Source organism: Ranitomeya variabilis, chromosome 4, assembly GCF_051348905.1.
Source record: "Ranitomeya variabilis isolate aRanVar5 chromosome 4, aRanVar5.hap1, whole genome shotgun sequence".
NCBI lineage: Eukaryota > Metazoa > Chordata > Amphibia > Anura > Dendrobatidae > Ranitomeya > Ranitomeya variabilis.
This window is the reverse complement of record NC_135235.1, coordinates 199,744,515-200,032,872: the sequence shown is the minus strand read 5'-3', so window position 1 is coordinate 200,032,872 and position 288,358 is coordinate 199,744,515. Positions and strand designations below refer to the sequence as shown.

Below are 288,358 nucleotides of genomic sequence, written 5' to 3'. Positions count from 1 at the left end.
CCCCAAAGATGATAGTAGCCCCCATGTATATTAACGGTGAGTTCAGAGTAAAAGACATACACAGTATGAAGGTAGATTTAGCAAAGCGAGGTCCACTTACTAATAGAGGAAGGATACAAAAGAGGACTTCACGGTCAGCTGAAAAACCCTTTCAAAAACCCATCCTGAAATTACTTTAAGACTCCTGTGTCAACTCATGACACAGGAGTGGCAATTTCAGTCCACAAGAGCTTCCAGTAACAGGAAATGACAAAACTGTAAACTGGACAAGAAAAACAAAACAATAAGGACAAGAGTCCACTTAGCTGATCAGCAGACTAGTAGCAGGAACATGCAACTGAATGACTCAGGTTACAATGATGACCGGCAAGGAAGTGACTGGAGAGCAAGGCTAAATAGGGAACTCCCAAAACTGATGGAAGCAGGTGAGCTGAGGCAGAAAGCACACACAAGTCTCCAGTACCACCAGCCACCACCAGGGGAGCCAAAAAGCGGATCACAACATCTTACCAATTGTGAACTGTATATAGCCTTCTTTTTTATTTTACGCCTACTCAATTTTACAATTACAATTTTAAACTGCATTTGGGCTACTACTTCGGTTGGGCCCTACTAACGGTGTCTGCCGCTCCTTGCTTTTCTCCTCCACTGAACAAAGCTGAGCTTCAATCTTCAGGCTTTCGGCCTATATCAGATATTAAACAGCATTTGGGCTACTAGTTTGGTTGGGGCCTACGAACGGTGTCTGCCGCTCCTTGCTTTTCTCCTCCACTGAACAAAGCTGAGCTTCAATATTCAAGCTTTCGGCCTATATCAGATATTTAACTGCATTGGGGCTACTAGTTTGGTTGGGGCCTACTAACGGTGTCTGCCACTCTTTGATGTTCTCCTCCACCGATTAAAGCTGAGCTTCAATATTCAAGCTTTCGGCCTATATCAGATATTTAACTGCATTGGGGCAACTAGTTTGGTTGGGCCCTACTAACGGTGTCTGCCGCTCCTTGGTGTTCTCCTCCACCGATTAAAGCTGAGCTTCAATCTTCAGGCTTTCGGCCTATATCAGATATTTAACTGCATTGGGGCTACTAGTTTGGTTGGGGCTTACTAACGGTGTCTGCCGCTCCTTGGTGTTCTTCTCCACTGAACAAAGCTGAGCTTCAATCTTCAGGCTTTCGGCCTATATCAGATATTTAACTGCATTGGGGCTACTAGTTTGGTTGGGGCCTACTAACGGTGTCTGCCACTCCTTGCTTTTCTCCTCCACTGAACAAAGCTGAGCTTCAATCTTCAGGCTTTCGGCCTATATCAGATATTTAACTGCATTGGGGCTACTAGTTTGGTTGGGGCCTACTAACGGTGTCTGCCGCTCCTTGGTGTTCTCCTCCACTGAACAAAGCTGAGCTTCAATCTTCAGGCTTTCGGCCTATATCAGATATTTAACTGCATTGGGGCTACTAGTTTGGTTGGGGCCTACTAACGGTGTCTGCCGCTCCTTGTTGTTCTCCTCCACTGAACAAAGCTGAGCTACAATCTTCAGGCTTTCGGCCTATATCAGATATTTAACTGCATTGGGGCTACTAGTTTGGTTGGGGCCTACTAACGGTGTCTGCCGCTCATTGCTTTTCTCCTCCACTGAACAAAGCTGAACTTCAATCTTCAGGCTTTCGGCCTATATCAGATATTTAACTGCATTTGGGATACTAGTTTGGTTGGGCCTACTAACGGTGTCTGCCGCTCCTTGCTTTTCTCCTCCACTGAACAAAGCTGAACTTCAATCTTCAGGCTTTCGGCCTATATCAGATATTAAACAGCATTTGGCCTACTAGTTTGGTTGGGGCCTACTAATGGTGTCTGCCGCTCTTTGGTGTTCTCCTCCACTGAACAAAGCAGTGCCGCCTGTTTACTCCTGTTACCAATTTTGAACTGCATTTAGCCCACTTTATTATTTGGGACTACTAACTGTGTTTGCCTCTCATTACAGTTGTCCTCCACTGAACAAAGCAATGCAGCCTGGTTAGTCCTGTTACCAATTTTGAACTGCATTTAGCCCACTTTATTATTTGGGCCTATATCTGTGTTTCCTCATCATCCTGCCCATTGCCCAGCCAGTGCTACATGAGTCTGCTGGTACATTGACCCAGACCACTACATTCCCCTTGCACTCTACACAGCCAGAATCTGACCCTGCTGAAATTCAGGTTCCCCTTCCCGCATACTATACCACCTTACACGGGGACAAAGAGGAAGGCGCAGATGAAAGTGCAGGTTCCTTCATCAGGTGGGGAGGGCATACTCGTTGGCGACGTTACTGTCACAGGGCCCCTCATAGTATGCAAAAGTGTCTCTGCCGGTGGGAGGCGCCCCTGCCGTCAAATACAAAGCCGTACTTTGAGAGGCCCTGTGCCAGAGCCAATGCGAACGAGTGGGCCCTGCCTGCTTGCTCAGGATCATAGCACTTGCAAAGTTGAAATACTGACCTCTCCCTGCTCCACCGTCGTGACGTAGCCCGCGTTTCCTGGGCCCACTAAAAACCTTGAGCCAGCCCTACCCCCCCCACAACTTTAGCCAATTGACCCCCAATTTTCAATGCCTAACTATTATTATAAGGTAAATTAAGATTCACAAGCTTAAGTGAAACGAATTGATGTTTTTGACATTAAAATGGGAACTGTAGGTGTTTTCCTGATCTCCACTCACTGCCGACTTTGCTCCACCATTGACTTACATTGGGTTTCGTGTTTCGGTCGATCCCCGACTTTGCGCGATAATCGGCCAATTTCACTCGACTCGACTTTTGAGAAAGTCGGGTTTCGCGAAACCCGACTCGATCCTAAAAAAGTAAAAGTTGCTCAACCCTACATACAAGCTCCTCAGATTTTATTCAGGTTTCTGTCTGGTCTTAGAAAGGAGGGGAGTAAGGGGAGGGGTACTGTCATGGCGACTCCTTCTGCGGCCGTGCCTGCTGCCGGGACCACCACCGCTCCCTTCGCTCATACTTACCCGCTGCTGCGTGCTCCTCCTGCAGGTGCGCATCCTCTCCTTCATTCTTCTGCGCTCTCTGGTTCTCATCGGGTGCGCATGCGTACCGCCCACTCCAGCACTTCCTCTTTCTGATTTACAGGCCCTCTGTATCTCCTCTCTGTGATCCTGGAGGACCATGACCCAGAAGTCCTTCAGCACTCCATGTATTTAAGGTGATTCCTTCCTCTGCTCCTTGCCTGTCTGTCATTTGTGCTTCTGTGACTCAAGTCCACCTTTGTCTTTGCTCTGCCTGTTCTGAGTCTCCGCTCTGTCCAGCCAGTTCAGCTTCTCTGCCTTTCCCAGGCTTCCTTGTCTCCTCATGCAGTCCAGCCTTCCCAGTGTCCAATCCATACTCTGTTAGTCTGGTGTCTCTGTCCCGTCCTGCTTCCTTTGTGTCTTCCCCTTCCCAGTGCTCCTTTGGTCTCATCTGTATGAGTATGAGACGTGACAAGGGCCCGATGTTCCACCGAAAAATCCCGCACCATCTGTGTCAAACTGGACACTTGATCTGCCAGGTTGCAAAGCGGATCCATGACCAGAGAAAACAAAATGAAAAAATCCCCTTTAAATGTGGGTTCAGCTATAATGTAATGTGCTGCTGCAGTGCAGTATAGTGCAACCTCCACCAGGGGGTGCTGGTGAGGGAAAAGAGGCTGTACACACAGCGCAGCAACACTGAACAACAACACAGGTGCCACAGGTAATGAAAGAGAAGTCAGACAAGCCAAGGTCATGCACAGAGAGGTCAGCGCAGTACACAGGGGGAGTCAGAGGAATTGTCAGGGACAAACAAGAAGTCAGAGCCTACCGGGAACGTGGTAACCAAAATGTGAGACGTAAGAAGAAGTTGGGATACAAGCCAGAGTTGAAACCAGTCGGGAAGCATGGTAACAAAGACGGAAAACAAGGGGCGAAGTTCTGAAATCAGATCGAGTCATACACAGGTGCAGGCAGTCAGAGAAACAAGGATCACTAATAGGCATAGAGGTCAGGGGCTCCAGCTGGGATGCTTGAACTATAGCTGACACTGGCCCACAGGCTCCAGAGGACTGAAATAGCTCAGCCAGCTCCATAGAAAGGCAGAGGGGATTAACACCCGCATGACCAGTCCAGAGACAATAAACAACACCGCGGAGACACCATCACGTGTTTCTCAATGCAGTGATCCAGAACACTGCCCCCATCCCTGATGGGAAATATGCAAATGCATGTAGAAAAGCCAGGGCAGTGTTCTGGATCACTGCGTTGAGAAACACGTGATGGTGTCTCCGCAGTGTTGGATGTTTTGATCTCCCCAAGGTCATTCACCCTTATGTTTATAGTCTTTTCACTAGGCACTGCTCCTAATAGCCAGTTTCCTACTCCACACTGATGAGGGGCAAATACCCCGAAACAACTGTCTGTGGATGGATACCATGATTTGGCATAGGTGGTTTTCCTTTATTGGATGCTGCCCTTCCCGTGGTTTTTGCTTCCCGGTGAAAGACCTGGCTATTCATTGCTTGCGTTGAGAAACACGTGATGGTGTCTCCGCGGTTTTTCTACATGCAGTCCAGAGACAAGACAGCTAGTGTTGAGCATTCCGATGCTGCAAGTATCGGGTATCGGCCGATACTTGCTGTATCGGAATTCCGATACCGGGATTCCGATACTCTTGTGGTATCGGATATCGGGTATCGCAACAACATTAATGTTAAAATGTGTAAAAGAGAGAATTAAAATAAAAAATATCGCTATCCTCACCTCTCCGACGCAGCCGGGACTTCAGCGAGGGAACCGGCAGCGTTGTTTGTTTAAAATTCGCGCTATTACTTGGTTACGTGAATTCCCGGCTTGTGATTGGTCAGGTCGGCCATGTTGCCGGGACGCGGACCAATCACAGCAAGCCGTGACGAAATTACGTCACGGCTTGCTGTGATTGGTCCGCGTCCCGGCAATATGGCCGCCCTGACCAATCACAAGCCGTGACGTCACGGGAGGCTGGACACGCGCCCATTTTAAAATGAGCGCGTCCAGCCTCCCGGCTTGTGATTGGTTGACCGCGGCGCAACCAATCACAAGCCGTGACGTCACGGGAGGCTGGACACGCGCCCATTTTAAAATGAGCGCGTGTCCAGCCTCCCGTGACGTCACGGCTTGTGATTGGTCAGGGCGGCCATATTGCCGGGACGCGGACCAATCACAGCAAGCCGTGACGTAATTTCGTCACGGCTTGCTGTGATTGGTCCGCGTCCCGGCAACATGGCCGACCTGACCAATCACAAGCCGGGAATTCACGTAACCAAGTAATAGCGCGAATTTTAAACAAACAACGCTGCCGGTTCCCTCGCTGAAGTCCCGGCTGCGTCGGACAGGTGAGTATAGCGATATTTTTTATTTTAATTCTTTCTTTTACACATTTATATGGTTCCCAGGGCCTGAAGGAGAGTTTCCTCTCCTTCAGACCCTGGGAACCATCAGGAATACCGTCCGATACATGAGTCCCATTGACTTGCATTGGGATCGGGTATCGGTATCGGATTGGATTCCGATACTGTGACGGTATCGGCCGATACTTTCCGATACCGATACTTTCCGATATCGGAAAGTATCGCTCAACACTAAAGACAGCTGAAAACAAACTCAGGACTGGACCATGACATGAAAGGAAGAGAAATGCTGCTTATGACCCAAAGAACACCATCCCCACTGTTAAGCATGGAGGTGGAAACATTATGTTTTGGGGGTGTTTCTCTGCTAAGGGCACATGACTATTTCACCGCATCAATGGGAGAATGGATGGAGCCATGTACCATAAAATCCTGAGTGACAACATCCTTCCCTCCACAGGACAGTAAAAATGGGTCATGGCTAGTGTTGAGCATTCCGATACCGCAAGTATCGGGTATCGGCCGATATTTGCTGTATCGGAATTCCGATACCGAGATCCGATATTTTTGTGGTATCGGGTATCGGTATCGAAACAACATTAATGTGTAAAATAAAGACTTAAAATAAAAAATATTGCTATACTCACCTCTCCGACGCAGCCTGGACCTCACCGAGGGAACCGGCAGCGTTCTTTGCTTAAAATGCGCGCTTTTCCTTCCTTCCGTGACGTCACGGCTTCTGATTGGTCGCGTGCCGCCCATGTGGCCGCGACGCGACCAATCACAGCAAGCCGTGACGTAATTTTCAGGTCCTTCTAGGCATTCAGTATTTTAAAATTACGTTCCGGCTTTGTGATTGGTCGCGTCGCGGTCACATGGGCGACGCGACCAATCACAAGCCGTGACGTCACGGGAGGCAGGACAAGCGCGCATTTTAAAATGCGCGCGTGTCCAGCCTCCCGTGACGTCACGGCTTGTGATTGGTCGCGTCGCCCATGTGACCGCGACGCGACCAATCACAAGCCAGAACGTAATTTTAAAATCCTGAAGGACCTAAAATTATGTCACGGCTTGCTGTGATTGGTCGCGTCGCGGCCACATGGGCGGCACGCGACCAATCACAAGCCGGGACTTCACGTAAGGAAGTAAGCGCGCAAATTTTAAGCAAACAACGCTGCCGGTTCCCTCGGTGAGGTCCAGGCTGCGTCGGAGAGGTGAGTATAGCAATATTTTTTATTTTAATTCTTTCTTTTACACATTAATATGGATCCCAGGGCCTGAAGGAGAGTTTCCTCTCCTTCAGACCCTGGGAACCATCAGGGATACCGTCCGATACTTGAGTCCCATTGACTTGTATTGGTATCGGGTATCGGTATCGGATTGGATCCGATACTTTGCCGGTATCGGCCGATACTTTCCGATACCGATACTTTCAAGTATCGGACGGTATCGCTCAACACTAGTCGTGGCTGGGTCTTTCAGCAAGACAATGACCCAAAACATACAGCCATGGCAATAAAGGAGTGGCTCAAAAAGAAGCATATTAAGGTCATGGAGAGGCCTAGCCAGTCTCTAGATCTTAACACCATAGAAAATTTATGTAGGTGTCACGCCGTTCTGTCTGTATCTGGTTTTCTGCGTGACAATGCATATGTTTGCTTTAACCCTTTCCCTCTAATTTGAGCTGAAATACTGTTGGCTGTTACCTGGATGGAGCCTTCTCAGTTCCCTGCTCTGCTGCATAGCTGTACATGGGTGATTAGGTCTTTTCTATTGCTTGACCATCCACATGTGCGGTCTCTGGTTGCCGCTGTGGAAGCTGTCCGCGGGTTGTGAGGTAATTTGCAGCTGGTGCATGACTTTCCACATGTGTCAGTGCGAGCAGTCACTGCCAGGTGCCCTAAGCCACAGCTCCTACACTGATTGTGCTGTAATGGTTCCTGTTTGTGCTTAAGGCGTGCGTGGCCACACCTCCCCTGCTTTTATCAGGGTTAGTGTGTGTACTTGAAATGCTGTCCCCAACCAATTGCTGAGGGGCAGCTCCTATATAAAGTTCCCCTGTCCTATCAGCGGGGCCTGAGCTACTCACAAAGCTCCTGAACTTTGCTATGTGTGTTTGTGTTCCTGCACCTCTCCTGTCTATATTTTGGTTCCAAAGTCCTTGCCTTGATTCCTGTTTTGTCCTGTTCTGGTGCCTGTCCTGGAGGCAGTATATTCAGGCCCGAATCCTTGATCCTGCACCTGTCCTGTACCTGAACCTGTCTGAACTGTGTCTGCTGTGATTATGTTGCTGGAATCCCTCTGCATCTGGAGCCTCACACCCAGTGACTTTGAGTCTCTTGTAACTGGTGTTTCTGATGAGCATCTACTCTGTGCTTTGGATATCATGCGGTGCTAGCTCCTGGCAGGCCAAGCAATCCTACGGATCTAGCACCATCCCACTTGAGTTCCTTCCTAGGTCCGATGCTCGGAGCCTGATGACCGCAGTCTGGAACCTGATGACTGCTGTCTAGAGCTTGGAGCCTAATGACTGTGGTGGTGCCTGTAGGTCGTGTCAGATGTCCGGAACCGAACGACTCCTGTCTGATGTCTGCCGGTGACCCTGGGTCCAGATGTCCCGATGTCCTGTCTGTACCCTGATGTCCTGATGACCTTTTGTACCCTGATGTCCTGATGACCTCATATACCCTGATGTCCTCGTGTGTCCTGATGTCCTGCCTGCGTCCTGATGTCCTGTGTCCTATGTCCCCCCTATGTGTGCCTCGGTGATCCATTGGTGCCTTGGGGTCCACTGGGTGGTACCTTTCTGGGAGGTGTGGAATCAGGAGCCTGGCATAGTCTTGTTTGGTTTATGCACTGTGTGACTTTACTTTAAAAAACTTTTCTTTCTCTATACCTGAAGTTGTGCGGTGTAATCAAGTCCTACATGTCTCTTTTCTTGTCCACATGCTCAGCTACCACAGAACCCCGGTCTCTGCCCTCCCCTAGTTCGGGTAGGCCTGGGTCCCCCTCTGTGGTATGAAGGGTCCATATTGCGTCCCCGCGGGACGCGCGCCCCATGCCTTTTGAGGTTGGTCGGCTTGGGGGCGTCTATGGGCTGGGCCGCATCGGGGGCGTCTATGGGCTGGGCCGCATCGGCGGCTGCAGCTGACCGTGACAGTAGGCAGTTGAAGCTCCAAGTTGCCAAGTGACAGCCTCAAAATCTTAATGAAATAGAGAAGATTTGCAAAGAGGAGTGGACCAAAATTCCGTCTGACATGCGCGCAAACCTCATCATCAACTACAAAAAACATCTGACTGCTGTGCTTACCAACAAGGGTTTTGCCACCAAGTATTAAGTCTTGTTTGCAAGAGGGATCAAATACTTATTTCTCACTGCAAAATGCAAATAAATGTATATAATTTATACAATGTGATTTTCTGGATTTTATTTTTGATATTCTATTTCTCAATGTTAAAATTAACCTACCCTTAAAATTACAGACTGTTCATGTCTTTGCTAGTGGGCAAACATACAAAATCAGCAAGGGATCAAATTATTATTTCCACCACTGTATATGTGTGTATGTTTATGTGTTTATATACTGTGTGTATGTATATGTGTGTGAATGTATGTGTGTGTATATATTGTGTGTATGTATATGTGTGTGTATATATATGTGTTTATGTATATGTGTATATATATTTTGTGTATGTATATGTGTATATATATTGTGTATGTATATGTGTGTGTATATACGTGTGTGTATATGTGTATGTATATGTGTGTGTATATATGTGTGTATGTATACTGTATGTGTGTGAGTGTATATGTGTGTATGTGGTTATGTGTGTCTAAGTACGTGTCTACTGTATCCATATGTGGATGTGCATGTGTGTATATGTATGTGTTTGTTTATGTGTATGTGCATGGGAGTATGTATATGCGTGTGTACGTGTGTGTATGCGTGTCAGTACATTTGTGCATATATGTGTTTGTTTTTTCTCAACAAACAGCATTGTGGGTTATAAATATTGTAGTGACCAAGAATTTATAACTGGTGGAGAAAGGTTGAACTTGATGGACCTGTGTCTTCTTTCAACCAATTCAACTATGTAAAATCCTGCAAATATGCTCGTATCTGTGAATTACCAAATAAAGAACTACCAAAATAACCTAGTTTTTCACAAACATGATATTGCTAAATACTTCATAAAGTGCTCCATGAAAATATCTGAGTCATGATGATAGTCTGATATCTAAACCTCCAACCAAAAAAGTTTGAGGAAATTAATCATTATTCTTTCAATATTTACCACGGGTGATGGAAGTATTCTGCGCTGTTTGATAAATGACAGGCTATGATGAAGAATGAAGAGTTGGTTTATTGTCAACGCGCTTCACTCCGAGTCACTCCTACTCCCTCTTCAGGACTACAACAAATGAAAAATATGAAAAATTGTTCTTTCAATGGTCTATTTTCCAAACTAGATTTGGGATAAGAACAAGAGTGTCTTAGAAGGTGGAATTACATTTGGAGAAATAGAGATATTGTGATACCATCAACAAAAGTCTAAAAATGACTAATTTTACCAAACTAAATAAAGCAAGCAGAGAAGTCACAGATGAGTGATAAGTCTAGGATTAACTCTGATTATCCTGGCAGCCAGTTTTAGTTTATTAAATTTTCCTGTCTTAAGTATAATAATATTCCAGCTTACTAAAATCTCCTCGAACCATAGAATCGGATTGATTTTACTGATTGCCAAGTATAACATTTCATTCTAATGGTCAGAAGATAAGGCTTCATAAACAGATTAGAGCCATGTGCAGGAGGTTATACACAGGCACACAAAGTCTGTAAATTACAACAGCTCCAGAATAAGAAGTACAGCTACAGAGACCACTGCAAAATGTTCAGTTTGTCTGATTTTTCTCTTTATAGGTATATTATTGAATAAAATGTAAATTGTTGTTTTATTCTATAAACTTCTGATATGTCTCTGAAATTCCAAGCAATAAATTTTTGATTTTTTTCTGAAAAAGAAAAATGGTCACATTTTTTTTTAAAAAAACAGTGCTTTCAGACCTGAAATAAAGCAAAGAAACCAAGTTCATAATCATTTAGAAACAACAATACTAATGTTTTAACTCATGAAGAGTTCAGAAATCAATATTTTGTGGAGTAACCATGATTTTTAATCACAGCTTTCATGCGTCTTGGCATGCTTTCCAACAGTCTTTCACACTGCTTTTGGCGCAAAAATGTAAGCAGTTCTTCTTTGTTGGCTTGTGACTATCCATCATCCTCTTGATTACATACCAGAGGCTTTCAATGGGTTTCAGGTCTGGAGATTGGGCTGCCCATGACAGTGTGGTCTCTTACTTTTTTCCAGAGCTGTATATTAGCCTTACTATCTCACAATATTTATGATGGAAAAAATATTTTTCGCAAGTTTTTTAAAGCATGCAAAATACAGAAATGTATCAAAATAATACAATTTTGGAAAGACATTGAAATTTACACTAAATTTCTAGATTGTACATGAAAGTATCACTTATATTAAAAGCCAATTGTCTAGAAATTAACAAATAATTTTAAATTCAAATTAATTCAACTTTGAAGAATTTTTCCCAAAAATGTAATTTGGCACAAATTGATTAATTGCATACTGCGTAAAAAACTAAACTTTCCCTGAAAACATGTGCATAACACTCTGTGTTCTCCTACTTTTGTATGTGAACACTTTTCAAGCTCTTTAACTCAGATAGAACCATAATACTGTCAAAGTGACCACAACAGGTATGGCTATAGGTAAACGGATGGTAGCTGTTTTTCACTGCAATTCTTTCATGCATTGAAATGTTTATTCAGTGTTTTAAAGCTTTCTCCTCTTATCTCTATTGCTAAGCTGTGACATACTCTCACAATACAGATTTACAAAATAATTGCTGCTGCATTCCTTGCCTTAGCTTTTATACTGGCTATAGAAGTGAGTTATGATTGGCTCTGCTATACAATGCAATGTGATAGCTTTACAGCATTATTGGGAACCCAAATCTCACACAAATACAGCCTCCAGATAGATATTTCTTTCTGTTGGACTCAGGAATGGTATTTCAGTAATGCAAGGCAACTATCCTAATCACTGAGCCATTTCAGCAGGTATTTGTAAGAATACAGAGCAAAATTTTCCCAAAACCCACAAGTAACTAATACAGACTTTGACATGGATTTTACAGTGGATTCATGCTAAAATCTATGGCCCCTTTTGATGTATCCTTAGAGCAGATCTGTCACCAATAACTATATTTCACAATACAAACTGCAAACATCACTAAGCAGATTACCTGGGTTTGAAGAGAACCTTTCATCAGTTTTATAGGGTTAAACCGGCCACATCATGGAACAGTGACTCCATGGCTGAATAATAGTAATTATTTTTATTTCTCATCTCCATTGAAGACATATAAACCTTGTAAAGTTTAGATTATAATTTATGATAAGCCTAACTGGGCATTACAAGAGATTCTTCTCTGAAGGCGTGTACTTCTTTCCCTGTATGCCATTGACCAATCATGTGCAGGCAGCAACATACAGTGGAAATAAAAACATGCTGCCACAGTAGATTAGAACAGACAGGCTTTTTCCTGTGTGAGACATGTAATGATAGACAGCCTATTCTCCTCACTGATCTCAATGCAGAGCTGTCATGATTACAAAGTGCAAGGAACAGAACAGAGATCAGTATGATTACATATACCTTTCATTTTACAGCAGTCAATATGGAGGGAGGAGAGTACATCAGAGCTCAGCTTTGTCTCATTACAAATAACTCCGCAGCTGCAGCTCTCCTCTCAGAATGCTTTAAGATCAGATGTATCCCCTTCCCCTCCAATGAGTTTTGTAATCTCACATACTGATACCAGTGAGGAAAACTGTCTCTCATTACCTGTCTCATACAGGAGGATGCCTGTTCTAAGCTATTGTGGAGGAGGGGTGTGTTTTTCCCTGTTTGTTGCTGTCTGCCTATGATTGGTCAATGTCATGCAGGGGGAAGAAGTTATGTTCCCATTGACAAATCTGTAATAATGCCCTTGTTTGACTTAAAGGGAGCCTGTCTTGTTGAAAAACAATTTACAACTGCAAATATTACCTGTGATTTGTCAGCTACTTTCTTAGGCTTCATTGAGTCTTTACTTCTGAGTGAAAACCGCAGTGATTTCAATCGCTTTCTACCACCAGTGATTTTCTCGTATGCAAAAAAAAAAAAAGAAATTAGTGCAGCCCCCAAATTGATGACGGCTACATCAGTATGGCTAGGCCATAGATAAACCATAGAGGCAATGAAATTGGGATTTGGAATGCTATTCGCTCATTAAAAAGTCAAACTGGTCCACCAGAGTATTGGAGGCTATATCAGAAAATGGTCACAAGAAAACCCCATTTGTATTCATTAAAAAAGGAGGGGGCAGTGCAGAATCTGATGGAAAAATTGGCATAATCAATGTTTTATGAGTTATTTTTGCCACAGTACGGTCTACGTTCCATGCAGGTTTTTTGTACTGCTTGTGAATCAAGTATTACATACTCCATTCACTAGAATTGGATCTAGATTGTTAGCGGACTTGATGAGGATTTAGAAATGGATTCCATGTCTTAATCCTCTTCAAATCCTGAACATGTGACCATATCCTTTTGGCTTATCCTCCTTAGGATGAAATGCACGCCTGATAAATCCTAATAATTGAGGAAACTTCAATGTCCTCCCATGAATGGGCACTGTGCAGATAACTAAGCTGTAAAGTCTTTGCTCTGTTTGTTTGTCTAATGAGACATCTAAATATTCCCACCACTGGCCCCTGAGGCTTTTTCAGCTTCCAACCTAATGATGGGGCTTAGCATGCTATCCAGTAAGAGATTCTTTTGACCTTGTTGCTCGCCTGTCTGACCATTTTAGCTAGACAAGTCATATGGCTCAATGAAAAATAATCTTGCATCCTCATCTTTCTTTCCTTCATACCTTGCATTGCATTTCAGATATGTAATGCAGAGTATCGGGAGTGCATCAACATTATTCTTTTGTGTTCTGTTTTCTACATGTCAAGGTCTCCTGGAAGTCATAGTCTGATGTAAAGGGTCTTCCATGGGGCAAAACTGCCTTGAGACTTTATTGCATCACTGATCACACTTACATATAAATTTAAATTTGTGATATTTAATATTCCAACAATAAAGCAAATATAATACATTTGTCAATTGATTCATACATTTCCAGGAGGAACAATAGATGAATTGCATGAAGCTAAGTTCTAGGTTTTGTATTTCCGCTGTCTCAGCTCCTATATCGGGTTCTGTGTACTCCTTCCACAGCAGCCGACTTCCTCTGATCCCATGCACATCAGGTTACTAGGATAGTCCATCATCTACATTTATCTTCTGTAGGCCAGCTCCCTGCCTGAGTATTCAGGTCATCTAGTGTATTAGACTACTCAAAGCCTTAAGGGGTTTTCAAGGACTATGACATTTTTTTTCTATGGACTGAAGAGCTAACAGGCAGTTAGTTGCTGACTACCTGCCTGTTGTGCCCATTGTTGATCTCTGCCAGCAGAGAGTCGTCAAAGACCGCTTGTGCCTATGATTCAGTGGATTCTGCTGACAACAGTTTGAAAGAGCAGCAGCTTCTCATCCGCTCTGCTCTGCCAATGAGTGTGCCTGGAAACATCATGGTGATGGACAGCTGGCTCCTCGCTCCCTAATTGCATGAAGCTAATGTTTGCATGATGTTGGCAGTCATGCCACATCGAAAGAGAAGATTGGAAAAACTGCTTTATTGACATGGAGCAACTGAATCCCCGGCAGGAGTGGTTGATGATCGCTCTCAGCCAACAGTGAGTTGAATTCATAGATTTTAGGCCCATGGTATAAAAAATGCAATGGTCCTGGACAACCCTTTCAAGAAAGTGTGAGCCGAAACGTCACCCAGACATGTGGGTCTGAATAAAGTTCATCTTTTTTCCACATTGCAAAATATGGAGTGCTGCCTTCATTTCGAATTTTTTTTATGTATGAATCGCTAATGTTTTGCATCTCATATCAGCTAGAACAATTTATTGTTTACTATCTTTACAAGACAGTGATACAGGGTCATTGAACAATAATGTTTGCTGATATGTTGATTACACAATGTCCAGGCCAGCTATTGTGTTAACTTGGAAAACAGAGGAGTAAAAACTATGCAAATAGATTACATATTCAAACTGTGCGAGTTTGTCTCATCACCATTATTCCCCTTTAACTGTGAATGCTGGCTTGAAGGACATTTGTTAACTATTAAAAGGATAGATACCTCCATAAACAGAGATTCAGCCAATACATCTAAACATCCAAAGAACCAGAGACTTGCTACAGGACAGCAGCCAAGACATCATGGCTCCATCATGAGGGACACAGATTTTTCTTTCTTCAGGATGCCAGCCGGGACCACGGCCCTGGCTGGAAGAATACAATTCTGCTCCACTGACCATTACAAATCCATGGGTACATTTGTCGTAGTCAAGATTTGGACCCACCAGTCACCTGAGTTCTATGGATACATTTGTGGAGTCCAGGAATTTGACCTGCCAGTCACCTGGCTCCATGGAGATGTTCGGAGAAGCCAGGTTGTGACCGTCTGGACAACTAGCCTTGTACCTCAATGGACTGTCAGCTTCCTAAGCTTGTCATTACCTCCTCTCTCTGTGGATGCCACAGGTGGGGTAGTTGGCCCTGGAAGCTCTGAAGTCACGTCTATTCTTATCCTAGTGAGTCAGTGGAAGGGTGGGACTCTGTAATTTTTCACCATCTTGGGTATTGTGCTGGGACTGTTCTATGTGTTGTTTGCCTGTTTTGTGGTTCAATAGGAATTTTAATAGGTATTTTCACACTTTTTTTCATCAGTATGTTTTGCAACAATAAGGTTACAAAGGTCTTGAGATGGCTCACTGGCTTCACCCATCATGAGATATTTCTTGTGTGGCACCTTGTTAATGAGACACCTTTTGATAGACCATCAATTGAAGAAGCTGAAATTATTTTTCACTAAGTGGTAGGATCACGGCTGTTCTTATCCTGGCAAGTCAGTGGAAGGGAGGGCCTCTAATTTTGCACCATCAGTGGTATTGTGCTGGGACTGTTCTAAGTGTTATCTGCCTGAGTTGTGGTTCAATAAATTATTGCCTCAATGTTTTACCTTCACACTGTGTTGTCTGAATCACGTTATGTTCACAGTAAAAGGAGAGCGGGCATTCGTTGGGATTACCCCTGGTTCATCCGGTTTCGGCTAGCGGACTAGAGCAAACGCTGAACCCCCGTGTCTCCACAACTAGTATATTATATTAATGTATATAGCCCATTTTCAGCATTACATGCAGTCGAAGAAAAGCAAGTAGTAGGCAAAGGAAATAACTTCTGACAAGTTTTTTTAAGTCAGAACTTTTTAAAATTATACAATAGGTATGAGTCAAAGCTTGTTGATTATAGAATTTCAGATACAAAAAGTCTAAAATGCTAAAAAGAAGGTCTGTATCTCCAACTTAGAAGAACATTTTTACAATGATGGATGAGGGGCAAAAATAGTTTTCAATTTGATCACATTTATTCCATCAAGTCAAATTTTAATTTAAGATGTCAAAGTTTCCAGATGTTTAAAGTAATTTCAACAACTCATTACAGTTGTTGAAATATCCTGTTGGTCAATTCAACTTGTTTCTGATAGATTATTGGAGCACTTGGCGCTATTAAACAAGAACATCGCACCAAGACACAAGCTGTCCCAGGAGCATTATATGACAATCATAGCTCTGTCAATATAAAAAAAATACAGCTTCTGGTGGAAAGTTCATGTTAACCTAAAATGAATCATACTATAATATAGTGTTAGGGTTGGTGGAACGCACCGAGTATAAATATATGTAATAATAGGTGCATTCGCAACCCAGGGTCCACCGTGCAGGAGAGGAACCTACTGCTAGCAATTTGCGGCGCTATATGGCGGTATTAGTGAACTCTGGTACTTCACAGAATCGCTAGGATAGGGAAATGCTGTGCCCTGTTAACCTCACAGAGGAACACAGCTACCATACAGAGCAAAACTGTGGTCATGCAGTCAGCATAGCACACAAACAACTCCTCACCGAAGTCGCAGGTATTTTAGGGGCTTATTTCAGCCAAGACCTGAATCCAAACACACAAAACTCCTCACCGGAAGTGCCAGTATTCTAGGGGCTTATTTCAGCCAACCCTGACCTCATGCAAACATGACCACACAGTAGCAAGGCTCAAAACATAGGTTGATACTAGGGCATGGCCGTGCGGCCATGCGAACCTTTTATAGCTGTAGCAGACAAGGACCTTCCTGGTGTTCCAATAGGAGCTGCTACAGGACCTGAGCCTGTGACCCCAGACCTCCAATGGGAGGTCGTCCCGTGGGCATGCTCAGTAATGGAAAAGCAGGACTTAGTCCCAGAAAGACCTGCTCATTGCTGAACATTGCTCTCTACAATGACAGAGCCTGGAAGGGCAGTAGTAACCAGTCATCCAGTATCAGCCTGAGCCAGATGCTGGGACCGACGTCTCCACTGAGCAGGCTCCACTGCGGCTGGAGAAGAATGGGAGACCACAGCAGACATGTTTCGAGATTCTCCATGTGCAGCGGCGGGAACTTGACACCTAACATATAGTTAGAAGGATTTTAATAGGAATTTTAGGTCTTGAGACAGCTCAAAAGTTTTACCCATCATGAAATATTTCTTGTGTGGCACCTTGGTAATGAAACACCTTTTAATTGGCCATCAATTGAACCAGCTGATATTTTTCACTAAGTGGTAGGATTGCTTTCTAATTAGTATAAGGTTTTAGCTGGTGTCATAACTTTCCATGGCCTTTTGCACCACTTTTTCTTTATGTGTTTAATACTTTTTCCCTGTGTCATGTCAATAGCACCTTTAGAAATATATTTGCTTAAAAAATTGGTGACATGTTCAATACTTATTTCACCTACTCTAAGTGTCCAAAAGTGAGTCAACCGGATTTCCGCAACACGGCCAAACTTGTAAAAATACAGTTTGGAAGCATCTTTAAATTTGTAAACTAGATGAGTTTGTGCGGAATATTGTAATCTCTGCCTCACTCATAAACTCTATATTCAAAAATCTCATTACCCTCTTTTCCCAATAATTTTTTTTTTCTAACCTGGTAAGCCATTTCCTTACTGTACAATTATATTGGCCAACCCATGGCCATTAAACAGTCATCAATTGGCAACAGAAAATCTGATTAGCGGTTAATGAAGAACCTTTTTTGACAGGCTTCAGTGTGCACAGAATGATCATTAATAGAATTGTTAATACAATCATTTTGTACACATAGAATATCATTGATCTCGGCGGCACTTTTCACAGAATAATGTGCTGCCAAAATCAATGATTTTTTATCAAGCTTAAAATCATTTCACTTGAGGACTGAGCATTTTGCTCGTTCGTTGGGTGATTGGCAGCCTGTATAACGAAAGTTCCTAGGAATACTCTTTACTGATAATCGGTTGGTGTAAATGCATTATAAGGGTACGTTCACACAGGACTTTTTTGCTGCTTTTTTTTGCTGTGTTTTTTTATGCTAATTTTCAGCTGCTTTTTACAGTACCAGCAAAGCCTATGAGATTTCAGAAATATCATGCACACACATTGGGTTTTTGTTTGATCAGTATTTTCTGCTTTGCTGCGTTTTTTGGACATAGGGCATGTCACTTCTTTCAGCGTTTTTGCTGCGTTTTTGCAGCGTTTTTTCACCCATTGACTTGAATGGGTGATGGAAAAAACGCTGCAAAAACGCAGCAAAAACGCATGTAGCATTATTTGCTGCGTTTATTGTGCAGAAAAATCATGGCCAGCAGGAAGTGATCTCACAGCCAAGAGCTTAGGGGTGTGGTTAGTGAGGTGTGAAGAGCCATTGTGAGCCATTGTGAGGTGTGAAGAGCCATTGTGAGCCATTGTATGGTGTGAAGAGCCATTGTGAGGTGTCCTGATTGTGATCTATTGTGAGGGAGTTCCTGGTAGTGAGGTGTGAAGAGCCATTGTGAGGTGTCCCGATTGTGATCTATTGTGAGGGAGTTTCTGGTAGTGAGGTGTTAGCCATGTCTTGGTATAGGAGGATGAGCATTAATGTTTCCCAACTAATCATGGAGGTAATATTTTTTTTAATTTGTGATATATCTATCTATCCGATTGTTTGCAATGGTACACTTTGCGATGCTCATGTGCTGTTATGTACATGTTCATGTGTTCTGCATGTGTATGTTTGTATCTTCCTTGTCATGAATGTTGGCTTCATTTCATCTTGCATTTGGTAATTACTTTTTCATTTATTTTTCCAAGGTGGAAGCAATGCCTGTAATTTGGGATGTAGCTTGCCCAAACTACAGTGATTGTCAAAAAAAGGCCGATGCATGGCATGTAATTCGCCGTAAATTGTTCCCCCGCTGGGATGAAGGCGATGCTAAGCTCCACTGGGGTCACTCAACTTTATTATCATGCACAAATAGACAAAAAAAGCACCAAAACCGCAGAAAAAACGCATCTATTATAAGCAGCTGAAAATTGGCATAAAAAACGCAGCAAAAATACGTAGCAAAAATACGCAGCAAAAAAGTCCTGTGTCAACTTACCCAAAAAACGCACCAAATACGCACCAAAAAAACGCACCTAAATTAGCATTAAAAAACGCAGCAAAAAAGTCCTGTGTGAACTTACCCTTACTGTTTTATCATTACAGATGCTTGCCATGATTTTGGCGTTTATCACAGATGTCACTTAGGCTACGTTCACATTTGCGGTGTGCGCCGCAGCGTCGCCGCCGCAACGCACCGCATGCGTCGTGCGGCCCTATCTTTAACATTGGGGCCGCATGGCGCCGCATGTACATGCGTTGTCATGCGTTGTGGTGCGTCGTACGCCGCATGCGGCGTTAGGGCGCACCTGCCAGGGCGCGGCCAACGCAACATGTTGCATTTTTTTGGCGGCGCAGACTTTTTTAAAAACGCATGCGTCGTGTTTGCGTCGTGTTTGCGTCGTCAATGCGCCTTTTTTCCCATTGACTTGCATTGACAACGCAGACGACGCAAGTACTTGCGTCGTGATGCGTTGTACGACGCATGCGTTTTTCTTTCAAAAATGCAAAACATTGTCTAGACTTTGTCTAGACACTTAAAAAAAGCACTATATATATAAAAAAAGGGGGGGGGGTTTGCCATTGTCTTTCACAAGGCTATTCACACAACACACAGAGAAGACACTGAGAGGAGCAACCTGCTTTCCAAACCTGTAAGTATATATTTCTCTTTGCATAATTTTTTTTCTGTGTTTTATTTCTTGTTTTTGATTTAATTTGTGCAATGTTTGCTCTGTGATATTGTACGGTTATGGCACTGTAGGTTGTTATTGAATACTAACATTTTTTTTTAATGTGTTTCTGATATATGCTGGCGTTTCTTGTGTGCGGCCTTGCTGGGTTTGGATTGGTTTTGGATTTATTTTTGGTTGTTCTTGTGTCATGCGGATGTTCAATGCCTTTTTTTTGTAAGATTTTTTATTGTAAAATTTGTGGTGCATGTCTTTTTCTGGCTTCTATTGTTGGGGTAACCGTATGGCGTTTTCTAGGCTCATGTCTTGCTGTGTTTTATTATGCTGTTGGCATTTTGTTTTCTTTCCTTGAGTGTCTTTTCTTGCTGGTGGGGGGCTACATTTATGATGTTTCATTTGTATTGTATTGTTCCGTGCTGCTATATGCCATTATATGTTTAATTGTATTATGGTTACGTAGTTTTCTGTATGGCTTCCATATATATATCTCCTGTATTGAATGTTTCCATAGCCAAGTGTGTAGTTAATTTTTTTTTTTTTTTTTTTTTTTGGGCCCTTTTTTTAAAATTTCTTGTGTTTTCTTTTCTATTTGACTATGGTTTTTCTTTTGGTTGCTGTATATTGTAACAGCGGTTGTCCTGTAATGTTTATTGCTTATTATCTAGAATGGTATTTATCGCCTTCTCCAGATGTATTTCTGTGGTAGATGTCACCAGATGGTGTTGTTTTGGATCATGTCTTGTTGCTATTGTAAAGTATTGCGTGCAGTTTGCTATTTCATTGTGCCTTTTTTTTCCCTGTACAGTTTTTTTATATTTAAAAATTTGGACATTGGTGTCTTTTTTTGGTAAAATTTTTTTGGGTCTATTCTTGTAGTTTCTTCTATTGTATTCTCTTGCAATGTATGGCGTTGTGGTGTCGCTTTTTCAGTTTGCATTGTCCTATCAGTCAACAGTCAATTGTGGTTGTTTTAATTTTTTATGCCGATTTTATTGTATGTGTTAGATTTGGATGTGATTTTTTGCTCATTTTTTCATTGCAGAGCAAACTTGCAAGAATGACGAGTGAGTCAGAGTCTGAACATAGGCAATCGGCGAGGGGGAGTGCGGTGAGTAATTATGTCCAGTTGCTTACTATTCGCTGCCATTTGTAGCATTGTCACTAATTTTTGTATACATTTTTTTACAGGCTTCTTCAAGTGAGGGGGAAGGCACACAGCGGGAGCAGGGAGATCGGTGCCAAGATGGGTCGTCAGGCCGGCAAGTGAGTATTTTTTTTTTTTTTTTTATCTTTTTTTTGGAGTAGCATCCTGCTGGGAGGAACATTAGGAGCAACCTGGTTTCACTAGGGCTGTTTACTAAGCTTAATTACATATAGCTTTTCAGGGCAGCAAGTATTTGGGGGAAGGTAACATACAGTTGAACTCCCTGCACAAAAACATTCAAAAATACAGGTGTAGAAACCATCAATATAGATACATCAAATGGCAAAGGATAGGGCAAAGGTACAAATCATGCCACGTGCTGATGATGGTTGTTTATATTTGCCTATTTGTAACCTTTTTGTTTTCTATTTTTTCTAGGTTTCACAACGGGACCACAGGGAGTGTATTGATGTGGAGCTCCTGATCTCCAGCATCCAGGAGCGTGGCCCGTTGTGGGACAGCCGTGACCCTCGGCACATGGACCAGGTGGTGTCGAGGCGTTTGTGGGCAGAGGTGGCAAAGTCGCTGTGGGATGGCTTTGACAGTGCCTCAGCGAAGGACAAAGGCACCTTTAGTGAGTATTGCTGAGACGCTGCTATGACCCATCTTGCCAGGATAAACACAACCGTGTGTGATGCTATCAACGCCTAAACTTTGCATCACACACGGTTGTTTTATCCTTTTAAAATGCGACATATGTAACCTTTTTTTTTCTTTGCATTCACAGTGAAAAAGTTGAGGACCAGATGGCGATCCATAAAGGACCGTTTCAATAAGGGGCTCAGGAATGAGGAGGAGCAATCGAGGAGTGGTGCTGCTGCGGCCAAGTCGGTTCCATATAAATACAACCGCCAATTACAGTTCCTAAGACCAATCCTTGGCCGCCGACAGTAAGTATTTTGTCCACATACCATATTGCACATTGTACATTGCCCAGACACATAACATATTGCACAGCCACATAGTTCATTGGCCAGCCACGTACATTGTGCATCCACACACATAGTATATTTACAGGCCACTATATCGCAGCCACATAGTACACGTTCTAGCCACGTATCCACATAGTACATTTCCCAGGCACATAGTGTATTGGCCATCAATGTAGTCAGCGTAGCATATTGGCCATCCACGGTAATTATTTTAGGTTAAGCAAGAGTCCTTGTAGTTCCTGACAGGTTCCGTTCTGAGTCAGTGTAGTTCTGATCGCAGGAATAATGATGACGTCTCGATCACATGATCCTAACGTCATGGACATTCCTGCGATCAGATCAGCAAAGTCTGGTTTTTATTTTTTTTTAATTCTTTTATAGACCTTAAATTTTATATTATTTTTGCAACATAGCCAGCATCTTGAAATTAGTTTTTCACACAATAATTTTTTAAAAATATGACAGGGGTATGCATTGCCTTTGGCAGAGGGAATGTACAGTCATTTTCTGCCGTCGGTATGTCCATGATTGTTATCGTGAGCCCTAATGGTCAGCTGGCGATAACAATCAGCAATTTATTATAGGCCACACAGACTGAGAGACAGGGGATTGTAATGTTTTGATGTGTCATGTAATTTTTTTGACAGGAGTTGGCGTATGTGATAGGTTATTAATTGAAGACTAATTTTTTCATTATCTTTTCACAGGACACACAGCAGCACCCTCCAGCGAGCTCCCCCCTGTGAAGCGGAACTTCATGGATCGCCATCTGAGCCGTCACAGCCATCCCACAGCGACAGCAGGCCTGCACCACCATCATCTGGAGAACCGGCTGCCGGTACGTCAGGTTTTCCCCTGCCCGAGGCCTCTGGCGCACCTTCGTTCGGGTATTCCCGACAGCGCCAGCGGGCCTCGGACAGGTCAGTCATGCCTGAATTTTTGCACTTGGGCACGGTGTTCCAGAACGGTTTCAAGGCGTTGAGAGATGAAATGTCCAGTATGGGACGGCGCCTTGAAATCCTGGAAGCCGAGCTCTCAAATCCGGCAAAACATTTCTTCAGCACACTTGCTAAAGGCATGGTGGAAAACCTTACGCCGGAACTCCAGATTTCGGTGATGCAGGACTGCAACAATTCTTACGTGAGGGCTCTGCAGCAGTCTCGGGTCGCGCAGTCAGCGACACTGCCCGTAGTGCCGTCGCTGGCTAGCGTGACTCCGACTACTGCTGCAGAGTCACTCCAGCCCCCCCACCCTGGTCCAAGTGCCGGGCGACGCCACCACAGGCACCATACCAGTGTGCGGCCCACTCCTGCTCCTGCCAGGCCCTCATCCTCCCGTAGGAGTGCTTCTGGGGGAGATGCCGCAGAAGGCAGGAAAATGAAAAAAAAGAGGAGGCACACAGACAAACACACAGAGGCACAGGTTCTGGCTGCTCCAGGACACACACCATCTCGTCGTGGCTCTAGCCACAGCAGGAGCAGCCAGGGCCAACCAAGCCAAAAACGTAGGCGGCTTGTGTTGCCTCCTCCCTCCTCTACTGACGAGGCGGTCTCCCTAGTGTACCCTGCGGGGGGTTTGGACCTGCCATCAAGCTTACTAGAGTATGGCGGCTCCTCCTCCTCCTCCTCCTCTACCACTCCCACTCCCAGGTCCAGAACTCGAAGCTACCGGTCACCGGTGGTAGCGGATGTTGATCCCCCCTCGGCTGTTGAAACCCCATAATTTTCTTTTCCCTTTTTTTTCTGTTTCCCCTCAATAAAAATTTAATTTTTTGTATACAATATTTGGTCTTCTTTTCAAGTACACTGCTCGGTAATTCACTCCGTGCGTCGTTTATTTGTGCTTCAAACACCTCATATATGCAATGTCAGACAGTATTTTTGGATTTTTTAATTTGACCGTTTCTTTGGGTGTCTTTCATTGCTGTATGAGGTGTTTCCAAACACTAAAGTGTATGAGTTGTTTTCAAAGAAAAAGGGTATGTGTCCACGCTCAGGATTGCATCCGGATTTGGTCCGGATTTTAATTCAATATTTGTAGCCAAAACCAGGCGTGGGTAATAAATACAGCAGTGGAGCATATGTTTCTATTCTACTTTTCCTAATTGTTCCACTCCTGGTTTTGGCTTACAAATATTGATGAAAAAACCTGAGCAATTCAGGATGCAATCCTGAACGTGGACACATACTGTAAAGGTACCTTCACACTTAACAATGCTGCAGCAAAACAGACAACGATGCAATTCACTGCAGCATCGCTATTTGGGAGCTGGAGAGCGGTCTGTGTGACCGCTCTCCAGCGACCAACGATGCCGAGGTCCCCGGGTAACCATGTTAAACATCGGGTTGCTAAGCGCAGGGCGCACTTCCGATGTTTACCCTGGTTACCAGTGTAAAATGCAAAAAAAAAAAATATTCACAATCGCATCCCCCGGCGTCAGCTTCCCTGCACTGACTGAGTGACGTCCCTCACAGCAACGCTGTGCTGTGCATTCACTTTACGGCCGGCGCTCACTCAGTGCAGGAAGTGGACGCCAGGGGACGCGAAGATGAGTATATTTATTTTTATTTTTTAGTTTACAATTAACACTGGTAACCACGGTAAACATCGGGTTACTAAGCGCGACCATGCGCTTGGTAACCCGTTGTTTACCCTGGTTACCAGTGTAAAACATCGCTGGTATCGTTGATTTTGCTGTCAAACACAACGATACACGGCGATCTGACAAACAAATAAATATGGTATGGTATAAATTTTGTCTTGGAAGCATGGTAGAAAACGTAAGAAATTTTTTTTATTAAAACACAACATTTTAAAAACAAAGGTTTACAAGTTTTTTAGATAAGGCACATTTACATTGGTGAACTATTTTTAGCATAGTCACACCAGAATACAGTCCAACAGTTTATTACACCATTGAATCTTGCCATGACAGACGGCCAACATCTGACACAAAATAGGCCGCAAAACGGTCCCTCATCTGCGCAATTTCCACGCTTGACCTCAGAGGATGATCATGGAAATTGGGCAATGGGTTGGCTATGGTTTCATCCAGATCAACGTTCAGTCTCTCTTTGGCCAGAATAAAATTGTGGAGAACCACACACGCCTTCACCACCTCATCCACTGTCTCAGTTTTCAGATTAATGGCGGATCCTAATATCCGCCATTTAGAGACAAGGATGCCAAAGGCGCACTCCACAGTCCTTCTGGCCCTGGACAGTCTGTAATTGAACACCCTTTTCGTGTGGTCCAAGCCCCGACTTGAGTAGGGTTTCAATAGGTTGGCAGACATTTGGAATGCCTCATCCCCAACCACAACAAATGGCATCGCAGGGCCTTCGGTGTGGGGAAGAGGTCGTGGCTGGGGGAAATTGAAATTGTTGCCATATAATTTTTGGCCCATATCAGACTCTTTGAATGTGCGCGAGTCATTTGACCGGCCAAAAGCACCAATGTCGACTGCCAGAAAACGGCAGTCCGCACCGGCAATTGCCATCAGCACAGTGGAAAAATATTTTTTGTAGTTATAGAAAAGGGATCCACTTTTCCCTGGCTTGGTAATACGAATGTGCTTGCCATCCACCGCGCCAATACAGTTTGGAAACGAACACACTTCCTCAAATTTCTCGGCGTTGGCCAACCAGATATCGCTTGTAGGGACGGGTAAAAATTCTTCCCGGAGGTTATCCCACAAAGCGCGGCAGGTCTCAGCAATAATTCCCGAGAGAGTGGAGACTCCAATCCGGAACTGAAATTGAAGGGATCGCAAGGTCTCTCCGGTAGCCAGGAAACTGCCAAGAAGATAAAGAAATTACATTAGTACATTGCAATTTATAAGGGTATGTCTCCACTGTCCGGAGACGCGGCGCTATCGTTGCAGCGGCGAAGCCGGTCGGCGATAAGCCCCGCCCCCTTCCTGGGACGCAATGGTGCCGGATGTGTACAGTACACATCCGGGATCATCGCACCCCTCGCCGTAGGGCCCTGTGATATACCTTGCGGGGACGCTGCGTCCCCGCAAGGTGTACGGACATGCTGTGTTCTGAAAAGATGCGCAGCATGTCCGGAGTCGCAGGGCCTCCGCGTGCGGGTTTCCACGCATAGTGGAGACGGGATTTCATAAAATCCCCTCCACTATGCTGGAACATCTGGACGCTGCTTGTTTGACGCTGCAGCGTCAAACAAGCTTACTGACCGTAGAAACACAGCCTAAAAGTACATTGACCATACCACCCCCAACAAAAATTAAGAAAAAAAAAAAAAAAAAAAGGGAAGATGTGAACGTAGCCGAACATATCTCAAGTCATTCAAACAGCTACGTACCGTAGAGTCACCAGCAGCCGCTCCTCTGCGGATATAGCTCTCCGGAGCTGAGTATCCTGCCTGCTGATGGCTCCTTCCACCCGACGCAGAAGATACCGGAAGCTCTCCTGAGACATCCTGGTGTACTCGAAATACTTCTCCAGGTTCTCATTCAGTTCGCCAAACAAGCTATGGTATGCTCCACGGCTCTCCCGGACTTCCAAGATAGGGTGTATCCAAAATCTGCGATGAATCCATCTCCGTTTTTCTCTTTCTCTTTGATGAGCACAGGCGACAGCATAGGCATGAGCCAAGGCTAAATCCATCTCCATATCCATGATAACACTGTCCAAGGGACGCTCCATCATGAATACCAGCAAATGGGAGGAATTCATGTCTGCCATGGTATATATACACAATTACATAAACACCAACCCTCTTCTAGCCATTGGTGGCCCTTATCTATTGTGTAGACACTTTTTTTTGTGGGTGGGATGAAGAATGACTCACTGCACAAAAAACGCATGCGGCGCAAAACGCTGCGTTTTTTGTTGGAAACGCAACTGCGTTTACAAAAAACGCTGCGTTTTGCGCCGCATGCGTTGAACGCATGCGGCGCAAAACGCAGCGTTGTGCATGCGTTGTGTTGCGTTTTTGTCTGCGTTGTGCGTTGCGGCGGCGACGCTGCGGCGCACACCGCAAATGTGAACGTAGCCTAAATGCTGTGTTTCCCTCTGTTGATCTGAACAATTATTCACATTTAATCATTTCATTACACCCTTCTTTTAATTTCCATCCCCATCACTCCTTCTTTTCTAATATCAGCCTTTTTCAGTTTCCATTTTATGTCTGCTAATTTGTAGGCTTCCATAGACAATGGTTCTAACGTTGCCAATCTTTCGAAATAATGCTTCCCATGTGATCACTAAATCAACCTATAACGACCTTCTCGGGAAAAAAGTGTAACTGTTAGGCTATGTTCACACTTTGCGTTTTTTGCTGCGGATCCGCAGCGGATTTGCAGCTGCAGATCCGCAGCCGTTTTCCATGCAGGGTACAGTACAATGTTACCCTATGGAAAACAAAAACCGCTGTGCCCACTTTGCGTTTTTCCGCTTGAAAATCAGCACGGATTTTCTGCGGAAAAAAAGAAGTAGCATGTCAATTCTTTCTGCAAATTCCGCAGCGGTTTTCCACCTGCACCAATAGGAAAGTGCAGTTTGAAACCCGCAGTAGAAACCGCACCAAAAACCGCAGTGAAAACCACCGCGGTTTTGCACTGCGGTTTTTCCAAATCCGCAGCTGAAAAATCAGCAGCAAAAAAAGGATAGTGTGAACAAGGCTATAGAGTGGTTCCCTAGTCAGGGGTAGTGCAGGGAATGCAGGCATAAACATATAAAAGCTCAACAACTTTACTACATGGAGGCAATGAGCTTGATGGTTTCAACAGTCTCACAAGAGGTATCAGTTTTATTTGTGCAGACGTAGAAAATAGATGCATGCAACAGTGCGCTTTTATTAGTGACATTTGCCCTAAGGTTGCCACACCTTACTGACTTTTACAACAGACTGCTGAAAATAACCTCTGCAGCACTTCCTTCACAATGGCTGTCTTTAGGTCATTTTGTGTTCAGTTTAGCACACAGTCTTATTACAGCCCCACTAATGTTCAACTGTTTTAGCAGCAATGTCCTCCAGTAGCTGATCACACTCTCGGGCCTACATTTAACATATGGCAGTGCTGCATACGTACTCAGGCATGCACGTCTTAATCATCTCTACTGTGGCGCTGCTCTTCACACCCAGGCATCAGTTTAGAAATGCCTCTGGCTGGTTATTCTTCACCACTCCTGGGTAGATAACTCCTCGCTTTTCTGGCATCCCATACAATTCAATTCAATTCAATTCAAATGAGCTTTATTGGCAGGACTAAGTACACGTTAGCATTGCCAAAGCATATGGTAAAAATACTGGGGTGGGGGAGGGAGGCATATAGAGGTCCAGGATATATCAGACTCCTTTTAGAGGATAGGGGATGTTTCCAGGGTGGGGTATAGGAGTCCATGACATATCAGGCTCTTTAGTCGGGGGATAGGGATATGTCCAGTGTTGGGGTACAGGAGTTCATGACATATCAGGCTCCTCTTAGTCTGTGGCAGGCACTGACATATCCCGCTGCTACGGCCACTGCACTTTCCTCCTCCCCCAGTATTATCGGCAGTTTCTCTTCCTCCTCCATTGAAGTCTGGGAGGAGATCAGACAGTCTCTTGAAGTGAGTGTCCCTCCCTGCGGAGTATTTAGGGCACCTCAGCAGGAAGTGGGCCTCATCCTCCACAGCCTCCTGGGGCACTGCTGGCAGAGTGTGCTCTCTCGGGGCTTGTAGTTCTGTCGGTGGCGCCCGGATTTGATGAGTAGGCTGTGGGCGCTCAGTCTGTACTGGCTCAGGATCTGTCGATCTTTGGGGTTTTCTAGTTTCTCTAGATATGGGGCCAGTTTGTACTCCCTCTGTAGATTCTGGTATATTGTCAGTTTCTTGGATTTGTTTATGTCGTTCCTCCAAATGCTGAGATATTCCTCTTTGGCTTTGTGTACCATCTTTTGGATTTCACCTTTTGTCAGGCCATGTAGGTTGACGGCTTGGTCAGACTGGCTTTGGGTACTTTTTCTTGGGAGGCTTCCTGGGGCTTCCTGGTGTAGGAAGGCTTTGTGATGGTAGGAGCTGGGACTGCTACTTTGTAGATGAGCCTTGAATGACAGTGCCTTCTTCTTTATTGCGATGTGCATACATTGGAGTCAGGAATAAGACCTATGCTCCTCACTTCAAGTCTATCCTTGCTCTCTTTTACCGGTGGTACTTTGGGCTGGTGTACTTCAACTGGACCAAACTACACCAACTGCAGCTCAAGTTGGAGCTTTCTATGAGCCCATCTAAAGCCTCAATAAACTCTACAATGGCAGGGGGCAGAAGAAACGAGAAAGAACCTCATCCACATATTGATTGGCTCACTGAGATAAATTTTCATTGTCAGGTGCAACCAGTCTGCCTCGTATTGATCATTGTACTTATGTATCTAGTGGATGGCATAGAAGGTGGAGATAGTCGGAGGTGGATTAAAAATTATTTTAAAATTCATCTATTGTTATCAAAATGACTTGTTATGTTTTGTTTCCAGTAAAAGAGTATTTAAGGCATCAAGACACTGCATCATGGGATCAAAAGGAAGTATCTCATAGGTCTCCCATCGCTCAGTAGATTGGCTGCAATACCAATATAATCAGATTGTTATGCTGTAAGAATCAGGCTGCACTCAGATGTCATCCGAGTGCAGTCCTATTGTGAGTGTGATGATTCAAAGAGGGAAAAACGGAAAGTGGACCCTCTAGACCGCGACGACGAACCCCTCACGGATGAGCTGACCAGATAGACCACCCCCTCTATAGGGAGAGTTAGGGGCAGGCCCGTGAGGGACTATCGCCATGGAAGCTGGAGGACCAGGACGGGAGAAGACCAAGAAGAGGCGGAGATAGTAGGACCACAGGATAGGTGAGTACTGCAGAGACACAGGACTGGTGGGTAAACTGCAGCAGTGCAGGGACTGGCGGAGGAACTGAGGGAACACAGAGGCTAGCAGGATACAGGAAAGACAGGATAAACCCAAAGTCAGAGGGAAAACGAACTTCACAGAGACTAAGAGCGGCCAGGAACACCTGAAGGAAGAAATGATAACCAGGCACAGAGGGACGGCAGGAAGCAGTTTAAATACCTAAAGGCAGGGTAGCACTTCAGGGTAACAGACCTCCAGAACCATAGAGAGGACAATAAGGAGGACCGACTTCCGGGTACTAGTCCTTCAGGACCATAGAGGAGACGAAGAGGAGCGCCGACAGAAGATCAGAAGCGCACACGTGCAGCACTGAACCAGGTATGAGCGTGCGCACGAGAAGCAGAGGCCGGGAGCGAGCGAGGAGGCGGCAGCAGTGGTATGATAGTACATCCGTCTTTACATCCCTCCCTCCTATTTAGGCCAGAAAGAAACTTAGCTAAAATTCGAGGAGCCTGAATATTCTCCCGAGGCTCCCAGGATCTCTCCTCAGGACCGAAACCCTTCCAATTCACCAAAAACAAAGTTCTACCTCTAATTTTTTTTCATGGCCAAAATGTCCTTAACCTCAAAAACATTGTCTGTGGAAACAGGCGAAGGTGAAGAAAGAGTCGAAGTATGAAACCGATTAAAAACTACAGTCTTAAGGAGAGATACATGAAAGGAATTAGGGATACGAAGAGAGGCAGGTAACAGAAGTTTGTAAGAAACGTTGTTAATACGAGCCAAAACTTCGAAAGGACCAATATAACGGGGACCCAGTTTATGTGAAGGGATTTTAAGGTGAATAAATCTAGAAGAAAGCCAGACCTTATCCCCAGGATGGAACACAGGAGAATCGAGACGCCTTTTATCTGCATGCCTCTTCATCCTATGTTGAGCTAGTTCGAGAGCAGACTTGGTCTCCTGCCAAACCCTGGAGAATTCTCTAGACAGAAGATCTGCCGCCAGCACAGTAGAGACAGGAGGAACTGGTAGAGGTATACCAGGGTGTTGTCCGTAGATGACAAAAAATGGAGATTTGGTAGAAGCTTTGCTGGTGTGGTTATTATAAGAAAACTCGGCCCATGGTAGTAAGTCAGACCAATCATTTTGATGAGCGTTGGAGAAATGCCGGAGATAAGTAACCAGGATCTGATTGGTACGCTCCACTTGGCCGTTGGACTGTGGATGATAGGCCGAAGAAAAATCAAGTGAAATGTTCAGTGACTTACATTGAGATCTCCAGAAACGAGCGGTGAACTGAACTCCCCGGTCAGAAACAATGTGCTGTGGAAGACCATGAATGCGAAAAATATGTTGAACAAAAATCTTCGCCAGTTCAGGAGCCGAAGGCAGACCAGGAAGAGCAATGAAATGTGCCATTTTAGAAAAACAGTCCACAACCACAAGGATGACGGTACAACCACAGGAACGAGGCAGATCAGTTAAGAAATCCATTGTGATATGTTGCCACAGAGCGGAAGGTACTGGAAGAGGAAGAAGAAGCCCGGAAGGAAGCCGCCTGGGTACTTTGTTCTTGGCACAGAAAGGACAAGAGACCACAAAAGCTTGGACATCCTTCAAAAGAGTCAGCCACCAGTAGTAACGAGATATTAGATCAAGAGTTTTCTTGAAACCGGCATGTCCCGCTAGCTTGGAAGCATGTCCCCAGAGTAACACACATCTCCTGTTCCTCTCAGAAACGAAAGTCTTACCCGGAGGTAAAGAGGTCATAGATACTGGAGCAAGTGTGATGATTCTAGTGGGGTCAATGATGTGCGAGGACTCCTCCTCAGTGTCCACTGACAAGAAGGACCTGGATAGAGCGTCAGCTTTGAAGTTCTTTTCTCCAGGCAGGAAGCAAAGTTCAAAGTCAAATCGGGCAAAGAACAAGGCCCACCTGGCCTGTCGTGGATTCAGTCGGTGCGCTGAATGGATGTATGCCAAATGTTGTGAATTCTGTTCTTGGGCTCCCTCCGGTGGTTGCTTGTGATAGTGCAGTTGTCTCTGGGTTGTAATCCGGGCAGGTGTTTCTGCTGATTGCAGCTCTATTCGGTATTTAGGTGTGCTGGATTCATTAGTCAGTGCCAGTTGTCCATTGTTCTTGGAGGGTTTACATCCCTGTCTGGTTCCTTCTGCTTTGCTGCCAATTCAGCCAAGATAAGTGTCTTGTTTATTTTCCTGCAGCACACATGTAGTGTGCTTTTCAGTTCAGAACAATTTATTGTTTTGTCTTGTCCAGCTTAGACTTGTTTGGATTTTTTCAGTCATGCTGGATTCTCTGGAGATGCAGATATACATTCTATGTCTTTAGTTAGATGTGGAATTTTTGTATTTTCTGCTGTGGATATTTTCAGAGTTTTAATACTGACCGCTTAATACTCTGTCCTATCCTTTACTATTTAGCTAGAAGTGCCTCTTTTGCTAAATCCTGTTTTCAGCCTGTGTGTGTCTTTACTCTTATATTCACCGTCAATATTTGTGGGGGGCTGCCTATCCTTTGGGGTTTCTGCTCTGAGGCAAGATAGAATTCCCATTTCCATCTATAGGGTTATGTAGTCCTCCGGCTGTGTCGAGGTGTCTAGGATGTGTTAGGTACACCCCACGGCTACTTCTAGTTGCGGTGTCAGTTTAGGGTTGCGGTCTGTACAGGTACCACCTTCTCCAGAGAAGGTCTCATGCGGCTCCAAGGCCACCGGATCATAACAGCCAAATTCTTATGATCCGCAAAAATGACAAAGGGAAGTAAGGCTCCTTCCAACAGATATCTCCACTCCTCTAAGGCCAATTTAATGGGCAAAAGTTCTCTGTCGCCAATGGAATAATTTCATTCAGAAGAAGAGAAACTCTTGGAGAAGAAACCACAGGGCAGAAGACGACCAGTAGAAGACTTCTGAGAAAGCACAGCTTCGGCGCTGACAGCAGAGGTGTCAACCTCTAGAAAGAAGGGTTTATTAGCTTCAGGGCGATGGAGTAAAGGAGCGGAGGTGAATGCTTCTTTGAGAGAATAAAAAGCCTTTTCAGCCTCTGCTGGCCAAAGACGAGAATTGGCACCCTTCTTTATCAAAGAAGAGGTGGAAGCCGACAAGGAGGAGAAATGAGCAATAAATTGCCGATAGTAATTCGCGAATCCTAGAAAACGCTGAATCGCCTTAACCCCAAGCGGACATGGCCAGTTGAGTACGGCAGAAACTTTAGCCGGATCCATACACAGACCAGAATCAGAGATGATGAAACCCAGGAATGGCAGGGACGACTGTTCGAAGGCACACGTCTCAAGTTTAGCATACAGACGTTTCTCCCTCAGACGAAGAAGAAATTGCCGCACATGTCTCCTATGAGAAAGCAGATTCGGTGAAAACACAAGGATGTCGTCCAAGTACACCACGACACAGGTGTAAAGTAGGTCCCGAAAAACATCATTCACCAACTCTTGAAAAACTGCAGGAGCATTACATAAGCCGAAAGGCATCACCAAATACTCATAATGACCGTCTCTGGTGTTAAACGCAGTCTTCCATTCATCTCCCGAACGAATTCGGACCAAGTTGTAAGCTCCTCTGAGATCCAGTTTAGTGAAGATTCGTGCTCCACGCAGACGATCAAAAAGTTCTGGGATGAGAGGAAGTGGATACTTGTTTTTAATGGTGATGTTATTGAGGCCACGGTAATCAATGCAGGGACGAAGGGAACCCTCCTTCTTCTTGACGAAGAAAAAACCAGCGCCTGCAGGTGAGGAGGACTTCCGTATAAAGCCTCTGGCCAGATTCTCTTGAACGTATTCAGACATGGCTTGAGTCTCGGAGGGTGACAGAGGATAAATACGACCTCTAGGAGGAGTAGAGCCGGATACAAGATCTATCGGACAGTTGTATGGGCAATGCGGAGGTAAGACCTCTGCTTCCTTTTTGTTGAAAACATCCGAAAAAGAGTGATAAGCTGCGGGTAGATTTGCTAGTTCCGGAGCCGAGGGAGAGAAACTAGCAGGCTTGACGGTAAGCAGGCATCTGTTTTGACAAAACTGTCCCCAGGATAGGACGTCCCCGGTACGCCAATTCAGAGTAGGTTCATGGTTTCTTAGCCAGGGGAGTCCTAAAAGAAATGCATGGGATAAAGACGGTAAAACATAAAATGCCAACTTTTCTCGATGTAAAGCTCCAATTTGAATCTCAATCTCCTCTGTGACAGAAGAAACGACCTCCCGCAAAGGCTGACCGTCGACAGAAGCTATTTGCCTAGGAACCTCCAAGGATCTGACAGGAATCCCAAGCCTCTCAACCAGCTCAAGTTGAACAAAATTCCCAGCCGCACCAGAATCTACATAAGCCTCAAGAGAGAAGCGACTGGTAGGGTTGAGCGACTTTCATTTTTTTAAGATCGAGTAGGGTTTTGGGAAACCCGATTTTGTCCAGAGTCGAGTCGAGTGCAGTCGGCCGATTATCGCTAAAAGTCGGGGATCGACCGAAACACGAAACCCAATGCAAGTCAATAGGGAAGCATAGTCGGCAGTGAGTGGAGGCCAGGAAAACACCTACAGTGCCCATTTTAATGCCAAAAACATCCATTCTTGTTTCTGAAGCTTGCCAATCTTAATTAACTGTATAATAATAGTTGGGCATAGGGAATTGGGGGAAAGTTGTGGGGGGAGTAGGGCTGGCTCAAGTTTTTCGTGGGCCCAGGAAATGCGGACTACGTCACGGCGGTGTTGCAGGGAAAGGTAAGTATTTAAAAGTTGCAAGTGCTGTGATCCTGAGCAAGCAGGGGGGGGCCCACTCGTTCGCATTGGCACTGGCACAGGGCCCCTCAAAGTACGGCGGTGTGTTTGCATGGCGGGGGCGCCTCCCACCAGCAGCGACACTTTTGCGTACTCTGAGGGGCCCTGTGCCAGTGACGTCGCCAACGAGTATGCCCCCCCACCTGATGAAGGAACCTGCACTTTCATCTGCACCTTCCTCTTTGTCCTTGTGTAAGGTGGTATAACATGCGGGAAGGGGAACCTTACTTTCAGCAGGGTCAGATTCTGGCTGTGTAGAGTACAAGGGGAATGTAGTGGTCTAGGTCAATGTACCAGCAGACTCATTTAGCAGTGGCTGGGCAATGGGCAGGATGAGGAGGAAACAGATATAGGGCCAAAGAATAAAGTAGGCTAAATGCAGTTCAAAATTGGTAACAGGACTAAACAGGCGGCATTGCTTTGTTCAGTGGAGTAGCAAACCCAAGAGCAGCAGACACTGTTTCAAGGGCCTAACCACACTAGTAGGCCAAATGCAGTTTAATATCTGATAGTATAGGGCGAAAGCCAGAATGTGGAAGCTCAGCTTTGTTCAGTTGAGGACAACACCAGGGAGGGGCAGACACCTTTAGTAGGCCGGAAAAGCTTATTGCATTTTTTAAAATGGTAATTTGGAGCAGAAGGTTGAAGCTCAGCTTTATTTAGTTGAGGACAACACCAGGCAGGGGCACACAGACAGACACCTTTAGTAGGCCGGAAAAGCCTATTGCATTTTTTAAAATGGTAATTTGGAGCAGAAGGTTGAAGCTCAGCTTTATTTAGTTGAGGACAACACCAGGCAGGGGCACACAGACAGACACCTTTAGTAGGCCGGAAAAGCCTATTGCATTTTTTAAAATGGTAATTTGGAGCAGAAGGTTGAAGCTCAGCTTTATTTAGTTGAGGACAACACCAGGCAGGGGCACACAGACATGTTGTGAATTTGGATTCTGGGCTCCCCCGGTGGCCGCTTGTGGAATTGGACTTGTCATCCTCTTTCCTGTTTCACCTGGTTCCATCAGTAGTGGGTGTCGCTATTTAAGCTCATTTCTCTGGTGGTTTCTTGCCGGTCAACAATGTTATCTGATGCCTCTCAGTGCTTGTTCCTGCTTCTAGACAACTACTAGATTAGTTGGACTTTTGTCCATGTTTTGTTTTGCCTATTTGTTCCAGTTCACAGCTGAAGTTTTGTTACTGTGTCTGGAAAGCTCTCGTTGATCGGGGATTGCTACTCTGGCGTTATGAGTTAATGCCAGAGTTTAAGGTAATCTCTGGATGGTGTTTTGTTAGTGTTTTTCTGCTGACCATGAAAGTATACTATCTGTCTTCTGCTATCTAGTAAGCGGACCTCAAATTTGCTAAGACTATTTTCCTGCTGCGTTTGTAGTTTCATCTGAACTCACCGTCATTATATGTGGGGGGCTACTGTCTTCTTTGGAATATTTCTCTAGAGGTGAGCCAGGTCTTATATTTCCCTCTGCTAGCTATTTAGGTCTTAGGCCAGAGCTGGGCATCTAGCGATAAATAGGAAATGCTACCTGGCTATTTCTAGTTGCGCGGCAGGCTTAGTTCATGGTCAGTATAGTTCCATCTTCCGAGAGCTTGTCCCTCTATAGGCTTGCTATGATCTCTGCCTGCAGAGATCATGACAGTTTGACCGGCCCAATAAAGTGTTAAAGACCCAGGTTGAGAAAGGAGAGTTATAAGAAGTCTGCTGGAATTTTTTTTTTTTTTTTTTTTTTTTTTTTTTTCCTCCAGTCTGCCTTGCTGCAGTCTTTTTTCTCTCTCTCCTCCTAATCTCTGTATGCTCTGTGTGCACCTGACAATAATGGATCTCCAGAGTGTAACTGCGGGTTTGAATAATCTCATCACGAAAGTACAAAATTTACAAGATTTTGTGGTACATGCTCCGGTATCTGAGCCGAGAATTCCTTTGCCGGAGTTCTTCACAGGGAATAGAGCTAGCTTCCAGAATTTCCGAAATAATTGTAAGCTTTATTTGTCCCTGAAGTCTCGTTCAGCTGGAGACCCTGCTCAGCAGGTTAGGATTGTGATTTCCTTGCTCAGGGGTGACCCTCAAGATTGGGCCTTCTCATTGCCAGCAGGGGATCCTGCGTTACGCGATGTGGATGCGTTTTTTCTGGCCTTGGGCTTGCTTTATGAGGAACCTCATTTGGAACTTCAGGCAGAAAAAACTTTGATGGCACTATCTCAGGGGCAAGACGAAGCTGATGTTTTCTGCCAAAAATTCCGTAAATGGTCTGTGCTTACTCAGTGGAATGAGTGCGCCTTGGCGGCAACTTTCAGAGAAGGTCTCTCTGATGCCGTTAAGGATGTTATGGTGGGGTTCCCTTTGCCTGCAGGTCTGAATGAGTCCATGACAATGGCTATTCAGATTGATAGGCGTCTGCGGGAGCGCAAACCTGTGCACCATCTGGCGGTGTCTATGGAAAAGACGCCAGAAAGTATGCAGTGTGATAGAATTCTGTCCAGGAGCGAGCGACAGAATTTTAGACGGAAGAATGGATTGTGTTTCTATTGTGGGGATTCTACTCATGTTATATCAGCATGCTCTAGGCGTACAAAGAAGCTTGATAAGTCTGTTTCCATTGGCACCATTCAGTCTAAGTTTAGTTTGTCTGTAACCCTGATTTGCTCTTTGTCATCCATTGCCACGGACGCCTATGTTGACTCTGGCGCCGCTCTGAGTCTTATGGATTGGTCCTTTGCCAATCGTTGTGGTTTTAATTTAGAGCCTTTGGAGACTCTTATTCCTCTGAAGGGGATTGACTCCACCCCATTGGCTAATAATAAACCACAATACTGGACACAAGTAACCATGCGTATCAATCCGGATCACCAGGAGATTATTCGTTTCCTGGTGCTGTATAATTTACATGACGATTTGGTACTGGGATTGCCATGGTTGCAGTCTCACAACCCAGTCTTGGACTGGAGAGCAATGTCTGTGTTGAGCTGGGGATGTAAGGGTATTCATGGGGACGTACCTTTGGTTTCTATTTCGTCGTCCATTCCCTCTGAAGTCCCTGAGTTCCTCTCTGATTATCAAGACGTCTTTGACGAACCCAAGCTTGGGTCGTTACCTCCGCACCGTGAGTGCGATTGTGCCATAGATTTGATACCGGGTTGTAAATATCCAAAGGGTCGTTTGTTTAATTTGTCTGTGCCGGAACATGCTGCTATGCGGGAATATATAAAGGAGTCTTTGGAAAAGGGACATATTCGTCCATCTTCTTCTCCCTTGGGAGCTGGGTTTTTCTTTGTCTCAAAAAAAGACGGCTCTTTGAGACCATGTATTGATTATCGGCTTCTGAATAAGATCACTGTTAAGTATCAATACCCATTGCCATTGCTTACTGATTTGTTTGCTCGTATAGAGGGTGCTAAGTGGTTCTCTAAAATTGATCTTCGTGGGGCGTATAATTTGGTGCGGATCAGGCAGGGGGATGAGTGGAAGACCGCATTTAATACGCCCGAGGGCCACTTTGAGTATTTGGTCATGCCTTTTGGTCTTTCTAATGCCCCTTCAGTTTTCCAGTCTTTTATGCATGATATTTTCCGCGATTTTCTGGATAAATTTATGATAATATATCTGGATGATATTCTGATTTTTTCTGATGACTGGGACTCTCATGTCCAGCAGGTCAGGAGAGTTTTTCAGGTTCTGCGGTCTAATTCTTTATGTGTGAAGGGGTCTAAGTGCGTTTTTGGGGTCCAGAAAATTTCCTTTTTGGGGTATATTTTTTCTCCCTCTTCCATTGAGATGGATCCCGTCAAGGTGCAAGCTATTTGTGACTGGACTCAGCCCTCCTCTCTTAAGGGTCTTCAGAGATTTTTGGGCTTTGCCAACTTTTACCGCCGATTTATTGCTGGTTTTTCGGATGTCGTTAAACCACTGACTGATTTGACCAGACAAGGCGCTGATGTTGCTAATTGGTCCCCTCATGCTGTAGAGGCCTTTCAGGAGCTTAAGCGCCGTTTTGCCTCTGCCCCTGTGTTGCGTCAGCCTGATGTGAATCTGCCTTTTCAGGTTGAGGTTGACGCTTCGGAGATCGGAGCTGGGGCAGTGTTGTCGCAGAAAGGTTCCGACTGCTCCGTCATTAGGCCTTGTGCCTTCTTTTCTCGCAAATTTTCGCCCGCAGAGCGGAATTATGATGTTGGGAATCGGGAGCTTTTGGCCATGAAGTGGGCGTTTGAGGAGTGGCGCCATTGGCTCGAGGGGGCTAGGCATCAGGTGCTGGTATTGACTGACCACAAAAATTTGATTTATCTTGAGACTGCCAGACGCCTGAATCCTAGACAGGCGCGCTGGTCTTTATTTTTTTCTCGCTTTAATTTTGTGGTGTCATACCTACCGGGTTCTAAGAATGTTAAGGCAGATGCCCTTTCTAGGAGTTTTGACCCGGACTCTCCTGGTAATTCTGAACCCACAGGTATCCTTAGGGAGGGAGTAATTTTGTCGGCCGTTTCTCCTGATCTGCGGCGGTCCTTGCAAGAGTTTCAGGCGGATAGACCGGATCGTTGTCCGCCTGATAGACTGTTTGTTCCGGATGATTGGACCAGCAGAGTCATCTCTGAGGTACATTCTTCTGCATTGGCAGGTCATCCCGGAATTTTTGGTACCAGGGATTTGGTGGCAAGATCCTTCTGGTGGCCTTCCCTGTCACGAGATGTGCGAGTCTTTGTGCAGTCATGTGACGTTTGTGCTCGGGCCAAGTCTTGTAGTTCTCGGGCTAGCGGACTGCTGTTGCCCTTGCCTATTCCTAAGAGGCCTTGGACACACATCTCGATGGATTTTATTTCAGATCTGCCTGTTTCCCAGAAGATGTCTGTCATCTGGGTGGTCTGTGACCGTTTCTCTAAAATGGTCCATTTGGTTCCTCTGCCCAAGTTGCCTTCTTCTTCTGAGTTGGTTCCTCTGTTTTTTCAGAATGTTGTCCGATTGCACGGTATTCCTGAGAATATTGTTTCTGACAGAGGTACCCAATTTGTGTCTAGATTTTGGCGGGCATTCTGTGCTAGGATGGGCATAGATTTGTCTTTTTCATCTGCTTTTCACCCTCAGACTAATGGCCAGACCGAGCGGACTAATCAGACCCTTGAGACATATCTGAGGTGTTTTGTCTCTGCTGACCAGGATGATTGGGTTGCTTTTTTGCCATTGGCAGAGTTCGCCCTCAATAATCGGGCCAGTTCTTCCACCTTGGTGTCCCCGTTTTTCTGTAATTCGGGGTTTCACCCTCGATTTTCCTCCGGTCAGGTGGAATCCTCGGATTGTCCTGGAGTGGATGCGGTGGTGGAGAGATTGCATCACATCTGGGGGCAGGTTATGGACAATTTGAAGTTGTCCCAGGAGAAGACTCAGCGTTTTGCCAACCGTCATCGTCGTGTTGGTTCTCGGCTTTGTGTTGGAGATTTAGTGTGGTTGTCTTCTCGTTTTGTCCCTATGAGGGTCTCTTCTCCTAAGTTTAAACCTCGGTTCATCGGCCCTTATAGAATATTGGAGATTCTTAATCCTGTTTCTTTCCGTTTGGACCTCCCTGCGTCCTTTTCCATTCATAACGTTTTTCATCGGTCGTTATTGCGCAGGTATGAGGTACCTGTTGTACCTTCAGTTGAGCCTCCTGCTCCGGTGTTGGTTGAGGGTGAGTTGGAGTACGTTGTGGAGAAAATTTTGGACTCTCGTGTTTCCAGACGGAAACTCCAGTATCTGGTCAACTGGAAGGGTTACGGCCAGGAGGATAATTCTTGGGTCAATGCATCTGATGTTCATGCTTCTGATCTTGTTCGTGCCTTCCATAGGGCTCATCCTGGTCGCCCTGGTGGATCTGGTGAGGGTTCGGTGCCCCCTCCTTGAGGGGGGGGTACTGTTGTGAATTTGGATTCTGGGCTCCCCCGGTGGCCGCTTGTGGAATTGGACTTGTCATCCTCTTTCCTGTTTCACCTGGTTCCATCAGTAGTGGGTGTCGCTATTTAAGCTCATTTCTCTGGTGGTTTCTTGCCGGTCAACAATGTTATCTGATGCCTCTCAGTGCTTGTTCCTGCTTCTAGACAACTACTAGATTAGTTGGACTTTTGTCCATGTTTTGTTTTGCCTATTTGTTCCAGTTCACAGCTGAAGTTTTGTTACTGTGTCTGGAAAGCTCTCGTTGATCGGGGATTGCTACTCTGGCGTTATGAGTTAATGCCAGAGTTTAAGGTAATCTCTGGATGGTGTTTTGTTAGTGTTTTTCTGCTGACCATGAAAGTATACTATCTGTCTTCTGCTATCTAGTAAGCGGACCTCAAATTTGCTAAGACTATTTTCCTGCTGCGTTTGTAGTTTCATCTGAACTCACCGTCATTATATGTGGGGGGCTACTGTCTTCTTTGGAATATTTCTCTAGAGGTGAGCCAGGTCTTATATTTCCCTCTGCTAGCTATTTAGGTCTTAGGCCAGAGCTGGGCATCTAGCGATAAATAGGAAATGCTACCTGGCTATTTCTAGTTGCGCGGCAGGCTTAGTTCATGGTCAGTATAGTTCCATCTTCCGAGAGCTTGTCCCTCTATAGGCTTGCTATGATCTCTGCCTGCAGAGATCATGACACAGACAGACACCTTTAGTAGGCCGGAAAAGCCTATTGCATTTTTTAAAATGGTAATTTGGAGCAGAAGGTTGAAGCTCAGCTTTATTTAGTTGAGGACAACACCAGGGAGGGGCAGAAGCCGTTAGTAGGCCCTAACCACCATTTTTTTTTTTAAAAACCACTTAATGAGAGCCGGAAGGTTGAAGCTCAGCTTTATTTAGTTGAGGACAACACCAGGCAGGGGCACACAGACAGACACCTTTAGTAGGCCGGAAAAGCCTATTGCATTTTTTAAAATGGTAATTTGGAGCAGAAGGTTGAAGCTCAGCTTTATTTAGTTGAGGACAACACCAGGCAGGGGCACACAGACAGACACCTTTAGTAGGCCGGAAAAGCCTATTGCATTTTTTAAAATGGTAATTTGGAGCAGAAGGTTGAAGCTCAGCTTTATATAGTTGAGGGCAACACCAGGGAGGGGCAGAAGCCGTTAGTAGGCCCTAACCACCATTTTTTTTTTTAAAAACCACTTAATGAGAGCCGGAAGGTTGAAGCTCAGCTTTATTTAGTTGAGGACAACACCAGGCAGGGGCACACAGACAGACACCTTTAGTAGGCCGGAAAAGCCTATTGCATTTTTTAAAATGGTAATTTGGAGCAGAAGGTTGAAGCTCAGCTTTATTTAGTTGAGGACAACACCAGGCAGGGGCACACAGACAGACACCTGTAGTAGGCCGGAAAAGCCTATTGCATTTTTTAAAATGGTAATTTGGAGCAGAAGGTTGAAGCTCAGCTTTATTTAGTTGAGGGCAACACCAGGGAGGGGCAGAAGCCGTTAGTAGGCCCTAACCACCATTTTTTTTTTTAAAAACCACTTAATGAGAGCCGGAAGGTTGAAGCTCAGCTTTATTTAGTTGAGGACAACACCAGGCAGGGGCACACAGACAGACACCTTTAGTAGGCCGGAAAAGCCTATTGCATTTTTTAAAATGGTAATTTGGAGCAGAAGGTTGAAGCTCAGCTTTATTTAGTTGAGGGCAACACCAGGCAGGGGCACACAGACAGACACCTTTAGTAGGCCGGAAAAGCCTATTGCATTTTTTAAAATGGTAATTTGGAGCAGAAGGTTGAAGCTCAGCTTTATTTAGTTGAGGACAACACCAGGCAGGGGCACACAGACAGACACCTTTAGTAGGCCGGAAAAGCCTATTGCATTTTTTAAAATGGTAATTTGGAGCAGAAGGTTGAAGCTCAGCTTTATTTAGTTGAGGACAACACCAGGCAGGGGCACACAGACAGACACCTTTAGTAGGCCAGAAAAGCCTATTGCATTTTTTAAAATGGTAATTTGGAGCAGAAGGTTGAAGCTCAGCTTTATTTAGTTGAGGACAACACCAGGGAGGGGCAGAAGCCGTTAGTAGGCCCTAACCACCATTTTTTTTTTAAAAAACCACTTAATGAGAGCCGGAAGGTTGAAGCTCAGCTTTATTTAGTTGAGGACAACACCAGGCAGGGGCACACAGACAGACACCTTTAGTAGGCCGGAAAAGCCTATTGCATTTTTTAAAATGGTAATTTGGAGCAGAAGCTTGAAGCTCAGCTTTATTTAGTTGAGGGCAACACCAGGGAGGGGCAGAAGCCGTTAGTAGGCCCTAACCAAAGTTGAAGGCCAAATGAAGTTTAATTTCTGATACTATAGGCCGAAAGCCAGAAGGTGGAAGCTCCGATTTAGACAGTGGAGGACAATTTGAATTAGGGACTGCAGACAGACTTAGTAGGCTGTCCCCTGTGGACCATGCATCCACCACATTAACCCATTGCGCCGTAATGGACACGTAATCTTCCGTGGCCATGCCTACAGGTCCATGCGTCTGTTGTCAGGTGCACCTTTGTACTCACAGATTGCCAGAGTGCATGGACAATGCGGTCTTCTACATGCTGGTGGAGGGTTGGGATGGCTTTTCTCGCAAAAGAAGTGTCGACTGGTTAGCTTGTAGCGTGGTACAGCGTAGTCCATCATGGCCTTATTAATAGTAAATAAAATATATAACTAGGCTCTATGAACTTTTAAATAGGTTCCAGGGGTACACGGGCAGCATTGGTGTCGTCAGTGGAGGAGTATTGCAAGTAGGGGCCGCAGACAGGCTATCAAAGGCCTAAAATAACAAACAGTAGGCAGTCATGGCAGTTTTACATCGGTTACATGGATACACAGGCAGGCACTCCAGGCAGCATTGTGGTCAGTGGAGGAGTATTGCAAGTAGGGGCCGCAGACAGGCTATCAAAGGCCTAAAATAACAAACAGTAGGCAGTCATGGCAGTTTTACATCGGTTACATGGATACACAGGCAGGCACTCCAGGCAGCATTGTGGTCAGTGGAGGAGTATTGCAAGTAGGGGCCGCAGACAGGCTATCAAAGGCCTAAAATAACAAACAGTAGGCAGTCATGGCAGTTTTACATCGGTTACATGGATACACAGGCAGGCACTCCAGGCAGCATTGTGGTCAGTGGAGGAGTATTGCAAGTAGGGGCCGCAGACAGGCTATCAAAGGCCTAAAATAACAAACAATAGGCTCATTGCAGTTTTACAGCGGTTACATGGATACACAGGCAGCTAGGTGGTGAGTGGAGGAGTATTTAAAGTAAGGACCGCAGACAGGCTATCAAAGGCCTAACATAACAAACAATAGGCTCATGGCAGTTTTACAGCGGTTACATGGATAGACGGGCAGGCAGCTTGGTGGTGAGTGGAGGAGTATTTAAAGTAGGGACCGCAGACAGGCTGTCAAAGGCCTAACATAACAAACAATAGGCTCATGGCAGTTTTACAGCGGTTACATGGATACACGGGCAGGCAGCTTGGTGGTCAGTGAAGGAGTATTTAAAGTAGGGACCGCAGACAGGCTTCAAAGGCCTAACATAAGAAAATGGGCTGGCTGTAGGCACTTTATAATTGGTTCCAGGGGTACACGGGCAGCAGTGGTCTGGCCAGTGGAGGACTAGTGGAAGGAGGGACCGCAGACAGGCTTCAAAGGCCTAACATAAAAAAATGGGCTGGCTGTAGGCACTTTATAATTGGTTCCAGGGGTACACGGGCAGCAGTGGTCTGGTCAGTGGAGGACTAGTGGAAGGAGGGACCGCAGACAGGCTTCAAAGGCCTAACATAAAAAAATGGGCTGGCTGTAGGCACTTTATAATTGGTTCCAGGGGTACACGGGCAGCAGTGGTCTGGTCAGTGGAGGACTAGTGGAAGGAGGGACCGCAGACAGGCTTCAAAGGCCTAACATAAAAAAATGGGCTGGCTGTAGGCACTTTATAATTGGTTCCAGGGGTACACGGGCAGCAGTGGTCTGGTCAGTGGAGGACTAGTGGAAGGAGGGACCGCAGACAGGCTTCAAAGGCCTAAAATAACAAACAATAGGCTCATGGCAGTTTTACAGCGGTTACATGGATACACGGGCAGCTTGGTGGTGAGTGGAGGAGTAGTGCAAGGAGTGTCTGTCCCAGTACTCCCAAAATATAAATAGATGTTAATGTCTCGCAAAACAACCAAAACAAAAAAAAAGGTGGCATACTTAGGTACAGGGGTGGGCTCATCTGCTGAGTTTCTGACATAGTAATTTGGCAGTAACTATTTAATGGTGCCAATATAGGACACAGACACAGACTACTTTAAGTTGCATCATAGATGTCTACAAATTTGTATTGTCAGTGCCAGACATTGAATGATGTCAGCGAATAGACTAAAGATTGGTGGAGCTGTGCGACATAATTTTGCACGTGGTAGAGCACATTTTGAGCTGGGGTAGGGGGGAACTCTCTTGAGGCCGGCGGGACCGCCCCAGGGCCCCTCATGTTACAACGGTGTGTCTGACGTTGGGTGCGCACCACCACCGCCAGAGACACTACATTGTACTATGAGGGACCCAGTAGCAATGCCGTCAACCAAAAGCGAGCTCACCCACCTCTTCAGACAAACAGCAGTCTCACGGGTGCTTGCGCCAAGTCGCGATACCACGGCCCCGTGTGGGGAGTTTTGCCATTTAGGGAGGTGTAAACATGTCGTATGCTGTACAATCAGCTGCAGCAAATTAGACATTAGAAAAGTAATTCACAGGCAAGAGCTTTTCATAGGAAAGCTAGGTGTCGGCCGGGCAAGGTGGGGCAAAAGATTTCGAAATCCAGTTGTGTGTGGTTCATTTTAATGAATGTTAGATCGTCAACATTTTGGGTAGCCAGACGAGTCCTTTTTTCGGTTAATATTGAACCTGCAGCACTGAATACTCTTTCTGATAGGACACTTGCTGCCGGGCAAGCAAGCTCCTGCAATGCATATTCTGCCAATTCTGGCCAGGTGTCTAATTTGGAGGCCCAGTAATCAAATGGGAATGACGGTTGAGGGAGAACATCGATAAGGGATGAAAAATAGTTAGTAACCATACTGGACAAATGTTGTCTCCTGTCACTTTCAATTGATGCAGCAGTACCTGTCCTGTCTGCGGTCATAGCAAAATCACTCCACAACCTGGTCAGAAAACCCCTCTGTCCAACGTCACTTCTGATGTGTGCACCCCTAACACTCCTAGTCTGCTGCCCCCTGGAGCTCGTGTGAGAACGATCACGTGCGCTGTGTGCTGGGAATGCCTGAAGCAAACGGTCAACAAGAGTTGATTGTTTGGTTGCTAATATTAGTTCCAAGTTCTCATGTGGCATAATATTTTGCAATTTGCCTTTATAGCGTGGATCAAGGAGGCAGGCCAACCAGTAATCGTCATCGTTCATCATTTTCGTAATGCGTGTGTCCCTTTTTAGGATACGTAAGGCATAATCCGCCATGTGGGCCAAAGTTCCAGTTGTCAAATCTCCGGTTGTGATTGGTTGAGGGGCAGTTGCAGGCAAATCTACGTCACTTGTGTCCCTCAAAAAACCAGAACCCGGCCGTGACACGCAACCAATTTCCTGTGCCCCCGGGAAAGGTTCGGCATTAAAAATATACTCATCCCCATCATCCTCCTCGTCCTCCACCTCCTCTTCACCCGCTACCTCGTCCTGTACACTGCCCTGACCAGACAATGGCTGACTGTCATCAAGGCTTTCCTCTTCCTCTGGTGCAGACGCCTGCTCCTTTATGTGCGTCAAACTTTGCATCAGCAGACGCATTAGGGGGATGCTCATGCTTATTACGGCGTTGTCTGCACTAACCAGCCGTGTGCATTCCTCAAAACACTGAAGGACTTGACACATGTCTTGTATCTTAGACCACTGCACACCTGACAACTCCATGTCTGCCATCCTACTGCCTGCCCGTGTATCCTCCCACAAATAAATAACAGCACGCCTCTGTTCGCACAGTCTCTGAAGCATGTGCAGTGTTGAGTTCCACCTTGTTGCAACGTCTATGATTAGGCGATGCTGGGGAAGGTTCAAAGACCGCTGATAGGTCTGCATACGGCTGGCGTGTACAGGCGAACGTCGGATATATGAGCAAAGTGCACGCACTTTGAGGAGCAGGTCGGAGAACCCAGGATAAGTTTTCAATAAGCACTGCACCACCAGGTTTAAGGTGTGAGCCAGGCAAGGAATGTGTTTCAGTTGGGAAAGGGAGATGGCAGCCATGAAATTCCTTCCGTTATCACTCACTACCTTGCCTGCCTCAAGATCTACTGTGCCCAGCCACGACTGCGTTTCTTGTTGCAAGAACTCGGATAAAACTTCCGCGGTGTGTCTGTTGTCGCCCAAACACTTCATAGCCAATACAGCCTGCTGACGCTTGGCAGTAGCTGGCCCATAATGGGACAACTGGTGTGCAACAGTGTCATCTGCCGATGGAGTGGTTGGCAGACTGCGTTCTGTGGAAGAGCTGTAGCTTCTGCAGGAGGACGAGGAGGAGGAGGAGGAGGGGGTGCGAACGCCTACAGCCAACTGTTTCCTAGACCGTGGGCTAGGCACAACTGTCCCTAAATTGATGTCGCCTGTGGACCCTGCATCCACCACATTCACCCAGTGTGCCGTGATGGACACATAACGTCCCTGGCCATGCCTACTGGTCCATGCATCTGTAGTCAGGTGCACCTTTGTACTCACAGATTGCCTGAGTGCATGGACGATGCGCTGTTTAACATGCTGGTGCAGGGCTGGGATGGCTTTTCTGGAAAAAAAGTGTCGACTGGGTAGCTCGTATTGTGGTTCAGCGTACTCCATCAGGGCTTTGAAAGCTTCGCTTTCAACTAACCGGTAGGGCATCATCTCTAACGAGATTAGTCTAGCTATGTGGGCGTTAAAACCCTGTGTACGCGGATGCGAGGATAAGTACTTCCTTTTTCTAACCAGAGTCTCATGTAGGGTGAGCTGGACTGGAGAGCTGGAGATCGTGGAACTTTCGGGTGTGCCGGTGTACATGGCAGACTGAGAGACGGTTGGAGACGGTATTGTTTCCGCCGGTGCCCTAGATGCAATATTTCCTCCTACAAAACTGGTGGTTCCCTGACCCTGACTGCTTTTGGCTGGCAAAGAAACCTGCACAGATACTGCCGGTGGTGCGGAAAATGGTGGCCTTACAGTGACGGAAGGGATGTTGCGTTGCTGACTAGCTTCATTGGCCGAGGGTGCTACAACCTTAAGGGACGTTTGGTAGTTAGTCCAGGCTTGAAAATGCATGGTGGTTAAGTGTCTATGCATGCAACTAGTATTTAGACTTTTCAGATTCTGACCTCTGCTTAAGCTAGTTGAACATTTTTGACAGATGACTTTGCGCTGATCAGTTGGATGTTGTTTAAAAAAATGCCAGACTGCACTCTTCCTAGACTCGGATCCCTTTTCAGGGATTGCAGACTGAGCTTTAACCGGATGGCCACGCTGTCCTCCAACAGGTTTTGGCTTTGACACGCGTTTTGGGCCAGATACGGGCCCGGCAGATGGAACCTGTTGCGATGTTGATGCCTGCTGCGGCCCCTCCTCCACCTCCGCTTCTGAACTACTGCCGCCTGCACCCTGTTCCCCCAATGGCTGCCAATCGGGGTCAATAACTGGGTCATCTATTACCTCCTCTTCGAGCTCGTGTGCAACTTCGTCTGTGTCACTGTGTCGGTCGGTGGTATAGCGTTCGTGGCGGGGCAACATAGTCTCATCAGGGTCTGATTGTGGATCTGTACCCTGAGAGGGCAATGTGGTGGTCTGAGTCAAAGGAGCAGCATAGTACTCTGGCTGTGGCTGTGCATCAGTGCACTCCATGTCAGAATCTACTTGTAATGGGCATGGCCTGTTAAATGTTTCACTTTCTAAGCCAGGGACGGTATGTGTAAAGAGCTCCATGGAGTGACCCGTTGTGTCGCCTGCTGCATCCTTCTCTCTTGTTGTAGTTTTTGCTGAGGAGGACAAGGAAGCGACTTGTCCCTGACCGTGAACATCCACAAGCGACGCGCTGCTTTTACATTTACCAGTTTCGGAAGAGGAGGCAAAAGAGCTAGAGGCTGAGTCTGCAATGTAAGCCAAAACTTGCTGTTGCTGCTCCGCCTTTAAAAACGGTTTTCCTACTCCCAGAAAAGAGAGCGTTCGAGGCCTTGTGTAGCCTGACGACGAAACTGGCTCCACAGCTCCAGACTTAGGTGGAATATTTTTATCCCCACGACCACCTGATGCTCCACTACCACTACCATCATTACCAGCTGACAATGAACGCCCATGACGACCTCTTGCACCAGACTTCCTCATTGTTTTAAAATCTTAACCAAAGTAACTTTATTTGTTGCTGTCAAACAACTTACGGTGAGCTATAACTTCAGTATGATTTCAATATCCCTTAACAGGTTGGTGAGACCACAAGGAAAATCAGGCACAATGTTACACACTCTGTTTTCTGTGGCACAAAATCACAGAGATGACACACACGCAGGACTGTCACTCAAGCACTAATGTCAATATTAATCTCTCACCTAATTTATTTATTTTTTTTTCTCAGGGAGACTTTAGAAACCAAATAATATTAAAAAAACCAAAAAAATAAATAGGCTTTCTATGGCCCACTGAATGAGAGAGAGGTGGCACACCCAGGAGTCAAGACTGGCACACAAGCTGAAAGGGCAATATTACTCTCCCACTGTTTTTTTATGTATTTTTTGTTTTTTAAGGGAGACTTTAGAAACCCAATAATATTTAAAAAAAAAATAAATAGGCTTTCTATGGCCCACTGAATGAGAGGGAGAGAGGTGGCACACCCAGGAGTCAAGACTGGCACACAAGCTGAAAGGGCAATATTACTCTCCCACTGTTTTTTTATGTATTTTTTGTTTTTTAAGGGAGACTTTAGAAACCCAATAATATTTAAAAAAAAAAAATAAATAGGCTTTCTATGGCCCACTGAATGAGAGGGAGAGAGGTGGCACACCCAGGAGTCAAGACTGGCACACAAGCTGAAAGGGCAATATTACTCTCCCACTGTTTTTTTAGGTTTTTTTTTTTTTTCAGGGAGACTTTAGAAACCAAATAATATTAAAAAAACAAAAAAAAAAAATAGCCTTTCTATGGCCCACTGAATGAGAGAGAGAGGTGGCACACCCAGGAGTCAAGACTGGCACACAAGCTGAAAGGGCAATATTACTCTCCCACTGTTTTTTTATGTATTTTTTGTTTTTTAAGGGAGACTTTAGAAACCCAATAATATTTAAAAAAAAAATAAATAGGCTTTCTATGGCCCACTGAATGAGAGGGAGAGAGGTGGCACACCCAGGAGTCAAGACTGGCACACAAGCTGAAAGGGCAATATTACTCTCCCACTGTTTTTTTAGTTTTTTTTTTTTTTCAGGGAGACTTTAGAAACCAAATAATATTAAAAAAACCAAAAAAAAAAAATAGCCTTTCTATGGCCCACTGAATGAGAGAGAGAGGTGGCACACCCAGGAGTCAAGACTGGCACACAAGCTGAAAGGGCAATATTACTCTCCCACTGTTTTTTTATGTATTTTTTGTTTTTTAAGGGAGACTTTAGAAACCCAATAATATTTAAAAAAATAAATAAATAGGCTTTCTATGGCCCACTGAATGAGAGGGAGAGAGGTGGCACACCCAGGAGTCAAGACTGGCACACAAGCTGAAAGGGCAATATTACTCTCCCACTGTTTTTTTAGGTTTTTTTTTTTTTTTTCAGGGAGACTTTAGAAACCAAATAATATTAAAAAAACCCCAAAAAAAAAATAGCCTTTCTATGGCCCACTGAATGAGAGAGAGAGGTGGCACACCCAGGAGTCAAGACTGGCACACAAGCTGAAAGGGCAATATTACTCTCCCACTGTTTTTTTATGTATTTTTTGTTTTTTAAGGGAGACTTTAGAAACCCAATAATATTTAAAAAAAAAATAAATAGGCTTTCTATGGCCCACTGAATGAGAGGGAGAGAGGTGGCACACCCAGGAGTCAAGACTGGCACACAAGCTGAAAGGGCAATATTACTCTCCCACTGTTTTTTTAGGTTTTTTTTTTTTTTTCAGGGAGACTTTAGAAACCAAATAATATTAAAAAAAACAAAAAAAAAAAATAGCCTTTCTATGGCCCACTGAATGAGAGAGAGAGGTGGCACACCCAGGAGTCAAGACTGGCACACAAGCTGAAAGGGCAATATTACTCTCCCACTGTTTTTTTATGTATTTTTTGTTTTTTAAGGGAGACTTTAGAAACCCAATAATATTTTAAAAAATAAATAAATAGGCTTTCTATGGCCCACTGAATGAGAGGGAGAGAGGTGGCACACCCAGGAGTCAAGACTGGCACACAAGCTGAGAGGGCAATATTACTCTCCCACTGTTTTTTTATGTATTTTTTGTTTTTTAAGGGAGACTTTAGAAACCCAATAATATTTTTAAAAAAAAATAAATAGGCTTTCTATGGCCCACTGAATGAGAGGGAGAGAGGTGGCACACCCAGGAGTCAAGACTGGCACACAAGCTGAAAGGGCAATATTACTCTCCCACTGTTTTTTTAGGTTTTTTTTTTTTTTCAGGGAGACTTTAGAAACCAAATAATATTAAAAAAACCAAAAAAAAAAAATAGCCTTTCTATGGCCCACTGAATGAGAGAGAGAGGTGGCACACCCAGGAGTCAAGACTGGCACACAAGCTGAAAGGGCAATATTACTCTCCCACTGTTTTTTTATGTATTTTTTGTTTTTTAAGGGAGACTTTAGAAACCCAATAATATTTTCAAAAAAAAATAAATAGGCTTTCTATGGCCCACTGAATGAGAGGGAGAGAGGTGGCACACCCAGGAGTCAAGACTGGCACACAAGCTGAAAGGGCAATATTACTCTCCCACTGTTTTTTTAGGTTTTTTTTTTTTTTCAGGGAGACTTTAGAAACCAAATAATATTAAAAAAACCAAAAAAAAAAAATAGCCTTTCTATGGCCCACTGAATGAGAGAGAGAGGTGGCACACCCAGGAGTCAAGACTGGCACACAAGCTGAAAGGGCAATATTACTCTCCCACTGTTTTTTTATGTATTTTTTGTTTTTTAAGGGAGACTTTAGAAACCCAATAATATTTAAAAAAATAAATAAATAGGCTTTCTATGGCCCACTGAATGAGAGGGAGAGAGGTGGCACACCCAGGAGTCAAGACTGGCACACAAGCTGAAAGGGCAATATTACTCTCCCACTGTTTTTTTTATGTATTTTTTGTTTTTTAAGGGAGACTTTAGAAACCCAATAATATTTAAAAAAAATAAATAAATAGGCTTTCTATGGCCCACTGAATGAGAGGGAGAGAGGTGGCACACCCAGGAGTCAAGACTGGCACACAAGCTGAAAGGGCAATATTACTCTCCCACTGTTTTTTTATGTATTTTTTGTTTTTTAAGGGAGACTTTAGAAACCAAATAATATTAAAAAAACCAAAAAAAAAAAATAGCCTTTCTATGGCCCACTGAATGAGAGAGAGAGGTGGCACACCCAGGAGTCAAGACTGGCACACAAGCTGAAAGGGCAATATTACTCTCCCACTGTTTTTTTATGTATTTTTTGTTTTTTAAGGGAGACTTTAGAAACCCAATAATATTTTAAAAAAAAAATAAATAGGCTTTCTATGGCCCACTGAATGAGAGGGAGAGAGGTGGCACACCCAGGAGTCAAGACTGGCACACAAGCTGAAAGGGCAATATTACTCTCCCACTGTTTTTTTATGTATTTTTTGTTTTTTAAGGGAGACTTTGGAAACCCAATAATATTTAAAAAAAATAAATAAATAGGCTTTCTATGGCCCACTGAATGAGAGGGAGAGAGGTGGCACACCCAGGAGTCAAGACTGGCACACAAGCTGAAAGGGCAATATTACTCTCCCACTGTTTTTTTATGTATTTTTTGTTTTTTAAGGGAGACTTTAGAAACCAAATAATATTAAAAAAACCAAAAAAAAAAAATAGCCTTTCTATGGCCCACTGAATGAGAGAGAGAGGTGGCACACCCAGGAGTCAAGACTGGCACACAAGCTGAAAGGGCAATATTACTCTCCCACTGTTTTTTTATGTATTTTTTGTTTTTTAAGGGAGACTTTAGAAACCCAATAATATTTTCAAAAAAAAATAAATAGGCTTTCTATGGCCCACTGAATGAGAGGGAGAGAGGTGGCACACCCAGGAGTCAAGACTGGCACACAAGCTGAAAGGGCAATATTACTCTCCCACTGTTTTTTTAGGTTTTTTTTTTTTCAGGGAGACTTTAGAAACCAAATAATATTAAAAAAACCAAAAAAAAAAAAATAGCCTTTCTATGGCCCACTGAATGAGAGAGAGAGGTGGCACACCCAGGAGTCAAGACTGGCACACAAGCTGAAAGGGCAATATTACTCTCCCACTGTTTTTTTATGTATTTTTTGTTTTTTAAGGGAGACTTTAGAAACCCAATAATATTTAAAAAAATAAATAAATAGGCTTTCTATGGCCCACTGAATGAGAGGGAGAGAGGTGGCACACCCAGGAGTCAAGACTGGCACACAAGCTGAAAGGGCAATATTACTCTCCCACTGTTTTTTTTATGTATTTTTTGTTTTTTAAGGGAGACTTTAGAAACCCAATAATATTTAAAAAAAATAAATAAATAGGCTTTCTATGGCCCACTGAATGAGAGGGAGAGAGGTGGCACACCCAGGAGTCAAGACTGGCACACAAGCTGAAAGGGCAATATTACTCTCCCACTGTTTTTTTATGTATTTTTTGTTTTTTAAGGGAGACTTTAGAAACCAAATAATATTAAAAAAACCAAAAAAAAAAAATAGCCTTTCTATGGCCCACTGAATGAGAGAGAGAGGTGGCACACCCAGGAGTCAAGACTGGCACACAAGCTGAAAGGGCAATATTACTCTCCCACTGTTTTTTTATGTATTTTTTGTTTTTTAAGGGAGACTTTAGAAACCCAATAATATTTTCAAAAAAAAATAAATAGGCTTTCTATGGCCCACTGAATGAGAGGGAGAGAGGTGGCACACCCAGGAGTCAAGACTGGCACACAAGCTGAAAGGGCAATATTACTCTCCCACTGTTTTTTATGTATTTTTTGTTTTTTAAGGGAGACTTTAGAAACCCAATAATATTTAAAAAAAATAAATAAATAGGCTTTCTATGGCCCACTGAATGAGAGGGAGAGAGGTGGCACACCCAGGAGTCAAGACTGGCACACAAGCTGAAAGGGCAATATTACTCTCCCACTGTTTTTTTATGTATTTTTTGTTTTTTAAGGGAGACTTTAGAAACCAAATAATATTAAAAAAACCAAAAAAAAAAAATAGCCTTTCTATGGCCCACTGAATGAGAGAGAGAGGTGGCACACCCAGGAGTCAAGACTGGCACACAAGCTGAAAGGGCAATATTACTCTCCCACTGTTTTTTTATGTATTTTTTGTTTTTTAAGGGAGACTTTAGAAACCCAATAATATTTTCAAAAAAAAATAAATAGGCTTTCTATGGCCCACTGAATGAGAGGGAGAGAGGTGGCACACCCAGGAGTCAAGACTGGCACACAAGCTGAAAGGGCAATATTACTCTCCCACTGTTTTTTTAGGTTTTTTTTTTTTCAGGGAGACTTTAGAAACCAAATAATATTAAAAAAACCAAAAAAAAAAAAATAGCCTTTCTATGGCCCACTGAATGAGAGAGAGAGGTGGCACACCCAGGAGTCAAGACTGGCACACAAGCTGAAAGGGCAATATTACTCTCCCACTGTTTTTTTATGTATTTTTTGTTTTTTAAGGGAGACTTTAGAAACCCAATAATATTTAAAAAAATAAATAAATAGGCTTTCTATGGCCCACTGAATGAGAGGGAGAGAGGTGGCACACCCAGGAGTCAAGACTGGCACACAAGCTGAAAGGGCAATATTACTCTCCCACTGTTTTTTTATGTATTTTTTGTTTTTTAAGGGAGACTTTAGAAACCCAATAATATTTAAAAAAAAAAATAAATAGGCTTTCTATGGCCCACTGAATGAGAGGGAGAGAGGTGGCACACCCAGGAGTCAAGACTGGCACACAAGCTGAAAGGGCAATATTACTCTCCCACTGTTTTTTTATGTTTTTTTTTTTTTTTTCAGGGAGACTTTAGAAACCAAATAATAAGAAAATAAATAAATAAATAAATAGGCTTTCTATAGCCCACTGAATGAGAGATAGCACACACAGCAGTGGCACACAAGCCCTGACTGAGGCCAATATTTTTCTCCCACTGATTGATGTAGTGTTTTTGTGTTGAGGTAGATTTTAGAACACAAATCAAGGAAAAAAAAAAAAAATGCTTTCTATGGCCCACTGAATGAGAGAGAGGTGGCACACCCAGGAGTCAAGACTGGCACACAAGCTGAAAGGGCAATATTACTCTCCCACTGTTTTTTTTATGTATTTTTTGTTTTTTAAGGGAGACTTTAGAAACCCAATAATATTTAAAAAAAAAAATAAATAGGCTTTCTATGGCCCACTGAATGAGAGGGAGAGAGGTGGCACACCCAGGAGTCAAGACTGGCACACAAGCTGAAAGGGCAATATTACTCTCCCACTGTTTTTTTATGTATTTTTTGTTTTTTAAGGGAGACTTTAGAAACCCAATAATATTTAAAAAAAAAAATAAATAGGCTTTCTATGGCCCACTGAATGAGAGGGAGAGAGGTGGCACACCCAGGAGTCAAGACTGGCACACAAGCTGAAAGGGCAATATTACTCTCCCACTGTTTTTTTATGTATTTTTTGTTTTTTAAGGGAGACTTTAGAAACCCAATAATATTTTAAAAAATAAATAAATAGGCTTTCTATGGCCCACTGAATGAGAGGGAGAGAGGTGGCACACCCAGGAGTCAAGACTGGCACACAAGCTGAAAGGGCAATATTACTCTCCCACTGTTTTTTTAGGTTTTTTTTTTTTTTTCAGGGAGACTTTAGAAACCAAATAATATTTAAAAAAAAAAAAAAAAATAGGCTTTCTATAGCCCACTGAATGAGAGATAGTACACACAGCAGTGGCACACAAGCCCTGACTGAGGCCAATATTTTTCTCCCACTGATTGATGTAGTGTTTTTGTGTTGAGGTAGAATTTAGAACACAAATCACGGAAAAAATAAATAGGCTTTCTATGGCCCACTCAGTGAGAGATGGCACACACAGGGATGGCACTGTAGCAGAAATGCCAATCTTAATCTCCCACAAAAAAAACAAAAAAAAAACAGGGACTGTCCTACAATTACTAGCTCCCTGCAGTAATCTAAGCCAGGTATGGCAGGCAGCAATAGGAGTGGACTGATGCACAAATTAAATAAAAAGTGTGGACAAACAAAAAAGATAGCTGTGCAGAAAGGAAGGAACAAGAGGATATGTGCTTTGAAAAAAGCAGTTGGTTTCCACAGTGGCGTACACACAGCAATACAGCTATCACGGAGCCTTCTAGGGCAGCCCAATGAGCTACAGCGCTGAGGGGAAAAAAAAAAAAAAATAGCTTCCACAGTCCCTGCACACCGAAGGTGGTGTTGGACAGTGGAAATCGCTGCAGCACAAGCGGTTTGGTGGTTAGTGGACCCTGCCTAACGCTCTCCCTGCTTCTGACGAAGCGGCAGCAACCTGTCCCTAAGCTCAGATCAGCAGCAGTAAGATGGCGGTCGGCGGGAACGCCCCTTTATAGCCCCTGTGACGCCGCAGACAGCAAGCCAATCACTGCAATGCCCTTCTCTAAGATGGTGGGGACCAGGATCTATGTCATCACGCTGCCCACACTCTGCGTTCACCTTCATTGGCTGAGAAATGGCGCTTTTCGCGTCATTGAAACGCGACTTTGGCGCGAAAGTCGCGTACCGCATGGCCGACAAGCACAGGGGTCGGGTTTCATGAGACGCCGACTTAGCCAAAAGTCGGCGACTTTTGAAAATGATCGACCCGTTTCGCTCAACCCTAGCGACTGGAACCCATGTGTAAAATAACATGCAAAATCAAAGGTGGAGAGGAATCATGGCTACCTAGGGAGGCCTCTCTTACCTGACCTAGGCGGAGGCGTTTGCCGGCTTCTGGGGACAAGAACGCAGAAGATGAGAAGCGCTGCCACAATAAAAGCATAAGCCCTGTGTGAGTCTCTCCTTTCAGCGTAGTTCGGCCGGCTTGAGGCGATCAACCTGCATAGGCTCAGGGGAAGAAGAGGAAGAAGCTGCAGTGGTTTGGGAAAGAGAAGTACCACGTGTAACGGAGGCTAAACGAGGAGATCTCCTCTCTCTGACAACCTCACGAGAACGCTCCTGGAACCGCAAATCAAAGCGAGTCGCCAAAGAGATAAGGTCATCTAAAGCAGAAGGAGTATCCCAGCCTGCCAGCTCATCCTTAATACAAGAAGACAAACCTCGCCAAAATGCTCCCACCAAAGCCTCATTATTCCAACCTAAATCAGAGGACAGCATCTGGAAATGGATGGCATATTGAGCTATAGAAAGGGTCCCCTGACTAAGGTTGAAAAGGGACTCAGTAGTCGATACCAGACGATCAGGTTCATCAAACACCTTGCGGAAGGTGTCTAAAAAGAGAGCAAGTTGAGAAACCATTGGATCATCTCGCTCCCAAAGAGGGTTCACCCAAGCCAAAGCCTCGCCCTCCAAATGGGACATCACAAAAGCCACCTTAGCTCGGTCAGTTGGGTACAGTAGCGGGGATAATTCAAAGTGTAGTTGACACTGGTTGAGAAACCCGCGACATAATTTAGGATCCCCACCATACTGAGGTGGCCTGGCAAGATGGGGCGAGGGCTGTGGAGCGGACGCCTGTACAGGAGCAGAAGCAGCAGTCTGAAGAGAGAGAAGTCGATTATCGACAGAGGCCATAAAATTCAAAATATGGGACTGAGTGTCCCGTTGTTGACTTAACTCTTGCTGAAGAGCCACCAACTGAGTAGTGTTACCAGGGTCGGTAGACTGTAACGTCGCGAGACGAGACTCCATGTTCTTGAGAAAGGACATGATCCTAGTCTGGTTCTCCCGCAAAAAAAGTAGGTCCTTTTGAGTGGCAGAGACACCAGCGGGGTCCATGGCCTGGTTATACTGTTATGCTGTAAGAATCAGGCTGCACTCAGATGTCATCCGAGTGCAGTCCTATTGTGAGTGTGATGATTCAAAGAGGGAAAAACGGAAAGTGGACCCTCTAGACCGCGACGACGAACCCCTCATGGACGAGCTGACCAGATAGACCGCCCCCTATACAGGGAGAGTTAGGGGCAGGCCCGTGAGGGACTATCGCCACGGAAGCTGGAGGACCAGGATGGGAGAAGACCAAGAAGAGGCGGAGATAGTAGGACCACAGGATAGGTGAGTACTGCAGAGACACAGGACTGGTGGGTAAACTGCAGCAGTGCAGGGACTGGCGGAGGAACTGAGGGAACGCAGAGGCTAGCAGGATACAGGAAAGACAGGATAAACCCAAAGTCAGAGGGAAAACGAACTTCACAGAGACTAAGAGCGGCCAGGAACACCTGAAGGAACAAATGATAACCAAGCACAGAGGGACGGCAGGAAGCAGTTTAAATACCTAAAGGCGGGGTAGCACTTCCGGGTAACAGACCTCCGGAACCATAGAGAGGACAATAAGGAGGACCGATAAGGAGGACCGACTTCCGGGTACTAGTCCTCCAGGACCATAGAGGAGACGAAGAGGAGTGCCAACAGAAGATCAGAAGTGCACATGCGCAGCACTGAACCTGGTATGAGCGCGCGCACGAGAAGCAGAGGCCGGGAGCGAGCGAGGAGGCGGCAGCAGCGGTATGATACAGATCTGTTTGTAAGAAACATGTTGCCTCTCTTGTTTGTGGATTGCGATTCCAGCTGCAGCTGTTGAGGGCACATGTCAGCTGTATACATCAGCTGACATGTGCCCAGAAAGGTGCGGGCTCAGCACCGGAGCCTGCACCAAACAGGGAGAGTCCAACATCGGCGTACTATTACGTCCGATGTCGGAAAGTGGTTAAAAACAAATTCTGATTAAATTTAGCAATTATGAACATTCCACTTGAGCCACTACCAGCAGCAGATTTAATGACAATTTAGTAGATCTGAGTCCGTTCTACTCATTATCAGTATCTGGCACGATAATTGTTTCTCCCCATCATAAGAAGCAGATCTCAAGTGACTAAAAGATACAGAGTGTGAGTTCCTTGAGATGACCTATGGGCCAGTGAATACCAAGGGTGATGGCATTTGGATGCTAACCCTCGGAGTCCAGCTTCTCGCCACCTGTCACCTGATTTCTTCCAGTAACCAGATTGACGTCTGACTCCTTTTACAAGGCAATACTGATATGACTGTATGTTTGTTATATACGCCAAATGAAGCTAATTAAGATATTTTTGTCTTTAAATTAACTAAGGGCATACAGAATTTTTAACATTTTTAATTTAAGTGTTTGATTTGCTTGACTATTTTAGAACATCTTCTATAATCTGAGCTTCCCACCACTTCTTTTGCTGCACTAGTTCCCTGGAACGCGCTGCCTAAGGCAATCTGGTTAATACCAAGTATCAATAAAATTAAAAATGGGCAACATAGAACTTAATTTCAAAAAACACCACAGAATAAAGATCCAACACCAGGTCAGGTTACCAATGCACTGATGCAAGCAGCCACTCACAAACCTACCAATTCATGGAGTGGTGGCTGTGTTTTATTAAACATGCACCCAGATAAAGCTTGCATAGGATGCCAGGTACATGTGATGCACAGCATTTACCTTACATCCTTTTGATGATGCCTATACTATTAGATCAGGCGGGCTGTCCAGCACTATATAAGTGCACCTCACAAGACAGACACCTCAGTATACCCAACCAACAATAAAGAGCCTGGCTATATCCTGCAAAAAAATGGAAAGAAGTGCAATAAAAAATGATGAATAATGTATAAGATAAAAATATTACATGGGGTATTGTTCAATTTTTTTTGCAAAAGTAGGTAAGCTCACAACCCACGTCAAGAGTCCTCATACTTGCAAGTCCTAACACTAAAATTACAGATGTCTAACACAGAACAAAATTGCAAAAAAACTCACAGAAAAAGATACAGCCTTACCAACACCAGGTCAGGTTACCAATGCACTAGCAGGATGCAGCAGATCCCCAAGTGTCCACAGTTTTAATCGTGCCCTAAAAAGACCCACACCCTCCATGCACTCAGTAGCACTTTGTTCTGTACACACTTAATTAACCGGCTTGTGACAGCTTCATTTAGCTGTGTTTGAATAGTCTTATTTATTATAATGATGGATGTTGAAGATGAGATGAGCGGATCGCTTTGTACAACAAAGATCAAAGTCAGTGCTCTCAGACTGTGGATGAATTTCCTGAGCTTCCATGTTCCCCGGAGCACCATTTCATTATTCGGTCGAGCATATTATCATCCGTGTGGTGCCCAGGAGGCGTCTCGCGAGTCTAGCTAAGCATAAACTAAAGGTACCTTCACACGAAACAACATCGCTAGCGATCCGTGACGTTGCAGCGTCCTCGCTAGCGATATCGTTTCGTTTGACACCCAGCAGCGATCAGGATCCTGCTGTGATGTCGCTGGTCGCTGAATAAAGTCCAGAACTTTATTTGGTCGTCCGATCGCTGTGTATCGTTGTGTTTGAAAGCAAAAGCAACGATACCAGCGATGTTTTACACTGGTAACCAGGGTAAACATCGGGTTACCAAGCGCAGGGCCGTGCTTAGTAACCCGATGTTTACCCTGGTTACCAGCGTAAAAGTAAAAAAAAAAAACAGTACATGCTCACCTGCGCGTCCCCCAGCGTCTGCTTCCTGACACTTACTGAGCGCCGGCCCTAAAGTGAAAGTGAAAGCACAGCGGTGACGTCACCGCTGTGCTGTTAGGGCCGGAGCTCAGTCAGTGTCAGGAAGCAGACGCTGGGGGACGCGCAGGTGAGCATGTACTGTTTGTTTTTTTTACTTTTACGCTGGTAACCAGGGTAAACATCGGGTTACTAAGCGCGGCCCTGCGCTTAGCAACCCGATGTTTACCCTGGTTACCCGGGGACCTCGGCATCGTTGGTCGCTGGAGAGCGGTCTGTGTGACAGCTCTCCAGCGATCAAACAGCGACGCTGCAGCGATCGGCATCGTTGTCGCTATCGCTGCAGCGTCGCTTCGTGTGAAGGTACCTTAAGTGTGAGATCACAGAGAATAAGGAAATTCTCCCAGCTCCTGTCCAACGTCAGAGAGCACTGACCTGGACAGAGCACCGCCGCAGTGATCTCATTGAGGTCACTGTAGTTCATCGTCCTGGCTCACAGTTAAGTGGACAATGTCACTGATGCTGCACTCACAACATTTCATTCTTCCATAGTTTTCAGCCTGGATGGTCGCATCATGCCACTCACATTGCGTTGTTTTATACACTGGGCCTGAGTTTGGGTTCTGTGTCCAAAAAAAAAGTGAGATTGAAATTCTCAGAAAGTGGATATACCTCAGTCCTCTTAATTTGTCGTATATCAGCCAGCCACTTGCTGCCACTCACATTGCATTGTTTTATACACTGGGCCTCAGTTTGGGTTCAGTCTCCCCCCCAAAAAAAGTGAGATTCAAATTCTCACAAAGTGGATATACCTCAGTCCTCTTAGTTTGTCGTATATCAGCCAGCCACTTGCTGCCACTCACATTGCGTTGTTTTATACATTGGGCCTGAGTTTGGGGTCAGTCTCCCCCCCAAAAAAGTGAGATTCAAATTCTCACAAAGTGGATATACTTCTGTCCTGTTAGTTTGTCGTATATCAGCCAGACACTTTCTGCCACTCACATTGCGTTGTTTTATACACTGGGCCTGAGTTTGGGTTCAGTCTCCCCCCCCAAAAAGTGAGATTCAAATTCTCACAAAGTGGATATACCTCAGTCCTCTTAGTTTGTCGTATATCAGCCAGACACTTTCTGCCACTCACATTGCGTTGTTTTATACATTGGGCCTGAGTTTGGGGTCAGTCTCCCCCCCAAAAAAGTGAGATTGAAATTCTCACAAAGTGGATATACCTCAGTCCTCTTAGTTTGTAGTATATCAGCCAGCCACTTGTTGCCACTCACATTGCGTTGTTTTATAAACTGGGCCTGAGTTTTGGTTCAGTGTCCAAAAAAAAAAATGAGATTCAAATTCTCACAAAGTTGATATACCTCAGTCCTCTTAGTTTGTCGTATATCAGCCAGCCACTTGCTGCCACTCACATTGCGTTGTTTTATACACTGGGCCTGAGTTGGGGTTTAGTCTCCCCCCAAAAAAGTGAGATTGAAATTCTCACAAAGTGGATATACCTCAGTCCTCTTAGTTTGTCGTATATCAGCCAGCCACTTGCTGCCACTCACATTGCGTTGTTTTATACACTGGGCCTGAGTTTGTGTTCAGTCTCCCCCTCCAAAAAGTGAGATTCAAATTCTCATAAAGTTGATATACCTCAGTCCTCTTAGTTTGTCGTATATCAGCCAGCCACTTGCTGCCACTCACATTGCGTTGTTTTATACACTGGGCCTGAGTTTGGGTTCTGTGTCCCCCCAAAAAAGTGAGATTGAAATTCTCACAAAGTGGATATACCTCAGTCCTCTTAGTTTGTCGTATATCAGCCAGCCACTTGCTGCCACTCACATTGCGTTGTTTTATACACTGGGCCTGAGTTTGGGTGCAGTCTCCCCCCCAAAAAAGGGAGATTCAAATTGTCACAAAGTGGATATATGTCAGTTCTGTTAGTTTGTCGTATATCAGCCAGCCACGTTCTGCCACTTACATTGTGTTGTGTTATACACTGGGCCTGAGTTGTGGTGATGTCTCCCCAAAATAAAAAGGGAGATTTAAATTCTCAACAAGTTTATATACACCTTCTACCTTGTTTTACTGTACCATATAACGGTTGTTATTTTGGTTACATTTTCCCAAAAATAAGGAAGTCTGGTGGAAGAGCCCGTGGGCGGTCATTGCCAGCTGGTACTGATGGTGGTGGTGGTGCATCTGGTGATAGTAGGAAAAGCACAATAGCACCTATGGCTGGAGGTTTTGAGCCATCGTCATCGTCTGGCTGCACAAGGCCTGGAAGGCTCCCTTATCTGGGAGTAGGAAAACAGCTTTTAAAGCCGGAGCAGCAGGAAAAAGTTTTGGCTTTCCTTGCTGACTCAGCTGCTAGCTCTTTTGCCTCCTCTTCAGAAAGTTCAAAATATAAAAACAGCGAGTCGTCAGTGGATGCTACCGGTCAGGAACAAGATGTTTCCTTGTGTCCTTCACCCAAACCAAAATTGAAGGATGAGTCAGGCGACACCACAGGTTACTCCATGGAGCTCTTTACACATACTGTGCCTGGGTTAGAAAGGGAAATTGTTAACTGCCCATTACAAGATGAATCGGACATGGAGTGCACTGATGCACAGCCACAGCTAGATTATTATGCTGTTCCATTGACTCAGATCACTACATTGCCCTTGCAGTGTACTCAGCCAGAATCTGACCCTGATGAGACTATGGTGCCCCGTCCCGAACGCTATAGCACCTTACACGGTGACACAGAGGAAGGTGCACATGACATTGAAGAGGAGGTGATAGATGACGCAGTTGTTGACCCAGATTGGCAGCCATTGGGGGAAGAGGGTGCCGCTGCCAGTAGCTCAGAAGTGGAGGAGGATGATCCACAGCAGTCATCTACATTTCAACAGCTGTCATCTGGCAGGCCCGTATCAGGCCAAAAACGTGTGTCAAAAACAAAAACAGTTTTAGGACAGCGTGGCCATCCGGTGAAAGTAGCACAGCGTGCAATGCCTGAAAAGGTATTCGATAGTAGGAAGAGTGCAGTGTGGCAATTTTTTAACCAAGATCTGAATGATCAGTCAAAATTTATCTGTAAGAAATGCTCAAAGATCTTTAGCAGAGGGAAGAATCTTCAAAATTTAAATACAACGTGCATGCGTAGACATTTAACCAGCATGCATTTGCAAGCCTGGACTAACTACCAAGCGTCACATACCGTTGGTGCACCAGCTCAGAATGAAGGTAGTCAGCAATGCTACATTGCTTCCCTCACTTTAATCCCACTGGTTAGGACACCAACAGCAGCAAATGTGGAGGTATCGTCGCAAGGCCAAAGCAGTCAGGGAATCACAAGGTTATTGGTAGGAAAAACTGTATGTAGGCCAACATCAAGAATACCATCACAAACCCTCTCTCTCAATCTGCCATGTCCACCACCATCACCACCACCGCTAGTTCCACCATATGCAACTCTCCAGTCCAGCTCTCCCTACAAGAGACTCTCGCTAGGAAAAGAAAGTACTCATCCTATCATCCATGTACACAGGGTTTGAATGCCCGCATAGCTAGACTAATCTCGTTAGAGATGATGCCCTACTGGTTGGTTGAAAGCGAAGCTTTCAAAGACCTGATGGCCTACGCAGTACCACGCTATGACCTACCCAGTCGGCACTTCTTTGCGAGAAAAGCCATCCCAGCCCTCCACCAGCATGTCAAAGACCGCATTGTCCATGCACTGAGGCAATCAGTCAGTGGAAAGGTGCACCTCACAACAGATGCATGGACCAGTAGGTATGGCCAAGGACGTTACGTGTCCATCACGGCGCACTGGGTTAATGTGGTGGATGCAGTGTCCACAGGGGACAGCCATAGTGGGACAGTTCCGCCTAGCCCACGGTCTAGGAAACAGTTGGCAGTAGGCGTTCGCCACCCCTCCTCCTCCTGCTCCAGAAGCGAAAGCTCGTCCACAGAGTGCAGTCACACAACCAATCCATCCGCAGCTGCCAGTGTTGCACATGAGGTGTCCCATTATCGAATAGCTAGTGGTAAGTGTCAGCAGGCTGTGTTGGAAACGAAGTGTTCGGGCAATAACAGACACACCGTGGAAGTACTGGCCGAGTACTTGCAGCAAGAAACTCCGTCATGGCTGCGCAGTGTACATCTTGAGGCAGGCAAGGTAGTCAGTGGTAACGGAAGGAATTTTATGGCTGCCATAGCCCTTTCAGAACTGAAACACAGGCCATTTTTATACCTCCCTAAATGGGCTGACTCCCCCCACAGGGCAGTGGTCACCACCTGGCGCAAGCACCCGTGCAAGTGCCGTTTGACTGGACAGGTGGGTGGGCCCACTCTTGGGCGACGGCACTGGCACAGGGTCCCTCATAGTACAATGAAGTGTCTCTGACGGTGGTGGTGCACAACCAACGTCAGACACACCGTCGTAATATGAGGGGCCCTGTGCCAGTACCGCCGCCCATGAGAGAGTGTTCCCCCCCAGCTCGAACAGTGCTCTACCACTTGCAATACTTGCCTCTCCCTGCTCCACCACTGTGTAGTCTGTGCTGTTAAATCCTTCAATGGCACTGCCAATACAAATTTGTTGAAATGATAGATGATAGTTAAAATATACAGGGGCCCTGGCCTCCATTTAGACCAGTTAATACTTTGCACCTACTACTATCACTGTCTGCTACTCAGCAGAGGAGCCCACCCCTGTACCTAGCTATGCCACCTGTTTATTTATAAACAATTTTTTGGCAGACATTTAGCCCACTTTATTATTTGGGCCTACTAACTGTGTCTGCCACTCATTACAGTTGTCCTCCACTGAACAAAGCAATGCTACCTGTTTAGTCCTGTTACCAATTTTGAACTGCATTTAGCCTACTTTATTATTTGGGCCTACTAACTGTGTCTGTCTGTGTCTAAAGCATCTATGTGGTGTTTTTTGACAGACCAGTAGTGTAGCTACCGGGGGGCAGAGGGTGTGGTCCCTTGGCCCAGCATTCTGAGGTGCACACCTGGAGCTATGTTATGCAGCACGCCGATACGGTAACATTCTGTGGCAGAACAAGGAGACTCAATCTCTCTGCACTGCCATGCAGCCGCTACGGGGTAGAATGGGGGGCCGGTGCCAGAACCGCAACGCAAGTTCAAACGTATCAGCTGGATGCCGATACAGTTGAAAGCAATGATGAGACAGGGAGTGACACATTCCCTCTCCCATCATTCCCCCTCTATGTCGGATGTCACTTACACAGATGATAACAGCAGGCGTGATAACATCAGTACATGGTGCCCACTGCACTGAGATGTGCGGGAGCTCGCTGCAGAGACCGGAGCAGCGGAGAAACAAGGAGCAGAGGTGAGTTTTGTATTTTTTTTTCTGGGGAATGCATTATACTGCATGGAGGCCTATGTGGAGTGCATTATACTACAGTTATATGAAAAAGTTTGGGCACCCCTATTAATCTTAAGCTTAATGTTTTATAAAAATTGTTTTTTTTGCAACAGCTATTTCTGTTTCATATATCTAATAACTGTTGGACACAGTAATGTTTCTGCCTTGAAATGAGGTTTATTGTACTAACAGAAAATGTGCAATCTGCATTCAACCAAAATTTGACAGGTGCATAAGTATGGGTACTTCACCAGAAAAGTGACATTAATATTTAGTAGCTCCTCCTTTTGCAAAAATAACAGCCTCTAGTCGCTTCCTGTAGCTTTTAATGAGTTCCTTGATCCTGGATGAAGGTATTTTTGTCCATTCCTCTTTACAAAACAATTCCAGTTCAGTTAAGTTTGATGATCGCCGAGCATTGACAGGCCTCTTCAAATGATCCCACAGATGTTCAATGATATTCAGGTCTGGGGACTGGGATGGCCATTCCAGAACAGTGTAATTGTTCCTCTGCATGAATGCCTGAGTAGATTTGGAGCAGTGCTTTGGATCATTGTCTTGCTGAAAGATCCATCCCCTGCGTAACTTCAACTTTGTCACTGATTCATGAACATTATTGTCAAGAATCTGCTGATACTGAAAGGAATCCATGCGTCCCTCAATTTTAACAAGATTCCCGGTGCCGGCATTGGCCACACAGCCCCAAAGCATGATGGAACCTCCACCAAATTTTACTGTGGGTAGCAAGCGTTTTTCTTGGAATGCTGTGTTTTTTTGCCGCCATGCATAACGCCTTTTTGTATGACAAAACAACTCAATCTTGGTTTCATCAGTCCACAGGACCTTCTTGCAAAAAGAAATTGGCTTCTCCAAAAGTGATTTTGCCAACTCTGTTGGTGGCGTGCTTGCAGAAATGGCTTCTTTCGTATCACCCTTCCATACAGCTTCTCCTTGTGCAAAGTGCGTTGTATAGTTGACCGATGCACAGTGACACCATCTGCAGCAAGTTGATGCTGTAGCTCTCTGGAGGTGGTCTGAGGATTGTCCTTGACTGATCCCACCATTCTTCTTCTCTGCCTTTCTGATGTTTTTCTTGGCCTGCCACTTCTGGCCTTAACAAGAACTGTACCTGTGTTCTTCCATTTCCTTACTATGTTCCTCACAGTGGAAATTGACAGGTTAAATCTCTGAGACAGCTTTTTGTATCCTTCCCCTGAACAACTATGTTGAATAATCTTTGTTTTCAGATCATTTGACAGTTGTTTTGAGGAGCCCATGATGCCACTCTTCAGAGGAGATTCAAACAGGAGAACAACTTGCAAGTGGCCACTTTAAATGATTGCATACACCTGGCTATGAAGTTCAAAGCTCAATGAGGTTACAAAACCAAAAAAAGTGCTTTAGCAAATGTAATAATTATAGGGGATAACTCAGGAGACTCTTTGCGTGGAACAAGACAGCTACAGGACACAGTTTTATAAGTGGTAAAGTCTATATTATCACACGGTGATTCAAACAGGTGCAGAGAGAAACTCAAGTCCACAACACTTGGTGCAAATAATAAACGCAGCTTAGCAGTCTATAGGAAACTTCAGAGCAAAATGCAATTAAGCAGAAAGTCTTTGAAGCACAGTTATTCTTGTGGATACTTGACATGAATAAATCCTTGTCTTAGTCCAAACACAGATAGATATGCTTATAGGCAGTTCAAATCATAGCTTAGTCTCAGGTTAATGTAAAGCAGCAGCAGCTTACATGTCCAGCAAATGCAGGTGGAAGTAAACACGAGCAGCAGATGAAGGAGGATTACTGGAAACTTGTGTATGCAGCAGGAACTCAGAGCAGAGTAGCAGGATCACCACACAGGTTCACAGGAGCAGGTGTATAGCCAGGGAGTAATCAGAGATCAGGAGCTGGATGCAAGGCAGAATACTCTAGCACAGACTGAAGGCTGGGGTGGAGTTTTATAGCAGGAAGACACAGTGCACATGAGACCAAAGACGCCATCTTGGAAAAGGGCAGTAATGCACAAAAGGTAAAAAATGTTCAGAGTCCTGACAGTAAGTCAGTAAAAAGTAGGTAGGAGTATTTAAAACAAGAAAATGATAAGGGTGCCCATACTTATGCACCTGTCAAATTTTGTTTGAATGCAGATTGCATATTTTCTGTTAGTACAATAAACCTCATTTCAAGGTAGAAACATTACTGTGTCCTACAGTTATTAGATATATGAAACTGAAATAGCTGTTGCAAAAAAAAACAATTTTTATAAAACATTAAGCTTAAGATTAATAGGGGTGCCCAAACTTTTTCATATAACTGTATATCGAGGACTATTGGGAGTGGATTATACTATATAGAGGACTATGGGGAGTGTATTATACTATATAGAGGACTATCGGGAGAACATTATACTAAAGAGAGACCTATGGGGAGTGCATTATACTATATAGAGGACTAATGGGGGAGTAGGTCTATGGGGAGTGCATTATATTGTATGGAGGCCTATGGAGAATGTATTATACTGTATGGAGGATTATGGAATGTATGATACTATATACAGGCCTATGGGGAGTTTATTACACTATATAGAGGACTATATTTTTATATATTTTTTTAGTATGAATTTTTATTTTTCCATTTGTGGGACCTGTCCGTTGATATTGTGTAATATGGCAGTTGTTGGCTGCAGGGGTCACATGAGGCATATAGGGTGTGATAGCTGTAGCCATTGTAAACATAAAACCAACTGGAAGAATGTGGAGATGTAATGTCTAAGAATATCGTATTTATGTATCTTAGCAGTATTGCTACACAGTGCCCCAGGAGTGGTGACCCTGAAGTGCCTTAATTCACTGGGATTGGGAACCCCACTTGATTTTTGGCACATTAGACATGCACTTTAAATTTCACACCCTTTTCCAGGCATGTTGGCGTAGTATGGGGAATTTTTTTCCAATTCCCAGTCGAATGTCCAGCCAGTGTTACACTGGAAATCCTTCACTACTTACTTTGATTGTTTCACTGTATGTCCTTGCACTTGAATTTGACAGATGAGATGCCCTTACGGATTCCTTTCTGATAGGTCCTGGGGGGAAGTGTGTGGCCATCAGGTTCCACTTCCCCCTGACCAAGGCTCTCCTCTCTCAGAAGAGGAGCCAACCATTGATTGTTTTCGATTGAGTGGGAGGCCAGGCAGATGCTAGGAGTGAGATTGGGTCTCCCTTGGCTTCGCTTAAGGGAGGCTACTTGTCCCTGACTTTCGCTGTGGCCTTCTGCCTTGGACGGACAGGGAACAAACTTTGGTGGCCTTTTTCCTGTTGGAGAGGGTTTTATTTGACTGAATCCCAGTGCACTTTTTTGTAACACTATTAGTCACTTTTTAGTGCACTGTGAGCACGATCTCTGGCATTTTTAATTTAAAAAAATGCAGCATTGCTACACATGGACATATTAATTTTAATTACCATGGACAACCCTTTTAACACATGTTTCTCTTTTTTGGAAGGTAAAGCGAGCAGAAAATACAAATTTCAACATGACACCCAGAAGTCACGGCACAGTGCAGAAGATATGAAGATCCCTTGGCGATACAGTTAGGATCAGATGGGTGGTGGTCAGTAATAGAGGGACCTGAGAAGTGAGCAGTGAGGTGAGTATAACTGTTTTAATTTTATTTAATATATGCTTGTTATGCTCTAGGGACATTATAATAAGGGACATTACATTAGTGGAGAATGACTTCTCCGAGAATCAAAATTTCCACGGAAAAACCAAGTGAACTGGTGAATTCAAATTTTGCCTGATCTGCTCATCTCTAGTTTGGGGCCTTCAGTCATGTTAGAGGGCACAGAACTTAATGCAAAACCTACTGGCGAAACAGCTGTTATTGGCTGTGAAAATTACAAGATTAATCATTTTGTGTCATTACTAGTGATGAGCGAATATACTCGGTACTCAAGATTTCCTGAGCACGCTCGGGTGTCCTCCGAGTATTTGTAAGTACTCGGAGATTTAGTTTTCAGCACCGCAGCTGAATGATTTACATCTGTTAGCCGGCATAAGTACATGTGGGGGGGATTCCCTAGCAACCAGGCAACCCCCACATATACTTATGCTGGCTAAGAGATGTAAATCATTCAGCTGAGGTGAGGAAAACTAAATCTCCGAGCACTAAAAAATACTCGGAGGACACCCAAGCGGGCTCGGGAAATCTCGAGTAAAGAGTATATTCGCTCATCACTAGTCATTACCATAATCGATCCCATTCTCTCACATGAGAGAATCTAAGCTGGTTTGACCATAGACTTAGGCCGATTTTTTTCACGCACGAGAAAATTAGACCAATTATTCTTATCAAGTAGATACAGAGAAGACAGGCTAACGGAGCGCCAGGCTGGCGGTCAGGGGAGATGTTGATTGAGAAAGGTCCGATGCAGCTCCTGCCGGGTGCCTCAGGAGAGGAATAAACAGTGAGTTGCAAGATACTCCGGTCACATGGGAGCGCACAGGACACAGATGAAAGGATTAAAAGTTTATTTGTTTATTGAAATCCCGTCGAAACGCGTTGTGAACAGCTCCGTCTTCATCTGCCACCTGATGAAGACGGAGCTGTTCCGTCGAAACGCGTTGTGGATTTCAATAAACAAAGAAACTTTCAATCCTTTCATCTGTGTCCTGTGTGCTCCCATGTGACCAGAGTATCTTGCAACTCAATTATTCTTATCAGACTCTGATCTGACTTTGATCAGAGTATGACCAAAGTGTAGTATGAGTGTCATCTGATTTTCTCATACGTGGAGGAATTTAAAAAAAATTCTCTACCTACTCCATTCTGACAGTCTGTGAAAATCTTACCACACTCGGATGTCTGAGAGCAGTCAATTTTTTTCAAAGACCCATTGACATGCATGGCCGATTTTGATCTGATCCGGATTGGATGTGTCTCTGATATTTGCGGCAGAACTCTCAGTCCGAGAAAAGTAGCAGACATGTGAATGGTCTCTTAGAATATCAAGGGTTTGAGTGCTATCGGTGAAAAACATGGATAGCACTCATACGCAAAAATCGGACATCTGAATGAGTCCTTTGGACTTCTCTTGTTCATCCGCGTCTATTGCCACAAGTTTTATATGTCCATCTGCACAATGCTGAAACTGAGCTGAGGCTCATTAGAGTAAAATCCCAGGCGACAATGAATGTTAAAAAGTGATTATGATCAAGATTAGCTCTGGATTAGAAAGCCTGCCCCAAATGCATGGCAATTAACATAGTATTAGCAGCCTATTAGGGCTATCACCAACCTATTGTACATTACCATCAGCCAACCTCTGTTCATGAGGTTTTTAATAAAAATGTGACATTTATTAACAATGTAATCTATTAAATAGTGATAATTTGGATGCATTAATGCTACATTACGAAATAATCATTTTGCAAGAAACCATGAAACAATTGCAAATCTCATTCTCTTCAATGGCAACACTTTTTGTGCTTCGACGACTTTGTAGACACTTTGGCCAATGTACTGTAGATGAAACTGATATCTTGATATTTCCCTGGGTGATCGCTGAGGACGTCAGGATTGCAAAAAACAAATGGCAACAGCATTAGGAAAGGTCTTCTTTTTCAAGAGGTTTAATGATCGTTTCAAAATAGCAAGCAGAGGCAACAGGGGACAAAGTAGCAAATAAATCTCCTGGGGCAAATGCCACCTCGTCCTACTAAACTCTTTGGTGGACCCCAACCAATTAGACACTGGTAACATTTTGTAGAGGTAAGTTTAACTGACAAATCATAGGTAAGAAAATATATTTAAAGGGGTCTCAAGCTTTCAGCAAAGTGGACCCCAAATGTTTGTAGACCTGTAAAATAACAAGGCCTACTGGTACTCACCCTCGCCCACTCTTTTCCTGGCTCTGCAGCACTTACGTCACTTCAACAGAGCACATCACTAGGGTTGAGCGACCTTGACTTTTTTAGGGTCGAGTCATGTTTCACGAGACCCGACTGTTGGAAAAGTCGAGTCGGGCGAAATCGGCCGATTACTGCGCAAAGTCGAGGATCGGCCGGAACACGAAACCCTATGCACGTCAATGGGGATTTTTTTCTCTCTCTCTCTCTCTCTCTCTCTCCCCCTCCGTCCCAGCACTGAAAATTTCGTTTTACACATTCCAAATCGCTACTGCGCACAAGCGATAAAATGATGATAGGCGTGCACGCCCTAACCCCTATGTCATCACTCTGCCCACGCTCCTTCATTGGCTGTAAAAATGGCGCTAAATGCGTCATACGAAACGCGACTTTGGCGCCAAGATCGCGTACCGCATGGCCGACCACACACAGGGATCGGGTCGGGTTTCATGAGACGCCGACTTTACCAAAAGTCGGCGACTTATGAAAATGAACGATCCGTTTCGCTCAACCCTACACATCACTACTGAAGCTTGGGGGCTTGTGCTTTAATCATCAGCAGAGCTGCCGAGCTCAGTGATTGGCTGCAGAGGTGATCTGTGCTGTCGAGGTGGTATCAGTGCTGCAGCCAATAACACAGAGACTGGAGCAGCGGTTGGCCGACAGTGGATAAGAACTTCCTGACTTTGTTGAGTGCAAGTACGCAAAATGTTGGGGCCCACTTGTCTTGATATGGAAACCCCCTTTAAGATAATGCTGGTTAAAATCAATATTCTAGTTTAGGTCCTGTGCTGGACTCAGAGCAACCTACATCTCTAAAATAGAGAAGTGACCCAGCAGCTGTTTAAAGGGGTTTTCTTGCTCCACTCACATCCCCATCAGGAGGTGAGCAAGACCGGTGACATCTCATCTGATATCTGTTGGGCTGCGTGCTAGATTGGCAGATATTGCCAACCGGTCCTATTTATTGCTATACATGCAGATAGCACAGGCAAAGCAGGTATAACTGCCATAGTTGCCATCATTTCTCAAAACAGCTAGGTCCCAGCTCAACCTTGCCCCTCCCTGGAATTATTTAGGCCCTCACAGTAACATGTCCTTGCCCAGAATGACCACAATGACCATAATTTACATAAAACCCACTTCCTTTCCGTCCAGGAGTCCCAACACTTTTGTAACACTGGTTAACTAGTCAGTAAATGTAAAAAATAAATAACACTTAAAAATATAGAAAAATAAAGCCTTCTTTAATCAGACGTGCAAGATTTCAGCTTTTGAAGCCATTTTTCAAATAATTTTTTTGCCTGGAGTGATCCCTTAAGATCACCAATGTATTTGCCATTGATTACTTAGTTTGGGTTTTGTCTAGATGTTTGATATGGACAATATGGAAACTTTTTTTACCACTTGATTTCAAAGTTACCAGATACAAGAGTGACCTTTGAGTCTCAGCAGGGGATCTATATAAAAATGAAGATGTCTATGTAAGGGGAAGTAATGACACCTGCTATGAGCCCAGCTAATTTTTTCTTGGCAAAGATATAGAAACTATTTAACAGGTAATAACTATAGATGATAAGAGCAAATGCAACTATCTCTTATCTTATGTTGGCGCCCATCACATCTGCTTGAAGATTAAAGATTCATATTAATAACGGAACTTGTCAGTCAATAAATATTACCCAAGCCACGAGCAGCATGAATCAGAGCTTGGAAGCACGATTGCAGCCAAGTATGTTTTACACTGAAATGCTCCAACATGTCAGAGAAGACATAGATCTGGCCTACTTTTCCATTCACTACTTTAGTTGATTGACAGGTTCCTCCCATGCAGGGAAAAGCGAATCGGGGGCGGTGCTGGACTAGTCAGGTCTTTCCCTCTAGTTCCCGGACAGATCTTTAAACTATATTTTTTCCAGGCTCTGATTCATGCTCCTCGTGGTCTGGGCAGTATGAATCAAGTGACAGGTTCCCTTTAATAATAGTAAAAAGAGCATATTCATGGGCAGGGCTAACATGGGAGAAGACAAGCAATGCATGATGGAGGGGTTACACACAAGGCACAGTAGCATTTGTACGTTGATACTTTCAGAAAAAAATGCAGCTACAAGGAGTATTGCTAAATGCTTGTAACTAGAGATGAGCAGATCTTTTAAAATTTTAATTCACCAAATCTGATGAGTTAATCACAAAAATTTGATTAGCTGTGAATCGAAAGTACACTGAATGCCCTGAAAAGACGTATAAATCTGAAATGTCCTAGGACTGCATTGAACCCCTTTAAAGGTTTTTAATGCAAAAATAGCCTTATTTATGTCCAAGTGACCTCAACATACATGCCTATAGGAAACTGGACAGTAACTATTCTTCACTTCTATGCTGTCCCACACTATATGTAGAGTTTGTTCAGAGTTGTATCTCAATTTCTAAGTTGTGAGCTGTGATGTTTTCTCACTATCCAGATCCATCACAAATTTGCTGCTGCATTCCCTGCCTCTGCTTTTATACTGCCTATTGTAGTCCTTTCTGATTGGCTATGCTTTACCATGTGATGTGATAGCTGCATACATTATGAGGAAACCTGCTTGCCTGCAAGCCTGAGGTTATATGAAGCTTCTTTGGCTGATACAATCGTCTGCAATGTTTATAACAAAGGAAATGCAGAAAGAACAGCAGATTGTGAAAAAATTTCCAGGTTCAGTGAAAAAAAATTCTAAAAATTCAAATTTGATTGGCTCATTTCTAGTAGTAGCCTTTGGTTCATAAAAATCAGAAGTAGGAAGTGACTAAAAGTCCCATGGGAACAGAGTGAATTCTTAGGTTGGCCCTTTGGCTGGCACTGATAAGGAGCACTCTGGTTGGTAGTCATAGATGACTGGTGCTCAATAGTAGCAGCATGGTAGGTAATCATGACAAGATGGTAGTAGGAACTCATTAAGAAGATAGTAAAGATCGATTATATGAAACTTTGGGTGGCAGTGTTATAAGGTGATGTGACTGACATTGTTCTGGGGACATGGTGCCTAACAATGTTATGGAGACCATTGTGGTTAGCATCTTGGGAGCACTTACATTAACACTGTTGTTTCAGTACTCTGGCAGACACTGTGGCATTATTATGGGATTGTTATCATCTGCCCCTAAGTGTAGAGTGTCTCCTACATTACCCCCCCCCCCCGAAAAAAAAATGGGCATATACCCTATAGCAAGTAAATAGGTAAATGGTGCATGTAAATAACATAGGGTACTTAGCTAACACTAGTTTGATTAAAAAGCCTAAAAGCCATTCCACCGCGACAAGAAGTAACGAGTCGGGGCAGTCCTATCCTGTGTTTAGTATTAAAACCTTAGCTTTACACATTGTATGCTTACCAACTTATACTTATCGTCTGGCTCATTTCTTTGGTTTTGCTGTCTCCTTCTTCAATATAATTTCTACAAAATTAAGGGATTAGTCCAGAAATCATGTTCATACCAAATTATCTGAAAAGCTGTTAATAACTTTTTAAAATCCTCAAAAACATCTCTAGAATTTGACCTTTTCTTACCTTTGACTCAGCAAAAACTCTGTTGCTCTTGTTCATTCTTGTCTGGACTAATGCAACTCTCTACTAATCGGCCTCCCTCTTACCAAACTCTCCCCTCTCCAATCCGTCCTGAATGCAGCAGTCAGGATCATATTCCTTTCCAACCTCTACACCGATGCCTCTACTCTGTGCCAGCTATTACACTGGTTGCCCATCCAGTTCAATATAAACTTATCACGCTCACTCACAAAGCTCTCCATGGTTCAGCACCACCCAACATCTTCCCCCTTGTCTCAGTCTCTACCCGTGCCCTCCATTCTGCTAATGACTTAAAACTAAAATCCTCAATAATCCAAACCTCCCATTCCCGTCTCCAAGACTTCTCATGTGCTGCGTCAATACTTTGGAATACACTATCCAGGAAAATTCGATTAATTCCCAATACTCACAGTTTTAAGAGAGGTCTAAAAACACATTTCTTTAGACTGGCCTATCTCCTTATCTCATTTATCAAAATGTTTTTCAAAATTATGACCATCATAGCATCTGTTCACACACCCTCAATGCACTTAATATCCATACAATATAAGCACTTTATATTATCCACCTTTTGTGTCTCCCATATTTCCTCATAGATTGTAAGCTTGCGAGCAGCAGGACCTTCACTCCTCCTGGTATCTGATTTATTCTGTATTGTCTTTATTGTCTGTACAAGTCCCCTCTAAAATTTTAAAGTTCTGCGGAATATGTTGGCACTATAGAAATAAAAATTATTAATGTCATTATTATTTAAAATAATCTGTAATATTTGACCATAAAGTGTCATTTTTTTAAATTATTTTTTGCTTTGTTGTGCCCCACCTGAATACTGCTGCCAATCTGCTATTGGAGGTGGGCTCTGAACAGAATCATATTCCTTCTCCTTCTGGCAGCTAATTATATATGGTAGTTTAATTTCCTTAAACCCTATTTTTTTGTGTCATCTGTTTTTTCCTGTATGCAAAAAAATAAAAAAATGATGGAGGTTTTTTATGTTTTTCATCAGCAAAGAACAGACAGCTCTCAGATGCATCTTTGATTATATCAATGTGCTGTCCTTTTTTTTGCAGACCCATTCACTCGAATGCTCAATTTTGTTCTGTAAGTCAGACAAGAATAGGACATGTCATCAGTTCTTTATGTAGACCAACGGTCAGCAAAAAATCATGACGTGAATAGCCTCATAGAATATAACGTGTCAGTGTGCTGTCCATGGAAAACCCTATCAGCACACATAGGACACGCACTCATGAGTGAAGGAACCCTTCGAGTGAACCTGTCACGTTGGACTTGTAATCAGAGCTGAATGTTATGGAGTAGAAGGTATGAGCAGATGAATGTATAGGCTCGAGTTAAAAAGTAAAATAAGGGATTATTCACACATGAGTTTTTCACTTAGGTTGGCTGCCAGTTGTTTTCACTAACAAGACAATGGTAAAAATATATTTTATGGGGTTATTCATGTGTCATCAATTTTCTTTTGGTGGACCTACTTTGGTCCATCTTGAAGATCAACCTCGCTCCTTTCAAGTGAAAGGGCGGCGCTCTTCTGAAAACTACCAGCTCTGATCAGCAGCATGGTTGACTAAAACTGTGCCCTTTTTGATACTGGTGATGCAGATGGGCAATAAAACAATGTGGCTAGCTATTAAAGAGAGTTTTTGAGCATTGCGTATGCTCGGCTGAAATTTTGGCACTTCCAGCCTTGGCTGCTATCAATGGGGAATGTTCGGCACTTGGGCAAATCATCAAGATCCTCTGCTGGCAGCTCCCGTGTAATCACCAACCAATCTCGTCCCAGATTTGCTTGATGGGAGACAAGTCTGGAGATGCTGCAGCCATGGCAGCACGTTTAGACCATGTAGGCTGCTGGCGGTAGCACCAGTAACATGCGGACTGGAGTTGTCGTTTTGAAAAAACAGCTCCTAGGACAAAACCAATTATGATTGATGGAAGTGATTTTTGACTTTGTATTTTGCTCAGAAAAAAACAAAGAAATATTTTCACAAACATTTTGTGGATTTAGTGTTTTAGCAGCTGTATTGCTTATTATATATTTGTCGTCTTCCGCCTGTTTGTTGTCACAGGGTTAATTATGAGACATGAAAGCTGAAAGATGTCTACAACATCCTTGGCATTGAGCCGCTAATGTTGTTTAGGCTCACCCAAAATATCCATGACATATAGCAGCGTTCCCTCTAAGCCAAATACTCTGGATAAGGAAGAGGCGAGTGACAGTTTAACCCTTTAGAGACGCTGCTATTTTTAGTATTTTTCATTTTTCTTTCTTGCCTTTCAAGATCTATAATTATTTTGATCTGATGACACAACAGTTTTTTCTTGCGAGATGACTTATTCTGTAATTTTGAATGACACTATTTATTTTGTCATGCACATGTATTGAAAATGGAGAAAAAAATCAATTTGGTTTGTATGAAGAAAAATAGAAAAATGGAAATGTCACTTTTTTGGGGTTTCGTTTGGATTTTTTTTTAATTTTTTTCATTTACTTTATCAGATAAGTATTTGAATATTTTATTAGTTCGGACAATTGTGCAAGCAGCGATACCCAATTGTTTCAATATTTTATTTTTTGTATTTTACTATTAAGTTTGGACACTAATTATTAATTTTGGTAAGGTAGAGTGTCATCATCTTGTGCGTGTTGCAAGAAGGTCCGTTTTTTTTCTGTGTTTGTTTTACTTTCTTTCCAATACTGTTATAGAGTTTTTACTGGGGTCCAAACTTTTCGAGTTAACTCTTGACTGTGGATATAGGGTAAAGGTTTGTATAGAAATGGTGGCTATTCATTCTTGCTAATGGCAAATTATTTGGGTCTGATGTGGGTCCCTCATCTATTTTTTTTTTAATATTAGACTTATTTTCATAAATTTGGATTATGGAAATCACGACTTATGTTCTCAGCACCTTAAGATAAGAGGTTCTTAGAGAATTATGTACAGTTGTAGGTATTTTTGACCTATGAGAAAGTGACTAGCTGCAGCTCAGATTCCCCTCCTAACTCTCGACTCTCAGTGAGGTTACATGTAGGAGCAGCTGGTTCCTCCATCATACTTATAGCTGGAGTTCACTTCATCTGAGCGTCTCGAAAGCTTTAACAAAATCAGATCCCATCCCATCCCTTCCCCTGCTTGATACTATTAAGGCCAGGCCATGAATCCACTCCCCACACCCCCCATCAAGAAGTTTAGGGAAGTTTATGGAATGACTTAGGAATTTGGCAACCAGCTCATGGGGTCAAGTGACATTTAACCACGACTCCCAGGAGAGCAGAGACTGTCTTTAAAGAGACAAGTTGAGCTGTCAAGAGGGAGATTGTGCCTGGACCCAAGAGGAGGGTGACACAACCATGCCTGAACCAGCAAAACCTGGTAGGATTGTCTTGGATCTCTGATATATTAGCTTATTAATGATGGGCACACTTTTATTTGTAGGTTTTTCTAGATAATGTCTGATGGGTACCAAAGAATCATCCCTTCATTCAGGATATTTCAGGATACCTTCCAGGATATGTTAAAAATGCATCTCTTACATCTACAACCGATTTGGTATTTTTATATTATTTTTTAACCTAAAATTGTGAATAACTGATGGAAAATGGCAACGAGAAACCAGAAATGTGAAACGTCAAGAAAATGAAAAAAAAATTAAGTTCTCAACTTGTCCAAGCTTTATAATAACCGGCAGGGCTCTGATAGAGCAGCAGCATCTGAGCCCAGAATCCAGTGTCCCGATAACAATATACCGAGATTATCACATAGACACAAATAACAGCAACGTGCAATGTGGGTATCGCTATTTACAGCTGCAGTTACTAATGTGTGCAAAGAAACACAAGTAAAGTCGTATCGTAAATGTGCAGAAAAACCTGTCTGTAATGTTACTGGGACATCATCTATAGTATTTGCTTTACTTCTATATTGTATCTATCACAATATCTCATTTATATCATCTATCTATCTATCATCTATCTATTATCTATCTATTATCTATATCTATTATCTATCTATTATCTATCTTTCATCTATCTATTATCTATTATCTATCATCTATCTATCTATCTGTCTGTCTATCTATCCATCTATTATCTATCTATCTATCATCTATCTATATATCTATTAACTATTATCTATCTATTATCTATCCATTATATATCTATTATCTATCTATCTATCTATCTATCATCTATCTATCTATATATCTATCTATTATCTATCTATATATCTATTATCTATCTATCATCTATCTATCTATATATCTATCTATTATCTATCTATATATCTATTATCTATTATCTATCTATCATCCATCTATCTATCAATCTATCATCTATCTATTATCTATCCATATATCTATTATCGATCTATCATCTATCTATTATCGATCTATCATCTATCTATATATCTCTATCTATCTATCATCTGTCTATCATCTATTATCTGTATATTATCTATCGTCTATCTATCTAGATAAATTGCTTCATTTTTTATACATACTTTGAGAATTTAACCATTTAAAACAAGATCTATCAGTAGATTTACTATTCCAAATCAGTGCATTATTAATTAGTCCTCGAAATCTGATGAGACCGGTGTACTTACTTTGAAGATATATGTCAGAATGGCTATAGTTTTCTTTCCTGATATGAAAATGAGCATTTTTGGAGTCCAGGCAAGAAAACTTCTTCTCCAAACCAAGGACTATAAAACCATCTTAACATCCATTTTTTTAAGGATGTACACCTGCCTCATCAGGCCTAAGAGATCTATTTAACATTGTAAGTAGTTTGTGTTGTGAATTCTGGTGACAGATCCAAGCTTGGAGACAAATACTGTAAAGCTGAGAGTGATGACTGGTGGATATCAGCAGTGACATTATTCCCATTCTGATGCTAATGTGATAACATAAAACGAATATAACACAGACTTACTGATATTTGTCATGGCCAAATACTACAATACACTGGATTAGGTTATATCTTATAAGAATGTGCATTTATTTCATATATGTCTTATACCAGATGGGATTCCATGTCTTACAATCTTCATCCTCTGAACTTCAGCCAAGACATAAATAGCCAGCACTCACATCTTCTTAAAATAATTGCTTTACTGATTCAGTAGTATAAAAGGCACAAAAAATGGTTAAACATAACAGCACAAAAATTAAAAGGGCAGAAAAGAAATATCAGCTGTGCTCCCAGACAACATGTTTCAGACCTCCACGGTCTAGGCTTGGCAAAGGACTATGCAGGTCTGAAACATGTTGCTTTGGAGCGCAGCCGATATTTCTATTCCGCCTTTTTAATTTTTGTGCTGTTGTGTTCAACCAAAGAATTCTCTGGGGACCATGGCAGTTGGCTCTTCAGCAATCGGAAAGTTATCCCCTTTCCTGTGGATAGGGGAGAACTTTCAAACTTAAGAATATCCCTTAGAATAAGTTCAAGAATGGGATATGAGTCTGGGAATTGTATAGTGCATCAAAGGGTTACTTTGAAAAATTTGCATCTTATAACCTCGCAAGAAAAGCGAACAAAACTTTACTGCAAAAATCGAGTGCTGGATTTTTCTTACTTATTATATGGACAGGACCCCTTCTCCTTTAAAAGAAGTGCCATATATATCTACAGCATACAAAGTTGTTAGCTATTTGTGCCACGGGAGAGTGAAGGGAGAGAGTGTAATAATCTGCTGACCGACTCATTTGAGCCCTTACAAGGACCATGGGATCCCTCTGTCGACTGATTTCTTCCAAGGTTGGGAAGTTCTCATGTATAAGAGATTGTCCCATAAATATTGACTTTTTTCAGCTTTTCGATCTAAAGAGTTTGAAAAAAAATAGGAGAAGAAATAAGAAAGAGTCCAGATAGGCTTTTTTGGTAGTGTTAACCTTCACAGTGCTCCTCATAGCCACAATCACTATAGCAGTAGAACAAGGTCCAAAGCAGATAGGTATGAGCCAGCCACTGGTGCAATTTTCTCAGCCAAACAGGAGACCTGTAGGTAAAGGGGCCACTACCAACTCCAAAGCAGCTGGAATTGTTCATTGTGGTGATATATTGGACTGCAAAGGGCCCATATAATGTTCTTGCATAGAGGACCTCTTCTGTCTGTGTCCACCACTTGAGTAAGCATTAGTAGGTCCTCCATTTTTTTGTCGCCTTCGATCTATATATATGCAAGAAGGGAAGGTTACGGTGATGCCACAGCAGAGAGGACAATTGACCCTAAGATCTATCATTGGAATTTTTCATCTGGAAACAATCCTTAATGTATTTCTGAGAAGAATCACTGAGTCAGAGTTTACTGAAGGTTACCTACAATTACCATCTTCTCCGGCAAATCGTCGATGACACAAACTAGAGCTAACGCTTAGGTCAACACTACAGCGATCATGCAATCAGGCAACACAGGTCCCCCTCTTAATTTAGGAAACATTTCAAGTGAAGCCAGTTGGCAAATATATTCTCGCTACTTGTAACTGTAACTTGTCGTTATGAGTTCTGCGGGCTAATATAAAACTAATAGTGTGTTAAGTGACCAAAGCTAATAGGTTAACAATATGGTGAAAAAAAAAAAAAAGTAAGAGTCATACAGAATGTTATAAACATAGGTGCATATGGAACTCAGCAAAACCTAAACTATATTACAAAGATAAAAATCAATGGAAATCTGTTTCACCGAAAATACTTTTTTTTTAACTTTTTTTGGTAAATCATACTAGCTTTTACAATAAAATAATTTATTCCTATATCATCAGAAAAAAATAAACTAAGTATACTGCAACAATTTAGAATTTCCTACAATATTGCAATTGCTGAAAGGAAAGTTGTAGAATTATAGAAATCACAGGATGGATAGACAGGTAACTGATATGCAAATGATGGCAACATTTTCAAAACATCTCAATTAATTCAGAATGGAGTGTGAGTGCCACGTGCAGAGATCCTCGTTAAAACCTTGGCTGCTATCAGTGAGCTTAATAATTTGCACTAGGGTAAATTATCAAAATCCACTGCTGGCAGCTCCCTTGTGCTCTTGCCGACCAACGATGTCCCAGATGTGCTCAATGAGAGTCAAGTCCTAAGATGCTGCAGGCCCTCTTAGCATGTTTAAGCCACGAACGCTGCTCTCAGTAGAAAAAGGAACCTGTGGCCTTCTGTTGTTGTCTTGAAAAATGGCTCCTGGGACACTTTAGAGAAATGGATTCACCACTAGTTCCACGGACAAATCAATGTAACACCGAGATATTAGTGTACCTGGAATAAAAATGAGAGGAGTACAGCTATCATACATTATGCCACCCCACACCAACATCCTGTAGTGGTAGTAATATTGGTATGATGTTCTTTCGTGACGGCCTCTTCATGGCATTCCTCACATGTTCCCATCAGATTTGAAGAATGGTCTTAGTGATCCCCTCTGTACTATGGGTGTAAATAGAAGTCAGATACAAAGTTTAAGGCATCAAACAGTGTCTACAAACCATAACAAGGGATTTGCACAACATTGGGCTACAAGCCAGACATCCAGCTACAGTTGCTCATGTCACCACTCTCAAAGATCAAGACATCAATAGAGGCTGAAATGTAAATTTATCCACTTCTGTGATGAGTCCTGTTTTTATCTTGTATGCAATAATAGCCGGAGATTGGTCTGGAGAACACATGGGCAATGCAAAGAGGCCTTTACAAAAGAACATAAATGTGTACCGTGAGCCATTGTTTTAACATGACAACACCATATTGGTTTGCTACGGTCAGCAGCCGGCACGACCTAAATGTGCCCCCATTGGCTGCAGTGTCTCCAATCGAGCACATCTGGGACACCATTGGTCCGTGATCACACAAGGAGTTGCCAGCAGCGAATCTTGATGATTCGCCCAAGTGCAGCAGAACCTCACTGATAGCATCCAGAGTCTATAAGTGTCAGGATCCATGCATGTGGTGTTAGGGGTCGAGTTCCCGCCTCTGCACAGGGGGAATCTCAGGCCATCTCTGCTGCGGTCTCCCATTCTTCTTCTGCCGCAGTGGAGCCTGCTCAGCAGAGATGTCGGTCCCAGCATCTCGCTCACTCTGACTCTGTACAAAGAGTTACTGCTGCTTTTCCTGCTTCTGCCATGGAAGTCAGTGCTGGGCAGCGGCGAGCAGACGCTTCTGGGACTAAGTCCAGCTTTTCTCATTCTGAGCATGCCCAGAGTAAGATCTCTCATTGGAGATCGAGGGTCACATGATCAGATACTGCAGCTAGGCTATTGGTCCTTCAGGAAGGTCCTGTAGGTGCTCACGCTCTGTGGCAGCCTCTCATTGGTCCTTCTAGGAAGGTCCTGTACATGCTGCAACTATTTAAGGCTCGCATGGCCGCACGGCCATGCGCTAGTATTGTTCTATGTTATGTGCTTTGCGCCAGTGTGGTCATGTGAGTTTGTGTTCAGGGACCCGGCTGAAATAAGCCCCTAGAATGCTGGCACCTCCGGCGAGGAGATTTGGTGTGTATGTATTCAGGGACCCGGCTGAAATAAGCCCCTAGAATGCTGGCACCTCCGGCGAGGAGATTTTGTGTGAATGTATTCAGGGACCTGGCTGAAATAAGCCCCTAGAATGCTGGCACCTCCGGCGAGGAGATTTGGTGTGTATGTATTCAGGGACCTGGCTGAAATAAGCCCCTAGAATGCTGGCACTTCTGGCGAGGAGTTTGTGTGCATGCATGACCATTGACTGCTCTCAGTTGAGTAGTTAGCCTGTGCCACTGTGAAGTCTAACAGGGCGCAGTGCTTTGAGTTTTTGGCTACTCTGTGTAGTAACAGGGTTAGCTCATACCGCCATATAGTTCTGCCGTTTGCTAGCAGCAGGTTCTCCTGCATGGTTGACCCCGGGCTGCGAATGCATCTATTATAATAAAACCTCTATATTTACTCGGTGCGTTCCGCTAGCCCTAACACGTGGTCCTCACACTCCAGATTGAATAAATTGACATGATTTTCAAATTTTGCCTCCATCTTGTCATCATTTTCATATCATTAACACATCTATCCATCCTGTGATTTCCATTACTGCATGACTTTTCCTTCTTGATGTTCCAATTTCAATATTGAGGAGTGTACGATCATGTTACATTTTCAATACTGGTGTCATTTTATGCAGCAGAAGTGACTTTGGGTTCCCTCAGGCACCAGAGCTCAAGTGCGACTGTTTAGAAGACTTGTAGCTAAACCAGGAAATTGCTGTGGATATAGTCAATGCTGTTGAATAATGTAGGTCCAGACGTATTGCACATAAGGAATGGTGGTTTATTCAACGCGTTTCAAAGTTTAAATGACTTCTTCATCAGGAAAATACCACATGAATCCTTCATGTTTTATGTGGTATTTTCCTGATGAAGAATTCATTTAGACTTTGAAAAGCGTGGAATAAACCACCATTTCTTATGTGAAACACGTCTGGACCTACATTATTCAGCAGTGCGGACTATATCCACAGCAATTCGCTAGCTTATCTATAATACGGTCACCGGCTGACCCGTGGATCTGCTGCAGCTGACACTTCTACATGCTTTACCAAAGCTTGTTTCAAGTTAGTATAATCTGAGTTCATGCTTTAATTCTCCAACCGCTAAGACCCTATTTGCACTAATCTCTCCAGCAGTTTATCGTTAGAAGACTTGCAGGGCTGGGGGGGAGGTAGTTAAAATGTAATGGAATGTTAAACAGAAAATTCACAAAAAAAATCCCAACAATTCTTACCTTAATAGTCTCTCTTTCTTCGATTGTATTTTGTCTCATATTTCAACCCAGGAGCTCGGCCATTTTCTGGAAACCTCCTTTCTGCACCTTGTCTGTAGTAGTATAAAAGATTGATAAGACATGCCCTCCTGATTTAGGGGGCAGGGTTTTTACTGGCCACCTGCCAACGAAAAATTTACTGGTTTTATTTTTGCTTTTACATCTACTCCCATCGGAGTGGCTGCTCTAACTCTTGACGCACCAATTGGCACTGCAAATAGCCAACAAAATTACTTCTTCCCATAACCTATTGACAAGAGAGGTTCTGCTTCTTGTAAAAAAATTGTCTTGGAAAACTCCAAATTCATATTCAGTTAAAAATTGTACAAATTATTTGCCAAAATTGGGTGTCAATTTTAAATAATAAAGCATAAACTTTTGCCAAGATAGAATGAACACTTTTCAATTAAAATCCAAAGGATAGGTGATAATTTATTGACTGTTGGGATATTTATACCAGATGGGACAGTACATATGCCCAATCACAGTCCAATTAATTCTCTATTGGGCTGCCAGAAAAAAAGCCCCATACGGAAAGAATGGTGCAGCGGTTGAGTATGTATTGCTGCTCCATTTGAATGGGTATAAAAGCGCTCCATTTTGCCGATCGGTGGTAGTACCAGCAATTGTCCCACTCATCGATTAATAAGCTATCGCTCATCTTTTGGATAGGTAATAACTCTTAACAATTGAGCTAAAAAATGTTCAATGGTGAAAAGTTCTGAAAATGTCGAATTTGTACATCCCTACTGTGCAGTCGGAGCCATGCAGTCATCTTTGATTATATTGCATGTTCTATAATCTATATTGTATACAACTGATGTGAACCATATGGCTAATTACTACCCTTTCGGATATCAGATATGCATGACATTATCTCAAGTAGCTGGCATTCCTTTCACCGCAAGTGAAGACTTTACAGGGCAAAGGGTGGTCAAAGCGTTTTTAAAGCATCTTGGCAAGAGTGTCGTAGAAATAAAATACTTTAGGGGTATTGGATTGTCGTAAATCTGAAAGATGTTATTTAAGTTTGTTTTGATCTTCCTTTTTGGAAATGATTAGGAAGGAGCAGTGCCCTTTGAAGTAACTGGTGACATTAGAAAAATATATTGCCTTATTTCAGAGTACCAATGATGGTCAATCTTTTTTCCGCATTAGATTTCTTTCATACACGTTAAGGACAATTCCAAGTACAGTCAATTATCCTATTTCTTTGTTTCTGGACCACAATTCCAAACAGATTCAATTATCCTATCTCTTTGTTTCTGTAGCACCATCAGGATGACCAAAAGGAAACCCTTTCGAACATGAGGCGAACATATAAATTGCATGATGTTGCCGTTATTCAGGTTGGACACTAGGAGCTCAATTCCTGAGAAATTATTTCTAGAGAACTCATGTATTGATACCAAGCAGTCTATAAATTCTTCTTGAAAGGGATCGGGAAGGTGTGTTGGGGAAGTCATCTTTATTCATTGATCACTCCTAATCCATACGGTGGCCAATTCAGTAGATTGGTTAGTAAGGACAATCAGGTTTCATACACTTAGATGCACTATATGTACTGTATCTCATTGTGATTTAAGATCCATAACATTATCAACTCATAATGGACTTGCCGAATTCCTTTTTTTTTGTATCAACACATGAGCACTCCAATGACTACTCCTGTGTATGGTAGAAACTGCTGAGATAGCTGCTGGGTGAATGATCCTTCAACGCATCATTTGGCCAACAACCATCCAATATGTATAGCGGGCTTTAGTAAGCATTCCTAAATAACACTATCAAAGAATTTATTCTTTGAAAGCAAAAATGTATACACTTTTTTCTTTTTCTCTTTCAAACATACCATAACAAGAGCTTGAATGTGGCAAAATCTTGACTTCCACAAAGTCAAGCAACCAATGACCTAGTACATAATGATTAAAAAATGAACTGCCTTATGGCAAGGCATGCTAATGTCTATCTAGAAAATCTGAAAAATATTTAGAATTGAGAGTCCTCAGTAGTTGGTACCTGTTATTGGCTAACTAAAAAGATGGTAACAAATTGCAAGCTTTCGAGACTTCACAGGTCTCTTCATCAGGCATAGACTAAAAGAAATTCTGGAGAATCACATATTTATGCACAACACATCACAGAAAAAAAAAACAGAAAAAAACATGGATAAGACAGGTGACATGAAGCAGAATTACCATGAGTGATAAACAGTTATGTCTATAGATATTGGGCCAGTTCTTAGATAAGGAGTGTTTTATTGTCCTCTGATTGGGGTCTGGTTCTGTTGTGATGACCCCTCATAGTCTGAGGGGCAAATTCCTTAGTTGATGTAAAAAGACATAAATCCGTGTGACACATTCATTCCTGCACTAAGAGTGTAAAAAGTCATCATCAGTTTATATTCCCATATTCTTCTGTCTCGTTAAGATTTGAAGCTACCTTTTAATACAAGTAATTTCATGTCCATAATGTTAAGATCCGGGAGACAGAAATGTATTGCCACAGGTAGATCCATTCTTTTTTCTCTTATTGTATGGCGGTGAGAATTCATTCTTGTTCTAAGCTTTTGCCCTGTCTCCCCCACAAACAGACCCCCAGTTGGACATTTAGTACAAATGATTAGGTACACCACATTAGAAGTGACGCAGCTGAACGTACCTAATATCTTGTAGCCCTGATATGAATTGGGGATCTTTATCTTGTCCATGGTCATTATAATGGACAGGTTTTACATTTTTTCTGATTGCAAGGAAAGGTACCTGCAGCTGTTGGAGAGGACAGGGAGCTTTTGACAATGATGCTTCTTAGATTTGGGGGCTGCCTAAAACACAGTAGTGGGGGGTCTGGAAAAATGGATTGTAATCAGGCATCTTTTTGTAGTAAAGGTTGTAATTTCCGTGCAGCTCTCCTTAGCACCTCCAGATTTGGATTGTAGGTGACCACTAGAGGCACCCGGTTGTTTTCTTCTTTAGCTTTGTAATGTAGCAGGTGATTCCTTGAAGTTCTGGTGGCTCTTGTAATCTGGTTTTCAATTGTTCTTGGATGGTAGCCCTGATTCAAAAAGGTCTTTCTAAGGCGACCAAGGTGTTCATCTCTATCCATGGGGTTGGAACATATACGATTGTATCATCAGCCAACAGATACAATCGTATATGTTCCAAAATAAATATGTGATTCTTCAGAATTTCTTTTAGTCTAGGCCTGATGAAGAGACCTGGGTAATCTCGAAAGCTTGCAATTTGTTACCATCTTTTCAGTTAGCCATTAAAAGGTATCAACTACTGAGGACTCTCTATTCTAAATATTTTTCTATCCACTGGCTAACACGGTACCAAGATATATATCTTTCCTGTAAAAAATCTGGAAAATTTGAATGGTTCCAACTTGGAAGCCATTTGAACGTCCTTTTCAGGGTTATTGTTGACTACATGTATGTAGTATGTTCAGAGTATCCTCCTTCTCTTTTTGATTCCCTTTTCTTCCACTTCCACACTTACAGTTGTGCTCAGAAGTTTACATACTCTGGTAGAATTTTTGCTTTCTTGTCCTTTTTTCAGAGAATATGAAAGATAACACCAAAACTTTTTCTCCACTCATGGTTAGTGGTTGGGTGAAGCCATTTATTGTCAAACTACTGTGTTTTCTCTTTTTAAATCATAATGACAACTCATAACATCCAAAATAACCCTGATCAAAATTTCACATACCCCAATTCTTAATACCATGTATTGCCCCCTCTAACACCAATGACAGCCTGAAGTCTTTAGTGGTAGTTGTGGAAGAGGTTCTTTATTTTCTCATATAGTAACACGTCTCCCCTTAAACCACTCGAATGTTGCTTTAGTAGTATGCTTTGGGTCATAATCTTGTTGGAAGGTGAACCTCTGTCCCAGTCTGAAATCACTGATGGACTGAAACAGGTTTTGCTCAAGAATATCCCTGTATTTCGTACCATCCATCTGCCCCTCGTCTCAGACCATTTTCCCTGTCACTGTTGCCGAAAAACATCCACATAGTGAAATATGGTGGTAACAACATAATGCTGTCGGGATGGTATTATTGGGGTGATTAACTGTGTTGGTTTGACTTCAGACATAACGTTTACCTTGGCTGCCAAAAAGTTCAATTTTTGTCTCATCTGACCATAGCACCTTTCTCCATAAATTTGGGGAGTCTCCCACATGTCTATTGGCAAACTCAAAATGAGCCTTGCAATTTTTGTGTGTAAGTAAAGGCTTTTTCTGCCCACTCTCCCATAAAGACCACCTCTGTGGAGTGTACGGCTTATTGTGGTTTTATGGACAGACATTCCAGTCTCTGTTTGGGAACTCTGCAGCTCCTTTAGCGTTACCTTTGGACTCTGTATTGCCCCTCTCTGATTAATGCCCTCCTTGCCTGGGCTGACAGTTTTGTTTGTCAGCCCTTTCTTGGCAGGTATGTTGTGGCACCATGTTCTTTCCATTTGATGAAAATGGATTTGATGGTGCTCTGGGGATCATCAGAGATTGGGATATTTTTTTTTTTTATAACCCAACCCTGAATTGTACTTCTCAATAACTTTGTCCCTGACTTGTTTGGAGATCTCCTTGGTCTTCATGGTGTGGTTTGGAGATCTTCTTGGTCCTCATGGTGTTGTTTGGTCAGTGGTGCCTCTTTCTTAATGGTGTTGCAGCCTCTGTGACCTTTTTGAAAAGGTAAAGTGTATATACTGACAGACATGTGACACTTATCGCAGAAAAGGGGGATGTCCTGTCACTGAGCATGTGACTTATGATGGTAATAGCTTGTACCAGAAATGTTTATTGACTTCTTAGCAAAAAGGTGAACACATTGTTAGGGTTTGCGGAACGCACCGAATATATTTATTGATGGGATTGGTGCGTTCGCAACCCGGGATCCACCGTGCAGGAAAGAACCTGCTGCTAAGTGAATGGCAGCTCAATATGGCGGTATGAACCAGCTCTGTTAGCTTCACAGAGCGGCCGCGAAAGCAAAGCTCTGTGCCCTGTTAGACTCACAGAGGCACAGGCTAACTACCCAGATGAGAGCAGTCAGTGGTCATGCATGCACACAACACTCCTCGCCGGAGGTGCCAGCATTCTAGGGGCTTATTACAGCCAGGTCCCTGAATACACTCATACACAATCTCCTCGCCGGAGGTGCCAGCATTCTAGGGGCTTATTTCAGCCGGGTCCCTGAACACATTCAAACACATGACCACAGTGGCGCAAGGCACGTAAATTCATATTCAGGTAAAAATTGTACAAATTATTTGCCAAAATTGGGTGTCAATTTTAAATAATAAAGCATAAACTTTTGCCAAGATAGAATGAACACTTTTCAATTAAAATCCAAAGGATAGGTGATAATTTATCGACTGTTGGGATATTTATACCAGATGGGACAGTGCATATGCCCAATCACAGTCCAATTAATTCTCTATTGGGCTGCCAGAAAAAAGCCCCATACGGAAAGAATGGTGCAGCGGTTGAGTATGTATTGCTGCTCCATTTGAATGGGTATAAAAGCGCTCCATTTTGCCGATCGGTGGTAGTTAGTGTTGAGCGATACCTTCCGATATCGGAAAGTATCGGTATCGGAAAGTATCGGCCGATACCGTCAAAGTATCGGATCTAATCCGATACCGATACCCGATCCCAATGCAAGTCAATGGGACGAAAATATCGGAATTAAAATAAACCCTTTCTTTCCTGTAGGTTAATTCTACATGAAGGAAAACAACTAAGAATAATGTAGGATGTATTGGGGGAGGTGGCGGAGACATTAAAGGCACAGAGGTTTAGCCCAATCAAATAGAATAGCAGGATTTTTATTTTTTTTTATGACGTTCGGCGTTAGAAAGATTTTGACTGTTATTTTTTTTTATTTTATTTTGTCAGATATTGATGTTTCACTACTTCCACGCCCTTCACCTTCTTTTTTACTTCTCCCACACTTTCTTCTTCATTATCCTCATCATCAGCTTCTTTGACATCAACTTCTTCACCTTATTCATCTTCTTCTTCATCTTCTACCTATTATTTTTTTTGTTACATTGTTCATATTCTTTTTATTTTACTATTATCTTCTTCATATTCTACTTCTTCATCATATTCTTATTTGTGACAGGCATTCCCGTAGTTGTTATCTATAAAAGTTTGAAGATTACACCTTCCGTTCTGCCTGTCACAAAACAGTTACATTTGTCCGCGTTCAGTTTGGCCTGCAGCATCAGGCTTTATCCAGGGGCACCACGAGGAGGAACGGACTCACCCCCATACACTGCTTAGTCTTCTTCTGCTTATAATTTAGATAATATCTTTTGCTCTGATATTTAGTCTTATGCTTAATGTTCTTCTGCTCTTTGTTCTGCAGCCTCTTGTTCTTCTGCTTCTCGGTCTTCCAGGTCGTCGTCGTCTCCAGGGTCGTCGTCTCCGGGGTCGTCGTCATCGGGGTGGTCTTCAGGGTCATCGTCTCCAGGGTCGTCGTCATCACGGTGGTTGTCGTCTCCGGGATCATCGTCATCGGGGTGGTCTTCAGGGTCATCGTCTCCAGGGTCGTCGTCATCACGGTGGTTGTCATCTCTGGTGTCGTCATCTTAGGGGTGGTCTTCCGGGTCATCGTGTTTAGTCTCTTGAACTTGGAAATGTAGCAGAAGGTACAAGAAGGCTGAGAAAATGCCGAGAAACAGCTGATGGAACTGGAACTCGGATGGCTACCCGAAGGTCCAAGAGCCAATGGAACTACCGAGGACCAGCTGACGTTACTGGAACCCGGTTACTAAGCAGGAGGTACCCGTGCCTGAAAGCACTATCAAGGACCACCTGACGTTGGTGGAACTCGGATACCCAGAGGGAGGCACCTAAGCCAAAGGCTCTGCCCGGAACCAGCTGACGGTACTGGAACCAGGATGGGGAGCAGAAGGTACAAGAGCAAAAGACACTGCCGAGAACCAGCTGACGGTGCTGGAACCCGGATGGGTAGCCGAAGGTCCAAGAGCCAATGGAACTACCGAGGACCAGCTGACGTTACTGGAACCCGGTTACTAAGCAGGAGGTACCCGTGCCTGAAAGCACTACCAAGGACCACCTGACGTTGGTGGAACTCGGATACCCAGAGGGAGGCACCTAAGCCAAAGGCTCTGCCCGGAACCAGCTGACGGTACTGGAACCAGGATGGGGAGCAGAAGGTATAAGAGCAAAAGACACTGCCGAGAACCAGCTGACGGTGCTGGAACCCGGATGGGTAGCCGAAGGTCCAAGAGCCAATGGAACTACCGAGGACCAGCTGACGTTACTGGAACCCAGTTACTAAGCAGGAGGTACCCGTGCCTGAAAGCACTACCAAGGACCATCTGACGTTGGTGGAACTCGGATACCCAGAGGGAGGCACCTAAGCCAAAAACTCTGCCCGGAACCAGCTGACGGTGCTGGAACCAGGATAGGGACCTATTCAAGCTTGTCTTCCTAGAGCCCCAACTGGCGGTGTTAGAGCCCAGGGTCAGCAGGAGGAGGAGATGGAGCAGAGTGTAGGCCGAAGCCTGCACTGGCGGCAGCTTTGGGTCTGTTGTGCCTGCGTGGCAGTTGCAGGACACGTTGCCGGCTGCACAGCAGGGGAACAGCTGGCGATGCTGAACCCCACTGACACATTGGCTGGTGTTTTTCTCTGTGCAGCTAGCAGTACCGGGTCCCAACTGGCGGTGTTGGAGCCCGGGCTCTGCAGGGGGAGCAGAGTGTAGGCCGAAGCCTAATTGAACCAATTTCAAAGGTAACCTTTAACCCCCCCTCAGGGGTTACAAAGTAGAAGAGCCACAGCTTATGCAGCAGTAGTGCTGCACAAGTCAAAGGTTGCTCTTTTAATTTTTCTCCTTGCACACGCTGAATGAAACACGTATAACATTTAGCCCTTTATACAGTCAAACTGTGTTGGAGGCGCGAGTTCCCTTCGTAATGAGACGCAGCACAGATGTCAAGAATCCCACCTTGGTGCTGGGTGCAGCCTCCTGAGCGTTGTTATTTGCTGTACAGGAGTCTGCGCTGTCGTGTTATCCCCTGGCCTAGCGCTGTTAGCGCTGCCCATCTTCTGACATCATTTAATGTCGGCCGGTGCGGTTCGCGATGACCATGAATCCCAGCCCCGCAGTGTCTTAACATTGTTAAAACACTGCGGGTTTGGGATTCATGGCCTGGCGCAGCACATATGTTCGCCTCTCACACTCGGGTCCTTACACCCGCTTCAGACTGTGCGGCGTCAGCTGATCCCTTATCGCATGCCACGGCCATGAAGCCGCACAGTCTGAAGAAGGCGGAAGGAGATGAGGGACAGGCGAACTGATGCACTGCTCATGCCCATCAATCACACCCTCGCAGTCCCAATAAATAAGACACCGAGGGGCGTTGTGTGGGTCAGGGCGGCCGCAGAGGCGCAGGCAGCCAAACAATGATGCCAGAAGACGGGCAGCGCTACCAAGGGGGTTGCAGCGTGTCATTACAAAGGAAAGTCACACCACCGGGACGGTTAAATGGTCACACAGAGGACACATTTTAGACGTGTTTTCAGTTCCACATGTGCGAGGAGAATACGTTTATGAGCCACCTTGCACACATGCAGCATTACCGCTGTACAAGGTGGCTGTAAAACGTACAAACGCCTGGGGGAGGGGGGACAGGTTCCCTTCAATTTCAGTTCTAATGTCTGCGTGGCTTTTGCAGGACACGATGCCGGCTACACAGCAGGGGAACAGCTGGCGGTGCTGAACCCCACTGACACATTGGCTGGTGTTTTTCTCTGTGCAGCTAGCAGTACCGGGCCCCAACTGGTGGTGTTAGAGCCCAGGGTCAGCAGGAGGAGGAGATGGAGCAGAGTGTAGGCCGAAGCCTGCACTGGCGGCAGCTTTGGGTCTGTTGTGCCTGCGTGGCAGTTGCAGGACACGTTGCCGGCTGCACAGCAGGGGAACAGCTGGCGGTGCTGAACCCCACTGACACATTGGCTGGTGTTTTTCTCTGTGCAGCTAGCAGTACCGGGCCCCAACTGGCGGTGTTGGAGCCCGGGCTCTGCAGGGGGAGCAGAGTGTAGGCCGAAGCCTAATTGAACCAATTTCAAAGGTAACCTTTAACCCCCCCTCAGGGTGTTACAAAGTAGAAGAGCCACAGCTTATGCAGCAGTAGTGCTGCACAAGTCAAAGGTTGCTCTTTTAATTTTTCTCCTTGCACACGCTGAATGAAACACGTATAACATTTAGCCCTTTATACAGTCAAACTGTGTTGGAGGCGCGAGTTCCCTTCGTAATGAGACGCAGCACAGATGTCAAGAATCCCACCTTGGTGCTGGGTGCAGCCTCCTGAGCGTTGTTATTTGCTGTACAGGAGTCTGCGCTGTCGTGTTATCCCCTGGCCTAGCGCTGTTAGCGCTGCCCATCTTCTGACATCATTTAATGTCGGCCGGTGCGGTTCGCGATGACCATGAATCCCAGCCCCGCAGTGTCTTAACATTGTTAAAACACTGCGGGTCTGGGATTCATGGCCTGGCGCAGCACATATGTTCGCCTCTCACACTCGGGTCCTTACACCCGCTTCAGACTGTGCGGCGTCAGCTGATCCCTTATCGCATGCCACGGCCATGAAGCCGCACAGTCTGAAGAAGGCGGAAGGAGATGAGGGACAGGCGAACTGATGCACTGCTCATGCCCATCAATCACACCCTCGCAGTCCCAATAAATAAGACACCGAGGGGCGTTGTGTGGGTCAGGGCGGCCGCAGAGGCGCAGGCAGCCAAACAATGATGCCAGAAGACGGGCAGCGCTACCAAGGGGGTTGCAGCGTGTCATTACAAAGGAAAGTCACACCACCGGGGCGGTTAAATGGTCACACAGAGGACACATTTTAGACGTGTTTTCAGTTCCACATGTGCGAGGAGAATACGTTTATGAGCCACCTTGCACACATGCAGCATTACCGCTGTACAAGGTGGCTGTAAAACGTACAAACGCCTGGGGGAGGGGGGACAGGTTCCCTTCAATTTCAGTTCTTGTGTCTGCGTGGCATTTGCAGGACACGATGCCGGCTACACAGCAGGGGAACAGCTGGTGGTGCTGAATCCCACTGACACATTGGCTGGTGTTTTTCTCTGTGCAGCTAGCAGTACCGGGCCCCAACTGGCGGTGTTAGAGCCCAGGGTCAGCAGGAGGAGGAGATGGAGCAGAGTGTAGGCCGAAGCCTGCACTGGCGGCAGCTTTGGGTCTGTTGTGCCTGCGTGGCAGTTGCAGGACACGTTGCCGGCTGCACAGCAGGGGAACAGCTGGCGGTGCTGAACCCCACTGACACATTGGCTGGTGTTTTTCTCTGTGCAGCTAGCAGTACCGGGCCCCAACTGGCGGTGTTGGAGCCCGGGCTCTGCAGGGGGAGCAGAGTGTAGGCCGAAGCCTAATTGAACCAATTTCAAAGGTAACCTTTAACCCCCCCTCAGGGGTTACAAAGTAGAAGAGCCACAGCTTATGCAGCAGTAGTGCTGCACAAGTCAAAGGTTGCTCTTTTAATTTTTCTCCTTGCACACGCTGAATGAAACACGTATAACATTTAGCCCTTTATACAGTCAAACTGTGTTGGAGGCGCGAGTTCCCTTCGTAATGAGACGCAGCACAGATGTCAAGAATCCCACCTTGGTGCTGGGTGCAGCCTCCTGAGCGTTGTTATTTGCTGTACAGGAGTCTGCGCTGTCGTGTTATCCCCTGGCCTAGCGCTGTTAGCGCTGCCCATCTTCTGACATCATTTAATGTCGGCCGGTGTGGTTCGCGATGACCATGAATCCCAGCCCCGCAGTGTCTTAACATTGTTAAAACACTGCGGGTCTGGGATTCATGGCCTGGCGCAGCACATATGTTCGCCTCTCACACTCGGGTCCTTACACCCGCTTCAGACTGTGCGGCGTCAGCTGATCCCTTATCGCATGCCACGGCCATGAAGCCGCACAGTCTGAAGAAGGCGGAAGGAGATGAGGGACAGGTGAACTGATGCACTGCTCATGCCCATCAATCACACGCTCGCAGTCCCAATAAATAAGACACCGAGGGGCGTTGTGTGGGTCAGGGCGGCCGCAGAGGCGCAGGCAGCCAAACAATGATGCCAGAAGACGGGCAGCGCTACCAAGGGGGTTGCAGCGTGTCATTACAAAGGAAAGTCACACCACCGGGGTGGTTAAATGGTCACACAGAGGACACATTTTAGACGTGTTTTCAGTTCCACATGTGCGAGGAGAATACGTTTATGAGCCACCTTGCACACATGCAGCATTACCGCTGTACAAGGTGGCTGTAAAACGTACAAACGCCTGGGGGAGGGGGACAGGTTCCCTTCAATTTCAGTTCTTGTGTCTGCGTGGCTTTTGCAGGACACGATGCCGGCTACACAGCAGGGGAACAGCTGGCGGTGCTGAACCCCACTGACACATTGGCTGGTGTTTTTCTCTGTGCAGCTAGCAGTACCGGGCCCCAACTGGCGGTGTTAGAGCCCAGGGTCAGCAGGAGGAGGAGATGGAGCAGAGTGTAGGCCGAAGCCTGCACCTGCGGCAGCTTTGGGTCTGTTGTGCCTGCGTGGCAGTTGCAGGACACGTTGCCGGCTGCACAGCAGGGGAACAGCTGGCGGTGCTGAACCCCACTGACACATTGGCTGGTGTTTTTCTCTGTGCAGCTAGCAGTACCGGGCCCCAACTGGCGGTGTTGGAGCCCGGGCTCTGCAGGGGGAGCAGAGTGTAGGCCGAAGCCTAATTGAACCAATTTCAAAGGTAACCTTTAACCCCCCCTCAGGGGTTACAAAGTAGAAGAGCCACAGCTTATGCAGCAGTAGTGCTGCACAAGTCAAAGGTTGCTCTTTTAATTTTTCTCCTTGCACACGCTGAATGAAACACGTATAACATTTAGCCCTTTATACAGTCAAACTGTGTTGGAGGCGCGAGTTCCCTTCGTAATGAGATGCAGCACAGATGTCAAGAATCCCACCTTGGTGCTGGGTGCAGCCTCCTGAGCGTTGTTATTTGCTGTACAGGAGTCTGCGCTGTCGTGTTATCCCCTGGCCTAGCGCTGTTAGCGCTGCCCATCTTCTGACATCATTTAATGTCGGCCGGTGCGGTTCGCGATGACCATGAATCCCAGCCCCGCAGTGTCTTAACATTGTTAAAACACTGCGGGTCTGGGATTCATGGCCTGGCGCAGCACATATGTTCGCCTCTCACACTCGGGTCCTTACACCCGCTTCAGACTGTGCGGCGTCAGCTGATCCCTTATCGCATGCCACGGCCATGAAGCCGCACAGTCTGAAGAAGGCGGAAGGAGATGAGGGACAGGCGAACTGATGCACTGCTCATGCCCATCAATCACACCCTCGCAGTCCCAATAAATAAGACACCGAGGGGCGTTGTGTGGGTCAGGGCGGCCGCAGAGGCGCAGGCAGCCAAACAATGATGCCAGAAGACGGGCAGCGCTACCAAGGGGGTTGCAGCGTGTCATTACAAAGGAAAGTCACACCACCGGGACGGTTAAATGGTCACACAGAGGACACATTTTAGACGTGTTTTCAGTTCCACATGTGCGAGGAGAATACGTTTATGAGCCACCTAGCACACATGCAGCATTACCGCTGTACAAGGTGGCTGTAAAACGTACGAACGCCTGGGGGAGGGGGGACAGGTTCCCTTCAATTTCAGTTCTTGTGTCTGCGTGGCTTTTGCAGGACACCATGCCGGCTACACAGCAGGGGAACAGCTGGCGGTGCTGAACCCCACTGACACATTGGCTGGTGTTTTTCTCTGTGCAGTTAACAGTACCGGGCCCCAACTGGTGGTGTTAGAGCCCAGGGTCAGCAGGAGGAGGAGATGGAGCAGAGTGTAGGCCGAAGCCTGCACTGGCGGCAGCTTTGGGTCTGTTGTGCCTGCGTGGCAGTTGCAGGACACGTTGCCGGCTGCACAGCAGGGGAACAGCTGGCGGTGCTGAACCCCACTGACACATTGGCTGGTGTTTTTCTCTGTGCAGCTAGCAGTATCGGGCCCCAACTGGCGGTGTTGGAGCCCGGGCTCTGCAGGGGGAGCAGAGTGTAGGCCGAAGCCTAATTGAACCAATTTCAAAGGTAACCTTTAACCCCCCCTCAGGGGTTACAAAGTAGAAGAGCCACAGCTTATGCAGCAGTAATGCTGCACAAGTCAAAGGTTGCTCTTTTAATTTTGCTCCTTGCACACGCTGAAAGGAACACGTATAACATTTAGGCCCTTACACAGTCAAACTGATTTTGAGGCGTGAGTTCCCTTCGTAAAGAGACGCAGTACAGCTGGCAAAAATGCCACCTTGGTGCTTTGCGCGGCCTCCTGAGCATCGTTATTTGTTGCACAGGAGTCTGCGCTTTTGTGTTATCCCTTGGCCTTGCGCCGTTAGCGCTGCCCATCCTCTGACATCATGTTATGTCGGCCGTTGCGGTTTGCGATGACCATGAATCCCAGCCCCCCAGTGTCTTAACATTGTTAAAACACTGCGGGGCTGGGATTCATGGCCTGGAGCAGTACATATGTTCGCCTCTCGCTTGGGTTCTTACACCCGCTTCAGACTATGCGGCGTCAGCTGATCCCTTATCGCATGCCACGGCCATGAAGACGCACAGTCCGAAGAAGGCGGAAGGAGATGAGGGACAGGCGAAGAAATGCACCGTTCATGCCCATCAATCACACCCTCGCAGTCCCAATAAATAAGACACCGAGGGGCGTTGTGTGGGGCAAGGCGGCCGCAGAGGCGCAGGCAGCCAAACAATGATGCCAGAAGACGGGCAGCGCTACCAAGGAGCTTGTTGCGTGTCAATACAAAGGAAAATCACACCTGAGGGACGTTTTAATGGTCGCAGAGGACTCATTTTTAGACGTGTTCACTTCAACATGGGCAAGGAGAATAAGTTTCTGAGCCACCTTGCACACATGCAGCATTACTGTCGTACAAGGTGGCTGTAAAACGTAAAAACGCCTGGGGGAGGGGGGACAGGTTTCCTTCAATTTCAGTTCTTGTGTCTGCGTGGCTGTTGCAGGACACGTTGCCGGCTACACAGCAGGGGAACAGCTGGCGGTGCTGAACCCCACTGACACATTGGCTGGTGTTTGGCTCTGTGCAGCTAGCACATCTGGGCCCCAACTGGCGGTGTTAGAGCCCAGGGTCAGCAGGAGGAGGAGAGGGAGCAGAGTGTAGGCCGAAGCCTGCGCTGGAGCAAGTTGAAAGGGAAACTTTAACCCCCCCCCCAGGCGTTTGTACCTGAAAGAGCCATCGTGTACAGCACTAATGCTGGAAAAGGTAAACTTAGCTCTTTTAATTATGGTCCTTGCACATGCTGAACCTAACACTTATGAAAAGTGTCCCCTCCTACCGTGATACCGTCCGGTAGGTGGAACTTTCCTTTGTGATGTGACGCATCACAGCCGTCATTCTTACCCCCTTGGCGCCGTGCGCCGCCTCCTCAGCGTTGTTTGAATCAGTCCCGGAGCCTGCGCTGTTAGGTTAGCCCTTGGCCATGCACACATTTTGCGCTGCCCGTCTTCTGACATCATTTGGTGTCAGGCTGGCTGTGCCTGTGCGGCCGCGCTGGCCGAGATCCCGCCTCGTACTGTCTTCTGATTTAATCCCACTGGGGGCTTGAGATCCGTGGCCATGCGCAGTGCATATCCTCGCCTCTCACTCCCCTCCCTATGGCTTCTTCAGACTGTGCGGTGTCACGGCCGTGGCATGCTATTAGGGACCAGCTGACACCGCACAGTTTGAAGAAGCCGTAGGGAGATGAGTGAGAGGTGGAGGTTCAGATATGCACTGCGCATGTCCATGGATCTCAGGCCCCCAGTGGGATTAAATCAGAAGACAGTACGAGGCGGGATCTCGGCCAGCGCGGCCGCACAGGCGCAGCCAGCCTGACACCAAATGATGTCAGAAGACGGGCAGCGCAAAATGTGTGCATGGCCAAGGGCTAACCTAACAGCGCAGGCTCCGGGACTGATTCAAACAACGCTGAGGAGGCGGCGCACGGCGCCAAGGGGGTAAGAATGACGGCTGTGCTGCGTCACATCACAAAGGAAAGTTCCACCAACCGGACGGTATCACGGTAGGAGGGGACACTTTTCATAAGTGTTAGGTTCAGCATGTGCAAGGAGTACCACGAAAAGAGGCACTTTTTCCCTTTGCATCATTACTGCTGCACAAGGTGGCTCCTTCAGTAACAAACGCCTGGGGGGGGGGACAGGTTCCCTTAAATTTAACTTGTTGTGCCTGCGTGGCGGTCGCAGTACACGTTGCCGTATACACAGCAGGGGAACAGCTGGCGGTGCTGAACCCCACTAACACATTGGCGAGGTGTTTGGCTCTGTGCGGACAGCACTTCTGGACGGCAACTAGCGGTGTTGGAGCCCAGGGACAGGTGGAGGAGGAGGAGGTGGAGGAGGTAGGAGGAGGTAGGAGGGATTGCCACACACACAGCAGGGGAACAGCTGACGTTACTGAACCCCAATAACAGAGGAGGGTCTGTTGGGACTGTGCGGACAGCACTTCTGGACGGCAACTAGCGGTGTTGGAGCCCAGGGACAGGTGGAGGAGGAGGAGGTGGAGGAGGTAGGAGGAGGTAGGAGGGATTGCCACACACACAGCAGGGGAACAGCTGACGTTACTGAACCCCAATAACAGAGGAGGGACTGTTGACTGTGCGGACAGCACTACTGGATGGCAACTAGCGGTGTTGGAGCCCAGGGACAGGAGGGGGAGGTGGAGGTGGAGGAGATAGGAGGGATTGCCACACACACAGCAGGGGAACAGCTGACGTTACTGAACCCCAATAACAGAGGAGGGACTGTTGACTGTGCGGACAGCACTACTGGACGACAACTAGCGGTGTTGGAGCCCAGGGACAGGTGGAGGAGGAGGAGGTGGAGGAGGTAGGAGGAGGTAGGAGGGATTGCCACACACACAGCAGGGGAACAGCTGACGTTACTGAACCCCAATAACAGAGGAGGGACTGTTGACTGTGCGGACAGCACTACTGGACGGCAACTAGCGGTGTTGGAGCCCAGGGACAGGAGGGGGAGGTGGAGGAGATAGGAGGGATTGCCACACACACAGCAGGGGAACAGCTGACGTTACTGAACCCCAATAACAGAGGAGGGACTGTTGACTGTGCGGACAGTACTACTGGACGGCAACTAGCGGTGTTGGAGCCCAGGGACAGGAGGGGGAGGTGGAGGTGGAGGAGATAGGAGGGATTGCCACACACACAGCAGGGGAACAGCTGACGTTACTGAACCCCAATAACAGAGGAGGGACTGTTGACTGTGCGTACAGCACTACTGGACGGCAACTAGCGGTGTTGGAGCCCAGGGACAGGAGGGGGAGGTGGAGGTGGAGGAGATAGGAGGGATTGCCACACACACAGCAGGGGAACAGCTGACGTTACTGAACCCCAATAACAGAGGAGGGACTGTTGACTGTGCGGACAGCACTACTGGACGGCAACTAGCGGTGTTGGAGCCCAGGGACAGGAGGGGGAGGTGGAGGTGGAGGAGATAGGAGGGATTGCCACACACACAGCAGGGGAACAGCTGACATTACTGAACCCCAATAACAGAGGAGGGACTGTTGACTGTGCGTACAGCACTACCAGGCAACAACTAGCGGTGTTGGAGCCCAGGGACAGGAGGAGAAGCAGAGGAACACAATGTAGGCCGAAGCCTGATTGGAGAAAGTCGAAAGGGAACCTTTAACCCCCCCCCCCCAAGGCGTTTGTAGCTGAAAGAGCCAGCTTGTGCAGCAAAAAAGATGCAAAAGGAAAAGGTGGCTCTTTTCATGATGCTCCTTGCAAACACAGAACTAAACACTTATAAAATGTGTCCCCTGATACCGTGTGACCGTCCCGGAGGTGGGACTTTCCTTCGTAATATGACGCAGCACAGCCGTCATTACTACCCCCTTGGCGCCGTGCCCCGGCTCCTCAGCGTTGTTTGATTCCGTCCCGGTGCCTGCGCTGTTATGTTATCCCTTGGCCAGGCACACTTAGCGCTGCCCATCTTCTGACATCATTTGGTGTCAGGCTGGCTGCGCCTGTGCGGCCGCGCTGGCCGAGAGCCCGTCTCGCAGTGTCGTCTAATGTAATCCCACCGCGGGCCTGGGATCCGTGGCCATGCGCAGTGCATATCCTCGCCTCTCACTCCCCTCCCTATGGCTTCTTCAGACTGTGCGGTGTCACGGCCGTGGCATGCTATTAGGGACCAGCTGACACCGCACAGTCTGAAGAAGCCGTAGGGAGATGTTGTGAATTTACTTTTTGCTCCCTCTAGTGGTTACTAGTTTTTTGACTCTGGTTTTTCTGTCATTCCTTTTATCCGCACCTGGGTCGTTAGTTAAGGGTGTTGCTATTTAAGCTCCCTGGACCTTCAGTTCAATGCCTGGCAACGTAGTTCAGAGCTAGTCTGCTGTGCTCTTGTCTACTGATCCTGGTTCCAGTTATATCAGCTAAGTCCGCTTTTTGCTTTTTGCTATTTTGTTTTGGTTTTGTATTTTTGTCCAGCTTGTTCCAAATATATATCCTGACCTTTGCTGGAAGCTCTAGGGGGCTGGTGTTCTCCCCCCGGACCGTTAGACGGTTCGGGGGTTCTTGAATTTCCAGTGTGGATTTTGATAGGGTTTTTGTTGACCATATAAGTTACCTTTCTTTATTCTGCTATCAGTTAGCGGGCCTCTCTGTGCTAAACCTGGTTCATTTCTGTTTTTGTCATTTCCTCTTACCTCACCGTTATTATTTGTGGGGGGCTTCTATCCAGCTTTGGGGTCCCCTTCTCTGGAGGCAAGAAAGGTCTTTTGTTTTCCTCTACTAGGGGTAGCTAGATTCTCCGGCTGGAGCGTGTCATCTAGAATCAACGTAGGAATGATCCCCGGCTACTTCTAGTGTTGGCGTTAGGAGTAGATATATGGTCAACCCAGCTACCACTGCCCTATGAGCTGGATTTTTGTATTCTGCAGACTTCCACGTTCCTCTGAGACCCTCGCCATTGGGGTCATAACAGTTTGCCAGGCCAGTATTAAATGTTTAATGCATTGCAGAAGAGGGATTATAAGAAAGAAGATTCTGAGTTTTTTTTTTTTTTCTTCTTCCCCTTTACCTCAGAGTGGCTATGCTTGCTGCAGACATGAATGTCCAGACCTTGATTACAAGTGTGGACCAGCTGGCTACTCGTGTGCAGGGCATACAAGACTATGTTATCAGTAATCCTAGGTCAGAACCTAAAATACCGATTCCTGAACTGTTTTCCGGAGACAGGTTTAAGTTTAGGAATTTTGTGAATAATTGTAAATTGTTTTTGTCCCTGAGACCCTGTTCATCTGGAGACTCTGCTCAGCAAGTAAAAATTGTTATTTCGTTCTTACGGGGTGACCCTCAGGATTGGGCTTTTTCGCTGGCGCCAGGAGATCCGGCATTGGCTGATATTAATGCGTTTTTTCTGGCGCTCGGTTTACTTTATGAGGAACCCAATCTTGAGATTCAGGCAGAAAAGGCCTTGCTGGCTATGTCTCAGGGGCAGGACGAGGCTGAAGTGTACTGCCAAAAATTTCGGAAATGGTCCGTGCTGACACATTGGAACGAGTGTGCACTGGCCGCTAATTTTAGAAATGGCCTTTCTGAAGCCATTAAGAATGTTATGGTGGGTTTTCCCATTCCCACAGGTCTGAATGATACTATGGCACTGGCTATTCAAATTGACCGGCGGTTGCGGGAGCGCAAAACCGCAAATTCCCTCATGGTGTTGTCTGAACAGACACCTAATTCGGTGCAATGTGATAGAAAAATCGCAAATTCCCTCATGGTGTTGTCTGAACAGACACCTGATTTAATGCAATGTGATAGAATCCTGACTAGAAATGAGCGGAAAATTCATAGACGCCGGAATGGCTTGTGCTACTACTGTGGTGATTCTACACATATTATCTCAGCATGCTCTAAACGTATAGCTAAGGTTGTTAGTCCTGTCACCGTTGGTAATTTGCAACCTAAATTTATTCTGTCTGTAACTTTGATTTGCTCACTGTCGTCTTTTCCTGTCATGGCGTTTGTAGATTCAGGTGCTGCCCTGAGTCTTATGGATCTGTCATTTGCTAAGCACTGTGGTTTTACTCTTGAACCATTAGAAAATCCTATTCCTCTTAGGGGTATTGATGCTACGCCATTGGCAGCAAATAAACCGCAGTATTGGACACAGGTTACCATGTGCATGACTCCTGAACACCGCGAGGTGATACGTTTCCTGGTTTTACATAAAATGCATGATTTGGTTGTTTTAGGGCTGCCATGGTTACAGACCCATAATCCAGTCCTGGACTGGAAGGCTATGTCAGTCTCAAGTTGGGGCTGTCGTGGTATTCATGGGGATTCCCTGCCTGTGTCTATTGCTTCTTCTATGCCTTCGGAAGTTCCGGAGTATTTGTCTGATTATCAGGATGTCTTCAGTGAGTCTGAGTCCAGTGCACTGCCTCCTCATAGGGACTGTGACTGTGCTATAGATTTGATCCCAGGCAGTAAATTTCCTAAGGGAAGACTGTTTAATCTGTCGGTACCTGAACATACCGCTATGCGTTCATATATCAAGGAGTCTCTAGAGAAAGGACATATTCGTCCGTCTTCTTCCCCTCTTGGTGCGGGATTCTTTTTTGTGGCAAAAAAGGACGGATCTTTGAGACCTTGTATTGATTATCGGCTTTTAAATAAGATCACTGTCAAATTTCAGTATCCTTTACCGCTGTTGTCTGACTTGTTTGCCCGGATTAAAGGTGCCAAGTGGTTCACCAAGATAGATCTTCGTGGTGCGTACAACCTTGTGCGCATTAAGCAAGGTGATGAATGGAAAACCGCATTCAATACGCCCGAAGGTCATTTTGAGTACTTGGTGATGCCTTTTGGGCTCTCCAATGCGCCTTCAGTTTTTCAGTCCTTTATGCATGACATTTTCCGGAAGTATCTGGATAAATTTTTGATTGTTTATCTGGATGATATTTTGGTTTTTTCTGATAATTGGGATTCGCATGTGGAGCAGGTCAGGTTGGTCTTTAAAATTTTGCGTGAAAATTCTTTGTTTGTCAAGGGCTCAAAGTGTCTCTTTGGTGTACAGAAGGTTCCCTTTTTGGGGTTCATTTTTTCCCCTTCTGCTGTGGAGATGGACCCAGTCAAGGTCCGAGCTATTCTTGATTGGACTCAGCCCTCGTCAGTTAAGAGTCTACAGAAGTTCTTGGGTTTCGCTAACTTCTACCGTCGTTTTATCGCTAATTTTTCTAGCATTGTGAAACCTTTGACGGATATGACCAAGAAGGGCTCCGATGTAGCTAACTGGGCTCCTGCTGCCGTGGAGGCTTTCCAGGAGTTGAAACGCCGGTTTACTTCGGCGCCTGTTTTGTGCCAGCCCGATGTCTCACTTCCCTTTCAGGTTGAGGTGGATGCTTCAGAGATTGGAGCAGGGGCCGTTTTGTCGCAGAGAGGCCCTGGTTGCTCTGTTATGAAACCTTGTGCCTTTTTCTCTAGGAAGTTTTCGCCTGCCGAGCGAAATTATGATGTGGGCAATCGGGAGTTGTTGGCCATGAAATGGGCATTTGAGGAGTGGCGTCATTGGCTCGAGGGTGCTAAGCATCGTGTGGTGGTCTTGACTGATCACAAAAATCTGATGTATCTCGAGTCTGCTAAACGCCTTAATCCGAGACAGGCCCGCTGGTCATTGTTTTTCTCCCGCTTTGATTTTGTTGTCTCGTATTTACCAGGTTCAAAGAATGTGAAGGCCGATGCTCTTTCTAGGAGCTTTGTGCCTGATGCTCCTGGAGTCGCTGATCCTGTTGGTATTCTTAAAGATGGAGTTATCTTGTCAGCTATTTCTCCGGATCTGCGACGTGTGTTGCAGAGATTTCAGGCTGATAGGCCTGAGTCTTGTCCACCTGACAGACTGTTTGTCCCGGATAAGTGGACCAGCAGAGTCATTTCCGAGGTTCATTCCTCGGTGTTGGCAGGTCACCCGGGAATTTTTGGCACCAGAGATCTGGTGGCCAGGTCCTTTTGGTGGCCTTCCTTGTCAAGGGATGTGCGGTCATTTGTGCAGTCCTGTGGGACTTGTGCTCGAGCTAAGCCTTGCTGTTCTCGTGCCAGCGATTTGCTCTTGCCCTTGCCTGTCCCGAAGAGACCTTGGACACATATCTCCATGGATTTCATTTCTGATCTTCCGCTATCCCAGGGCATGTCCGTTATCTGGGTGATATGTGATCGCTTCTCAAAGATGGTCCATTTGGTTCCTTTGCCTAAGCTGCCTTCCTCTTCCGATCTGGTTCCTGTGTTTTTCCAGAACGTGGTTCGTTTGCACGGCATCCCTGAGAATATTGTGTCAGACAGAGGATCCCAGTTCGTTTCCAGATTCTGGCGATCCTTTTGTAGTAGGATGGGCATTGATTTGTCGTTTTCGTCTGCTTTCCATCCTCAGACTAATGGACAGACGGAGCGAACCAATCAGACTTTGGAGGCTTATTTGAGGTGTTTTGTCTCTGCTGATCAGGACGATTGGGTGACATTCTTGCCGTTGGCTGAGTTTGCCCTTAATAATCGGGCTAGTTCCGCCACCTTGGTTTCGCCTTTTTTCTGCAACTCTGGTTTCCATCCTCGCTTTTCTTCGGGTCATGTGGAGCCTTCTGACTGTCCTGGGGTGGATTCTGTGGTGGATAGGTTGCAGCGGATCTGGAATCATGTGGTGGACAACTTGAAGTTGTCACAGGAGAGGGCTCAGCGCTTTGCCAACCGCCGCCGCGGTGTGGGTCCCCGACTACGCGTTGGGGATTTGGTATGGCTTTCTTCCCGCTTTGTTCCTATGAAGGTCTCCTCTCCCAAATTTAAACCTCGTTTTATTGGGCCTTACAAGATATTGGAAATCCTTAATCCTGTATCTTTTCGTCTGGATCTTCCTGTGTCGTTTGCTATTCACAATGTATTTCATAGGTCCTTGTTGCGGCGGTACATTGTGCCTATAGTTCCTTCTGCTGAGCCTCCTGCTCCGGTGTTGGTTGAGGGCGAGTTGGAGTACGTGGTGGAGAAGATCTTGGATTCTCGCCTCTCCAGGCGGAGGCTTCAGTACCTGGTCAAGTGGAAGGGCTATGGTCAGGAGGATAATTCCTGGGTGGTCGCCTCTGATGTTCATGCGGCCGATTTAGTTCGTGCCTTTCATGCCGCTCATCCTGATCGCCCTGGTGGTCGTGGTGAGGGTTCGGTGACCCCTCACTAAGGGGGGGGTACTGTTGTGAATTTACTTTTTGCTCCCTCTAGTGGTTACTAGTTTTTTGACTCTGGTTTTTCTGTCATTCCTTTTATCCGCACCTGGGTCGTTAGTTAAGGGTGTTGCTATTTAAGCTCCCTGGACCTTCAGTTCAATGCCTGGCAACGTAGTTCAGAGCTAGTCTGCTGTGCTCTTGTCTACTGATCCTGGTTCCAGTTATATCAGCTAAGTCCGCTTTTTGCTTTTTGCTATTTTGTTTTGGTTTTGTATTTTTGTCCAGCTTGTTCCAAATATATATCCTGACCTTTGCTGGAAGCTCTAGGGGGCTGGTGTTCTCCCCCCGGACCGTTAGACGGTTCGGGGGTTCTTGAATTTCCAGTGTGGATTTTGATAGGGTTTTTGTTGACCATATAAGTTACCTTTCTTTATTCTGCTATCAGTTAGCGGGCCTCTCTGTGCTAAACCTGGTTCATTTCTGTTTTTGTCATTTCCTCTTACCTCACCGTTATTATTTGTGGGGGGCTTCTATCCAGCTTTGGGGTCCCCTTCTCTGGAGGCAAGAAAGGTCTTTTGTTTTCCTCTACTAGGGGTAGCTAGATTCTCCGGCTGGAGCGTGTCATCTAGAATCAACGTAGGAATGATCCCCGGCTACTTCTAGTGTTGGCGTTAGGAGTAGATATATGGTCAACCCAGCTACCACTGCCCTATGAGCTGGATTTTTGTATTCTGCAGACTTCCACGTTCCTCTGAGACCCTCGCCATTGGGGTCATAACAGGAGATGAGTGAGAGGTGGAGGTTCAGATATGCACTGCGCATGTCCATGGATCTCAGGCCCCCAGTGGGATCAAATCAGAAGACACTGCGAGGCGGGCTCTCGGTCAGCGCGGCCGCACAGGCGCAGCCATCCTGACACCAAATGATGTCAGAAGACGGGCAGCGCTAAGTGTGCCTGGCCAAGGGATAACATAACAGCGCAGGCTCCGGGACGGAATCAAACAACGCTGAGGAGCCGGGGCACGGCGCCAAGGGGGTAGGAATGACGGCTGTGCTGCGTCATATAACGAAGGAAAGTCCCACCTCCGGGACGGTTTTACGGTATCAGTGGACACATTTTATAAGTGTTAAGTTCTGCGTGTGCAAGGAGCTAAACAAAAATAGCTACCTTTTCCTTGTGCAGCATTACTGCTGTACAAGGTGGCTCTTTCAGTAACAAACGCCTTGGGGGGGGGACACAGATTCCCTTACATTTCAGTTGTTGTGTCAGTGTGGCGGTCGCAGGACACATTGCCATCTACACAGCTGGGGATCAGCTGACGTTACTGAAACCCAATAACACTGGGTCGTATGTTTTGACTGTGCAGACGGCACTTCTGAGCCTCAACTGGCGGTGTTGGAGCCCAGGAATTTAAGTTCAGGTGGTAGAAAGATGAACACAACAGGAGACCTGGATACTGTAGACAGTCACCTAATTATTTAATCAGGAAGAGGAGTGGCAAGTTCCTGCGAGATCCAGGCCTTGTTCATTTTCAGGAAAGTAAGCCGGTCAACGTTATCGGAGGATAGTCGCATGCGACGGTCAGTTAGTACACCACCTGCAGCACTAAAGACACGTTCCGATAATACACTGGCCGCAGGGCAAGACAGCACCTCCAATGCATAGTGGCTTAGCTCTGGCCATGTATCCAGCTTTGAGACCCAAAACTTGAAAGGGGAAGAGCCGTCTGGGAGTACAGCAAGAGGGCAAGACATGTAGTCTGTCACCATCTGACGGAACCGTTGCCTCCTGCTGACTGGAGCCGTCTGTGATGGTGTAGACTTTTGTGGCGGGCACAGGAAACTGTGCCACAGTTGGGCCATACTGGTCTTGCCTTGGGCAGAGGCACTGCTTCTGCTCCCTCTTTGTGCAGAGCCTCCACCACTGCCTGGACGCACTGAGCTGCTTTGGAATGCACTAGCAGCACTTCTCTCAGTTGGAATGGAGAAGATGATGGAATTCACCAGTGTGTCTTGGTACTGCCGCATTTTTCGCTCCCGGTTCAACGGTGTGATGAGGCTTTCTACGATGTCCCGGTAGCGAGGATCGAGGAGGGTGAACACCCAATAATCAGACATGTTGAGAATGTGGGCGATGCGGCGGTCGTTTCTCAGGCACTGCAGCATGTAATCCACCATGTGCTGCAGACTGCCAACTGCCCAAGAAACGCTGTCCCCTGCTGGAGGCGTGATCTCTGCCCGCTCGTCATCACCCCACCCTCGCTGTACACACTGAGTACTGGACAATTGTGTAACTCCCTCCTCTGGACGGATGTCTTCCTCCTCCATTGACTCCTCCTCATCCTCCTCACAAACTGTCCCCTGCCTACGCGTTTGTGAGGAACCACGTGGCGCTGACTGTCCAGAAGATGATGGAAATGCTGAATCCTCATCCTCCACCTCTTCCACAACATCATCCCTTAGCGCTTGCAGTGATTTTTCAAGCAGGCAGATAAGGGGGACAGTCATGCTGACATCATCTGCACTCGCCATCCGCGTGGAATAATCAAAGGGACGCAAAACCTGGCAGACGTCATTCATAGTGGCCCACTCTGTGGTTGTGAAGTCTGTACGGCGCTGACTGCAACTTCTTTGCGCCTGAAGCAGCTGGTACTCCATTACAGCTTGCTGCTGCTCACACAACCGCTCCAACATATGTAACGTGGAATTCCACCTGGTAGGTAGGTCACATATGATGCGATGTTCCGGCAGGCGGTGTCGGCGCTGCAGAGCCGCAATGCGCGCTTTTGCCGTGCTGGAACGCCGCAAGTGAGCACACTCTAGGCGGACCTTGTGCAGCAGTGCATCAAGATCCGGATAGTCCCTCAGAAAACTCTGCACGACCAAATTGAGCACATGTGCCAGACATGGGATGTGAGTGAGGTTGCCGAGGCCCAGAGCTGCCACCAGATTTCGGCCATTATCACACACTACCATGCCTGGCTGGAGATTCGCTGGCACAAACCACACATCGCTCTCCTGCTTGATGGCATTCCAGAGCTCCTGCGCTGTGTGGCTTCGATTCCCCAAATAAATTAATTTCAAGACGGCCTGTTGACGTTTGGCCACGGCTGTGCTCATGTCGGTCGTAACAGGTACACGTTCATCACGGGTCCATGTGGAGGTGGACTGTGACGGCTCCTGCAGCGATGATTCTGAGGAACTGGTGTAGGAGGAGGAGTCAATGCGTACAGAATGGATTCCTGCAATCCTTGGAGTGGGCAGGACACGTCCTGCGCCACTCGCACGGTCTGTACCCGGCTCAGCGACATTAACCCAATGGGCAGTGAGGGAAAGGTATCGCCCCTGTCCATGTTGACTGGTCCACGCATCGGTGGTGAGGTGGACCTTGCTACTGACGGCGTTCAGTAGCGCGTGTTTTATGTGTCCCTCCACATGCTTGTGCAGGGCAGGGACGGCTTGCCTGCTGAAGTAAAAGCGGCTGGGCACATTGTACTGTGGGACTGCCAATGACATCAAGTCACGGAAGCTGTCAGTCTCCACCAGCCTAAATGACAGCATTTCCAGTGACAGAAGTTTGGCAATGCCTGCAGTCAGAGCCTGTGCTCGTGGGTGGTTTGACGAGAAAGGCCGCCTTTTCTCCCATGCCTGTACTACCGATGGCTGTAGACTGGGCTGGGAGTGTGTGGATGACTGGGAATGTGGTGCTGCGGGTGGAATTACAGCGGGTCTCTGGACAACAGGGCCAGAGGTTCTTCCACAGCGATCCTGGGAGGAAGCCGAACCAGCTGCGTGTGAGCTGGAGGAAGAGGCAACACGAGCTGAAGAGGTGGTAGCTGCCGCTGTTGGTTGGCCTAGCTCTTCAGTGTGTTCCTGTAACTCCGCCGGGTGCCTGGTGCGCACATGTTTCCACATGTTGGAGGTATTGAGGTTGCTGACATTTTTCCCTCTTTTTACTTTGTGATGACACACCTTGCATTTGACATAGCAAATGTCATCTGCAACTGTGTCAAAAAAGGACCAGGCACTGCAAGTCGTGGGAGCGCCCTTTTTGGCTTTTGGAAGAGACATGCTCCTAACGGGTGCCAAAGCGGAGGCTGCAGGATCCGCAGTCTTCCCCCTCCCTCTCCCTCTTTGGGCCGTACGGGGAATCTCTTCCTCAGAGCTGCTCCCACCACCTTCCTGTCCCTCACGCCAAGATGGGTCAAGGACCTCATCATCTACACTACCCTCTGCCCCCAACTGCCCCTCCTGGGTAGTCTCAGCAGCAGAGCACGCACCAGTAAGTGGCACCTGAGTGTCATCATCAGCTGATGCGGCCTGCGATGTGGTGAACGGAGCCACTGGCCCACCCGCCTCTTCAGAGGAAGAGAGAAAAAGCTGTTGGGCATCACTGCACCCTGCCTCTTCTTCCATTTCTCCAATGCTGCTTGGCTGGCCCCCTGTTTCCAAGCCAAGAGATTCAGAGAACAGAAGTAGAGACGGCTCCTGTCCTGGGCTCTCTGTCTGCCTGGGCAATTTGGCAGGTGGTGAAGAGACAGATGGCTGCTCTCCAGTGCTCTGTGTCTGAGAGGATGTGGCACTAATTGAAGTTGATGCATTAGCTGCCATCCATCCGACAACGGCTTCAATTTGTTCTTCACGCAGCAGCGGTGTACGGCGCTCTGCGACAAAGCTGCGCATGAATGACTGTTCCCTTGTGAAAGTGGGTGCTGATGAGTCACCGGTGCCCGCAGCAGGCACAGAATCCCCACGTCCCCTCCCTGCTCCGCGCCCACGCCCACGTGCCTTACTCACTGCCTTCTTCATCTTGGTTGACTGATAAAGATAAGCAGAAAAGTACTAACGGATTTGTGTGCTTATTCCTGAACAACTCCTCCTAACAGGTATAAGAAACACTAATTTTCTAAAGTGTGGACTAGACTTTAATATGAGCTAATGTGGCCTACACAAATGTAAAGTGGTGTCACTGGTGTGTTTGGTGAACTTTATTATTTATTTATTTTTTGGGGGCTGAACTGACAACAGATAGAGCTGCAGTCACACGGAGACCGTGCAGACAGCCGTAAACGGCGCTGCAAGGCCCAAAAACCCTCCTCTACGTTATCCTATGTAGTGTTTTTCCACAAGTTAGCTGGAGACGGGTGGAAAGACACTAATAGGAATTTTTTGAAAAAATGTGCAGCAGCCTGCACTACTTAAAACAAAATGAAAATTGATTTGGCGGTATGACGCAGTGAAGAACCCTGAGCTGGAGACAACCAGGCTATGGCTGCTCACAAACTACAGGGCGAGCTGCAGTCACACGGAGACCGTGCAGACAGCCGTAAACGGTGCTGCAAGGCCCAAAAATCCTCCTCTACGTTATCCTATGTAGTGTTTTTCCACAAATTAGCTGGAGACGGGTGGAAAGACACTAATAGAATTTTTTTGAAAAAATTAGCAGCAGACTACACTACTTGGAAAAAAAAAAAAAAAAAAAGAACAGTATGAGGCAATGAACCACCCTCCCTGAACTGAATACAACCAGCTATGGATGGCCTATGTGGCTGCACTCAGACTAGAGAGTGGGCTGCACTCACACACGAACACACACACAGACCTTGCAGATCGCTGTGAAAACAGCGCTACAAGGCAAAAGCAAGGTGAATAGTAGGTGAACACAGCGGTTGCTAAATTAGCCTTTGGAAAGCACAAAGAAGCAAATCGCTATCTCTAAACTGGCCCTCAGTCAGCAAACAGCGTCCTGTCACTAACTGAATTCACAGCAGAGTGATCGCAAAATGGCGCCAGCGACTTTTAAACTGCATCATGACATCATTTCAGCAGCCAATCACAGCCATGCCAGTAGTTTCATGCCCTCCATGCTGAACAGGATGTGCCCACACTTGGAATCATTCTCATTGGATGAATTTGTGCATTTTGAATCTGGGAACTTCCGATTCCGGTATCCGATACGCGGCAAGTATCGGAATACCGGTATCGGAATTCTGATACCGCAAGTATCGGCCGATACCCGATACTTGCGGTATCGGAATGCTCAACACTAGTGGTAGTACCAGCAATTGTCCCACTCATCGATTAATAAGCTATCGCTCATCTTTTGGATAGGTAATAACTCTTAACAATTGAGCTAAAAAATGTTCAATGGTGAAAAGTTCTGAAAATGTCGAATTTGTACATCCCTACTGTGCAGTCGGAGCCATGCAGTCATCTTTGATTATATTGCATTTTCTATAATCTATATTGTATACAACTGATGTGAACCATATGGCTAATTACTACCCTTTCGGATATCAGATATGCATGACATTATCTCAAGTAGCTGGCATTCCTTTCACCGCAAGTGAAGACTTTACAGGGCAAAGGGTGGTCAAAGCGTTTTTAAAGCATCTTGGCAAGAGTGTCGTAGAAATAAAATACTTTAGGGGTATTAGATTGTCGTAAATCTGAAAGATGTTATTTAAGTTTGTTTTGATCTTCCTTTTTGGAAATGATTAGGAAGGAGCAGTGCCCTTTGAAGTAACTGGTGACATTAGAAAAATATATTGCCTTATTTCAGAGTACCAATGATGGTCAATCTTTTTTCCGCATTAGATTTCTTTCATACACGTTAAGGACAATTCCAAGTACAGTCAATTATCCTATTTCTTTGTTTCTGGACCACAATTCCAAACAGATTCAATTATCCTATCTCTTTGTTTCTGTAGCACCATCAGGATGACCAAAAGGAAACCCTTTCGAACATGAGGCGAACATATAAATTGCATGATGTTGCCGTTATTCAGGTTGGACACTAGGAGCTCAATTCCTGAGAAATTATTTCTAGAGAACTCATGTATTGATACCAAGCAGTCTATAAATTCTTCTTGAAAGGGATCGGGAATGTGTGTTGGGGAAGTCATCTTTATTCATTGATCACTCCTAATCCATACGGTGGCCAATTCAGTAGATTGGTTAGTAAGGACAATCAGGTTTCATACACTTAGATGCACTATATGTACTGTATCTCATTGTGATTTAAGATCCATAACATTATCAACTCATAATGGACTTGCCGAATTCCTTTTTTTTTGTATCAACACATGAGCACTCCAATGACTACTCCTGTGTATGGTAGAAACTGCTGAGATAGCTGCTGGGTGAATGATCCTTCAACGCATCATTTGGCCAACAACCATCCAATATGTATAGCGGGCTTTAGTAAGCATTCCTAAATAACACTATCAAAGAATTTATTCTTTGAAAGCAAAAATGTATACACTTTTTTCTTTTTCTCTTTCAAACATACCATAACAAGAGCTTGAATGTGGCAAAATCTTGACTTCCACAAAGTCAAGCAACCAATGACCTAGTACATAATGAATAAAAAATGAACTGCCTTATGGCAAGGCATGCTAATGTCTATCTAGAAAATCTGAAAAATATTTAGAATTGAGAGTCCTCAGTAGTTGGTACCTGTTATTGGCTAACTAAAAAGATGGTAACAAATTGCAAGCTTTCGAGACTTCACAGGTCTCTTCATCAGGCATAGACTAAAAGAAATTCTAGAGAATCACATATTTATGCACAACACATCACAGAAAAAAAAAACAGAAAAAAACATGGATAAGACAGGTGACATGAAGCAGAATTACCATGAGTGATAAACAGTTATGTCTATAGATATTGGGCCAGTTCTTAGATAAGGAGTGTTTTATTGTCCTCTGATTGGGGTCTGGTTCTGTTGTGATGACCCCTCATAGTCTGAGGGGCAAATTCCTTAGTTGATGTAAAAAGACATAAATCCGTGTGACACATTCATTCCTGCACTAAGAGTGTAAAAAGTCATCATCAGTTTATTTTCCCATATTCTTCTGTCTCGTTAAGATTTGAAGCTACCTTTTAATACAAGTAATTTCATGTCCATAATGTTAAGATCCGGGAGACAGAAATGTATTGCCACAGGTAGATCCATTCTTTTTTCTCTTATTGTATGGCGGTGAGAATTCATTCTTGTTCTAAGCTTTTGCCCTGTCTCCCCCACATACAGACCCCCAGTTGGACATTTAGTACAAATGATTAGGTACACCACATTAGAAGTGACGCAGCTGAACGTACCTAATATCTTGTAGTCCTGATGTGAATTGGGGATCTTTATCTTGTCCATGGTCATTATAATGGACAGGTTTTACATTTTTTCTGATTGCAAGGAAAGGTACCTGCAGCTGTTGGAGAGGACAGGGAGTTTTGACAATGATGCTTCTTAGATTTGGGGGCTGCCTAAAACACAGTAGTGGGGGGTCTGGAAAAATGGATTGTAATCAGGCATCTTTTTGTAGTAAAGGTTGTAATTTCCGTGCAGCTCTCCTTAGCACCTCCAGATTTGGATTGTAGGTGACCACTAGAGGCACCCGGTTGTTTTCTTCTTTAGCTTTGTAATGTAGCAGGTGATTCCTTGAAGTTCTGGTGGCTCTTGTAATCTGGTTTTCAATTGTTCTTGGATGGTAGCCCTGATTCAAAAAGGTCTTTCTAAGGCGACCAAGGTGTTCATCTCTATCCATGGGGTTGGAACATATACGATTGTATCATCAGCCAACAGATACAATCGTATATGTTCCAAAATAAATATGTGATTCTCCAGAATTTCTTTTAGTCTAGGCCTGATGAAGAGACCTGGGTAATCTCGAAAGCTTGCAATTTGTTACCATCTTTTCAGTTAGCCATTAAAAGGTATCAACTACTGAGGACTCTCTATTCTAAATATTTTTCTATCCACTGGCTAACACGGTACCAAGATATATATCTTTCCTGTAAAAAATCTGGAAAATTTGAATGGTTCCAACTTGGAAGCCATTTGAACGTCCTTTTCAGGGTTATTGTTGACTACATGTATGTAGTATGCTCAGAGTATCCTCCTTCTCTTTTTGATTCCCTTTTCTTCCACTTCCACACTTACAGTTGTGCTCAGAAGTTTACATACTCTGGTAGAATTTTTGCTTTCTTGTCCTTTTTTCAGAGAATATGAATGATAACACCAAAACTTTTTCTCCACTCATGGTTAGTGGTTGGGTGAAGCCATTTATTGTCAAACTACTGTGTTTTCTCTTTTTAAATCATAATGACAACTCAAAACATCCAAAATAACCCTGATCAAAATTTCACATACCCCAATTCTTAATACCATGTATTGCCCCCTCTAACACCAATGACAGCCTGAAGTCTTTTGTGGTAGTTGTGGAAGAGGTTCTTTATTTTCTCATATAGTAACACGTCTCCCCTTAAACCACTCGAATGTTGCTTTAGTAGTATGCTTTGGGTCATAATCTTGTTGGAAGGTGAACCTCTGTCCCAGTCTGAAATCACTGATGGACTGAAACAGGTTTTGCTCAAGAATATCCCTGTATTTCGTACCATCCATCTGCCCCTCGTCTCAGACCATTTTCCCTGTCACTGTTGCCGAAAAACATCCACATAGTGAAATATGGTGGTAACAACATAATGCTGTCGGGATGGTATTATTGGGGTGATTAACTGTGTTGGTTTGACTTCAGACATAACGTTTACCTTGGCTGCCAAAAAGTTCAATTTTTGTCTCATCTGACCATAGCACCTTTCTCCATAAATTTGGGGAGTCTCCCACATGTCTATTGGCAAACTCAAAATGAGCCTTGCAATTTTTGTGTGTAAGTAAAGGCTTTTTCTGCCCACTCTCCCATAAAGACCACCTCTGTGGAGTGTACGGCTTATTGTGGTTTTATGGACAGACATTCCAGTCTCTGTTTGGGAACTCTGCAGCTCCTTTAGCGTTACCTTTGGACTCTGTATTGCCCCTCTCTGATTAATGCCCTCCTTGCCTGGGCTGACAGTTTTGTTTGTCAGCCCTTTCTTGGCAGGTATGTTGTGGCACCATGTTCTTTCCATTTGATGAAAATGGATTTGATGGTGCTCTGGGGATCATCAGAGATTGGGATATTTTTTTTTTTTTATAACCCAACCCTGAATTGTACTTCTCAATAACTTTGTCCCTGACTTGTTTGGAGATCTCCTTGGTCTTCATGGTGTGGTTTGGAGATCTTCTTGGTCCTCATGGTGTTGTTTGGTCAGTGGTGCCTCTTTCTTAATGGTGTTGCAGCCTCTGTGACCTTTTTGAAAAGGTAAAGTGTATATACTGACAGACATGTGACACTTATCGCAGAAAAGGGGGATGTCCTGTCACTGAGCATGTGACTTATGATGGTAATAGCTTGTACCAGAAATGTTTATTGACTTCTTAGCAAAAAGGTGAACACATTGTTAGGGTTTGCGGAACGCACCGAATATATTTATTGATGGGATTGGTGCGTTCGCAACCCGGGATCCACCGTGCAGGAAAGAACCTGCTGCTAAGTGAATGGCAGCTCAATATGGCGGTATGAACCAGCTCTGTTAGCTTCACAGAGCGGCCGCGAAAGCAAAGCTCTGTGCCCTGTTAGACTCACAGAGGCACAGGCTAACTACCCAGATGAGAGCAGTCAGTGGTCATGCATGCACACAAAACTCCTCGCCGGAGGTGCCAGCATTCTAGGGGCTTATTACAGCCAGGTCCCTGAATACACTCATACACAATCTCCTCGCCGGAGGTGCCAGCATTCTAGGGGCTTATTTCAGCCGGGTCCCTGAACACATTCAAACACATGACCACAGTGGCGCAAGGCACGTAACTTTGGAAGATACTAGCGCATGGCCGTGCGGCCATGCGAGCCTTAAATAGCTGCAGCACGTACAGGACCTTCCTAAAAAGGACCAATGAGAGACTGCCACAGAGACTGTGTACCTACAGGACCTTCCTAGAAGGACCAATAGATTTGGCTGCAGTACCTGAGCATGTGACCCTTGATCTCCACTGAGAGATCTTACCCTGGGCATGCTCAGTGTGTGCAAAGCAAGACTTAGTCCCAGAAAAGCCTGCTCGCCGCAGATCAGTGCAGGGTACAATAGCAGAGCCTGGAGAGGCAGCAGTAACCCTTTGCACAGAATCAGTCCCAGTGAGACGCTGGGACCGACGTCTCTGCTGAGCAGACTCCACTGCGGCCGATGGAGAATGAGAGACCGCAGCAGACACGGATCAAGATTCCCCCTGTGCAGCAGAGGAAACTCGACTCCTAACACACATATGCACATGACAATTTTTATTTATTTTATCCCATAAATTTAATTTATGCCTATATTTTTCTAATTTCACTTCAACAACTTAGACTATTTATATATATTGCACTGACGCCGACTACAATTAGCATTCGTAATGCATGGCGATTGACATAAAAAGGAAATTCAAAAAGCAGTGTCATAATTGGCATTAAAATTAATTAATACAAATTGATATAAGGTGTACAGTACCTTTTGGAATACAGAAATAAAAAAACTATAAAAGTTAGTATGTCCTTTACGTCTAAAAGAGCTATATCCCTAAGGGGTTAAACCTATAATCATGACTTCAACAACCATTATGTAGGTTAGGATACATATCGCAGCTGTTAAATATTGACCTAGGGGTTCATGTGTAGACATATCAAATGACGCTTATAATTGGAAAGTCCTATGCCCTCAATGTTATAGATGACTGGTATTTAGCATCGTAGCCTTGGGCTTCTTTCCCCATGAGACTGTGTCCATACCAAACAGTTTTTCAAATGGACACTTGGTATTGTCAATAAAATGTAAGCAGTTCGTGAAGAAACATCAAAAGAAATATGTACACCTATGAGTCTATTCTATTTATACAGGGGAGGGTGCCTGACACTATCCATATTCAGCATCGTTACTTGGAACAAATATTGTTACCTAATAAAGAAGATGTGTCCAAGTATAGAACAGCGTCCACTGTTCAACGAGACATTTTATGGTCACAGAGGGCGAATGTAGATCATTTGTCAACCTAGACGACCAACTTAGCCAACATTTACAAAAGCAAAATGTAAAATTCTCAAGGGGTGTCCCGAAAACCACTTTGAAATGTATGGTTAAAAGAGATATTCCAATCTTGTGCATTTATGGTATATCCACAGGATATGGTTTAAGTATATAGTAGATGGGAGTCCCACCAATCAATGTGTCTAAAAGAACGAGGCCATGACGCATGCAGGTATCAATGGAGAAGTGTTCATTATTTTGTATGTGAACTCTGACCACCTTTCCCTGTCGAGTGTTTTTGGCATACAGAGGCAAATGTTGCCCATTGACTCCAATTATTGACCTATAATGTGATATATGACAAACTACGCTTTTTCAATAAAAAAGTACATCAATATGACTCTCTATATGTATCTTTATATATGTTTGCCGTATGCACTCCGATCATTCCCCGCACATATGCCAAATGTATCCACAAAACAGAGTGTTAACAGAGCTTTATATTGTGGTCTACATATAAAATAGCAAAAATGTCAGCCAAAGCTCACAAATTTGGCATAAGGAAAGATATATATAAAATCACATTATGGTACATGTCACTCGTATGTGTTTGTCTTAATTTTTTGTGTTAGCATAGTGAGTGACTTCTCTTAAGACAGCAAAAAGAAAATGAATGGGGGAACTAATTGTGCCAAAATTCAGGTGTAATTTGTGCCAAAATACTATCTTTCTTGAATGGCACCATATTTAGACACATTGGTGGAAAAGTGGAAAACACATGTGGCTTGGTGGAAAAGGGACGTGACCTAACATGGCCTACTTTGTGCAAAATTTTGGTGTGCATTTCTGGCATAAAGTAAGCCAACTAATAAATGGTATAAATTTAAGCCCCTCATGGACATTAGATTAACATCAGCTTGATATTGACAGGTTTGGCCACCAGTCTAATGTGTGTTGGGGGAGTTAAGGATCTGGCATGTTTGATTTCAGACCGTCAATCCTTTTGTTTTTTCTTCTCCCTGAGATGAGTCAAGGCCAGAGATGTCTGGTAGAGGTCCGAAATGCAAGTGCTTCTGTGTGTTAGAAAGACTACTGAGATAGCTGTCTGCTGAACCATTGGCTGAACCATGGTTCATCCGACAGCCATCTAAGATTAATGGGGGGGCGTTAGACTAAACAGTCTAAAGATACTTCAGATTCATCAAGTAGAATGAGATGCCTTGTAAGTCTGTCTAGTTGAAAGATGGCTCTGCACATTTTTCCTTAAAATACATAACATATATATAACACAGTACAAGCGCCACTCTGTCCTCTTCTTGCCCATGAAAACTGAAATCAGACTAATTGCTGGAGGTTATGTGTGGAATGGAAGTCACTCTTAATGAAAATCCATGCAGCTTCATTTTGGTTCTCATTGGAAAAGAAGTATGGCTCCTCATAGTTGGAGTTGACACAGCTGAAGTACGATCACATGGGTCAGAAGAGAATCAAAGCCATGGTGGAAACCACAGAAGATGGTTGACAGAGACTTCTTGAAGTTTACACTAGCTAAGAATTTGACAGTAGTAACATATATGTTCTTATGGTTTAGCTGTAAAACTTCTGTTTTAGCTTTTAACTTATGGGAGGCTCCGAGTTTGGATCTGGTTAAATTTCATGTAAAATTTAACAGAGAGGGTGAAGGGCAAGAGGCAGGAGAACAAAAGCACTAGGCATTTGTTTGAAGTCTCATGACTTTAGGACCAATAGACAGCTTGGCACCAACTCAAGAATGTCTTCTGTAACCAGGTCATTCCTGGAACCATCTTTAAAGAAGGGGAACACATCAAGAGAATATTTAGCTGTCAGTCATTTCTTAGTATCTGAATATTTTACTTACCCAAGACTCTGTTAATGATCTTCTATAAGTATTAGCTTATTAATTTTGAATAATGCAGTATATATAATATCAAGTCATGGTTTACAAACTCTAAATAACAAATTAGTTTCTTGATGCTTAAGACCTTCTCGCAATTAACCTCACATATCTTAAACATGGTCGTTAAAAGATTCTTTGACCACCTTCCTCCTCCCATTGCTATTGATGAATACAGAAAAATATTGTTGTCACTCCAGCGATGTCTGTGGTGTGCTTGTATGATGGTGGTGTTAATAGACATGCAATGGGCTATCAGACATGCAACCACCGTCTATCAGCTAACAACCTCAAGGAATTACTGAGGTGTAGACGTGACCTTTGGCGTCTCCTCTCTTTTCATTTCATCATGTTGGTCGTAATGTGTTGTCCAGAAATAGATACAGGTTAAACAAGTAATGTAGTAAAATGTTTTGTGATTTTTACAAACCATTGTAGTTAATATTTGGTCTTTAATGCTACTTTATGATTTTGGGAAATGGAACCGATCAATGGGGTAGGAACTACCATAAATATCTATACTAGAAAACTCACGAGTCTTTATAAATGTTATTTTCCTTTATGCACAAGATTGTTTATGCACAGCAGCTAGTTAACCTTGTTCTACTATCTTCTCACCTATGGTTACCTGGTATAATTGAGTGTATCATTAGGATAGGTTATTGGCACTAATGCGTGTTGTATTAGAAGGCTATGTACCTCAATGGAATACACCTAATGATTTTTGTTGTGCTATTATCCTCTCTTCTATCTGTCAACCACTTAAGGACCCCATTTTGGTTAAACTGTCAGTCACAAGCACCTATATCGACAGGTTTGGCCAACAATCTAATGTGGTTAGGGGTACTGTTATGATGACCTGGTGGTTAGGAGCACTAGGAATGACCTGATGAGCAAACTAGTAATACAGGACAAGCTCTGGGAAGTGGGAGCTCTGCTGACCGCAACCCCTAATCCTATCACAAAAACTAGAAATAGCCGTGGAGCGTACCTGACTCTGCCTAGACGCCTCTTCACAGCCTAAGAGCTAACTACCCCTAAAGATAGAAAATAAAGCCTAACTTGCCTCAGAGAAATTCCCCAAAGAAATAGGTAGCCCCCCACACATATTGACTGTGAGTTAAGATGGAAGTCACAAACACAGGAATGAAACAGGTTTCGGCAAAGGAGGCCAGACTTAACTAAACAGACTTGAGGATAGAAAAGGTATCTTTGTGGTCAGCATAAAAACTATCAAAAAACCACGCAGAGTGTGCAAAAGAGACCCCGCACCGACTCACGGCGTGGAGGTGCCACTCTGCATCCCAGAGCTTCCAGCTAGCAAGGCAAAATCATGATAGCAAGCTGGACAAGAAAACAATGATAAACAAATAAGCTAGCAGGGACTTAGCTTTTGCTGAAGTAGACAGGTCATCTGAAAGATCCAAGAGAGAACTGAACCAGTACTAGGACATTGACAGCTGGCATCAAGTAACGATCTAAGTGGAGTTAAATAGAGCAGCAGCCTAGAACTAAACGAGGTCAGCTGAGAAAGGAACCTCAGAACCAGCAGCTCCACTCACAGCCACCAGAGGGAGTCCATGGACAGAACTCGCCGAAGTACCATTCATAACCACCGGAGGGAGTTCGAGAACAGAATTCACAACAGGGTACTGGCCGACTGATTGCCAAAGGCACTGGTGAACAAAATTATGAGAGGGCCACTGGGCAAAACTGCAATGGGCACTGTGCAATCCAATAGCTCATCATAATGCACAATTCAACCTGCTTTGGAGGTAGTAGTGGACCCCATAACCACTTGGACCCTTGGTTCCACCGATGATCTCTCTGTCCCTTGTCAAAGGTGATGTTGAATGGACATGTCCAATGTTGAACTGTTGACAGCTTTGTTCTCCCAGAGATATGCCACGGCAGAGATGTCTGCAGGTGGCTTTCTCATAGAGAACACAGAAGTGCTTGGCCAAATAAGTTTCCCTGTGTATGGGAAAGACAGTCGAGATGGCTGTTGGCCAAACGAACGGTCAAAACATTGTTCGGCTGACAGCTGTCTAATGCATGCGGGAGCCTTCAGATAAAAGGGAACATAACTGTAGGATCCTAATAGATCAGTCTGATGAGAGTTTATGGGACAGTGTAACATATGGTTGCATAGGAGCTGTATAGACAATTTAAGATGCTTTGAGGCTGATATATAGGTATATACTGCAGTTCGCACTTCTGTATGAACATAAAAATTATTATTATTTATTTATATAGCACCATTGATTACATCTTGCTAATAACATAAAAAATCACTGTGCCTCTAAAGTCAGTATCACGCTTATGACATTCATAATCTGAATACAGCAATGTCTGGACTGGTGGATTGTCTCTTGACCCAAACTCAACAGCCTCATACATGCCTATGAGTTTGACTCAGCAGATCTGCAGTTTATTCTCAGACAGTGAATATCGGTAGCGTTAACTATGTTTGCATATAGAGAGCCACCACTCTTTGGAATTGTCCTGTATTTCTGCAGCTTCTATAAAAAGATGGTTGGTGATTGGCTGTTGTAGACATTGAGCTAAATAAGCTGTGGTTCTGACCAGTTGTTATGACTAATTAATGAGCTAAGAAGATGTGACACCATCTATTTGGTGAACTTTTTGAAGGATGCAATTTTCTCTCAATGCAGATTTGATGCATTCTCGCACAACACCCAACAAAGTGGTGCAAACTTTTTTATTCAGTGTTAGCCACCACGCCCCATTCATCTCAAGATTTCTCAAGCCAAAAAGTAAGAATGCAGACATTTGTAAATTGAAGGGGTTACCTACTGCTGGTACCCCTACCACCAACCCACAGTTATTAGCTATACATACTCTGTGTGGTGTTCAAAATGTCTGCACCATTAGTCGGCCTGCCCGGATAATGCATGGAGCGAAATGTAGCCACTGTCTTATCTGGCTAATACACAAGAGTCCTTAATGGAGGGTTTTCATCTATTAAATTAGAACTTTGTAATAGAGTATTTTGAAAACTTATTATCTAAATGAGACAACTATTTAAAAGGGTTTTCCAGTTATAACCTTCTGATCTGCTGGGGACCAATCACTGGGACCTGCACCAATAGGCAGAATGGAGAACATTTATCCCTGTTGTATGTTCAACCATTGCTCCATTCATTCCCTATGAACCTGCCAAGAGCTACAGTTGTTTTTTTTTCCAGCAGTTCCATAGAGAAGAAATGGAATGACATTGCTCCATTCATTCTCTATGGGGCTGCCGAGCACTACATTTGACTTTTTCTAGCAGAACCATAGAAAATGAATGCAGTGGCAATGTGCTTTCTCTTTCACTGTTCCATTCATTCCCTATAGAGCTGCTAAGCACTACGTTTGGCTTTTTCCAGAATCTCTGGAGCGGCAGTGCATATGCCGCGGCCTAACCACTGCTCTATTCATTCCCAATGCGGCTACTGAGCACTATGCTTTTTTTTTTCATTCAGCCCCATAGAGAATAAATAGAGCATCAATGCGTATGCTCGCTTGCCTCTCCATCAATCCCTTTGGGGATTCAAACAGACCCATAAAAAATGAATGGAGCGGCAGTCAGACAATCCATTTTGTATCTGGGATAAAAGTGCCCCATATTACCAATTGGTGCAGGTTCTAATGGTCGGACCAACACCGATCTTGTGGATAGGTGATCACTTTTTTTCACAGGACAACCCCTTTAACTATTTTTGTATAACTGATGATTAGGAAAATCCATTTTTTTTAGTGACCAGAGACTCCAAGACTCAATACTGTGAGTGATACGTTTCTTTTCAGATCCTGATATGATATATGCGGTGATAGAAATCTTAGTATAGCGTCACATGATCTTTTTTAAGTGCAAGCAAGATCTCCCATTTCCAAATGCCATTACCCTGATGTATACTGACAGAGTAAAGTGCAGATTAAATGTCAACACGGTCTGGTTAGTAACTTATTCTGAAAAGCTAGTTATCAATCGGAAATGGCTATTATTGCAATCAAATTACTATAAAACTGCAAAATTATTTTTTTTAGGGAAATATAATTTATAGATATAGTACCTTGCTTACAGATTACGTTAACGTTGAATGAATCCCATGTCAAGTTCACGCCAAAAGGATTGGCAGACCACAAATCTGATTTTGTTTTGTAGTTCCAGATTTTATTTTCAGACATGGAGAAGAAAAATGGCTACCCACTTGTTTCCACTTATTCATGTTAGTTCACCACATCTGGAACCCTATAAAAATCATCCATGATCTCAGAGAGAACCTAAAAGCAAGTGGCTACTTTCCCTGCAGTGCCTCCAGAGGTGAAATTAGGTATTACATAGTTCTAATTGATATTTATGAGCTGCCATGTAATGCATTATTTGAGATTCCTCAACAAATGATAGCACAATTAAAAGGTTGCCCACCCCTGAGGATCTTTTTTTACCTAAATATATGTATTTGGGGCTCTAAACGCTTTTTGTATTTTTGTTTTGTAAAAATTTTACACCATTTGGCTTTTTATTTTCCTACACATCCATACTTGATGCAATCTGTGGTCATAAATTGAGTGTAGCTAAAAAAAATCAGATAAAGCCTCATTCAGACGTCCAATTTTTGCATACGAGTTCTATCCGTCTTTTTCAAGGATAGCACCCTTACCTTTAGTAGTGAATGGGGTCATTCACATCTCCATGATTTTCCGTGGACCAAAATTGTGGAGACATGTCCAGTTTGGTCCGAGTGTAGGATCAAAATTAGCACTGCAAGTCCATGTCATCCAAGTGTGTACGATTTTCACGAACTTCTAGATAGGAAAAAAATACATACTTTTTTTTCCACATATGAGAAAACTTATGACACTTGGCCCAAACTTTGATGACACTCGGATGAAGCTCTGACCAAAAAAGTCAGTGCATTTTTCTGGTCCTTGGAAAAAATGGACGTCTGAACGAGGCCTAAGAGTTAGAAATTGAACTATCAAGCTTATTGAGAATTCTCAGTAAACTCATTCTGTATCCAGCAAAAGACAGTGCAAATCAGAAGCTCTAGAAGACTAACGGTGCAAAATTTTTAATGAAATCTATTTACAAAAATTTGGGGTTTTTTAACCAAAAATAAATCCATTTAAGTGAGAAAATACAGAATGACCTAAAGGTTATAAGAAAAAAGTTTTTTTTTTTTATCCAAACAACCCATTTGAAATGTATATATTGAACTGGACTTGCTCTTGTAGTTGTAGAAAATGAATGTCTATAGCTGACAAAATTGATTGAATTAAAATCAAAGTAATTTATGATTCCGTGTCCTAATGTTTGCTGATTTTTTTGGGCCAAAGTGAACAGCTAATTATATATCTCGGTTGTGTGTTTATTAAACAGATGGTTGCTAGGTGTCCTAATTAGGCAGGGACCCAGAAAGGTAGCAATCTGAGAAGGGGATCAAAAGGTCAAGCTGTAGTCACCAAGGAGGGGGTCAGGGAAGAGAAGCATTCAGGTGCGGGTTCTTTAATTAGTGACCGATAGACTTGGATAAGAATTTGCCATGTGAAACTCCTTCTCATGACTTCATGTAGTAAAAAAAGTCTCATATTGCATTACGTAAATTCTTACTAAACATCCCCATAGACCATAAACTTTTTCTTTTTCAAGTAACGTTGATGTTATTGCTATGTGAAGTTATACTCATTCATTTTTCTTTCTTTCATAATTGATTTCCTTGTCTCTTCCCTACGGACAACTTTGCATCCCACATGGATCAAGCCAGAACTACAAAATAGTAAAAACAATGCTAGTCTCCATATTAGTTTGACAAAGTAGCCTACATTGGTGAGATACCTACGGTAGATATAGTGTAGAGTTAAACCTAATTGCCAACCTAATACTTGACGTCTAACTAATTCTAAAAACTAGGCACTTTTGTAATTTACTTGGGTCAAACATCTCCTACCATTCAGTCTCTGCGCCTACTTCCTGTTCTTACACTTCAGATGACATTTTGCTTGAGTCTCCCACCATTCATTGTGGACCCTTAAACAGATCATCATCAAGGGGCTGAGGTCACTCACCCAATTCTTTCCCCACCTTGGGAAGGGACATTGTTACATCTATACTCACCCCTGTCGGCGCCACGGTCACCGCTTCTTCCTCCTCTTTGGCCGGCGCTCCCGCGTCACTCCTGGCTCCTTCCTGGTCCGGGTCCCGGCGTGTGTCTCTGCGTGCGCGTCGGCGCACCTCCCCTCTGCTGTCTGTCAAGTGCCCGGTCTCCTCCCATCTTCTCCTTAGAGACCGGGCGCGCACACACTCCTCCACTACATCCCTGGCTATGACCTAACCAATATTGCTGGGCCAATAGGAAGCAGCCACTCAGTATTTCAGGCCGCCCTTCCTTTGTGAAGGCACCTGATTGTTAAGTTAATCTTACCAGAGTTCCTCTGTGTTTTGGCTCTGCACTCAGGTCCATTGCTTACTCCGTCTAGTCCTGGTTTCCTGCCTTCCTGCCCTGTGTTCCGTTTCTCCTCATCCTAGGAGCTCCCTTTCCTGCTGCTACCGTTTCCGTGGTTCTTCCCCACGTCTCCTTGTGTTCTCTCCCTCGTTATTTTCTATCTTCTATTCTGGAGCCGATCCCTGGTCCTGGCATCCGTAGTACTAGTTACCTGCGAGCTTGCTCCCTAACTATCCCTGTATAGGGGTTGTCCAATCTGGTTCGCTCGCTCGAGGGAGGTTCGGTATTACGGTCCAGTGGGTCCACTCTTGTCTTTTGCCCCCCCTAGCGTAACAGACATCATCAGTGGGCTGGTGCTGTGGTCACACCGCAGATGCTTTTCCCACTCTGAAATGGGACATCATCAGTGATGTTTCTTTCAAGGGCTGGGCAGGTCTATGTTGTATTTAAGCATACGTAGTTTTTCAATTCTGACGCTGTCATGTCGGATGCTGTTCAGACCAGGTCGTCCGACAGACAGCGGTAATTCCGCTTTTGTCCACTATGCGCTCATTGGCGTCGGCTAGATTTTATCTAGCTGGTCCGGGGTTAATTTACCTGGTGCTCGGATTGGAAGCTGGGCCATGCCCACTGCCTTTAAATAGTTCTCCTGAACATTGGGCGTCGCCGATTATAGCTTCTGTCTTGTACGTTGTTATCTCGGTCGAGTGGTGAGCTAAGTAGTTGGAGTATCGTTGCTGGTGGTGTATTTCCCTTTGTCTTATTTTCTCCTTCCCATATTTGTATTTGTTTTGCCCTTTGCATTTATAGTGTATTCCTGAGTGACTGCGGCGTGGTGCTTATTTTTCCGTTATCCTTGTCCGTGCTAACTGTGGGTATTGGAGTGTGGTCTCTTCACTGGTGCGGGGGTGGTGGTTTCAGCCTAGGGTTGAAACAGGAGATAGGGCGTGGGTGGAGGCCCAGACATGCACACCATCAGTGTAAACTCTGGGAGAGGGTCAGTCAGGGTTTCCCTAGTCTGAGGGAAATCGTAGGGGCCCGGGTTATTAGCTCTTTCCTACCTAGGTCTCCCATGACAGACGCATGCTCAGTATGCTCTTCCTTCTTGCCTTGCTCTCTCCCTTTCAATACACACTGTCTCGTCACTTCTCTATAGAGTTTGACTCTGGTCTGAGATAGGGTCTGAAATATCCAAGACCAGGGCATTACAAAATCATACCAGTCTCTTCTTCAGGAAGTATCGTGCTGAAGAAGAAGAGACTGGGGCAGTTTCATTACTCATTGATGTTTTTTCACCTAATAAAAGTCTTTTTTGTAAAAATCCGGAATCCACAGGACATTTTTATCAGTCAGAACAGTCAAGAACACTTTAATTTTTCCTATTCTTTCTTCAGTATGCAAATTGAATTATTAAGCTGGGTTACGGCAGTGAACACCAGCTCATGTCCCCTAATCAATAGATGGGGACAACTTTGGGAATATCCACATTCATCTATTCATGGGAGCACTGTTGTCTCTTTCACCTCTATTGTGTTATATTTAATTTGGGTTGTTTAACTATTAATATACATTAACTAGTCAAGTTATTGATTTTTTTTAAGTTAAGATTTCATGAGTAGCTAGACTGTCTATGAGTCAGACCACAAATTAAGTTGATTGAACTAGCTCTAAGTCTAAAATTCTTGACGAAGAGATAGTGGTTTGATGGCTATCATTCTGATGGAGCTTTTCGGGGGCACTTGACCAGTCCCCTTAAATATGCTATACCTGGTTAGGGATTGGAAAGGGATATTGGTGGATCTGTTGACCATGCAACTGGTAGACTAATATCTAGGACCATTTTTAAAGTACATATTAAAGTACCAGAGCAATGAAGATTTATTCTCAATAACAATTATGCTATGGCTACAAAATTATGCTGTAACTAGATGGTAGCCCAATTCTAACGCATCGGGTATTCTAGAATATGTATGTAGTTTATTTATAAAGATTTTAGAATAATACATTGAATACACAGGATTCGGCCAACCGCGACCAATTAGCAAAGCGTGGTTCAAATCCCGCGCCAATTCGCGGCTGGACTGCACCTGTCGCTGATTGTTTGCAGCCGGCCACGTAGTATATAACAGCCCACATAGTACATAGCACAGCCACGTAGTATATAGCACAGCCACGTAGTATATAGCACAGCCCATGGAGTAAGTAGCACAGCCACGTAGTATATAACACAGCCCACGAAGTATATAGCACAGCCCACGGAGTGTATAACAGCCCACATAGCATATAACACAGCCACGTAGTTTATAACAGCCCACGTAGCATATAACACAGCTCACGTAGTATATAACAGCCCACGCATGTAGTGTATAACACAGCCCACGTAGTGTATAACACAGCCCACATAGTGTATAACACAGCCCATGTAGTATATAGCACAGCCCATGTAGTATATAGCACAGCCCACGTAGTATATAGCACAGCCCACGTAGTATATAACAGCCCATGTAGTGTATAACACAGCCACGTAGTATATAGCACAGCCCACGTAGTATATAGCACAGCCATGTAGTATATAGCACAGCCACGTAGTATATAACAGCCCACATAGTATATAGCACAGCCATGTGGTATATAGCACAGCCACATAGTATATAGCACAGCCCATGTAGTATATAGCACAGCCCACATAGTATATAGCACAGCCACGTAGTATATTGCACAGCCACATAGTATATTGCACAGCCCACGTAGTATATTGCACAGCCCACGTAGTATATTGCACAGCCCACGTAGTATATTGTACAGCCCACGTAGTATATTGCACAGCCCACGTAGTATATTGCACAGCCCACGTAATATATTGCACAGCCCACATAGTATATAGCAATGTGGGCATCATATCCCTGTTAAAAAAAAGAATTAAAGTAAAAAATAGTTACAGTGGGGCAAAAAAGTATTTAGTCAGTCAGCAATAGTGCAAGTTCCAGCACTTAAAAAGATGAGAGGCGTCTGTAATTTACATCATAGGTAGACCTCAACTATGGGAGACAAACTGAGAAAAAAAAATCCAGAAAATCACATTGTCTGTTTTTTTATCATTTTATTTGCATATTATGGTGGAAAATAAGTATTCGGTCAGAAACAAACAATCAAGATTTCTGGCTCTCACAGACCTGTAACTTCTTCTCCTCTTTCCTCCACTCATTACCTGTAGTAATGGCACCTGTTTAAACTTGTTATCAGTATAAAAAGACACCTGTGCACACCCTCAAACAGTCTGACTCCAAACTCCACTATGGTGAAGACCAAAGAGCTGTCAAAGGACACCAGAAACAAAATTGTAGCCCTGCACCAGGCTGGGAAGACTGAATCTGCAATAGCCAACCAGCTTGGAGTGAAGAAATCAACAGTGGGAGCAATAATTAGAAAATGGAAGACATTCAAGACCACTGATAATCTCCCTCGATCTGGGGCTCCACGCAAAATCCCACCCCGTGGGGTCAGAATGATCACAAGAACGGTGAGCAAAAATCCCAGAACCACGCGGGGGGACCTAGTGAATGAACTGCAGAGAGCTGGGACCAATGTAACAAGGCCTACCATAAGTAACACACTACGCCACCATGGACTCAGATCCTGCAGTGCCAGACGTGTCCCACTGCTTAAGCCAGTACATGTCCGGGCCCCTCTGAAGTTTGCTAGAGAGCATTTGGATGATCCAGAGGAGTTTTGGGAGAATGTCCTATGGTCTGATGAAACCAAACTGGAACTGTTTGGTAGAAACACAACTTGTCGTGTTTGGAGGAAAAAGAATACTGAGTTGCATCCATCAAACACCATACCTACTGCAAAGCATGGTGGTGGAAACATCATGCTTTGATGCTGTTTCTCTGCAAAGGGGCCAGGACGACTGATCCGGGTACATGAAAGAATGAATGGGGCCATGTATCGTGAGATTTTGAGTGCAAACCTCCTTCCATCAGCAAGGGCATTGAAGATGAAACGTGGCTGGGTCTTTCAACATGACAATGATCCAAAGCACACCGCCAAGGCAACGAAGGAGTGGCTTCGTAAGAAGCATTTCAAGGTCCTGGAGTGGCCTAGCCAGTCTCCAGATCTCAACCCCATAGAAAACCTTTGGAGGGAGTTGAAAGTCTGTGTTGCCAAGCGAAAAGCCAAAAACATCACTGCTCTAGAGGAGATCTGCATGGAGGAATGGGCCAACATACCAACAACAGTGTGTGGCAACCTTGTGAAGACTTACAGAAAACGTTTGACCTCTGTCATTGCCAACAAAGGATATATTACAAAGTATTGAGATGAAATTTTGTTTCTGACCAAATACTTATTTTCCACCATAATATGCAAATAAAATGATAAAAAAACAGACAATGTGATTTTCTGGATTTTTTTTTCTCAGTTTGTCTCTCATAGTTGAGGTCTACCTATGATGTAAATTACAGACGCCTCTCATCTTTTTAAGTGGTGGAACTTGCACTATTGCTGACTGACTAAATACTTTTTTGCCCCACTGTACATACTCACCTTCTGTTGGCCCCCAGATCCAGGCGCGCTCCGGTCCCAAGAGTGCATTGCGGTCTCACGAGATGATGACGTAGCGGTCTCGCAAGACCGCTACGTCATCATTTCGCGAGATCGCAATGCATGGAGTGGTCACCGGAGCGTCGCAAGGAGCGGGAAAGGCCTGTTCTGGATCCGAGGGGCTGACGGACGTTGAGTATATAACTATTTTTTTTTTTTTTAACATCAGATGTTTTTACTATTGATGCTGCATAGGCAGCATCAATAGTAAAAAGTTGTTCACACAGGGTTAATAGCAGCGTTAACGGACTGCGTTACACTGCGGCATAATGTGGTCCGTTAATGCTGCCATTAACCCTGTGTGAGCGCTGACTGGAGGGGAGTATGGAGTGGGTGCCGGGCACTGACTGCGGGGAGTAAGGAGCGGCCATTTTGCTGCCGGAATGTGCCCGTCGCTGATTGGTCATGGCTGTTTTGCCACGACCAATCGGCGACTTGGGATTTCCGTTACAGACAGAAGGACAGACAGAAAGACAGAAGTGACCCTTAGACAATTATATAGTAGATACTGTGGTCATAAATACAGTAGAACCTGCAGAAAATGACTCTGCAAAAAGCTCCAAGAAGAGAAAAAGCTAAGAGGGATCTGGCATTGTCCAATTTCACACTCACGTTGCACTGACCAGAAAATTTGCCTCAATCAGAAGCTTGAGAAACCTCTTCAGTCATGCTCAGCCTTTTAGAAAAAGTCCATTACAAGCATAAATACAGAAGACAAAATGGAGCACTCACCACTGATGATTTTTCTATTCTGTTGCAGTCTAACATCATGCCAGAGACATATTGGCTAATTAATGGAAATACAAGTCAAGATGTCTCGGTATTATCTGGCATGATGTGAGACCTCAATAAAGAAAACAATGTATGATTTTACATCAGTGGTGAGTGCCTCATATTTTCTTTTTGATTTCTAACTCTACAAGAACTGTACCTTATGTATTGATACTGCAGAAAACAAGGGACTACAGAGGATTATCCTCTACAAGCAGATGAAAGGATTTCTTTCCCTCTAAACATAACGGGCTTCCACTCTTTAATCAGGAGTGATTCACAAATGAGAAGTATGTAGCACACGGTTCAGTCTAGGTTTAGCTGCTCATCTCCGTACCAGCATGAGAGCACAGAAATGGCCAACAGCTGCCTCTGGTCTTGGATAGCTCAGACAGCAGAAATAAGGAACCATGAGAAGACGGGCCGGGAACTCTATCTACTTCACTGTATGTAAAGTGTTTGGAACCTGAGTGCTCCACAAGCATACCAGGGCTTATTTAAAACATGCTATGAAGTGGTAAGGGGCAAGGAGTGGGTGTGAGATACTTATTGGAAGTGAGAGCAGTTAACTTATCTCCTCATCTGATGGATCAGCAATATGCTATACTATATCCGGAGCTGATCCTTTAGAATTAGATATTTGCATTAAAAGGGCTCTCCGGAATGGTTTCAATTGCGATCCATTAACAGAAAACAAGACATGGTATCAATTTTCTAATAGATTATAGGAATGTATAAATGCAGGGACTTGGAACATTATGATTCATGAACTATTTATTTAGGAATCTATTGTAAACAGACATTCATTCTTGTTTATGCAGAATTGCGCCAAAATTCATGTTTTTCCTCTAGTATAAAACATTTTTCCTAAGTTTTATAATATGTCTTTTTGAATACATAGTGGGATTAAGTTCTAACACAAAAGATAAAGGAAACATTCTTGAACATTTTTCCGTTCTGTATTAGGATCTGTACTGTTTAGTTATCAAATCCAAAATGAGACAAACCATCAGAATCTGTGACTTGTGGTTTATTTAACCAGCGAGCCTGTGTTTTGCTGCAAAGGGCTAATTGTTAAGGTGCTTTCACACTGCGTTTTAGCATCCGTTGGTTGGTCCCTTTGAGGCTTATGTCCGATCACTCCACAAAACTGTATTTGGGTGTATGAGCGTAGACGGTGCTATAGACTGTAATGGTGCCAATAGAGTGAACGTGTGCTCTGTTGTGCATCATTTTTGGGCATGTACGCCTACTGGAGGAGAACACTCAGACGTAGTAGACAACATCTGAGTGTCTGTCTCCAGTAAGCATATAAACCTGAAAATGATGCACACAAATCTCACTCTATCGGTAGCATTATAGTCTGCGGCCCCGTCGCCATATCTGCCCGAATCCCATTTTGTAAGAAGTTCGGACATAAGCCCTGATAGGACCAACAAATGGGTGCCAAAACGCTGCGAGAAAGCACCCTTAGGGCAGAATCAGACGGTGGTGTAAATTGGAGCAAGAACGGAACCCAGTACACGGACAGGTTAGCTGCCCTCCCGACCCGAGTGTGACAGCTGCATCGAAATACATGAGGCTATCACACTCAGGTAGGGAAAGCCTCCAGCCAGTCCGTGATCTGTTTTCCAACCTCACTCTGATTTATATTGCCATCTGACTCTGCCTTTAGATATAATTAGCTCTCTGATGGAGCCTTAGGTGGGTCCATACCTTTTTTAAACCAAGTCTACTGCAAACTGCCAGTTATAGTTTAATATTACCTGGTCTGCTGCTGAGTTATTTTATTTTGCTGCTGGTTACTGACCTGACTCTGTACTGACCTTACCTACTCCTGGTTTTCACTTTTACCATTTCCTGACCTTAGCCCTTAATTCTAATTTGGTCCTGTTTTTGCCTGCTCTGGTTATGAACTGGCTGGGCAGCAGTCCTCGACTAGGTCAGTCCACCAGCCAACAACCACTGTTGAACAAATCTAAATCCTTGTATAGGAGTTAAATGGAGAAGTCCAGGATTCCTATGAGATCTGCTAAACAGAGTAGTTTGAGCAAAGTCAGTCCATGCAAGCTCTATTAAGAACTGCCATTCTTACACATACACTGTACCTTAAAAACCTCAAAAGTAAAGTCAATACATGTGATTGCCTCAACTCTAGAACTAATTTTTCTATCAACCTAATTAATGGGAAGGGAACAAGCTGCAAGACTTGGTGCAATGCCAGTGCCAATTCCTGAGTTATCCAGTGGAGTAATGCAACAAAACAGTGGGAAAGGACATTTCAATAATTATTGTGAGATGTGATATTTGGCAGGCATACAACCAGTTACAACCCTGAACCAAGAACATTGTCATGTTCAAAAGACTGATACAGAGTTGAAAATAAATGATTTCCTGGATATTTGCATCTTTTTGAGACTTCAAAGAAAGAGCCAATAAACACTGACTTTCCCAACATTTGTGACACTAATGCTTTGCAAATGAACCACTTTGCAGAAATATTTCACACTTTCATGTTTTTCATTTTTTTTTCAGTACCAGAAAATATCAAGATTAAATTCCAGTTAATCACTTTCACTTCTGAAATTTTACACAAAAACCTTGGGTCCTGGCATTCTTGCAGATATTAGATTGACATGTACCACCTACCTTAACATTATTGCACCTGGAATACACGCCTGCTTAGCAGCGGCATTTCCTGATAACAGTGGCGTCTTTCAGCAGGGTTATGTCCTGCCTTGCTGTAAATAAACTGTTCTGGAATGATTAGTGAACCATGACAGAGTTCAAGGTGATGACTTGCCCTCCAAATTCTCCAGATTTCAAGCTGATCACACATTGGTGATGTGATGCTGAGTCTCAGGTACAAGCTGCGAGGTGGGGAAGTCAAGGAGTCCGAGGTCAAATGCCAGGAGAGTACGTCAAACACAAAAGAAATAAGACAAACGAATAAACAAATGCAAAGTCCAGGGTCAAGCAACTAATGTCAGAGTATGTCATAGGCAAATGGGGTAATACTAATGAGTAGTCAAAAAAGTAAATCCAAGGTCTGGCAACAATGATCAGAATATAGGAACACAGAGCACAGAGAAAACACATCACCGAGCAAGGCTACACCTGGCAATAGTCTGACCATTGCCAACCAGCTAAATAGCCAGGCAATCATCCTGAATGAGTGACATCTGGAGGAAATCCTGCAGACCCGGCCAGACTGAGCAGCTGAGCTGTCACTCACAATACTCACAGCCCGGCACGCCTCTGGTTGGGTGGCTGGGCTGTACCTCAGAATACTGACAGCCCAGTACACTCAAATCCTATAGGGCAGCTGAGCTGTCACTCAGAGTGTCCAGAGTGGTGGAATCGTGAGAGATGGGATGTACTTAAAGCATTTGCTGCTAAATTCTGGGTGCCAGATACCAAAGGAACATTTCAAAGATCTTGCAGCGTCCAAGGGTTACTTCAGTTTTGGGGAATCTTTTTTTCTGCCAAATGCCATTTGGATATTTGTACCATCTTTCGTGGGCCGTACAAATTGCGCTATAACTCAACCAGCAAAGTACATCGTAACGCTGGTTTTGGTGTCAGAATGTAATCTTTGACTGCATGTGCCTCGGCGTTCAGTAGTGAACACTGCATGTATGTGCTCACAGAGCGAGAAGAATTTAATGGGCTGACAGCTGTCAAACTTCAGCTGCCGGCCCAAGCACTGCGGTCTGTGGAAATCTGCCCGGGAGGCAGATAAAAGGTTAATTGAGGGTTGGAATTTCTAGTTAGACTTAAACCCATACCTCCTAAATTAATATCTAAATTATATTCTAACCTAATTTCCCCCAAAACTCAGTTTAAAGGGCCACTGTCACCCCCTCCAGCCGTTATAAACTAAAAGAGCCACCTTGTGCAGCAGTAATGCTGCATTCTAACAAGGTGGCTCTTTTAGTTTTAGGTTCAAGTATACCCCAAAAAAAGCGATTTGATACATAGCCATAATTGGTGTCTCTAGCCATGTAGGCTGGTCCTCCCTCCCCAGCTCGAAACGCTCCTCTGCCGTCACTCACATCTTCTTGGTCTTTCTGCGCCGCCCCCTCAGCGCTGTTTACGTTTTCAAACCGGCGCCTGCGCTGTGTAGTACTGTTCTACGCAGGCGCAGTGTGAAAGACTGGCTTCGACGGCAGACGGCCAGAGCTTACTGCGCCTGCGCAGAACAGTACTACACAGCGCAGGCGCCGGTTTGAAAACGTAAACAGCGCTGAGGGGGCGGCGCAGAAAGACCAAGAAGATGTGAATGACGGCAGAGGAGCGTTTCGAGCTGGGGAGGGAGGACCAGCTTACGTGGCTAGAGACACCAATTATGGCTAAGTATCAAATCGCTTTTTTTGAGGTATACTTGAACCTAAAACTAAAAGAGCCACCTTGTTAGAATGCAGCATTACTGCTGCACAAGGTGGCTCTTTTAGTTTATAACGGCTGGAGGGGGGTGACAGTGGCCCTTTAAACCCCTGTACATATCCTCATGGGAATCTGAACTAAACATATCTCTTTCAGATAACGAGACGGAGCAGGTTTTGGGACACTCACACGGTTTCTCAAGATGTGTTCTGTTGCAAGAAAATGCCTTCAAAATCCTCTCCAGATGGTATAGAACCCCTGAGTTACTTTACCACTTGGGTCTCTCTGACACTCCTTTATGTTGGAGATGTATGAGATCCAAGGGTTCTTTGGCACATATTTTTTGATCCTACCCAATTATCTTTAAATTCTGGGAAGATATCTTTGACTACCTCAATATCTTTGACTAATCAATAGGATTAATTAGACGGAACCTAACTCCCCAAGAAGTCCTGCTGTCACTTCCCACAAGGTCATATAATCCTAAGAAACACGACTTGCTTCCCCTTCTGATAGCCGCAGCTAAACATTTGATTTCCTTACACTGGCGACAAACATCTCCCCCTCACATTAGCGAATGGGTTAAAAAAGTTCAGGAAATCTATAGGATGGAGGAGCTGTCCAGCTGGGATGCATGGACACACGACAAATTCCTTCACACCTGGCTACCATGGCAACTTGCCTCTCCAGGTACCCCTTAGCTTTTTATCAGCTATTTTTGCTAGTCGCATGCAATTTTGACCTTTTTGTTTCACCTTAATGCACTGTGATGGACCCGGGCTCAGCTAATTTAACCAACCTATAGACTGTCTCTCACCCTTGTCTCTATGTTAGCCCTGACTACTGAATTCATTTTTTGTATGTCTTTCGCTACTTCACCTGCTCATTTGCTTTATTTCTGGAGTTTATTTATGGGATTTCTCTTTGCTATTCCCCCCCCCCCCCCCCGATACACCCACCTCTTTTATTTTGTTTTGTTGTTTTCTTGATGTTGTTTTATTTTTTTGACCTATTGGTCCTACTTGGGATGCATGGACTGATATTTGTAATCTAACAACTTTTTCCGGAATTTTTTGTATGCTTATGCAAAAATTAGAGGCGGGATGTTGCTAGCTTGTCTCTACATGCTTCTATTTCAAGTTGTTCCTATTTGACTCATGTTTCATGTATTCTTTGTCTTGTTTATGTATTTTGAAAATTTGAAAATAAATAATTTAAAAAAAAAAAAAGGTTCATTGAGAGCCGTAAATGGCCTATGGGCCTGAGATTCCCCACCCCAGGTTTAAAGGGAACATGTAATAATAATAATAACCATGTCTTAATCAAGACTCTCATTGAAACGCGTTGGTAAACATTGCGTTTAACGCTGGACTGTGCATAGTGCTGTTCTCACTTAATTTGGTGGTGTACCGGAGGGATGGATATTTTTAATTTTTAATATGTGCAAATAAAATGCTGAATTTTTTATGAACTCCTTGTTTCCCGCTGGAACGCTTCTGTTTTCTACACATTGGACTGGCTGCTCAACCTCTTTCCGTGCAGGAAGGAGTGAAGAGAAATCCATATAACGGGTGAGCTGACTAACTTTTTCTTCGACATCTGAGTGTGGTCCAATTTTCACAGATTGACAGAATGGAGAAAATGGAGATTTTTTTTTCTCCATCTTCTCCCCATCTGAGAGAATCAGATCACACTATGCTGACACTGATGAAACTCTGATCAGGCTTTGATCAGGGTGTCATTTGCATAATCGACCTGATGCTCTTGGATGAGAGAATCTATAGTCATGTGCGCCTGCCTTCAAGGTTAAAAAAATAAGTTCTGACATGATTCTTTTTGGTATCATTTTTTAGCATGACAAAAACTTGATATTTTAACAGGGGTGTCTATACTTGTATATCCACTTTATATAAGGGTGCAGTAGGTTTATCCACCTACTCCATCATAGAAGAATTAATAAGGCATGCTGGAGTGAAACAAACAGGTTAATGTCCAACTGATCATTTCCATTTTGCGGCAAGCTCAAAACCAATACTCTCTTGACCAATAGGGTGGGTCCTACTGAAAACACTGGGTAGGGGGAGGCTCCTGCTGCAGTCAGTTATCTTACAGCCACACTCAGTGAGAAAGTGGAGAGACATGGTGGACAGAGATAAGCGAATATTTTCTGAAACATTCCTCGAATCCGAATTTGCCATATTCGTATCATATTGGTACCCTATTTGTGCAAAATTTTGACGATCGTTTCCGAAAATATTCGCTCATTGACTCCAATGATGTTCGGCTTTGTTTGGCGAAAATTGCAAATACAATATTTGCCGGCGATCGTAATCCGAACCAAATATTGAAACTTTCGCTCAACTCTAATGGTGGATCTCCTGAGAAACTTATGGAAGATTCCTTTATACATTCTATTTAAATTGTAATGTAAGACAAAAAAACGATCAGAGAAAAAGTGCTGGGATATTTTTTTGTTTGCTTTTTTTGTGCAAGGTTTTGTGTTTAGTGTTTTTTTAGACTAAGGAAGCAGCCTTAAGTGTCGTGGATCTTTGATTGACCCATTTACTCCCGTAAGCATCTGTCACCAGAGTCTGATGATCCTCGGTTTGCTGTCAGCCGGCCACTGCTGAGCTGTATTTTTGACAGCTTTGTTTAGAACTTTCTCTCCTTCTCTGCCAGTGGTCAAAAGGATTTGTGGTAGGTTTAGAAGTTCAGTCACCTGTCCCCATGATGTAATATAGACTCACACATGTACTGTATCTTTTTATAGGGAATGACTTGAAGTACAGTCAGGGGAAAGTACACAACAAAGTATTACAGTACACTTAAATATTAGTGCCATTACTGAGGTATACTATATCACAACAGGAGGGATGAAAAAGAAGTAGCAATGCCAATAAAAAGTGCCATCTCCCCAAATATATCTCTTTCTCTTACTTTTGTTTTTATATGTATGCGTGCGTAGGAAGCGAAGATACAGTATGGAAATATCCTCTTCAGAGAGGAAGAGAACTTGATCTTCAGTGCCACCTATTCGATGTAGCAATCCTTTCTGGTTTGGCTTCATATTCTAAGCCATGTGGCAAGACTCGTTAAAAGGGTCGAAATTGACTTTTAGGATTACTACCTCCAATAGGTGGCACCAGAGATCAAGTCCTCTTCCTTACTGAAGATGCTGTTTGCATATTTTAATTCTCAGAGTAGCATTGCATGGCCTAAAAGTCTCCTCACTGTTTCTTGGCACTCTCCAAAAGGAAAATTGTTCCCCCTTAGACTTCGAATAAGTAATTTAATCTTGAGATATTATGAATTGATGCAAATTCTATCCACACATGCCCCCTGAGGAAGCAGGGTGAAACACACTTTGAGGCCTACCACATGTGGATCTGTACCATTACAAAGTAAGGTTATCTCATATCTCTTTACCTTCCTCTTTTTGCCAATTTATGTTTATCATAACCCCACTGAATGTATTAATACTTGTTTTATATATGAGGTATTTTGCACTAGCACTTTATACTTTTTACCTCATTTAGATTCTGCCATTTACAGTCGGGTGTTTTTTTACTGTAACAACTACACTAGGTGCAATCAGGCAATATTTGAATAATGTCTACTCATATTTTCACAGTATAATTTTTATTGGTATGTTTATTGTATGACATTGAGGTATGTTGCACTAGCACTTTACACTTCTACCTCCATTATTTCCATTTCCAACAGTATCATTTCCACTTTGCTTGCTTTTTAGTTATATTTTGCACTAGCTCTTGACATTTTTACGTCTATTATTTCAATGCTATCCTTACAGGGTGATTTATGATATTCACATTTGCTACTTTACGAACTCTGATAATATCAATACATGTTTTTATACTCAATGGGATCATTTTAAAGTAATTTCTTGCTAAATGTTTCCCATGACTGGATGTTATAACTAATTTGTGTACTGTTGATATTTATTGATATTCATAAGCATGATCATTAATCTAGAGTGTGGCTAAAAATTGGACTTTTTTATTATTACTATTGTTACTTGAATAATCCCCTCTTGATATTCTGCTGGTTTAGACACCACTGTGCCCTAACATCTGTGAAGAACTGCTTGCTTGTTACCATTTTGTATGAAATTATATTTTACAAATTTTTTGAATAAAAGTGTGATTTTAATATTGGAGTTGTATTGCACTTTTATTGATCTCCCTGGGACTCCGCGTGTCTCCCATGAGAGCCCATGCTTTTTGATTTCTTAAATTTTATCAACCGCACTTTAGTTTTGAATTTTTGAAACTCCCATAAAAATAACCATGGAGAACTGTGTACGCACGGCAGTTCTCAATTCTCCAGTCTGCAAGATATGTATTGGATTATTATGATATGTGATCAATAATAAATTACACACTGTGCTATGTATAGAGAAATATTAACTAATTATAGTAACCTAGTAAAAAAAAGTTAGTCTTTACTAAAAGAAACCTTTTTTTTCTACATCAGCAATTAAAAAAGAAGCTGCTCCTGCAAAACAAGCTGCGAAACCAGCGGCAAAACCAGCTGAAACTGAGGCTCCTAAAGAAGAGCCAAAAGGTAAGAGTAAAGGTACTAATAACATTTTGCAGTATGCATTCAAAAAATGTCTCCCTTAGACTGGGGCTACACAGCAACTTTGGCTGTGACACCATCTACGCAACTAAAATTTGGTATGTCTCGTTGCTACATTGTAGTGCCAACAATTGGTGTCAAATTTCGAGCCCCTTGGTCTAATTTTTTGCAACTTGCTTCTCTGGGTTGCAGCATCTTGGATTCGCAACGGAACACCATTTACTTGTGTTGTGCTGCGATGTAGCATTGACAACCAGGAAAATTTGGTCAAGGGTTGTGGGCAATGTTACCATGTAACCGTGTGCACGGCCATAATGCTACTCTACTATCTGGAGATTAGTTTCAGTCATCAAGTAAGAGGATTTACTTTTTATTATTTCATACCCCAAAGGAGCTATATTGTCATGAGGTTCTGAATTGAGAATTCAATTACGGGGAACCTCTCAAAAACTTTTATGCCGCCAACCATTTATGGTAAATAAAATCTGGAAAGATACAATTGGGGTTCACTTATCAACGCATTTCGAAGCACACCTCCTTCTTCAGGAAAAACCACAAAATATTTGTTTTTTCCAGAAGAAGAAGCAGGTGTGCTTCAAAACGCGTTGATAAATAAACTCCAATTGAATATCTAGGGTCGTCTGTATTTGACACCATTGGCATCGCAAATTACCTCCACCTTTCTCCAGTTTCTACATGATCCAACCATTTATGAATATATAGACCTACACAAATTATCCCTTTATGACCCTAAAATGATGCTCCCACAACAAGAAACCACATTTTGACTGTCTATATATACTGTATGTATCTGAATGTGCGTTGGTGCGTGATGATGTACTTCCAGCTCCTCAGCCTCACACTGTCTTCCTTGCCTAGTGTTTGAGCCAACCGGTCAATAACCAAGAGGAGAGTGGCGCTAGGCAGGGAATACAGCATGAGGCTGAGGAGCTGGAAGTGCATCATTACACCCCAATGCACTTCCATATACTACAGTAAATGTCTAAATACGATTTCTTACTGCTGGAAAATCATTTTGGGATCAAAAAGAGATCAAATTGCTTAACTTTTAAAGGCTTACTCAGATATAGAAATGGTTTTGGGGTGTTGAAGTTTCTGACAGGTTCCATTTAAAAACCCCATTGACAATACCACAGATAAAAAAATAAAAAAATACAAAACATCGACCCAATTATGGTGAAATCACACGATGGTTAAAGGAAAAATAATGAAGTGTCTTTCTTGTACAATTAATAAAAATAAATGTTTGATGAAAATCTAATAAAACTGGATCTGAAATATACCTAAAGATTGTGTATTTGATGGTTTTATTGATCAATGTGGCGTTTGATGTCATTGGGTTATGCCTTAGTTTGTCCTGTATATGTTGATTGTATTTTATATGTAGTTGAATATTCAAAAAATTGTCAATTGTTGAAATTTGTTTATTGGTATTTCGTAAATGTAGTGTGTGGTCAATATGTAACTAGCCAGTATGTTCATGTCATTGATGTGTGAAATGTTTCTATCTCTACAGGAAAAGGTTTACTTGAATTTTATGGTGTAACTTTATCGCAAATATAAACCTTATAGCAAAGTTTAGTTCCGACTTAACAATATACTGGCCAAAAAAATTTAAACCAAGAAACCAGGATTCTAAACATTTTTTTATGGTGAGATGACAACTAGACTGATAGGTTCACAAGAATTTCCAAATTGGTTGAGGTCGTCTACTGGACTTTTGGGTTCTTTTAACATATCACAACCTGGGCCCACTAAAGTATCCTGTGGTTCTCTATTGGGCCACTCTGACCCTGATTTTGTAAATTAACCTAAACTTATATACAGAAAAACTTCCAATTTCTGCATAACTTTATTACTTCACGCACCATAGATTATATTTTTATTTCATATCCATCATCTCACATCTGGTTCACTTTCTGTTTAATCTGTAATAATTAAAAGTAAAAAATAAAACTAATTTCTATTCACATAAAAAAAACTGGGGCAAAGTCAAAAATGGTCTGTTTTTGCTTTCAATTTATTCCCGCTGCTCTCTTGAGCATCAAACTTTTTTTGTTTTTAATATTTGACATATGGTTCCAGAGATATAGGTTTTTTTTATTACATATTCATTTCAATCTTTTCCTAGGGGGCATTGCTCACAGGGTAATTATGCAGGACAGCCTAAAGACACGCCCCAGAGGATCCTGTGAGCCATGCCCCCTTAGTAAAAACTAGAAAAATTAGCACAGAATATAAAGGCCCATATTTCTGAAACCATATGGAAGATTTTAAAGAAAAAAATACTCATGGGAGCACTGTGAATAAAATAAGTAAAAGAACGGTCACTTTTGATCTGGTGACAGGTTCTCCTTCTATCTTCTCTGTGTTGTTTTTGAGGAGGGAGATAATGTTTTATTTCTATATATTGTCTGTACATTTGTTGTTTTTATGTTTGTCAGAACAATACAAATAAGAAAAAGTTTTAAGAAACACTTCCCATTCACTCAAAAAACATCTAGGGTCACGCACACTCATCAATAAGATCTGTCAATAATGGAAAAATGTTTAAAAGTGTATTTCTCCTTGAAGAGAACAACGTGTGGTTTTTGTGGAGATGAAAATTTTACACTATATAGTTCAATTAATGATATTGATTGACATCATGATGACACAATGAAACTATGGTGGATATTTATGAAAGCTTTCATTAAAAAAAAAAAGTTGCTATAGCTAATCCCAACAAATAACATCGAAAGTTTTATTAAATTCTAAAAAATGATTTGCCTAATTTGTGGACCCCAGGTTTTATAAATGCCACCAGAGTTTGCCCATGAATAGCAGGCATATCTTCAATCAATTCTGATGTGCATGCTTCACCAATTTTGAGTGTTGTGTTACAATACTGCAGGACAATCACCTTCCTTAAAATCTCAGCGGTTTATCTTGAAAACTTGAACCTGGGGCCAGATGACTACTGGTATTTAGGCAGTGTATAGCAGTAGTATTATTTGTACAGACTATGGCATCATAATTTAGGAATTCCTTTAGTCATTGCAGTGGTATTTTATACTACTTTTCAAGTCTTTCTAGCCTTCCTTCAATGGGCTTACGTAACGTAGGGTGTGACCATATGACTGCTATGCGGTCCTTGGATAATGAGGTCACCCTAACTTTCCAATGTTAGAATGTGAGACCCTGAACAAGACTATGCTTCACAGAAGGGCTTCAGTTTACCCAAAGTTCAAAAAAGAGGATCTCTTCCCCTGGAGGAGACGAGGATCTCTTCCCCTGGGTTGGGATTATCATTGGGGATCAATTTTAAAGCTTGATTTAGACTACGTATTCCAAAAGATCTCTTGCCCAGATGCCCCCACAAACCACTGTCAAATCCTGCAATAATGTAAAGAAAATAACTCTTCATCAGTTCTGATGTCCTAAATTGCATTTTGCCATAATACATTTGGCATAAAATTGAAACTAATATATCATTAAAATATAATTCAAGTTCTATGCTTAGTATGACATAGTGGAACATTTCAATGGAAGCTATCATCAGAAAATTACCTATAGGTTAACTCAGGTTTTGTTTGTTACATTTATTCTTTTCAAAAGTTTTTTTTACATATTACAATTCGTGATGAGCAAGTGTGCTCGCCACTGCTCGATACTCAATGAAGCATTTGGGTGCTTGGGTATGCTCGTAACTCGTCGAGTATCGCCGGTGCTCAAGGGCTATGCTTGAGTCCTGCCTCACATGTTTTGTGACTGTTAGGCAGCCAATGGAAAGAAATATAGGCAGGGTTTATTGCATTTATGCAGGTGTTTTTAGCCTGGTTTTAATAAATAAATAATTAAAAAAAAGACTTGTGGTCCCACCTATTTTAACCAGCCAATGTAAAGCAGATAGCTGTGGACTTATATTATAAGGCTGGAAAGGTCCATAGTTAGTAGGCCCTTTGCAACCTAAAAATACAAGCCCGCAGCTGCTCCAGAATTGGCTCATCACATTTGATGTGCCAGTTCTCATGCTGTTCCCGACTCTTCGCAATTGCCCTGATGTGGTGGCAATCGGGTTATTGATAGTTGAGTTTGATGACAACTGTGATTTGTCAAAAATAGCAGCTGCCATCAATTCCTGGGGTTAGTAATTTGTAGGTGTTTATCAGACACCCCCAATTACTAACCCGGTAATAAAAAATAAATACTCGCACACAGAAAAAAAACCACTTTATTTGATTAAAGACTTCCCCACAATATCCTGTGTTCACCAATTTATGGAAAAAAATAAATTAAAAAATTCCCATGCAGGTCTGAAATAATCCAAGGAATCCAAAGTAGTCCAGAAAAGTATACCCGAAGGACATAAAAAGATAGAAACAAAGATAATAATGACTCCCTCGTTCACCAATTTATTACCTAAAATGTTGCTATACAGGTTCAATGTCATCCACGTTCCTCGAATCGGTATTCGGCGTCTGTGAGTAGCAATAAAGTGACCGCTATTCAGAGGGGCCAGGCAGTGGCTACGACTATTATCAGAGAATCTGGATTTCACAATTTTTTTTAAAATAAAAAATGTAATATAAGAAAAACAAATATTGCCAAGTATAAAAAATTTACATGTAGCACACAACAGTTTCACAAAAGATAATTTTCTGATTATAGCTTCCTTTCAATTTCCATATTCATACAAAAGATATGCTCAGATAACTATGTAGCATACATTGACAATTTATTAATGCCCTTTTAAAATTTAATCACTATTTAATCTCTGTTGTATGTGTTGTTTCTATACTACATGTGGTTTTTGTATTATATGTGCTGATTGTGCATGGCTGCATGTCAAAGTTCTCAAACTGTCATCATTGAAGTCATCGGAGATTCCAGTGCTTCCCGAGGTTGGATGATGAGATGGAAGAATTAATTTCAAGTTGGGTATCAATAGTTTGTGATATCATCAAGCAGAACAGGAAGACAGAGAATGATCACCGTGGCAGTAGGACCAGGGATCCTTCCATGAGCCTAGGTTCTATCCTTGTCATGAACATCAAGATTCTTCTTCAGGCAAACAAGATTAGAAAGGTTCTCATTACTTTTTGCATTACTAATTTATTTTGTCAATTTCCTTCTTTGATTTGCAGAAGCCCTTGATGGAGAACTTCCAGTGGACGGTAAGTTTTTTTTGTAAAAGTAAATATCGCATACCGTCAGACTGCATAGTCAATGTGAGCACTGAAAGAAATCCACAACGATCAAAGTTCAAGGAAATTCTGAACATTTTTGAAGGTACAGAAGACAACTGGAAAGAGCTCAAGATAATATCTTCCACCAAACATGAATGTGCTAAGAAGAAGGATCTGGACAAGATTTTATTCCTACAGTAAAATTTGATTAAGATAATTTTTTATCATACAAGCTAAAACTATCTCGTTAAAGGATGAGAAAGAATCATCGCAACGTCAATGAAGCATGTGGACATTACTTTTCATTGCAAAGTAACTACTGAAATAGTGACAAAATGGTACCACGTCTTTACATGATGGAATAAAAAGGACATAAATCCATCAAGATTATCTTTTTTAGTGTTTTTCCAACCCAGTGGATCCTGAAGAAGAAAAAAACAATGTTGACCTTTTTACTATGAAATATAAAACAAACCTTTTTGATCACCAAAAGGAAAGATCCCCGTAAAAAAAAAATATATATATATATATTATTAATAACCATGATCTCATGTTCACTGTAACACTTTGAATGGAATAAGCTATCGAAAAAGTGGACATCATTTTTCAAATTTCAATATCTAGCTTGGCACAAAACTAATTAAAAATATGAAAGTGTTTGTGCAGTTTGAGAATACACTGTGTGCACAATTATTAGGCGATTTAAGAAAGTAAAGGTTTTGTCATTCTTAGGAGAATATCTGTGTTATGCATCTAAATGTTATGCATCAAAAAAAATCAGCACCCTATATAATAATATAGCTGCCTTTTGTTTCAATAAAAGTCATAAGCCGTCCATCCATGGAGCCTATCAGTTTCTTCATCTGTTGACAATCAACTTTTTGAGCAGCACCACCCACAGCCCCAGACACTGATCAGAAAGGTTACTGTTTTTCTTCACCATAAATCTCCTATTTAAGAAGGGCCCACAAATTCTCAATAGTGATTATGTCAGGTGAGGAAGGGGTGGGGTCATTATTCTTTCATTTTTAAGGCCTTTAGTGGCACAAAGCAGTGAAGATTTCGATTCTGTGATGGAGCATTGTTCTGCAGAAGTATCATGGTTTTCTTGAAAGATACAGACTTTTTCCTGTACCACTGCTTGCCTTCTAAAAACTGGAAGTAGGCTTTAGAGTTGATTTTAAGTACATTTAAATCCAAAAAAGGTCCAACTAGCTGATCTTTAATAATACCAACCCATAGCAGTACCCCTTCTTGCGGGCATCTGAGTAGAAAAGGAGGTTGGCGCCCATTACTGACCCATTCACGACCCATTTCTCTGGACCATCAGGAGTCACTCTCATCTCATTAGTCCATAAAATCTTCGAACAGTCTGTCTTCAGATATTTCTTAGCCCAGTCTTGATGTTTCGACTTCGGTGTCATGTTCAGTGCTGGTCGGGTTTCAGTGTTCTTTACCTTGGTCGTGTCACTGAGCACTGAAAACCTTGTACTTCTGTGTCTTGTTTAGTGGTGGTCAGGTTTGACTCTCTCCTACCTTGGCTGTGTCTCTGAGCATTAAACGCCTTGTAGTTCTGTGTCTTTTTCAGTTGTGGTTGGGTTCAGCCTCCTTACCTTGACCATGTCTCTGAGCACTGAACACTTCGTACTTCTGTGTCTTGTTCAGTGGTGGTCGGGTTCATTCCTTCCTTTGGCCATGTGTCTAAGCACTGAGCACCTTGTACTTCTGGGCTCCAGGGAAGTTTCAAATCTGGAATATGACAGCACTGGAAGATAATGGCTTCTAAATGTGACTCTTTTTTTTTCCAACACATTTTTTGACTCTGTTGACAATTGGCAACAAAACTTTTGATGGTTCTGTGATGGCACCCCAATATCTTAACAATTTCAAAGGTGCTGCATCATGTAAGACTTAACAATTTTTGACTTTTCAGCAACAGATAAATCTCTTATTTGCCCCATTTTGCCTGAGAAAAACAAGCTGCCTAATAATTCTGTACATCTTGATAAAGGGTGTTTTATCCATAAGTCTCACCCTTCTTCATTACACAAATACACATAATCTGACCTGCAGCATCCAATAAAACTTAAAGTTCATACAACTTTTAGTTGGAAAATCTGCATAAAATTGATAATATGGTCAAAATACTTACTTGCCTTATAATTGTGCACACAGTGTGAAATCTTTAGATGTCTGCAAAAAACAAAGGTGTAAGATCTCCCAATATCAGTGTCAGCCTTGACAACCCTGTAGTTCAATTTCTGGAGTGTATGACACAGGGGAGAGTTTGTTGTGTTGTGTCATCAGTAGTGTGCGTGAAAGAGGCAAGATTGGCTTTTTCTCATTTGCTAAGGCAGTCCTCTTCTCCGTTAAGGCCAATGTATAAATAGAAAATTAGGATTAGCTTGTGACGGGGTGTACGGCAGAGCAAGAAGGGACAACAGGCCAAGGGATGATTCAACAGATTTATTATCAAGAACGCTGGAACAACACATGCAGGTAGATCTACAGAGTCCACAATTAGTCCAAAGGAACAGATTCGGGGGCACCTCCCGATAATCCTTGTGCCAGCTAACAAAGCAATAATCCACACGAGTCCAAGGGATCCCAAAACAATCTCACGAACGACAAGATATGTCCTCAGCTCAAGTCTCGCCCCGTTCGCTTCCGCAGTCACAGATGGACGTGGGGTCTTGCCTCAGCTAAGAATCCCCACTCCTTCTCCTTTAAGGGTCAACTCACATCTGATCTCAAAAATGAGAATGGATTGTCTGAGCTCCTGGGATCCGCCCATGAAGGGGGGTAGGGGTCACACCTTCTATTCAATAGTTGGGTCCACCAGAAGATTCTAGACTGGTCGGCTCCGCTTAGTCTATCTAGTATGTACATTTGACTAGCCACCTGCTGTGAGGAAGAATGGCTATTCTTTCACTAGTGGTGTTGACAAAGCTTAATTACATTATAGCTTAGGGCTACAAGTATTGGGGGAAGGAGACATATTGTTACAGGTGAACTCCCAGCACAAGAAAATGCATAAATTACAGCTAATAGAAACCAGAGAACAGTTACATACATCAAATGGCATATTATTCAAATACAGGACAGGGCAAAAGTACATATCATGACAATCCCTTCCCCTCCCAATTTGTGTACGTACTAGGGACCTCTACAGGTCGCTGGGTAAGTACTCACAGGCAGAGCATAACTTACATGTGGCTTCATGCAGCCACAAATTGGCATCGTAGCTCTCCCACATCATTGCCCAGGAGAACATCTGCAGGCAGACCACCCATCACCCCAACCACACATCGCCTGACCCCAAAACCAAAGTTCAGATCCACAGTGGCTGTGGGAATAGTCCTCCATTGTCCACCAGCCAGTTTAATGACAATCCCAGGTCCTCTATGAATTGCCTCAGGCCGAACCACTCGGGTATCAGCCAGTGTGAGGAAAGCCCCTGAGTCACAAAATCCAATAAGTCTCTGTCCATCCAGCACGACCTCCTGCAAGTTCTTACCTCGATGAGCAGAAGTCGTCATAGCTGCAGGTCGCACACCATAAACTCCAAGTGGTGCAACATGGGTGGGTGAGGCACTAGGCCAGTCCTCACGTAGTGGTGACAAGTCTTCCTCCATGGCACTTGGCTGTACATAATTAATATGACTGGGTACAGGATCAATCCTCATTTGAACAGCTGGGCAGGAGGCTTGCAGATGCCCCGGCTGCCCACATCGATAGCATCTGTGTTGGGTCTCACTCCATCCAAGGCATCCTCTTGGGCAAGGGGTAAGGGAACCTGGAGGCCGGCTCCTACCTGAAGGTGCTGTAGGGGTTTGAGGATGACTCCTCCATGGGCTGGCTGGGCATGAGGCCTGCAGATGCCCCGGATGCCCACAACCATAACACCTGCACTCTGCTACTTCCTCTCCTCGTCGTATTCCAGAAAATGCAGTAGAAGCAACTGGAGGCACATTTACACGGGTATCAGCATGAGGTGGTGGCTTAGAGGAACGGGGAACAATGGGGACAGAAGCACTGGGGGCCACCGATGTTGTGGAGCTGGTAGGCCTCTCTCCATCCTCCAACAGAACCCTCCACTGAGGCTTGATGGTGAGAGCCTCATCAGCGAGAGATGCAGCTTCTTCCACTGTCGCTGGTCTCCTCTCATGCACCCATTCCCTGATCTCAACGGGGCACTGGGCAAAGAATTGTTCTTTTAGGATAACCTGGAGAAAGGTGTTCCAGGTTAAGGCCTCCTCTGCCTCCAGCCAGCGATGACATATTTGTTTGAGTCTATGAGCATATATCTTAAAAGACACTTCCCCATCACAGGCTAAAGTACGGAACTGAGTCCTGTAAGTGTCTGGCGTCACAGCATAATATTCTAGAATAGTCTGTTTAATCTCCGCATACTCAAGGTTCCCCCGAGGGTCCATAGCTCTATAGGCTTCGGCAGCTCCACCCTCTAAGAGCCGCACAAGATGTCGGACTCGCTCCCTTTCTGGGACTTCCATTAATCGACACTGATGCTCAAAGTCCTGGAAGAAGCCCTCAATGTTGCCTGCAGCCTCATTAAAGGGCTTAAACTCTTTGCGGGACACTCTGGGGAGTTCCCTCATGGTGGATGCTGAGGTTACAGTCTGTCTGGAGATTCTAGCTGCTTCCAAAGCGATCTGCCTCTCCAGCAATGCCATCTCATGAGCTCTATGAATGGCCTCCCTCTCCTTGGCTCTGTGAATGGCCTCTCTCTCCCGAGCTCTGTGAATGGCATCCCTCTTATCGTCTATGGTGGCCTCTTCTCCCAGCAATGCCAACTCCTCCTCATACCACACAACCCACTGACTTTTTTGGGTATTTACCTCCGGCTGCAGTCTTTCCTCCATTTGCTGTGAGGATCCTTCCTCAGCGTCATCTTGCAGGCGAACTCCTTCCAAAGCCTCAATTAGCTGCTCCTTGGAGAGTCCTTTAAAATTGACTCCTACTTCACGGGCCTTTGATTGTAGGCTCCCCAAAGTCCAGTTCTTGTACTCTGCGGTGCTGGTTCCCGATGTTGGGCCATTGTCCTCCATTCCTTCTGCTCTGATCCCTCTGCTGCCAACCAGTTTGTGATGGGGTGTACGGCAGAGCAAGAAGGGACAACAGGCCAAGGGATGATTCAACAGATTTATTATCAAGAACGCTGGAACAACACATGCAGGTAGATCTACAGAGTCCACAATTAGTCCAACGGAACAGATTCGGGGGCACCTCCCGATAATCCTTGTGCCAGCTAACAAAGCAATAGTCCACACGAGTCCAAGGGATCCCAAAACAATCTCACAAACGACGAGATATGTCCTCAGCTCAAGTCTCGCCCCGTTCGCTTCCGCAGTCACAGATGGACGTGGGGTCTTGCCTCAGCTAAGAATCCCCACTCCTTCTCCTTTAAGGGTCAACTCACATCTGATCTCAAAAATAAGAATGGATTGTCTGAGCTCCTGGGATCCGCCCATGAAGGGGGGTAGGAGTCACACCTTCTATTCAATGGTTGGATCCACCAGAAGATTCTAGACTAGTCGGCTCCGCTTAGTCTATCTAGTATGTACATTTGACTAGCCACCTGCTGTGAGGAAGAATGGCTATTCTTTCACTAGTGGTGTTGACAAAGCTTAATTACATTATAGCTTAGGGCTGCAAGTATTGGGGGAAGGAGACATATTGTTACAGGTGAACTCCCAGCACAAGAAAATGCATAAATTACTGCTAATAGAAACCAGAGAACAGTTACATACATCAAATGGCATATTATTCAAATACAGGACAGGGCAAAAGTACATATCATGACATAGCTATCTAAGTGAGCTAGTACGCCAACGACACACTCTACTCTGTCCTATACCAAGCATAAGCAGAAGTAAAAATTTCAGGGGGCAACTAGGACTGATACTGAATTTGGGAAATCGGTGCCATTTGCCGATTGAAATATGTAACTTATCTAAATTCCGATTTTAATTTATCAAAACCTAAAAACATATTTTGAGGTCAGGAAAAGTATCACTGAGAAACCAAAGGTTGATACAACCTAAGAGTTTCTATAGTATGAGTTTAGGAAGAATGGGAATTAAGTCCCATTTTCCAACCAGAGTTTATCAACGTAATTCCAAGAATAAATATAGAATCTCATAATAATGTTTTTGTTTGACTTCTAGACACAAATCCTGAAGAACGTGCCCCTGAACTTGCAGGATTATTTATTAAAGCACCAGAAAATCTAACAGTTGAAGCCGGTAAGTGTGGTACGAAAGATTAAACCAAATATAGCAAAGAATGCCTGTGTCTAATGTTGACCTAATTTTGGTCAATGTTTTCCTTTAATTACAAGTGACAAGTTCTTGACTCCAGTGAGTAACAAAAAAATGTAGGGTGCTATTCAGAAATCCAGTTGTCCTTGATTTTGTAAGTAATTTAAAAAAACAAACACATGCCTAACAAATGGAACGAAAATGGATGCAAAATGGAAACCAAAATTTTTCTTTTTTCTTTAAATAAATCCATCAAGTTTTCAAATGGACATTTTGACCCAAACTTGTTTCTGCTCTAGTTTTGTGAGGTTTTTTTTAGTTTGAAACCTATTCATTATTCTAGTTGCACTTTTTTATGTCTATTGTATATCTGAGTATAGCAATTCCAAATAGTTTAGCCTGATTCAGTGATTGAGACTTTTTAAAAAAAAAATTGCAAAATTTGCAGTCTCCTCTTGATGTATTTTTGAGTATGCCAACATTTTGGCACCATTTTTTCAACTTTTAGCACCAATGTATGACTTTTCATGCCAAGAGTCACAAAAAAAAAATTTCAAGACAGGAAGAAATGCCATTTTTTACTTGGCACCGAATTTATGAATTGCAGGCGCCATTTTGATGAATTTGGCACCAAAAATGGCAAGTAATCCCACAAGACAAAAAAAGAAAAGTAACTTTAAAAAATGCATGTGATGAATCAGGCTGTAGTATTTCGGTTCTGCATCCATGTTTGTACCATTTAAAATGGATCTGTTTTTTCCTAGCGGTATCTCGGAACACCTCTGGTGTTTTGGGAATGCACAGTGCTAAAAGATAAATCCATTAACGGACGACATAAATGAAGACCATCCATTTTGATCTGTTTCCCATCGATTTCAAAGTTTTAAAAAAATTAATTCAATTTCTATCCATTTTTGGGCCAGACGAAAATAAAACTATATATTTTGATCGAGCTAAAAAACAGGTTGTGGCTGGAAAGGAGACAAAAGTGTCCTCCATACTGCATACTGTAGTGCGCATGCACTGGCATTACTTCCAGGTCATCGGCACTCGTTGGCCTTTTCCAGCGCATGCGCATTACAATACTTTGCTTTACCCTCATCAGAGCAGAGAGAAGTGCGTCTGTGCTGGAGTGCGATTGGGGGACACTATGTGGATGATGTAGGACTCATCATTAGCATAAATCAGAGCAGGAGGACGGCAATTGGGAAAAAAGAGGAGATGCCGGATCAAGACCAGAGACGCCGAATCAAGACCAGAGACGCCCATTGGACCAGACAATATCATCTGTGGGCATAATAAGGTCTTTTTTGGGGATCTACAGATGGGATTGAGGATTTACATGCAGCCTACCAAAATTCTGTAAAAAAGGGTATAAAGGTGATGGCCATACTTTATATTGGGAAAATATGGTGATAGGTTCCATTAAAGGCACAGGTATAAGCTGTAGTAGTAGGAAGCATAGGAAATCTGTTTCGTGCAGATGAACATGCGTATTTATCTGAAGATGAACATAATATAGAAGAAACTATGGCGAAGATTAACAACATATTTAATTTAAAACATTTTTATTTTCCTTTACAGGGAAGGATATTTTTCTAAATGCAAGTGTTGATGCAAGCCAGTTGGCTGTGAAGCCATCAATTAAGTGGTTCAAAGGCAAATGGCTGGAACTGGGAAGCAAAAGTGGCACTCGGTTCCAGTTTAAAGAAACTAATGAGAAGGAGAAGAAGGTAAGATGATAATATAAGTGGAACTCAAAAGACTACTTTGTCCTCCCTTATTGCACAGTCCCAACAGACAGTATTGGTAAAGAGAGGGTTGTCTTGCGAGAGGAGATGCAGATGTGGTTATCGGATACTGATGTAATACCTTTTTACATAGATATACCATTTTGAGCTGAAGATTCTGAAGGCCATTGCAGCAGATGCAGGTGGATACAGATGTGAAGTGGTTTCCAAAGACAAATGTGATAGCGTTTCTTTTAATATTGACGTGGAAGGTATGTAACCCTACATATTAAGCAATATGCTATACATGTGTCCTAAAGATGACAGAACCAACTTGATGTAAATTGACTTAGTATTGAGATTTATCAAAATAACAGGCTCCGGTGAATATGAACAATTGCGATATCGCAAAAAAAAGATGCCCGTCATCATTTTACACATTGGTGAAGATTGCATCAGCTAAAAATGACAAACATGATCTCAGGCACGGCCATGCAGGGATCTCCATAATGCCTTGCAGCGATCATATTACATGGTATAGCTCTGTTAATCAGGAGGGACTACAAGAGCCACTATGAATGCTGGAGCAGGGAATGCAGCAGCCATGTTAGGGTGTTACCAAAGTGATAGAGTACACACTTCAGCATTAAAAATATGGAGTAAAAACAATGAGCAACAACTCTAGAGACATATTCCGCTCATCAGATACTCATGAGTCATGAAGCGGTGGATCGAATGTTTGGAAAAAATTTGGTGAAGCTGGCAAATACAAACTAAACGTCTTAAATAAAACAGTTAATTCTCCCACAATGTCTGCAATTTTGCAACGGAATCATCTACTGACAGTGAAATTTTCATAAATCCCTTTTCAGCAGCAGCGGCAGCGGCAGAAGAAGGAGGAAGTATTTTGCAGTCTTTCAAAAGGACGTAAGTGTACATCTACATCATAATAATTATGTCACTTCCTACGCTCATCTTCTGACATGACATTTTGCATTATCTTAAATCATTTCTAGAGGTGAACAGAAGGATGAGAATGCCGGAGAGCTCGACTTCAGTGCACTGCTCAAGAAAAGGTAACCATAGACCCATAGTCCATGTTATAAAGAAGCGAATGGGGCATATTTATCAATACTGTCCAATTCTCAGATGTCACCATCTTATATTGGGTCAGGTTTTAGTGGTTCATTTTCTTTGATAAATTTTTAAACTGTCTACTGTCTAGGCTATTATTTGGCTTACTTTGTGGCAGAAATTTGCACTTTTCATGCCAAGCCTTGCCTTGTTACCTGAAAATTCGCACTTATTCACCAAAATTTTATTAGAAAGTTGCAAAATATTTGCGCAGGATGGAGTTGTACAAAAAGTTTGCAATTTTTGGTGTTTACACACCAGTTTTGTCCATTTCTTCCAAAATGAGGGGAGTAATGCTACAACTCATCTAATCCTTGATGAGCACTGGCATACCTGACACTGAAAGTGTTACTCCAGTTCCTGACTGGAGAAAGATTTGTGGCAAAGTGATTGTAGACACTTTACAGATGCTACTGATCCATTAAATGGAAACCAGTTTTTAAACCTATGAACAAATGGCACCACCTTTAACTGCTCCTGTGCTGCATCCCACAAACGTATCTATCAGCTCTTAACTCCCTTTGTGTACCCCAAATAATACCACTTGATATGCTGTTTGTAAATAAGGGTGGTCCGGTCCGATGTGTATTGCTCTTTTATGCTCTGTTCACAGTCCTGTGAGTCTACTGAACAGGCACGATATCTCGGTTCGCTATGTGGATGACGTATCAACATTAGTCTAAGCAGGAGGATGCGATTAGGAGCAGAGAGGAGGCACAGATGACTCAGCGAGGACACCCATCAGACCGGACCTCATTAACATGCAAGGCGGGAGCATACCAAATGGTGTTTTGGGGGGGTATACAGGGGGAGTTGGGAGCTGATTGACACATCAGTGGGATGCAGCACAAGAGCAGTTAAAGGTGGTGCAATTCTTCATAGGCTCAAAAATTGATGACAGGTTCCCTATGAGGCGTTGAGCTTTTAAATTCAGAATGCTTCCTCATCAAGACTGGCGTAAAAAACGCTGGACTTGATAAATCATGGCCAAAGTGTCTGAAATACATAATAAGAATGGTGAAAGTCATGGAAGATAGCCACAAAGGAGGAACAATACCTAGTAATAATAATAATAATAATAATAATTTTATTTATATAGCGCCAACATATTCCGCAGCGCTTTACAACTTATAGAGGGGACTTATACAGACAACAGACATTACAGCATAACAGAAATCACAGTTCAAAACAGATACCAGGAGGAATGAGGGCCCTGCTGCTCGCAAGCTTACAATCTATGAGGAAAAGGGGAGACACAAGAGGTGGATGGTAACAATTGCTTTAGTTATTTGTAGAGTAGATCATGGCACTTCTGGCAATTGGGTGCCCAGTAGAACCCAATCCCGTAAAATAATGAATGTAAGACTTGGCATTCTGAAGAATAATGGATTAAAGCTTTATTAGTAGTTGCATCCAAAACTGTCCAAGTAGTGGACCTTCATCAGTGGCGCATCTCTCTCTTTTACAACAATGTGCGATGTTTCTCACATTGGGAAGTGTTCCAATTAGCACGCAATTAAATTCACAATTTGCATAAAATGATGTCAACCCATTAGTGAGACTGTCAACCTCTAATTCATTACCCACTGTCTACCTCTCACCCATCCAATCCCTTACCCCAGTGACTTCCATGGACAGTTGAAAATTAAAAAAATTCACTCATCTCCTGACAAGTCCATGTTCAAGATTAAAATGGGGGCAACCTGGTCAGAGGTTTAGCCTTGGAGCCCTGAGTTTTGATTACCTTCATAATAATTCACCACTGGTTGCGTGTAGACCCGAGTTTGTGATAACTTGTCTTCACTCTTTATCATACAGTTGTACAGTCAACTTCAGAAATATGAGTGCTCTTCAAAAAATTGGGCAAGACAATCATATAAAATAAACCACAAATATAATTGTTAGTTTTAAAGTTTATTCATCATTTATCTAACAGTCACCGTTACTAAAAGAGTGATATTATAACCTAAAGAAAGAAAACTCTTATATTATGCCTACTGCTCACCTGAGTATTCCATTTTTTTATTATTTTTTCAGGAGGAGCAAAAGTTTTATGCTCTTTACTAAGAAGGCGTTGCTTACAGGATCCTCTGGGGCGTGTCTTTAGTATCCACAGAACTATTGGCTGCTGCAGCAGCCTCTATGCTTTGCCCTGGCTTCAGAAAAAATTATTAACCCTTATTAGCTGTATTTGTGTCTTCAGATGGTCATCATCAGCCAAAAAAAGTAACTGGTCAGCTGTAAATGAACCAAAGTGTTCAATGCAAAATTTCTACAAGAATGATTTTTTACGTATTGTGCAGAAATTGCAGGAGACTAATAAAAAAGTGAAGGTATCTATAGTTAGTGTTTATTTTCTTCTTGTGTGAGAATTCCCTTAGAAATGTTGTATTCTTTAGAAAACATATTGATCAAAGTTAATGGCGCCGCAAACATTTCTGGGCATAAGAGACAAATGATTAATGATTCACTTATTCATCCCTTGATAATGTTGCCAAAATGCTTGATACTTGGGATGATAGCGATGGGATGATGTAGATTGTTTAATTGATAACAGAATGATTCAATCCAGACTGGGCAGATGATCAAGTATGTGATACATCATAGTATTACTAATCACTAAGATAGTTACATTTCTCATGTTAGATAGTTGTAAGAAAAAAAATTGGGGGTGGACAACCCCCCAAGAAATGGTCATCTTACATTTTGAATAACATTAATGCTAATAAAAAAAAGGATAAAAGCATGGAATGATTAAAGATTTTCTAAGAGGAGGAAATATGAGCATACTAGCTAGAGATGAGTGGATCAATCTATGGAGTATCAAGATTGCATCGAATTTCCTGAAATTTGCAGATTCACGTGAATTTGAACATTTTGAGATTCAATTCGCAGTTCACAAAAAACTCTCACCGGGCACAATTTCTCACACTGCTGAAGCATCAGAGAGCAAGCCTCCAATACGGGCCTCCAATAATGACCTTCAGTTATGACATCTAGCGGATGATCACACATTGTACAGTGCTGATCGGTACTGGAACTGTCACATATCAGCGGGTCTCAGCAGAGCACAGCTTGTACAGTACAGTTGTTTTACATCTCCAGAGTCACTAGGTAAGGCTTTCTCTCCTGCAGAGTAATAGTTCTTATGGTCAGTGGGGCCATTTCTCTCTCCAGTAGAGTGTAAGCTCTTATAGTCAGTGGGGTCCTGTCTCTCTAATGTAGAGTATAAGTTTTTCTGGTCAGTGGGGTCCACACTCTCTCCTGTAGAGTGTAAGCTCCTATGGTCAGTGGGGTCCTCCCTCTTTACTGTAGAGTGTAATTTCTTATGGTCAGCAGGATTCTGTGTCTCCTGTAGAGTATAAGCTCTTATGGTCAGCGGGGTCCTCTCTCTCCTGTAGAGTGTAAGCTCTTATGGTCAGCGGAGTCCTCTCTCTCCTGTAGAGTGTAAGCTCTTATGGTCAGCAAGATCCTCTTTCTCTCCTGTAGAGTGTAAGCTCTTATGGTCCTTGGGGTCCTCTCTCTCCTGTAGAGTGTAACATCTTATGGTCAGTGGGGTCCTCTCTCTCTCTTTCTGCAGAGTGTAAGCTCTTATGGTCAGTGGGATCTTCTCTCTCTCCAGTAGTGTGTAAGCTCTTATGGTCAGTGGGTCCTTTCTCCCTGCTGTAGAGTGTAAGCTCTTATGGTCAGCGGGGTCCTCTCTGTCCTGTAGGGTGTAAGCTCTTATGGTCAGCGGTGTACTCTCTTTTCTGTAAAGTGTAAGGTCTTATGTTCAACAAGATTCTCTCTGTCACCTGTACTGTAAGCTCTTAGGATCAGCAGAATCCTCTCTCTCATAGATTGTAAACTCTTATGGTCAGCGGGGTCCTCTCTTTCTCCTGTAGAGTGTAAGCTCTTATGGTCAGCAGGCCCTCTCTTTCTCCTGTAGAGTGTAAGCTCTTATGGTCAGCTGGGTCATTTTTCTCTCTACTGTACAGAGAAAGCTCTGGTGATCAGTGGCAGGGCCGGCTCCAGGTTTTTGAGGGCCCCGGGCGAAAGAGTCTCAGTGGGCCCCCCCCCCCCCCTTTAACACATACCACGATTCATGATGCCCAGATACAGCAGAGAAATATAGGTATAGTACAATGCCAGATTTCACTTCTTACATGAGTGAAAGCTATTGTAAATTCTGCAGTGTATATATACAGAACAGGAGGAGTGGTACTGTGCGGTGTATATATACAGGGGAGAGGTACTGTGCGGTGTATATATACAGGAGGAGTGGTACTGTGCAGTGTAAATATACAGGAGGAGTGGTACTGTGCAGTGTATATATACAGGAGGAGTGGTACTGTGCAGTGTATATATACAGGAGGAGTGGTACTGTGCAGTGTATATATACAGGAGGAGTGGTACTGTACAGTGTATATATACAGGAGGAGGGGTACTGTGCAGTGTAAATATACAGGAGGAGTGGTACTGTGCAGTGTATATATACAGGAGGAGTGGTACTGTGCAGTGTATATATACAGGAGGAGTGGTACTGTACAGTGTATATATACAGGAGGAGTGGTACTGTACAGTGTATATATACAGGAGGAGTGGTACTGTACAGTGTATATATACAGGAGGAGTGGTACTGTACAGTGTATATATACAGGAGGAGTGGTACTGTACAGTGTATATATACAGGAGGAGTGGTACTGTACAGTGTATATATACAGGAGGAGTGGTACTGTACAGTGTATATATACAGGAGGAGTGGTACTGTGCAGTGTATATATACAGGAGGAGTGGTACTGTGCAGTGTATATATACAGGAGGAGTGGTACTGTACAGTGTATATATACAGGAGGAGTGGTACTGTACAGTGTATATATACAGGAGGAGTGGTACTGTACAGTGTATATATACAGGAGGAGTGGTACTGTGCAGTGTATATATACAGGAGGAGTGGTACTGTGCAGTGTATATATACAGGAGGAGTGGTACTGTACAGTGTATATATACAGGAGGAGTGGTACTGTGCAGTGTATATACTTCAACAGCCGCCCAGCCCAGGCCCCCAGCACCTGTCCTGTATATATATTATATACACTGTATCTATACAAGCTGTGCTGGGCGGCTGCTGTAGTATCTATATATATATATATATATATCAGCTGCAGCCGCCCAGCCCATGGCCGCCCCAGGTCACCCAGTCCCAGACTGTCAGAACATACAGCAATATAGCATTGCACTCACTCAGGTGCTGGTAGGAGTTCCGTCTCCTCCGATAAGTTCAGCAGTGCACACAGCCAGGAGATTCAGAGCAGGAGAACTCTCCGCCCACAATGTCACGCTGGCTGTGTCCAGTTAACCCCTATGTGTGCCTGGCCCTGCACTGACAGTGAGAAGATGCTTGTGCCAGCGCAAATTGAAAGGGTAGAAAGGGTTAAAGCAGCCAGATGGCTCTATGACTGTGTGAGTGGGCCCCCCTGTCTCGTCAGGGCCCCGGCACTTGCCCTGGTAGGCCGGGTGCTGCCGCCGGCCCTGATCAGTGGAATCCCCTCTCTTTCCTGTAGAGCGTAAGGTCTTATGGTCAACAGTGTCCTCTCTCTTTCGCTCTGTTCTATAGTGTACAATGTCTTTTGGTCAGCAGGGTTTCCTCCTATCTTTCATTTCTGTTCCATACCTGTATTTTCTGAGCTATCAGAAGCTTTCCAGAATTGAAATGTATTTGCCTGAAATCAAATATTTGGGGAAAATTCAACAAAGTCTTCGAATTTCAATAGATCTGCTCATCTTTAAGGCTGCCGTCACACTAGCAGTATTTGGTCAGTATTTTACATCAGTATTTGTAAGCCAAAATCAGGAGTGGAACAAATAGAGGAAAAGTATAATAAAAACATATGCACCACTTCTACATTTATCACCCACTCCTGGTTTTGGCTTACAAATACTGATGTAAAATACTGACCAAATACTGACTGTGTGACGGCAGCTTAATACTAGCCTTATGTATTGTGAGGAGGATGAAAATGGAGACAAAAACAATCCTAAAGTATTACATGTTTTAGAACTTTGCAATTTTAATGTTCGGTTCACATAAATTGTATTTTTTAAAATTTCAAAATTCATTGTCAGGCTCATACATACTGAATTTGAATGACCATGCCAGTTTTCTTCTTTATAACTCAGACAAGAAAAGTATATTTATTTGTCTCTAGAGGCACAAAAGGCTTCTAGGGAAAAGAACTGTCAGCTGTAATACAACCATGTGTATGACCACATAAATCCAAACAGAAACGTATTACGACGGCCACTCAAGAGCTGAGTCATCAAACTGATTATGCCAGAAATTGTGAAAAATTTTCGTAAAAATGTTGTGACTTAGCATTTCACACCAGTTTCACCCACTTTTCAAAAACTTGGTAGAGCTTAACTGGAGGGGAAATGGCCAAGAACGGCCAGACAAATTCATCATAACTTATGTTACAAAATTGGCACCAATTACGACATAAATGCGCCAAACACATGATCGGAGTACAGTTCTGACGCTACTGCACGACAACTGGAAGATGTGCCACATTCATTAAGGCTGGGGTCAGACGAACGATTTTTTTTTTCATTCGAGAAAATTGATCCAATTATGCTAATCAGTACTTCATCATAATGTGATCCAATTTTCTCGGATGAGAAGAATGAGAAAAAAATTCATCTTCTGCATTCAATGTTTCTATGAAAATCAGACTGCACTCAAACATCCAAATGTGCTTTAATGTTTTCCTTAGACCCACAGACATGAATGGGCGAGTGCCATCCGATTATCGGAGGCAACTCATGAAGGCTGCAACTTTTACCTTAGACTGAATGGGTAGGAGGAAAAAAATCAGACATTTGTACAGCCCCATAGAATAACCCAGGGAAGAGTGCCATCTGTCAAAACAACAGATAGCACTCTTCTGATTATTAAGGTTGGGTGTACGAGCCTCATTCTTCATATAAAACATCAGTCTTCATAAATACGTCACTATGTATCCAGATTTTAGCCCAAAGAACTTTCTATGGTATGTACTGGATTTGATCAACGGGAATGTTTTCTTTTGGAAACAGCGCCGCTCCTGCCCTTGAGTTGAGTTTGATATCACAACTTCTCTTTAGTAAATGAAATGAATAAATGTATTTTGTTCGAAAAACAGCGTGAAACTATAAAATACGTAGCTCAACCCTTTGAGCTGTGTAAATTTATTGGATATATTGACATTCACTGGAGAGCGTCAATAAATCAGGATTTGACTCTTCTTTTTGTTTTCTTTTTCATATTTTCTTTCTTGTAAATTTTAAGAATTTATTTTTTTATGACTTATTAAAACATCATGCTGCATTAAATATTATTCCTTTCCCAGAGAAGAAAAGAAAAAAGATGAAGAGACACCAGAAGGAATTCCTCCAGATGTCTGGGAAATATTAAAAAAAGCAAAACCCAGCGAGTATGAAAAAATTGCTTTTCAGTACGGCGTCACTGACCTCAGAGGCATGCTGAAACGTCTGAAGAAGGTGAAAGTGGAAATAAAAAAAAGTGAAGGTAATACATAAATAGTTCTAAAAATTGTTTGTATAAAATTGCATGTATAATGTTCAGCATAAATGAGTACACCCCCTTTGAGAAGTAAGATTTTAATCAATAGCTCACTGAACACAAGATAAATTTCCAAAATTTTAACAAGTTTCTTAGAACATAAAAATGTTTTTTCCTTTTCAAATCGATTTAAAAAAAATGAATTTAAAAAAGTTTAATCACTATTAATAAAAAAAAAAAATTTCTACCACTTTGAATAGAAAGTTCCTTCACAGAAATCACTCGATTTTTACATCTTTCAAACATCTTTCTTTTTGGGGTCCTGAGATACATAAAGTACTGTATATACAGTAACTTATCATTTTGATCAGAAAGACAACCCATAACCATATAGAACCTAGGGTAAAAACAAAATAATAAATATCCTGGAGTAAGTACCGTAAATTAATAAAAAGTGATAATAACACTTGTAAATAACATAGGGTACTTAGTTGAAACTTTTTTTATCAAAAAAAGTGTAAAGGCCATTCTACCATGTACCCAATAAGGATGGTCCTTAACTCTTGCAATTCACCTCACTATGTTTCAGCAGACCTCAAAATAGATGGGGCAAAGCAGGACCCAGAAATGACTGTTTTGAAGCTAACTAGTGATGAGCGAGTATACTCATTGCTCGGGTTTTCCCGAGCACGCTCGGGTGGTCTCTGAGTATTTCTGACTGCTCGGAGATTTAGTTTTTGTTGACATAGCTGCATGATTTACGGCTGCTAGCCAGCTTGATTACCTGTGGGGATTCCCTATCAACTAGGCAACCCCCACATGTACTCAGGCTGGCTAGCAGCCATAAATCATGGAGCTGAGTCAACAAAAACTAAATTTTCGAGCAGTCACAAATACTCGGAGACCACCCGAGCAATGAGTATACTCGCTCATCACTAAACCTAACCCTGGAAAGCTACATAGACAAGAAGCACACCACAAAATGGGGGAGACTCGTCCTCTGTACACAGTACAAAAAAAACAAAACCAAAGAAATGATCCGGAACACATGTTGTGAACCCATAACCATATGCCAGGGTAGACACCACCAAACATCCATGTCTCAGCACAACCTAGACAAGATGCACAGCACAAAAAGGGGGAGCCACGTCCTCTATACACAGTACAAAAAATAAAAATATTTTATAAAAATAAAAACAGAGAACTAATCCAGAACAAAAGTTGTTAACCTAAAACCATATGCCAGGGTGGACACTACCCAACATCCATGTCTCGGCACAACCTAGACTAGATGCACAGCACCAAACTAGGGAGCCACGTCCTCTGTACACAGTACAAAAAATAAAAACAAAACCGAGGAAACGATCAGGAACACATGTTGTTAACCCATAACCAAATGCCTGAGTGGACACCACCCAACATCCATGTTTCAGCACAAACTAGACAAGATGCACAGCACAAAAAAGGTGGAGCCATGTCCTCTGTACACAGTACAAAATATAAAAACAAAACCAAAAAAAATGATCCAGAACACATGTTGTTAAAACATTCCCATATGCCAGGGTGGACATCACCCAACATCTATGTCTCGGCACAACCTAGACAAAAAGGGGGAGCTACATCACTGTTTTTTTTCAATGGCAATATGTAATATTCAAAAAGAACCTGAAGACCTACCTCTTCCGGTAAGCCTACAACCTGCAGTAACCACCGATCAACCAAACCCCTGCACGACCAGCTCTATCCTCATCTACTGTATCCTCACCCATCCCTTGTAGATTGTTAGCCCTCGCGGGCAGGGTCTTCGCTCCTCCTGTACCAGTCATGACTTGTATTGATTAACATTATTGTACTTGTTTTTATTATGTATACCCCTCCTCACATGTAAAGCGCCATGGAATAAATGGCGCTATAATAATAAATAATAATAATAATAGCACATTTCTCCTGCAGTGGCCACAAGTGACCACCAGCAGGCAAAAATAAACTTAAAGGGGAATTAAAAAATAAATAAAAATTAAAAAAATATATTTAATACTTAAAAAATATTTAATGTTATACATATAACCTTTAGCTGCTAAGATTGTAAAAATAATGTTTTTAATATGAAATCCCATTTTAATACTTTCATGTTTTTTGTCTTTTTTTTTTTTTGTAGCATTTACTAAGAAACTGGAGCCATGTTATTCGGTAGACAAGGGCCAGAAGATTAAAATGATAGTGGAGGTTGCAAACCCTGATGTTCAAATTAAATGGTTCAAAAATGGCCAAGAGATTAAACCTGGTGCCAAGTAAGTGACAGTCAATCCCTGTTCTCACTGCCAGTACGACATACCTCCTTCCTTCAGCTAAGATCAGTGTCATGCAAGTCTTGTGCTTTGACAAACACATCAACTATAGATGTCTTGTATCAGGGGCCAGCATCTTGTGCACATTTTTATGCTCTGTGTGCAGTGCAATAAAAGTCTTGTAAGGCTATAATCTTACTATAAGTTTTTGGTGAATTTTCAAATTTTTGGGAAAAAAAATGCAAATAACCTATTTTTACTTAATGGATGCAAAAATGGTGCAATTGTGCATCAGTGTTTGTGTGCCAAAACTAGGCATGGAGAAAAACTGTACCTGAAAGACAGACACCCGTGCTGCATTTTGGACGCACCCCAGGTTTTGACACACAAATACTGATGAAATACAGATCAAAAACACTGATGTCTGAGTAATGCCTTAGAGTTTGGTCAGGGATTTATGAGTTTTTCTTAGCTGAACATATATGCTAGTCATTTTCTCAATCAGCACACCATTGTACGCATTCTCTTTGTCAGTAACTACTAAGCTAATTGTCACATCTGTGCCGATTTATGCTCTTTCTGCCTCTGCTTTGGTTGCTGGGCAGCAGCACACCTTTTTTGCTTGGTAGCGACAATCCTACTTTTCTTTCCTGGGAATTTAGGTGCCATTTAATCAGGGAGCTGTGCTTTTAATTTTGGTCTGGTTTCGATCATTCCTTCCTGAGAGCCCTGGTCTATCAGCTATTTAAGCCCCTGAAGCTCTCACTTCCACTGCCAGTAAATAGTTCAGTTTACCCGGTCTATAGCTCTGTTCTGTGCTTCTGTTGTTTCATCATGGTTCCATTTTCTGACCTTGGCTTGGATTTTGACTACCCACTTGCTTTCTGATAGATAGATAGATAGATAGATAGATAGATAGATAGATACATATACACTAAATACAGATACAATTATTTAACCAAATAAATAAATTAAATTCCTCTGTTTTTAGGTTTGTATTTGAGAATGTCGGACTAAAGAGGATTATGACCATCAACAAATGTACCCTGGCAGATGATGCCCAATATGAATGTCTTATTGGGGATGAGAAAAGTACTACAGAGCTTTTTGTCAAAGGTAAGAAAACTAAAGTTTTAACCTTATTTTGTAACGCATATCAAATGGTACATGTCTATATCTATAATCGTTTACATACATATCTGTGTCTTTATGAAGACCAAACTTTTTTTTGTAGGTCACTGATATGTACCAAAAAAATCCATTTAAAAATTGAGTAAGTCTGTAGAGAAGCAAGACGTTACTAATTACTCCAGGATATATATCAGTGATCAGCTTCTATTACAAACTACGAAAAAAAGTCTAAGTCATATTCTGCCTATTAGTAAAAACTCTCTTCCTAATCCACATTTTTCATTCAATTAAATTAAATCAGATTTTAGGGTGCAGAAAATTAAGAGAAAAACTGTTATATATTTTGAAATATTGTGGTTATTGTGGCCATTTAGAAGACACAATTGGCGTTCTACATCGTCTGTACAGTCACTATCACACTGCGTCTGTGCTTAATGTCAACTGCAAGAAATGGCATTTAATCATCAGTAATGCATCAAAGAATATTAATACAGAATCTAGAAAGTGGTGAATTATAGATCCCTCAGAACATGTATCCGTTTAAAGAATATTATTTGATTAAGACCTGCTACATTAAATGTAATCAAGTATCCCTTGTTTTTTAATAACAGTGAGATGACTCTGTTCACTCTGTCCTAGTCTACAGAACAGAGTCGAAAAGTTTAGCTTTATATATCGTATATTTAAATACAAATTTTATATTTAGAACCTCCTGTCTTAATTGTGAAACCGCTTGAAGACCAGCAAGTGTTTGTGGGAGATAAAGTTGAACTGGAAGTAGAGGTATCAGAAGAAGGTGCTGTAGTCATGTGGTACGTCTTCTATTTATTAAATTTAACTGCTATGACAAGAGTCAAGTAAAATTCGGTAAAGGACACCTGACCTCTATGGATATGTTGAATTTGTAAGCCATGAAATTGGAGCACCCACAAGGGCCGGGCCGGTACCGGGCCGGTTCTTAAAGGGATGCATCACGGTGGCAGTGACCCCGTCTGTGGCCCTTGGCGTCCAATAAAAGTGCAAAAGCATATGGGAGTAAAGTCTATGGTAGTATTGTTCGTAATGCCACCTGTGGTATTCAGCCAGGGATGGCCGACGCTGCTTAACAGGGTCCTCCGGGGATGATGGTATTGCAGCAGAGGTGGTATAGTTCCCCACAGGTAGAACTTAGTTCCCAGGGCTCCCAGTGTAGTAGTGCAAAGATGGTAGATGGTGTAGTGCCAGAAAGAATTAAAGGACACAAGGTTGCAGTCTCTTTACATTTTACTGGTAGTATGCAGCCACAGTCCAGGGTACGGATCACAGGAATCCCCCTAGCCAGGTGGGGATGGAAGCCTTCCTTACTGCACTGTAGTGTGCACCCTTGCTGCCTAAGGCTTCATATACAAGGTCCTCACTTTCTCTCTGTCCTATTAATAGGACAATATCTGTATGGCAGGTGACTCAAGCCTTTTTAAAGGTCTCCCTACTTGCGGCGACTCCGGGCTCTACATGCTGCTGTGCCTTCGGATGTAATGGTGGACAGGCGACTTAAAATCTCATGCCCGCCGGTTTCTGCTGTGGGGCACACAGTTACCCCCACAACCTCGGAATTCCGGCTTCCAGTTTCTTGTGCTCATTCTGGAGTGAGCCCTCTTGCAGCTCCACTCCCAGTATCTTTCCTCTCCTTTGCCTCTTCTCCCCTCACAGTCTCTCACAGACTGCTCTGTCTCTCGCTTCTCTTTCCAGGAGCTGCAGAACCTCGTGTCTGCATGGCCCCAGCTTTCCACTCCTAACTCCTCTCTGACAGACTAACTCCTCCTCCAGCCTGAATATACAGTGAAGCCACCCACAAACTGGATCAGAGCTCCCCCTTCTGGCCTGGAGTCAGAACAGTGTTGTGTGTACATGTTACCTGTTAAAGGGATCTTCCTCACTTCCAGGCATGGCATCACTCTCCCTGTGAGGAAGGCAATACCACTGTAACAACCGGCTTCCTGGGGTGTTACACTCCCCCCCCCCATTAAATCCAGTACTCCCGGACTGGGAAAATAAACAAACAGTAAAGGGGTTAGATATGCAAACATTTTGAAATATGCATTACAACTGGTAACAAGTAACATAGCCTCATCTCCCCTTTATGAGAGGTGCCTTTCTTGAACATTGCATAACTATAAAAGAAAAATACAAAAAGTAAAAAAGCTGGAATTTGGTTCATGCAGCACCCGGATGGCCCTATCTTTAAAGTGTGCAAACTCCAAGTCAGGGTTTTGCAGGGCCAGGATGCTCAACTGTGTCCTGTGGGTGCTGGACAGGAATCCCTCAATAAACTGCTCCTTTAATAATCTGTTCCCATCTTGCACACTGTTAGTGTCAATCTGCTTAATGGCCCGCAGTGCCTCCTGGAGATTAAGGGCATAGTCCTATATACTGTCCTGCACCCTTTGTTTACATCCAAAGGGTCTAATTTTTATTTCTGCTGCAGTGCGAGTGTCAAAATTGTCCTACAATCCATCTCCCTAAAGTCACAAAGTGTGACTCCCCTGAATACTGCGGTAACCAGGCGGCTCCCGATATGTACAGCATGGACAGCGGCATTATGCAAGCTGTAGCTGCAGCTGGATCCGGCTGGTTTATAGGGGCTGTGGCCACCGCGCGATCTGGCGGTATTATGGGGGCTGCAACTGCGGCCACCACTGGATCTCCACCTGGGTTGGACATATTCCCACCCCCCAGTTAACCTCACCCAGGCCTGGTGCTTTGTTACCGAAGTTTGCAGGTTGTTGCCCCTTGCACAGCACTGCACTCTTGTTTCAGTTTCACAGCTTCTCACACTTATATTGCATGCACAGGAGCTGGCAGTCTGCTGAAGACACTTGGATGGATGGATCACACAACACACTGCTCCTTACAGGGGCCCCTCACCTCCTGAAAGCACACAGCACACAGATTCCTCAGTGCAGAGGGGTGGACCCGTGTCACCATAGTAATGCAGTCTATGCATAGAGGGACTCTCACATTCTAATGTAGGGGAAGGTAGCAATTTCTCCACACAATCTGAGCAATCCACAGTCCATGCAAGAGGGAGGGGTCTATTTTGGTGCCGTTTCCGAGGCTCCGCCCATGATAGGACACTCTGCATATGATTAACTCCACATGTGCCTCTATAATGGCCGCTCTCAGAGTTCCAATGTACCACACAGCATGCAGCATCCCACACAGTTCACAAACAGTTCAGAAGCAGGCATTAGGCGCACAGCACTCCGCTTAGCGGCGGTTCTTTATCCTGTTCATGATGCCAAGTTGGAACGCCTGCTGGGGCTTTGGGGTACTCGGTACCGAGCCAGTTCTTAAATGGATGTGTCATGGTTGCAGTAACCCGGTCCGTGGTCCTAGACATCCAATAAAAGGGGAAATGTATATGGGAGTAAAGTCTATGGCAGTAGTGTTCATGACGCCATCTGTGGCATTTGGCCAGGGATGGCCGACACTGCTTAAAGGGGTCCTCTGGGGATGATGGTAGTGCAGCAGAGGTGGTATAGTTTCCCACAGGTAGAACTTAGTCCCCAGGGCACCCAGTGTAGTTGGCAAAGATGGTAGATGGTGTGGTGCCAGAAAGAATTAGAGGACACAAGGTTGCAGTCTCTATACCTTTTACTGGTATGATGCAGCCACAGTCTAGGGTACGGATCACAGGTGATGGTGAGGTCCGGCCAGCCTGGAAGCAATTCGGAATCCCCCTAGCCAGGTGGGGTTGGAAGACTTCCTTACTGCGCTGTAGTGTGCACCCTTGCTGCCTAAGGCTGCACACAAGGTCCTCACTTTCTCTCTGTCCTATTAATAGGACAATATCAGTATGGCAGGCAACTCGAGCCTTTTTACAGGTGTCCCTACTTGCGGCGACTCCGGACTCTATATGCTGCTGTGCCTTCAGATGTAATGGTGGACAGGCGACTTGAAATCTCCTGCCCGCCGGTTTCTGATGTGGGGCATACAGTTACCCCCACAACCTCGGAATTCCGGCTTCCAGTTTCTTGTGCTCATTCTAGAGTGAGCCCTCTTGCAGCTCCACTCCCAGTATCTTTCTTCTCCTTTGCCTCTTCTCCCCTCACAGTCTCTTACAGACTGCTGTCTGTCTCTTCTCTTTCCAGGAGCTGCAGAACCTCGTGTCTGCACGGCCCCAGCTTTCCACTCCTCACTCCTCTCTGACAGACTAACTAACTCCTCCTCCAGCCTGAATATATAGGGAAGCCACCCACAAACTGGATCAGAGCTCCCCCATCTGGCCTGGAGTCAGAACAGTGTTGTGTGTACATGTTACCTGTTGAAGGGATCTTCCTCGCTTCCAGGCATGGCATCACCCTCCCCGTGAGGAACGCAATACCACTGTAAACAACCGGCTTCCTGGGGTGTTACACAATAGCAAGAGGCAATTGTGTAGGGGCTCATGCAGAAGTTCCTGCAAATCAGTCCGATCTCAGACTGCAATTCACGGACTGGTCCTGGCTCTACCAATCTGAGAGTGACAGCTTCATAGTCTGTGCATTGCAGTCCAAGGTGGGAATGATTTGCATGGAAGTGTGCATGAACCTTAATTGGAATACTTTGCATGAAGCAAAAAAACAATCATGAGAAGACCATATCCAGTAACCCAATTTCTCCATTTTTTCTCCCAAGGATGAAAGATGGAGTTGAGCTGACTCGAGAGGAAACATTCAAATATCGTTTCAAGAAAGATGGGAAAAAACACATTTTGATTATTAATGAGTCCACCAAAGAAGATACTGGACGTTACCAAGTAATGACCAATGGTGGAAAGTGTGAAGCTGACCTTATAGTTGAAGGTATGGGTGACATGACTATACTAGAACAATAGTTGTATTATTAGCATTCAATAATGTTCCCACTCTCTTCCAAATTCTCAAATAATGAATTTCTTATTCCAGAGAAACAGCTTGAAGTGATCCAAGACATTGCTGACCTAACAGTGAAGGCAACAGACCAAGCTGTCTTTAAATGTGAGGTGTCTGATGAGAAAGTGACCGGTAAATGGTATAAAAATGGCATAGAGATCAGACCAAGCAAGCGCATCACAATGACTCACAAGGGCAGGTAAATGGTGTTTGGAATATGACCTTTCACAAGTTTGGATAGTGAAATGGCAGAGATGTTGCATGAGAGTTGCAATCACATGTCGAATTTATTGAAGTCCATGAAGTCAAAATTATGAGTGACTATGATCCATGACCAAAAATCCACCTGTGTAGGGTTCATTTTCACAGTCAAACTGCGGTTGCAGTTTGTTACAAACTCCTTTGACAATCAATATTTGCAATGTGACACTGCGATCTTACTAGTGAGCATCACATGTCACCATTTAGCCCTAGCATTTCTGTCAATGGGGTCAAGTTGCATCCCGCTTCCAACACAACCGCAACGCAAACCTGTCGATTTCTTGATTGAAGGTTACACGTCAACTTTGGCTCTCTAGACATCAAAGTGAGTCACTTTGTATTGTGACTTTTTTCGTTTAACCAACTTGCAGCTCCAAAATAGTTGACCGGCAGCAAGTTGCACAAACGTTTTGCTCGCGTGATGTGTAGGAGATTTGTCGTTGGACAAAAAATGTCATATGGCCCTATCTTAAATAAATCATGGCCCTCAATGGACTTTTTTTTACCTTCTGTGTTATAATATTTGGGGTATTTTTAAACTTTTTTTGTGATTTTCTTATGTGTATAAAAATAAAAGATACTCATCTAATGAGCAGGTGTGGAGAACAGCTAAAGACATATCCGGCTTTTACTACATGTTTAAGTAATCCCCTATCAATCAAAAAGGGATATTTTACTCATTGCTGGAGGTTAAACTACTGGGACTCCCAATGATCCCAAGATGGTGCTGTGCAGAGCCCCATCTGAATAGAGCTGAAGTTGAGCATGCACACCTCCACTCATTCTTTATGGGACTGCCGGTAATAGTTAAGCAAAAATGTTTCCCAAAATGTTTACTAAAACACCAATTTTACTAAAATTTGCAAGCTTATCTATAAAACGGGAAACTTACTTAAAATCATGTATGTGATTATAAGACACTTGCATTTATCTTTCCAGGATTCACAAGTTGGTGATTGATGATGTGAAGCCAGAAGATGAAGCTGACTACACTTTTGTTCCTGATGGGTTCGCTTTGACTCTTTCCGCTAAACTTAATTTCCTGGGTAAATTAATAGATATCTTGAAATATTTTATTTAAAAAACCTTTTTCTATGTGGATATACCCAATCTCAGATAAGGCATAAATTCATTTGAATTGGTGACATACATTATCTTCAGCAGATTTGATCTGCTTGTTACATGAAGATTAACTGCAGCTTATGTTGCAGATTTTCACAAGGGTCTGTGGAGCCCCCTCCAGGGCTGCCTAGGGGGTTACTCGGTACCGGGTCCGGTCATCATTAAAGGGGTAGTCACGGTGGCAGCGACCTGGTTCCTGGTCCTGGGCATCCAAGTTACAGGAAAGGTCTTTAAAGTGGTTATTAGGAATAAGAATGTTCGTGACGCCACCTGTGGTTTTCGGTCACAGGTGACCGATGCTGCTTAAAGGGGTCCACTGGGGAGTGATGAAACTGCAGCAAGGATGGTATGGCTTCCCACAGGTGAAGCTGGGTCCCCAGGGCTCCCGGTGTATTTGGAAAAGATGGTGTGGTGCCAGAAATAATCAGAGGACACAAGATTGCAGTCTCTTTACCTGTTTACTGGTGATTCAGGGCCACAGTCCAGGCTACCGGTAACAGGTGTTGGTGAGGTCCAGTCGGCCTGGAAGCGATTATAGATCCCCCTTTCAGGTGAGGTTGTAAGCTTTCCTTCTCACTCTGTAAGGCAAGTCCCTTGCTGCCTAAGGCTCCACACAAGGTCCTCTCTTTCCCTGTCCTAAGACAGTACCTGCATGGTAGGCAACGTGAGCCTTTTTACAGGGGTCTCTCAGATGACTCTGGGCTCTGTATGTTGCTGTACCTGTGGGTGTGGGTGCGGACAGACAACCTAAAGTCTTCTGCCCTCTTGTTCTGCTATGGGACATACATTTCCACACAGCCTTGGGCTCCCGGTGCCCGGTCCCTGCGCCTCAGCGTGGAAGGAGCTCAGTCGCAGCTCCCTTCCAGATCCTTAATTCTCCTGTGCTTCTTCCCTCTGGCACGCTCTACAGATGCAACGCTGTCTACTTCTCCTCTCCGGAATGGAGCTGCAGCACTACGTTGCTGCATGGCCCCAACCTTTCTCTCCCAGACTCTCTCTGTCTGCTTCCTCTCTCCTCTCCCTCCAAAACTCAACTTCCCAACGCCTCCTCTAAGCCAGAATATATATCTGGGGAAGGTCTCATGAAACTGGGTTCTGAGATCCCCCTTCTAGCCTGGAATCAGAACATGTTGCGTGTATGTACCACCTGTTAAAGGGATCCTCCTCGCTTCCAGGCATGGCATCACTCTCCCCGAATGGAAGCCAACACAATTGTAACAACCGGTTTCCTGGGGTATTACATCTGCATCAAGAGAATCCAGTCTTTCTTGGTTATTTCCAAAATGTTCTAGTTATCACTTACTAAAATGATAAATGATCATTTGAAAATCGGCTGGGGTTTGACTGCTGGGATCCCCACTATTCCAAGAATGGGATCCAGAAAGGAGCGATTGTTTCACTGGCCCCCAAATTTGGCACATTTATTCCCTACTCCAAAAAGCCTATTTTGGGAGTGGTTAAGCTAAGTAATGCCCCTTTGTGACTTTTTGTCATGGGACTACTTATGCACTTGGTGAGTCACTGGGAAACGTTCACATACCCCTATAGGGATATTACTACTTTTCGCATCAACATAGAGTGCATTTGTATGGCACCATATTTCAGACATGTTTATAAGCAATGTCTCTAGGTTGGGAAACCTCATTACGAACGAAGGACATGGCGCCATTTTTATTAGCAGATTTCATAATAATCTGGCAGAAAAACCTTCTTTGAGCCTCTGGATGAAATCAGAGACATAAGTAGGTCCAGTGGCGGTTGGGAGGCCATACCGAACCATGATAATATAAAATGCCCTTACTATATCCTGATACCTTCATACATGGTTAATTGATGGAAAGCTCCATCCAAATAGATACATGTCTAATAGGGCATCACATTTGACTTCAATGCATACCAAGTGGGAATCAATGTCTCACGCACCTCTCTTTGGGTAATTCTCTAGGTAATTTTTTTTCTCACATTGTGTACATTGCTTTATTTTATTCCATGTACTAAAGTACAACACACAATCCATTGCGATCACGTCTCCCGACTTTGATGAAATGATAGAATAATTATATTTATTGTTTCTTTTCAGAGATCAAAGTGGAATACGTCCCACGTCAAGGTAAGTGACACCAAGAAAGGTCTCTCGACCTATTACGTCTTCTGAGTATAAGTTGAGAAGAGACACATGTAATTTGCAATATATTTCTCCAGAACCACCCAAAATCCACCTTGATTGCTCCGGTGGTGAACATGTCAACACCATCATTGTTGTGGCTGGAAACAAATTGCGTTTTGACGTTCCGATTACCGGAGAACCTGCACCAACTGTTTCATGGTTCAAAGGAGAAAAGGCAAGCTAAAAACAATGGATACTAGTCGAAAGCTAAGAAACATAAATGACCAATCAGAGGTGTAAAATGCAAATTAGAATAATCAAGTCATACATTTTCAAAGACCAATACGGCTATAAGGTATCCTTTTTGGAAATGTAAAGACATTTAGGGAACACCAAACAAATTGCGTAGCTAGTCGGGTAGGAAAAGACGAGCTCATATATACATTTCTGGCCACATAACTCCATCAATGAGAAAAATAACTGGGAATCTTCATGTAAATGAGCCTACAAGTGCACCGATGGAGGGCCATCCTCCATACATCTCAAAACTCAAAAATATTTCACAAATCCGTACATTCCTCAACCAAGAATCTGCAAAAACCCTAGTCCATGCCCTCATCATCTCTCGCCTTGACTACTGCAACCTCCTGCTCTGTGGCCTCCCCTCTAACACTCTCGCACCCCTCCAATCTATTCTAAACTCTGCTGCCCGACTAATCCACCTGTCCCCCCGCTATTCCCCGGCCTCTCCCCTCTGTCAATCTCTTCACTGGCTCCCCATTGCCCAGAGACTCCACTACAAAACCCTAATCATGACGTACAAAGCCATCCACAACCTGTCTCCTCCATACATCTGTGACCTCATCTCCCGGTACTTACCTACATGCAACCTCCGATCCTCACAAGATCTCCTTCTCTACTCCCCTCTTATCTCCTCCTCACACAATCATATACAAGATTTCTCTCGCGTATCACCTCTACTCTAAAACCCTCTACCACAACACATCAGACTCTCGCCTACCATCGAAACCTTCAAAAAGAGCCTGAAGACCCACCTCTTCCGACAAGCCTACAACCTGCAGTAACCACCGATCGACCAAACCGCTGCATGACCAGCTCTATCCTCACCTACTGTATTCTCACCCATCCCTTGTAGATTGTGAACCTTCGTGGGCAGGGTCCTCACTCCTCCTGTACCAGTTATGACTTGTATTGTTTAAGATTATTGTACTTGTTTTTATTATGTACCCCTCCTCACATGTAAAGCGCCATGGAATAAATGGCGCTATAACAATAAATAATAATAATAATAATACATCCTCCATAGATCCTCCACTTTATCCTCTGTTGTAGTTCCCCGTACAGAGTTCTCTGAACTGAACACAGACATTACCAAATATGACAGCAATAACATATCCCATCAATCTGCCCTCTACTATCCAATGCAGCCCCTGTGTTTTTGTGCTTTTTTAATCCCATTCTTCCAAGAGTCATAACTGTTTTTTATTTTTCCATCAACTCAGCCATATAAGATCAGTGTTTTGGGGTTCGGTTATACGGTGTTAATTGTGCGGTAAAAATTACCTGTTAAAATAATTTTCCAGGTCAGTAAGATAACAATAATAGTATTAATAAGGTTTATTTTATATATTTTATTAGTTAAAAAATATTAAAAACTTGAAAAGTTTTTCTGAGACGTCAAACTTTGTTATTCCTCTGTCAATAGAGCTGTTTGAAGGATTACTTTTTTGCACACCGAGATATACTTTATAGGCAACATTTTGGGTGTACATACACTTTTTATTGTGTTTTTTGGGGGCAGGGCAGTGACCAAAGAAGGGTAATTTGAGCATTTCATTTTTTTTCTTTTCAGAATATAATGTAATGGTTAAATAATGAATAATAATAATAATTAATATCTTTCCATTTTGATAGATCAGACTTTTATTCACAGGATAAAATGTCCTTATTTTTCATTTTTTACATTTCTTTGTTTTAATTTAGAAAAGGTTCATGATTTATACTTGCATATTTATTTAAATATTTTTAAAAAACATTTTTATTCATTTTTCCTTAATTTGTTTAGGGACTTAAACCTGTAATCCCTTGATCGCTTGTGCTACATACTGCATTATACTCTATTGCTTTATGTAATAATACTATTGATCTCTTCTGAAGTCCAGATTGTGACTGGACTCCATAGGAGCACCAAAATAGTGGCAAACGGGGCCTCTAAATATTGTGGCAGACCATCTGATCCTTATGATCATGTCGTTGGATTGTGGGCAGAGAGATTTTAGAACAATTCTAAAGTATAATTGCACCATTTTAATGCAGAGATTGAGCTAGTTCCATTTGCGGCTATCAGAGGCATCTGGTGGCTGTGTAAGATGCCCAAGCGAGGTAGTCATGGGCGAGCTTCTGCTCTTACTCACTTCGGCATCCTACAGACATCTCGTGTCCCAGTCTCCTCGGTGTGCTGCTGTGTGTGAGGGGCATCACATTTTTTTTAGGGCTGCAGGCCTCTTCTTTTTCTGAGCCAGGAATCCCTCTTCTGGAACCAGGGCAGCAAATAATCCAGGGGACAGGAGGTTCATAAAAAACAAACGTTTACTTGCTGAATAGCAGTATGTACAGTATTTACAGGCAGTAGGAGATAAGGCCCAACGGGTTGTCATCTTTCCCACAGGCACCGGATACAACTTCAACCCTGGTTCTCGGTATCGGTAGAATGTCCCTTTCACTGGCTTTCCTAGCCCTAGGGAATCTTCTGCACCACTGGCAGTATATTCAGATTGCAATATCCATGTAGTCAGAGTCCATTGTTCCCTGTTTCTTCACAGGCTGAGTGTGCCCCGACATCCATCTTGAGGTTGGCCCAGGCCATTTTTCACGGAATCACAAGGAAGATTATTTTTGGCAATCCACTGCCCCAAGTATTGGCCCATGCTGTCCCTAGCAGCCCTTGACCTAGACCTTCTGCTTCACACACTGCTTTCCACACACTGAATGGCCCTGTCACTTCCTGGACTTGCTACCAACTCTGTTCCTCCCCCAAACTGGGCCGGCCATTACAGTGAACACTGTTTCAGTTAACTGCTGCCCCAGTGGGTATCATGGTTTCATAACATACATGAACTTTAAATGCATTTAACCCTTGGAGTGTCAGGGAGCAATCCATCAGCCCCCACCACTTCTACAGCTGTATAATACATCCGGCAGCAGCCTGATATCACGAGAGTTCAGCTCCTGATCTTACTCCATGCACTCACACCCAAGATATATGGGACGTAGCAGTACATCCTATGTAGGAAAGGAGTTAATGGAAGTTTTGGACACAAACTGTCAAAAAGTCACAAATTGAGAAACTTTAATCCATACACAAAAATATTTAAAACTGTCAAGGCATGGTCTTAATTATACACTTATTTATCTATGTCAAAACCAGACATTTTTAGTGCAAACTACACCTATAACTATATACCTGCTATATACTGTATATAAAGGGTATGTTTCCCAGGGAAGTCTTGGTATAAAGCTTAAGCCTTATGACCTCTCAAGCTTGCAGAATTGCAAATGCAGCTCTGGAGTGTAATAAAGACTAACTCATGATCAGCGCAAGAAAAATAAAGCAATGTCTCACAAAGGTATTACATTTTTCAGTAGACTGTGAGAAATAATGACAAATGCAATTTTTTTCCTGACTTGTTTTATAACAGGAGTTTAAAGACACTGATGGACGGGTGCACATTGAGCTTAGGACAGAGCTAAGCAGCTTTGTTATTGAAGGGGCTGAAAGGTCTGATGAAGGCACATATAACATTGTGGTGACCAACCCTGTTGGAGAGGACAAGGCCACCTTGATCGTCAAAGTAGTGGGTAAACTGAACTTTACATTTTACATTTTATTATTTCCAATGGCTGTGATTTTTTTTTTATGTCCTGCTTTGATAAATCAATTATTTTTATATTTAAGATGTGCCCGATCCTCCAGAGAACGTTCGTATCACCAGTGTTGGAGAGGACTGGGCTAGCGTTGTATGGGACCCCCCATTGTATGATGGCGGAAAGGAGGTAACGGGTAAGCAAAATGTTGTAAAAAAAAAAAAAAAAAAGTTACATTAAATATTTTCCATGTCTATAATGTTATATTATTTTTGCTGAAGAACAACTTGTATTCATTTGACTTTTGGCTTTTTTTTAGGATACCTCATTGAAAGAAAAAAGAAAGGCAGTCAGAGGTGGATGAAGATGAACTTTGAAGTCTACACAGATACTTCATATCAATCTGTTAAGATGATTGAAGGCATCATGTATGAAATAAGAGTATTTGCTGTAAACGCCATTGGTATATCTCAGCAGGCCAACACGTCCAAACCATTTATGCCGATTGGTAAGTGTCTCTATGGGTCGTAGAAAACTTGGAAAACTTTCCAAGTTCACATGTATAATTGTGTACAAGATGTACATTAATGTTGGAGGGAACACATTTATTAAATTCAGAAGAACCTAGATTTTGGGGGCATACCACAAGTCAAATCATATTTCAACAAGATTGATGATTGACAATATATCAAGTCGATCAGCACTCTATTATTGATTCTATGGGCTGTTCCAAGTTATATAGTGAAGAACAATCATCCGTTCTCTGTAACAGTGCACTGTCTGAAGAAAGCCCTGAACTGAAGCCCTGCGATATGTAGCACAAGCAATCAGAAGATCGCAGCTTCAAGTCTCCTATAGAGACTATTGACGCAATTAAAAAGTGGAAAAAAAGTTTTAAAAAATATAAAAAAATATAAAAGTTCAAATCAGCCCCACCTTTTGCCCCATTCAAAATAAAACAATAAAAAATAAAAAATACACATATTTGGTATTGCTGCTTTCAGAAATGCCCGAACTATCAAAATATAAAAACAATGAATCCGATCGGCAAACGGCGTAACCAGAAAAAAATCAAAAAGTCATAGTTATACAGTAGTTGCGTGTTTTTGGTCACTGCAACATTGCAATAAAATGCAATAACGCATTTGCACATGCAATTGCATGTACCCCAAGATGATATCAATGAAAATGTCAGCTCAGAGTGCAAAAAATAAGCCCTCAACTGGCCCCAGGTCCCGAAAAATGGAGATGTTAAGGGTCTAGGAAATGGAGCCTTTTTTTTGTCACAAAGCTTTTTTTTTTCAGCACTTAAATAAAAAAGAACCTAGACATGTTTGGTATCTGCAAACTAGTAATAACCCGGAGAACCATAATGGCAGGTTAGATATAGCATTTAGTGAAAATGGTAATTAAAAATACACAAAAAACTATTCAGGAATTGCACATTTTGGCAATTTCACTGCACTTGGATTTTTTTCCCATTTTCCAGTACATGATATGATATATGGTAAAATCAATGGTGTCATTCAAAAGTACAACTCGCTCTGAAAAAAACAAGCCCTCACATGACCATATTGACAGAAAAATAAAAAGTTATGGCTCTGGGAAGAAGGGGAGCAAAAAATGAAAACGCAAAAATCCCAAGGTCATGAAGGTGTTAAACGCCTATGGTAAAATGAAAGCTGTGCTGTGATTGGTTGCTCTGAAGACAACTTTGATGAGTCCTATAGATTTTCAAATAACCAGTTCATATTATCAAACAGAAAATTTAAGCAGTATTCTTTACTCAAAAAAAACGCAAAAATGATAAACTATTGACTTATTACCAAAAACTCAATGAAACTCATTTTTAAAGACCGTAGAAAACTGTATCCTCTCATGGATGGTTTATTACTGATCCAATGTTTCAATCTAAGATTTATTATTTCTAATTTCCAATATAAGTAATGATGTCAATGGTTGTTTTAGACATATTAGATAGGAGGACTTTTAGGTCTTGCCATGGGGCAATTTTCGGACTGACAATATATAATCTTTCTCAGCTCCAACTAGTGAACCTCTAAACTTGGTAGTTGAGGATGTCACAGACACGACCTGCACTCTGAAGTGGAGAGCACCAGATCGTATTGGGGCTGGCGGAATCGATGGGTACGTGGTTGAGTACCGCAAAGAGGGAGGTGAGTCACTAATGAATTGCTAAGATGATGCAAATTTGAATAACTGGCGATTTTGTTCACACCAACCACCAAAATGATTTTATTTCATCCATTTCAGAAGATGTCATCAGAAGGCTCACATGACTATGCGGGCTTCCTCATAATGCCTTACAACTCTCACGTCACATGGTATAGCCTAGCCAATCATAGCCCATGTAAAAGAATAGGCAGGGAATGCAGCAGATGTTTTGTAGTGAATCTGGATAGTGAGTAGACGTCACAGCTTAGAAATAAAGACGTGGAGGGAAAGCTTTGAACATTGAATAATCATTATAGACTGTGAATGAGAGGAGATGAGTGACCTGTCAGTCAGTAACAGGAGGCAGAAGGCAGTTGAGGATTAGGGAGACGAGCAGGAAAGCTGTAAGTGCAGCGCCCGCCCACTGGACTTGTAACTCATTAGCATACAATTTCAGCTATGATTTTTTCTAAAACAGGTAAATAGATTTTCAGAAGAAGGGTTAGGATTGAATCAGCATTAAAGCACCTTTACTTACATGCCATTAGCTTGGGGTTTAAAATCCCGATGACAGGTTCTCCCTAAGAACTATCTTCAGGAGAACAAGGAGTCCTGGAAGTGATGATATGGTCCCACAGATCTCTGATCTCAACATTATGGAGTCTGTGTGGGATTGCAGGATGAGCTAGATGGATGTGTACAAGGGAACAGAAGATCTGTGGTTAGTTCTCCAAGATGTTTGGAACAACCTCACTGTCAATTTCCTTACAAAATTGTGTGAAAGTACCTAGAAGAATTGATGCTTTTATGCTGTTTTGAAGGCAAAGACAGATCACATCAAATATTGATTTTATTTAGTTTTCTCTTTTTTTTCCATTTACTCTGCATTTTGTTTTTTTTTATAAAAAATAAACTAGTAACAGTTATATTTTTAAAAAACATTTGTACTTTTCAGCATTTTTTCCACAACTACCGAAAACTTTTGCACAGTTGTTGTGAATTCCGTTCTCGGGCTCCCTCCTGTGGTCATGAGTGGTATTGTGTGAGTTCTGTTCTTGGGCTCCCTCTGGTGGCCTTTAGTGCTTACTGCGGGTCTGTAGCTGGAATCCAGCTGCCTCGTTTTCTGCTAGTCTGGCCTCTATTTAACTCCACCTGGACCTTCACTTTTTGCCTGCTGTCGTTGTATTCAGTACTGGTTCTGATCTCTCTGGACTTTCCTTGTTACCTGTCTCCTCCTGAGAAGCTAAGTCTTGCTAGTTCATGTTTGCTCATTATTTCCTTGAAAATGTTTCTCTGTATATGATGAGTTCTGTCCAGCTTGCTTATATGTAATATTCTCGCTTGCTGGAAGTTCTGGGGTGCAGAGTTGCGCCCCTCACATCGTGAGTCGGTGTGGGGGTTCTTGTAATCTCTGCGTGGATTATTTTTGATAGCATTTTATACTGACCGCACAGATCTCTTGCTGTCTTCTGTCTATTTAGTGTTAGTGGGCCTCATTTGCTAAAAACCTGTTTTCATTTCTACGTTTGTGTTTTCCCCTTAACTCACCGTTATTATTTGTGGGGGGGCTGTCTAAAAACTTTGGGGTGATTTCTCTGAGGCAAGTGAGGATTGCTTTCTCTCTAGGGGTAGCTAGTTTCTCAGGCTGTGACGAGGCGTCTAGGATTTTAGGTAACGCTCCACGGCTGCCTATAGTGTGTATTGATAGAATTAGGGTTGCGGTCAGTATAGCTCCCACATCCCCAGAGCTTGTCCTAAGGATTTCTGTTACTTAGCAGGTCAGTTTGCGATCCTTGCCACCAGGATCATAACACACAGTACTGTGTAAGCACTAAAAATCTAATAACAGGGTCCTCTTAAGTTTTACTATGGCTTGCATTGTATTAGGGTGCAGTTAGATGGTCGTATAAAGGTACCTTCACACGAAGCGACGCTGCAGCGATAGCGACAACGATGCCGATCACTGCAGCGTCGCTGTTTGATCGCTGGAGAGCTGTCACACAGACCGCTCTCCAGCGACCAACGATGCCGAGGTCCCCGGGTAACCAGGGTAAACATCGGGTTGCTAAGCGCAGGGCCGCGCTTAGTAACCCGATGTTTACCCTGGTTACCAGCGTAAAAGTAAAAAAAACAAACAGTACATGCTCACTTGCGCGTCCCCCAGCGTCTGCTTCCTGACACTGACTGAGCTCCGGCCCTAACAGCACAGTGGTGACGTCACCGCTGTGCTTTCACTTTCACTTTAGGGCCGGCGCTCAGTAAGTGTCAGGAAGCAGACGCTGGGGGACGCGCAGGTGAGCATGTACTGTTTGTTTTTTTTACTTTTACGCTGGTAACCAGGGTAAACATCGGGTTACTAAGCGCGGCCCTGCGCTTGGTAACCCGATGTTTACCCTGGTTACCAGTGTAAAACATCGCTGGTATCGTTGCTTTTGCTTTCAAACACAACGATACACAGCGATCGGACGACCAAATAAAGTTCTGGACTTTATTCAGCGACCAGCGACATCACAGCAGGATCCTGATCGCTGCTGCGTGTCAAATGAAACGATATCGCTAGCCAGGACGCTGCAACATCACGGATCGCTAGCGATGTCGTTTCGTGTGAAGGTACCTTAAATCGGACTGAGATTGAAAAGCAGTGCACAAAGTGGCTGGCGGCTCTCCCGATCAGAGTAGGACAATTTCATGTATTTCTATGGAGCTGCCACACTCTGGTCGAGAGAGCCACCAGCCAGCTTGTGCATAGAGTTCCCATCTCTGTCCGATTTATACGTCCGTCTTATTGCGCCCTTAAACAATGTAGGAAAAGTAAATTTTCCTGATAAACTTTTAAATGGAAAAATCATTAATAAAATCAAACTGGTAATTTTTAAAACTACCCATTAAAAATACAGCCTTGGCAGCAAGTGAGTTTCTCCAAAATCGATTCCTAATGGAGTTGTCGTCTGCTGTCATTATCGCGCCAGGGTACGGACTCAAGTAAATCCTTTGACTCTCTGCTGAGCCAAACCATCCTGAAAATTACGCCACCTAAGTGCAACTTCTAGTTTTGAAAAAAAAATATATATATTGCTTGCAATTAGCATATATTGGCCAACTCTCTGGGGAGGCTAAAGGATTAAGAGGTGACCTCTCGGACTACTGGAAGAGTCATCAAATCACACAGGCTCCTTCAAACTTTCCTGAAATGTCTCAAAGACAGCTATTTCTGGGAGTTACTTCAGTCATGGATCATGGAGGTGGAGAGTGGACTGTGGAGTGGTGCCCGAGTGTCTTCAGTGTGCTCGAATAATATGGTTGAGTCCCCGTGGCTGTTCGACAGGCACAACACATGCATGGATTGCCTAACAAACAAGCAATCCCTGCATGTGTTGCGGCTATTAAACAGCCACGAGACATGCAGCCTCAGGGACTAGAACATATTTTTTGAGCATGAAGACACTCAGTTATAACACGACCATGCTCAGATAACACCTTATCCCAGCATGTTAGCTCATCACTAAAGGACAGCAATGGTAAAATGGTGAGATACCATCACTCTCACATAACAGTAAAAAAAGAAGTTATAGAAATACATGAATTTACAGCCACCAACCCGTGACCACAACTCTTCATGGAGATCTGATCTTAGAGTGATAACACTAATGTCATGCATTAACCTTCAATTCATTTCCATTTACAGGTACTGAATGGACCCAAGCCAACAGTAAACTGGTGGAAAGATGTGGATACACAGTGAAGGAACTTCCTACAGGAGAAAGGATTGAATTCCGAGTAATTGCTGTAAATATTGCAGGAAAAAGTGAGCCAGCCATCCTGACCCAGCCGGTCACTATCCGGGAGATTGTGCGTAAGTCACAAAAAAAAAAATCATTTATCACGCTAATAACTTTTGTCCAACAACATCAGTATGGATTTTCATACAACCTCATTGTCTTCATTTTACAGAACAACCAAAGATTCGTTTGCCTAGACACCTCAGGCAAACCTTTATTAAGAAAGTAGGAGAGCAAGTCAATCTGCTTATCCCCTTCCAGGTAAATCGCTTTATTATTTACATAAATAAACTTACAATATATATCGTTATGGTGTTTGCGCATAAAGCATTCATATATATAAATATAGGAAACTTTTGGCATGAGAAAAAAATTGCATCATCCTACGATTACACTCCGAAATCGGTACTGTGCAAGAAAAAAATTTCATTGCATATGGACCATCAGTGCAACATCGGATTTTTACAGATGCATTACAATTATGTAAATGGTCATGTAAAAGATTAATAGCTGATGAGTCAAAAAATGGATTTCACATGGATGACAAGTAAGAAAAAAAAAATCGCCCCACCATCCTTGATGAAAATTGGACCGATTTTTTTTATACGCTAATCTGAGCAAACGCTTAAAGTTAATGTGTCATCAGAAAATGACCTATTGTTTGAGTCAAGCTTTGTGTTAAATGTTTTATTATTTTGTTTAATATTAGCAATGTTTTTTTTCCATATCAAAATTTTTGAGAAAAATCAAAATTAGAAATCTTGCAATTCTCACACCGGCCACCGGGGCTATTTTAGATGCCAACTTCCTGTTATTTCAGGAAATACACGTACATTAGCAGCATTTGATTGACTGAGCATATTTTTTTGTATTGAAGCAACAAATAAGTAAGTGCAAAGTTGCTTGAGAAGGGAGAAGGAGCCAGGGCAGCTGTGACTCATTTGTGTGATCAGATGTAGATGTGTATAGAGATGTTACCTGTCATTGCAATCCTCCCTCTGATGATAAGGAGCCTGCTAGAAACACTTTATGGAGGGATAAGAAATATGACCTGATTCATCATTGTCTTTTCGCCAGTTTTTTGTCTAGTTTTGTGTGCTCTGTGCCTTTTTTATTTGCAACCAATTCACTATTCTATTTATGTTTTTTTTCAAGTCTACCTTAAACGTGCTCGATAGTTTTTTTCTTTGCTTTGTGGATGGAGTTTAGGGATTCTACATTTTTTCGCTTGATTTATTAATTGCGACTTTTTAAAGAGTCACAAAACTTGGCCCAACTTCACTCTGGTACACCCACACCCCGATGAATTTTTGAGTATACACAATTTTTGCGACTTTTGACTCAAAACATTGCAAAAACAGTTCAAGACAAGAAAAAAATCCCATTTTCGATTTTGAACCAAATTCTTGAATGGCATGCACCATTTTGATCAATTTGGCAAAAAATGGCAACTAATACCATAGGAAAAAAACAGGAAAGTGACTTTAAAAAAAAGCAAATGAAGAATGTGGCTCATGAATCTAAAATTGCCCAAGTTTCCATTGTGAAAACAAAAAACTTTCCTATTTGTTTCATAAGGCTGGAGTCACACTTGTGAGTTCAATGCGAGAAACTCATGCAAGTCTTTCGTGTCAAGTCCCAGCACTCAGGAATGGAGCGTTCAGCTGCATAGAAATACATGCAGTGGCACGCGCTGGTCCCGAGTGACGGCGGCAGTGTCGGGACTTGATGCCAGAGACTCACGAGAGTTTCTCGCATTGAACTCGCAAGTGTGACCCCAGCCTAAGGCTAGGTTCACATTGCGTTAGTGGGTGGTCGCTAACGGACAGCGTTGCACGGCGAAAATGTCACAATTAACGCCGTGCAATGGGTCCGTTAGCGCACCCATTGACAGCAATGTTGTTTCAGCCTGAAGCGCATCGCTAGCGCGTGCCTATTTCGGCTCGCGCTAGCGATATGCCGATCTTTTGTGACGCGCCTCGGACGCTGCTTGCAGCGTCCGCAGCGCGCCCGAGGTCCGTTCCCTGCTCTCGCAGATTGGGAATCTGCGAGAGCGGGGACGTTAGCGCGACCCCTAAACGCGGCCCCTACAAATACATTGCGTTAGCGCAATCCGCTAGCGCTAAACGGATTGCCCTAACGCAATGTGAACCTAGCCTTATACAGATTATTTTTAGTTCCCCAAACTGAGCCCATACATAATAATGTTAAAGTTGAGATAATCCCCTTAAATGCTTGGTTCTCTACATAAGATCATCGTCTTCTCTTGTCCAAATGATGGAAACCTCTTTCCATATCTGATCGCAACATTTAATTACCGTACTTTTATTCATTTGAGTTTTTCTATCCTAAAAAAAAGGGAAAACCAAGACCAAAAGTGACATGGAACAAAGAAGGACAACCTCTGGATGCTAAGCAAGTTAGTGTTAGAACTTCTGAGGTGGACACCATCCTCTTTATAAGGTCAGCCGAAAGGGGACACTCTGGAAAATATGGCCTTACCGTACAAATAGAAAACATGGAGGATGCAGCAATAATCAATATTCGAATTGTGGGTATGTATTAAAACCTTAAGTCATATTTTCAATATGTAGACAGTATCAAGGATGGGTCACAAGGAGGTGATCTTCTAGAAAAATGATGAGGTGTTAAAGAAAATTAACTACTTATAGATAATTCCAAAAGACATATTGTTCATTTATGGAATTCCAAAAGTTTTGAGTTTACAATACAAAAGTTTTAAGGAGTTGTCTGGTAAAAACAAATTACAACTTATCCAATGGATAGGTGTAGTTGAAATCCAACCAACATCGGGGAACTTCTCCGATCAGCAGACCAGAGACTTTTTAATCCCCGATGTGACTTTTATCCCTGTCACAGAATGAAGCAACAGGTCGGCTTAGGCCACGACACCGGTTTCACGGTCAAAGATTGCTTTATGTCCTCACTACATCGCAGCATAAAGCAGATGAATGGGGTCACATTGATACCCGCAAGGTACTACGATGCAATCTATCCACAGCCTAAGGGTCTATATAATTAGGTGAAGCATTAGCCCCAGCAATAGCAATTCATGAAGTTGGGGGAAGTGGAGTGGGGGGACGGGTTGTAATTCATGGGCTACAAAGGTCAAAATAGAAATCTAAAACAACTAAATTATTTACAAGATATCTAACTCATCTTCCAAAAAATGTTTGCAAGTGTCCAGGATTATCCAGGAGGTAGCTGACCTGACCTCACAACATTAAAGGGGTTGTTCCGTGACTTTAACAAATATATCCTTAGGATAGCTCATTAATGTCTGATCGGTGGAGTGCAACACCCGGCACCACCACCGATCAGCTGTTCCTGGTATCGGCCAGTCAGAACTGCTCAGTCATGGAGTTGCACAGCTCCATTGATGTTATAGTGGCTGCAGCTGGGTACTGCACATCCCCTATTGATTTGAATAGGGGATGGATGTGCAGTACCCAGCCGCGGACACTATATGGTCGACAGAGCTGTGCAACCCGTAAGTGAGCAGTTCCGCTGACTCCAGTGCCAGGTGTCTCACCCTCACAAATCAGACATTGATGACCTATCACAAGGATGGGCCATCAGTGTTAAGGTCCCAGGCAACCCCTTTAATAGGAACTCTAAAGTTAGTGAGTTCAAGGCTATGTTCACAGGAGTTTTTGCAGCTTTTTTTTTTTTTTTTTCTTTTTTTTAAAGGCAAACCCTGCTCTCTTGACAGTAAAGAAAAGCTGCTTACAAAAAGTTGGCTTTGCTGCTTTTATTCTGCAGCATTTTTTGGTGCCTACAGTACATGTTTAATAAAGTCAGTTTTATTCACCCCAAAACACTGTAAAAACAATAGTTGCATTTTTTCAGCATTTTTAAACTTTCGTATTGCTTTCTAAAGGGGAAAACAAATTTGCAAAAAAGCTGAAAAAATTATTACGTTGCAGTTTTCCAATTCAGTCAAGAAAAAAAAATTATGTTTGTGCATAATATTTCTTATTTATTATTTCAAAAGGTTTGCTGGTACTGTAAGGACTCGACAACACAACAGTAAAAATCTGACGAGTGATGTCCATCATTTTGATGGGTAGCGCTCCTCCCCATGTTAATCTATAGGGCTGCGCACATGTTTTATTTCCTCCTCAGACCAAGTGCACGATTTTTCTCCGAGAATCAGATGGCATTTGCCCCTTCAACTCCATAGGAAAAAAAAAATCGGACCACACACAGACTGACAATCTAGAGATGGAGGAGAAACTTTTTTTCTCCACCTCCAAGAAAATCGGATCATGCTCTGATCACACTCTGATCAGAGTCTGATCAAACGCTGATCAAAATGTTATTAGTATAATCAGAACAATTTTCTTGGATGAGTGAAACCCGTTCTTATGACCCTAGTCTAAGGAGCAGCTGTTAATTTGTATTAAAAAATTGTGGGAAAAAATACTGCAAAAATACAACATGTGAACATAGTCTAAAATTGCAGCCAATATTCCCTTCCTTCCATCCTTTCAAAATCTGAAATGCTTTGCCCTAAATAGCAAAAGCAAATGACATATCTTTGCTTTTTATCTGTGCATTAACTGTAGATTGTTTTAAGCATTACCTAATCCATGGAAATCATCAAATATCAGAAGCCATGAGCAAAATTTACAAGAACGAAGAGAACTTTCTATCTCTTTTAAACAAAGGTTGAAGATTCTTAGAACCTGAATCTCAAGGATGAAAACTACATATCAAAAGTTTTTTAAAAGTTTAGTTTCCCTTAAAATCCCCAACTAAACTATGTTATAGAGTCCATCAGAAGGGTGAGTTTGTAGCTTGACCTACTTCATATTTGTTAAATGTCTGGAGAATCCCATTAGTCCAACCTATGTTCATAACGCAGTCTTCACAACTTTGAAAGTTCATGAGATGAATATCTACATAGATCAGGTTCCTTTATTTCAACTATATTTAACTCATCCTGTTGGCCATTATCCAGTGCTCCCTGCAGAGATCCAGATCTATCACAAGCCACAGAATGTGAGAGAAGGTTTATTTTAATCCCTCCTAATTCAGAGTTGAAAGTGTGAATTTACCAGTCCTGAATTGGTCATGAAGGCTCTCCTGCTCTTCTGAGAACTTGGCAAGGCCCTCCAAATTTTTTATTGCTTTGCCTGCTGGTTTGGTTTCATCATCTGACTTGTAAGAAATTAACAATCTCAAACATCAGGTTATCATTTTATCACCTGTCAAGAGGTTTTATCCACTTTTATGTCTGTCCAGCGTTTATACTGAAGTCACAAGTAGAGATGAGAGAATATGTTCGGAAAACAATTGCCAAACATAAATTCAACATAAATTCAGCACATTCGGATTCGTGATCGAAAAAACAAGCATTTTTCATGTAATTGGACAAAGTCGGTAAAATTCTGTAAACGTGAGGGAAAATAATTGCATCGCCACTAAAATATTTTAAAGTAGATAGATAGATAGATAGATAGAAAGCATCAATTCAGCAGCCGCGTACAGTAAAATCACAGTGGGACCCGACAGAATAGAATAGACAGATTACATACAGTATAAACACATAGGATAGATAGATAGATGTCAGTGACAAATACAATTAGTACAGTGTGTGCAGCTTACTGTACATGTAATTATTAAAAATATTATTTTTTTCTGAAAAAAATGGTATGGGTTCCCTCACAATTTTCTTAACCAGCAGAGGGAAAGCTGACAGCTGGTGGCAGATGTTTATAGCCTGGGAAGGAGGTAATAACCATGGAGCTTGCCAGACTATTAATATCAGCTCACAGCTGTATACTTAGCCTTTACTAGCTATTAAAATGGCGGACCCCCCAAAAAAATGATGTAGGGCAGAGGTGTCAAACTGCATTCCTTGAGGGCCGCCAAGAGGTCATGTTTTCAGGATTTCCTTAGCATTCCACAAGGTGCTGGAATCATTCTGTGCAGGTGATTAAATTATCACCTGTGCAATACAAGGAAATCCTGAAAACATGACCTGTTGGCAGCCCTCGAGGAATGCAGTTTGACACCTCTGATGTAGGGTCACCCTATAATTAATAACCAGCAAAGGCTGTGGGCTGATAATAGCCTTGGAAGGAGCCATGGATACTATCCCCCAGGCTAAAAACATCAGCTTTCAGCCACCCCAGAAAAGGCACTTCTGTAAGATGCACCAATTCTGGCATTTGGCCTCACTCTTTCCACTTGCTCTGTAGTTGTGGCAAGAGGGGTGATAGTTGGGGAGGTTAATGTCACCTTTGTGATGTCAACCACCCCACTATAAGATGCCCCCATTACTAACCTCATAATAATCATATTGTATAAAAACACACACACAAAATAAAGTCCTTTAATTGAAAGAATGACACAGACTCCTTTAATAAATCTTAATTAAATCATACTTACTGCATCACCCATTCCAGTGATGACACTGTCTCCTGCAAGAGAAATAAATTAGGTGTTAAATGGGGTTAGTAATGGGGGCACCTTATAAATGTCTCTCCATTACTAACCTCTGAGCTTGATGTCACATGACAAAACAAAGGTGACATCAACCCCTCCAACTATCACCCCACTTGCCACCCCTACATGACAAGTGGGAAGAGTGAGGCTAAGTGCCAGAATTGGCACATCCTATGGATATGCCTTTTCTGGGGTGGCTGAGAGCTGATGTTCTTAGTCTGGAATGGGGCCAATATCCATGATCCCTTCCTAGGCTATTAATATCAGCCCGCAGCTGTCTGCCTAGCCTTAGCTGGTTACTAATTATAGGAGGACTCTATGTAATTTTTTGGGGGTCACCATTTTAATAGCCAGTAAAGGCTAAGTATACAGCTGTGAGCTGATATTAATACTGTGTGAAGCTCCATGGGTATTACCCCCTTCTCAGGCTATAAACATCAGCACCCAGCAATCAGCTTTCCCTCTGCTGGTTAAGAAAATTACACAGAAGCCCACACCATTTTTTTCAGAAAAATAATATTTTAATAATTAAATACATGTACAGTAAGCTACACACACACACACTGTGCTAATTGTATATGTCACTGACATCTATATATCTATCTATTCTATGTGTATATACTGTATGTAATTCATCTACATCAATGGCTGAGGGTTGATGTTAATATGGGAAGGAGTCAATAGCCATATAGGTTCTCAGGCTATTAATATCAGCTCACAGCTGTTTGCTTAGCCTTCACTGGCTAATTTACAGGGGGACCCCAGAAACAAATTGACATAGGGTCCCCCTATAAAAATGTAACTAGCAAAGACTAGGCAGACAGCTGTGTTCTGATAATAATAGCCTAGGAAGGGGCCATGGATATTGGCCCCCTCCTAGACTAAAAATATCATCTCAGCTGCCCCAGAAAAGGCGCATCTATAAGATGCACCAAATCTGGAGCTTAGCCTAGCTCTTCTAAATTGCCCTGTAGCAGTGGCAAGTGGGGTAATGGTTGGGGGATTGATGTCACCTTTGTATTGTGAGGTAGCATCAAGCCCAGCGGTTAGTAATGGAGAGGTATCTATAAGACTCCCCCATTACTAACCCCATAGTGATATTATAAAAAAACATACCCAGAATGAAGTCATTTAATTGAAATAATGACACTGACTCGTTTATTGAATTTAAATTAAACCATACTCACCGAATGCCTTATCCACTGAAGCCAATGTCTCAAACAAAAATGTTCCTCACCTGTCCACAGAGAGGATAATCCATAATGTCCCACAACGATCTTGATTACTTAGAGCAGTCACTGATGTGACTGCTCTCAAAGACAGCTGACTATGCACTGGCACAGGAGGTAATTGCTCCTGCAATGTGTGACACTTAGTTGCCATGAGAAAGTTCACCAGCGTTCATCAGCTGAACAGCTCCGTTGATCTCCCTTATGGCATCTCAGTGCTATGCACTTGGGAGGATTGACGCTCCTGTCAGTGTATCGCCGATGGCCGGTTAGAGTAGTCACATCTCCCAATGTGACTTCTACACTTGAGATATCCATGGGACACTCAGGATTACATGGACTACGGCGGACAGGTGAGTATATGGTCAGTTATTATTTTTGATTTTTTTATAGGAGACATGGGCATCAGGGATTGGGAGTTAGGTGAGTATAATGCATTTCTTATTTGAATATGTATTTGTTTAATTTACATTTTTTTGCTTTTTTTTTATCTGTGAGCACAGGCACCGGCCGACAAGAGACTACTTCTCCCATCAGCGGTTCCTGCCATCACTGTTATCAATGACAGCAGATGTAGCCTGATGTGAAGAGTAGTATTTCATCAGCCGGAACCTGTTGACCTCTGGTAAGCTTTTACTGCGGGTCACAGTATCTCTGTGGGGTCACGCTGACATCTGACAGCGTGACCCTGCAGCGCTCTGACCGATGGTAAATTTTTTTTTCTTTTTACTTTGAGCACAGGCATCGATGGTGGTAACGATCTACCGGCAGTAATGTTACCGCCGATCAGAACCACCATGCCCCAGTGTGGGAAACACTGGCGTTTGTGCTGTGTATGCTTTTGTCTTTGCCTCCCATTGACTCCAATGGCGGTCGGCTACAATCAGCGTATATTTGGCGATTAAATCGGCAAATATTGCAAATTTGGCAATCGTAATCCGAACTGAATGTTGAAATATTCATTCATCTCTAATCACAAGGTTATTTTCTTAATTACTGAAGAAATCATTGTGTATCATAAAGACATCCTTTAACGTTCTCATACACATTAGATTAATGTCGGCCAAACATTGACAGGTTTGGCCAACAGGCTAATGTGTATGGGAGCCTCTGACAGATCATTATCCTGGGAAATAAGGATTTTGCATGTCCAATTTCGGTCTGCAAATTCTTTTGTTCTCTAAGAGATAAACCTCCACCAGAGATGTCTGACAGCAGCTCTTTTATAGAGAGGACAGGAGCTGTTGGTAGAGAGAGCTCTCCTGTGTTTGGGAGAGTCATTCGAGACAGTGGGCAGCTGAATGATCAAACAATGGTTTGGCCGACATCTATCTAAAATGTATGGAGGATTATTGTCCTGGGGAATTCTTGAAGAGTAAGTGGACATCCTTCTATGTAAGAATGGTGAACATTTTGTAACAGAGGTTCCTGTTCTGGTGGACTCAAGATGTCCATGTGCCATATGATTAGCCATGATCGAATGTCAAATGATAGAATAAAAAATAGTCTGAAAAGTATTTTTTTTTCCATTGCATTCTGTAATCGAGAGAAAGATTGAGCATTTTTGAAGACTTTGAGATGTTATGTTAAAAATGTTTGATTATTTTCCTAGAAAAACCTGGTGCCCCTCTATCGGTAACTGTCAAAGAAGTCTGGGGATTTAATGCTTTTGTTGAATGGCTACCACCGAAAGATAATGGGAATTCAGAAATCACAGGCTACACAATACAAAAGGCAGACAAGAAAACAATGGTAAATATGAAGGCTGTGTTTTTGTGGTTTTCCTGATCCCATCAGTTAATCTGGCTAGTGCCAAGATCAGACCGCTAGTACCTGTGACCTTGAGCTCTGGTGGCATTATTGCCTTGGCTGGAAGCAAAATGGATGAAGCCTGCAACTTGACAAAAGTTCCCATTCTGCCATCAGAATGCACTGACATACTTGAAACTTAAAACAGAAAACTTGTGACACTAAAGTCTACTCCAGGACTACTCCAAAATGGCCTGGTCATTTTGGGCATGGTATTATTTAATTCTGCCCCATTGTGACCCGATGCATGGGGCTGTTAAGGCTAAATTAAGACTGTTGACAAGTATGTAACAGGTCCCTTTGCATACGTCTATGTACGGGCACAACATACCTTCTGAAAAAAAATGTAAATATATAATTAATAATTATAAAAATTCTACAAAAATTAAAAGCATATATTAAATTAAACAAAAGGAAAAATTGTTTAAATTAAATTTAAATATTATAAAACTGTACAAAATATAAAGCAAAACAAATTTTGTTACGATATGTTAGAAAAAAAACACTGCAGTATTATAACCTAGCACACAAAGGAGAGAAAAGAAGTATATAATGTCTAATAAAAAGTCTTTGTATTTGAACATAGATAAAATGATTATGTAATACAACAAAAAGCAACAAAAAGGCTGCTAACCAAAAGCAGGGACTCAAAGAGCTATAAACAAAGTGGTGTCAGTTCACATTATAAGAAATAAACAAAAAAACTAATGATATTTTCACTTTTACTTGGAATATACTTTTCCCTTCCTCTAGCAATTAGGTAGTTCTGTGTTGAAGGATGACACTTATACGAAAAGATCACCTGTATGTATGACGTCCCTGCCACCCCGACGCACGTTTCACTTTGTCTTCTTCAGGAGGCATGATATTATAACCTTCAGATCATTTTTTTTATTGTTTTCGATTATATTGTCCTAAAGGCCAATAATGTTTATTTGTTTAAACTGATATAAATGCACTGAAAATTTACAAAGCTTAGTCATGGGTTTTCAGAATGTAGAATTGGAAATTTAAAGGATTAAATAGTAATGTGTACATTTCAGGGTTAAAGCTCCTGCAATCTAACAGGATATGGTCAGTTCCCCGATGTGAGAGATTATGTAGTGAAAAGAAGCATCTGAAATGCTGATGCTTCTATTGGATTCTGCAATCACATATTCTCCAGGGGCTCTGCTTACAATAGCAAAGATCTGGCAGAAACAAAAAAAAAAATCACAAAAAAATTGAAATATTAGTTTGACAGTATAAATTGTGAAAAAAATCCAAACAACAAAAAATACATTTTTTACTATATCTGCTTCATGAAAAACATGATGACAAATACGGTTTTAGAGTTTTCACTCTAGTAGCCATTTATATTTTATCTTGACATATCATGTGAATTTTTCATTTTGATAGGAATGGTTTACTGTATTTGAACACAACAGGAAGACTCAGTGTACCATTTCTGACCTTATCATGGGTAATGAATATTACTTCAGAGTGTTTAGCGAGAACATTTGTGGCCTTAGCGAAAATCCTGGTATTTCCAAGAACACTGCAGTCATCCAAAAAACAGGTAAAATCACAAATCCATTCCATTACATCTTATCTGACAGATTACCCACAAGATATATATATATTACCCAATATATATATTATCCACAAGGTATATATATTTTACATGGGTTGCAGGAAGATCCCATCACGGTCCCCTTTGATTTATTATTCGCTAACAGTCAAATCTCTCTGCAACAGTTTCCTAATTTTATATACTTCATTCATATTTTTAAAGCAGATCTTTCAGTAGATAAATAAATATTAAACCTTATGAGAATGGCATACTTACTTTGATAATCCCCATCAAAATGGCCATATAATTCTAATAATAGCAATTTATGAGTCCACATAGATCTGGACGCATAAAAAGCTCATTTTAATATCAAGCGGGAGAACATTAAAAAAAAAAGAGAAAACTGGCATTCTGACATGGATTATCAAAATAAGTACACCAACCTCATCAGGTGTAAGATATTTAGGTAATAATGTATGCATTTGGATTCTGAAATCTTCCAGTGGGGTCTCGTTTGGCTTAATCAAATGTGTATGTTAAGCCACAATGCATTATTCAATAACCAGTTATCTAATATGTTTGGAACCAACAGACTCAGTCCATAGAAATGTCAAGCTTAAAAAGGATCTGATCTGGCACATTAGAATTTAACTACTTTGGGACCACCCAAAGACTTGCAATATCTGAGCCTAACACAATTTAGTCTGACATTCTAAAATGTAAATTCAGACTAAGCAGCTTGCAGGAGATTGTGTTCATTAAGGCCCCGTCTCACATAGCGAGATCGCTAGCGAGATCGCTGCTGAGTCACAAGTTTTGTGACGCAACAGCGACCTCAGTAGCGATCTCGCTATGTGTGACACGTACCAGCGATCAGGCCCCTGCTGCGAGATCGCTGGTCGTGTCGGAATGGCCTGGGCCGTTTTTTGATCGTTGAGGTCCCGCTGACATCGCTGAATCGGTGTGTGTGACACCGATCCAGCGATGTCTTCACTGGTAACCAGGGTAAACATCGGGTTACTAAGCGCAGGGCCGCGCTTAGTAACCCGATGTTTACCCTGGTTACCAGCGTAAATGTAAAAAAAACCAAACACTACATACTCACCATCTGTTGCCCGTCAGGTCCCTTGCCGTCTGCTTCCCACACTGACTGAGCACCGCAAAGTGAAAGTGAAAGTACAGCACAGCGGTGACGTCACCGCTGCGCTCTGCTCTCACTGTACGGCGGCACTCAGTCAGAGCAGGAAGCAGACGGCAAGGGACCTGACGGACATCAGATGGTGAGTATGTACTGTTTGTTTTTTTTGGTAACCAGGGTAAACATCGGGTTACTAAGCGCGGCCCTGCGCTTAGTAACCCGATGTTTACCCTGGTTACCCGGGTGCTGCAGGGGGACTTCGGCATCGTTGAAGACAGTTTCAACGATGCCGAAGTCGTTCCCCTGATCGTTGGTCGCTGGAGAGAGCTGTCTGTGTGACAGCTCCCCAGCGACCACACAGCGACAAAACAGCGACGCTGCAGCGATCAGCATCGTTGTCTGTATCGCTGCAGCGTCGCTGTGTGTGACGGGGCCTTTACTCTGCCTGCCTTACTGATTGCTCTTTACACAGCACTGAACCAGTGCTCACATATACAGATTACGAAGTACTGTATGCTCGGTCGGGAGCACTGTGGTAGAAAGGGATCTGGAGTTTCCAGGTCCTATGAGACACAGTCAGCTCTGTTATGCACAGTGGAGGCAAAATTTCCACTGTAACTGGGACTAATACACCAGGAGCTAGTTACAAGGGAATCTAGAAATAAAAAGATTGTATTAGTATGTAAAAATCCACCCTCCAAGCTCTTTTTAAGACCTTATGAGGGCACAGTATGAAAAATAAATAAATAAAAATAAATAAAAAAGAAAAAAATAAATAAAACTATTAAAAAGTGTATATATATGAAAATAAACAAAAAAATGTGCCTGATCGGATCGGGAGTGGGGAAAATGGCCTGGTCCTGAATCTGTTAAGAAACAGTTGAAACTAGAAGTTTACATACACTATATAAAAAGATACCCATATTCATGTTTTCTCAATATTTAACATGAAATCATAATAAATATTTTCTGTTTAAGGTCAATTGGGATAACCATTATCTAATATATAATTGCCTAGAATACTACTTCCTGCAATTTGTGCCAACTTCCGTGGCTTTGTCTGGAGCTAATGTCCGGAGATAATGTCCGGAGCTAATGTCCGGAGATAATGTCCGGAGCTAATGTCCGGAGCTAATGTCCGGAGATAAGTGACGTCACCAGTGTCCTACACCCAGGCAGAGCACAGGGGCCCCAGGCAGCATATGGGGCCCCAGGCAGAGCACAGTGGCCCCAGGCAGAGCACAGGGGCCCCAGGCAGCATATGGGGCCCCAGGCAGAGCACAGTGGTCCCAGGCAGAGCACAGGGGCCCCAGGCAGCCTATGGGGCCCAAGGCAGAGCACAGTGGCCCCAGGCAGAGCACAGGGGCCCCAGGCAGCATATGGGGCCCCAGGCAAAGCACAGGGGCCCCAGGCAGCATATGGGGCCCCAGGCAGAGCACAGGGGCCCCAGGCAGAGCACAGGGGCCCCAGGCAGAACATGGGGCCCCAGGCAGAGCACAGGGGCCCCAGGCAGAGCACAGGGGCCCCAGGCAGCATATGGGGCCCCAGGCAGAGCACAGGGGCCCCAGGCAGAGCACAGGGGCCCCAGGCAGCATATGGGGCCCCAGGCAGAGCACAGGGGCCCCAGGCAGCATATGGGGCCCCAGGCAGAGCACAGTGGCCCCAGGCAGAGCACAGGGGCCCCAGGCAGAACATGGGGCCCCAGGCAGAGCACAGGGGCCCCAGGCAGCATATGGGGCCCCAGGCAGAGCACAGGGGCCCCAGGCAGCATATGGGGCCCCAGGCAGAGCACAGTGGCCCCAGGCAGAGCACAGGGGCCCTAGGCAGCATATGGGGCCCCAGGCAGAGCACAGTGGTCCCAGGCAGAGCACAGGGGCCCCAGGCAGTTTATGGGCCCCAGGCAGAGCACAGTGGCCCCAGGCAGAACATGGGGCCCCAGGCAGAGCACAGTGGCCCCAGGCAGAGCACAGGGGCCCCAGGCAGAACATGGGGCCCCAGGCAGAACATGGGGCCCCAGGCAGAGCACAGGGGCCCCAGGCAGCATATGGGGCCCCAGGCAGAGCACAGGGGCCCCAGGCAGAGCACAGGGGCCCCAGGCAGCATATGGGGCCCCAGGCAGAGCACAGTGGTCCCAGGCAGCCTATGGGGCCCCAGGCAGAGCACAGTAGCCCCAGGCAGAACATGGGGCCCCAGGCAGAGCACAGGGGCCCCAGGCAGCATATGGGGCCCCAGGCAGAGCACAGTGGTCCCAGGTAGAGCACAGGGGCCCCAGGCAGCCTATGGGGCCCCAGGCAGAGCACAGGGGCCCCAGGCAGCATATGGGGCCCCAGGCAGAGCACAGGGGCCCCAGGCAGCATATGGGGCCCCAGGCAGCATATGGGGCCCCAGGCAGAGCACAGGGGCCCCAGGCAGAACATGGGGCCCCAGGCAGAGCACAGGGGCCCCAGGCAGCATATGGGGCCCCAGGCAGAGTACAGGGGCCCCAGGCAGCATATGGGGCCCCAGGCAGAGCACAGCGATATTTTGGACCACTGTGCGGTGTTTCAGACCCCCTGTGTGATGTCTGGGGCCCTGTTCTTAAGTATATTAAAGATTAAAGTAACGTATATTAAAGTATATTATAGATCAAATTTGACACGTTTATGAGCACCATTGAGTGATATACTCAAGAATGACATAATTTTTCAACATTTTATGGTTTCAAACTGTAAACACTCAGTTTTTTTTACTTCAACCAGAAAACGACTGTTCAGGATATGATAAAAGTCATAGTATTCTGAATCTTTAACTTATAAAGATACCTTTACATGGGGTAATTATTGGTTCCAGAGAGGCTTTCGGCCGATAATCGTACACATGGCTGGTGACAGGACAATACAATATAAACGTTCAAAGGTAAACACTGATAACATTAAAATCTAATATATAATTGCCTAGAATATTACTTCCGGCAATTTGTGCCAACTTCCGTGGCTTTGTCCGGAGATAATGTCCGGAGATAAGTGACGTCACCAGCGTCCTACACCCGCTCAGGGTGGACAAAGATATATGCCTTCGTGGTGCGCGGCACTTTTCTGATTGGTTGCCGCCTGCCGCGAGCGACCAATCAGAAATGTGCCGTACTGTCAAGAATTGTCAAGAGCTGGTGAGTGCAGCCATTTTTTGTTCTTTCTTACTATTATTTATTAATTGTATTATTCTTACATTTGAATAAATAAAGTATATATGGATTCTAGACTCCCGATTCTTTAGAATCGGGCTGCCATCTAGTTAGTAATATTTGCCAAATGCCAGAGTAATGAGGGAGAGAATGTTTTAAGTCATTTTTATTACTTACTGCAAAATCAAAACTTTACATACACAAAAATTACTATGCCTTCAAACAATTCTGGACTGCCCATATGATGATGTCACGTGTTTGGAAGCTTCTGACAGGTTTTTTGGCAACATCTTAGTTAATTAGAGACACACCTGTGGATGTATGTTAATGAAACACCTGAAACACATTGCTTCTTTGTGTAGCATCATGGTAAATTCTCAAGAATTCAGCCAAGATGTCAGGAAAAAAATTGTGGACTTGCACAAGTCTGGTTCATCCTTGGGTACAGTTTCAAGATACCTGAATGTGCCTCGTTCATCTGTACAAACAATTGTATGCAAGTACAAACAAGGTGGGAATGTCTAGCCATCATACTGCTCAGGAAGGAGAAGGGTTCTGCGTCCCAGAGATTAACGTGCTTTGGTCCGACATGTGCATATCAACCCAAGGACAAAAGCAAAAGTCCTTGTGAAGATGATGGCGGAAGCTGGTAAGATAGTGTCAAAATCCACAGTAAAATGAGTACTGTATCAACATGGGCTGAAAGGTCACTCACCCGGGATGAAGCTATTATTCCAAAAGAAGCATAAGAAAGCCAGATTATCGTTTGCAAATGCACACAGGAACAAACCTTAATTTTTGGAGACATGTTCTGTGGTCTGATGAAACTAAAATGGTACTTTTTGGGCATAATGACCATCGTTACATTTGGAGGAAAAAGGGAGAAGTTTGGAAGCCTAAAAAGACCATCCCAACTGTGAAACATGGGGGTGGCAGCATCATGTTGTAGGGTTGTTTTGCTGCAAGAGGGACTGGTGCACTTCACAAAATATATGGCATCATGAGAAAAGAAGACTATGTAGCAATACTGAAGCAACATCTCAAGACATCAGCCAGGAAGTTAAAGCTTGTGCAGAAATGGGTCTTCCAAATGGACAATGACTCCAAGCATACTGCCTTATGGTAACAAAGTGGCTCCAGGATAACAAAGTCAATGTTTTGGAGCGGCCATCACAAAGCCCTGATCTCAATCCTATTGAACATGTATGGGCAAAGCTGAAAAGGCCGATGCGAGCAAGGCGACCTACAAACCTGGATCAGTTACACCAGTTTTATTAGGAGGAATGGGAACAAATTCCAACCAACTATTGTGAGAAGCTTGTGGAAGGAGATCCCAGATGTGTGCCCAAGTCATTCAGTTTAACGGTACCAAATACTAATGAAATGTATGGAAACTTTTGACTTTGCAGTAAGTAATAAAAATGCCTTGAAACATTCTCTCTCTCTCATTATTCTGGCATTTGGCAAATATTAATAATTATGGTAATCCTAACTGACCTAAAACAGGAAAGGTTTATTCTGATTTCATGTCAGATATTAAGAAAATCATGCATATGTGTCTTTTTATATAGTGGATGCAAACTTCTGGTTTCATCTGCATCAAATCTTTTGTGCCTACTGCAATATGTTGCTGTCAGCACTATCTTGCAAGTTCTATCCTTTTTTTCCATTGAAGTGTACGTTCACGCTCCGTCAAAAGTAAAATATTAAAAGGGACGTGGGGGAAATAATTAATTGACCTTTATATGAGCAGTAATTTACAGTGTACTACTAGCGTTAGATCTTCTGAAAACCAGGAGACCCCGAGATCTTGGATCTGGAGCTTATAGGTTTTATGCCAAAATGTATTGCATTTGACAATAAATAATTTTGCCTAAACTTTCCTTGCGGTTTCCCCCCAAAAAAAAATAATTTTGGACTAGCAATATCTATTCATCACATATATTTTGTTATTATATTTTCCAATATTTTTATTAATTTAACAGTCTTACAATAAAAAGGACAAAGGCAAAATGGAATTTTGTTAATTTGTTTTATATATTTACAGGTATAATCTACAAACCACTGGACTACAAAGAAAAAGATGTCAGCATGCCTCCTAAGTTCCTTACCCCTCTCATAGACCGTGTTGTAGTGGCTGGCTACAGCACAGCATTAAATTGTGCAGTAAGGGGCTTCCCGAAGGTTCGCAGTTTTCTATATGTTTAATAATTGTGTTTTTTTTGTATTTTAAATGCCTTAAATTCACAGAATATAAAATGTAAATATGTCATTTGGTTACACAACATAAACATAATGTTTGCAATCAGAAAGAAAATGCAAGAAAACCCAAAATACATACTGTACATTACACTGTATATACAGTGATCAGACATAACATTACAGTAGTAAATGATGATAATATCATGACAATGGCACCTGCCAAGAGGTTGAATATATTAGGCAGCAAGTAAACAGAGGTGGATTCATCATTTTGTGCCTTTTTTGTCTTGTTTTTTGTGTTTTGCGCCTTTTATGTGTTCATCCTTTTATTTATCATGGGCACAATTTATTAAGACTGGGATTTTAATGAAGAAATAGGTGGCGGATGATGCACTAAATTCTTTAGGAGGAGCATTTTTTTTAATGAATTTGGTGCATGTTTGTACTGCATATTCCACCCCTGGGAATGTATACTAGGCAGGGGTTGGCTTATGTCCTTGGCCACTTTTGTGCCACTCATTATGATGAATTTGTCAGGCAGGTTCACTACACTTTGGCAGAGCTGGTTGAGACTAGCAAAAAACAGCCAAAGTCCAATTTCAAGGAGTTTTAGAATTCTGGCAAAAAACTTTTGAAAGGGGTTGTCCACTACTCCACATTTCCAGGGCTCACGTGAGTGCCGACACTGCTGGAAAAGCTTTGGCACTGGAGGTGAGTGTAGACGTTTTTATTTTAACGGGGTAAAATGAGGAATGAGAAGGTGTTGTCCAAGTGGTGGACTTTACGAGTCAAATTGTGTTGGCTAAATAAGTGGATCATCTCCAAAATGGCTGGTCTTACAAGATTTTCAGTGGATGTAGAGGTTAATACTTACCTAAACTAAAGGCCTCACTCACATTAGATCAATATTAGATCAAATATTTTTTACATCACTATCAGGAAGGACACTCAACCACATTGGTGTGCATGGCAGAATTGCAAGGAAAAAGCCACTGCTCTACAAAAAGAACATTGTTGACTGTCTGCAGTTTGTTAACGATCACCTAAACAAGTCAGAAGCCTATTAGATCAATGTTATGTGGTCAAATGAGCCCAAAATAAAGCTTTTTGGTTAAAATGAATAAGTTTAGAGAAAGAAAAACACGGCACTACAGCATAAAAACCTCACACCATCTGTGAAACATGGTGGTTGTAGTATCATGGTTTGGTCCTGTTTCGCAGCAACTGAGCGAGGATGACTGGACATCATTGATGGAACATTCAATTCTAAATGTCAGGACATCTGAAAAATGTCAGGTTCATATTTCTGACTGATTTGTTTCCTATGATTCTCTTTATCTACTTTTAGGACTTGGTTGAATATATGATATAGTTTTAAGTCAAAAGGATGCAGAAATATGGAGAATTCTGAAGGGTTTACAAACTTTCGAGCACCACTGTACTTATGAGATCCTGCACTGTAGGTACCTGATTTTACATAATGTTATTACATAGGTTCTTATTTATTTCTTCTTCTACAGCCCAAGGTCATATGGATGAAAAATAAAATGGAGATCAGAGATGACCCCAAATTCATCATGAAGCACAATCAGGGGGTTCTTACTCTGAGTATCCGGAAGCCCAGCCCTTTTGATGGTGGAACCTACACATGCAAAGCCATTAATGCACTGGGAGAAGCTGAAGTTGACTGCAAACTGGAAGTCAGAGGTGGGACTGTAGTCTATAAATATATTTTATAGATTGCCCAGATACAGTTTTTAGATTGTGTTAATGCAATATATTGTTCCCTGGTTTCAGACATTTCAAGATGGACAATTTATTGAATTATTGATGGTAAAAATGCTCACGCTGTCTGGTTCTCGGGGCAGCTTCTATCTTTCTTCTCAGGGCATCTTCTTTCTTTGGTCATAGCTTGGCCTCTTATCTCTAGGCCAGGACTTCCAGCGACACCAGGGCTCAGAGGTCACTGAACATAGCACGAACATGACGTGGGATTCATAGAGACCTCTTAGACCTGGTCACAGTCGGATGTCCCAGACTAGAATGAATAGGCTGGTAAATCGGACTTGCTATGAGCTAAATAATAGGCGGCTCCGAGGACAGGACGGCGTGAAGCGGAGGGTCTGGACAGTTGAGCGGTAAGGTGAGCAAAAATATAAATATATCATTTTTTAGCATCTTAAATTTATTATGCTCTAGGGTTCTGGAGACTTCCGAGAGCATAAAAATGGGCCATTCAATTTGCTGTGAATAAATTTGCCGCAAATCGAATTTGCTGGGAAAATCCGCACAATTTCACAAATTAAAATTTTTCCAGATCCACTTATCTCTAGTTTCATTCTAAAACAAAAAGTTATGACTGTGGTATCTCTAAAACGTACATATTTTTTCCATTTTCATATTAAGATTTCATATCTTAACAGGGTAATCACAGAAAGTATGCTGACGCGTTTCAACTGCTTGTCGGCCTTAGTCATAACATGCAATGCATAAAAAATCATTACTGTATTTAAAAATCATTGGCCCCTGCCCAATTGACTACATCTTATACAAAAAAAATCATTCCCTAGAAAAAGCATACAATGATGGCCAAATATGTTGGCACCCTTGAAATTGTTCCAGAAAATGAAGTATTTTTCCTAAAAAATTATTGCAATTACATGTTTTGTTATATACGTGTTTATTTCCTGTGTGTGTATTGGAACACATAAAATCAGAGAAAAAAAAGCTAATTGGACATAATTTCACATAAAGCCCCCAAAATAAGCCAGACATAATTATTGGCGCCCTCAACTTAATATTTGATTGCACACTAGTGATGATCAAGTACTAAAATGCTCCATTGCTCAGTACTCGAATGGGACAGGTCGGACGTTAGGATGGGTTTAATAATAATAATAATAATAATTTTATTTATATAGCGCCAACATATTCCGCAGCGCTTTACAACTTATAGAGGGGACTTGTACAGACAATAGACATTACAGCATAACAGAAATCACAGTTCAAAACAGATACCAGGAGGAATGAGGGCCCTGCTCGCAAGCTTACAAACTATGAGGAAAAGGGGAGACACGAGAGGTGGATGGTAACAATTGCTTTAGTTATTTGGACCAGCCATAGTGTAAGGCTCGGGTGTTTATGTAAAGCTGCATGAACCGGTTAACAGCCTAAGTATGTAGCAGTACAGACACAGAGGGCTATTAACTGCATAAAGTGTATGAGAACACGATGCGAGGAACCTGATTATTTTTTTTATTTTTTTTTTTTCATTTTTATTTATTTATTTTTTTATTAGGCCACACAGGGATAGTTAGGTTAATGCGTTGAGGCGGTAGGCCAGTCTGAACAAATGCGTTTTTAGGGCACGCTTAAAACTGTGGGGATTGGGGATTAATCGTATTAACCTAGGTAGTGCATTCCAAAGAATCGGTGCAGCACGTGTAAAGTCTTGGAGACGGGAGTGGGAGGTTCTGATTATTGAGGATGCTAACCTGAGGTCATTAGCGGAGCGGAGGGCACGGGTAGGGTGGTAGACTGAGACCAGAGAGGAGATGTAGGGTGGTGCTGAGCCATGGAGTGCTTTGTGGATGAGGGTAGTAGTTTTGTACTGGATTCTGGAGTGGATGGGTAGCCAGTGTAATGACTGGCACAAGGTAGAGGCATCGGTGTAACGGTTGGTGAGGAATATGATCCTGGCTGCAGCATTCAGGACAGATTGGAGTGGGGAGAGTTTGGTAAGAGGGAGGCCGATTAGTAGAGAGTTACAATAGTCCAGACGAGAATGAATAAGTGAGACAGTAAGAGTTTTTGCAGAGTCGAAAGTAAGAAACGGGCGAATTCTAGAAATATTTTTGAGATGCAGATAAGAAGAGCGAGCCAGTGATCGGATGTGGGGGGTGAATGAAAGCTCGGAATCAAGGATGACCCCAAGGCAGCGGGCATGTTGCTTGGGAGTAATGGTGGAACCGCACACGGAGATGGCAATGTCAGGCAAAGGTAGGTTAGTAGAGGGAGAGAACACGAGGAGTTCAGTTTTTGACAGGTTCAGTTTCAGATAGAGGGAGGACATGATGTTAGAGACAGCGGTAAGACAATCACTGGTGTTTTCTAAGAAGGTCGGAGTGAAAGCAGGAGAAGAGGTGTATAATTGGGTGTCGTCAGCATAGAGATGGTACTGGAAACCAAATCTACTGATTGTTTGTCCAATAGGGGCAGTATACAAAGAGAAGAGGAGGGGGCCTAGGACTGATCCTTGAGGAACCCCAACAGTAAGGGGAATGTGAGAGGAGGAGGAACCAGCAAAACATACAGTGAAGGATCGGTCAGAGAGATAGGAGAACCAAGAGAGAACGGTGTCCTTGATGCCGATGGAGCGGAGCATAGTGAGGAGGAGCTGATGATCCACAGTGTCGAATGCTGCGGAAAGATCCAAGAGAATTAGCATGGAGTAGTGACCATTAGATTTAGCTGTTAGTAGGTCATTAGAGACTTTAGTGAGGGCAGTTTCAGTAGAGTGTAAAGAGCGGAAGCCAGATTGAAGAGGGTCGAGAAGAGAGTTATCTGAGAGATAGCGGGTAAGACGGGAGTGGACCAGGCGTTCCAGGAGTTTAGAAATGAAGGGAAGATTAGAGACAGGTCTATAATTAGCGGCACAGTTTTGGTCGAAGGAGGGTTTTTTAAGTAATGGATGTATGATGGCATGCTTAAATGAGGAGGGAAAAATACCGGAAGTGAGGGAAAGGTTGAATATTTTTGTTATGTGAGAGGTGACAGCTGGGGAAAGGGACTGGAGGAGATGTGACGGAATGGGGTCACAGGTGCAAGTGGTCGGGTGAGAAGATGCAAGGAGCCTGCTTACTTCTTCTTCTGTAACTGGTTCAAAGTCAGAGAGTGAACTAGATGCAGTGGGGGAGGGAGGACAATGCCTGGTATGAAGAGATTGGGAGATGATTTCCTGTCGAATGTGGTCAATTTTTTCTTTGAAGTAATTGGCCAGATCGTCAGCGCGGAGATCTGTGGTTGGGGCCTGCTCTCTTGGGTTGAGTAGGGACTGGAAAGTGTCGAAGAGACGTTTAGGGTTATTGGACAGTGAGGTGATGAGGGTGTTGAAATAGGTTTGTTTGGAGAGGTGAAGGGCAGAGTTGTATGTTTTTAGCATGAACTAATAATGGATGAAATCTTCGGGTAGATTAGATTTTCTCCACAATCGTTCGGCGCACCTGGAGCACCGCTGCAGGAAACGTGTTTGCAGCGTGTGCCACGGTTGTCGCCGTCTGTGTCGAGTTGCTCTATGTATAGGAGGAGCAGCTTCATCCAGGGCACTTTGCAGGGTTTCATTGTAATGCTTCAGAGCAGAATCAGGACATGAGATAGAGGAGATTGGGGCCAATGAAGACTGCAAGTTCTTCATAAGTTTCTGGGTGTTAATGGCCTGTATGTTTCTATAAGTGTGGAAAGTGGGGGTGACCTGAGCAGGATGGCAGTTCTTGATAGAGAATGAAAGAAGGTTGTGGTCAGAGAGCAGGAGAGGGGAGTTTGTGAAATCATCCACTGAGCAAAGCCGGGAGAAGACCAAGTCAAGGGAGTTTCCATCTTCATGGGTTGGAGAGTTAGTATGCTGCGAGAGGCCGAAAGAGGAGGTTAGAGATAAAAGGTGACAAGCAGATGGGGAGAGGGGAGAAACAATGGGGATGTTGAAATCACCCATGATAAGGGTGTGGGTGTCACAGGAGAGAAAGTGTGGAAGCCAGGTGGCAAAATGATCCAGGAACTGATGAGAGGGGCCAGGAGGACGATACACCACCGCCACTCGCATGGAGAAGGGGACGTAGAGTCTGACAGCATGGACCTCAAAGGAAGGGAATACAAGTGAGGGTACTTGGGGGATAACTTGGAAGGTACATTTGGGTGAAAGGAGCAGACCAACGCCTCCACCTGCTCTGTTGTCTGATCTTGGGGTATGAGAAAAGTGTAGTCCACCATATGAGAGAGCAGCAGCAGCAGTGGTGTCTGACTGCTGGATCCAGGTTTCAGTAAGAGCCAGGAGATTAAGAGAATTAGAAAGGAAGAAGTCATGAATGAAGGAGAGTTTATTACACACAGAGCGAGAATTCCAAAGAGCACAATTGAAAGAGACAGAAGGCATGCATGGAATATTAATAAGGTTAGAGGGGTTTCTGGGTGTAGCAGTTGGGAGGTTTGACTGGCTATAACATGGGGGGCCAGGGTTTGGAGAGATGTCTCCAGCGACTAGGAGAAGGAGGATAGAAAGAGTGAGCAGATGGTTAAGTGATTTGTGAGAGCGTCTCTTGTGTTGGATGGTGGGACTGAATGGATCTGCGCTGTTAAGCAATGTGAACAGAGCATGAGTGCTATACATAGGAGAGGCAAGGACAGAGGGGCCGATATGGATGGAGTTTAAAGAGTTGATGCAAGGGCGGTGACTGAATGCAGCAAGTAAGTCAGTCAAGTAACGAGTATAGCGGAATCAATGGGAAATGCTAGCATTTTTCTTCAGAAGACCCTAATAGGAGGGCGGAGAGGGGACAGGAAAATCACTAAATGAATGTAAGCAGCACTCAAATTGAATGGGATCAGCACGGAGAAGACACCTGGATTCATTTCTTACTCCCAGGTCGCTGCTGGGAACTAAAATAAATAATTTAAAAAAAAAATGATGTGAGGTCCCCCCCATTTTTGATAACCAGACAAGTAAAGAAGACAGCAGTGAGGCTGATATCAGTCTGGGAAGGTCCATTGTTATTTTGCCCCTTCCCGAATGCCCTAGTGTGGTGACAATCGGGGTAATATATTTGGGGGGTTGATGTCAGCTGGCATCAAGCCCAAGGTTTAGTAATAAAAAAAAACCCACACACACACACAGGAAGTAATAGTTTATCAGAATAAAGACTCCCCCATGTTAGGAGTAGAGTTCCCACCGCTGCACAGGGGGAATCTCGAACCATGTCTGCTGCGGTCTCCCATTCTGCATCGGCCGCAGTGGAGCCTGCTCAGCAGAGACATCGGTCCCAGCGTCTCACTGAATCTGACACTGTGCAAAGGGTTACTGCTGCCTCTCCAGGCTCTGCTATTGTACCCTGCACTGGTCTGCGGCGAGCAGGCTTTTCTGGGACTAAGTCCTGCTTTAAACACACTGAGCATGCCCAGGGTAAGATCTCTCAATGGAGATCAAGGGTCACATGCTCAGGTACTGCAGCAACTTCCATTGGTCCTCCAGGAAGGTCCTGTATCTGATCAAGTTCTGTGGCAGCCTTCCATTGGTCCTTCTTGGAAGGTCCTGTAGGTGCTACAGCTATAAAAGGTTCTCATGACCGCACGGCCATGCGCTAGTGTCAAATATGTACGAGCTCAGCGCCAGTGTGGTCGTGTGTATGCAGTCAGGGACCCGGCTGAAATAAGCCCCTAGAATGCTGGCACCTCCGGCGAGGAGTTTTTTATGAGTGCATTCAGGGCTGGCTAATAGCCATTAGTATTCCGGCTCCACCGGAGATGAGCTGGGTGTTTGGTTTGGACTGCATGACCACTGTCGGCTCAACTCAGTAGCTGTGTCCCCTGTGAGCTAAACAGGGCACAGCGTTCTCTTTACTACGGGCTCTGTGAAGTAACAGAGTCCGTTTATACTAATTTACTTCACCGCCTTACTTAGCAGCAGGTTATTTCCTGCACGGTGGATCCCGGGTTGCGAACACACCTATCTCATCTAATAAATATATTTGGTGCATTCCGCCAACCCTAACACCCCACACTTTCCTTCATTCACCAATTTATTATCAAAAATGTTCCCACAAAGCTCCTCCGAAGTAGTCCACGTTCCTCGCATCAGGCTCTGGAGTCTGTGAACAGCACTAAAGTACTGCTCTACACAGGCGCCAGGTAGTGATGACAGCTTCATTAGAGCTGCTGGCTCGCTGCAACGATCAGACTGAGCCAGTGTCTCTGAATAGTGGTGTCATCACTACCCAGCGCCTGCGAATAGCAGTAGTTGTACTTTACTGCTATTCACAGTCGCTGGAGCTGCATTTGGGAAACGTGGATTACAACAGAGGAGCTTGGTGGGAAGATTATTGAAAATAAATTGGTGAATGAGGGATAGTCTGCTTTACCTTGGCTGGTTATCAAAAATGTCATTTTTTAAAATAATTTATTTATTTGTTTAGATAGACATGCCTATGGCATTACCGTGTATGTCAGGCAATCCTTCCTTGTTTATTGGCTGTCTAACATCCACAAAACATGCGGGACGGGGACTTCATCATAGTGATTGAGTAACGAGCGTAACTGAGACTATTGAAGCAAGTAAAAAAAAGGAAATACCCCTGGTTCTTGAGGGGTTAAACAAACTATTCATTTTTTTGTTGCTATATAGAAGCAAAAGTAAATTTGTATACTAGGGTCAGTTTATTTTTGCATGTAGTAGGACAGTGGGTCCCAAGAATCAATGCTACTGATGGGCCCTTGTCATATTCCAATCTCCTGACCCTGCGCCCATTGCACACTGTCACGATTCAGCAATCCAGGCACTTATTTCTCTTTAAGAGGTTAAATAACTGGTTACAGATTACAATATATGTCGCAGATTCAGCGTTTAGACTGAATTTATACGATAAGATTATTTTGTATCCACCCAAGTCGATGATAACCAGACTGGAGAACATCCTGTTTATAAAAGAAGCTGCACACAATCTTCTATAAAAGATTTCCTCGGCTTAGTAATTATGATTTAAGGTCTAAAGGTACCTTCACACGAAGCGACGCTGCAGCGATAGCGACAACGATGTCGATCGCTGCAGCGTCGCTGTTTGGTCGCTGGAGAGCTGTCACACAGACCGCTCTCCAGCGATCAACTATGCCGAGGTCCCCTGGTAACCAGGGTAAACATCGGGTAACTAAGCGCAGGGCCGCGCTTAGTAACCCGATGTTTACCCTGGTTACCAGCGTAAAATCTAAAAAAAACAAACAGCACATACTTACATTCACGTCCCCCTGCGTCCACTTCCTGACTGACTGAGCGCCGTACAGTGAGAGCAGAGCGGTGACGTCACCGCTGTGCTGCTTTCACTTTCACTTTGCGGCGCTGAGTCAGAGGAGGAAGCAGACTGCAGGGGACGCAATGTGAGTATGTGCTGTTTGTTTTTTTTACATTTTACGCTAGTAACCAGGGTAAACATCGGGTAACTAAGCGCGGCCCTGCGCTTGGTAACCCGATGTTTACCCTGGTTACCAGTGTAAAACATCGCTGGCATCGTTGCTTTTGGTGTCAAACACAACGATACACAGCGATCGGACGACCAAATAAAGTTCTGGACTTTATTCAGCGACCAGCGACATCACAGCAGGATCCTGATCGCTGCTGCGTGTCAAACGAAACGATATCGCTAGCGAGGACGCTGCAACGTCACGGATTGCTAGCGATATCGTTATAATGTCGTTTCGTGTAAAGGTACCTTTAACCTAATTCTGGGAGACACCTTAAAGCTACAGCGCAGACCATAAAGTATAATAAAGAAACTGCGCCATCTGGTGGCAAGTGTTGTGAACAACACACAGAGATTTTGTTTCTTTTTAAGCTGTTTTTGTTCAGTGGTGCATTTAATACAATAGCATGTGATTGATTTTATTCAGCAGGGCTTATATTAGCAGAAAAACATGTGCAATGACCTAACCTAAGAGAAATGTGGGAACACGTAAGAAAAAAAAATGGAACTCTTTGCCAAGTAGAATGTTTAAATCACCCAAAACTCAAAACGTACGAAGAATGTTCCCAAAATTGGGTAGCAAAAACAATAATCCATCCTGTGTTTTGGGGGCTTTTTCGATTGGCAATATGGTTTTCCATATCACTATGATTATGGCTATGCTGTTTCCCACAGCCGGCATGGCGATCCAGCTCCTACGTAGGGTTGGTCAACACATATATCAACGAATTCTTTACATTCTACCAGAATCCACCGGTGATACAATCAAGTCTTCTCAAATGTCAGAAAATGAAAAAAAAAGCAAACTATGTATCAGTATCTGGCTTCATTTATCGAAAATCTATCGATGATACTTTCCCGTTGGAAATCGGAATGTTTATGGCTGACATCTGTTCTCTATTTTTTGTTGTAGTTCCCCAGTAAAGATGCCTCCAGTAGAGTAAAGAATGACAGTAAGTATCAAATGTGTGTAATCGTTCTTTCTCCAGGGCATCATCTGATCCCGCGGCCAGCATGGATTATCAAGCCAATAACTAACCGCACACCTCAAGCCAGCCACCAATAAAACACATGTGTACTTGTACCAATGCCAAAAGTGAAGCCCGACTCTGACATTTTGCTTTTTACAGAGTTTGAAATTTTATAGGGTTACGACAGTGACTTATAGGAGTCCCATAACCTATGACCTTAGTCATTGCGTGACCCGACATTGCACGCTGTGAACCATGTTTATGCCCAGTGTAAACTGATTTTTATATGCTTCCATCTGGGGAAAATTAATGAAAAATTGTAAATGCGCAGACACATTTTTTATAGTCTTACTGACTGCGGGGTGAAACTTATTCTTGCAATAAATGGTTAAAAGGGCTTTAGAGTTTCAGAAAAACCCCAATGCAGTTTGTTTTGGAAAAATAAATTTTGCGTTACTCACCCTCCCCAGGTCCAGCACTGAACCTCTACCGCTAATCACGGTGTTTCTTATTATCTACAGCTTTAAAGAAGCACACCTCCTCCCATCAATGTTTTATCCTCTTAATATATTGTATTATACAGCTCTTACAATTGCTCATTTTGCCTTTCTACCCAGCTGATTATTCTCTTTTTTTCTCTGCTCTTAGTAGAAACAGGAAGTCGTCTGTCCTTGCATTAATCATTCCCCTCTTCCCCTTCTGACCCAGTTGCTCCACCTCCCCCTGCCAGCGACTTTTGCAATGACTCATACAGAGAAAATTGACCTCCTGTTTCTACATAGAGCTTAGAAGGATTCGGCTAGTCAGTTTTTAATCACGTGATGTCATAGACCTAATGGAAAAACGGAAAAGAGAAGAATTAAATGGACAGAAAGGCAAAATGAGCAATTGTAAGTACCCAGTGATTTTATATATATATATATATATATATATATATATATATATATATATATATACACACAGTGTATATATATATATATATATATATATATATATATATATATATATATATATATATATATATATATATATATACACAGGACAGACCAAAAGTTTGGACACACCTTCTCATTTAAAGATTTTTCGGTATTTTCATGACTATGAAAATTGTACATTCACACTGAAGGCATCAAAACTATTAATTAACACATGTGGAATTATGTACCTAACAAAAAAGTGTGAAACGACTGAAATTATGTCTTATATTCTAGGTTCTTCAAAGTAGCCTCCTTTTGCTTTGATGACTGCTTTGCACACTCTTGGCATTCTCTTGATAAGCTTCAAGAGGTAGTCACCGGAAATGGTCTTCCAACAATCTTGAAGGAGTTCCCAGAGATGCTTAGCACTTGTTGGCCCTTTTGCCTTCACTCTGCGGTCCAGCTCACCCCAAACCATCTCGATTGGGTTCAGGTCTGGTGACTGTGGAGGCCAGGTCATCTGGCATAGCACCCCATCACTCTCCTTCTGGTTAAATAGCCCTTACACAGCCTGGAGGTGTGTTTGGGGTCATTGTCCTGTTGAAAAATAAATGATGGTCTAACTAAACGCAAACCGGATGGAATAGCATGCCGCTGCAAGATGCTGTGGTAGCCATGCTGGTTCAGTATGCCTTCAATTTTGAATAAATCCCAAACAGTGTCACCAGCAATGCACCCCCATACCATTACATCTCCTTTTCCATGCTTCACGGTGGGAACCAGGCATGTAGAGCCCATCCGTTCACCCTGTGTCACACAAAGACCCGGTGGTTGGAACCAAAGATCTCAAATTTGGACTCATCAGACCAAAGCACAGATTTCCACTGGTCTAATGTCCAATCCTTGTGTTCTGTAGCCCAAACAAGTCTCTTCTGCTTGTTGCCTGTCCTTAGCAGTGGTTTCCTAGAAGCTATTTTACCATGAAGGCCTGCTGCACACAGTCTCCTCTTAACAGTTGTTGCAGAGATGTGTCTGCTGCTAGATCTCTGTGTGGCATTAACCTGGTCTCTAATCTGAGCTGCTGTTAACCTGCGATTTCTGAGGCTGGAGACTCCGATAAACTTATCCTCGGAAGCAGAGGTGACTCTTGGTCTTCCTTTCCTGGGGCGGTCCTCATGTGAGCCAGTTTCTTTGTAGCGCTTGATGGTTTTTGCCACTGCACTTGGGGACACTTTCAAAGTTTTCTCAATTTTTCGGACTGACTGACCTTCATTTCGTAAAGTAATGATGGCCACTCGTTTTTCTTTACTTAGCTGCTTTTTTCTTGCCATAATACAAATTCTAACAGTCTATTCAGTAGGACTATCAGCTGTGTATCCACCAGACTTCTGCTCAACACAGCTGATGGTCCCAAACCCATTTATGGGGCAAGAAATTCCACTTATTAAACCTGACAGGGCACACCTGTGAAGTGAAAACCATTCCCGGTGACTACCTCTTGATGCTCATCAAGAGAATGCCAAGAGTGTGCAAAGCAGTCATCAAAGCAAAAGGTGGCTACTTTGAAGAACCTAGAATATAAGACATATTTTCAGTTGTTTCACACTTTTTTGCTAAGTATATAATTCCACATGTGTTAATTCATAGTTTTGATGCCTTCAGTGCGAATGTACAATTTTCATAGTCATGAAAATACAGACAAATCTTTAAATGAGAAGGTGTGTCCAAACTTTTGGTCTGTACTGTATATTATATATATACACAGTATATATATATATGTTGTTAGGAGTTCTTATTCATTGTCACATCCATAGCTCTGCAGCCAATCAGTGAGCTCAGCGGCTCTGCCCGAGTTGATGGCACGAGCTGGTGAACTCACTGATTGACTGCAGCATTTTGGATGTTAGATTAACACTGCAGACAATAACAGATCCCGGAGACATCAGTGGAGACTCACCACTGTATTCAGGGAGGAAAAACTCCTTTAGTTTTCTAGCCACTTTTGTACTGATCATACATTTCCATGAAGGTGTATCCTCTACAGAACAGATATATTCAGCATAAGTAACTCACTCATTCATTTTATGTTAGCAATTTGCTTCTATATAAACATGTTGTCAGTGATTTGTTCTTCATGTTTCCATCGCAGGGTTTGGAGGAGTCTTCTGCTGGCTTTCAACAACTTAACAGTGAAGAAAACAAAGGACAGTGCTGTCGACACCTCGCTCGTTTTGTTATGTCACATTTCTTTATTGGCTGTCTTATGTATTTGTTATTTGCTTTATCTGGAGAATTATTGGACTGAAATAGTCAAAGATGTCGAAAGATTGAAAACATTATTAAAGAGTTAAAGTGACAATTGTTAAGTGTTACGGCTACTTACTGCTTGGTTCAGTAGTCTATATATATATATATATATATATATATATATATATATATATATATATACATACATACGTACATACATACACTCACATAGCTTTATTTCACAATGCTAATTTTAATTTATTTGTTTATGTAACTCTTAAAATATTTATCAATATGACCTGTCAAAATTTTAGGTCACATCAATCAATCAAAATTACAATAATTAGAAACCTACTGCGATAGTATCAGGATAGCTTGAAGGGAATTTATCACCAGATTCAATCTGATGTAGGGGCAGAGACCCTGATTCCAGCGATGTGCCACTTACTGGGCTGCTTGATGAAGTTTTCATATAATCATTGTTTTATCAGCTGTGGTTCTGCTCCTCTTCTCAGTGATGAGCTGTTTATAACCTTGATTGACAGCTCTCTGCTTACACCGAAAGATGCCAGGGGTGGGAATAGTGGAAGTTTGTGAATATCAAGAACTACCTAAGAGAATCTTGTCACTGAGAGGACTAGCAAAGGAGCAGCAGATAAAGCGGTGTTTTATCAAAACTACAGACAAAAAGCCTGCTTAATGAAACAGTATTGGAATCAGGGTTTCTCAGATGGTGTTGCAAAATCCATGAAGTAGGGGCTGAGACATTGATTTCAGTGATGCATCACTTATTAGGCTGTGTGCTGTTGTTTCAATACAATGAGAGTTTTAGCAGCAGGAGATGATCACTACAGGATTAGATGTCTCATGCCTCCTAGTCCAAACAGCAATGATTAGCAGCTCACTGTGTATATAATATGTAGGGGGATAGTTTTCTTAGCTATGCTACATCTAAAATCTGTGATTACATCATAACTGCTGCACCCAGTAAACTAAGTGATACATCGCTGGAATCAGGATCTCTGCCCCTACATTAAACTGTTCTCAGATGAGGTAGAAAAAAAAACCTGGTGACACATTCCCTTTAAAGAATAAAAGGAGACTAAGCATAAAATTGCCTAGATAATTATTATTTTTACCTTTTCGGTGCTTAGAGAGAAACTTTGGAATTTCTTATGGTCACATTTGTTAGGATCCATTGAACATGATATTTTTTTCCCAAATGAAATACTGTGAATTTGCATATGAAGGGGGAGGCAATGTGTTTAAAGATGGTTCAGCAGGGGACCTAGATGTGGTTTAAGATTTGGATATAGAGCATTTTAGGCTGGCTTATATTCCGGGACTATTTGTGCCATTTTGCTATACCAAGTCCTGGCTGCTGTTATGATCTTTTTGGCTGATCACTGTTGCATTTTGCTTCTTTTATTGAATACATTTGCGGTCTGCAGTGCGCACCAAGGGGATTGGAGCGACTTCCGCCGGCATTCACTGCGCAGACAGTCAGTACATTGTCACCGTAGCTCACTAGAGCCTTGTGACTAATTGGATCTGTATGCTGCAGCGTTATCAAAGTTTCTATGTCAATAAAAGTTCATTGGGGCAAGACTGTTTATTCTCAGAAGTCTAGGACATGACTGTGCCGTATGGACAAAAGCCAGTGTCACTGCACTCGGAAAGAAAGAAAAGGCAATAGACAAAGCATTGTCTGCGAAACAATGGCCACACTCAGCCTTGTGTACACAGCACACCTGTCATAAAGCGACATTGTCTGGAGGTTAGACTCTCAGGAGACAGGACTTTAAAATAAGTCAAGGAAAAGTTTATCTGAGACAGAGCTAATCTTGTTTTTGGCAAGGAAAAAAAGAATACACTGAAGGGAAATAAATTGGCACCTTTCAAGGGATGGGATATTGGGGGAGTATTCAGTTTTTGGAGCTTTTGTGATGGAAGCAATAAAAACTGTCAAGAGTTAAGTTTAGTTGTCATTAAACAATTTTTATACAGATCGTTCATACAACAGCTACAATACTTTATCCACAGCCCTCCATACATATGAATGTACGGTTTCGCCGTGTTCTCTGGTGTTCTCTATGAGAGATCCGCTACAAGACTCTTCTTATTTTCCCGTAAGCAAAGAGGTCTGCTATCTGAAATCAAACTTGCCAGAATTTTCTCTCTGATGACATGTAATGTTGGTAGGCCCCCCATACACATTAGACTGTCAGATAATCCCACCGATAACCGATAGGTTCGGCTGATGGTAATCTAATGTGTATGGGGCTGTAACAGACGGCTTCATTGGTAGATGGTGGCAAGTCAAAAACACCAATAGGCTACATGTTTGTCGATTCGTGGTCACTTTAAAAAGTCTGACCGCACTTAACACGTGTGAAGAACTGACTGAGAAGTCAGTTCTAGATCGTTCTGATAACATACAGTGGCATGCAGTGGCGTAACTACAAAGTTATGGGCCCCGGTGCGAACTTCCAAATGGGGCCCCCCCCTGTAGCCCTGCCATGCAACTCAATGTAACCCCCATAGAATACAATGCAGCCCCCCTCATAGTAAAATGCAGCCCCTCCATACAGGGGCAGCGAAAAAGACACGAGCAAATGGTGACGAGGGGGCAGGGGAGAGGGCACAAGGGGGCTAGGGGAGACAGGCACAAGGGTAACATAGGGGGCTAGGGAGCGAGGAAGACAGGCACAAGGGGAGACATGGGGGCTAGGAGGCAGGGGAGAAGGTTACAAGGGGACTAGTGGGCAAGGGAGACTGACATAAGGGGACAAGGGAGACTGACACAAGGGGACTAGTGGGCAAGGGAGCCTGACACAAGGGGACAAGGGAGACTGACACAAGGGGACTAGTGGGCAAGGGAGCCTGACAAAAGGGGCACACGGGGACAAGTGGGCAAGGGAGACTGACACAAGGGGACACAGGGACAAGTGGGAAAGGGAGACTGACACACAGGGACTAGTGGGCAAGGGAGACTGACACAAGCACAAGGGGACAAAGGAGACAGGCACATGGGGACACACAGGGACTAATGGGCAAGGGAGACTGGCACACGGGGACAAGGGACACAAGCATAAGGGGAGAAGGGAGACAGGCTCAAGGGGACACACGGGCCCCTGACCTGCCAGAGCCGCTTGGAGCGGCGACCGCTGCAACTGTGGTAATTACGCCCCTGCCTCACACACACACACACACACACACACACTACAGATATCACACACACACACACACACACACACACACACACTACGATATCACACACACTATGATATCACACACACTACGATATCACACACCCACACACACACACACACACACACTACAGATATCACAAACACACACATACTACAGATATCACACACACACCTAGAGATGCTGGAAAAGCGTGCGTTGTTGACTGATCTGAGTTGGCTCGATTCTCTCCAATGAGAGAGTATACACTGGTGTGACCCATGCCTAAAGCCGAGTAGAGAGTCTGGCTATCTCCAGCAGCTCCATAGACAACGCATGGAGCGGAGGTCGAGCACCTGCACCTCCACTCAAGCCAGGGCGAGCCCAGCTCCCAGCCCCATTCTCTTGTATCACTTAGGGGCCCCAGCAGTCGGACCCCAGTGATCAGTGATAGGATCGGGGATGACTTCCTTTCTTCTTGGGAATAACCCTTTAACTATAAACTCACCTTTGCCTTCATTCCTGATTCTTGTTGAACTATTCCAGTCATAGGCAGTAAGAGGACTGCGACCTGCAGGTCCAGATGTGAAGCAGAGGGGCAATACTAGGGTGCAGTATGGCCCGTCACAGCCCTATTACCTGCAGGTTTGGGGCACTAGTGGGGAATGTGTGGGCACCATGGAGCTGATGATGCACAGTGCAGGTATTTCCCCCTAGTGTGGGTGATGCAGCAGATCGTGCCCATGCTATTTGTGCCCTCTGATGACATGGGCTATTTCCAGGTCACCTGTGTATATATACACGCCACGGTGCGGGCCGGGGACAGCCGCACACAGCTCCTCTTGCACCATGCCCGCCTTCTCCTACCTCCCCCAGGCACACGGCAGCGATCACACCCACTTCAGACCCATGTGCAGCCCGGAGAGGATCGTGCCCATCCGCCTCCTCCAGCCAAGTTTTGGGGGGCCGTGGGCACAGCATGCAGTTCTCTGCACCCCAACTCCAGAAGAGCCAGGAGCCGCCGCCATCCTCCTCCCCTCCGGACCTGCGTACATGGCTGAGCGACATGGTGCAGCAGCAGAGGCGTAGCTAGGGTTTCAACTTAGGGGGGGGGGGCGAAACATCTGGGTGGGCCCCTAACCAGCTAACCCTGATTACAGTTACGATTGCGCACTCTAATTGTGAATATAGGGGAACCTCAGAATATGACCGCACAGTTATAGAAAATAAATCTATATACAAAAACGAACATTGATTTTACCGCCATATTGTGCCGATATGCAACTTTGATGGTCGCAATACTCTGAGTGCCCCTATAACAACACAGTAATGCTTAAGTGCCCACTTTACATTTAATAATGTCCCCTAAGTTCCCTCATGTACTGCTCCATTATACACAGTATGATGATTCTATAACTCCCCGATACACCGTATGATGTTCTCATGGCTCCCCTTTACACAGTATAATGCTGACAGAGCTCCCCTATACACCGTATCATGTTCTCATGGCTCCCCTTTACACCGTATAATGCTGACAGAGCTCCCCTATATACAGTGTAATGGCCCAACAGCTCCCATATGCACAATATGCCTTCACAGTTCCCTATACACAGTATGGTGGGTCCATAGCTCCCTTATAAACAGTATGATGTCCCTCACAGTTCCCCTGTACACAGTATGATGGGGCCACAGCTTCCTTATACACAGTATGATGAGCCCGCAGCTCCCTTATACACAGTATGATGGGCCCGCAGCTCCCTTATACACAGTATGATGGGCCCGCAGCTCCCTTATACACAGTATGATGGGCCCGCAGCTCCCTTATACACAGTATGATGGGCCCGCAGCTCCCTTATACACAGTATGATGGGCCCGCAGCTCCCTTATACACAGTATGATGGGCCCGCAGCTCCCTTATACACAGTATGATGGGCCCGCAGCTCCCTTATACACAGTATGATGGGCCCGCAGCTCCCTTATACACAGTATGATGGGCCCACAGCTCCCTTTTACACAGTATGATGGGCCCACAGCTCCCTTATACACAGTATGATGGGCCCGCAGCTCCCTTATACACAGTATGATGGGCCCACAGCTCCCTTATACACAGTATGATGGGCCCACAGCTCCCTTATACACAGTATGGTGAGCCCGCAGCTCCCTTATACACAGTATGGTGAGCCCGCAGCTCCCTTATACACAGTATGATGGGCCCGCAGCTCCCTTATACACAGTATGATGGGCCCACAGCTCCCGTATACACAGTATGATGGGCCCACAGCTCCCTTATACACAGTATGATGTTATGACCCCAATGGCGAGGGTCTCAGAGGAACGTGGAAGTCTGCAGAATACAAAAATCCAGCTCATAGGGCAGTGGTAACTGGGTTGACCATATATCTACTCCTAACGCCAACACTAGAAGTAGCCGGGGATCATTCCTACGTTGATTCTAGATGACACGCGCCAGCCGGAGAATCTAGCTACCCCTAGTAGAGGAAAACAAAGACCTTTCTTGCCTCCAGAGAAGGGGACCCCAAAGCTGGATAGAAGCCCCCCACAAATAATGACGGTGAGGTAAGAGGAAATGACAAACACAGAAATGAACCAGGTTTAGCACAGAGAGGCCCGCTTACTGATAGCAGAATAAAGAAAGGTAACTTATATGGTCAACAAAAACCCTATCAAAATCCACACTGGAAATTCAAGAACCCCCGAACCGTCTAACGGTCCGGGGGGAGAACACCAGCCCCCTAGAGCTTCCAGCAAAGGTCAGGATATAGTTTTGGAACAAGCTGGACAAAAATACAAAACCAAAACAAATAGCAAAAAGCAAAAGGCAGACTTAGCTGATATAACTGGAACCAGGATCAGTAGACAAGAGCACAGCAGACTAGCTCTGATTACTACGTTGCCAGGCATTGAACTGAAGGTCCAGGGAGCTAATATAGCAACACCCCTAACTAACGACCCAGGTGCGGATAAAAGGAATGACAGAAAAACCAGAGTCAAAAAACTAGTAACCACTAGAGGGAGCAAAAAGCAAATTCACAACAGTATGATGGGCCCACAGCTCCCTTATACACAGTATGATGGGCCCGCAGCTCCCCTATATACAGTATGATGGGCCCGCAGCTCCCTTATACACAGCATGATGGGCCCGCAGCTCCCTTATACACAGTATGATGGGCCCACAGCTCCCCTATATACAGTATGATGGGCCCGCAGCTCCCTTATACACAGTATGATGGACTCGCAGCTCTCTGTCATGATTTGGCAGTCTGCAGTCACATAATGTGACTGCAGACATTTATTCCAAGCCTTTATCAATTTGATAGTGCTAAATAGCTTATTATTAAATTATTAAAGCACCACTCTAGCAGGGGTTTTTTTCCACTGCTGGAGTGGTGTTTTAAGCGCAAGTCCTGGTCATTTACTCATCCTCCGGCGTATTCACTCTTTTGTGGCACTGCTGCAGTGCCGCTGCTCAAACTTGTGAGCGCAGCTTCTGACTGGCCAGAAGTTAGAAGCTATGTCACAAGCGCTCAATGTAAGACTATGAAGCTATGTGCCCACGTTGAGGATTCGTGTGCGGATTTTCCCTCACCGTTTTTGCAAAATCCACAGGTAAAACGTGCTGTGTTTTACCTGTGGATTTCCCGCGGATTTCCTGCGTTTTTTGTGAGGATTTCGCCTGCGTATTTACACCTGCGGATTCCTATACAGGAGCAGGTGTAAAACGCTGCGGAATCCACACAAAGAATTGACATGCTGCGGAAAATACAACGCAGCGTTTCCGCACGGTATTTTCCACACCATGGACACTGCGGATTTGGTTTTCCATAGGTTTACATGGTACTGTACACCGCATGGAAAACTGCTGCAGATCCGCAGCCAAATCCGCAACGTGTGCACATAGCCTGAGAGTGAGAAAGAGGCCAGATCAAGGCTCCCACAGACTCACATTGATTAGTGACCTCTGTGCTGCTCCATAAAACACTGGAGCCGCGGACAGGTCACAAACTGCAGGAGACGGAGCCGAGCGGAGACAAAAACAGATGAAAACGCCAGAAGGCAAGTATCAGACAGAGAGCAGGGGACGTGGATTTTCAGCACCGCTCCAGCAGTGAAATAAAAAAAAATGCTGGAGTGGTGCTGTAAATGTGATGCAGCTCTTGGTTACTGTATGCGGGCTCCTTATACTAATAATCATAAAAGACCCAGGTGGTACGTATCAAAGGCCCACTACCCCCCATCTCCAGCCTCCCCAGACAGCAAATATTATGTGATGGAGTACATATAATATCATAACTAAACATTATAATATTCAGCCCCCAGTGACCTGTCCCCCCCTCCCCCACTTTAGCCCCAAGCCCCATCAACTCACATCCACCCCCCCCAGTGCCCTGTCCCACTTCACCCACCTTCAGCCCCCACAACACCCCCATGGTCTCACATTTACCCCCCAGTGCCCTGTCTCCCCTCCCCACAATACCCCCATGGTATCACATTCACCCCCCAGTGGCCTGTCTCCCCTCCCCCACTTCAGTACCCAATACCCCCATCATCTCACATCCACCCCCTCAGTACCCTGTCCCCCCTCACCCACTTTCAGCGCCCACAATACCCCAGTGGCCTCACATTTACATCACAGTGACATACCTGAATTTAATAAACCTAAAATGTTCCATCCCCAGCACTTACTGATAAAGTTTGCAGGCAGGACCAGGAAGTGTCTAGGTGAAATGCAAGATGTGGGCACTAGGACCCAGCGTGCCTGAGCCAACCCCAGCGTGCACTGCCACAGAGTGAAGATTTGAAAACTGCAGCCGGGGAAAAGCTTCATGATCAGGTCAGACGGGCGAAACCATTCACTGCAGGGGGGAGACTCTGCAGCCGGCCACTGTGCTAGTCACAGTCAGCGTGCTAGTCACAGTCAGCGTGCAGAGTCTCCGTCAGATGGGAGCAGACAATATACTGCTCTGCTCCTATGCGGTGTTCTGGCTCGCTCACAAGTGGCCCTGGCTCCCGGTGGGCCCTTTCATGTGACAGGGCCCGGGGCTATGGCCCCCTCTGCCCCCCCAGTAGCTACGCTACTGTGCAGCAGGAAAGCATCAGGCCCGGCATCGCCAGAGGAGAGTGGCCAGTACTGGCTCCCCGGCCCCTCCGATCAGTGCCCCCGGCACCCCTGCATTGTGCCGCCCGGGGCGGCCCGCCCCCCGCACCCCCCTTCCTACGCCACTGGTTGCCTTGCAGGAGGAATCTCCTGCACTGCAACATGGTGTTGGGTGCCTCTGACCTGCCGGGCCCGGGCCCCTGACCTGCCGGGCCCGGTCACACTGGCGACCCCTGCGACCGCGGTAGTTACGCCCCTGGTGGCATGTAAAAGTTTGGGCACCCCTGGTCAAAATTACCGTTACTGTGAACAGTTAGGCAAGTTGAAGATGAAATGACCTCTAAAAAGCCTAAAGGTAAAGATTACATATTTCCTTCATATTTTAAGCAAAAAAAAAAAAAAAAAAATTATATATATATATATATATATATATATATATATATATATATATATATATATATACATACACACACACACACACACTATATGCAGGGGAGATGACACAGGTATATACAGGAGGAGATGACACACAGGTATATACTACGTATATACAGGAGCAGATGACACACAGGTATATACTATATACAGCAGGAGATGACTTACAGGTATATACTATATACAGGAGGAGATGAAACACATATATACTATATACAGGAGGATATGACATACAGGTACATACTATATACAGGAGGAGATGACACACAGGTATATACTATATACAGGAGCAGATGACACACAGGTATATACTATATACAGGAGGAGATGACTTACAGGTATATACTATATACAGGAGGAGATGACACACGTATATACTATATACAGGAGGAGATGACATACAGGTATATACTATATAAAAGAGGAGATGACATACAGGTATATACTATATACAGGAGATGACATACAGCAGGTATATACTATATACAGGGGAGATGACATACAGGTATATACTATATACAGGAGATGACATACAGGTATATACAGGAGGAGATGACACATAGGTATATACAATATATAGGAGGAGATGACATACAGCAGGTATATACTATTTACAGGGGAGATGACATACAGGTATATACTATATACAGGAGATAACACAGGTGTATACTATATATAAGGGATATGACAAACATGTATATACTGAGGGGAAAATGAGAGGTGTGAGGTGAACATGAGGGGTGTGAGGTGAAAATGAAAAGGTGTGAGTGCAAAATGAGAGGAGTGATAGAAAATAGTGATCGGAAAATGACAGATGTGAGGTCGAAATGACAAGTGTTAGGGGCGAATGAGAGGAGTGAAGGGGGAATGAGAGGAGTGAGGGGGAAAATAAGAGGAGTGAGGGGGGAAATGAGAGGTGTAAGGGAGAAAATGAGAGATGTGAGGGGGAAAATGAGTGGCGCGATGGGAAAATAAAAAAAGTGAGGTGCTATAACTAACCACAGAAATTTACTATGCCCAGGCAATGTCGGGCTCTTCAGCTAGTATATATATATATATATATATATATATATATATATATATATATATATATATATATATATATATATATATATACACACACACATACACATATATATATATATATATATATATATATATATATATATATATATATACAAGATGGTGGCCTGGTTCTAACGTATCGGGTATTCTAGAATATGTAGGTAGTATAGAGCACAGGCTACGTACTATATTGCACAGTGACGTAGTATATAACACAACCGACGTAGTATATAACAGAGCTACATAGTATATAACAGAGCTACGTAGTATGTAACACAGCGTATGTAGTATATAGCAGAGCTAGGTAGTATATAACACAGCCACGTAGTATATAACACAGCTACATATTGTATTGCACAGCTATGGAGTATATTGGTCAGCCACGTAGTATATAGCAGAGCCACGTAGTATATAACATAGCCACATAGTATATTGTAGAGGCACGTAGTATATTGCATAGCTACGTAGTATATTGCACAGCCTCGGAGTACAGTTAAGTCCATATATATTTGGACAGAGACAACATTTTTCTAATTTTGGTTATAGACATTACCACAATGAATTTTAAACAAAACAATTCAGATGCAGTTGAAGTTCAGACTTTCAGCTTTCGTTTGAGGGTATCCACATTAAAATTTGAATGAAGGGTTTAGGAGTTTCAGCTCCTTAACATGTGCCACCCTGTTTTTAAAGAGACCAAAAGTAATTGGACAGATTAAATAATTTTTTTATAAAATGTTAATTTCTAGTACTTGGTTGAAAACCCTTTGTTGGCAATGACTGCCTGATGTCTTGAACTCATGGACATCACCAGATGCTGTGTTTCCTCCTTTTTGATGCTCTGCCAGGCCTTCACTGCAGTGGTTTTCAGTTGCTGTTTGTTTGTGGGCCTTTCTGTGTGAAGTTTAGTCTTTAACAAGTGAAATGCATGCTCAATTGGGTTGAGATCAGGTGACTGACTTGGCCATTCAAGAATATTCCACTTCTTTGCTTTAATAAACTCCTGGGTTGCTTTGGCTTTATGTTTTGGGTCATTGTCCATCTGTAATATGAAACGACAACCAATCAGTTTGGCTGCATTTGGCTGGATCTGAGCACACAGTATGTCTCTGAATACCTCAGCATTCATTCGGCTGCTTCTGTCCTGTGTCACATCATCGATAAATACTAGTGACCCAGTGCCACTGGCAGCCATGCATGCCCAAGCCATCACACTGCCTCCGCCGTGTGTTACAGATGATGTGGTATGCTTTGGATCATGAGCTGTACCACGCCTTCGCCATACTTTTCTCTTTCCATCATTCTGGCAGAGGTTGATCTTGGTTTCATCTGTCCAAAGAATGTTCTTCCAGAACTGTGGTGGCTTTTTTAGATGTTTTTTAGCAAAGTCCAGTCTAGCCTTTTTATTCTTGATGCTTATGAGTGGCTTGCACCGTGCAGTGAACCCTCTGTATTTACTTTCATGCAGTCTTCTCTTTATGGTAGATTTGGATATTGATACGCCGACCTCCTGGAGGGTGTTGTTCACTTGGTTGGCTGTTGTGAAGGGGTTTCTCTTCACCATGGAGATTATTCTGCGATCATCTACCACTGTTGTCTTCCGTGGGCGCCCAGGTCTTTTTGCATTGATGAGTTCACCAGTGCTTTCTTTCTTTCTCAGGATGTACCAAACTGTAGATTTTGCCACTCTTAATGTTGTAGCAATTTCTCGCATGGGTTTTTTCTGTTTTCGCAGCTTAAGGATGGCTTGTTTCACCTGCATGGAGAGCTCCTTTGACCGCATGTTTACTTCACAGCAAAACCTTCCAACTGCAAGCACCACACCTAAAATCAACTCCAGGCCTTTTACCTGCTTAATTGAGAATGATATAACGAAGGGATTGCCCACACCTGTCCATGAAATAGCCTTGGAGTCAATTGTCCAATTACTTTTGGTCTTTTTAAAAACAGGGTGGCACATGTTAAGAAGCTGAAACTCCTAAACCCTTCATCCAATTTTAATGTGGATACCCTCAAATGAAAGCTGAAAGTCTGAACTTCAACTGCATCTGAATTGTTTTGTTTAAAATTCATTGTGGTAATGTCTATAACCAAAATTAGAAAAATGTTGTCTCTGTCCAAATATATATGGACTTAACTGTATATAACAGAGCCACGTAGTATATTGCACAGTCGACGTAGTATATAACAGAACCGACACAGCCACATAGTATATTGCACAGCTACGTAGTATATAACACAGAGCACGTAGTATATTGCACAGTCACATAGTATATTGGACAGTCACGTTGTATATTGCACAGTCACGTTGTATATTGCCCAGCTACATAGTATATAGCACAGAAATGTATTATATAACAGAGCCCACGCAGTATATAACACAGCCCATGTAGTATATAGCAATGTGGGCACTATATGCGTGGTTAAAAAAGACTTAAAATAAAAAATAAACATATACTCACCTTCTGATGGCCCCTTGAAGTCCTGGCGCCTGTGTGCGGTGCACGCGGCAGCTTCCGGTCCCAAGGTTGGTATGAGCGCAGGACCTGTGATGACGTCACGGTCACATGACTGTGACGTCATGGCAGGTCCTTCTCGCATAGCATCCTTGGCACCGGAACCTGCTGTTTGCACTGCCGAGGCAGCGTGTGACGTCGGAAGGTGAGATTAATCTTTTTTTTTAATTATTATTTGTAACATTAGATCTTTTTACTATTGATGCTGCATACTCAGCATGAATAGTAAAAAGTTGGTCACAAAGGGTTAATAGCTGCGTTAACGGAGTGCGTTACACCGCGGTCCGTTAACGCTGACATTAACCCTGTGTGAGCGCTCAGCGCTGACTGCAGGGCAGTAAAGCAGCAGCCATTTCGCTGCCAGACTATTGCCGTCGCTGATTGGTCATGGCAATGGTCGTGGGCGTTTTGCCATGACCAATCAGCGACTTGGATTTCCATGAGAGACAGAGGCCACGACCAATGAATATCCATGACAGACAGAAAGAAAGAAAGACAGTAGGACAGACAGAAAGACGGAAGTGACCCTTAGGCAATTATTATATATATATATATATATATATATATATATATATATATATATATATATATATATATATATATATATATATATATATATATATATATATACGGTATATACACACTCATTTTTTTTTCATTATAAATATCACAAAAAGAAAAATGGACCAATGCAAAGGTTTGGGCACCCTTGGAGATTTGTGAACTTAGACACTAAGGTTTCAGACCTTAATTAGCCTGTCTTAGCTGTCTAGCACTTTGAAAATGAAAATGTTTGAGGTCCACACCTGCACAAATATAGCCTTCACGGAAGAGTCATCAGAAGAAAATCTCTCCTGCATCCTCACCATAAAATTCAGGGTCAGAAGTATGCAAAAGAACATCTAAACAAGCCTGATGGATTTTGGAAACAAGTCCTGTAGACTAAAGAGGTTAAGCTAAAACTCTTTGGCCACAATGATCAAAGGTATGTGTGGAGAATAAAGGGCACAGAATTTTAGGAAAAGAACATCTCGCCAACCATTTAGCATGAGGGTGGATCAATCATGCTTTGGGGTTGTGTTACAGCCAAAGGCTCGGGGGAACATTTCATGGGTAGAGGGAAGAATGGATTCAATGAAATTTCAACAAATTCTTGACATAAACAGCACCATCTGAAAAAAGCTGAAGTTGAAAAAAAGGATGGCTTCTACAAATAGATAATGATCCTTAACACAAGTCAAAATCCACAATAGACGACCTCAAAAGGCGCAAGCTAAAGGTTTTACAATGGCCCTCACAGTCCCCTGACCTGAACATCATTGAAAATCTGTGGCTAAACCTCAAAATAGCAGAGAATGCAAGACGACCCAGGAATCTCACAGAACTGGAAGAATTCTCCAAGGAAGAATGGATGAAAATCCCTCAAACAAGAATTGAAAGTCTTTTGGCTGGCTACAAAAAGTGATTACAAGCTGTGAAAGTGGCAAAAGTGGGTGCTACAAGGCACTAAACAAGCAGGGTGCCCCAACGCTTGCATCGGCTCATTTTCCTTTTTGTAATTTTTAAAATGTAAAAGACGACAATGTATTTTTTTTCCCTAAAATATAAAGGAAATGTGTCATCTTTAAGTAGGAATGAGAGAATGTGCTCAGAGATACTCGGACATGGCAGCTCAACTCTTGGACAAATCCAGTATCCTCAGTGTGTGGCCAGCGTTTGACTGTGTGGAGAGAAGCTGAAAAAATTAACTCCAACCTCGACATACACGTAATCTATCTAGCCCTAGTTATTTCCTATTCCAGCAATCCTTAAAGCCTACCATACATCTCCAGCATCTGTAGGCCGAACGATGCTTTGACCGATCATTTGGCCGGCAGCTTTCTCGCCTGGCTCTCCCGTACACAGGAGCTTTCTTTCCACCAAGTGCTCCTATGAATTCTATGAATAAGCCTCTGCCATTTTTTGGCTGCGTCTTATCTTCAGGAAAACAAAGGATCTGCAGTCGGAAATCAGAGATGCCCAATCTTTGAATCCCCCGACAATCACCTATCTGGAGCTCCTATGCACATTAGATTGTCGGTCCAACCTGTTAGTATCAGCAGATTAAGCCCACATTAGTCTAATGTGTAAGGGGGGCTTTAGGCTGAATTCTCAGGGGGTTGGGCCCATTCTGGTCATATACAAGTATGAGCAGAGTGCATGAAGTATAGTTTTTGGAAACATGTTGCAATAAAATTAGACCCCATCATTTCCCGTTTTTAACCTCCTACTGTGATCTCTTCACATCTTTCATATCTGTGATAAGATTATAATTGGCTTTAAAGTCACATGCTAATTCTGAAAACAGCTGCAGTCTGCCCGGAGCATTCGTTATTTAATTACTCTGATCTGACATCCCCCACATCCTACATTCCTCTGCAAATAAATCATTTCTAGTAAAGAACGGCTGCCTGAGATTCCCTCTATATATAATGGTAATGTGTCACTAGGTTCCTGCTGCACTATCTGGGTGCAGCATAAAGTCCAATAATAACTGATTATTAAACTCCTAACTTCTGCATTTCAATCTCTCCTACTTCCACCATAAACAAGAACAATCCGATCGGCTGGGCATTGCCGTGCTAATAGTTGCAATGGATTTGATAATAATGGATGCCATAGGGATGGTATCTGTACTGGGTATGGTTTTTTTGCACACTAAATTGAAATGTGTGTTACACACATGCTCCGTTTCGTTAGCTTTTCTTGTGCTCCATGTCAGACTTTGTAAAGAAGCCCAGTATGCTCACATGTGTTTTGTATTTCCTAGGTCTATACAATGCCTCCAAGGCTCACACCTGTGTGCTGGAATTACTCTAAGACTTGCTAGTAACTCTTTTAGGTGTCTCTTGGCTATCTGTGGTTTCCAGTAACCTTGCTACCTGCCAGTGGTCTTCAGTACTTCACTTTCTTTTCTACGGTTTCCAGTAACCTTCTTCAGTAGGGTTGAGCGAAACGGATCGGACATTTTCAAAAATCGCCGACTTTCGGCAAAGTCAGGTTTCGTGAAACCCGACCTGATCCCAGTTTGGGATCGGCCATGCTGTCGGCGATCTTCGCGCCAAAGTCGCGTTTCATATGACGCTTTCAGCGCCATTTCTCAGCCAATGAAGGTGGATGCAGAGTGTGGGTAGCGTGATGACATAGGTCTCGGTCTCCACCATCTTAGAGAAGGGCATGACAGTGATTGGCTTGCTTTCTGCGGTGTCACAGGGGCTATAAAGGGGCGTGCACGCTGACCGCCATCTTACTTCTGCTGATCTGAGCATAGGGAGAGGTTGCTGCAGCTTTGTCAGAAGCAGGGATATTGTTAGGGAGGAAATATTAACCCCCAAACCGCTTGTGCTGTAGCGATTTCCACTGTCCAACACCACCTTCTCTTTGCAGGGACAGTGGAGGCTAGATTTCTGTGCATCAGCTCTGTAGCCTATAAGGCTGCCTGATAGCTGCATTGCTGTTTGTACGCCGCTGTGAAAACCAACTGCTTTTTTAAAATCAAAAGTCCTGTTGCTCCTTTCTGCACCGTTCTATTGTTTATTTGTCCACACTTTTGTGTGCCGCAGTCCTTTTTATTGCTGGCTGCATACTTTTCCTGAGATCATTGTAGGGAGATTGTTGTTGTAGTACAGTCCCTTTTTATATATATATATATATATATATATATATATATATATATATATATATATCTTCCAGCCATTTTCTGCCACTAAAACTGTGTAGTGTAATACAGTGGGCCTGATTTCTTTCTGCATTCTCCCACACATATAAAGGGAGATTTATATTGCCACTAAGTGCATCTGCGTCAGTCCTGTTTGTGGTATATCTGCCAGCCACTTTCTGTCACTTATACTGTGTAGTGTAATACAGTGGGCCTGATTTTTCCAGCAGTCTCCCACACATAAAAAGGGAGATTTATATTGCCACTAAGTGCATCTGCATCAGTCCTGTTTGTGGTATATCTGCCAGCCACTTTCTGCCACTGAAACTGTGTAGTGTAATACAGTGGGCCTTTTTTTTTTTTTTGCAGCAGTCTCCCACACAAAAAAGGGAGATTTAAATTCACAACAAGTTTATATACACCTTCTACCTTGTTTTACTGTACCATATAACGGTTGTTACTTTGCTTACATTTTCCCAAAAATGAGGAAGTCTGGTGGAAGAGGCCGTGGGCGGTCATTGCCAGCTGGTAATGATGGTGGTGGTGGTGGAGCATCTGGTGGTAGTGGGAAAAGCAAAATAGCACCTAAGGCTCAAGTTGTTGAGCCAGCGTCATCGTCTGGCTACACAAGGCCTCAAAGGCTCCCTTATTTTGGAGTAGGAAACCCGCTTTTAAAGCCGGAGCAGCAGGAAAAAGTTTTGGCTTTCCTTGCTGACTCAGCCTCTAGCTCTTTCGCCTCCTCTTCCGAAAGTTCCAAATTTAAAAGCAGCGAGTCATCAGTGGGTGCTCCCGGGCAGGAACAAGTCACTTCCTTGTGTCCTTCACCCAAACCAAAAGTGAAGGATGCGGCAGGCGACACTACAGTTTACTCTATGGAGCTCTTTACACATACCGTGCCTTGGTTAGAAAGGGAAATTGTTAACAGGCCATGCCCATTACAAGATGAATTGGACATGGAGTGCACAGATGCACAGCCACAGCTAGATTATTATGCTGTTCCATTGACTCAGATCACTACATTGCCCTCGCAGTGTACTGAGCCAGAATCTGACCCTGATGAGACTATGGTGCCCCACCCCGAACGCTATAGCACCTTACACGGTGACACAGAGGAAGGTGCACAGGACATTGAAGAGGAGGTGATAGATGACCCAGTTGTTGACCCAGATTGGCAGCCATTGGGGGAACAGGGTGCCGCTGGCAGTAGCTCAGCAGCGGAGGAGGATGAGCAGCAGCAGGCATCAACATCGCAACAGCTTTCATCTGGCAGGCCTGTATCAGGACAAAAACGTGTGTCAAAAACAAAACCAGTTTTAGGACAGTGTGGCCATCCGGTGAAAGTAGCTCAGCGTGCAATGCCTGAAAAGGTATTCGATAGTAGGAAGAGTGCAGTGTGGCAATTTTTTAACCAAGATCCGAATGATCAGTGCAAAGTTATCTGTAAGAAATGCTCAAAGACCTTTAGCAGAGGGAAGAATCCCCTAAATTTAAATACAACGTGCATGCGTAGACATTTAACCAGCATGCACTTGCAAGCCTGGACTAACTACCAAACGTCCCGTTACGTTGGTGCATCCGCTCAGAATGAAGGTAGTCAGCAACGCTACATTGCTTCCCTCACTGTAAGCCCACCATTTAGGACACCACCTGCAGCAAATGCGGAAGTATCGTCGCAAGGCCAAAGCAGTCAGGAAATCACAAGGTTTTTGGTAGGAAACACTGTATGTAGGTCAACATCATGAAAACCATCACCAACCCTCTCTCAATCCGCCATGTCCACCTCCACCACCACCGCTGCTTGTTCCACCATATGCAGCTCTCCAGTCCAGCTCACCCTACAAGAGACTCTCGTTAGGAAAAGGAAGCACTCATCCTCACATCCACATACACAGGGTTTGAACGCCCACATTGCTAGACTAATCTCGTTAGAGATTATGCCCTACCGGTTGGTTGAAAGCGAAGCTTTCAAAGTCCTGATGGCCTATGCAGTACCACGCTATGACCTACCCAGTCGACACTTCTTTGCGAGAAAAGCCATCCCAGCCCTCCACCAGCATGTGAAAGACCGCATTGTCCATGCACTCAGGCAAATCAGTCAGTAGAAAGGTGCACCTCACAACAGATGCATGGACCAGTAGGCATGGCCAGGGACGTTACGTGTCCATCACGGCGCACTGGGTTAATGTGGTGGATGCAGGGTCCACAGGGGACAGCCATAGTGGGATAGTTCTGCCTAGCCCACGGTCTAGGAAACAGTTGGCCTCCTCCTCCTCCAGAAGTGAAAGCTCGTCCACAGAGCGCAGTAGCCCTACCACTCCATCCGCAGCTGCCAGTGTTGCACACAAGGTGTCCCATTATGGAACAGCTAGTGGTAAGCGTCAGCAGGCTGTGTTGGAAATGAAGTGTTTGGGCGACAACAGACACACCGTGGAAGTTCTGGCCGAGTTCTTGCAGCAAGAAACTCATTCATGGCTGGGCAATGTACATCTTGAGGCAGGCAAGGTAGTCAGTGATAACGGAATGAATTTTATGGCTGCCATAGCCCTTTCAAAACTGAAACACATACCTTGCCTGGCTCACACCTTGAACCTGGTGGTGCAGTGCTTCCTGAAAACTTATCCGGGGTTACCAGCCCTGCTCCTGAAGGTGCGAAGACTTTGCTCGCACATCCGCCGGTCGCCCGTACACTCCAGCCGTATGCAGAACCACCAGCGATCGTTGAAGCTTTCCCAGCACAGCCTAATAATCGACGTTGCAACAAGGTGGAACTCCACACTGCACATGCTTCAGAGGCTGTGCAAACAGAGGCGTGCTGTAATGTATTTGTGGGAGGATACACATACACGGGCAAGCAGTTGGATGGCAGACATGGAGTTGTCTGGTGTGCAGTGGTTGAAGCTACAAGACCTCTGTCAAGTCCTTCAGTGTTTTGAGGAATGCACATGGCTGGTAAGTGCAGACGACGCCATCCTAAGCATGAGCATCCCACTAATGCGTCTGCTGATGCAAAGTTTGATGCACATTAAGGAGCAGGCGTCTGCAGCCGAGGAGGAGGGAAGCCTTGATGACAGTCAGCCATTGTCTGCTCAGGGTACTCTCCTGGATGAGGTGGCGGACAAAGAGGAGGAGGAGGATGATGGGGATGAATATTTATGGGAGGAGGAAGCTTCTCAGGGGGCAATAGAAACTGGTGGCGTTGCAAGGTCAGGTACAGGGTTTTTGCGGGTGACAAGTGATGTTGATTTGCCAGAAAGAGCTCCTCAACCCAGCACAAGCAGTGATTTGACACCTCGAACATTGGCCCACATGGCTGATTATGCCTTGTGTATCCTAAAAAGGGACCCCCGCATTATCAAAATGATAACCGATGATGATTACTGGTTGGTCTGCCTCCTGGATCCACGCTATAAAGGGAAATTGCAAAATATCATGCCACATGAGAACCTTGAGCAAATATTGGCTACCAAACAAGCAACTCTTGTAGACCGTTTGGTTCAGGCATTCCCAGCACACAGCGGCGGTGATGGTTCTCACAAGAGCTGCAGGGGGCAACATGGCAGAGGTGTTAGAGGTGCACAAATCAGAAGTGGCGTTGGATAGAGGGGTTTTATGACCAGGTTGTGGAGTGATTTCGCAATGACCGCAGACACGACAGGTACTGCTGCATCAATTCAAAGTGACAGGAGACAACATTTGTCCAGTATGGTTACGAACTATTTTTCCTCCCTTATCGATGTTCTCCCTCACACGTCATTCCCCTTTGATTACTGGGCATCTAAAATAGACACCTGGCCTGAATTGGCAGAATATGCATTACAGGAGCTTGCTTGCCCAGCTGCTAGTGTGCTATCAGAAAGAGTATTCAGTGCTGCTGGTTTAATACTTGAAAAAACTGACCGTCACATCCATACATAGACTAAGTGTGAACAGGTGCTGAACCTAGAGTAACCAACTCATATACAGTCAAGTAAAAAAGGCAGCACACTGCAGCGCTAAGACATGCAAACATGAAACATGAAAACTGAACTGCAATACTGCACTAGAAATATGAAAAATGAGAGCGTTTAGCGCATAAAAATGGCCAATTTTATGTGTACCTGATAGCCCCTTTACGGCATCTCTCGTATATCAGGTCCTACGCTTGCCTACCTCGCTGAGAATAAACGTCTCCATGTGAATGGGTACCTGTGAAAACCTCTTCCTAGACTCATATTCTCTCTCTCTGTGGAGGGGTACTGGACCTACTGCGATTAAAACACCTGGGCTAGGAGGCGGAGTGCTCAGTCAGAAGGCTAAATAATATTTTTGAAAAAACTGACCGTCACATCCATACATAGACTAAGTGTGAACAGGTGCTGAACCTAGAGTAACCAACTCATATACAGTCAAGTAAAAAAGGCAGCACACTGCAGCGCTAAGACATGCAAACATGAAACATGAAAACTGAACTGCAATACTGCACTAGAAATATGAAAAATGAGAGCGTTTAGCGCATAAAAATGGCCAATTTTATGTGTACCTGATAGCCCCTTTACGGCATCTCTCGTATATCAGGTCCTACGCTTGCCTACCTCGCTGAGAATAAACGTCTCCATGTGAATGGGTACCTGTGAAAACCTCTTCCTAGACTCATATTCTCTCTCTCTGTGGAGGGGTACTGGACCTACTGCGATTAAAACACCTGGGCTAGGAGGCAGAGCTAGGAGGCGGAGCCGCCTCCTAGCCCAGGTGTTTTAATCGCAGTAGGTCCAGTACCCCTCCACAGAGAGAGAGAATATGAGTCTAGGAAGAGGTTTTCACAGGTACCCATTCACATGGAGACGTTTATTCTCAGCGAGGTAGGCAAGCGTAGGACCTGATATACGAGAGATGCCGTAAAGGGGCTATCAGGTACACATAAAATTGGCCATTTTTATGCGCTAAACGCTCTCATTTTTCATATTTCTAGTGCAGTATTGCAGTTCAGTTTTCATGTTTCATGTTTGCATGTCTTAGCGCTGCAGTGTGCTGCCTTTTTTACTTGACTGTATATGAGTTGGTTACTCTAGGTTCAGCACCTGTTCACACTTAGTCTATGTATGGATGTGACGGTCAGTTTTTTCAAATATATTATTTAGCCTTCTGACTGAGCACTCCGCCTCCTAGCCCAGGTGTTTTAATCGCAGTAGGTCCAGTACCCCTCCACAGAGAGAGAGAATATGAGTCTAGGAAGAGGTTTTCACAGGTACCCATTCACATGGAGACGTTTATTCTCAGCGAGGTAGGCAAGCGTAGGACCTGATATACGAGAGATGCCGTAAAGGGGCTATCAGGTACACATAAAATTGGCCATTTTTATGCGCTAAACGCTCTCATTTTTCATATTTCTAGTGCAGTATTGCAGTTCAGTTTTCATGTTTCATGTTTGCATGTCTTAGCGCTGCAGTGTGCTGCCTTTTTTACTTGACTTTATATGAGTTGGTTACTCTAGGTTCAGCACCTGTTCACACTTAGTCTATGTATGGATGTGACGGTCAGTTTTTTCAAATATATTATTTAGCCTTCTGACTGAGCACTCCGCCTCCTAGCCCAGGTGTTTTAATCGCAGTAGGTCCAGTACCCCTCCACAGAGAGAGAGAATATGAGTCTAGGAAGAGGTTTTCACAGGTACCCATTCACATGGAGACGTTTATTCTCAGCGAGGTAGGCAAGCGTAGGACCTGATATACGAGAGATGCCGTAAAGGGGCTATCAGGTACACATAAAATTGGCCATTTTTATGCGCTAAACGCTCTCATTTTTCATATTTCTAGTGCAGTATTGCAGTTCAGTTTTCATGTTTCATGTTTGCATGTCTTAGCGCTGCAGTGTGCTGCCTTTTTTACTTGACTGTATATGAGTTGGTTACTCTAGGTTCAGCACCTGTTCACACTTAGTCTATGTATGGATGTGACGGTCAGTTTTTTCAAATATATTATTTAGCCTTCTGACTGAGCACTCCGCCTCCTAGCCCAGGTGTTTTAATCGCAGTAGGTCCAGTACCCCTCCACAGAGAGAGAGAATATGAGTCTAGGAAGAGGTTTTCACAGGTACCCATTCACATGGAGACGTTTATTCTCAGCGAGGTAGGCAAGCGTAGGACCTGATATACGAGAGATGCCGTAAAGGGGCTATCAGGTACACATAAAATTGGCCATTTTTATGCGCTAAACGCTCTCATTTTTCATATTTCTAGTGCAGTATTGCAGTTCAGTTTTCATGTTTCATGTTTGCATGTCTTAGCGCTGCAGTGTGCTGCCTTTTTTACTTGGCTGGTTTAATACTGACCGAAAAAAGGACTCGTCTGGCTACCCAAAATGTTGATGATCTAACCTTCATTAAAATGAACCAATCATGGATTTCTAATTATTTTGCCCCACCTTCCCCTGCTGACACGTAGCTTTTCTGTAAAAAGGTCTTGCTTTTGGACTCCTCTTACTGACTGCTCCAATTCCTCCATTTGCAGCTGCTGAATGTCCACCATAGGCCATTTTTACACCTCCCTAAATGGGCTGACTCCCCCCACAGGGCCGTGGTCACCACTTGGCGCAAGCACCCTTGCGAGTGCCGTTTGCCTGGACAGGTGGGTGTGCCCACTTTTGGCCGACGGCACTGGCACAGGGTCCCTCATAGTACAATGAAGTGTCTCTGGCGGTGGTGGTGCACACCCAACGTCAGACACACCATCGTAATATGAGGGGCCCTGGGCCAGTACCGCCGCCCATGAGAGAGTGCCCCCCCCAGCTCAAACAGTGCTCTACCACTTGCAATACTTACCTCTCACTGCTCCACCACTGTTTAGTCTGTGCTGTTAAATCCTTCAATGGCACTGCCAATACAAATTTGTTGAAATGATAGATGATAGTAAAAATATACAGGTGCCCTGCCCTCTGTCATGATTCCCCAATGGCATGGGAACATCAGAAACACAAAATAACAGACTAGCCCTCGGGTGATGGAAACTCAAGCTGACCGTGACCTAAATCTACCACACAACTAACAGTAGCCAGGGAGCATTCCTACGGCTGCCTAAATGCCACGCGCCAGCCGGAGAACTAACTACGCCTGGAAGAGGAAGGAACAGACCTGGCTTACCTCTAGTGAAATTCCCCAAAGATGATAGTAGCCCCCACATATATTAACGGTGAGTTCAGAGGAAAAGACATACACAGTATGAAGGTAGATTTAGCAAAGCGAGGTCCACTTACTAGATAGAGGAAGGATACAAAAGAGGACTTCACGGTCAGCTGAAAAACCCTATCAAAAACCCATCCTGAAATTACTTTAAAACTCCTGTGTCAACTCATCACACAGGAGTGGCAATTTCAGTCCACAAGAGCTTCCAGTAACAGGAAATGACAAAACTGTAAACTGGACAAAAATACAAAACAATAAGGACAAGAGTCCACTTAGCTGATCAGCAGACTAGTAGCAGGAACATGCAACTGAATGACTCAGGTTACAATGATGACCGGCAAGGAAGTGACTGGAGAGCAAGGCTAAATAGGGAACTCCCAAAACTGATGGAAGCAGGTGAGCGAGGCAGAAAAGAACACACAAGTCTCCAGTACCACCAGCCACCACTAGGGGAGCCCAAAAAGCGATCACAACAGCCCTCCATTTAGACCTGTGAATACTGTGCGAGAACTACCACTGTCTGCTACTCAGCAGAGGAACCCACCCCTGTACCTAGCTTTGCCACCTGTTTATTTAGGAACATTTTTTTGCAGACATTTAGCCCACTTTACTATTTTGGCCCACTTACTGTGTCAGCCACTTCTTCCAGTTGTCCTCCACCGAACAAAGCAGTGCCGCCAGTTTACTCCTGTTACCAGTTTAGAACTGCATAGAGCCTACTTATTTTATTTTAGGCCTAGTAAGTCTGTCTGCACCACTCCTTGAAATCGTCCTCCGCTGACCAAACCAATGCTGCCTGTGTACCCCTGTAGCCCATTTTGAACTGCATAGAGCCTACTTTTTTATTTTACACAGTTACATAGTTATTAAGGTTGAAGGAAGACTTTAAGTCCATCTAGTTCAACCCATAGCCTAACCTAACATGCCCTAACATGTTGATAGAGGGGAAGGCAAAAAAAACCCATGTGGTAAGAGTAAGCTCCACCATGGGGAAAAAAATTCCTTCCCGACCCCACATACGGCAATCAGACTAGTTCCCTGGATCAACGCCTTATCAAGGAATCTAATATATATACCCTGTTATACTTTTCCAGAAAGGTATCCAGTCCCCTCTTAAATTTAAGTAATGAATCACTCATTACAACATTATACGGCAGAGAGTTCCATAGTCTCACTGCTCTTACAGTAAAGAATCCGCGTCTGTTATTATGCTTAAACCTTTTTTCCTCCAGACGTAGAGGATGCCCCCTTGTCCCTGTCACCGGTCTATGATTAAAAAGATCATCAGAAAGGTCTTTGTACTGTCCCCTCATATATTTATACATTAACATAAGATCACCCCTTAGCCTTCGTTTTTCCAAACTAAACAGCCCCAAGTGTAATAACCTATCTTGGTATTGCAGACCCCCCAGTCCTCTAATAACCTTGGTCGCTCCTCTCTGCACCCGCTCCAGTTCAGCTATGTCTTTCTTATACACCGGAGACCAGAACTGTGCACAGTATTCTAAGTGTGGTCACACTAGTGACTTGTATAGAGGTAAAATTATGTTCTCCTCATGAGCATCTATGCCTCTTTTAATGCATCCCATTATTTTATTTGCCTTTGTAGCAGCTGCCTGACACTGGCCACTGAATATGAGTTTGTCATCCACCCATACACCCAGGTCTTTTTCATTGACGGTTTTGCCCAGAGTTTTAGAATTAAGCACATAGTTATACATCTTATTACTTCTACCCAAGTGCATGACCTTACATTTATCCCCATTAAAGCTCATTTGCCATTTATCAGCCCAAGCTTCTAGTTTACATAAATCATCCTGTAATATAAAATTGTCCTCTGTATTGATTACCCTGCAGAGTTTAGTGTCATCTGCAAATATTGAAATTCTACTCTGAATGCCCCCTACAAGGTCATTAATAAATATGTTAAAAAGAAGAGGACCCAATACTGACCCCTGTGGTACCCCACTACTAACCGCGACCCAGTCCGAGTGTGCTCCATTAATAACCACCCTTTGTTTCCTATCCCTGAGCCAGCTCTCAACCCACTTGCACATATTTTCCCCTATCCCCATTATTCTCATTTTATGTATCAACCTTTTATGTGGCACCGTATCAAAAGCTTTTGAAAAGTCCATATACACTACATCTACTGGGTTCCCTTGGTCCAGTCCGGAACTTACCTCTTCATAGAAGCTGATCAAATTAGTCTGACATGAACGGTCCCTAGTAAACCCGTGCGGATACTGGGTCATGAGGTTATTCCTCTTCAGATACTCCAGTATAGCATCCCTTAGAATGCCCTCCAGGATTTTACCCACAGTAGAGGTTAAGCTTACTGGCCTATAATTTCCGAGTTCAGTTTTTGTCCCCTTTTTGAATATTGGCACCACATTTGCTATACGCCAGTCCTGTGGTACAGACCCTGTTATTATGGAGTCTTTAAAGATTAAAAATAATGGTCTATCAATGACTGTACTTAATTCCTGCAGTACTCGGGGGTGTATCCCATCCGGGCCCGGAGATTTGTCAGTTTTAGTGATTTTTAGACGCCGCCGTACTTCCTGCTGGGTTAAGCAGGTAACATTTAATTGGGAACTTTTATCACTAGTCATATTGGCTGCCATGGGATTTTCTTTTGTAAATACTGATGAAAAAAGTCATTTAGCATATTGGCCTATTGGCCTTTTCCTCATCCTCATCCACCATTTCACCCAGACTATTTTTAAGGGGGCCAACACTATCATTTTTTAGTTTCTTACTATTTATGTAGTTAAAGAATATTTTGGGGTTATTTTTGCTCTCTCTGGCAATGAGTCTCTCTGTCTCAATCTTTGCTGCCTTGATTTGCTTTTTACAGAATTTATTTAATTTTTTGTATTTATTTAATGCCTCCTCACTACCTACTTCCTTTAATTCTCTAAATGCTTTCTTTTTGTCACTTATTGCGCCCCTTACAGCTCTATTTAGCCATATTGGTTTCCTCCTATTTCTAGTATGTTTATTCTCATACGGTATATACTGTGCACAGGTCCTATCCAGGATGCTAATAAACGTCTCCCATTCTCTTTGTGTACTTTTATGTCTCAGGATATCGTCCCAGTTAACAGCACCAAGATCCTCTCTCATCCGTTGGAAATTTGCCCTCCTGAAGTTTAGTGTCCTTGTCACCCCTCTACTACACATCTTATTAACCCCTTCATGACCCAGCTTATTTTGACCTTAATGACCTCGCCATTTTTTTGCAATTCTGACCAGTGTCCCTTTATGAGGTAATAACTCAGGAATGATTCAACGGATCCTAGCGATTCTGAGATTATTTTTTCGTGACATATTGGGCTTCATGATAGTGGTAAATTTAGGTTGATAATTTCGGCGTTTATTTGTGAAAAAAACGAAATTTGGCGAAAATTTTGAAAATTTTGCAATTTTCACATTTTTTATTTTTATTCTGTCAAACCAGAGAGTTATGTGACACAAAATAGTTAATAAATAACATTTCCCACATGTCTACTTTACATCAGAACAATTTTGGAAACAACATTTTTTTTTGCTAGGAAGTTATAAGGGTTAAAATTTGACCAGTGATTTCTCATTTTTACAACAAAATTTACAAAACCATTTTTTTTAGGGACCTCACATTTGAAGTCAATTTGAGGGTTCTATATGGCTGAAAATACCCAAAAGTGACACCATTCTAAAAACTGCACCCCTCAAGGTGCTCAAAACCACATTCAAGAAGTTTATTAACCCTTCAGGTGTTTCACAGCAGCAGAAGCAACATGGAAGGAAAAAATGAACATTTAACTTTTTAGTCACAAAAATGATCTTTTAGCAAAATTTTTTTATTTTCCCAAGGGTAAAAGGAGAAACTGGACCACGAAAGTTGTTGTCCAATTCGTTCTGAGTACGCTGATACCTCATATGTGGGGGTAAACCACTGTTTGGGCGCACGGCAGAACTCGGAAGGGAAGGAGCGCCAATTGAATTTTTGAATGAAAAATTGGCTCCAATCTTTAGCGGACACCATGTCGCGTTTGGAGAGCCCCCGTGTGCCTAAACATTGGAGCTCCCCCACAAGTGACCCCATTTTGGAAACTAGACGCCCCAAGGAACTTATCTAGATGCATAGTGAGCACTTTAAATCCCAAGGTGCTTCACAAATTGATCCGTAAAAATGAAAAAGTACTTTTTTTTCACAAAAAAATTCTTTTAGCCTCAATTTTTTAATTTTCACATGGGCAACAGGATAAAATGGATCCTAAAATTTGTTGGGCAATTTCTCCTGAGTACATTGATACCTCACATGTGGGGGTAAACCACTGTTTGGGCACATGGTAAGGCTCGGAAGGGAAGGAGCGCCATTTGACTTTTTGAATGAAAAATTATCTCCATCGTTAGCGGACACCATGTCGCGTTTGGAGAGCCCCTGTGTGCCTAAACATTGGAGCTTCCCCACAAGTGACCCCATTTTGGAAAGGAGACCCCCCAAGGAACTTATCTAGATGCATAGTGAGCACTTTAAATCCTCAGGTGCTTCACAAATTGATCCGTAAAAATGAAAAAGTACTTTTTTTTCCACAAAAAAATTCTTTTAGCCTCAATTTTTTAATTTTCACATGGGCGACAGGATGAAATGGATCCTAAAATTTGTTGGGCAATTTTTCCTGAGTACGCCGATACCTCATATGTGGGGGTAAACCACTGTTTGGGCGCATGGCAAGGCTCGGAAGGGAAGGCGCGCCATTTGACTTTTTGAATGGAAAATTAGCTCCAATCGTTAGCAGACACCATGTCGCGTTTGGAGAGCCCCTGTGTGCCTAAACATTGGAGCTTCCCCATAAGTGACCCCATTTTGGAAACTAGACCTCCCAAGGAACTAATCTAGATGTGTGGTGAGTAGTGTTGAGCGATACCGTCCGATACTTGAAAGTATCGTATCGGAAAGTATCGGCCGATACCGGCAAAGTATCGGATCCAATCCGATACCGATACCCGATACCAATACAAGTCAATGGGACTCAAGTATCGGACGGTATTCCTGATGGTTCCCAGGGTCTGAAGGAGAGGAAACTCTCCTTCAGGCCCTGGGAACCATATTAATGTGTAAAAGAAAGAATTAAAATAAAAAATATTGCTATACTCACCTCTCCGAGGGAACCGGCAGCGTTGTTTGCTTAAAATTCGCTCTTTTCTTTCCTTACGTGAAGTCCCGGCTTTGTGATTGGTTGCGTCGCAGTCACATGGGCGACGCAACCAATCACAGCAAGCCGTGACGTAATTTCAGGTCCTTAAGGATTTTAAAATTACGTCCCGGCTTTGTGATTGGTTGCGTCGCAGTCACATGGGCGACGCAACCAATCACAAGCCGTGACGTCACGGGAGGCTGGACACGCGCGCATTTTAAAATGCGCGCTTGTCCAGCCTCCCGTGACGTCCCGGCTTGTGATTGGTTGCATCGCGGTCAACCAATCACAAGCCGGGAGGCTGGACACGCGCGCATTTTAAAATGCGCGCTTGTCCAGCCTCCCGTGACGTCCCGGCTTGTGATTGGTTGACCGCGACGCAACCAATCACAAGCCGGGACATCACGGGAGGCTGGACAAGCGCGCATTTTAAAATGCGCGCGTGTCCAGCCTCCCGTGACGTCACGGCTTGTGATTGGTTGCGTCGCCCATGTGACTGCGACGCAACCAATCACAAAGCCGGGACGTAATTTTAAAATCCTTAAGGGCCTGAAATTACGTCACGGCTTGCTGTGATTGGTTGCGTCGCCCATGTGACTGCGACGCAACCAATCACAAAGCCGGGACGTAATTTTAAAATCCTTAAGGACCTGAAATTACGTCACGGCTTGCTGTGATTGGTTGCGTCGCCCATGTGACTGCGACGCATCCAATCACAAGCCAGGACTTCACGTAAAGGAAAGAAAAGCGCGAATTTTAAACAAAGAACGCTGCCGCTTCCCTCGGTAAGGTGCAGGCTGCGTCGGAGAGGTGAGTATAGCAATATTTTTTATTTTAATTCTCTCTTTTACACATTTTTACATTAATGTTGTTTCGATACCGATACCCGATACCACAAAAGTATCGGATCTCGGTATCGGAATTCCGATACCCGCAAGTATCGGCCGATACCCGATACTTGCGGTATCGGAATGCTCAACACTAGTGGTGAGCACTTTGAACCCCCAAGTGCTTCACAGAAGTTTATAACGCAGAGCCGTGAAAATAATAAATACGTTTTCTTTCCTCAAAAATAATTTTTTAGCCACAATTTTTTATTTTCCCAAGGGTAACAGGAGAAATTTGACCCCAAGAGTTGTTTGCCAGTTTCTCCTGATACCCCATATGTGGGGGTAAACCACTGTTTGGGCACATGCCGGGGCTTGGAAGTGAAGTAGTGATGTTTTGAAATGCAGACTTTGATGGAATGCTCTGCGGGCGTCACATTGCGTTTGCAGAGCCCCTGATGAGCCTAAACAGTAGAAACCCCCCACAAGTGACCCCATTTTGGAAACTAGACCCCCAAGGGAACTTATCTAGATGTGTGGTGAGCACTTTGAACCCCCAAGTGCTTCACAAAAGTTTATAACGCAGAGCCGTGAAAATAAAAAATCATTTTTCTTTCCTCAAAAATAATTTTTTAGCCCACAATTTTTTTTTTCCCAAGGGTTACAGGAGAAATTGGACCCCAAAAGTTGTTGTTCAGTTTCTCCTGAGTACGCTGGTACCCCATATGTGGGGGTAAACCACTGTTTGGGCACACATCGGGGCTTGGAAGGGAGAGAGCACCATTTTCCAAGATGGCGGCGCCCATGGAGAAGATGGCCGGACACCGGGAGGGACATCGGAGCTAGGTAAGTATGGGGGGGGTGGGATCGGAACACGGGGGGGGATCGGAGGACCGGGGGATCGGACAGGAGGACCGGGGGAGCGGACAGGAGGGAGGAGGGGAGCGGACAGGAGATCGGGGCAGAAAGGACGACTGGGGAGGCGATCGGTGGGGTGGGGTGGGGGCACATTAGTGTTTCCAGCCATGGCTGATGATATTGCAGCATCGGCCATGGCTGGATTGTAATATTTCACCATTTTCATAGGTGAAATATTACAAATCACTGATTGGCTGTTTCACTTTCAACAGCCAATCAGAGCGATCGTAGCCATGTGGGGGTGAAGCCACCCCCCCCTGGGCTGAAGTACCACTCCCCCTGTCCCTGCAGATCGGGTGAAATTGGAGTTAACCCTTCCACCCGATCTGCAGGGACGCGATCTTTCCATGACGCCACATAGGCGTCATGGGTCGGATTGGCACCGACTTTCATGACGCCTACGTGGCGTCAAAGGTCGGGAAGGGGTTAAAGGAGACATGAAAACTTATTATTTTGTGATCACTATTCCCCAAGTTACCCCCAACCCTTATATTTGATATGCGGTCTGGCCTGTTGGTTAATATTAGGTCTAGCAGTGCCCCCCTTCTTGTTGGGTCCTGAACCAGTTGTGAAAGGTAATTGTCTCTCATAGTTGTCAAAAACCGATTACCTTTACTGGAATTGCAGGTTTCTGTTCCCCAATCTATTTCAGGGTAGTTGAAGTCCCCCATAATAATGACTTCTCCTTGAGTCGCAGCTTCATCTATTTGCTTTACGAGGATATTCTCCATTGCTTCCATTATTTTTGGAGATTTATAACAAACCCCCATCAGTAATTTATTATTTTTCTCCCTCCCCTTATCTCCACCCACAGGGACTCTACATTTTCATTAGATTCATATATATATATATATATATATATATATATATATATATATATATATATATATATATATATATATATATATATATATATAGTAAAAATATAGTATATAGACTCACTGAACAGAAACATACAGAAAAGGACCTACGATTTAAAATTATTGATACTGTCCCTATACAGAGGAGAGGGGGTGATAGAGAATCAATTCTTAAAAAGAGAGAACTTATGTGGATATACGAGCTCAATACCCTAAAACCTGGGGGTCTTAATGTTGATTTTAAGATGCATACGATTATTTGAATCTATTGTATGGTTATATGGTCCCATGTTATCGCCAGTTTGTTTTTAATATAGGCATTAATGCACTTTACTTGTTTTATCTTTTATGTAGATAAGAAGTCAGCCGTGCCGGATTGCCGCTGTGAGGGACAATGTGAACATGGAGGACATATATATTATATTAAAGAATTTTTTCTGTAAATGTATATATATATATAAACATTTTGTTGAACTGAGGCCAAGTTAATAAAATGTGCTATAATAAGGCTATGGTACCTGTTTTTTATGAGAGAATTTATTTATACGCCGGGACACTCCACCACTTTATGGCAACTTGGGATATGGGCAGCCTGACTGCTAAGGTCCGACTTGCCCATGCTGAGAGCTATCTGATTTGCGAGGTGTGGCCTGTGTAAGGCTATACTCGCAATATCAGGGTGGTGTGTATAATGTCCATTCGGTATCAATATATATCATTAGGAATCCCAGTCCATATGGGACGTAGACAGTGTTGGCAAACATAAAATAAACATGGTATCTAATGGGTATGTGTTATTATAACAAGTGGTGCCATTGAATATAATTACGCCCACCAACATACTCCTAATAGATTTGGAAGCACACTTATATGCTTTTTTTCGTTGGTTCTTGTACACTTGTAGCTCTAGAGATTATGTCTACAAGAAAATGGCGGTATTTAGCGCTACTGCGCATGCGCCGAGTTTATTCACCTGTCCTGCAGTTCAACAAAGCTTTGTAAAGTAGCAGACATGCGCAATGGAGATTTATGAACGCCGACAGAAGCAATGGCGTCCTCCATGAGTAACTGTCTCCTGCAGCGGTAAGAACGACATGGCTGTCAGTATTTACATATATAAATGCACAAATGCACAGATGCACTTTATCTAAAGTATTTGCATATAATTGAGCACAAATGGCTGTAATTAGGGTTGTATCAAGGAACCTGTATCCACTGCTTGAGAAAAGCTCAATAGAGCTGAAACGTCGCACTGACATGTGGATTTGAATAAATCCTGCACCTTTTTGAAAAATGGAGTGCTGCCTCTTTTTTGATCTATATATATATATATATATATATATATATATATATATATATATATATATTATCACGCAGGATGGGTTTTAAGGTCGATTTTACATACAGACACACCCCACCCCCTCGCTTATCTGTACGGTCATTTCTGAAAAGGCTATAGCCCTGTAAGTTAACAGCCCAGTCATGGCTCTCATCCAGCCATGTTTCAGATATCCCCACCATGTCATAATTATGTTCCAACAACATTAGTTCTAATTCGTCCATTTTGTTGGCGAGGCTTCTGGCATTAGTATACATGCACTTGATGTTCCTTTATGTACCTCTATTCTTTCTTAAATTACTAACTGTTCTAACCCCACCCCCCGTGCCACCGCCACCTGTTGTGAATTCCGTTCTCGAACTCCCTCCTGTGGTCATGAATGGTACTTCGGCGAGTTCTGTCCGTGGACTCCCTCTGGTGGCTGTGAGTGGAACTGCTGGTTCTGAGGTTGCTCCCTCAGCTGCTCTCGTTTGCGGCTAGGCTGGCTTCTCTATTTAACTCCACTCAGATCGTTACTCCATGCCAGCTGTCAATGTATCAGTACTGGTTCAGATCTCTCTTGGATCCTTCTGATGACCTGTCTACTCCAGCAGAAGCTAAGTTCCTACTAGTTCATTTGTTGTTCATTTTGTACTGAATATATTTCTTAGTACTTGCTAATTTCTAGTCCAGCTTGCTTATATGATATTGCCTTGCTAGCTGGAAGCTCTGGGGTGCAGAGTGGCACCTCCACACCGTGAGTCGGTGCGGGGGTCTTTTTGCACACTCTGCGTGGCTTTTTGTAGTTTTTTGTGCTGACCGCATAGATCCCTTTCCTATCCTCAGTCTTTTTATTAAGTCTGGCCTCCTTTGCTGAAACCTGTTTCATCCCTGTGTTTGTGACTTTCCTCTTAGCTCACAGTTAATATATGTGGGGGGCTGCCTTTACCTTTGGGGGAAATTCTCTGAGGCAAGGTAAGGCTTTACTTCCTATCTTTAGGAGTAGTTAGCTCTTAGGCTGTGAAGAAGCGTCTAGGGAGAGTTAGGTACGCTCCACAGCTATTTCTAGTTGTGTGTTTTAGGATTAGGGTTTGCGGTCAGCAGAGTTCCCACTTCCCAGAGCTTGTCCTGTCATCTAGTTTAACCATCAGGTCATTCCAGGTGCACCTAACCACCAGATCCATAACAGCCACCCCCAACTTCCTTATTTGTGCCCAGGTCTCTATCTTCCCCTCCTATAAAATGAATACCCTATTTTAGGCCTAGTAAGTCTGCGCCACTCCTTGCAATCGTCCTCCGCTGACCAAACTAATGCTGCCTGTGTACCCTGTTGTGAATTCCGTTCTTGGACTCCCTCCTGTGGTCATGAATGGTACTTCAGTGAGTTCTGTCTTTGGACTCTGTTGTGGATTCTGTTTGTGGGCTCCCTCTGGTGGTTACTGCTGGTACTGGGTGACTTTGGTGGGTTGCGGCCTTTGATTTCCACCTGTCCATCAGAGGCTGGGTGTTTCCTATTTTACCTGGCCTTTCTGTCATTCCCTTGCCGGCTATCAATGTATTCAGATGTGCTCTGTTTGGTTCCTGCCTACCTGCTCCCAGATCTTTCAGGATAAGCTAAGTGCTGATTTTCAGTTGTTTGTTTTTTTGTCCAGCTTGCTTATTATGTCTCTATGCTAGCTGGTAGCTCTAGTGGACTGAGGTTCTCCCCATGTGCCATGAGTTGGCACATGGGTTCTTGTAATCTCAGGATGGTTTTTTTGATTAGGGTTTTTTGCTGACCGCTCAGTCCCCTTTTGTATCGTTCTGCTTTCTAGTTTACAGCGGGCCTCAATTTGCTAAAACTATATATATCATCTCTATGTGTGTGCCTTCCTCTCATTTCACCGTCAATACATGTGAGGGGACAACTATATCTTTTGGGGTTCATTCCTCTGGAGGCAAGTTAGGTCTTTATTTTCTCTGCAGTACTAGTTAGCTCTTAGGCTGGTGCGTGGCGTCTAGAATCAACGTAGGCACGCTCCCTGGCTATCTCTAGTTGCGTTTGTCAGGCGTAGGGCAGCGGTCAGCCCAGGTTCCATCACCCTAGAGCTCGTCCGTTATCTATTTGTACTTTGCTTGTCCTGTGCTATCCCTAGCCATTGGGGATTCATGACAGGACTCCCTCTGGTGGCTTTGAGTGGTACTGCTGATCCTTGAGGTTGCTTTCCCAGCTGCCCTCGTTTATTGCTAGGCTGGCTTCTCTATTTAACTCCACTCAGATCGTTACCTCATGCCTGCTGTCAATGTTTCAGTACTGGTTCAGATCTCTCTTGGATTTCTCTGATGACCTGACTGTTCCAACAGAAGCTAAGTCCCTGCTAGCTTATTTATTGTTTATTGCGTTCTGAATATATTTCTTAGTACATGCTAAGTTCTGTCCAGCTTGCTATCATGATATCTCCTTGCTAGCTAGAAGCTCTGGGGGCGCAGGGTTGCACCTCCACACCGTGAGTCGGTGTGGAGGGCTTTTTGCACACTCTGCGTGGTTTTTGTAGTTTTTTGTGCTGACCGCATAGATCCCTTTACTATCCTCTGTCTATCTAGTGAAGACTGGCCTCCTTTGCTAATACCTGTTTCATTCCTGTGTTTGTGACTTTCCTCTTAACTCACCATCAATATTTGGGGGCTGCCTTTTCCTTTGGGGAATTTCTCTGAGGCAAGGTAAGGCTTATTTTCCTATCTTTAGGGGTAGTTAGCCCTTAGGCTGTGAAGAGGCGTCTAGGGAGAGTTACGTACGCTCCACGGCTATTTCTAGTGTTTGTGTGATAGGATTAGTGTTGCGGTCAGCAGAGCTCCCACTCCCCAGAGCTTGTCCCAGTTTAACCATCAGGTCATTCTGGTTGCACCTAACCACCAGGCCCATAACAGTACAGGAGGCCCACAAAGTGTTAATGCATCTCAAAAGAGGGATAAGAGAAGTTCTGAGACCATTTTTTTTTCTCTGCAGTGTGTTTTTTCTTTCTTCTCCCCTTAACCTCTGGGTGGTTCAGGACTCAGGTGTAGATATGGATATTCAAGGTCTGTCTTCTTGTGTCGATCAACTCACTGTAAGGGTACAAAGCATTCAAGATTATGTAGTTCGGAATCCGATGTTAGAGCCTAGAATTCCAATTCCTGATTTGTTGTCTGGGGATAGATCTGATTTCTGAATTTCAAAAATAATTGTAGACTGTTTCTTGCTCTGAAACCCCGCTCCTCTGGTGACCCCATTCAGCAAGTAAAAATCATTATTTCTTTGTTATGTGGCGACCCTCAAGACTGGGCATTCTCCCTTGCGCCAGGAGATCCTGCACTGCTTAATGTAGATGCGTTTTTTCTGGTGCTTGGATTGCTTTATGACGAACCTAATTCTGTGGATCAGGCAGAGAAAATCTTGCTGGCTTTGTGTCAGGGTCAGGATGAAGCGGAGGTATATTGCCAGAAGTTTAGAAAGTGGTCTGTGCTTACTCAATGGAATGAGTGTGCCCTGGCAGCAATTTTCAGAAAGGGTCTTTCTGAAGCCCTTAAGGATGTTATGGTGGGGTTCCCCACGCCTGCTGGTCTGAATGAATCAATGTCCTTGGCCATTCAGATCGATCGGCGCTTGCGTGAGTGCAATATTGTGCACCATTTGGCGGTTTCCTCTGAGCAGAGGCCTGAGCCTATGCAATGTGACAGGACTTTGACCAGAGCTGAACGGCAAGAGCACAGACGTCAGAATGGGCTGTGTTTTTACTGTGGTGACTCCACTCATGCTATCTCTGATTGTCCTAAGCGCACTAAGCGGTTCGCTAGGTCGGTCACCATTGGTACAGTACAGCCTAAATTTCTTTTGTCCGTTACTCTGATTTGCTCTTTGTCGTCCTACTCTGTTATGGCATTTGTGGATTCGGGCGCTGCCCTGAATTTGATGGACTTGGAGTTTGCCAGGCGCTGTGGTTTTTTCTTGGAGCCTTTGCAGTATCCTATTCCATTAAGGGGAATTGATGCTATGCCTTTGGCCAAGAATAAACCTCAGTACTGGACCCAGTTGACCATGTGCATGGCTCCTGCGCACCAGGAGGATATTCGCTTTTTGGTGTTGCATAATTTGCATGATGTGGTCGTGTTGGGTTTGCCATGGCTGCAGGTTCATAATCCAGTATTGGATTGGAAATCAATGTCTGTGTCTAGTTGGGGTTGCCAAGGGGTACATAGTGACGTTCCGTTGTTGTCAATTTCTTCTTCCACTCCTGCTGAAGTCCCTGAGTTTCTGTCGGATTACCGGGATGTATTTGATGAGCCCAAATCCAGTGCCCTACCTCCTCATAGGGATTGTGATTGTGCAATCAATTTGATTCCTGGTAGTAAGTTTCCTAAGGGCCGACTTTTCAATTTTTCTGTGCCAGAACACGCCGCTATGCGAAGTTATATAAAGGAGTCCTTGGAGAAAGGGCATATTCGCCCGTCATCGTCACCGTTGGGAGCAGGGTTCTTTTTTGTGGCCAAGAAGGATGGTTCTCTGAGACCCTGTATAGATTACCGCCTTCTCAATAAAATCACGGTCAAATTTCAGTACCCTTTGCCTCTACTGTCTGATTTGTTTGCTCGGATTAAGGGGGCTAGTTGGTTCACCAAAATAGATCTTCGAAGGGCGTATAACCTTGTGCGTATTAAACAGGGCGATGAATGGAAAACAGCATTTAATACGCCCGAGGGCCATTTTGAGTACTTGGTGATGCCATTCGGACTTTCTAATGCTCCATCTGTGTTTCAGTCCTTTATGCATGACATCTTCCGAAGGTATCTGGATAGATTCATGATTGTATATCTGGATGATATTTTGGTCTTTTCGGATGATTGGGAGTCTCATGTGAAGCAGGTCAGAATGGTATTCCAGGTGCTTCGTGCTAATTCCTTGTTTGTGAAGGGGTCTAAATGTCTCTTCGGAGTTCAGAAGGTTTCCTTTTTGGGCTTCATTTTTTCCCCTTCTACTATCGAGATGGATCCTGTTAAAGTTCAGGCCATTTATGATTGGACTCAGCCTACATCTGTGAAGAGCCTTCAGAAATTCCTGGGTTTTGCTAATTTTTACTGTCGCTTCATCGCTAATTTTTCTAGTGTTGTTAAACCGTTGACTGATTTGACCAAGAAAGGTGCTGATGTCGTGAATTGGTCCTCTACGGCCGTTGAGGCTTTTCAGGAGTTGAAACGTCGTTTCTCTTCGGCCCCTGTGTTGTGTCAGCCAGATGTTTCGCTCCCTTTTCAGGTCGAGGTTGATGCTTCTGAGATTGGAGCAGGGGCTGTTTTGTCTCAAAGAAGTTCTGATGGCTCTGTGATGAAGCCATGTGCCTTCTTTTCTAGAAAGTTTTTGCCTGCTGAGTGTAATTATGATGTTGGCAATCGGGAATTGTTGGCTATGAAGTGGGCATTCGAGGAGTGGCGTCATTGGCTTGAGGGAGCCAAACATCGCGTGGTGGTCTTAACGGATCACAAGAATCTGACTTATCTCGAGTCTGCCAAGCGGTTAAATCCTAGACAGGCTCGATGGTCGCTGTTTTTCTCCCGTTTCGATTTTGTGGTTTCATACCTTCCGGGTTCTAAGAATGTGAAGGCTGATGCCCTTTCAAGGAGTTTTGTGCCTGATTCTCCGGGAATCCCTGAGCCGGCTGGTATTCTCAAAGAGGGGGTGATTCTGTCTGCCATCTCCCCTGATTTGCGGCGGGTGCTGCAGGAGTTTCAGGCTGATAGACCTGACCGTTGTCCAGCGGGGAAATTGTTTGTCCCTGATAGATGGACTAGCAGAGTTATCTCTGAGGTTCATTGTTCGGTGTTGGCTGGTCATTATGGGATTTTTGGTACCAGAGATTTGGAGGCTAGATCCTTTTGGTGGCCTTCCTTGTCACGGGATGTGCGTTTTTTCGTTCAGTCTTGTGGGACTTGTGCTCGGGCTAAGCCCTGTTGTTCTCGTGCCAGTGGGTTGCTTTTGCCCTTGCCGGTCCTGAAAAGGCCCTGGACGCATGTTTCCATGGATTTTATTTCAGATCTTCCTGTCTCTCAAAGGATGTCGGTCATCTGGGTGGTTTGTGATCGCTTCTCTAAGATGGTCCATTTGGTACCCTTGCCTAAATTGCCTTCCTCCTCTGATTTTGTTCCATTATTTTTCCAGGATGTGGTTCGTTTGCATGGCATTCCGGAGAACATTGTTTCGGACAGAGATTCCCAGTTTGTTTCGAGGTTTTGGCGGTCCTTTTGTGCTAAGATGGGCATTGATTTGTCTTTTTCTTCGGCTTTCCATCCTCAGACAAATGGCCAAACCGAACAAACCAATCAGACCTTGGAAACCTATCTGAGATGCTTTGTTTCTGCTGATCAGGATGATTGGGTGACCTTCTTGCCATTGGCTGAGTTCGCCCTGAATAATCGGGCCAGTTCGGCTACTTTGGTTTCGCCTTTTTTTTGCAATTCTGGTTTTCATCCTCGTTTTTCTTCGGGGCAGGTTGAGCCTTCGGACTGTCCTGGCGTGGATTCTGTGGTGGACAGGTTGCAGCAAATTTGGACTCATGTAGTGGACAATTTGACATTGTCCCAGGAGAAAGCTCAACGTTTCGCTAACCGCCGTCGCTGTGTTGGTCCCCGACTTCGTGTTGGGGATTTGGTTTGGTTGTCATCTCGTTATGTTCCTATGAAGGTTTCTTCTCCTAAGTTTAAGCCTCGTTTCATTGGTCCTTATAAGATTTCTGAAATTCTCAATCCTGTGTCGTTTCGTTTGGCCCTTCCAGCTTCTTTTGCCATCCATAATGTGTTCCATAGGTCGTTGTTGCGGAGATATGTGGCGCCTATGGTTCCCTCCGTTGACCCTCCTGCTCCGGTGTTGGTCGAGGGGGAGTTGGAGTATGTGGTAGAGAAGATTTTGGATTCTCGTGTTTCGAGACGGAAACTTCAGTACCTGGTCAAATGGAAGGGCTATGGTCAGGAGGATAATTCCTGGGTTGTTGCCTCCGATGTCCATGCTGCCGATTTGGTTCGTGCCTTTCATTTGGCTCGTCCTGATCGGCCTGGGGGCCCTGGTGAGGGTTCGGTGACCCCTCCTCAAGGGGGGGTGTTGTGAATTCCGTTCTCGAACTCCCTCCTGTGGTCATGAATGGTACTTTGGCGAGTTCTGTCTGTGGACTCCCTCTGGTGGCTGTGAGTGGAACTGCTGGTTCTGAGGTTGCTTCCTCAGCTGCCCTCGTTTGCGGCTAGGCTGGCTTCTCTATTTAACTCCACTCAGATCGTTACTCCATGCCAGCTGTCAATGTATCAGTACTGGTTCAGATCTCTCTCGGATCTTTCTGATGACCTGTCTACTCCAGCAGAAGCTAAGTCCCTGCGAGTTCATTTGTTGTTCATTGTGTACTGAATATGTTTCTTAGTGCTTGCTAAGTTCTAGTCCAGCTTGCTAACATGATATTGCCTTGCTAGCTGGAAGCTCTGGGTTGCATAGTGGCACCTCCGCACCGTGAGTCGGTGAGGGGGTCTTTTTGCACACTCTGCGTGGCTTTTTGTAGTTTTTTGTGCTGACCACATAGATCCCTTTCCTATCCTCAGTCTATCTAGTAAGTCTGGCCTCCTTTGCTGAAACCTGTTTCATCCCTGTGTTTGTGACTTTCCTCTTAGCTCACAGTTAATATATGTGGGGGGCTGCCTTTACCTTTGGGGAATTTCTCTGAGGCAAGGTAAGGCTTATTTTCCTATCTTTAGGGGTAGTTAGCTCTTAGGCTGTGAAGAAGCGTCTAGGGAGAGTTAGGTACGCTCCACAGCTATTTCTAGTGTGTGTGTTAGGATTAGGATTTGCGGTTAGCAGAGTTCCCACTTCCCAGAGCTTGTCCTGTCATCTAGTTTAACCATCAGGTCATTCCAGGTGCACCTAACCACCAGATCCATAACAGTACAGCTGGCCCACAAAGTGTTAATGCATCTCAATAGAGGGATAAGAGAAGTTCTGAGACCATTTTTTTTTCTCTGCAGTGTGTTTTGTCTTTCTTTTCCCCTTAACCTCTGGGTGGTTCAGGACTCAGGTGTAGATATGGACATTCAAGGTTTGTCCTCTTGTGTTGATCACCTCACTGCGAGGGTACAAAGCATTCAAGATTATGTAGTTCAGAATCCTATGTTAGAGCCTAGAATTCCAATTTCTGATTTGTTTTTTGGAGATAGATCTAAATTTCTGAATTTCAAAAATAATTGTAAACTGTTTCTTGCTTTGAAACCCCGCTCCTCTGGTGACCCCATTCAGCAAGTAAAAATCATTATTTCTTTGTTACGTGGCGACCCACAAGACTGGGCTTTCTCCCTTGCGCCAGGAGATCCTGCATTGCTTAATGTAGATGCGTTTTTTCTGGCGGTTGGATTGCTTTATGACGAACCTAACTCTGTGGATCAGGCAGAGAAAATCCTGCTGGCTTTGTGTCAAGGTCAGGATGAAGCGGAGGTATATTGCCAGAAGTTTAGAAAGTGGTCTGTGCTTACTCAATGGAATGAGTGTGCCCTTGCAGCAATTTTTAGAAAAGGTCTTTCGGAAGCCCTTAAGGATGTTATGGTGGGGTTTCCCACGCCTGCTGGTCTGAATGAATCAATGTCCTTGGCCATTCAGATCGATCGGCGCTTGCGTGAACGCAAGGTTGTGCGCCATTTGGCGGTGTCCTCTGAGCAGAGGCCTGAGCCTATGCAATGTGATAGGACTCTGACCAGAGCTGAACGGCAAGAACACAGACGTCAGAATGGGCTGTGTTTTTACTGTGGTGACTCTACTCCTTCTGAAGTCCCTGAGTTTTTGTCAGATTACCAAGATGTATTTGATGAGCCCAAATCCAGTGCCCTACCTCCTCATAGAGATTGTGATTGTGCTATTAATTTGATTCCTGGTAGTAAATTTCCTAAGGGACGGCTTTTCAATTTATCTGTGCCGGAACATGCCGCTATGCGGAGTTATATAAAGGAGTCCTTGGAGAAAGGGCATATTCGCCCGTCGTCACCGTTGGGAGCAGGGTTCTTTTTTGTGGCCAAGAAGGATGGTTCTCTGAGACCTTGTATAGATTACCGCCTTCTCAATAAAATCACGGTCAAATTTCAGTACCCTTTGCCTCTACTGTCCGATTTGTTTGCTCGGATTAAGGGGGCTAGTTGGTTCACCAAGATAGATCTTTGAGGGGCGTATAATCTCGTGCGTATTAAACAAGGCGATGAATGGAAAACAGCATTTAATACGCCCGAGGGCCATTTTGAGTACCTGGTGATGCCATTCGGGCTTTCTAATGCTCGATCTGTGTTTCAGTCCTTTATGCATGACATCTTCCGAAAGTATTTGGATAGATTCATTATTGTATATTTGGATGATATTTTGGTCTTTTCGGATGATTGGGAGTCTCATGTGAAGCAGGTCAGAATGGTGTTCCAGTTTCTTCGTGCTAATTCTTTGTTTGTGAAGGGGTCTAAATGTCTCTTCGGAGTTCAGAAGGTTTCCTTTTTGGGCTTCATTTTTTCCCCTTCTACTATCGAGATGGATCGTGTTAAAGTTCAGGCCATTTATGATTGGACTCAGCCTACATCTGTGAAGAGTCTTCATAAATTCCTGGGCTTTGCTAATTTTTACCGTCGCTTCATCGCTAATTTTTCTAGTGTTGTTAAACCATTGACTGATTTGACCAAGAAAGGTGCTGATGTGGTGAATTGGTCCTCTGCGGCCGTTGAGGCTTTTCGGGAGTTGAAACGTCGTTTCTCTTCGGCCCCTGTGTTGTGTCAGCCAGATGTTTCGCTCCCTTTTCAGGTCGAGGTTGATGCTTCTGAGATTGGAGCAGGGGCTGTTTTGTCTCAAAGATCTTCTGATGGCTCTGTGATGAAGCCATGTGCTTTCTTTTCTAGAAAGTTTTCGCCTGCTGAGCGTAATTATGATGTTGGCAATCGGGAGTTGTTGGCTATGAAGTGGGCGATCGAGGAGTGGCGACATTGGCCTGAGGGAGCCAAGCATCGCGTAGTGGTCTTAACGGATCACAAGAATCTGACTTATCTCGAGTCTGCTAAGCGGTTGAATCCTAGACAGGCTCGATGGTCGCTGTTTTTCTCCCGTTTCAATTTTGTGGTTCATACCTTCCGGGTTCTAAGAATGTGAAGGCCGATGCCCTTTCAAGGATTTTTGTGCCTGATTCCCCGGGAGTTCCTGAGCCGGCTGGTATTCTCAAAGAGGGGGTAATTCTGTCTGCCATCTCACCTGATTTGCGGCGGGCGCTGCAGGAGTTTCAGGCTGATAGACCTGACCGTTGTCCAGCAGAGAAACTGTTTGTCCCTGATAGATGGACTAGTAGAGTTATCTCTGAGGTTCATTGTTCAGTGTTGGCTGGTCATCCTGGGATTTTTGGTACCAGAGATTTGGAGGCTAGGTCCTTTTGGTGGCCTTCCTTGTCACGGGATGTGCGTTCTTTTGTGCAGTCCTGTGGGACTTGTGCTCAGGCCAAGTCCTGCTGTTCTCGTGCCAGTGGGTTACTTTTGCCCTTGCCAGTCCCGAAAAGGCCTTGGACGCATGTTTCCATGGATTTTATTTCAGATCTCCCTGTCTCTCAAAGGATGTCGGTCATCTGGGTGGTTTGTGATCGCTTCTCTAAGATGGTCCATTTGGTACCCTTGCCTAAATTGCCTTCCTCCTCTGATTTGGTTCCACTATTTTTCCAGCATGTGGTTCGTTTGCATGGCATTCCGGAGAACATTGTCTCGGACAAAGGTTCCCAGTTTGTTTCAAGGTTTTGGCGGTCCTTTTGTGCTAAGATGGGCATTGATTTGTCTTTCTCTTCGGATTTCCATCCTCAGACAAATGGCCAAACCGAACGAACTAATCAGACTTTGGAGACCTATCTGAGATGCTTTGTTTCTGCTGATCAGGATGATTTGGTGACCTTCTTGCCATTGGCTGAGTTCGCCCTTAATAATCGGGCCAGTTCGGCTACTTTGGTTTCGCCTTTTTTTTGTAATTTTGGTTTTCATCCTCGTTTTTCTTCAGGGCAGGTTGAGCCTTCGGACTGTCCTGGTGTGGATTCTGTGGTGGACAGGTTGCAGCAGATTTGGACTCATGTAGTGGACAATTTGACATTGTCCCAGGAGAAGGCTCAACGTTTCGCCAACCGCCGTCGCTGTGTTGGTCCCCGACTTCGTGTTGGGGATTTGGTTTGGTTGTCGTCTCGTCATGTCCCTATGAAGGTTTCTTCTCCTAAGTTTAAGCCTCGTTTCATTGGTCCTTATAAGATTTCTGAAATTCTCAATCCTGTGTCGTTTCATTTGGCCCTTCCAGCTTCTTTTGCCATCCATAATGTGTTCCATAGGCCGTTGTTGCGGAGATATGTGGCGCCTATGGTTCCCTCCGTTGACCCTCCTGCTCCGGTGTTGGTCGAGGGGGAGTTGGAGTATGTGGTGGAGAAGATTTTAGATTCTCGTATTTCGAGATGGAAACTTCAGTACCTGGTCAAATGGAAGGGCTATGGTCAGGAGGATAATTCCTGGGTTTTTGCCTCCGATGTCCATGCGGCCGAGTTGGTTCGTGCCTTTCATTTGGCTCGTCCTGATCGGTCTGGGGGCTCTGGTGAGGGTTCGGTGACCCCTCCTCAAGGGGGGGGGGTACTGTTGTGAATTCCGTTCTCGAACTCCCTCCTGTGGTCATGAATGGTACTTCGGCGAGTTCTGTCCGTGGACTCCCTCTGGTGGCTGTGAGTGGAACTGCTGGTTCTGAGGTTGCTTCCTCAGCTCCCCTCGTTTGCGGCTAGGCTGGCTTCTCTATTTAACTCCACTCAGATCGTTACTCCATGCCAGCTGTCAATGTATCAGTACTGGTTCAGATCTCTCTCGGATCTTTCTGATGACCTGTCTACTCCAGCAGAAGCTAAGTCCCTGCGAGTTCATTTGTTGTTCATTGTGTACTGAATGTTTCTTAGTGCTTGCTAAGTTCTAGTCCAGCTTGCTAACATGATATTGCCTTGCTAGCTGGAAGCTCTGGGTTGCAGAGTGGCACCTCCGCACCGTGAGTCGGTGCGGGGGTCTTTTTGCACACTCTGCGTGGCTTTTTGTAGTTTTTTGTGCTGACCGCATAGATCCCTTTCCTATCCTCAGTCTATCTAGTAAGTCTGGCCTCCTTTGCTGAAACCTGTTTCATCCCTGTGTTTGTGACTTTCCTCTTAGCTCACAGTTAATATATGTGGGGGGCTGTCTTTACCTTTGGGGAATTTCTCTGAGGCAAGGTAAGGCTTATTTTCCTATCTTTAGGGGTAGTTAGCTCTTAGGCTGTGAAGAGGCGTCTAGGGAGAGTTAGGTACGCTCCACAGCTATTTCTATTGTGTGTGTTAGGATTAGGATTTGTGGTCAGCAGAGTTCCCACTTCCCAGAGCTTGTCCTGTCTTCTAGTTTAACCATCAAGTCATTCCAGGTGCACCTAACCACCAGGTCCATAACAGGGGGGGTACTGTTGTGAATTCCATTCTTGGACTCCCTCCTGTGGTCATGAATGGTACTTCAGTGAGTTCTGTCTTTGGACTCCCTCTGGTGGCTTTGAGTGGTACTGCTGATCCTTGAGGTTGCTTTCCCAGCTGCCCTCGTTTATCGCTAGGCTGGCTTCTCTATTTAACTCCACTCAGATCGTTACCTCATGCCTGCTGTCAATGTTTCAGTACTGGTTCAGATCTCTCTTGGATTTCTCTGATGACCTGACTGTTCCAACAGAAGCTAAGTCCCTGCTAGCTTATTTATTGTTTATTGCGTTCTGAATATATTTCTTAGTACATGCTAAGTTCTGTCCAGCTTGCTGTCATGATATCTCTTTGCTAGCTGGAAGCTCTGGGGGCGCAGGGTTGCACCTCCACACCGTGAGTCGGTGTGGAGGGCTTTTTGCACACTCTGCGTGGTTTTTGTAGTTTTTTGTGCTTACCGCATAGATCCCTTTACTATCCTCTGTCTATCTAGTGAAGACTGGCCTCCTTTGCTAATACCTGTTTCATTCCTGTGTTTGTGACTTTCCTCTTAACTCACCATCAATATTTGGGGGCTGCCTTTTCCTTTGGGGAATTTCTCTGAGGCAAGGTAAGGCTTATTTTCCTATCTTTAGGGGTAGTTAGCCCTTAGGCTGTGAAGAGGCGTCTAGGGAGAGTTAGGTACGCTCCACGGCTATTTCTAGTGTTTGTGTGATAGGATTAGTGTTGCGGTCAGCAGAGCTCCCACTCCCCAGAGCTTGTCCCGATTTCCAGTTTAACCATCAGGTCATTCTGGGTGCACCTAACCACCAGGCCCATAACAGTACCCCTGTAACCCATTTTAAACTGCAGAGAGCCTACTTTTTTATTTTAGGCCTAGTAAGTCTGCACCACTCCTTGCAATCGTTCTCCCCTGACCAAACCAATGCTGTCTGTGTACCCCTGTAACCCATTTTAAACTGCATAGAGCCTACTTTTTTATTTTAGGCCTAGTAAGTCTGTGCCACTCCTTGCAATTGTCCTCCGCTGACCAAACCAATGCTGCCTGTGTACCCTGTAACCCATTTTAAACTGAATTGAGCCTACTTTTTTATTTTAGGCCTTGAAAGTCTGCGCCACTCCTTGCAATTGTCCTCCGCTGACCAAACCAATGCTGCCTGTGTACCCCTGTAACCTATTTTAAACTGCATTGAGCCTACTTTTTTATTTTAGGCCTACTACCTGTGTCTGTCTGCGCCACTCAATACAGCTGTCCTCCACTGAACAAAGCTGATCTTCAATCTTCAGGCTTTCGGCCTATATTTAGAATATGAAAATGCATTTGGCCTACTTGTTTGGTTGGGCCTACTAACGGTGTCTGCCGCTCCTTGGTGTTCTCCTCCAATGAACAAAGCTGAGCTTCAATCTTCAGGCTTTCGGCCTATATTTAGAATATGAAAATGCATTTGGCCTACTAGTTTCGTTGGGCCCTACTAACGGTGTCTGCCCCTGCTTGCTTTTCTCCTCCACTGAATAAAGGTGAGCTTCAATTTTCAGCATATATCAGATATTAAACTGCATTTGGCCTTCTTGTTTGGTTGGGTCTACTAACGGTGTCTGCCACTCCTTGCTTTTCTTCTCCACTGAACAAAGCAGTGCCGCCTGTTTACTCCTGTTACCAATTTTGAACTTCATTTGGCCCACTTTATTATTTGTGCCTACTAACTGTGTCTGCCACTCATTACAGTTGTCCTCCACTGAAAAAAGCAATGCCGCCTGGTTAGTCCTGTTACCAATTTTGAACTGCATTTAGCCTAGTTACTTATTTGGGCCTACTCACTGTGTCAGCCTCTCATTACAGTTGTCCTCCACTGAACAAAGCAATGCCACCTGGTTAGTCCTGTTACCAATTTTGAACTGCATTTAGCCCACTTTATTATTACTATATCTGTGTTTCCTCCTCATCCTGCCCATTGCCCAGCCAGTGCTAGATGAGTCTACTGGTACATTGACCCAGACCACTACATTCCCCTTGCACTCTACACAGCCAGAATCTGACCCTGCTGAAAGTCAGGTTCCCCTTCCCGCATACTATACCACCTTACACGGGGACAAAGAGGAAGGTGCAGATGAAAGTGCAGGTTCCTTCATCAGGTGGGGGGCATACTCGTTGGCGACGTTACTGGAACAGGGCCCCTCATAGTACGCAAAAGTGTCTCTGCCGGTGGGAGGCGCCCCCACCATCAAACACACCGCCGTACTTTGAGGGGCCCTGTGCCAGTGCCAATGCGAACGAGTGTGCCCTCCCAGCTTGCTCAGGATCACAGCACTTGCAAAGTTGAAATACTTACCTCTCCCTGCTCCACCGCCGTGACGTAGTCCGCATTTCCTGGGCCCACGAAAAACTTGAGCCAGCCCTACTTCCCCCACAAATTTGGCCAAATGACCCCCAATTTTCAATGCCTAGCTATTATTATAAGGTAAATTAAGATTGAGAAGCTTAAGTAACAAGAATGAATGTTTTTGGCATTAAAATGGGCACTGTAGGTGTTTTCCTGTCCTCCACTCACTGCCGACTTTGCTTCCCCATTGACTTGCATTGGGTTTCTTGTTTCGCAATAATCGGACGATTTCACTGCAAGCAGGGGGGGCACACTGTGCCAGTGACGTCGCCAATGAGTATGCCCCCCACCTGATGAAAGAACCTGCACTTTCATCTGCACCTTCCTCTTTGTCCCCGTGTAAGGTGGTATATTTCGCGAAACCCGACTCGATCCTTAAAAAGTAAAAGTCGCTCAACTCTATTCTTAAGCACTTCACTTGTTAGTCTGCAGTTTCCAGTATTGCTACCTACTTGCCTGCAGATTCCAGGACATCTTCCTGGCTAGCCTGTGGCTTCTAGTTTCACAGTTACCTACTGTCCGCGAATACTCACCCATCCGACGCCTGCCTCCGGCACACCTCCAACGGGGTCCCTCGCCACTCCCCACCTGTCTTCTCAGGCTCACGGCGCATGAGCGCTTCGCGCATGGCGGTCATGCTTTTCCCGCCGCTAAGCCCTCTGGGAGGTTGTGACCCACTGGCTCCGCCCCATCATGGCGGCGCCCATCGGATATTTCTTCTCGGCGTCTGCACAGGTAAGATGCCTGGTTATCTTTTGCAGTTAAACTAGCCTTCCTGCTGGCGTACCCCCTTGGTCCCTGGCTCCCTCTCTCTGTTCGCTCTGCTCTGTGTACCTGCCCTGTGCCTCAGCCATACCTGTCCTGTGCCACAGCCGTACCTGCCCTGTCTCACCCGTGTCTGCCCTGTGCCTCAGCCGTACCTGCCCTGTGTCTCACCTGTGTCTACTCCATGTCTCAGCCGTACCTGCCTTGTGCCTCAGTCGTTCCTGCCCTGTGCCTCAGCCGTACCTGCCCTGTGTCTCACCCGTGTCTACTCTGTGTCTCAGCCGTACCTGCCCTGTGCCTCCGCTGTACCTGCCCTGTGCTCTTCTGTACATGCCCTGTGTCTCTGTCATACTTGCTCAGTGTCTCAGCCATACCTGCCCAGTGTCCACTCGTGCCTACCAGTTCCATTTATTCCTGCTAGTTATTACCTTTTTCATTGCTCTCTTTCAGCATCGTGCTACTGCTCCATCTCTGGTCCTCTTGGTCCCAGCTACCACCCATATTCCATAGTGTCCACTTGTTCTCGGTTCTCATCCACCGCCTTCATACCCCAGTCTCTTCCCTCTTCATTTACCCTTAGTCGCCCCTTTGGCTCCAGCCGTTGTGGTTCCATCCCCCTTGGGCCTACACCTAACGCTCCCTGTATAGGGGTTGGTCCCATCAGGTCCGCTCGCCCTTTTGGGCTCTAGAACTATAACCCAGAGGGTCCACTTTCAGGTCTTTCCTTCTAGCCCTGATACCTACCTGCCTGCGCTATCCAGTATTCCTCTTGTCTATTGGCCATTTCCAGTCCCTCAGCTGTCCGTGTTTTGTTTGCTACATCTGCCTGCTGCACTGATGCCCATGGCCCATGTGCACACGCAGACCTTGGGCTTAGAGGATCCACATCAGCGTGTGGGCCTGCTTCATGTAACAGTATAGAAGATTCTCATCTAAAAAGCAAATCTAAAAAACCAGAGAGAAGCGTTTATAAAGTACCACTATAACGTATATGCAGGTGTATCTGTAAAGAGGGTATTGATGTTCCCCGTGTCAGTTTTGATCACTTGAATGTGTTGGGTTGAGGACACAACACCTACAATTGCCTGTGTGATAGCTTGGTCCAATTCAGAGTCGATGAAAGTCTGTACAGACGAATAGCAGGCAGCGTGTAGAGTCTGCCGCACCTCCGCATGTTTCCCCTCCTCCCACCATATGGGGATGACAGCTTTCTCCCCACCTTGGCCGCAGCAGCACCCTCAGTAACTGCCTCCTCGTTCTCAGTACGCACTGCTCTGTGATACCGTGGTGCACCTACTGCGCGCGTGCGTGACCTCCCCTGCTCTTAAAGGGGCAGTGTCCCAATAGCTGGGAGGCATCTTGTATAAAAAGCACCCTCCCCAATAGAGAGGTGGTACCTGAGCAACCCCTATAGTTTAGTGTTAGGTGTGTGTAACTGTATGCTGCCAGGTCCCCCGCCCTATGTCTGTTAGAACCATTCCTGTATCCTGTGTCCCATAGTCCCATAGTCTATTATTGAGATTTCTCATCCTTTACTGTCCTTGTAGTTGCATCTAGGTTACACATTATCCTAAAAATCGCTTCCTTGATATCTGTACCCGGTGGCTGCATCTGTGGTGCCAGAACGGTTTCCCAATTGGCTGTCCTGTCTGCATGGTCTGAACTGGTCCCATATGGCCATCCTGTCTACACAGTCTGAACATGCCCCAAGTGGCCATCCTATCAGCACAGTCTGAACCTGTCCCAAGTGGCTGTCCTGTCTGCACAGTCTGAACCTGTCCCAAGTGGCCATGCTGTCTGCACAGTCTGAACCTGTCCCAAGTGGCCATCCTATCTGCACAGTCTGAACCTGTCCCAAGTGGCTGTCCTGTCTGCACAGTCTGAACCTGTCCCAAGTGGCCATGCTGTCTGCACAGTCTGAACCTGTCCCAAGTGGCTGTCCTGTCTGCACAGTCTGAACCTGTCCCAAGTGGCCATCCTATCTGCATAGTCTGAACCTGTCCCAAGTGGCTGCCCTATCTGCACAGTCTGAACCTGTCCCAAGTGGCTGCCCTACCTGCACAGTCAACCTGTCCCAAGTGGCCATCCTGTCTGCACAGTCTGAACCTGTCCCAAGTGACCGTCCTGTCTGCACAGTCTGAACCTGTCCCAAGTGGCTGTCCTGTCTGCACAGTCTGAACCTGTCCCAAGTGCCTGTCCTGCCCTGTCTATCCAAGTTAACATCTCTGACACTTGGGGTCAGCTACTATTGCCGGACGCCGCCCTGGAGTGGCACCTGGCAGCTTCCTCCTGCACAAGCCTGACCTCACCACTAGAGGTTCCAGTCAACACCAAGGTAGCGGCTTAGTTACACCCCTCTGGGGTAAGTCTGGTCCATGGCACAGTGAATTCACAAACCACATGCGCCACCAGCGAGCGTGACACAGCGCGTCCGCTAAGTACTTTAGTGTAGAAACGGGATGATAAGAGATAGATATTTTATTATGATCAATGTGTTTTAGCAATGTACCAATCCCTTTCTGTGAAAAAACAAAGAGACTAGTCCATGGTGTGATTTTTATTCATTCACACGCACCTTTAGTCTATGGGAAAAACATTCATATAAACTAAAACATTAAAAAGTAATTGTTTAATTTTTTTTATCTGTCAATAGTAATATGTCTTATATCTTGGTCTCAAAAATTCTCAATTCATAGGTAAAATCAGTCTTCATTTAGTTAACAATTTCTTATTACTAATATAGGAGACTAGATGGTGGCCCGATTGTAACGCATTGGGTATTCTAGAATATGTATGTATGTATGTACGTACGTACGTACGTACGTACGTACGTCGCACTTAGCACAGCCACGTAGTATATAACACAGCCACGTAGAATATAAAACAGATAGCCACATAGTATATAGCACAGCCACATAGTATATAGGACAGCCACGTAGTATATAGCAGCCACGTAGTATATAGCAGCCATGTAGTATATAACACAGCCCACGCAGTATATAACACAGGCCACGTAGTATATAACACAGCCCACGCAGTATATAACACTGCCCATGCAGTATATACCAGCCAGGCAGTATATAACACAGGCCATGCAGTATATAACACAGGCCACGCAGTATATGACACAGCTCACGCAGTATATAACACAGCCCACGCAGTATATAACACTGCCCATGTAGTATATAGCAGCCAGGCAGTATATAACACAGCCCACGTAGTATAAAACACAGCCCACGTAGTATATAACACAGCCCACGCAATATATGACACAGCCCACGCAGTGTATAACACAGCCCACGTAGTATATAGCAGTGTGGGTACCATATCCCTGTTAAAAATAAAATTAAAATTAAAAATAGTTATATACTCACCCTCTGGCTTCCAACGAAGCTGTGCCGATGTGCGCTATGCTGCCGCCAGCTTCCGTTCCCAGTGATGCATTGCGGAATTACCCAGATGACTTAGCGGTCTCGCAACTGCTAAGTCATCTGGGTAATTTCGCAATGCATCACTGGAAACGGAAGCTGGCGGCAGCATCGCGTGCATCGGTGGGGTAATTTCGCAATGCATCACTGGAAACGGAAGCTGGCGGCAGCATCGCGTGCATCGGTGGACGTCGTAAGGTGAGAATAGCACAATTTTTTTATTTTTTTATTATTTTTAACATTATATCTTTTTATTATTGATGCTGCATAGGCAGCATCAATAGTAAAAAGTTGGTCCGGGATGGGACGACAAACTGCCGCGACTGGAGGGGAGTAGGGAGGGGGCACTGACTGGAGGGGAGTAGGGAGGGGCCAATTCGCGGCTGGACTAAGCCTGTCGCTGATTGGTCATGGCCTGCCAGCCGCAACCAATCAGCGATGCGGGATTTCCGTTACAGACAGACGGAAAGACAGACAAACAGACGGAAGTACCCCTTAGATGATTATATAGATAGATGACGGTTGGTGCTCATGTAGAAGGGAGGAGATAAAGACATTGTGCTGCGAGTTCTCCTGAAACAACAGTTAGGGTATGTCTCCACGGTCAGGAAACGCTGCTTTTTTGACGCTGCGCAGAGCTGCAGCATCAAAAAAGCAGCGTCCAGATGTTCCAGCATAGTGGAGGGGATTTTATGAAATCCCGTCTCCACTATGCGTGGAAACCCGCACGCGCCGGCCCTGCGACTTTGGACATGCTGCGCGTCTTTTCAGATCGCAGCATGTCTGTACACCTTGCGGGGACGCAGCGTCCCCGCAAGGCATATCACAGGGCCCTATGGGAGCGAGCGATCATCCCGGATGTGAAGAGTTAACACATCCGGCATGATCGCGTCCCAGGAAGGGGGCGGGGCTTAGCGCCGAGCGGCTTCGCCGCTGCGGCGATACCGCCGCCCCTCCGTACCGTGGAGCCATACCCTTAGAAATAGTGATGAGCGAATATACTCGTTACTCGACATTTCTCGAGCACGCTCGGGGGCCCTCCGAGTATTTTTTAGTGCTCGGAGATTTAGTTTTTCTTGCCACAGCTGAATGATTTACATCTGTTAGCCAGCATAAGTACATGTGGGGGTTGCCTGGTTGCTATGGAATCCCCACATGTACTTATGCTGGCTAACAGATGTAAATCATTCAGCTACGGCAAGAAAAACTAAATCTCTGAGCACTAAAAAATACTCGGAGGACCCCCGAGCGTGCTCGGGAGATCTCGAGTAACGAGTATATTCGCTCATCACTAGTTAGAATTTAACATTGGTCCAAGGGCTAACTATGAGCGGCCCTTTTTTCCTTGGGACTGAAAATACATTTATGTGAACGTACCCTAAGACTGACTTACTCCCCTTTATACACTGGAAAAAAAAAAAAACTTTGTAGTTGAGTCGAGAGGAATAGCTGAATATTTCGCCAAAAAACTGTATCAAGCGCATGGCCTGGTAGTGGGAGAATAACTAGAAAGTTAGATAATGTAAAAAAGATAATAAAAGGTTCCAGAAGTTCAAATACTATACTAATATTGTGGGATGGGTCATGACGGAAAGGCTCTCCTTTTATGTGAGAAGTTTATTGACTAGGTCTTCCTCATCTCGAAACTACTGTGCCTTCAAAAGTTATTGCACAATTTTCTGCAAACGTTCTAGAGGTCAGAGTATAATGTGTCACGGCCATAAAAAACTTTACACATATGTAGATACCGAACTTCAAAGCAGGGAAGGATGATAGCATAATGTCAGCTATTATTTACTTGGATTTCAGTCATAATACAAAGATGGAAACCTAGGACAGGAAGCAGACAATGTTGATTAGGGTTGTGGCAGTTTCCCAAGTCATCATGTCCATCGGTTGCCCAGTGTGGGGGGATTAGTTTAATGTTTTCCACTTTGGTTAGCAAAGCTGTTGTTATAGAAAAGTTCATCCCATGGAGCTAAAAAATAAGAGGTTAGTGGGAGAACAGTTTTCCTTCTGCTCAGAAGAAAATGTCAAGTTTGTAGCCAAAGACCACTGGTTGGCTGCAGTGGTCACTTCCTGTGGCATTGTTAATTTCAGGATGGAAATGGAGCAGAGGAGTAGCACCGGTCTGGGAGGTAGGTATACATTTTGAAACATTAATTAAGCACCCTGGAGACATTAATAAGGGATTGTCCATCAAAGGTGTATTCTCTAGTTGTCTCTTGAGCAGCTTATAGTTATCTCTCCATACTTCCTGGTTGCAGGATCCAGGTTACTATATTTACATAGAGAGATAACAAAGGCTTTGAAAAAAAAAAAAAGGAAAATGAGAGCAGTCACTTGAAAAGCTCTGGAAACTGCGAATGCAATGCTGGGTAGTGCAGCGCCCCAGAGTCCTGGTCGTTGCAGTACTGTAGCTTTGCCACTATGGGGAGCTATGGTGCGTCTGATGGCACTGAAGGAGTTCATCGGATCAGGTATCACAGACACCAATACATTTCACAGCTGGGCCTCCGGGGGGAGCTAAGGGTGCTATTCATTAGGCCACTCCCCACCATAGTGGGTAAACTGGGGGTCAGGCAGAAAGTTAGATGAGAAAGCTGACTGGGTTGGAACCAGGCAACACCTTGTGGCAGAGGGTGTTGTAGGGGAAGATACAGTAGGGTCTCTGTCAGGGGTGGGATCCTGACAGAGGCTTGGCAACAAGAACGAACGTAACGGGACTGTGCCTGCTCAGGATAGCGGCGGTGCCCAAGGAAGGATTAGAAGAGAGATAGATTGTGCTGAGTGAGAAACGAGATCACGCAAAGGAGAAATACCAGTAGGAGTCATGCTGTAAGACCGAAGCAACATCCTACTGAGGCGCACTACCGGTGGCCGGAACGCCGAGGGAGTAGAATAACATTCAGCTTCAAGCAATACTCCAAACAGCGGCAGGACAGTCAGTCTAAGGCGGGCTGTCTAACACATATCACCTATGCAGTCTTGGGGGGCAACTTGTGGAGAGGGGCGACTCAAGGGTCCCGGAAGAGCTCCGAGCCTACCCGTCAAACGGGTGCCGTCCCAACCAGAACACCAGGGAGGGACGGAGGATTAGCAGAACATCATCTAATCGAGTTGTGAGGGAACTTAAGAAACAGACACAACAGTTGTGGGGGACTTTCCGTAAGCACAGCAGGGAAGGACCACAACACATAGCGCTAGAAGGAAGGCACCGATTTCCACCTGTGAAGAGAACTCTGGAGGTGCCATTGGACCGGCCGGACTTGCGCAGCCTGGTGAACCGTGTTCCGGACTGAGGACCCAGAGATCTTCAGTAAAGAGGTAAAGAGACTGCAACCTGGTGTCCTCGTTATTTACTGCACCGCACCACCACAGCATCACCACCATCATCCACACCTATTATTCACTGTGCGCCCCACGGCAGGGTCACGGACCGGGGCCTAGCCGCCGTGACAACCCCAGAGCAGAGACTCAGAGGCCCGGTACCGGGTACCCCTCAGCCCTGCGGCGGTGGGGGCGCCGCAGTACCTTCCCAGGGATTATGATTATGCAGCACCGATAAGTACCTTTAGGTGAGAGGGAATGGGAGGAAGGTGAGCAGCTAATTGCTGTATAGAAATCAATGGGATGGAGAGAGGTGTGGCCGGGGTGTTTGGACTGTAACTACTGCATATTCTCAGGGTCTGGGCAGGCTTTGATGGCCAAGCTCCAAGGAAATCACCCACACACCTCTTTTACACCCACTTTACATAACTTTCACACTTCCTGAATGTGAATTCAATCTCATGGGTTTGTTTGTGGATGGAACATCTCAACACCATGGAGAAGAAACTTTCCCAAATCACTACTTTGTGGGAGCTTTCGGTTGTGCAAGAGAGATTTGCCATCTTTTTCAGCTATACAGTAGATCTTTTCTTTACATTGCTCCTTTGGACCCTCCATGAGAGTGGGCATTTAGAGCTAGAACAGATGTGAGGTTGACCATTTTCCTTCATAATCACACACCCATCGGCTAAGGTAGGCGGGTAGAGTTTCGAACACATAGCCAGCTGCAGGTCTTTTTCAGCCTTATGATTTATGACACTCCAGCTTTTGCCTAGAAGCACCCATCCCTAGTCCAATATTTCAAGTACCTACTGAGTGCCAATCTGAAGATCAGTGTGGTCTACTTGCAGTCCATGCCTGCAGCCTATACATGTGTCCAGTTTTCATGACCCAGCCAGGAATCTGACCAGTAAATAGCCCTTTGAGAGGTATTACTGTACAAATTCAAAGTGAGTAATGACAACCACTGCCAGACACCTGACCAGTTTCACAAGTTACAGCGGAAACCTGCAAGAAAATCCATAGAGTGAGATCTCTGGATTGGGTCGGAACCAGTAAAAATTTGGGTATGGAAGCACCTCCACTGTGGATTTTATCATTTTGCTTGGAGCATCACTTTCAATGCATTGTTGTAGTATTCCAGTAATTCTCAAAACTACTGGAACAACATGCCCATCTTGAACTGTCCTCCCATCTATCTTCCTGCTCCCTCTTCGACCACTTACAATCTGGCTTCCGGTCACACCACTCCACTGAAACTGCCCTAACTAAGGTCACCGATGACCTATTAACCGCTAAGAGCAAGCGACACTACTCTGTCCTCCTCCTCCTAGATCTCTCCTCTGCCTTTGACACAGTGGATCATTCCCTATTACTACAGACCCTCTCATCTCTTGGCATCACAGATTTCGCCCTATCCTGGATCTCGTCATACCTAACAGACCGGACATTCAGCGTCTCCCACTCACACACCACCTCCTCACCTCGCCCCCTATCTGTCGGAGCCCCGCAAGGTTCAATCCTAGGGCCCCTGCTCTTCTCCATTTACACATTTGGCCTGGGACAGCTAGTGGAGTCTCACCTCTCTGCTGATGACACACAGATCTAACTCTCTGGACCCGATATCACCTCCCTACTAACCATAATCCCTCAATATCTATCCGCCATTTCCTTCTTCTCTGCTAGATTTCTAAAACTTAACATGGACAAAACAGAATTCATCATCTTTCCCCCATCTCACGCGACCCCCCAACGAACCTATCCATTACAGTAAACGGCTGCCCACTCTCCCCAGTCACACAAGCTCGCTGCCTTGGGGTAATCCCTGACTCTGATCTCTTTCCTCAAACCACATATCCAAGCCCTTTCCACTTCCTGCCACCTTCAACTCAAATATTTCACGGATCCGTACATTCCTATACCAAGAATCTGCAAAAACCCTATTCCATGCCCTCATCATCTCCCGCCTTGACTACTGCAACCTCCTGCTCTGTGGCCTCCCCTCTAACACTCTCACACCCCTCCAATCTATTCTAAACTCTGCTGCCCAACTAATCCACCTGTCCCCCCGCTATTCCCTGGCCTCTCCCCTCTGTGAATCCCTTCACTGGCTCCCCATTACCCAAAAACTCCAGTTCCAAACCCTAACCATGACATACAAAGCCATCCACAACCTGTCTCCTCCATACATCTGTGACCTTGTCTCCCAGTACTTACCTTCACGCAACCTCCGATCCTCACAAGATCTCCTTCTCTACTCCCCTGTTATCTCCTCTTCCAACAATCGCATACAAGATTTCTCTTGTGCATCACCCCTACTCTGGAACTCTCTACCACAACATATCAGACTCTCGCCTTCAAAAAGAACATGAAGACCTACCTCTTCCGACAAGCCTACAACCTGCAGTAACCACCAATTGGCCAAACCGCTGCACGACCAGCTCTACCCTCGCCTATTGTATCCTCACCCTTCCCTTGAAGATTGTGAGTCCTCGCGGGCAGAGTCCTCTCTCCTCCTGTACCAGTCGTGACTTGTATTGATTAAGATTATTGTACTTGTTTTTATTATGTATACCCCTCCACACATGTAAAGCGCCATGGAATAAATGGCGCTATAATAAATAATAATAATAACTAAACAATCTAAATTGATCACATGCAAAAAGAAACAGGAAGTTTTATAAAACAGAAATGGAAAAAGTATGACCAAAAATAAATAAATATATTATTTACACTGACAGATGATATCTACTTAATAGGAGAATATTACTCATTGCTATTGTTAATGTGCTACTCTTCAGTAATGCCAATTTTATCCAATCTGAATTTTTTTGGGGTGGATATGGCATCTTAGAAGCATGAAATTATAGGCTGTTCATTATTCGCAATGCCAGTGAGTTTAGCAGCCACAAGTATGCCCTTGATAACAGTTCCCTTACCACAATCATTTCCTTACACACAGCCAAGAATTGCAATTATGCAGAAAAAAACAGAACTAGAAGTAACCGAGATGTAAGATAACATTTTATTTCCTATGGTATTATTGTGACTATTATTGCTATACTGTTTCTATACTTTCACCCATATTTATGGGGACATTGCTAGATACTCAAATGATGTACCGTACTCAATTTCTACATTACTATATGCAATTGGATGCGGCACTATGTGTCACCTCTGCCCAATTATACCACCTTCAATGAAGTTATCTACTAAAACAATAATATCTCACATATAAAGGAGAAGGAGAATGTGCGCTTCCTAACGCAACTATGTTAAAAGTAGAAATAGATTGAGAATAAAAAGGGGCTCCCTAGGTGTAATGGAGAAATTACTGTGTGTGAAGCCCCCATAAACAGCTCACCGCTCAACTGATGGGTTATGCTCAGAGCATACAACCAAAGTTTGAAAGCCAGGAAAGAGGGACACATACTGCGGCATGCATCGATGCATCGCGCACCACAGCAATTTATCTATCCTCACTCAGTCCCTATTATAAACCCACACACAAATATTGCTCCTAGTGAAGCCATTAGTGTTTCCACATAGTATTGCACCTCTTTCATGACCCCCCCACACACACATTATGATGTCCCTCACAGCACATTCTCCCACACATACACATTCCTCCACACACAGGATGATGCCTTTCATAGTATAATCCCTCACACACAGTATGATGCCTCCATAGCCCCCATACACATCATGACTCCTCTACTTACATCCCTCACACATTGTGATGCTCCTCACATTACATTCCCCTGTATATAGCTTAATGTCCCTCAAAACATATTCCCTTTACATAGTATAATGCTTCTCACAGAACATTTCCCCCATACACAATATCCCCACTGCCTCCTACTCACAGTATGATGCCCCCATAACCCCAACACACATTATGATTCCCCTACATTACATTCCCTCACACAGTGTGATGTTCCTCACAGTCCATTCCCCCGTATAAAGATTAATGTCCCTCAAAACATATTCCCTTTACATAGTATAATGCTTCTCACAGTACATTCCCCCGTACACAATATCATGCCCCCATAACCCGAACACACATTATGATTCCCCTACAGCACATTCCCTCACACATTATGTTATACGTCTCTCGCATTACATTGCCCCTACACAGTATAATGCTTCTCTCAGTACATTCCCCATATACAATATCCTCACTGCTTCCCATACATAGTATGATGCCCCCATAAACCCAACACACACATTATGATTCCATCACAGTACATTCCCCCTACACAGTATAATGCTTCTCACAGTACATTCCAAAATACACAATATCCCCACTGCCTCCCACACACAGTATTATGCCTCCACAGTACATTCCCTTTACATACAGTATGATGTCCCTTAGTCTCCCATGCACAGTATGATTTTTCCAAAGTTCCCCCACAGTATAATGTTCCCAAACTAATCAATTCCTCCACATAATCGCCACACAGTAAGATATCCCCACAGTCTCCCATACAGTATGATGCCCCCACAACATGATGTCACCACAATATGATGCCCCTACAGAGTATGATGCCCCAAAACAAAGTGAGATGCCTCACAGTACATTCTCTCAAACATTATGCCCTCAAAACCATCCTACACAAAATGATGCTCACTACAGTAACCCCACCACAAAGTATAAAATGGACCCACAACGCAGTATAATACTATTGCATCCCAATATTCTGTTCCCAAAGCCACCCACACAGTATGATGGCCCCACATCCTCCCCACACACACAGTATGATGGCCCCACATCCCCCCCACACACAGTATGATGGCCCCACACACCCCCATACACACACACAGTATGATGGCCCCACACACCCCCACACACAATATGATGGCCCCACATTCCCCCCCACACACACAGTATGATGGCCCCACATCCCCCCCACACACACAGTATGATGGCCCCACATCCCCCCCACACACACAGTATGATGGCCCCACATCCCCCCCACACACACAGTATGATGGCCCCACATCCCCCCACACACACAGTATGATGGCCCCACATCCCCCCACACACACACACAGTATGATGGCCCCACATTCCCCCACACATACAGTATGATGGTCCCACACTCCCCACACACACAGTATGATGGCCCCACATCCCCCACACACACAGTATGATGGCCCCACACACCCCACACACACAGTATGATGGCCCCACATCCCCCCCACACACACAGTATGATGGCCCCACATCCCCCCCACACACACACAGTATGATGGCCCCACTCCCCCCCCACACACACAGTATGATGGCCCCACTCCCCCCCCACACACAGTATGATGGCCCCACATCCCCCCACACACACACACAGTATGATGGCCCCACATCCCCCCCACACACACACACAGTATGATGGCCCCACATCCCCCCACACACACACAGTATGATGGCGCCACATCCCCCCACACACAGAGTATGATGCCTCCACAATCCTACAACACAGTGTGATGACTACGGAGTTCCCACACACACAAAGTATGTTCCATTACACAGTATAAAGGCCCCCATACAAGTATCACACTTGCCTGTCACATGCTTGCTCACAGCTCCTATGCTACTGAACAAATGTCTGCTGTCAGCTTAGCTAGTACCTGAAGGTCTGGCAAGGACTTTCAAGTCAGAAGTTAAAGCATATTGCTGGTGTTCCTTTGCTGTACTATGGTATGTGGACCATTGTGACTTTGTAAGACTGTGCCAAATTTTTAGGTGACCCATGATTTATCATCTGGTCATTGGTCAATTTTTTGCTTTATTTTGGAATAACAACAACAACAACAACAACAATATTATTGTTACACCATTGATTCCATGGTGCTGTACATGAGAAGGGGTTACACCAAAATACAAATATCACGTACAATAAACAACCTAACAATGACAGGCTGGCACAGAGGGGACAGGACCCTGCCAAAGCATAAATCAAAAAAAAAAAAAAAAACTATGTTGCAAAGCCAAACAATGGAAACTATATGCCGATCTAACTCCTCTGGCTCAGAACGAATGACAGCAGCTTGTATACTGCTTTCCAGAACATATTAATGTAAGTACGAGAGATCCAGCTGACCTTCATTACCGACATCTCCAAAAGAATTGTTAATTTTGCATAAAACTGTGTTGTTTGTTTATAAGATTTGTTAAACAAAAATGTCACTGACACAAACAATAGCTGCAAATGTGAAGGCCTCCTTCTGTTATTAGATCAGCAATGTGGGAACCTTGTATTGGTCTGCTCTGCTCACAGAATTAATGCAATAAGATACATTCCCTCCCTGATATTAACCCATAGGTCCTTTGTGTGCCGGCATATGGCGTTTATGTGCAGCATCATATTCTCCCATTGAAATAATGTCTCAAGAAATGAATAAATGAATATTTCAAAATACTTCTGCAGATTTCACTGCAGAAAAGGTGCTGATTAATTACACATTTCACCCTATGCATTGCACTTCCATTCGCAACTCCCTCTCCTAAAGAACCTCCTTTTAACTTATAAAGTCCCATTTCAGCCTCTCTTACCTAAAGAAGCTCCTTGTTACAGACTGACCTGGTTGGAGTAGTGATATTGCAACCACTAGGGGCAGCACCGGGCAGATATCGTAGTCTGGGATAGCCAAGGAGTCGATACACAGGAACAGCAATGTAGTTTGAAGGAATAAGCTGGAATCGTAGTCAAGGAAGCCAGAGGTCATTTACCAGGAGCAGCAGTGACGTTTGAAGTAATAGCAGGTGAAACAAAGCTTGACTAAAGGCAGGTAGCTCAATAATCACGCAAGGAATTGAGAGCAAGGTCAGGTTTAAATAGGATGTGCAATCAGAATGAGCCAATCAGGAACTTAGGGTGGTAACCAACAACAAACTCAGGGAGGAGACATCAGCAACAACATAGGTTCAAGTATTTGGATAAGCACACAACTGTCCAGCGAGCTGAATAGCTCAGAAGGAAGAGCTGCCGAATGGTGCACAGGAGCTGCTAGGTTTGAATCCTGACACTCCTTTTAACTTATAGAAATATATGAGGCTGTAACACCCAGGTTAGGAGACCCATGATCAGTCCGTTCATTGCAGTCCAAGATTGGACCGATTTGCATGAACCCTAATTTGCATGAACATCAGCCCTAATTGTCTAAAATAGTCACATGAAAATCTTTAAAATTGTTGGATTATCTGTATTTGGGGCATCACTGCAGCACCTATGTCTGAAGATTTATTATAACTTAGGGATCAATTTCTCAAAGAAAAGTGCAAATTGGCACTTTTTAAAAATATATTATTTGTGGATACTTTTCAATGTTAATGAAAACCATTGTTTTTGTTACTCAGCTGTCCCGCCTCCAACATTGTCCCTTATTCTCTCTCCTTTGGCCACCTCCATTTGCGGTAGTGTGGCGCCCCTGAGGGTCCAGTCACCGCAGAGGTACTGCACCTCATCCAGAGGTGTGGTATCCCACTCTCAGGTAAGGAGGGGGCACTACCCATGGCTCTAACACTCACACCCAACACACACCAGTTCAGTCTGGGCACCTGAGCGTACAGTTAGGGAGGAAGGCCTCATCCCAGGCTTGATAGGACTAGGTGGTGGGAGTGGCTGGGGTAGCTAGGAAAAGGGGAGCAGATTATAAGGTGGGAGGACTGTGTGCTAGTGAAGTTGGTCCTAGGAGACCGAAGGAAGAAGAGTGAAAGAGCTGAGCTGAGGAGAGTGAGAGAAAGAGACAGACAGAAGGAAGCTCCCAGGAGGACAGAAGGGGTCCTTGGGGCATGGGAAGTGCAGAAGCCACCCGTGGGGCCCGCATCCACGCTGACCATCATCAGGTGGAGGAACCAGGTTGCAGTCAGGGGACAGGCCCCAATTTAGTGGAAATCTTCAAGTTCAGCTAATAAACCGGAGGCTGTGGCATCTGTAAGTGTCACAGTCACATCCACCAATAACTGGCTAATAAGGCAGCCGTATAGAATCCAGGGGACTCAGAGGACGTCGCCCAACCAAGATCGTGGCTGCTGGCTTGGGACATTGTGGGTGAGACGCTGGGCAGAAGTGGAAGCCAGCATAGTGAGACGACCAGAGAAAGGCATAAGAAAGGAGTCCTGGAAAGGTGCAACCCAATCTACCTGGGAGTTTTCCTGGACCACTGACCCAGAGAACACAGAATCCGGCTGGCATTTGTGGACTGGAGAACTGTGAGTAAAAGTAGAAACTGCACCTTGCTGTGTCCTTCTAGTTATTGCTCCGTCACCTGCCTTGCACAACCACAACTGCTATCTTAACACTTAACTCTACATCTGCCCTCGGGCTAGCTCTACCCATGGAGAGCTACACCATCTTTGCTGCACCACCATCACCCAAGAGGATCTGACTGCAGCGTCGGCTATTATAGCCGAACACCATGGGTGGCGTCAAGAATATTTTCCCTATAACCTTTATATCACAAAACAACAATTTATTTATGGATGCCCAGGGCCACGGACTGGGTCACTGCTGCCATGACCTTCCCCTTTAAGAACTGTGTCGGACCCGGTACCAAGTACCCCACGGCCCTACGGAGCGCTCCAGTAGCTCATGCCAGGTTTCTCAGGTAACCCAGCAAACTCCTCCAAAATCATCATCCTAGACCCTACCTCTCAGCAAGCAAATTACCAACTTCTCAAAACTGTTCTCGGTGATGTTCAAGGTAACTTGATTGCAAAGTAGCTTCTCTTCAAGCAAGTATCTGGTTTCTCTGTACTTAACTGTGTGACGATTCTACTGAGGACTGTGAAGACTTTACTGAGGAAACAAAGGGGTGGACTGTTGTGAACTCTATTTTTAGGCTCCCTCTAGTGGTCACAAGCGGTACTGTGTAGTGTTGTCTTCTGCAGGTTGGCTGCATCAGCTGGTTCGTTATCCTTGGTTCGTTTCCTATTTAACTCACCTGGATACTCAGTTCCTTGCCTGCTATCAATGTATTCAGTGCTCTTCAGATTCCTTGTGATTACCTTGCTCCCAGCCTCTCCAAGACAAGCTAAGTTTTTGTCCGTTCATTTTTTGATTATCAGCATTCATCATGTTTCTTGTCCAGCTTGCTAAGATGTGATCTCCTCGCTTGCTGGTTGCTCTAGGGGACTGAGTTTCTCCCCCCACACCGTTAGTTGGTGCGGGGGTTCTGGAAATCTCAGTGTGGATATTTTGTAAGGGTTTTTTACTGACCGCACAGACCCCTTACTATTTTCTGCTATCTAGTATTAGTGGGCCTCATTTGCTGAATCTGTTTTCACCCCTGTGTATGTGCCTTCCTCTTACCTCACCGTTATTATTTGTTGGGGGCTTCTATATCTTTGGGGATTATTTCTCTGGAGGCAAGAGAGGTCTTTCTTTCTCTCTAGGGGTAGTTAGTTCCTCAGGCTGGCTCGAGACGTCTAGGATTTTTTAGGCACGTTCACCGGCTACTTCTAGTGTGTTTGGATAGGTTCAGATTTGCAGTTAGTCCAGTTTGCCACCTCCCTAGAGCTTGTCCTATGTTTGTTACTTAGCTGGAGTAATTCGTGATCCTCAACCACTAAGGATCATAACAGTATAGCAGGCCAAAAAAGTGTTTAATGCATCACAGAAGTGGGATAAAAAGAAGACCTGAGTACATTTTTTTTTTTCCCTCCCGCTTTTCCTTTGCTGCAGTCTGTTTAGCTTCTTTCATCCCCTTGAACTCTGGGTGGTTTTGAGCTCAGCTGCAGACATGAATGTTCAGACTCTGACTTCTAGTGTGGATCATCTTACTGCACGGGAGCAAAGTATTCAGGATTTTGTTATTCATAGCCCTATGTCAGAACCAAAGATACCCATTCCTGAGTTGTTTTCTGGAGATAGATCTAGATTTCAGAATTTTAAGAATAATTGTAAGTTATTTCTGTCTCTGAGACCTCGTTCCTCTGGTGATTCCGCTCAGCAAGTTAAAATTGTTATCTCCTTGTTGCGCGGCGACCCTCAGGATTGGGCCTTCTCTCTGGCGCCAGGAGATCCTGCATTGCTTAATGTAGATGCATTTTTTCTGGCTCTTGGACTGCTTTATGAGGAGCCTAATCTTGAGAATCAGGCAGAAAAAGCAATGCTGGCTATCTCTCAAGGTCTGGATGAAGCAGAGGTGTATTGTCAAAAATTTCGGAAATGGTCGGTGCTTACTCAATGGAATGAGTGTGCCCTGGCTGCAAATTTCAGAGAAGGTCTTTCTGAGGCCGTTAAGAATGTTATGGTGGGGTTTCCCACCCCTACAAGTCTGAGTGATTCTATGGCTTTAGCCATTCAGGTTGATCGGCGTTTGCGGGAGCGCAAATCTGTTCATCCTTTGGCGGTATTTTCTGAACAGAGACCTGAGTCTATGCAATGTGACCGAACTCTGACCAGAATTGAGCGACAAAGTCATAGACGTCAAAATGGGTTGTGCTTTTACTGTGGTGATTCTACTCATGTTATCTCAGCATGCTCTAAACGTTTAAAAAAAAATCGCTAAACCTGTCACCATTGGTACGATACAGCCTAAATTTATTTTGTGTGTTACTTTGATTTGTTGTTTGTCGTCCTACCCGGTTATGGCTTTTGTGGATTCGGGTGCTGCCCTGAATCTGATGGATTTGTCGTTTGCCAGAAGCTGTGGTTTTGTCCTGGAGCCTTTGGAATTTCCTATTCCTCTGAGGGGAATTGATGCTACGCCATTGGCTGAGAATAAGCCTCAGTATTGGACGCAAATGACCATGTGCATGACTCCCGTACATCAGGAGGTGATTCGTTTTCTCGTTCTGCATAATTTGCATGATGTGGTCGTTTTGGGTCTGCCATGGCTGCAGGCTCATAATCCAGTTTTAGATTGGAAAGCTATGTCTGTGTCAAGTTGGGGTTGTCAGGGAATTCATGGCGATATTCCGTTGGTGTCTATTGCTTCTTCCACTCCTTCTGAGGTCCCTGAGTTTTTGTCTGACTACCAGGATGTATTTAATGAGCCCAGGTCCAGTGCCCTTCCCCCTCATAGGGATTGTGACTGTGCTATAAATTTAATTCCTGGTAGTAAATTCCCTAAGGGACGACTTTTTAATTTGTCTATACCAGAGCATGCCGCGATGCGGAGTTATATAAAGGAGTCTTTAGAGAAGGGACATATTCGCCCATCCTCTTCCCCTCTTGGTGCAGGATTTTTTTTTGTGGCCAAGAAGGACGGTTCTTTGAGACCTTGTATAGATTATCGTCTTCTGAATAAAATCACAGTCAAATTTCAGTATCCTTTGCCACTATTGTCTGATTTGTTTGCTCGGATTAAGGGGGCCAGTTGGTTCACTAAGATAGATCTCCGTGGTGCATATAACCTTGTGCGCATTAAGCAGGGAGATGAATGGAAAACAGCATTTAATACGCCCGAAGGCCATTTTGAGTACTTGGTGATGCCTTTTGGACTCTCTAATGCTCCTTCTGTGTTTCAGTCCTTCATGCATGACATCTTCCGAGAATATCTGGATAAATTTATGATTGTTTATCTGGATGACATTTTGGTCTTTTCTGATGATTGGGAGTCCCATGTGAAGCAGGTCAGGATGGTGTTTCAGGTCCTGCGTGCTAATGCTTTATTTGTGAAGGGCTCAAAATGCCTCTTCGGAGTACAGAAGGTCTCCTTTTTGGGTTTTATTTTTTCTCCTTCTACTGTGGAGATGGACCCAGTCAAGGTCCAGGCTATTCATGACTGGACTCAGCCTACGTCTGTTAAGAGTCTTCAGAAGTTCTTGGGTTTTGCTAATTTTTACCGTCGTTTCATCGCTAATTTTTCTAGCGTGGTTAAACCTTTGACGGATTTGACCAAGAAGGGTTCTGATGTGACTAATTGGTCTCCTGCGGCCGTGGAGGCCTTTCGGGAACTGAAGCACCGGTTTTCTTCAGCTCCAGTCTTATGTCAACCAGATGTCTCTCTCCCCTTCCAGGTCGAGGTTGATGCTTCTGATATTGGAGCAGGGGCTGTTTTGTCGCAGAGAAGCTCTGATGGCTCTGTGATGAAGCCATGTGCTTTCTTTTCAAGAAAGTTTTCGCCTGCCGAGCGGAATTATGATGTTGGTAATCGGGAGTTGTTGGCTATGAAGTGGGCATTTGAGGAGTGGCGACATTGGCTCGAAGGAGCTAAACATCGTGTGGTGGTCTTGACTGATCACAAAAACCTGATTTACCTCGAATCTGCCAAGCGCCTGAATCCTAGACAGGCTCGTTGGTCGCTGTTTTTCTCCCGTTTCAACTTTGTGGTCTCATACCTGCCTGGTTCGAAGAACGTGAAGGCTGATGCACTTTCTAGGAGTTTTGTGCCTGACTCTCCGGGAGTTTCTGAGCCGGCTGGTATTCTCAGAGAGGGAGTGATTTTGTCTGCCATTTCCCCAGATTTGCGACGAGTGCTGCAGAAATTTCAGGCGGATAGACCTGACCGTTGTCCACCAGAGAGACTGTTTGTCCCGGATAGATGGACCAGCAGAGTTATTTCCGAGGTTCATTCTTCGGTGTTGGCGGGTCATCCTGGGATTTTTGGTACCAGAGATTTGGTGGCTAGGTCCTTCTGGTGGCCTTCCTTGTCGTGGGATGTGCGTTCCTTTGTGCAGTCTTGTGGGATTTGTGCTCGGGCTAAGCCTTGCTGTTCTCGTGCCAGCGGTTTACTTTTGCCTTTGCCTGTCCCGAAGAGGCCTTGGACGCACATTTCCATGGATTTTATTTCGGATCTTCCAGTATCTCAGAAAATGTCTGTCATCTGGGTGGTGTGTGATCGTTTTTCCAAGATGGTCCATTTGGTGCCCTTGCCTAAGTTGCCTTCCTCCTCCGATTTGGTTCCTCGTTTTTTTTCAGAATGTGGTTCGCTTGCACGGCATTCCTGAAAATATTGTGTCTGATAGAGGATCCCAGTTTGTGTCCAGGTTTTGGCGGACTTTTTGTGCTAAGATGGGCCTTGATTTATCTTTTTCGTCGGCCTTCCATCCTCAGACTAATGGCCAAACCGAGCTAACTAATCAGACGTTGGAAACTTATTTGAGATGTTTTGTTTCTGCTGATCAGGATGATTGGGTGACTTTTTTGCCATTGGCCGAGTTTGCCCTTAATAATCGGGCTAGTTCTGCTACTTTGGTTTCGCCTTTTATCTGCAATTCTGGTTTCCATCCTCGTTTTTCCTCGGGTCAGGTTGAGTCTTCTGACTGTCCTGGGGTGGATTCTGTGGTGGATAGGTTGCAGCAGATTTGGAACCATGTGGTGGACAAATTGAGGTTGTCACAGGAGAAGGCTCAGCGCTTTGCCAACCGCCGCCGCGGTCTTCTCAGTATGTTCCTATGAAGGTCTCCTCTCCTAAATTCAAGCCTCGCTTCATCGGTCCTTATAAGATCTTGGAAATCCTTAACCCGGTGTCTTTTCGTTTGGATCTCCCAGCATCGTTTGCCATTCATAATGTGTTCCATAGGTCTTTGTTGCGGAGGTATGTGGTACCTGTGGTTCCTTCTGTTGACCCTCCTGCTCCGGTGCTGGTCGAGGGTGAATTGGAGTACGTGGTGGAGAAGATTTTGGATTCTCGTATCTCTAGACGGAGGCTTCAGTATTTGGTGAAGTGGAAGGGCTATGGTCAGGAGGATAATTCCTGGGTTGTCGCCTCTGATGTTCATGCGGCCGATTTGGTTCGTGCCTTCCACGCGGCTCATCCTGATCGCCCTGGGGGTCTTGATGAGGGTTCGGTGACCCCTCCTCAAGGGGGGTGGACTGTTGTGAACTCTATTTTTAGGCTCCCTCTAGTGGTCACAAGCAGTACTGTGTAGTGTTGTCTTCTGCAGGTTGGCTGCATCAGCTGGTTCGTTATCCTTGGTTCGTTTCCTATTTAACTCACCTGGATACTCAGTTCCTTGCCTGCTATCAATGTATTCAGTGCTCTTCAGATTCCTTGTGATTACCTTGCTCCCAGTCTCTCCAAGACAAGCTAAGTTTTTGTCCGTTCATTTTTTGATTATCAGCATTCATCATGTTTCTTGTCCAGCTTGCTAAGATGTGATCTCCTCGCTTGCTGGTTGCTCTAGGGGACTGAGTTTCTCCCCCCACACCGTTAGTTGGTGCGGGGGTTCTGGAAATCTCAGTGTGGATATTTTGTAAGGGTTTTTTACTGACCGCACAGACCCCTTACTATTTTCTGCTATCTAGTATTAGTGGGCCTCATTTGCTGAATCTGTTTTCACCCCTGTGTATGTGCCTTCCTCTTACCTCACCGTTATTATTTGTTGGGGGCTTCTATATCTTTGGGGATTATTTCTCTGGAGGCAAGAGAGGTCTTTCTTTCTCTCTAGGGGTAGTTAGTTCCTCAGGCTGGCTCGAGACGTCTAGGATTTTTTAGGCACGTTCACCGGCTACTTCTAGTAGTGTGTTTGGATAGGTTCAGATTTGCGGTTAGTCCAGTTTGCCACCTCCCTAGAGCTTGTCCTATGTTTGTTACTTAGCTGGAGTAATTCGTGATCCTCAACCACTAAGGATCATAACAGTGGACCCACTGGACCGTGACAACGATCCTCCCACGGGCGAGCTGGATGGGGACCACCCCCTATAAAGGGAGCGTTTGGGGCAGACCCGCGAGAGACTATCGCCACGGCAGCTGGAGACTAGGATGGACTGAGGAGTGACTCACGGAAGCAAGGGCAGAACGGAGGAATAACTGGCAGACTGGAGACAGGTACAAGGACTGGATGAAAGACATGACCAGGCAGGACACAGAGAAACGAACAGGACGAAGACCAAGAGGTAGATATAAACACAGGCAGGGCTAGGATGAGAACTGATAGGCTGGAGACAGGTACACGGACTGGATGGAGGACACAAGCTGGCAGGCAGGACACCGGAGAGCTATCAGGACGAAGACCAAGGACTGGATCTGTACTAGGAAAGCAAAGGAAGACCAAAGTCAGGTAACAGGGTGTACAGAGAAGGTGTACGGCCAAAGTCACTTGAATTCACAAATGAGCTAAAGGCACAGCAGGGAGGAAGGGGCAGGTTAATAAGGCCAGCGCTTGGGCCGTACTTCCGGGTAGGAGTCCTCACAGGTAATAGAGAGGAGAGGAAGGAGACGCCAGGACGGAGTTCAGAAATGTGTGCGCGCAGCGCTGAACCTAGCGTGTGCGCGCGCCCGACGAGAGGCAGAGGCCGGGAGCGAGCGCTGAGGAGAGGACGCAAAGCGAGGATCTGCAGCTGTGGAAACGTGCTGGGACGCCGAGGACACGTGAGTATGTCAGGGCTCGGGAGGCGGCAGCGAAGTGACAAACTGCTATCCTGCAGTTAACCATTTCCTCACTACAGTTTGCATGCATTGTTTCTACTAACCTTTTCCCCTTGGTAGTATCTCTTCAAGCTTATCTTCAGTTTTCTATACTTCACTGCCATCCTGCAACTATTCCTTTCCTTCCTACTGGTCACAGTTTGCATACATCGCTTCTGTTAATCTTTGTGCTGCTGGCAGATACCAGACTGCATTTCATTCTTTGATATCCCTGTGATTAACCATTGCAATGCTGTAAAATACCAGACTGCATTCCTGTGATCAACTGCATCCCTGCTGGAAAATATTAGTAAACTGTTACTGTTCTCATGTGTAACTGCAGATATAACTCTGCTTCATTAGTGCTACCTTCTCAGCTTGCTTGTCTGACGTTTTGCATACACTGCAGACCTGATCCTCGCTAATCCACGTGTCATCCTTCAGGTCCATGCTGCTCACCCAGACCTAGTGTTAGAGAAAGTGTACATAGGCGTTCATCAAAGGTGGATTCAAGGGAACGATTGTACATATGCAGAATATAAACACATAAAAATAAATGCACCTTCACATGATAGACACTGTGCCCTTATTATAAAGTCCATAAATAATATTGCTATTCAGTGTAGGTAGCTAATGCTGCCATTCATACGCATAAACAATAAAGCTATACTGTTCACAAATAATAGGCAGAAATAACAACTTCCAAAGTGTAACACCATTACAGTAAGCAAAGAAATTTGTGCAAATTTTAGTACCCAAAACATTACCAGCTGAGAATACAATTTGTATAGGAAGTGATTAAATATTTTAAGGAATTTTTGTAGAAACTCTTAGTAAGAAGGAAGAACCATATGTAAAAAGATAGCTTCCATGGATAAAGAACACTCCTCGTCTGGAAATGATGATGCAAAGGATTTATCTCCCCCATTTTCTTTAGATTTTGAAAATATGTGACACATGAATAGGAAAACTCTAAAAATTGAGGTATCTGAGGAAGATTTAGTCCTTGGGGACCAGTTTTAATTAGCCCACTTCACTTTTTAAGAACCTTTAATGAAACTCTGTTCATGGCTTCCACAAAGACGTTGCACAATCTACTCTGCTAGTAAACCCCAGGGAAAACCTGGTTTATCTCTTTTAATAACCATATAGAGCTCTTGACTTATGCAAGGCCTCGTGGGTTACTTACACAAAGTGGCCGCTGGCTGGTGGAGCGAGCTGGCAGAGGAGGATTGTATTAGCCATGCCAAACCCAGAGAGAGCTGTGACAGGACAAAACAGGAGGCAGAAACAAAGTCAGAAGGTGGCCAAGGTCCAAACCAGAAGAACCGTTCTAAGGTATAGTAGGACAGATGCAATCCAATAATATTCAGATTCCTTCCTGCACAACATGTTTATGAATGCTCCATATTTATCTGCATTTGGGATAGTCTGTGTCACAAGGGGCACAGCTGTGTCTCGTACGCTCTCACTATCTGGATTGTCACACAAATAACACTAGCAGATACTTCTAAGAAGGAATTGAAGTAATCGTAGTGGTATCAGTGCGGTCCGTGGTCGTACAGCGGAAGAGGACGAGAACACAAAGAAAGGAATGAGGGCGGATGAATGAGCTTGGCCTTTGTGTGGTAGATAGATTCAATCTAATTTAGACTTTAAAAACTAGTGTCATACTGTACGGGATGTTGATTACATAGCTATTCTTCTGTCACAATATTATTTGGACGTGAATTTTTAAAAATGCAGTTTTTAAATTATATAATTCAGTCTTATTTTTTATCTGCATTGGGACTCATTTAGACAAATGGGGTGGTTTGCGTACAAGAAAAAAAAATGGACTGTTTGTCATCAGTGTGCTGGATCGGATTTTCATATATTTTGGACCATTTTTACCATCAGTTTTTTTCCTCTGCAAAACAAAAATCCAATCTTCTCCTAACCACTAGACAGTAAAAAAAAATGGACAGCACTCGGATCATGCATGGATGTCAACCAGGTGCTATCCATTTA

General features: G+C 44.0%; 2 protein-coding genes across 5 annotated transcripts; both read left to right on the top strand.

Annotated features, from left to right (window-relative positions):
* The first annotated feature begins 20,441 nt into the window (after positions 1–20,441).
* Positions 20,442–23,631, top strand: LOC143770218 (uncharacterized). Its single transcript, XM_077259632.1, has 5 exons — positions 20,442–20,875; positions 20,956–21,030; positions 21,350–21,545; positions 21,699–21,861; positions 22,611–23,631. Exons 1-5 carry the CDS (start codon positions 20,672–20,674, stop codon positions 23,623–23,625), a joined length of 1,653 nt encoding a protein of 550 aa, XP_077115747.1. The 5' UTR covers positions 20,442–20,671; the 3' UTR covers positions 23,626–23,631.
* A 54,881-nt stretch (positions 23,632–78,512) lies between these two features.
* Positions 78,513–216,495, top strand: MYBPC2 (myosin binding protein C2). Of its 4 annotated transcripts, none has more exons than XM_077259628.1 (30): positions 78,513–78,665; positions 141,848–141,937; positions 147,100–147,129; positions 153,330–153,407; positions 155,007–155,155; positions 155,307–155,424; positions 156,028–156,079; positions 156,169–156,228; positions 163,654–163,832; positions 165,985–166,117; positions 167,106–167,230; positions 167,952–168,057; positions 171,902–172,068; positions 172,171–172,336; positions 173,338–173,444; positions 175,601–175,630; positions 175,723–175,862; positions 179,347–179,506; positions 179,604–179,708; positions 179,832–180,020; positions 181,555–181,689; positions 185,373–185,540; positions 185,639–185,727; positions 187,826–188,021; positions 194,782–194,921; positions 196,377–196,536; positions 202,876–203,012; positions 204,551–204,737; positions 213,162–213,201; positions 216,286–216,495. In XM_077259628.1, exons 1-29 carry the CDS (start codon positions 78,644–78,646, stop codon positions 213,170–213,172), a joined length of 3,429 nt encoding a protein of 1,142 aa, XP_077115743.1. In that variant the 5' UTR covers positions 78,513–78,643; the 3' UTR covers positions 213,173–213,201; positions 216,286–216,495. The 4 variants fall into 4 exon arrangements, with proteins under 4 accessions (XP_077115743.1, XP_077115742.1, XP_077115746.1 ...); XM_077259627.1 differs by having other exon boundaries at positions 156,025–156,079; XM_077259631.1 differs by lacking the exon at positions 147,100–147,129.
* Positions 216,496–288,358: the final 71,863 nt, after the last annotated feature.

Excerpts from the sequence above, each read along its gene's own strand:
- LOC143770218 (XM_077259632.1), top strand. The coding sequence starts at position 20,672 with ATGGCGTTGTGGTGTCGCTTTTTCAGTTTGCATTGTCCTATCAGTCAA. Across the intron at positions 20,876-20,955 it reads AATCGGCGAGGGGGAGTGCG|GCTTCTTCAAGTGAGGGGGA; the intron begins GTGAGTAATTAT and ends ATTTTTTTACAG. Across the intron at positions 21,862-22,610 it reads CCAATCCTTGGCCGCCGACA|GACACACAGCAGCACCCTCC; the intron begins GTAAGTATTTTG and ends ATCTTTTCACAG.
- MYBPC2 (XM_077259627.1), top strand. The coding sequence starts at position 78,644 with ATGCCTGAACCAGCAAAACCTG. Across the intron at positions 163,833-165,984 it reads GGAAATAAAAAAAAGTGAAG|CATTTACTAAGAAACTGGAG; the intron begins GTAATACATAAA and ends TTTTTTTTGTAG. Across the intron at positions 181,690-185,372 it reads TGAGTACCGCAAAGAGGGAG|GTACTGAATGGACCCAAGCC; the intron begins GTGAGTCACTAA and ends TTCCATTTACAG.